General features: G+C 32.8%; 4 protein-coding genes across 14 annotated transcripts; 1 reads left to right on the top strand and 3 right to left on the bottom strand.

Annotated features, from left to right (window-relative positions):
- Positions 1 to 2,299: 2,299 nt before the first annotated feature.
- LOC125063848 (CREB-binding protein) lies at positions 2,300 to 19,769 on the bottom strand. Of its 6 annotated transcripts, none has more exons than XM_047670508.1 (23): positions 19,208 to 19,769; positions 17,481 to 17,692; positions 16,395 to 16,590; positions 14,898 to 15,064; positions 13,777 to 14,151; positions 13,421 to 13,654; positions 13,140 to 13,278; positions 12,477 to 12,641; positions 11,885 to 12,213; positions 11,682 to 11,800; positions 10,970 to 11,573; positions 9,946 to 10,881; positions 9,688 to 9,845; positions 8,969 to 9,079; positions 8,494 to 8,812; positions 8,232 to 8,375; positions 7,638 to 8,111; positions 7,224 to 7,457; positions 6,341 to 7,141; positions 5,249 to 5,524; positions 4,384 to 4,563; positions 3,913 to 4,125; positions 2,300 to 3,108 (listed from the first exon to the last, which is right to left on the bottom strand). In XM_047670508.1, exons 1-23 carry the CDS (start codon positions 19,290 to 19,292, stop codon positions 2,653 to 2,655), a joined length of 6,927 nt encoding a protein of 2,308 aa, XP_047526464.1. In that variant the 5' UTR covers positions 19,293 to 19,769; the 3' UTR covers positions 2,300 to 2,652. The 6 variants fall into 6 exon arrangements, with proteins under 6 accessions (XP_047526464.1, XP_047526465.1, XP_047526463.1 ...); XM_047670509.1 differs by having other exon boundaries at positions 8,969 to 9,049; positions 16,395 to 16,602; XM_047670507.1 differs by having other exon boundaries at positions 7,224 to 7,448; positions 16,395 to 16,602.
- Positions 19,770 to 21,453: 1,684 nt separating this feature from the next.
- LOC125077699 (probable arginine--tRNA ligase, mitochondrial) lies at positions 21,454 to 23,533 on the bottom strand. The gene is made up of 3 exons (XM_047689703.1): positions 23,323 to 23,533; positions 22,096 to 23,200; positions 21,454 to 22,016 (listed from the first exon to the last, which is right to left on the bottom strand). Exons 1-3 carry the CDS (start codon positions 23,386 to 23,388, stop codon positions 21,517 to 21,519), a joined length of 1,671 nt encoding a protein of 556 aa, XP_047545659.1. The 5' UTR covers positions 23,389 to 23,533; the 3' UTR covers positions 21,454 to 21,516.
- Positions 23,534 to 24,229: 696 nt separating this feature from the next.
- Positions 24,230 to 33,810, top strand: LOC125077680 (WD repeat-containing protein 19). The gene is made up of 21 exons (XM_047689684.1): positions 24,230 to 24,253; positions 24,363 to 24,520; positions 24,672 to 24,896; positions 25,291 to 25,501; positions 25,815 to 26,095; positions 26,178 to 26,437; positions 26,620 to 26,840; positions 26,919 to 27,041; positions 27,162 to 27,349; positions 27,728 to 27,934; positions 28,269 to 28,480; positions 29,000 to 29,087; positions 29,462 to 29,650; positions 29,731 to 30,615; positions 30,737 to 30,845; positions 31,100 to 31,249; positions 31,590 to 31,683; positions 31,759 to 31,868; positions 32,069 to 32,236; positions 33,397 to 33,473; positions 33,548 to 33,810. Exons 1-21 carry the CDS (start codon positions 24,239 to 24,241, stop codon positions 33,657 to 33,659), a joined length of 4,083 nt encoding a protein of 1,360 aa, XP_047545640.1. The 5' UTR covers positions 24,230 to 24,238; the 3' UTR covers positions 33,660 to 33,810.
- Positions 33,811 to 35,920: 2,110 nt separating this feature from the next.
- Positions 35,921 to 234,616, bottom strand: LOC125063858 (protein shank). 6 transcript variants are annotated; one of them, XM_047670532.1, is made up of 25 exons: positions 234,436 to 234,616; positions 190,855 to 190,890; positions 129,297 to 129,449; positions 122,630 to 122,647; positions 50,250 to 50,375; positions 49,483 to 49,663; positions 47,421 to 47,740; positions 46,903 to 47,097; positions 46,605 to 46,671; positions 45,573 to 45,824; positions 44,962 to 45,135; positions 44,206 to 44,327; positions 43,552 to 43,652; positions 42,243 to 42,447; positions 41,413 to 41,515; positions 41,212 to 41,319; positions 40,903 to 40,995; positions 40,608 to 40,703; positions 40,311 to 40,440; positions 40,067 to 40,190; positions 39,068 to 39,176; positions 38,411 to 38,559; positions 38,147 to 38,269; positions 37,755 to 37,873; positions 35,921 to 36,631 (listed from the first exon to the last, which is right to left on the bottom strand). In XM_047670532.1, exons 3-25 carry the CDS (start codon positions 129,435 to 129,437, stop codon positions 36,076 to 36,078), a joined length of 3,612 nt encoding a protein of 1,203 aa, XP_047526488.1. In that variant the 5' UTR covers positions 129,438 to 129,449; positions 190,855 to 190,890; positions 234,436 to 234,616; the 3' UTR covers positions 35,921 to 36,075. The 6 variants fall into 6 exon arrangements, with proteins under 6 accessions (XP_047526488.1, XP_047526486.1, XP_047526489.1 ...); XM_047670530.1 differs by having other exon boundaries at positions 41,212 to 41,322; XM_047670535.1 differs by lacking the exon at positions 35,921 to 36,631 and adding an exon at positions 36,737 to 37,277 and having other exon boundaries at positions 41,212 to 41,322.
- Between the last annotated feature and the right edge of the window lie 43,276 nt (positions 234,617 to 277,892).

The following is a 277,892-nucleotide window of genomic DNA, read 5'->3' on the forward strand; positions in this document are numbered from 1 at the left end:
AAGTGGAGCTTACAGTGTGACAAGCGAAGTGGTCAAAAATAATTACTGAGCAATGGCCACTAAGCCACTCTCACTAAAGCTGAGCTGTTGACAACTGTAACGTTCCCTAAAACTGTAATGTTCCCTATGATTCACAAGCTTCTTGTGAACATGTGCGCCGAGAGCAAAACTAGAGCGTACTTTTCCTCATTGAGGAAACTGAAAAATGTTTGTAAAACAGCACTAAACAGTTACGACTAACTTCGTAGGCCTTGAAGAGTATTCATCGTGACGAACTCATCATCTACGTCGGCGATGGACTTTGAATTTAAATTTATTTATGTAAAATTATGGACTTTTTATAATATCCTTATTTCAAAATAAAAAATATTACTACAATTATAATATATTGGATAATATTGGATATACACGCAGTTAATATGTATATAAAAGATAACAAAATTTGCATAAAATTTAAAAGCGATTGTCACTCATAGTAACCGTTATTTTTACGGTGTTTACGATTTTTGAGTATTTTTAGTATCGAATTTTGCCGTTAAGACTTGTATTTTCTATCTCTTTCCAACTACTGTATAATACACACAATTTCTATACAAAAAAAAACTCTAATTTTTAAGGAAACGGGTTGTAAATACGAATTTATAAATGAATACAATAAATTAAAGACACTAATTTTTTTGATATTTTAAATATTGTCGCGTTGCGTTCCAACATTGATAAAAAAAAATTAAACATAATTTATATAAAAAAAAAAAAACCGTAATCAAAGACCTACAAACACATTCTAATTACATATGCGTTTAATATTGTGCGTTTAGCCTGATTTTCATTCCTGTTCTCGTAAATAATATAAATATTAATATAATATTTTTTTTTTTATTAATACATTCTAAAGAAGGCAATTTGTTCGTTTATGTAGTGTAATATATATGTATATAAAGTACAGAAATAACTTGAAACTCCTTTTTATGGGTTCATTTTACACTAAAATGTAGAAATAGTTGAAAACATGCATTTTTTAACAATTTGTTAAATATTAGTAACGTTTCTGTAGTGTGTTTTTTCAATAGATTTTATTAAAGAGACTAAACTTTTGTTGTCTTTTTTGTTTTTAGTAACTGATAGGCACAGTTTTGTCACAACAATATAAGCATGAAATTCGATCCCAATCAAGTCTCTGCACACGTTTAAAAGTCTAGTGAAAAATTATTATTGTATCGCCTGAAAACCTTTACATTTTACCGCCGGCATAGTTAAGAATAAGCTCCGAGCTTTCTCAGACTGTTACTCACCTTTTTCAATAATTCTTTACAGCACTTAGGTCTAAAATCGCTTGTGAAATTTAAGCCTTTTGATAACAAACCTATTCGTTAACCAATAGAATTCTGAAGACATTTGACAACAATTGTATTTTCTCTGGATCCATGTCAAATTCGAGTGCTAACTTCCACTGTCTGAAATTGTGTAGACCTTTTTATTATTAACTTTTTCTCATCCTTTTATAGAATACTACTAAAATAAAACAAAAAACAACTATTTGCACATTTATTATGAAAAATCATTTAGGTTTTTTTTTAAGTATTAGTTTTATATCAAAGTACACAAAAACAAATAGTTTATGGAGAATTGGGGTTCATCACGACTATGGAAACAAAAAAAAAAACCTGGACGGTAAAGAAAAAAGAAGTTGCTACACGTCGTTACTTAAAATTTAAATAAATAACTACGAATATCAAAAAGTAGATCTTCAGTAGAAAATTTATATACTCTTTGCTGATGACCATAATGGCTTATTCCACATATGTCATTATAAAATTAATAGACTAAACAGTTTTTTATACATATTTTTAATTCGATATGTTTAATTATGAAATATATCTGCTTTATTAAATATACATATATTTTATCCCTATTAACACATCATACATAAATACACATAATCAGTACGGAAAAAAATCTATTGCAATCACATGATAACTTCTAGTTTTGTAGTTAGCTTCAATTTGTAGATTAAAAAGTATAAATTCGCTGACAGGAGTAGATCTGAGTTAAATTGCTTTATATAGGCCTTCTTGTTAAACGGTTTTAAATATAATTGAGCTTTTTAGGGTAATATATTTAGTTTTAACGGGATCTTTAAGATAAAACGGCGCTTAGGAGATTCCAACCAACTGGAGCCGGTTGCTATTTATATTTATTTAAAAAAATGTAACTTTGCCAACATAGTCAAACCAATGAGAATAAAAAATATAAATAAATCAAATTTACTAAAGTTATCAAAAAATCAGGTTCAACATAGTAAGGCAGGAAGTAGTAGGTTGTATTAGAACAGAAACAACAATTTATAATCATCACATAATTATATTATAAAATGATTTAATTACAATAAACAGAATAAGTATCATAATGTACCTACACTACGAACAACTTACATTACGCAAAAGCGGACAGGATGTACTCTTTCTCATATTTACATTTTGTACATTGAGCGCTCGATTCGTTCATCGTAATACTAAATACGTCCTTCGCGTCGCTAAACGATATCATCGACAATAAATAGTGCGGGGAAGGGGAGACGAGCGGGCGGCGGCACGCGCAGGCCGCGATAGCTTATATATTACAGGGCGACCGGGCGCGCCTCGGTTATGTACACTACAACTGCTCCACGAACTTGGTGAGTTGGTCCTGAGGCGTCATCGGCGGCAGCTGCTCGTCGGGCGGCGCGTGGGGGGCGGGCGGCGCGGGCGACTGCCGCATCATCAGCAGCTCCGAGGGCGTGGGCGGCCGCGGCGACGGCGTGGCGGGCGGCGACCGCTGCAGCACGCCGCCCACGGCGCCCACGCCGCCTACGGAGCCCACGCCGCCCACTCCGCCGCCGGGGAAGTACCGGGCGGCCAGCCTGGGCGCCGGCCCGCCGCCCGCGTATGCACCGCGCATGCCCATCATGCCGCCGCCGACACCGCTGACGCCACCGGCGGGGCCGCCCTGCTTGAACCAGCCCCCGGGCGCGCCCGCCGACATGCCGGACACGCCGCCGACTCCGCCGACGCCGCCGAGACCGACTCCTGAGACGCCTCCGACGCCACCCACACCAGACACACCGCCGACCTACACGTACAAATAAATTAGCTAATTAAACAACGGTAATAAAAACCGATTAATCAAATGAATCATTTGGGCTTTATAAAATTCAGTACAACAAGTTTAAGTTCATTCTATAGCTTCTCAATTCTTGCTTGTAAATGTTATGTTAGATCGTTTAAGCAACATTTTTCGTGAGTAGTGGGGACCTTAAACCCTATTAAAATTTATGGCAGAAAGAAAATTAGGGTATATGAAAGGAGTACCCTCTTTCGTTGATAGTTTGAATAGATACATTTTTGCAAATCTGTATTTACAGGCTAGTATAAATGGAGAAAAAAAACAGTCAAATACAATGTGTGATGTGTGTGTCGGGAGGGTCACAATTTTGCAAAAGAAAACCCCGACATTTTATATTAAATTAAATAATTCAGGACTTTGACTTTTCAGGACCCCCGTTACTTTTCCCGTATATTGAGCGAACGCCAATACAATTATTTCCACGCACTCTCACATCTAATCAGAGATATATGTTTTGAATTAAGCATAAGCATACACTTATAATAATAACAAAAATTGTAATTATAATTATTTTACCAAATAATTATAATTATAATTTTTATTATTATTGTAAGTGTATAAGGTCACTTAATTTTATTATTCGACCATATTCGTAAGTGGAGTTGTCCAGACATCTAATTTTTCAAAAGTTACTTCTGTCTCGCTGCCATAGAACGAATCTCAAAGACCGGCTACATAACACTGGTTTTATTATTGTTGGACAACGGCCTGTTGGTGTAAAGTTTGAGTAGTGTTATGTTGATAACTGACCTGTGTCTGTTGAGGTAGCATCTGATGCATTTGTTGCAACCGCTGCTGCTGCTGCGGCTGCGACATCATATGCTGAATTTGTTGTGGCTGCTGTGGCACTCCGGCGCCGAGGCCCACATTAACATTGCCAACGCCACCGACACCGACATTTCCAACGCCAACGTTGCCGACTGGGCCGACACCGCTGCCTGTTTGTTGCTGATTCTGGGCGTTCTGCGTAATATAAAAAAATCATATGCTTAAATAAATTACAAGAGATAATGAAATATAAAGGATACAAAAAGGGTATTAAAATTTAATAAAAAATATAATACCTGGTCAATCAAAACTTTGGTATAAAATGGTATAATTTAAAAAATGCGTAACCTGATCATATAAGTCACATTTTTTCATTTCGTAAAACAAAATACTTTTTTAACGGAAATTAATTTTTGTCACAAAGAGTAATAAGATATTATATTATTGTTTTACCTGTGCTCTTTGTTTGATGAAGGCTGCCATAAGTGGTGGATTTGATTTGAGGATCTGCAGAATTTCTTGCTGCTGATTGTGACTGGCGGGTGAGCGCAACGTGGCCATGAGCTGCTGCAACGCCTTTTGATGCATCGGTTGTTGTTGCTGCTGCTGCTGCTGCGGCGCACCCGCTCTCTGCTGGGATACAATTTGTAATTAGTAAGTATTATTTTTATTAAACAATAAGTCACTCTATAAGAACTTGAGTCATTTTTTAATAATTATTTCAATATTATGCAAAACAATAATTAGGTTTTATGTTTTGACTTCAGTTCTAAACAATATTTTTTTGTGTTTTTATTTATCAGTATTTATTATGAATAAATTTGCGAAAATTACAAAATTTAACAACTCAAGAATATTTTTGTAACGAATAGTAGAAAAAAAATAAACATTTAAATAGTTTTACATACTGTTATTAAATGTAAATTTTCTTAATTCTATAGCAAGGTTTCGTGTTTGAACATGCTTTAACTGTGGATATGTGGAATAGTTATGAATTGTAAAAACCTACTTGAATAAAGTATATTTTGATTATTTTTGACCAGACCGAAAGATTAGAATTGAGAAATCATAAGGTTTTAGTCTGAGTAGCAAGAATAAAACGATGGCAATTTGCAAGCAAATACTCATCATTTATAAAACAGATAATAATAATAATATATATAAAATAAATTTGCTAAAAATATCAATTGGAGTTTTATTCCTATATTCCTAAGTAGTTAATGATAGATCAAACGAGAGCTTACGTTCCAATACTTGCATTGACGATAAGTAGGTTATATTTAACTTCGGTTCATCCGTGAGTAGGCGATAGCAATACCTGTATGGCAGAGGGCGCGTGCTGCGCATGCGGCGCGTGCTGCGCGTGGTGCTGCAGCGGCGCGTGCTGCGCGAGCGGCGCGGGCGCGTGGTGGGGCAGGCGGTGGTGCGGCGCGTGGTGCAGCGGCGGCGGCGTTCGGTATCGCGCGCCCCAGTCGGCGCCGCGCACGGCGGCCGCGCCCACGCCCAGCCCCACTCCCCCAACGCCGCCGGGAGGACCCATTGCCGCCTGCTTGCCGTATGACGGCGTCTGTTGTCGCGCCGCCTCCTCTTGTACCTGTTGCGAAATCACTGCCTTTAAAAAATAATTCTAATACATCCGTTTCGAACTCAAAAAAACCGGACAAGTGCGAGTCGGACTCGCCCACCGAGGATTCCGTACAAATTTGTAGTTGTATGTTTTTTTTATTTACTTAATTATCAAATTTAAAGCAGATTTGTCAGTAGTGACTGTAAAAAGTTTTTTTTTAAATTCTTCATCATAAATCGAAAACCATAACATAAATATAGTATAAGCTGGTGCCAATGAAGCTCTTTCATACGATATTCCATATGACACAGTTAACTTAATTCAAACACTGGACAACCGTTCCTAGCATAAAGACCCCATTTTAATAATTAATTACAAATGTATAGTATAAGATAGTATTACTAGCCAAATTTTATAGTTCTAAGTCAAAGGACCTACCTACCTACCCTATAAATTTTGATTCCGATGACAGTCTCGAAATATACAATTTTGGCGGCATTGACGGTAGAATCTTTTTTTTACGGTAATTTGCGTTTGATTTTTTCATAGCTTTAAGAGACTGTAGACCTGAGTATATTGTTATAATTTCAACTCGAAACATCCCCACGCGTTTTCGAGATAAAGGGTCTTTACAGAGATATGGACGGAAAAAAAAGTGATCATATAAGGATTCCGTTTTTTCCTTTGAGGCACGGAACCTTAACAACAGTAATTTAATTGAATTTTATTCTTTAAGTATAAACTTATATCTTTAACTAAATATATCAAGACAATCGATTTGGAGTAGTATGAATAGTAGAATAGACATTGTATCTCTACTGAAATTTGTAATCTAGTAAGTACCTGCTGAAGCGCCTTCTGCACGTTGTGCGGCAGTGCGTGCGCCGCAGGCTTGGCGGGCGGCGGCGACGCGAGCGCGGGCGCGGGCTGCGGGGGAGGCGAGGCGGCTCCCGTCGCACCGCCACGCGTGTTCATGGCCGCCATACGTCGCCGCAGCAACTGCTGCTGTTGCACGCGTTGCTGAACCTGTTGCTGCTTTAACTTTTGCTTTATACTGCTGCAGAACGGCACCGAGCACTTCGTCTCCTGACAGTGTTTCGCATGGTAGCAGCACAGTGCAATGAGTTGCTTGCAGATTGCACAGTCTCCCTTGGTCTTGCGCTTGCAGACCTTGGTGTGCGCGACCACTCGCTTCATCTTCTGGCAAGATGGTAAGCGACAATTGGCGTCGCGACATTGGCATGCGTGTACCAGGGACTGTATGCAGCGTTGGATAGACAACTTGCGCGCCTCTTGCGGGTTAGCCTGCTTCATGTCACCTGGCGATGAGCTGACGTCGAGGTCTAAGCCAAGCTTCTCCATCTTGTGTGGGTGTCCCTCTTTGTCATAGCAGGGCACGCACAGGTCAAAGTCATCGCAAACGGTGCAATGGTACCTCGTCTCAACATGAGATTTACAACTATTGCATGTGTATACGAATTTGTCTTGACCTTGGTTGTGGAGTTCATAAAGCATACAAAGTGTGGAAAATCTCGCCCTCCGCGTCGACGAGAATTCGTAGTGACGATCTCGGGCCATCGTCAGGAAAGCGTCGCGACCGTCCATCAGGTCGCAATTTACTAATGGATCTGGGTCTTGAATTGGCTGTAAATAAAAATACGAGTATTAAAAAATTGACAATTAAGTAATAGATATCTTAACTATGAGTTAATTTTAAACTACTCACAGCTAAACTAGCGGCAGACTGTGCGGAATGTAGCCTAATAACGAAGAAGACTTCTTTGTGCTTCTCCATTGTTGCAAAAATTTTTGCACTGAGATCACTGCCTTGTTGCTGATCGCTCTGTTTCTTACTGTTCTTTCTTTGGGCGGCCTTTGACTTGTTTGATTTCTTAGCTTTCTTCTGGCCTTTTTTCTTGCCATCAGGTCCTTGTTCATTTTCTTCGGAAGACTGGAATATCTAAAATCATGTTAGAAATATTCTCTCACATCGCAATACCCGTTGATATGATGGCAATGGGATTAGATTTTGTGAGAATTTCAATGTCATAAATAGTATATTTATAAAGTCATAATATAACAATAATAAAATAATTAACTTGAAAATTAAATGGCTAAAATGTACACGAATGATACTGACCACTGCCTCAGCGGCTTCAGCTTGCTTTCTCTTCTCTTCCTCTTCTTGATCCAATTCTTTAATAGACTCTTCTAGGACATTGGGCCAGAAATCCCCCTCAAAATAAGGCAATTCAGCAGCTGACGAGATATTGTCCTCCATTGCTTGCTTAAGAATATCTTTGTAATCTAAAATTATCCTTTCTATAATACCCTTGTCTAGCATTTTCTTGTACCACTCTTGTAGCCTTTTAGGCTTGGGTATTTTTTGTTCGGGCGGATGGCAGTGAAATATGTAGTCGTCGCCCTCAGAAGGCGGGCAGGCCCAGATGTGGGCCATTGTATAACCCAATTGCTTAGCGTAATCCAAATATCCTAATAAAATCTCGTGATACACAGCAGTCCTGTACTGCCTCGGTTGGAAGAAATGTACTGAATCTAGATATGCTATATAAACTCGCCTCGTATTAGGCGATGGACTTTCACTACCATACTCCTGAAAAACATGTACATAATGTTAAAAATGACATTTGCACATACTAACAAAGGCAGGGTAATCTTACTAATAATTAAATATATTCGAAACACATACAGTTGAGAATATCAAGGTACATACCTGCACATGCATTCCAAAGAAACAAATATCAGTTCCATCAACTTCCTCAAATGCAAATAACGCTTTAGCCCGATACGGGAATTCGGCGCACAACTCCCCCGATTCTACGAATCTCGATCTCATTCCTGGTTTCACTTCGACCATCTGCAAATATTATACGTTCGAGTATGGTATTTTTTTGTTTAATGTTAAAATTTTAGTAAAATAAATTACCACAAAAATAAATTAAAAAAAAATAATTACTTATTAAGAAATATATTACCTTATCGGACGATGCGACAACCCTGATATGCACTTCGCCAGCGCCAGCCTCTTTTTTCTTAAGGAAATTATTAACTCTAGTTTCAATATAAATGCCGAGCTTAGAAGTAGGCAGTTTCTTAGAACTAAACTTGTTGTCTTTCCGCTTCGCCCCTTTCTTCTTCAAACAGTTATCACAGCAAAAGCCTTGAGGCCATATTTGGTCATGGTGCAACACACATATTTGATGTTGCTTCCTACCACAGTCCATGCAAAGCACAAACGGTTCTTGCTCTAAATGGTCATTTTTCATTTCTTTGAATTGATCTTTTTTGATCGCTCTGCAATAAAATATTTCAATTTTATCAAAATTTAACATTAAAAGTATACAATTATACTTAATCGATGTTTTACTTTGTTTATGTTAACTGCAATATATGAATTTTAAATAAATGTACAGATATTTAATAATAAAATAATAAGAGAACGTCACTTACGTCTGGGGCTGCAGCGGGTCGTCGCCGAGCGTGACAGTGTCGCCCTGGATGTCGTTGAAGCACTTCTGGCAGAAGGTGTATCTATCGGACACAACCCCATACGCTTTTAGACTTTAGTTCATAACAGTCCGAGCGAGTGATGAAGCGTGACAGGAACGTTTGTGTGCAGGCAAGGGCGTGCGAGGGCGAAAACAAATTAGTAAGCGATAAGAACATAAAAGGGATTAGTATAGATCCCATGGATGGAGCAATACTGGTATTAGTTTGGTAATCACTTATATCGATAATGTACAGTAGCATTTTCCCACTAAAGAAAAAAAAAACATGTACTGATAGCAAAAAACAAAGAAAAAAATATTACAATAATATGTAGCTTTCTATGACAAGAACCAGACTACAAAAGCGACAGATAGGTGTATAGGAATAAATTGATGAGCATTTCTATACTTTAATTTAAGTATTAAAAGTATTTATAAACATTGATTAAAGAATTAAATATACATTTAGTGGTCAAACAAAAACTGTGATGGTATGGCATTATGACTGTGAAGGTATTGGTATTGTATGTTTGATGATTATGACAGGTAAAAGGAAATTATAGTAAAATTTAAAAAGCTTAAAATTTATAAATATGAATATATATAATCAAAGTATTTCACATGTAAAATGATAGTACTCAAAAATTATTAGATCAATAATTGACTACTATAACTACTAACCTGTTTTGATAACTGAAGTATTTAGCGTCGCGGGGAATTGTGCAAAGTTGTTTGCCATAACAGCATAGCACTTGTGGGTTGAAAGTGTACTTGCGACCGCAACAGTATCCCAGACTTTGCATTACGGGATCTATTTCTACTTCAAATACTTCTGACAGCTACGAAAGATAACAAATAATAAGATTAGTAAAACAATACAATGTCTATGAATATTAATTTCATATTTTTCCACCAAGAAGTAATATTTACGATAGTTACCTTAGTACAATATCTATAGACACGTGAGTTCTTGCGATTGTATAGCCAAGCGTTCTCAAACATTAGCCAGACGTCATCAACATACTCCCATGGATCTTTGTACTGGCCTCGGTCTATCTTCATCTTGATTGTGGAAAGATCTATTGGTTTGGTCACAATATCGAAGTAGTCTGGGATACCAAGGGCTTGCGCGTCCACCGGCTGGCGGAAAGGCAGCGACTCGGGGTCGAGGCGGAACAACTTCTCAAGCGTTGGAAGTAACGCCTGACGCAGTTCTTCCGGCTTGAAAGCAAACGTCTTCTTGGGTCCGCGATCTGAAGCCGCGGCGTCCGCACCCGTTGGCGTTTCTGGCGGCTCCTCTTTGATTTCACGTTTAATTTCTCGCTTGATTTCCTGCTTCAAGAAGGGGTCTGGCCCTGAATCTTTATCGCGTGGTGTCTCATCGCGCATGCCTTTTCCTCCACAGTCGGGATCTTCGGGTTCCTCTTTGATTCGCACGTCATCCGGGTCGCGCTTAACATCGGGCGGGCTATCTTCGGCGGCTTGCAGCGCCGCCATCTGTGCGGATATAGGCGCGGCGGCAGAGGGCGGCCTCGAAGCGGGGCGCGGGTCGGGCGCGGGGCTGGCGTGCGCAAGCGGAGTGGCGGGCGTAGCGGCGCCGCCCACGCCGCCCGCCCCACCGGCCGGGGATGCGGCGCCCGTCTCGTTGCGAAACGCAGTGTGGTTCATGAAGGGGCTAGCGACGGGCCCACCACCGGCGAGACGCACCTTCGCCTCTGCCGCGCCGTGGCCGGGAGACGCGAGCGCGGCGGGGCCGTTACTCTGCAGTGGATATTGCGGCACCGGAGATGTCATTGGCTGTCCGAAAGGTGACATACCGGGGTTCCCGACGCTGCCGACTCCTCCTACGCTTCCGCCATTCGGTGTCTGAGGCATCTAAAAGGAAACAGTTACAATAGATGAATGATATTACTGTGCACAAAAAAAGACTGATTTTTTATAAAGTAACACATGTAAATAATACCTGGTTGGGACTAGGTCCAGGTGGGCCCACTAGATTTGACTGGTATGTCATTCGGTTGCCTTGCATAGTGAGCGGCATACCAGGCGAGGGGATGCGCATTGCAGGTAACCCAGGCTGAGGAGGTAAGTTAGGCCGGCCAACGCCACTACCTACTCCCACTCCGACTCCAACTCCTCCGACGCCAACTCCCACACCCACGCCAGGTGCCGTAGGCCTGACGCCACCCATGACACCACCTAGTACTCCTCCAGGTTGTTGTTGTTGTTGTTGTTGTTGTTGTTGCTGCTGCTGCTGCTGTTGTTGTTGCTGTTGTTGTTGTTGTTGCTGCTGCTGCTGTTGTTGTTGTTGTTGCTGCTGTTGAAGTTGACTTTGCTGCTGCTGCTGTGCTTGTAACTGTTGTTGTTGCTCTTTTCGCTTTTGCCGTTTTTCTTCCAATTCTTTCTGTATTTTATATATTTTTTCGGCAAGCAAATGGTAGTACTCAGACCGCGTACTAGCCATTTCATACATGTCACCTTCTACTTTTCTCGCGTACGCAACTAGATTATGCATTCTTTTATCTTGCATAGCTGTAGGGTCTGGTGTAGGAAAAATGGCTTGCACCCTGTCAAAGATGAAAAAAAATGTGAGTTATAAATATTGGTATGGCGTAAATATGTAATAAATAAATTATGTCATAAAATCAGTAAATACATAGAAAGAGAAAACTTACAGTTTATGAACAAGGTGGTTTCTGAGATCAGGTGTTATAGACTGGTGCCATTCTTTCGTTCCAGAAACGGGATTGGCTGTAACAGGTCCTCCTGGTAGTTGCAACGTTCCTGTGCCCATCTGATAAAAAAATTTGAAACATTGCGTTAAAAATATACACAATAGTAGTTTTTATTTTAATGGAAAAAAGGAAAGTTTTCTTACAAGTTGCTGCTGCTGTGATTGTTGTTGCTGTAAGTCAGACTGAGATTGATGCGCGAAGAGCTGCTGCATGGGCTGCTGCTGGGGCAGTACGTCGGAGAGTGAGGGCGGGCGCGGTGCAGTCATGCGTGGGAGTGGTGCGCGTGCAAAGCCACCCACCATGCCCGCCACCGACGTGGGGCACGCGATACCAAGAGCTTCATACGCGCGTTTCATGTCCGCACCCGCTCCGCCGCCCACAGAGCCGACCGAACCGACACCTCCCACCCCACCCACTGAACCTACTCCACCGACGGCGTTCCCAGACTGAGCCGACGCAGATGATACTCCACCTGAATAGATTACTTCATGAATTTATTTACTTAAAAAGTAGACAAATAAACGTTACGTACATATTATTTCATAATATTAAATAAACAAATAAAATTTACAATTGTGAATGACAAGATGTTATTTATTAAGCACCACATTTTAGTACACGATATAAAAAAATACATTCAGAGTCAAACAAATTACAAAACATTCTTGATGCTACGAAGTAATTTTGAGTATAATTGATATAAGAACCCAAAAAATCATGCTATGAAACACTTACCGGCCAGTGGGTTGACTGTGGGGAGTGCGTTGGGTGCGGGCGCGGACGCCACGTTAACACTGATAGAACCAACGCCCACGCCCACACCCACGCCGACACCTCCGCCTGCCGTGCCCACGCTGCCCACCGAGCCTACGCCGGTGCTCGAGTGGGAAACAGCAGCCGCTGGACAAATACGCTCTAATGTAACATGTATTATTACTTACCCATTAAGATATGTTCTAGATGTTCTAAATTATGTTAAATACCTTACAATACTCGTGTAACTAAAAATTCCCAATTAATATGACAATTTAATTGCAAAATAATTTAATTAATAGTTCTGTTAAAATTTGTGCACTTCTTTTTATTTATATTATTTTCACTAATCCTTATATTCATAATATGTTATATTATGAATATAAGGATTAGTTTAAGTATTGTATTGTAACTGAAGAAGTACTGAACGGCTTTTATTCTTAAAGCCCCGAACAAAACCAAACTGCAACTACGCTTATATATGTATGTATAGGAAAAAATATTTTTAGAACAGTCCATGTTTTGCAATAAGCTGTTTTATGATTAAAAAGATATCAGATATTATTTGATGTTTCTTAAGCATATGTTAAAGTATTAGTCAATAGTATTAGTTTAATTAACCACAAAGATCATTGAAACACTTACCATTCATAGGGTTAGTCCTAGTCCTATCAGCTTGCTTGAGAGGCAAACAAACAGGACAGTCATTTTTTATACAATGTTTCCAATGGTTAATGATTTGTCTTGATGATGAGCAGTGGGGTACACCACAGTTTTTTCCCGCCTGAAAATTAAAATGTTATTACTCACATTACAGAATGGGTAACGCAAATAAACAATAAGTTGGTTAACAAATATAATATAATAATTTGTAAAAATTGTAATATTGAGATAAAAATTTGTTAGACTAAACTAGTATAACTAACCTGACACGACATCATATGGTTAAGCACACTCTTCATAGTCTTGCAATGCGGTAACGTACATTGCCACGTCTCGCCATTGGATTGGCTCTCACGTCGCTGACACTTATGCGCGTGCAATAGCAGTACCAGTTGCTGCTGGATTAATTTCCGCTTCTCGGGGTCGGCGATCGAGCCCGTGTTTGGTTGCTGTGTTGGCTGCGACGATGCTGATTGCGTCGCCGCTTGCGGTTGTGACTATTTAAATTCATAATCATAATTATTATTGAACAAAACAATTATAATGCGTATTGATTGGTATGCCATCCTAGCTTTGTAAATTTTAGTTCGAAATAAGAGTATTTAATATGGTATCTCACCTGTCCGCCGGCGGGCGCGCCAGGAGTCTGCGGTGAAGGTGCGGGCGGGACGGCTTGCGCTGCCCCACCGCCGGCTTCGGGCGGCGGGCCGAACCGCACGCCGGCCGCCCGCTGCGCCGCACCGCCCGCCGCTGGTTGCCCGTACGCGGGGTGGTAAGGCGCGAGCGGGTGTCCACCGCCACCGGGAGCACCCATGCGCGCATGGGCGCCGTGAGCTGCGTGCGCGCCGTGCGCCGCGTGCCCTCCGTGCGCCGCGTGGGAAGCATGCGCGCCATGCGTTAGTCCACCGCGCATGCTAGGTGCTTGCATCCCCACGCCCACTCCCACACCACCGACTCCGCCCACTCTACCGCCGAGAGGGCCGTTCTGCATTGCCTGTGAAAAGTAATTCTATGAGCGTGCTTGGGTGCATAGATGTATATCTGTATGTGCACAATTGTATGAAAATGTAATATAGAAAAAAAAATTAAACTTAAAGGTTAACCATATTTAAGTTTTATTTAACACTTAGATTTGACCAATGAAAGAATGTATGACTAATAATAATAAACCTATTATTAAAAGTATTTTGATATTGCAAACTATGTACAATTAATTTAACACACATATAGAGCACATAAGAAAAAAAAAATTGTTATCATTGTTGTCATCACTATTGTTGAAGAAGAATAGTGTTACTTAGGTTAATATTACAATGTTATGAATAAATAAATAATAATAAATCGATTTATATATAAATACTAATCTCTCAGTTATATAGTAAAACCAATTTTAGTATTGAGACAGTTAAATACTGCACTTAGAAATCTTCCTAAATTAATTCCATATTTCTCTATCTTGCAAGTTCAAACATATAACAATAGCCATAAAATGCATGTATAAAAACAGATGTGTTAGCATTAAGTTGTAGTTACATCTGTGTATAATAAGGGTGAGTATGTATTAAAACCTTTTGAAAGTTAACAATTTAAGATTGGATATTGTTTAAACTTTTTTTTTAATGATAGGAATATAAAATAATTTCCAAACAATGGGACTAGATTTATTTCTGAGTTCAATGAAATCTAAATTAAATATATTTTTAGGTACTTAATAAATATACCAAATGATATGTAACAGACCTGTGCATGAGGATGGTGAGGCGGTGTCCCATGGTGGTTGTTGCCCATAAGCGTCGGCAGCTGCTTGTTCACATTGTTGATGATGCCCCCGCCGAGCATGTTCGGGCCTGTCATGTTACTATTCGTCACTACCATATTACCACCCACGTTCGCTACATTCATCCCACCTGTGGGGAAAATTTTTTTGAGTACAAAAGTAAATAACTAAAATAATAATAAATGATAAACCACTTGTTAAATTATCAATACATGGAAGTTTTCTTCTATTTTGATTTATTAGATTTGATATTTTTATGTATCCCATACATTTGTTACTGAGTTTTTCTTTTTAACCAGTACAAGTTTATAATGAGTTATTATACTAATAAGATGTGGGTTCTTATATCTTAAAGTTAATAAATATCACATGGACAAATCTACTTGCACTTTGTATTTCTTCATATTTGAAGCCATTTATCGTCTTTACTACTTCAGAATTTATGTTGCTTGTTATTAACAAAGTGTCCTTTGCTAATGTAGCAATGGTAATGTCTAGTGTTGTTTGTAAATTGACTGCGTAAATAATATATATAATTGGTCCCAAAACTGACCCCTGTGGCACTCCACCCAACTATACAACAATAAAATTTAGCAATTTTTTCTTGTATAATATAAACAGCTGTGGTGAAGTGGATTAAAGTAGTTTTGTATAATGAAGCCTATGTAGTAAAATTTAATACAAGTTTATTTTATGTCTAAGGCAAGTGTATGTTAGATTCTATAGATACTAAATCTATATTTTGAATCAAAAGACCTTATTCATTTGTTAAATTCTACAGTGTAAAAGCTAGTTTTTTTTTTATTGATTTAAAAATTTCATCAATATAACAAATTTATATTTTTAATATAATCTACATTATTAATTAATATAACAAATGTTATTTCCAAATGTGTGTATATTATCATATCATTAGAAAAAATATTTTTTTAATTGTACAATCTTACTTGACCATTAAAAAAATTATTAAAATTGTAATATATTCAAACGTAAAATTTTCACTCAAAAAATATTTAATTTAGGTATATTATACTAGTTATTTAATAATACCATGAATATGGATTACTATTGAATATATACCATGACTATGAATGTAGTTAGAGGTGCTAAATATAGTTAATGAAAAGGTTTATTTGAATTTAACATAATTTACTTATAAATCAATAAATGAAATATGTATTGAAAGCTTGAGCTATGCACAACTGTTTATAAAATTAATTTGATGAAAATATCGAAACAACTAGGTATCTGTAATCATAAAATATTATATTGTTAAATAAACCTTATGCAGTCTCTTGTGCTTAATAAGCCTTCATTTTCCATACTATTTTTTATCAAATTTGATACAAACTTACTTTTAATACACTTTCCGATATACAATAAAGATCTCTTGATATTTATATTGGTTAATTATAAATATAAAAAAAATAATTTAATCTTCGGCAGAACACAATACTTACCTTGAATGGAGCTCATTGGCATTGAAGAGTGGAGTTGGTTTGGATGACTTGTATTTGGTATAAGTTGCTGAAGCATACCACCCATCAGGTCTTTGGAGACAGACACATTGGGCGGTGACTGTAAGTTAGGACTCTTACTTCCTAAACTACTCAATCCTAAAGGGTTGTTGTGGCCAACTAAGCCACCCTTGTTGCCCTGTGAAAAGACCAGCAAACGACATAACACATTATTAATTTTAATTAATTCAGGTCATAAAATAATTAGAAAAATATAATAATAATGTGAATACTCATATGATACATGATTGTGATGATAAAATTGTAGATCAAAGGTATAAAGTTTTTATTCAAATGGCAAAATATATTAATATAATGTAGTATAATTTACGTATGTATCATTTTATTACATTTATATATTCACTGAAGCCGCATGATTCAGATTCTTTGTAATTAATCCATTCAGCAACAGTTAAATATTAAGGCATATTCATTTAAAAATCACTAGGAAAAATAATTTTTTTTTTGAGAATAATAAAAAATTGTAAATTAATTATATAAACTAGCATTAGTATCAAATTGGTATAAAATGAGGGGATTTTAAAAAATAATTACGAATATTTGTTGAATTAGACATTTGAAAATAATGTACCTTAGATGTACACAATTTTTTAACTTAAATTCTCTCAATAAATGGGATAAACACAATATAAAGTATGAGAAATGTTATTGCATTACATTTTGTTAAATTAGTTACTACTATAATTTAAAGTATTCTTATTATTGATTTGTTTAAATTATCTTTATTTACAAAATATCAAAAAAAAAATTTTTTAAAAGCTTGTTCAAGAATAAGTTTAATTTCGTATTTTAAAAAAAAAAAATTAATCTCTATGCAAATACTTTATTAGGCTTCTAGCCTGTTGCTGATATAAATATGAATTAAAAAATCTTATATAACCAAAAAATATATATATTATAAACTTAAATAACATTAACATGCTCTTTCTTTTAATCCATTTAATATCTATAACTTTACTTTTTATAAAGGTTTTTCATTCATAAAAAACATCAGTCCCAGGTACTCACTTGTTGAATAAGGTGATTGTTAATTTGTCTCTGCATGGCAGCAGTCGGATCATCTCCGTTAAGCTGCTGCTGGCCCATTTGTCCCCCAGGGCCGGGTCCTTGCGCCGGGGGCTTTGGCCCTGTGACACCAGGTTGTTCACCCCATGAACCTCCCATCAACTCATCAGGGAGATCCTTTTCAAGGTCGAACATGTCCAGGTTAGAAAACCCGTCTACTGAAACCAATTATATGTGTTTGTAAACTTATACTAATGGCACATGTTTCATGTTGTAATAAAATTAATTCATTTAATTTAACTTCTTGAAAACCAATCATACTCACTTTTATACTATACCAAATAAATAAAAATTAGTATTATTATATTCACCATTCACATTTTTAAAGTATACAAAATAATAAATTTCAACATCAGCATCATTTTATGTCACTAATACATTAAAAGAAAAACAAAAGAAAAATCTTAGATAACCTATAATATTTCAATTAAACTGAACAAACAACAATTTATTTGGTATATTGGGAGTTTTATTTGAAAATAAATAATAATATATTAGATATAAACTTTTATTGTGACTAGATATTCTATTAAAACTATTATTTGAGCATAAAACAAAATAGTAATAAACATCTATACAATATTATATTACATACTAAATCAATTTATAATTGCATCATTATCATTAAAAGTAGACTTGGCATAAACAGTATTCTTTTTTAAATTTCATTTGTATATATAGTTATTAATATTTTGTCATACATTAGGAAAATATGTTTTGACAGATATTGAATTGCCTTTAAGTTTGCACTTAACCAACAAATATTAATTAAAATAAAATATTAATTAATCATTACTATTTCACACAAACTTTATCAGGTTTAAAAATATATTTATTTAAATTAAACCATTTAAACTTTTTTAAAGAAAGAAAATATGAAATTTAATTGGACACAAAATTTGACCATTATATTTTAAACAATTTGAAAAAAAATCTCTTAGATTACATAGATACATTTTAAGGTAAATATCATAAATCATGTGTTTAGGTACACATTACAAGCATATATTAAGTTATATGTAACAATACAAACTACAAATAATTCGCCTTAAATTTTGTTTGCCTAATTTGATGGGTTATAATCACAAAACTAAATGTAGGTCACTCCATTATTGTTAATAATATCATTATAAGATTTATTTTATAAAACTAAACTTTCATTTTATATATTTAATAAATAGAATCTCTGATAAAATTAGTACTTTTAATTGAACACAGTACAATACATTACATATAAACCTAATTAGAGTTAAAACTAATCATGTCACCATCAAAAACATTCATAAATGTATTTCAACGCAAAAGAAATGTGCACAAGGTAAATATTTCTCTAATATCCTTACTCTTTTAATCACGAATTGTTCATTTATTCCAAAAACTTTTTACGATACGATTTGAAACAACATTTTGTTTCGTACTGTCTAATTTGTTATCGAAGTGTCGAAATATTTTATAATAACACAAAAATAATTATTATAAGTACAATAAACCTAAAATATACTAAAAAGCACATTTTCCTAGTTAATTTAGCTCAAGAAACAATAATACGACGCAAAACTTGGAGGGCGCTAACAAGAGCGACGGCAAAATGTCAAAAATCTCTGTAATATAATAATGACAGAAGGGTGCTCGAAACTTAAGAAACTTGCAAAATAAGAAAAAGTACTCACCTGCGGTGTCCGAGGGACCCTGGAAAGGGTCCCGGATCATCTTAGCCCGCTTATTAGGCGGCTCATCCACATGATGATCGGCCATGGCTCTGTTTACTAAACGTAAGCCGTCGTGAATATTTCGGCCCGCCGATTCAAATAACACATTTATGTCTTATATCTTTAAGAAATAACATTTTAAAGCGATTTGTCATCCATCATAACGTAATTCACCCACATCCCGATCGTTCGATGTCTCTCGGACCATTGAAGGCACATATTAAAATTTCTCACTCAAGTATTCGCCATTACAAAGCTCCGAATCGAAGAGCTACACAGACCCTCTCACCATCTTCCGACGGAACTAGCACAATAAATGAAAACAATATCACCAGATTTTGCTACTTTATGGAACTTATTTTACCGATCGAACTACACGATTTCACTTAACACTTTAAAATATACGGAATGGTACAGTTTATGATTAAATGATGTAAGAAAAAACAGAAAATTTACACGACAAATTCCGAAATACTTCTCAGTCTCTCCAGCGCAAAATGGCGGCTGTTGATGAAAACTTTTTCTACGCTTGTCAGAAAATGTCGGCCTATAAAGAGACAAAGGCTTGTGATTGGTCCTCACATACCACGTGACTGCCGGAAGTGCCGACTTGACGCAGGATCGGTCCAATTATTCTGACGTCAACGCGTTCAGAACCGAATAGAAACGAAGTTAACCGATGAGTTTTCTACTTAAATTTAAAAGCTAAACTAAATTGTTAAAACTTGTTTTTACTTTTAAGAGAACATAAATATATTAAAAATATGGACTTTATTCATTTTGTCTTTAATTTGATATAAAAATATGAAGCAAATAAGTTATTTTTCAACATCATTTAAAATTTCCCTCCAATATCGGGAGGGGTCATCATCAATACGACGTGTATCTAGATCTATGGTCTCTAGGTCATCATAGAGAAAATAATACTTTCTATTATTAATTTTATTAAAATTAACTTATTTTATTTATGTACTATGTAAATAGCACAAGAAAAGGTTTGAAAAAACAGAAAGTTTTTCTGGAAAAATATAATTTTACAAATCATACTTATTTTATACTTGTATGTTTTTATTTAATTGAATCAAAAATATTAAAAGCATTTTCATTTATTACATTTGCTTTGATAAAGAAAATGACTGTGAATATTATCATCCTGTTAATATTTCCTGATAAATATTACAGGATTTATCACGAAAAAATGTTGCAAATATTTTGTGACAACACTGTTATACAAACAAAAATGTTGTCCGGTTTAAGTGAATCCATGTTTTGCGGGAATTATAGTTCGATCATAACTAAATAATAGTTTGATGGAAGACTATATTTATAATCCTAATTAATATTTAATAATATTTATTTTTGCTGTTGACATACGAACAACATACTCCGAAAATTTGCTTTCATGTTTATTTTGCATTTAGTAAGATGAATAATATAAAGTTATATTATCATACCAACGGTTGTACCACTACATTTGTATCATATTTAGGTAAGCAATGTTGTAAAAAAAAATGTTCGAATGGCTTAGAACTGATATCAAATGAAAATACCCCTTTTTCTGCTCATATCATGCAATAAGTGCATTATTTAATATAATACTTTTCTTATAAGATTTCTCTCAGATCTTGCTAAGAAACAATTATGTAAAAATGCTGTATAGTTGTACTATTGTATGTGTATCCTTTTTATTTTTTAGACGAAATTCGATTAATACTCCTCTTTTTAACAAAGTCAATAATAAATACCAAAAATGGAGAAATTAACGATCATCAATGCTTCGTATCGATCATTATTAACATTAATCTATATTCTACATGTACTCTGTACAATTAAGGCTAGCTATTCACTTTGTCAATCATCACCAGATCTTGAGTAATGTAACTATAAAAAATATAACAATAATAACAAAGCTGCTTAAACTGATATTAAATTAATAATTAAATGAAAAACTTATATATTATAGATGTAATAATGATATATTTTTATGTATATTTTACCAGGTATGTTTAATTTTTTATTTTAGAAAAACAACTCGAATGTATTCAATATCGTATTTAAGATATTTTTTTAAAAAACACTATTGAAGTATTTTTTTTAATTAAAATTTAGCTTTAAAGTAAGTTCTTTAATTATTATTTATCATCAATTATTTTAGTATATTTTTATTATCAGGGTTACCACATAAAAAAAGGGATATAAGTACAATATTAAAACATTTATTGTAAAATATTCATTTATCTTTAAACTGGTGAATGATGTTCTTTAAAAAATTACATTTCATATAAAGGCTTGACACCTAAAATTTCCAAGCCTGTCTTAATTACAATTCTTGCTGAATGAAAAACTAGCAACCTTTGAGATCCTAGATCTTTATCAACATTTTTAACTTTAAGGTCATTAAACATTCTATTTACATGTCTGGCTAACCGAAATAAATAATTAACAATGATGCAGGCTTCTTTTTCTTTTAATGATTGGTTTAGAATTTCTTCAAATCTCGCTAATTCTGCTACAACTTCACCAATGATTTCTTCAGTAAGACAGTCTGGTTCACAAAATTTTGGAATTGTTACACCAGTATTTTTTTCTAAACTCCAAAGTCTACAATGAAGATATTGCAATTTGATTCCACTATCTCCTTCACTCTGCAGTGCTCTGTCCCAATCAAAAACGTAATCTTTTTGTCTACGCTGTTTTAAATCATTTAATAACACTGCTGTTGTACCAAGTGTGTCACAAGTTTCTTCATTTATAGCCGATGTTCTAGTATCTGAAATGATTACATGCAAAATAAAATTAAAAAATGACTTAAATAATAATTAGAAAAGTTTGGTATAGATGAGAATTACTTTTAGATTCTTGTTGTTTTTCAAACATTTTCTGTTTTGCTTCATCTAGTATATTGTTGAGAAACACAACATTTCCACTTCTTGTACTCATGCCTTTAATTCTACCAAATTTTACATGTTCACAGCCTTCAGTGCATTCTTTATTTAGTTTCCCAGCTATGTGAAATACAGCAGCAAAATGATCAGTTTGAGCATTGTCTACCACATATAGCATCTTATCAAACCTATATTTTTGATACCTATCTAATAGTGCAGCAATGTCTCTGGATAAATATAGAGTAGAGTTGTCACTCTTTAAAACAGTGATAGGCCTATTGTTAAATTCTGCTACTTTCTTCCCTAGATCATCAGTAGTGATAATATTTTGATTCTCTAATGTTTTAATTAATGTCTTTATTGCGACACCATTGTAATCCGATTCCCAGTGATAATCATCAAATGTTATGCCTAATCTATGATAAATTTTTTCTAGTTCTTGGACAGTAATTTCACGAATTTTTCTCCAATTTTCCAAGTCAGACCTTCCTTGCTCTATGTCGGAAAAGTATTTTTTAGCCTGTTTTTGTACATTATCATCAATGGAAGCCAACTTGTTAGCATGCACATATACTTCATACAAATTTTGAATAGGATTATTACAGAGATCATGAACTGAAATTTTTTTCTGTTGCAGGCCATACTGCAAAAGACCAAATTGTGTGCCCCAGTCACCTAAATAATTTAATTTTACAACATCATTGTGATAATATTTATTTATATTTGCAATAAAATTACCTATTATTGTGGACCTTAAATGGCCCACATGAAATGGTTTTGCAATATTTGGTGAACTAAAATCAATAACAATTTTCTTTGGTTTTGGATTAGGCAATGGTTCATGACTAATGTTTTCTAAAACATACTTTACAAAAAGATTTCTGTCTATATCCACTGCTATCTGCTCACGGTTTTTGCTTTTATGATTTTTATTTCCTTTTTCTAATTTATGTATGCTATCACTTGCTAAATTTACTATGAATATATTTTCTTTATGCTTATACGAAACATGCATATGGTTAAGATTTATAGTATTTCCGTTTGAGTCCAATCCAGATTGTGTAAAAACCTTAAAAAATAATTATTAAATATTTGTAACCTAAATTAATAGTACTTGTGAAAGAACTAAAACAATCGTACCCAATAAAACAATAAGAATTAAGTTAGTAATTTAATCAAAACATATTTTACCTTTCGTAGTAAAATTCTTTTTAATTTTGTAACCATTGTGATTTCGTAATTAATATTGCTAAACATTCATTTTCAACGTAAAATTACCAGTTGAATTATAAATGATGGTATTTATTTCTTCTAATATGAAACAATTAAGTATTTAAGTTTATTTATAGTAACAAGTTAATTCATATATTTACGGCAATTAGCAGGTAAATTTATCTAGTTTGTCAATATTGAAAACTGAAAATATGACACTCAGTCACTCAATAATACAGCAACACCATAACATATTATTTTATTAAGCCAACTTTACACCTTGGGCTTAACTTTGATGATTTTTAAAATTAATTATTTGACGTGATATTGTGTTATAAATTAGTACTATCAAAATCAGTCATAATTGTTACGTTTCACTCCCCTTTCTGATTTTTAATTACGTGTTAACTCTATATTATCACATAAGATTGTTTATGATATTATACATTAATACCTACTATATGTTCATATGGTAGGTATCTAAAATATGATTTGATTAATGCAAACAATCTCCGATTTGTAATGATTTTTTATATTTGAAGTTTTATATAAAATTATAAATGAGACCACTAGGTGTAGGACCTATTTTTATAACGAAATTAGGACTTTTACGGTTGCTTAGCAACAGCCGTCAAACAGCAATCATAAACTTTTTAACATTTTTAAACTAACAATTATTTAAAAGTTTAAGCAAAGATAATACAAAATTAAATTTATAATAATAATAATCAGCTATAAATCAAAAAGCGACATATAACTTAATATTATTTACTAACTTAATAAAAAATGATTACTATTCTGCATCTTTGCAAAAGATAGAAAATTTGTCTCCTTTTTTAAATTTTAAGAGCTATATTTTGATTATTCCTATCTAACAACTAATAATAAATTATAAATGTACTCTCCAAAAGTAAGTTTGTTTCATTATATACACATTACACATTTTTACATCATCTATACTGTAACTGTTTGTTTTTTTTAATGTTTATCCCCATAAGTTAAAAATAAATATTTTTCAGTTACTTTATACTATTGAACAACCTCATGGCCTTGGAGAGCTATATTTTTTATGGCAAAAGGGGGAGTCACACTCCTTGCTTGCAACTACTGGTACGGATGCCACAGTGGCTATTCATGATCGATCAGGCCAATTGCAGGAGAGATTAAAACTCTCGGGGTGAGTGTCAATATATAAAATATTCCTTTCATTATTTTAGTGAGATCTAAAAGCAAATAAATCAAATGATTAAATCTTACTTTTAAGTTTCTTTGTGTGTTGTAACTTTATCATTATAAATATGCAACAATAGTATATTTTTTGTTTTTAGCCTTTGTGCGGGGATGGAGTGGGACAATGATGGTGACTACTTGGCCATCATTACACCAAACAGCAACTCTGTTCTATTATGGGAGTGCCATGCCAACAAGCGAGTAAACATAGAGACTGGGCTCCGTGAACCTCCATCTTGTTTGGCATGGTCTTATGGAGAACCATTATTAGCAATAGGAACCCAGAAAGGAAACTTAGCATTATATAACCACCACACTACAAAGTAATTTAATTTATAAAAACAATATATATATTAAATACTAGGAACTTAAAATCTTTGAAATTTACTTTTAAATGAATAAGAGGATTGATAAAAAAAATTCCAATATACATTTAATCCAACTATGTTTATAAGTTATTTTAAATAATATGTACTGCCATTATAATATTAAACTTTCATATGTTCTAAGAAAAAAACAATAAAAATAAAATACTCAGATTTTCTTTATAGTTAGAAATAAACATAATTTATTGAATACTTATTGCAAATTAAATTTTTTCTTCTGCATGAAAATATATGTGTTTGTTTGAAGGGCGTTTTAAATTTATTAGTTGATAAATAAATATAAATTGAGCAATATATAAATATATTGTAATAATAAATCATGACTATTTAGGCGAATACCCATAATAGGAAAACATACAAAGAAAATCACATGTGCGGCTTGGAATAGAGATAGCATACTGGTGCTTGCTTCAGATGATAAAAACTTATCTATCAATAATTCAGATGGTGACACGCTAAGAATGATTACTTTGCGTGATATTCCAAATGATTTACAGTTTTCCGAAATGAAAACAGATGAAAGGATTGCAGGTGAAAATACAGTGAGTTACACAGTTTTATTCATACAATTTTATATTCAAATTTAGTTTAATATTCAGATTGGAAATATATTAACGTTTTTGATATATATAATGAATATCAATGTATATTCTTTTTTTTTATCAGTATGGTAGGAGGACATGCAAATGGGCCACCGGATGGTAAGACCATGACAGAGAGGTCACTACTGACTGATAGAAAACTATTTATGCAGTCTCTGTATCCCTGCCTTGTCTTAATTTATTTTCCTGTACTTATAGAAAGTGTAATTTATAACTATGACTCGTAAAATCTTTGGAATAATCTTTGTTACAGATTAGCCTTGTGGTTGGAAAGAGAACATTATACTTATACAATCTTCTTAATCCTGAAAATCCTATAGAGCTGGCATTTCAGCAAAGATATGGTTCCATCGTATCTTATAAGTGGTATGGTGATGGTTACATTCTTATTGGATTCAGTGCGGGATATATAATAGCCATATCTACTCATATAAAAGAAGTGGGAGAGGAATTGTTCCAAGTCAAGAATCATAAGGAAAATTTGACAGATATCGCTATATTGAATGGACAGGCCGCTTCATGTGGAGATGGACAGTGAGTCTTTAAAAATTATTTATATTTAAAAAAATGCTTAAGAATAGAATAAACCTACTTGTTTGTAATTTTCAATATTTAGGTTGAAGTTGATAGATGTATGGAACAGTGGCGAAGTGTGCGGCTCGGTGCAGCCGGTGGGCGGGGCCGAGCGCTGCGCGTGGAGCGCCGACGGGCGCCTGCTGGCCACGGCCGGCCGCGGGTACCTCGGCGTGTACGTCACCACGCTGCCGCCGCTCTACGCCGCGCACGGGACGAGGGCCGTCACGCTCACTAACTTGACCGAGCTCACCGTCTACCAGTGCATCGCCGTCGGGGACGAGCCGGACCCGGTCAACAAGGGTCAGCATTATATACATCAATTTATAAAATTTGTTTGTGCAGTTAATTCGCAACAATTTTTCTTTTACGTCAATTATAATATTGACCTGTAGTTATCCAGCCCAGTCAACGAATGGTTTGTACTGTATTCGAAAGAGAAATAAGAATGAGGTAATTAAGTGGTCTTATTAAATTTTCTCCAGCGGAACCAACGCCACTCGCGAGCTACGCCGTGGCGACGGAGCCGAGCGTGATCGCGCTGGGCGCGGCGCACGTGTGCTGCGTGAGCGGCCAGCAGGGCTCGTTCTACCCGCTGGGCGGCGGGCCCCCGCTGCGGCGCCAGTACCCCGCCGCCGTGGACGTGCTGCGCGTGGCGGGACACTACGCCGCCGCCGCGTGCCGGGGCCGCGCCGTGCTGCACGCGGTGAGGCCGCCCGCCGCCCCCTCCTCGGCCCGCCGTAGTATGACCGTGAGAGCTGATCTTCGCACTGTGCATTTACAGATCGAAACGCCTGACACGTCGCAGCCGGAGCGGGATGCGATGATATTCCCGGAACCGCACATGCAGGGGGCAAAAATAGTCGACATACATCTCACGACCGATTTCTTCATATTCGTCACAGACGTAAGCGCTTAGTTCCACATATATATTACTGGCTGTGTTTTTCTGGCCGAGAGATATCACAGATAGTAATAATAGTAAATATCGACGTCGATTCGTGATCGATTCCGCGTGGTCCCGCAGCAAGGTCACGTGGAGTACTTCGGCGTGGAGGAGTGGCGCACGTGCTCGCGGTACAAGCACGCGTGCGGCGTGGCGGCGCTGCACTGCGACATCGCGGGCGCGCGCGCGCTGCTGCGCGACGAGCGGCGCCGCGCGCACGTGTACAGCGCGCCCGCCGCCGAGCTGTGCGCGCTGCCGCACGAGCGCAGGTCGCCTATCGGAATCCTAATGTTGAAACGTCGTTGTCGTTGAAAATGGAAAGAGATAATAATTCATCTCGTGCTCGCTAAACATCTTAAAAAAACCTGCATGTATTGGATGAAATTTTGATATATCTATCACCAATCCGTAGGAGAGCAATATGCTGAAATAAACTCCATATGTGTCCCTGCAAAGGATAGAAGGCCTGTGTCAACAAGTGATACATTTTAGGGCTATTATTATACAAACATTTATACTCAATTACTATGTTTTGATTTCGTCATTCACCTGACTGCGTTAGTTTAAAAGAATAGTTAATATTACAGCACCTATGTATATGGATGACCAGGTGACCACTTATTCATCGTAGAATGTTGACGATTCAGTTATAAGGGCGCCATATGGGACATCTGCCTGTCGGACCGCAACGTGTTCGCGGCGTACACGGGCGACGCCGTGGACACGTACTACTACTCGCCGCACTCCACCCAAGGCTCGCACGTGGACTTCATAGCCAGCACCAGCCTGCTGCCCGACCAGATACCGCTCATATTGTTCTCCGGTGACGTGTACTGCTACGTCAGTGGGGGGAAGTGAGTATATAAAACTAAATTTTACTAGGTATTATTTTAAATCCTAACATTCATTATATTATTCACTGAAAACCTTCAGACACGTCAAATGTTACCCAAATAAAATTACTTTCACTTCTGTCATTTATAGAGGAATGCTTGTCGTTTTTCGGAAAGATTACAGTTCCCACCGTGAAGCAGTGGACTCGTCGAAGTTATGTCGCCGGCATTATTTAATTTATGACACGATGGAATTTTAGTTTTAAATAATTAAAATTTCAACAGTATACCTAACTGTACAAATCCTGTGATTTAGAATTAGTTAAATCATAAAAACAACTGATAATCATTTCAGTGTGATAAAAGTTGCATTGGAGTCGCATAACACCAGCGGTCTAGCCGACGTCGATACAGAGAAACGTTTGGCTAATCAGAGGAAGCACATCGAAAAGTTGCTGCTGCTGCGACGCTTCTCCGAAGCGTGGCTGTTCTGTGACGCGGTGGAAGAGGACGAAATGTGGAGGAAGTTGGGCGAAGCGGCAATTGCCGATTTGAACGTGGAATTTGGTAAAATCTGCTTACATTATAATTTCCTCACTCTTAGCTAATCTATTTTGGATTATTGTTTATTATTGAAGAAAACATACAGTATGATGCCCTCATTATCTTCTACTCGCCATTATCAGTATTTCTCTCCTCATGTAGAAATTCCGTCATCGTTAACATCAAATAAAAAATATGTATGTTTTTATTTTATATCATTAAAAATAAATGTTTCAGTACATTAATTGATAAAACGAAAACGTGGTCGGTAGTAATTCTTTGACAATCTATAAACAAGTTTAATAATGCTTGTATTACATAGTGTAAAGTTCTTGATTTAGATCTTTCTTACTTAACCGCCTCAAAGAGAGATAACTGCAATAAATAACCTTGCGGACGCTTCAGAAATTGGAGTTGTAATTTTAAAAATGATTTCACAGAAACTTTCTGCTTTCCAAATCATCTAAAGTACGCTTTTCTTTAAATTTATATAGTTATATAAGTAGAAAAAATATAATGATTAAATATTTAATATTGTTCCAGCTATTAGAGTTTACACGAAATTAAACGACGTGGCTATGGTTTGGGCTCTCGAAGACGCATCACATATTGAAGAACTTCCCATTTTATGGTAAGTGGAAAAAATAAAAGCAGTTTATAGAATTTTTATTTGTTTTAGGGTAATTCAGTTTATACAGAGTGAAGTAAAGGAACCATTAGATTATTATCATCGGTTATGAAATCTACAAATATCATATTTTGCATTATTCAAGGCTCAAGGTACAAAACAACTTAAACACTCAGTACATTGATAATATGACCACTTATATACGTTGACATGTTTTTGATAAAATGACACCGTACATAAAAATCGTTTTGTTAGACGGGGGCTGAATTTGGAACAGCTCAATAGTCGCTGTGAACGTTTACCACAAAGCGTAAAGAGCCAGAGCACTCGCATACACGTCCCATAATAACAGTCCGCCGGGGGTGGCGTGCTTGCAGCGGCGCGCTGTGCGCGTGCGCGGACCGCGGCGAGGCGGCGGCGCGCTGGCTGCAGGGCGGCGGCGCGCTGGCGCTGGAGCTGCACGCGGCGCGCGGCGATTGGGCGCGCGCCGCCGCGCTGGCCGACGCCGCGTGCCCGGCGCGCCGCCCCGCGCTGGCGCTGCACCGCGCCGAGCACCTCGAGCTCACGTGAGTGCCGCGCCGAGGCCGGCCCTAGGGCCCCCGCCACTCGACCTCGCTGACGTTCTTATTCGTTGGACCGCTTTCAGGGCCGACTACCACGAGGCGCTCGCCAACTACGAGAGGAGCATGATCGCCGGGAGCCAGGCCGACGTCCGGACGAGGGAGCATAACGCGAAGTGCGAGGCCGGCATCGCTCGTATGTCGATTCGGTGCGGCGACGTCGTGCGAGGTGTCACCACCGCGATGAAGTATTCGCACGACGTCGGCCTGCTCAAGGACTGCGCGCAGCTCCTCGAGGAGGAGAAGCAGTACTCGCACGCGGCGGCCCTGTACGATCACGCGGGGAACGCGGAGAGGGCGGCCTCCTTGTATATTAAATTGAAATCCTGGTTGAAAGTGGAAGCCCTGATACCGAAGATCAATTCGCCGAGCATTCACTTGCAGTACGCTAAGGCTAAAGAAGCGGAGGGCAGATACGGCGACGCTCTGAAGTCGTATCTGAAAGCCCAGGACTACGAGTCGGCGATACGATTGAATTTGGACAAGCTGGACGACATCGACGAGGCTGTGAATTTGGTGCAAGAGACGAAATCGGTTCAGGGAGCTAAGATGGTCGCTAACTACTTCCAAAACAGCGACGACCCGACGTCGGCAATTAAATTTCTTATTATGTCATTGTGTTACGACGAGGCATTCCAATTGGCTAGGAAGAATGGCAAACTCAGTTTATACGGAGAGATTTTAATACAGACGTCACAAGCGAGGCCAGAGGATTTCAAGAGTTTAGCGTTGCATTTTGAGGGAGAGAAGAATGATCTGCTGGCGGGGAAGTTTTATTTTCATGCTGGGGAGTATAATAAGGCGATGTCACATTTACTGAAAGCGGGAAGGTTAGAGGGGGAGGAGAATGAGGCTATTACGATCGCGACAGATGTGGTCGCGGCCTGCGATGACGATAGACTAACTAGGAGGTACGTGATTGGTTTATTTAAAAATAAAAAGAGTTGTAATATTAAATTTAAATATCGATTTGATAAAGAGTTTGTTTCTATTGTAGTGTAGTTTCTTCATTATAACTTAACTTTATTGTAGATTGATCGAGTTTTTGTTGGGTGAAGTTGATGGCAATCCACGTGATCCGCGTTATTTGTTTCGACTTTACATGGCTAAGAAACAATTCACAGAGGCAGCGAAAACAGCTGTAAGATTTTTATATTTTACATTCGTATTAGTAGCGTCGTGACAAGCGGGTATGTTTTTGATGCCAACGCAATTGCGTCGTCACCTGTGTTTGAAGCACCATTTAAGTTTATTCAAATTTTATACTCTCCATGGATAGAGTAATAACACATAGGTGTTATTATACCTCTTCCACATTGTTTTCGATATTCGTTTTGTTGGTGGCCTTAGAAATATGTTCATAATTTGAATAACCGTTGCTCGCGCTCGCGCCAGGTGATCATAGCGGGCGCGGAGTGCGGCGCGGGGCGGTACCGCGAGGCGCGTGACGTCACGCGGGGCCTGTGCGGCGCGCTGCGGGCGCGGGGGGTGGCGGCGCCGCGCGACCTGACGCGCGCGCTCGCGCTGCTGCACTCCTACATACTGGTGAGCGCTGAGGCGCGCCGGCGCATTATTGTATTGTTATTTCTAGCTTGTGCTGCCATAATGCCGCGTTATTATGGCACCACAAGATAGAAATGGACACATTTTTTAGCTTTCTACATTTTCTTTTCGTTCCACGTTATACTTAAATCAGGATTGAAGAATATTTTGTTAATATTTTTGCTAAGCTAATAAATGCACTCCTTCTGTGTTCAATAAAAAATAAATATTTTATCAACATTCCGGATTTAATCTTATTGATTATATTTTTCGAAGTGCCCTTCTCATCGGGTTGCCTTTCGTGAAAATGTTTTTTTTTTTGACTTTTACTTTTCGTTCACAGGTTCGTACGCACGTGAAGCGCGGTCGGCACGACCTCGCCGCGAGGTTGCTTCTGCGCACGGCCGCAGAAGTTTCATTTTTCCCGACGCAGCAACGTAACTTGTCTTTCTTTCTTGTAAATGTGATTGAAATATTTCAAGATCTACACATCTGACTCGAGTTATTTACAGATCAAGTTTCAATCCTGACGTCCACGGTGCTGGAGTGCGCGCGCGCAGGATTGCGGGTGCAGGCGCATCGCTGGGCCCGCGTGCTCATGCAGCCGGAATACCGGTCGCAGGTCAGCTATATACTCAATATTTGTGCTAATGTAGGGGAGACCTTATTATAGCTATTACATTGATTAAATATTTTTTTTATAATTTAGAATTAATATTAAATTTAATATCGTATTAAAATAATGAAACAACAGACATATGATAGACAAGTGAAAAGATTTTAAATTTTGCTCCATAAATTTTCTTGCCAAAATGAAATCAGATCGAGCCAAAGTACGTTAAGAAGATCGAGTCGGTGGTGCGTCACCCGCCGCGCGAGGCGGCGCCGCCGGAGCCCGCCGAGCCGTGCCCGCGCTGCGGCGCCGCGCTGGCGCCGGCCGAGCTGCGCTGCGCGCGCTGCGAGGCCGACGTGCCCTTCTGTCTCGCCACGGTGAGCCCACCGTACAAACCGAGAATATCCATTTAGAAAGCACCAGATCTTTACTTCTGCCGTTGGAATACAGTAAAACTGTAGACGATATTTATATACTTTAACAACACTGCGACATTTAATGTTCGAGTACGAAGCTCTCAGCTTGGCAACTTCAGAGTCAAATTAAATAGAAAGTAGGTTAATGCTCGGATTTCATTAATAATAAATCAGGAGGGAAGTTGATCAGCAAAGTTAATTAACGCTATGTTATTTAACAGTATTAATACTTATTATTATTAATAACTTATATTGTATATATTCCTTATACCGTATCATATACTCAGTAATTTAAATGAAATAAAAAAATAACAAGTGAATTTTAAATGGGCAACATTGGTGGAAGGACTTTGTGCAAGCTCCTGTGCGTAGGTACCACCGACTTATCAGATATTCTACCGCCAAACTACAGTACTCAATATTGTTGTTTTCCGGTTCGAAGGGTGAGTGAACCATTTTAACTACAGGCACAAGGGATATTACATCTTAGTTCCCAAGGTTGTTGACACGTTGGCGATGTAAGGAAAGGTTAATATTTCTTACAGCGTCATTGACGTCACCCATAGAATGGGTGGTGGCGACCACTGAACATCAGGTGACCCATATGCACGTCCGCCAAACTATACCATAAAAAAAATTGGAATGAGGCTTAAACTTTTTCTTGCCATTTCATTGCCATTGGAGTTCACTGCAAGATTTATTTTTCACTGTTGTATTTTTGTAGACAAATTATTATTATTAAAATATATAAAATTAACGTTACTAATAAATTCAATTCCTTTTTAAATATTAAGTAAACTAATGTAAAATTTAGGGTTTTTCAATTTAATACAAAGTCAAATTCAAAACTCAGTTATGTAGGTATGGCAAATTCAAAAAATTAAACAGACCAGACAGAATTGCCAGTGACTTAAACTTAAAAGTTGCTCGATGATGAGCTAATTATGTAGAAATAAATAATAGGGTACGCAAAAAGATATTAAATAACATACATTTAATATTTAAAATAAAACAATAAAAATAATTGAATTTGTATTTATTTGACATACGATGAAGATCTGTAAGAACATTATTATTTTCATATATATATACTATTATAAACTTGATCTTAATTTTCCCAGGGTATGCACATCATTAAAGATGATTTAACGGCGTGTCCCGAATGCGACTTTCCCGCCATATTATCAGAATTCAAAGAGTAAGTACTCACGTTATCGTTTTACTGTAATAAAGTTATATTGACTATTGATTAAAATGATTTTATTGTTATAGATTGTTACGTGAAGAAGGAAAATGTCCGATGTGCGGCGAAGCCGTAGATTATCGGCGACTTGTAAAAATAGACGATGTGACATTGTATTTAGACTTTAAGAGCGGCGAATAAGGTTCATATTACGATGATTATTTTTAAGTCGAATATCCATGTGATTACAATCCGTCCTTGTATTGATAAGAGCGTTGCTCCAATTTTATAGTTTATCAGGGAATTATAAACTATACCGATTACTTCGAAAATGAGCTATTGAATAATAACTTATTTTAATTATTGATATTTTTTTTATATTAAAAATACTTTTAGCATAACGATCGTTTTTGTTTTATTATAAACTATTATTTCATATATAAGTTACGAGGCAAAGGCAAAAATAAAAACCACGAGTGAGTGATGAAACATTTAATTTTCATTTGAAAATACCAAGTTGTAGTTACACGTCCGATACTGAGATTCAAATGAAACGTAAAACACAATTGTTGGTATATATTATACAAAAATGCAGCGGCCTCGTCCCGAATTGCGAACCGAATCTTTATTGGCTACACATGTTTTAAATGTTTATAATAAAAGTATTCGAAAAATTAACATATACCCAAAAACAACCATAATATAAAATAATCTTAATAATTTCCAACGATGTATCAACTTATGATTATATACAGACATCCATATAAAAATTCATCCTCAATTCAAAGAGGGGCCGCTTTCCCGTTCGGTTATTCTAGAATCATCAATATTGCCCTAATATAATTACTACTACCTATCTATGCCTTAAGTAGACAATACATTTATACAACTTAAATTAATGACAAGAAGATTATAACTCAATAATAATTAATAGAAATTAATTGATTGTGCTAATAATATATAGTGGGTCCTATTAAACCCGCTAAATGTTTCGACTTGAGCTAATTTGTTATTTGCTACAATTAGCTATTATTACCCCGAGTATACACAGGGCGGATCATCTAGGCTACTATTAACTATCCCTATTTCAATTCTCGTTTACTCCAGTCTATCAATGTTACGAAATTTAATACCTGTCCAATGACGACCTTAAGTTTAATTCGCTATAATTCGTTATTATTGTATAATAATTATCAAAAGTGAGGTTAGAAAGGAAAACCACCTAACCCTGTGTATACTCAAATCTAGAATATTGAAAATATAATTCCATTCTCAGGCAATTCCTAAATAGTGAAGTCGCTGAGTCGACATTTTCAATTGCAAATTATCCAGGCCCGTTGCATTTTGAACTTTAGTACTCTGTAATAGGTGCTATAATAAAATAGCTTATTTAGGCTGAATTTGCGGCCGTTTACTCTAAGCTAAGAAAGCAAAGCTGCGTGAGATATAAATTTTTATTTTAGACCGATAATCTCCGGCATGGGTTTAAGATTTTAATTTGAAGCTAGAAGTATTTGTATTATCTATATACAAAAGTTCTATATTTCGTATTATTATTATTTTTCCGAAATATTTAATAATAATAGTACACGAGGCGAAATATGGAGATTTTTACAATACATTACTTTTACTAACGCGAGTTAGACAGTTTTATAAATTTTCAAAATGAAAATTAATTCAACACGTCTCATTATAAGCGTAGTTTTTAATTTATACGAAATTTACGCAGCGTGCTTTCTAACCTAAAAGAGACGCAAATAATTGGAGTATAAAATTTTAATATTGGTGTTAAATATTCGTAATATTTGATTCTATGATGTACCACGGTTCCAGTACAAATATATATCCGTATTTTTTTAATTGATATTTATTATCTATCGACGCTTTTTATATATCAGATGTTGGGGTGGCCAACTATAATAATAATGATTTGTATATATTCTTTTTTTGTGACGTACTGCTGTATTTTTCTTGTTAATCTATTGTTATTGTTTGTAGTGAAATCATGGCACATCGAAAGACCTAATATAAAAATTTACATTATAATGGAACGGATGACGCACTAAAGCATTGAATTTTTAATGAGCACTAGTCTCGGTGAGAACACATTCAAGTTGACGGCTTCGGCCTTGTACAAGTTATATTGAAATTTCCTTTCCGTCAAAAGAGTGGACTTCTCGATATATTCATGGACGAATGAAATAAATCAATTTTTTTTAAACATGAATAAAATTCAATAATAATAATAAACTTTACTTATAAATATTGCGATTATATCATATTCTTATATATCGTTTTCGTTGGCCGGATATATTTTCGTATATACAAATACCTAGTCCACTCTTTCGACACTCAAAATAGCTCTCGTAAAATATTTACAAATATATATAAAAATATTACAAAATCATAGACACGATGGCACTCGGTTGCGGGGGAGGGGTGGCAAGTCGAAAAGAGGAGCCAATCGATGCGAATGAGCGAATTCAGCGAGGGGGTTAAACTTTGACACTCGGAGACTACGAGGAGACCGCGGCGAGGAATGCACGGCGACCTCCGACTCGTCGACAATAAATATATAATCTTTGGCTTGAGGCGCTCGCGCGGCGCTCGGGCGCGGCTAGTGCAGCTTGGGCAGCGCCGCCACCACGCGCACGCGGTCGCTGAACTGCGGCGGCGGCGCCAGCACGGGCGGCGCGCCGGGCGGCTCGCCGGCCGGCTCCTCGGGCGGCGGCGGCAGCTCGGCCAGCGACACGGCGGCGCGGCGCCGGCCGGGCGCGCGATCGGGGTCGACGCCCAGGCGCTCGGCGGCCGAGCGGCCGCGCGCGGCGCCGGCGCGCATGACGGCGGCGGCGGCGCGGCGGCGCGTCAGCGAGTTGTGGCGCGCCATGGCGGCCGGCGCCAGGCTCTCGCTGGAGCTGTGCACGGGCTCGGTGCTGATGACGTCGTTGGACGACTTCACGGTGACGGAGCTGCAGAAGGAGACCTTGTCGCGCCGCGGCCGCGCCTGCGCCTCCTGGTCGGACGACACGCCGGACGACGAGTTGTCGCCGTCGTCGCGCTCGCCCGCCAGCTCGTCGCCGCACGACTTGGACGACTTGAGTCGCGTGCGGATCTTCTGGATCTCGTCGACGGAGAACGAGTGCTGCATCGAGCCGGAGCCGGAGCTGCTGCCGCTGCGACGGGGAAGCGCATCGGTCGTTATGCCGTTAAACAAGAGAAAAGCTTTGCTAGACACGCGTGTCGATGGAGTGAATGTCTGGATTATAGATGTACAATAGGTAAAAACGAAACAAACAAACATAAAATGAACCTCTGTAAAGAATCATTTTTGTCTTCAAGTTTTTTATGAAGATTAGTTTTATGATCAAATGAATGCACACTGATTTATTAATTACTTATCTCATATATACTTACAAATATAAAGCGAGTTGTGCACAGGACAACAGAATATATATGTATATCCTAACTATGTATTCCTTGTTACTTAAAAGGATTTTAACGACGGAGAATAGCTAAAATGTATGGCCTAGTGTTAGAAAATCCAATGATTTTAAATACTGACACAGCCTTCCTTTGATTGGTGATAAAAAAATTGGTTGTTTTGAAAAACATGAACAAGTAATGAGAAAGTAAATTGTAAGTTAATGATAGATATTATTTCACGACACAACATTTTCCCAATGACGAGGACGAAGCGTCTTTAATTTTCTATGTCAAATGTAAACTATACCTTGGAAAGAAATATGGTATCTTTACAAATAGAACTACTTCTATTAAATCCTTCCTTTCTATTCGTAAATGGTTGTGTATATTTGTGCCCTGAAATCGGAACTTCAAGTTAGAATGGACTAGAACGTTGTTATAAATATATGTAGTAAGTATTTTAAAAAAAATCTAGATAATGCATTTTATCTCATTTGGTAAATAATAATCGGTAAACTCAAGGGTTCAATTTGCGCTGGCGAAGCAATATTTTTTAACTGTTAATGTTCAATACATTTGAATCTAAAATCTTATTTTAAGTTCTTTAGGCGAAACTTGACAGCTACGGCGATTACGAAGTGATAGAATATTAACTCCTAATGTAAACTAAAACAGTCTTATATATCTGTATTTAAGTTGGATCGACAAAAATAACTTAAGAATTTTCGCTCATTTCAAGTCGTCTAGAAGAATTTCAAAATTGTTTGGTTATCTGTATTTTCCTACTTACTCAGAAAAAGTCTATATGTCACGCATATTGCCGTTCTATGTGTTAATGGATGTCAAAAGGAAAATATACGTGTCTGCACATACCTGGTGTTGCTGTTGGCGCTGGTCTCCCCGGGCGGCTCGCCGGCGCGCTTGGGCGTCTCGTCGTCGGACTCCGACATGCTGTAGTCGGGCTCCGGGATGGGCGGCGCGGGCGTAGAGCTCTGCGGGGGAAGCACACGGAGCTCTCGTTAATTTTATATAAAATAGAATAGAATCAAAATATTGTTAATGGTGCGGAGGAAATAAAATATTCGCTCTTGCAACATTTGCAACATTTAAACGTTTAATCATTCTATTTTAATTGGAATTTTTAATAGCCTTAACTAAGTTCCTTATTAAAAATATTAATTTTTAATTGTTGCCATTATAGAGTAGGTACTCAATACACATTTTCGTCTAGTACTTATGTAATTAAAGCTCACGAGCTCACAGACCTGTCTCGTGAACCCCTTGTGCAGGTTGATGGGCTGCGCGTACTGGTGCGCGGCGTCGTCAGCCGACGCGGCGCGCGCGCGGCCCACCCACTGGCGCGGCGCGCTCGCAGTCGCGCCCCGCACCTGCGCACACCGCTAGCCGTTTTACGGGGCGTCCGTGGACAGGGGGAGTCTCAGGGACGTCACACATACTCTGGGAATAGCTACGATTATCTCGCACCTATACGAACCGATAAGGTAATGAAATAAAACAGGCGCACGTACGGTCTGGTCTGCGGCGGGGCGGTAGGCGACGGCGGCCAGGTCGCGCGGGGACGCGTACAGCTTGGCGGGCGCGGCGGGGCGGAAGGACGAGGCGGGCGCGCCGGGCGGCGGCGGCGGCGCCTCGGCCGGCGGCGGCCCGCGCGCCGGGCCTGCGCAGGGACGAGGACGACTCATTAATAGTATTCAGGGTTCAGGGATATATATATATATTATTGTAATACTAAAGAAAACCACAAAAAGTCAAATCGTTTGACAAACAGAGAACAAAATCTACTGAACTGTTTTATCTTTGCCTATTTTATATAGATACATGCCCGCATAACAAATTTCATATACCTAATAAATTAATTTACTAAATACCAGTACTTTTCTAGTTAGGCTGATGTTTATGATTATTGCTCCGCCCTAAGGGCCGAAGGTAACAGTATGTAGAGAGGGCGCGCTATTTAATTAAATAATAATATGAATTTAGTTGTATATATTTAGTTATCATGATATGTTGTTTGGTCTTTTGCATGTGCCTCTGGACCAATGGCATCTCAAATGATCGTCGATACTGAGACAGATAGGCTAGTACACTATTTAGTAGTGAAAAAATATCAAGTGGAGTCGTATCGATGAGTTCGCTATAAGGAGTACATCGCAGTCGCCGCGTACCGTGCACGTCCTCGCTGGAGCGCGTGCGCGGCGGGTGCGCCGTGAGCTCGGCCGCGAGGTCCGGCGTGGAGTGGAAGTCGCGGCGCAGCGACGCGGTCTTGCTCCACACCTGGAATGACGCGTTGTGACGCTTGAATAAAGACACCTGAAGTACACTTTATATTTGCTAAAATTTACACTAGCCACATGTTAAATCAAACGTAAAATTTAGAAGGTCCAAGATGATAGGAATTGTCTAATTTACAAAATTATTTTTATGAATGTATTAGTACAAAAGGGGTCGTAGTGTTCACAAAACAGTATAGAAGACTCCTAACTATAATCCTAGACAGAATAGAATGAAGAGATGAAAATTGAAAAATAACACAGAGCAACTTGAATAATCGGGGTCTCAGTGAGGCTTTTCATCTACCGAGTTACCCAAATAGTCAATAATAGGTTTAAAATAACAGTTTCTTAATTTGCAGTTGCATCTTTTTATTTAGAGGTATGCTAAGAAGAAATATTTTATTTGAATATAGTTTTATATTTCTAAACAATACAAAACTTACTTATTCATGAGAATTGTCTTACTCGTAGATGCTAATAAGCTACCGAGTCCCAATTATAGAGGTACACATGAAATCCATTAAACAAATGAAATCTCAGTTTAATTTAATTTTTAATAACAGAGGGTATTCCAACGTAAAAGTGTCAGGACATCTTTGACATTTTTCGTTCGCTTTTGGGGATTCGTGGGGTTGATTGTCTAAAGTAGGTATAAAAAGTAGTCTATGCCCTTACACGAGGTTTAAGATTACTTCATATCAAATTGATTCAATGGTTTGGCCGTGAAACCGTAATAGACAGAGAGACACAGAGTTACTTACGCATTTATAATATTAGTATAGATTACTGTTTTGGCTGTCATATCCTAAAGATAGCTTACATATGTTCGAGTAGATATTTTGGAAAACTGTCGAGGTCGTAACTGTCGAGCCAATGTAATTGTAGCTGTACCTTGCCCTTGTTCCGCTTCATCTCGGCGACGGAGGCGTAGACGCGCGAGCGCGCGGGCGAGGCGGGCGGGGAGCCCGAGCCGCCCTGGAAGGCCGACCGCGTCATCATAGCACTATTGATGCTGCTGTGGACGCGATTGGGGGAAACGTCACTCGGACAATAAATAATTCTATTGTTGCGTAGGGTGATTTGGTTATTTTTTTTTAAATGAATAAATGCATTCAGTGCGAGGGACGGCACTCACGCGTTGTCGGCGCCGGCCTGTCGCTGGAACAGCTCCTCCAGCTCGGCGGCCGTGATGCGGCCGGACGCGGGCCGCGCGCGGATGGAGGCCGTGCGCGGCGCGGGCGGCGTGCCGGCGCCCGGCGCGCTCGCTGCGGGCCGCCGGAACGGTTACTCATTTGAGATTTGCAATGTTTTACTTTTTTAATTTTCTTGCGTTGATAATGTGAAAAATCTACTGATCTCGTTTTTTAGATATAAAAAAAATATACTCAATATAATATGATTACAATAACAATGCTATGATGTAAACACTCACTATTGCTGCCGCCATGTAACTGAACAGATTCAGCAGACGACGACTTGCCGGCGACGCTTAAAGGTTCGCAACTCTCTTCTTTTTCACCGCCATTTTCTAATTAAAAGACATTAATAATTTCTATTAGCTATTTTTACATTACTAAAAGGTAAAATAGATTCACTACCTATACAACAAAACTACAGGCTCCTAGACGTAGAGTTTTGTAGTATAAGAAAGAGTTCAACATCACTAGTGATCTCCACAGCTATACGTGGCGCGTGTAAAATAATCCGGCCCAGGGGGCGGGACTCACCGAGGCCGGCGACCATGGACTTGGCGCGCGCGCGGCCCACGCTGAGCGTGGTGCGCGGGTCGCGGCGCGGCGGCGCGGGCGCGGGGCTGCGGCCTGCAGGGGGGGGGGGGGCTTAAAGTTTAAATCTTTCTCCTTAAGCAACATTAATAACATGTTTATCTAAATAGTCTATTTATTTACAAATTTAAACCATTTGACGACTTTTATTCATGATGCCCCTCAGTAATTACTCTTTACCACTAACTAATTTGTATAGGTATCGTATCGTATATATTTGTTTAGCCTATTCAATTGAAAAAAATAACATACCACCCGCTGCTTTCCTAGGTAAGGTGGCGGCATACGGCCGCCCGGAACTCGACAGTTGATTTTGTGATTTACTCGTAGGCACGGTACACATGTTGATCTCATTGCTGACTGCTGGATGCAAAGTAATATTAAAATATTATGATTAAAATTAAATAAGTGGCAAGCCCCATAATTCAATGGGAAAAATAATGCCGGGGTTACCGTGCGCGAGCGACACGACGGTCATAGAGACGAGCGCGCCCGAGCCGCGGATGAGCTCCACCACGTGCTCGTGCGAAGCCGCCGACACGTCCTCGCCGTTGATCTGTGGGGGGACGGCGCACGTGAGGGGAGGTACTCAAAACGCTTAGGTGTTTCCTCAAACAATGACCTCCTAAGTATGATAATATATATTATTAACTATTAAAGTTTAATAAATAATATATTTTTAAAGACAGTTATCAAATCTCTGTACCAAATTGTCGTATGCTATAAACTTTTTGTACTTCTAATTCAAGTTAACTTATTTATATTTATTTACCAATTTTGTTTTTATCATTCAGTATAACATTAAAAAATAAGTTGTATTTAATTAAAGATACAGAGTAGTAGAGTATACTACAAAGTAGTGATTAACAGCAATGCACAGTAGTGAAGCACAAATTGAAAGGTCTCCGAATGTAACTATGTATAGATGTTTACTAACAATTTTAACATAATATCCTAACGTTATTTTTGATTGTCAGTTTGTTTCCTTCTTAATAAAAAAACAAATATTACTGTATTGCCAGTGTTATTGTTGACTTTATTCCAGCTCATCAAATGTATCAGTATCAATTTAATAAAATAACTCGTTCGTACGTTCGATGTAAAGCGCTTCTGTTCAAACTAGGGAAGTAAAGACAGTATTTAATAAAATTTAAGTTATAAAAGTATTGTATTGAAAAACTTTATATTCACGGATTGATCTTGTAACGAGTATTTGTAAATAAATGAGTTCGTGTGTGTATGCGAGCGTGCGTGCGTGCGTATGGATGTGTGCGTGCACCAACCGCGACGAGGAAGTCCCCCTTGCGCAGGCCGGCGCGGTCCGCCACCCCGCCCGCGTCCACGTCGTCCAGGTACTGCAGCGCGGGGCAGCGCTCGGACGGCCGCAGCTCCATGAGCGGCGACGACGCCTTGGCGCCGCGCAGCACGAAGCCGAACCCGCGTCGCGCGCGGTGCAGCACCACCGTGCGCGTCTCCATGTTGCCGTACCTGCGCAGCGGGCCATGGATGTTTTAGCACCCGGAGGAATCTAATTTCTGCATTCGAAACACTATTCACTTCGGAAATCGACTGATTTAATTTTAAATCGAAATATTATTTTTGTTACTTTAGATACTCCAAACGTCATTATTGAATCAAATTTAGGCAGACACTTTTGTAAGAGTTGATGAAAATGCATACATACAGTTTGCTTTTTGTAAACAACTTTCGAAGATATTTTGAGGAACATATTGATTTTAAACCGAGAGAACTAGTGAAGACCCGTTTATAGATATGCTTCGGGATGCACATTGATTAAAGATCGATTCACGACTAAAATCTTGTTTGATACATATTGTAATTGTTTGTGAAACTTCATCAACATTTGTTTATATTGTAATAAATTTTATCAAAACAATAACCAAGTTTTATTAAACAGATTAGTATTTTATATTAACAATTAGATCCAGCTCTGTGACTGCGTATTTAGTATTTTTTATGGCTTATGACGATGTTCTTTCGGTCGATTTTGAACACGACTTATATACGAAACCAACTACGCAGGATATAGTATTTATCGTTGTGCCCAAGTGCACGTGTAGAAGTGCACTATCTATGTTCAATTCTCATAATTCGATGGGGCGGAAAATTCGACTCAATCGGAGAGAGTTCGGAGTAGTTTTACTCGCAATAATTTGACGTGAAGGGGCACGCGCTAATGCAACAGATCTACAACAGATTAATTAATCTAACAACATATTGCTGTAATTTTTTTGATGGAAAAACCAAATACTTTTTTTTTCCATAACACAAGTGCTTTAGCTACTTACACTGGTATCAGAGTAATGTGTGTGATGTTATCCAATATTTATTTATTTAAAAAATATTTATTAAAAAAAAAAAGCATTTACTTGACAGTATAATTGCAACCAGGAAAGGTTGAGACCAGGAGATGTTATCTTTCTTGAAATATTATTGCAATGGAATGGATTTTTTTGTTTTAAAATTTTTAAATAATAAAAACATTTTAATTGAAATATGGTGTAGTTATTAGTGTAAGTGGGTAAGGTTTAAAGAAAAAAATGCTTACAAATTTACTAGCCGTGTACTTACGTTTTCTTTATCCTAGGTGCGGTAGCACTGTAAGTTTTACTCAGTGCCATCTCTCTCCGACCAGTTACCCGTGAATGGTGGATCGGTCCCGATGAAAGGACCTGAAAATGGCAACAAAAATTCCAAATGAAATGTTATGTTACGTATTAAGGAAATCTGATATTTTCTATGGTCGGACAATTTTTTTATTTATTTACGTTATTACACATCGCCTGTAATTGCAATTAAACCCGTTGAAGCTAATTTATAATATTCAGTACATTTAAAAACCCAAATTATACCAATAGTAAGTTTGAAGTGAAGCTATAATATGTAACCGTTAACGAATATGGATTTAAATTTCAAACACGACATGCGATTATGTATTAATAGGCAATTAGGTAGGTACCTATCTATTAATTATATAATCAATTACAATTAAATGCATACACTTTATGTTTGTACAGTAATGTAAAAATACATGATTTTACACAAACGAATATGTTGTCGCCAAAAGAATGAATGGGTTTGTGTCGTTTTTTACCGGTCTTTTACTGAAACGCGAAACTGCGGCATAGTGTTCTGTTATTCGTCAATTCTTTTCTTATGGAAAGCAAAATAGTTGATCACATAATAAATACCTAATTTGCTATTCATGTTAAGCTATGTACTCACCTGGTGCAGGTGTGCGTTTTGCCGCAGCCGCACTTCTTGCACGCAGTGCGCGGGGAACAGCCCGCTAGCTGCCGAGCCTCGAACGGTACCCTCCAGTAAACCCTCATCCGTTGCTCCCGTTACTGTTGCGGTTACATGTGGTTGGTTATGTCTTTGATTTTTTATTAGTGTCATAGCCAAGAATTAAAAAGAATTTTTCGTTGTCATAATTATTTTTTACGGTCGTGATAAGAGTAAAATTTTAAAATAAAATTTCGGCCCATCTATTTTTCATTAACGTTTCTGTTCTCTTTATCTTACATTTAGCCGTTTAAATAAACACGTTGCATTATAGGAAATCTATTGATTATTTTATTCATAAAATCATAGAGATAAACATAAATTAAGCGACATTTTGAATCTTATAAAAAAGTTTAGTTATTTTTGTGAATGTATTTGTTATTAATGTATGGGCAAAAATGTTTGTAATGTGTTACATGAGTCTTCAGAGCGTCAAATGCCTGTATTCATTCTCTGTTTTATGCATGTTAGTCAAAAATTGCAAACATTAAATTAGTCAGTGCAATGATCATTCACTTTCTTGAGAAAAGGACAACGTATCGTTTTACTTATAAGGTTGAATTAAAATTTGAGGGTTTTTTTTTATTTGAAATAAAAGTTACGTTTAAATCTAACACTAATTTTTTTTTTATATATTTACCCCCTTACATTTGAATGAATTTCAGTTCAAATTGCACAGCAAAGATTCGACTTTACCTTCTATGATGTCCCCCTGGTTGAGGCGCAGATGTCCGGGCGCGGCGGGCTCGCACGGCGTGAGGCACACGACGGTGGCGCCGCCCTGCAGCGAGCACGTGGTGGTGTCGGACGTGCTCGTGCCCACGCCGCTCGAGTCCGAGATGATGTCGCTAGTGTCGCCCGCGCTCTTATCTGCCGACACGTCCGCGCTCGCGCGTCATTTCCACCGTCACGACATTCGCCCGGTCTCCGTTTCTCTGACTACTTTTTCGATTTTATACATCGACGTTTATTTAGTCGGCAGGTCGAGTCCTTCTCGGACTATTCGTAGGTACTTTTTTATATTCCTATAGCTTTAATTATTATTATAATTTTAATAGGTATAGTAACAAATCACACATCTATAGATTTAGATCACGCAAGGGTCGAAAGGATCCCTAAGAGAGAAAGGTAACCCTAAAAACAACTCGAAAGGAATGAAGCGAACAAGCGGACCGTGGAAACATCTAGATTATTTACATTTACACAGAACATGCAACGATGGTTTCGTGAGTGGTCGGTGCATGGTGATGGTTGTTCGTCGCACGGACGCGCGTCGCGTGCTCTGCGTGGGCGGAGTGACGCTTTACCTGTGAGTATGCTAGCGTCGTCCTCGTGGCTGGGGTGGCTCGCGTCGCTGATGCTCGAGGAGGCGGACGAGAAGGGCCTGTCAAGGCTGCAGGGCGAGTGTGTCGCGCCGGGAGGGCGGCGCAGCAGCGCGTCCAGCTCGGCGGGGATGCGTGTGGACGAGGCGAGCGAGGAGCGGTCGCCGGCGCTCCACCAGCCGCCCCACGCGCCCGATCGCCTCCGCGGGTTGTAGCGCGGTGGACCGCGAAACGGAACTGTAATCGTTTCGTTACCAACCGAACAAACTAATAGTAAAAAAAAACGTGCGGGAAAATAATTCGAAAATCTCCCGGAACGATAGACGACAATCGAACGATGAAAAAATACTGAACTTAAAAAAAAAATAACGTGCTATAAAATAAATATTAAAACATATTGTGTACGATAAAATATTGTTACCATATAATACACCTGTATACATAATATAATACTTAATTCTACGAATCGTGTTATTTATACGAGGTTACGTTTGACGAATAAGTGTCTCTCGTGTTACAATACTCTGTAATATTTAGTATACAACCATCACCATTATGATATAAAGCAATGGAATAGAAATAATAATAACTTGATATAGATAGTATGGATGGTCTCATGCAATAGTTCAACATTAAATCAGCTATGCTAAATATATAATAAATTAAAAATACACACTATGCTATATAAAAGCTGTGTTCTTATATTTAAATGTATGATATAATTTTAGTCACTATTGATATTCACATCTGCGTCAAATAGGAAAACATCGGAATCATGTATAGCGGAAATAGGGGTTTGCTTAAAAATATCAAAAAGACAACAAGTAATCCACGACATCAATACAGTACATTTATAAATTAATATGTTTCAAATGAAAGCGTACCTAATATAAAAGTTCCAGACCAAATTTGGCGCAGATAGTCAAAAATATTGCGCATAGTCCCATCCAATATAATATAATTATTATAAAGCAGCAGCCACAGGCCATGCACATATAATTAAAGGTTCTGACTCACCAACTTCTTCTGATTTGTAATTCTTTATCACCTCTGCCAATTCTAAATTTCCAGCTATAACTGCGACCTGTAAGTTTATGGACTGAATTTTAAGTAACGTTATGGTATTTAGTAATGGATTTCTTCTTCTGTAACATTTATAAAATTGTTTTATACATCTTGAGAATTTATTAAAGCCTTACAACATAACAAAGAAAGCACTAGATGATGAATTTATTTTAGGCCACAAAGCCAGGTTTACAGATGATCCGAAAACCAAGCGTCTTATTAACCAAGAAATATGGAATATACGATATACCTGATACGGCGTCTGGTTAGCAAAGTTCAACGATTCTTTGTCACAGCCTCTGAAGAGTAATTGTCTCGCGCAGGAGTCTTGTGCGTTGACTGCACAAACGTGCAATGGTGTGTTACCGGACGCATTACGTCCATTCATATCCGCGCCGTAGAACAGAAGGTGGTCCAGATGTTGAACTAAGCCATTTCGACAAGCCTGGAATTTTAGTATTTGACAATGAGTTATCAAAATCGACGATCGTATGAAAGTACAAATGTAACTCTTTTTTTATTTATCTTTTTCCCTAATTTTAATCATATTAATTATTATTATGATATTTGTCATTCACGTTCATTTTGATATATACATTCGTCATCTTAGGGAAACGCGAAGATAAGACGAATTCCTACGAACAGAACATTGCATCAAAGTTCAAACTCTTAAGAGCTTACAGCATGAAAAATACTCAGTTTTTTTTTTATATATGGGTAAATTGGTTACATTATAACAATATATATAAAGTTAAATGTGTTTCAGACCTGATGAACTTCTTGCCATCCCTGTAAATCAGTGGCCCCAATCGTCGCATGATCGTGGAGTAGCGTTTCACACAATAAGGGATCGGTTTTGTTCGTTACTGATAGATATAAAGGCGTTAATCCTTTGCCATCTTTATAATTTGGTGACGCTCCAAGTTCTAATAAAGTTTTAACTGCTTCTAAGGAGTTCTTTTCAACAGCTCGGTGCATCGCTGTACTGCCATCTTTAGTCCGATAGTCGAGGAGAGCTCCACCGTTTACGAGGGCAATCAATACTTTACCGGGTGATTTAAGGCCAGCTGCGATTGTAAGTGGAGATTCTGTAAAGATGAAAAAAATATGTGCAAAATAAATATTATTGAATATTATTATTTTTGAATTTTAATTATATTTATGAATTTTAAATGATACTTATGAAACAATATTATCATGAATAGTAGTAAAATTAGCATAACTCATTTAAGGAATAATAATTTGTAGGTAATAAGGTACCCGTTATAGTGTTAAGCCAGTTATGGGCAGTTTGTGTTGCACTTGTTATATTATATTTTTTTGTTAATTTGCGTTTTTAAATTTACTTCGGAATATTCAGCATGAATAAAAAAATATGAATAACAAATTGAATATGATAAATAATCTTTAAAAAACATTATGTTAATAAAATATTAAATATGTACTGTGAATAGTAAATTAGTTTCACTCAGTCTCAAGGTCGGAATATTTAACGCGGATTATCCACACAAGATTGACACGGTATTGAAAACAATATGAACCGATACAATGGAATTCCGTAAGAATTATACTGTACAGAGTGAACAATGACGTGCATACTTTATAATAGCTGCTCGTCCTGACTTCTTACGGGTAAAATTTATACAAAAACCATCTCAAGGACTGGAGGGAACTACTCAAAGCTTAAATTTCCAAGTCTTCTAGAGTAGGTTAACGTCTGCGTTTCTAGTCAGACAGGACAAACGTTTTTATAACAATGGATAAAGTCTACATTTGAAGGCATAATTTATCCATTATAAGTTAGTAGTGCTAAGTAGAGGAACAATGAGAGATAAACATCGTGTAACCTATACGTTGATAACAGTGGCTTCTGTAAAACAAGTCGTTTCATTATGAATGGACGAGCCGCAAGTTATTCGAGCGAGAATTGCAACAATCGTGACTGGAGTTCGTAACTGCAGGTGTATCGTGCGCAGTTACGATGAGATTTGATCTGAACATTATTATCTACACTTAAATCTTATCGCTTGAACAATAAAAATTGTTTTCTACTCAGGTTGAGGTATTTTTTTTATTTTTATTGAATCTCTACTGGACTATGCGTCGTGCTCTTGCTTAAATTAATTGCTAATTTATTCTTGCTCGGAACTATTAAAAGTAACTAATAACATCGTTTCGAGCCGAGATGGCCCAGTGGCGAGAACGCGTGCATCTTAACCGATGATTTCGGGTTCAAACCCAGGCAGGCACCTCTGAAATTTCATGTGCTTAATTTGTGTTTATAATTCATCTCGTGCTCGGCGGTGAAGGAAAATATCGTGAGGAAACCTGCATGTGTCTAATTTCAACGAAATTCTGCCACATGTGTATTCCGCCAACCCGCATTGGAGCAGCGTGGTGGAATATGCTCCAAACCTTCTCCCCAAAGGGAGAGGAGGCCTTTATCCCAGCAGTGGGACATTTACGGGCTGCTAATGCTAACATCGTTTCTCTGGGAGCCTCACTTAACACAAAATTATAAATATATATTGTTAATAACTGTAGGGGTATAGTGAGTTATAGGAATTAATATGAAAATTGATATAACAAAATGAAAAATATCTCTCATATTGCAGTTTTTCTCTTTGTTTTCGATTCCTTTTCCGAATTTTAATTTTACTACTTTGGCAATACATTCAAACACAATTTTATATTATTGCTCTAAAAACACACACACACACACACGCACACTTTGTTACACTTGTGTGCTGTGTTCCATTTCTCGCCTGTAAAAATAAGAGTAACTAGACTTTTTAAAAGAAATTTATAATCTTTTTGGACTATAACTTACCGCCAGTATCCTGACAATGAAAATTGGGATCGAGTCCTTTAGCACAGGCCTTCGTAATTTTGTCTATCTGTGCGTGCGTCACGTGTTCCAAGAAACGTCGAAGATTCGCTCGCGAGTGCAATGCTTTCAGTGTCTTTTCGTCCAGTTTCAACATCTTGTACACGCGTCTTTTATATTTCAACTGAAAAATAAAAAAAATATAATTATTAAAAGTGCGAGTAATTGTGGGCATAATATACAATATACTTTTGTCGTTTATACTCTGTGGACCTCCAAAACACATTTGTCTTTATCATAAACCTTTATTTTATAAAGGATACGAGTATAACAAACGAATTTAAGAATTGTGTAGCATACCCTAATAATAATAAAACGATCACATAATATAAAATACAAAGGTATACATTTAATATCAAAATAATATTGTTGCTTGAAAACGCAAATAATATATGGAATATTATATTATTAAGATAAAGCAAAAATGGTTGATATTAAACAGTAAAATATCTAGTCCATACAAATATCAAACTCGTTTTTAAAAAACTCTTAAGACTCTTTCTTTCTATCTGACTCTCAATCTATCTTCAAAGCAAAACCAGCTTTTTAAATAATTTAAATAACACTATATGTGTTATATAAATAACATATATCATATTGCATAAGCATTTTTGGTTCATATAGTACATAGTTATATTGTTATAGATGTATAATATATATTCAAATCCAAATGAAATAACAAGGTAAGTTAGTAGGCAATTGGTCCTCACCTCCAGGTATCCAACAGGTCCGTTAAAAGGATAGTCACCGAGACGTCGTTCCTCATCCAGGAACTTACCGGCCTTGCCGTTGACAGGTGGGCAGAACAGACCATAGTTGAAGCTCTCTTTCAATTCCTGGAAATAAAAAAATAGTTGTTTAATTTAATTGGTTAAAAGCTAGCTTTTTGATTTCTAGTATCGATTCGATGATTGGCTACGTTTTCTTATTTATTTTGTTTAGGTATTTGAGTTTTCGCACAAAATATTTATGTCGGCAGAGTATTATTAATCAAGATTACGCCTTTACAAGAAGTTAACACACCACTAAGCAAGCGTTTTCAGCCATAAATCTTTTGGGTAATCGTTAACCAATTAAAAGTACACTTTACAACTAAAAGCGTAAAGTCAATTGTAATGAATAAGAAAAATATAAACAGATTAAAAATACACACTTGTAATAAGGAGTTAAATAAAAACAAATGTTTATACGTAGCGATCTCAATGATAACGTTTTTACGTGAAACATTAATGAAAGTTGATAATAATTAAAGGCATTATAAAAAATATTAGAAGACACCAAATTAGATTTATTGCTACAAACTTAAGAATGCAATTTTCTTAACAATAAAACAATTAATTGATCCGATTTGAATAGTTGCTCCAGACAAGCAGGCTACGCTTTAACGAAGCAACGATCAAGATTGTTTTGAGATGCGATTGATAGTTCGAGACGAGCTTCGGATGCGCGTGCTGCAATTAATGCAACATTTTGAATTGTTTGCATCAAGTAGGGTTGCCAGAAGATTGGACAAACTATAAATTTATAATCTGTACCTTTTGCGCACAACTGCACAACAAACTTGAAAATAAACCATTATCAGATTTAATTGTGATGTTGTTCATGCATAATAAATAAAAAAAAAAATATATATTATAATAAAGGGGAAATAATCCTTGGAAATATTATTAATAAATCATAACTCGCCTTTAATTTACCCTCGAGGTATATTTCGCAGTAATATTTGGATAATTTGATACGTTGCTGACGTTTGTATTTTCAGACTAGATAATTATTTATGATTTATTCAGTTTCATAATACGCAACGCAAATAAACCCTTTGCAATATTTCTTGAGAGTTTTCGGACTTGCTTGCCTATATAACAATGTCCAGAGCAAGGAAGATGAATGGCAAACCTAGCTCCGGTTCCAATGCAGATAAATGACTGAAGGCTCAAGATTTATAACGAGAAATCAAAACTATGTTATGGATATTAATTAGACTATTTCAACGTATGAGTCGTTTTAAGATAACACTGTGACAATAACATAAAACTTAACGGTGTTCCAGTTAGTAATTTATTGGGCAAAGCTGGTAAACTGCTGTAAACAAGATATAATAAATGTGCCTATGTTTTCGTACTCTAAGCTGCGTAGTTCGTTTTGCATTAATTAACATCAATAGCATTCGGCGTGTTGTAATGTTACAAATTATCAAATTACTTGATTAAAACCCAGTTTTGTTACAGTATTAATAATTTATTTATTGAATATAAATTGCTTCTGGATATTTAAATATAATACATATTTCTAAGTTATTTTCTTGGACTTAATCAAAAAAGTAAAGTTTATGTTCATTTTAAATAAATAACAAAATTTTAAATAATATTGTATTTTATAACACTTGTGATGATGCTTGTACTACGCCATTACGTGCATAGAACAAGTCTAAAGCCACTGTTTATTTTATAATGGAGCAAACACCGAGATTAACAGCTATGATATATAGCAGAGGCAGCTAACAACTCTGTTCACGGGAGTTATAGTGTATAAGTAGGAAGCGGCGAAAAGATAAAGGAACACGGCAGTAAGAAATAGTCTGAGTGCAGTGTCTTCTATATGAACAATACAAAATACGACTAGTAGGTACGACTTACTGACCTATCATTTAGGATTAAATTTTATTATACTTGGTGGTAGGTCTTTGCGCAAGCCCGTCTGGACAGGTACTTACTCACTCATCAGATATTTTACCGCAAAACAGCTAAAATTTGCATTGTTTGTTCCGGTGAGCCAGTGCAACTACAGGCACAATGAACATGATACCTTTGCTCTCAAGGATGGTGGCGCATTGGTGATGTAAGGAATGTTTATTCTTTCTTACAGCGCTAATGTATATGACCGGTGGTGATCATTTACTATTAGGTACTAGGTAGCCCATTTGCCCGTCCTACATATACTATAAAAGTATATATATTTAATTTAAAATCTTCATTGGTATGATCGCAAGCAATACTTTGCGTTTGTTACCTACAGTTTCTGAAACGTTGATCAAAGTAAAATGAACTAATCTCGGTCGTTCGTGGCAGCCGATGGCGCAACAACCACCAATAAATGTTCAGATTAAAGCTAAATTACTTAATTTAACCAACTTTTCAGAAATATATTTTTTATGTAATTTTATATTATGTTTTTACATGATATTTATACAATAGGAACACCCAGTATCTTGAAATATATTTTTTTTAATTTATGACATTAAAATAGAAACTTTCGATTTTGGTAAGGGATATGAAATGAAAACGATATTAACTTTGATATTTAGCTATAATATGATTTATGTATAATTGATAAAAATGTTTTCTTTTCTTTCCAATGGAAATAGTAAGAAATAATACTCAAATAACGAGTTTAACATTGGATTCCATACTAAATTCTTCGTCTATTGTACTGTGGGTGGAGCGCTAAGACATAGGTCGTTCAAGTGAAAGATAGCCCTGGCTAACTATGAAATATGAGCTTTCATAGCGAGAAATTGTTTTCAATAAATGTAGTGCGTATAGAAAGGTTTTTGCGATGACCGTATAAGGCTGAGGCCGGCCGCGCGCCATGTTAGGCATTTCCGCGTGTTTTTGTCGTTTGTTCTGCGTCATGCTTTATGATATTTGGACGAGATAAACTAGCTCTTCCGAATATGTAGGTGATTTATACTTTATTAACTAACGTTGTTATTTCATTTATTGCGTGACCTCGAAATACTATTATATACTAGTCTTACGTAATTTTTTTCTTGTTCACCAATTTTCCGTAAGGGTCAAAAACGGGTGACAATGTTTGTATATAGTCTAATATTTGTTATGTTTATGAAATATCATACAATTTTTTTTTTTATTTTGTTAGAGTTAATCAAGACAAACTATTTTTATTCGTATGTGAGTACGTAAAAATAAACATTTGGGTCACGTAAAGTAGGCAAAGATTTTATATTTTCGGTTAGAAGTATTAAATATTGTTTCTCGCTGCTCGTAGGGTGTCGGTACGCGTACGACATACCTGATATTGAATAAATCTGGCGTGATATTAATATTTATCGAGCATTATGCCGAAAATATTTTCAATTTTATAGATATTTTAGCATATCATTAGGTTATGGTTATTTACCGAATAACATATCAAATATCTCCAATAAAAAGGTCCTAAAAATCCCAAACAAATCGAATAAAATTCCTTTTTACACTACCATCGATTCAGAAAAGAAAATACCCAGAACTAAGAAGAACCGGTGAAAAAATCTCAGCAGGTTTTTTTTGCAATAACTTCAGTAATTTTTATTTAACATTTAAAATAAATAATGCATTTATCGATGTTATTTTGCAAAATTTTTTACACGTACCTAAATTTTCATTTCATATTTTTGATACCTAAATATACACAGACTTAGTATATTATATATTCAATGTACGAAGGTCAAACTTAAAATTGGATTGTGAAATGACAGAAAGTAATATGCGAGATTGATTATAATCATTATAACATAACGAGACATCTAAATAACGTATAGGTAATCATAAGTCGGTTCTCAATATTTAACGAGTATTAATACTTGGTATCGCAATACACACCAATATTGTAGATTGTTAAGAGCAGTAAGGACGCTTTTGCCTACTCGTTATAAATTCATATAAAGTAAAGAAACAACCTCTAAATGTCTCACTGTTGGGCTAAGGTCTTTACACCTTTTGAAGGGATTGGGAGCTAAATTCACCACGCTGCTCCATTCATGCAAAGCATGCAGGTTTCCTCACGATGATTTCTTTTATTTACAATAACGAATTTATGGACATTTATATATTTGTTTTAATTAAATAAATATTTGTACATAAATACGTAAAGATTAAATCTATTTTTTATGTTTGTGTCTTAATTGTTTATTTACTACGATTGATTGTAAATTGCACGTCTGCTGATTAATGTATATTTCGTACAGGAGGCTCTGTGTACAACTGTGTCGTGGGCGTACCGGGTGTCTGCGTATCTGAGATAATTAAATAGATTCGTTTGCATACAATAGACATGACGTCTTCAAGTTCCATGTCACTGGGTCAGGTGATTGATATCTCGTCTCTGAGAATAACCAGATATTAAGATACTATATATATTTCTGTTTACAAATAGAATACTATTTCATAATCTCTAACATATTTCATGACAAAACATTGGGTAAAATGAGATACATTTATAATAGGTAGGCGAACTTACAAATTGGCTGACGGTAAGTCACCAACATTAACAGCGTAAGAATCATTTACATCGCTGATGCGCTACTAACCGTGGGAACTGAGAAGTTATGTATGTTCCTTAGGACCATTTCCACTGGCTCACTCGCAATTCAAACCGGAAAAATAAAAATAATAAGTAATGTTGTTTAGAAGTAGAATAAGTGATGAGAATCTCATGGTGGTAGTGGTAGCTTTACTACCAAGTCATTATGAAAAATATATAAACTTTTTTATTAAATAAGTACCAACTGACGAATTAATCTCATAGGAATAGTTTGCATTATCAAAGAGTTTTATTCTCATGTTTGAAATTGTTATTTGTATATATCTAAATTTATTCTGGTTAAGGAGCGAGTTGACTTTAAATCCCGTATGTAATATCGGTTGTATAAGGCTGGTACTTTTATTGATCTATGCGCCCTACTTAACAGTCTAGATTTTAAATTCAAATTGAAATATTTAAATTCCAATATATATTAAAATATCGTATAAGAGTTAGAATTGTATATTTGTTGTATTGTATATATCCTTATTATTGAAGAGAAGATATTCGAACACACATATAAAAAAATATTACTCATAAAGAGATTTATTCGATATTTTACAATGTATTCCAAGCGTTAATCACATAAAAAGTTAGAACAACATAAGATTTATCAATATTTATGTATGTTCAAAGAATAGAGCCAAAGTATTTGAAATAGCGGGGAAGCGATCAATTTATACCGAGCATGGCTCAGTAATTGATGTGCGGCTTGAGCGGAGTTGACGGCGCAGCGGACAAACTGCTGCTGCGTTTGATACAACTTGCTAGGCGAGTGCTATTAAAACATTTTCATTTGTCAACACATAAAAACGAAGTATTCATTAGATATAAATATCTATTTCTTCTCATAAAAAATAACCCGGCATCTATATTAATGTTATAAATGGTGATAAAACTATTAACAGCAAAAAGTACCTTTATCAATAAATGCTATTACAATTATTTTTTTAATAATTTTATGAAATGTAATAGAATTTCAAGGTTTCAAAATGATAATGGTAATAAAATAGATAAGTAGTTGTTTTATCAACTATTAAATAGTTACTTTATAATTTACACGAACATATTAGTATTACACATTAAATTTACAAGTGAAATATGTTATGATTAAATATAATCAATCGGCTTTTAGGAACGATTGATAGATAACTATATTAGTTCATAGATTTTTAAAGATAAAATAATATATTTGAATATGATATTACGTAGACAAATTAATTACCTATTTAGGTCAATGAAATAAGACGTAAACGAAGCATAATTTTCAAGTGGAACAGTGGTCAGCTGATTGATTAGTTGTCACATTGATATCAGCCCTAAGAATGTGCAAGCGTGTTTCACAATCTTAGCAAAAAAAAAAGTGATAAAATAAGAAAAACACAACACTTATTACTATCTTAAGAGCTTACAAAATCGATTATATCACATTTTTATCGACGTTACTTTTGACACATATTTGGTTTTATTTCGCAAACACTGCGTGATAAATCTTATCTTCAGTTACGTATGTGCAATCATCGTCTAATAAAAATATCTGATTTTTATATTTTGTATCTTACGTTTTCTGTTTAAAAGTCTAGTTGTGTATACATTTTTTTTTACCTTTCTCGAAACATTCTCATAGTTAGTTAATATTAAATGTGTCTAGTGAAAGCATAGCATGACTCATGTATCGAAAAATTTAGTGTCATGCGTGACTTGATTTGACGCGTGTATTGGAATTAAGTAAGCCGTAAAATCTGTTAACTGATCGTAGCTTTATTGTTTTTTTTTTTGCATTTGTTTGAAGATAATTAATTCGATTAACGTTTTTTGTATAAACTTATACACGAAACGTGTTTAAGTTTTTTTTTTTTATAACTTGTAAGGATTTTAGGTATTATTTTATTTATGTAAATATCCTATTGCTTTGCTAAGACCTCTGACTAATATGAGAATATTTTGAGATAATTCTACCACGCTTTCCAATGCGGGGTAGTTGATATTTTATCGACATAGGCTTCTTTGTCACCTTTAATATTCATCGTGACATTAAAGAATTCAAGTTATTACCAGACATAAAAAATGCAGCAAAGACAATATTTTTTTTTACTATGAGCAACTTGCCCTTCGAGTACTTGTACCAGTGCTCATCTAGTTTAAATGGGCATGATTGTGTATCAGTTAAACGGTCCCACATACGACTAACTACTCACGGAGCGATACTCGTTAGTATCAGGCCATTCTCTGACCGATATTTAAACAAATTGTTAACAAGCCAACGCTAGTGCATATCGTGCGGTATATCAAAGGGATTATAAGCCGTGTATATCAAAGTTGTCGCTCTGAAAGACCGCGGAAAAATAAATACTTCGAGATGTATGCAGCTGTTCATTTCGCTAGTTGTTAATTAGGTCATTCTTTAAAATCTCGCGTACTTACGTTCTCGGTGGATTCTTTTTGAGGAGAGCGTAATTAAATGGCAGTCAGCCAAAATATTTCCTAGATTTTTGTTGAATTCATTACGTCGACATTTTTTAGGTAGGTTTTTATCCGCCATTCAAACCAACTTCGAAACGATTATAAGAGCATACATCTTAGGTATTTTAGACTAATAAGCAAATATTCGATATTACACACCTTAGTGTAGTAATTAATATTAAATGAGACGAAGAATTCTTTCGTAAGTACTTTAGGATGGTGTTACTTGAACGACGGGTTAGTGCGGAAATGCACAGATGAGATAAGTACTCTAGTTGCTTAATGATTGACAGAACTGGTTGTTATCACGTCCTACGTCTATATCTGGTCTATTGGAAGGAAGCACTTGCCAATTAAACCAATTTACTGATGATATTTAGAAAGAAAAACTTTAATCATTGCCTTTAGATGTATTACTTTGATTTGTTTTTGTATAAGTGTCGCATAACACGACGTAAAAATAATTTTGAAATATGTTTCCACTTTAGACCTGATTATATTTAAAATAAATAATCTACTTATTCATATTATAATATATAAAAAGCGTAACGTTTTTTTTTATAATATTTATATATACGTATAAAATTAAATTTTTCTACATTAAGAATATGTAAAATTTGCATTTATTGCGGTCATATTAGTTTTTACCAGTTCACCGTGAACTGTAATTTGTATCGTATCGGTTTTTTTGGTTCTTTTTTCGTTAATATGGATAACTGCATAATTTTTTTGAAATAATGTCTTATTTATTTTACTAAGCTTTAAATATTACCATACATAAGTAGTAATATCAGCTAAATAAACAAAATGTCAAAATTTATATTATTAATTGCCATATGTTTATATCACAGTTTTATCATAAGCTTTAATGAGAACATTTTTTTTACATTAGCGGCCCGTAAATGTCCCACTGCTGGGATAAAGGCCTCCTCTCCCTTTGAGAAGGTTTGGAGCATATTCCACCACGCTGCTCCAATGCGGGTTGGCGGAATACACATTTGGCTGAATTAGACACATGCAGGTTTCCTCACGATGTTTTCCTTCACCGTCGAGCACGAGATGAATTATAAACACAAATTAAGCACATGAAATTTCAGTGGTGCCTGCCTGGGTATGAACCCGAAATCAACGGTTAAGATGCACGCGTTCTAACCACTGGGCCATCTCGGCTCAAGCTTTAATGAGAAATTGGAAATATTCTCGTAAGTTGTAAGGAAACCCATACGTGTTGGGGTGTCCCGTCTTCATATATATATATTCTCCTTTTTTCTGTTAGAATATTTGGTCTTTACTTTTGTGTGATAGTGTTTTTGAGTGAATAAAAAAAATAAATTTTATATGTTTTCTTGAACTTACTAAAATTAATTTAAAAACAAACGATTGCATCATAGTTAAACAAAAATAAGATTCAATTACGTGATGTACATTCGATTCTGATCGTTATCGATAAAAAATCCTTATCTCCGTTCAACATCCGATCGGCACTCAGTTACAGTTACATTCGATGGATACCATGGCATTACGAGACCATACTCGGTTACAACAAAAGGCAGGCATTTCTCCGCGAATAATAACGGGAACAGCACTGCCCCCGATTCAATGTTAACAAAACTTATGTACTCACATCGCTCTCGTACGCTCAGTTTTCGGAGTACCTAGCTACATCGGTATTTACTTATACCGAAGATTTACCCGAGCTAACTTGTCCCTGTTATACAAAGATTTATAACAACGAAAAATTGAATATTAGTCGTGGATTATTTTACTTAGACAATAATTTCGGATTGATTTTCGAAGGTGAATTCTGCAAAAATACCCAACTTTGTCAAGTTTTTTTTTATGGTTTCATTTTACTAATTTGTTACATATTACTTGTTAAATAATCTAGAAACGATGAGCGATATTTAATAATCCAAACTTAATTTTTAATCCTCAATGAATTCAATTCAAAGCACTGATAATCCCATCCCTTGACGTACAACCGGTATTGAACTTCAAATATTAATTAGTCGAATTTATGGTTTTATTTATTATTTTACGATGATATACATTACGTAACGAAAGATTCCCATTAAAATTTTCTGTTAACTCAAACTGCAAATGCGTTTTGAGTTTTATAATGAAATTAGTTAATGGATTGAAAAGTAACTACTACGTTCTGAGTTTCGTGTTGATTCTTCTCGATTGAAACTAAATTCCGACTAAACTTTGATTTTCATTTCATCTTGAAAATGACGATTCATACTTGCTTGTTTACTTTAATGAAATATATTTTGATTTTAAATGATTAAATAGCATGTTTTATACATAGTCGTATGTTATTAACATTCGGGTAACACTTCTGCCATAATTGGTGTTCTTAGTAATTATGTCGAGTTGTTAATTAATTCTATCCAAACGGGCGCATCCGGAAGTTTTAACTAGTTACATAATATTTCCCAAAAGCCAACAGTTTGAGTATGCGGAGCGCAGCAGTGAAATAAATTAACAGTACACCATATTGCCGTAAATGTACTCTCGTGTGAGTTCATTTATAATGTTATATGCTATACGAGTATAGAACAACCCTGTGTTTTGAAGAAAAACAATGTTTTTGTTGTTTATAGATATATGGCAAATGGGTAAATGGACCACCTGATGCGGCCCTCAGAAGTTATGTGTAAACGGAGTTTACGTGAAAAGGCGAGCAAGGCAATCGTCCTGGTGAAGCAACAAAGTGCTTCGTGAATCCCTATTTATAGCAGTACTAAATTGTACATTTTAATTTGTTGTTGCTTTACTTATCTTTATTACATGTAAACATTTTATTCTGATGTAATTTAATTTGATTTCAACACTACACTAGCAAGATATAGTTTGGTATAAGTTAAACCGTGGAACCCGATCGCAGCGCCACACATCCCAGTCGGTCCAGCCGTTATGCCAGGATGATATGGATATTATATTATAGAATATTTATTCGGTATATGTGTATATATTAACAACATTATTAGGAGGCTTATAAAATATGTACATATTATAAATTTAATTATTAAACTTATTAGTAAGTACTAAGTATATGTCGGATAATTATGGTGTTTGCTAAATTGAAATTAATCATTTAAAATGCAGGTTCACTAAAGCTGCGCCTAATGGTTGTTTAATATTTTACTACTTTAGAAATACAAACATTATTCATACATTTGCAATTAAAATAAATGTAATTGATCTATAAATATATATAATATATTAGTTGAGATTCTGTGTGAAGTAAGAAATTTCAGGTTAAAAGAGTAGTGGTACTAATCTACTGTGATTTGCGAGCAATTTATCTTATTTTCGGTTAAGTAGTACTTAACATCTTTCTTACACGAGAACAGACGGTACATTTATTGTTATTTTAATTTAATTAATTGTTAATAAATTTAATTATTTATAAAGTCATATTTAGTTTATATTTAACATTTGAATTAATTTAACAGTGTGTCAGCTTAGTTTGATATTCGAAAATTTTCGCAATTTCGTCGGAAAGTAAACATGACGTATTTTCCGTTGCTTTTTTTTTATAAAATAGTTTCTTAGTAGTTCGATGTTCTATATTAGAATAGAATCAAATTTGTGTGGGCATTAGCGAATCTTCTTATATACATATAGAAGTAAAACATAATATCGGAACTTTACTAAATTAATTACTAAAATTAAATCTTATTACTACATTTTTATTTTGATAAAGATTAAGAGCCGAGATGTGACGAGAGTGGTTAGAACGCGTGCATCTTAACCGATTATTTCGGTTTCAAACCCAGGCAGGCCACTACTGAATTTTCATGTGCTTAATTTGTGTTTATAATTCATCTCGTGCTCGGCGGTGAAGGAAAACATCGTGATGAAACCTGCATGTGTCTAATTTCAACGAAATTCTGCCACATGTGTATTCCGCCAACCCGCATTGGAGCAGCGTGGTGGAATATGCTCCAAACCTTCTCCTCAAAGGGAGAGGAGGCCTTTAGCCCAGCAGTGGGAAAATTTACAGGCTGCTAATACTAAAAAAAAAGATTAATGAAGAGTTGCAAAACAGAAGTTTTTTTACAATATATTTTTTATAAAAATTGTAGCTGTTCATAAAATATCTTTAAAAGATAAGATACTGTCGCAATTTTTTTTGAAGATATTTAGAATCTCTATTCAAGGTTTTAGGTTTGCGTGATATAGTTAGTTATAATACCCTTCGGATACGTTATCAAAGAGATATCCAAAACTATACTATGTAAACGTAAAATGTTACGTTAGCAATGGAATACTATTGCTCATCTTAAATTAAATCAAACGAAATTTTATATATGATATAAAAAAACATCCCAAACTTTAAAATAAATTTACTTAAAAGTATATCCCAGTAGTTTAATATTTATTAAACTTGATGTCATTTGAGTTTTATGTATATTATAAGCAAAAGTATTAAATTTGAAAAGATGATTTTGAGATAAACACGTACGCGTAAATAAACCATCGGTAATACGAATAACAGGATAAATATATTTCTGGAATTTTCTATTTAATTAAGTACTCTTTAATGTTGTAATTGATTGTGTATCAACGAATTACCTTTGAGTTTCATTGGTTTTGAAACATTTGGAATTTGCAATCGAAATTGTTTACATTAAAATTTAAAATCATTTGTACGTGAAGTGTACTTTACGTACAAATGATTTTCATGATTCGTTTGTGTTAAAATAATGAAATTAATAGATTTAACAGAAAAAAGGAACTCACGAAGTGTTCGTATTTTTATGATAAGACTAAAATATAACTGTCGTTTGAGTTTTTTTAATCATACCTCTTTTAGGTATGAACATTACGTATAAACATTAACAACAAATAAATCATTCCTGTTTCATTTTTATAAAATTATTTTGATTATTCCATTGTCATTGTTCTCATTATTAATATGAACAGTTTGCTCTTAATGTGTTGGTTTAACGACATTTGTATCGCATTTATATATAATATATTATATTTTTATATAAAAAAAAAACATTTGTTGTGAAACTAGTATCTGTAAATTATCGAATTGAAATCGCTGTAAAGCAGTTAATGAAATATTCATAATCCGTGATCATAGCCGGAATTCTCTATTAACAATATTCAAATTAAAATCCTGTCATTCATTCGTCATTATTACATTAAAATACACATATGTATTTATAAAAATCGGTGATTGACAGAACAAAAACCTCTTTTTGAATAGTAACGATATATTTGCCACACAAATATGATGATAGCATTATATTCCAGCGATCATAAATCACGTGAGATGTGGTAAGATTCTCAGATGTTTCGAAATTTTGATTTTGAAGGGACAGTCCGTATTAGTATTATTAAAATTTTCAGTCTCTATTATATTAGGGGTAAGAGTTCAAATTTCGGGTCTCGGCCTATAAATAAGCCTGGCGTCAAGAAGTTAACTATGTAATTCTCTTGTGTCTTGGAAGGGGTATAACTTGCCTTTGGTTCTGTGACTGATCTCTATGCTCGTCTGGGATTTTTGACTTGTTTATTATATTTTATGTGCTTGTTTAAAAAATTGCTTGACGTTTTAGAATTCTTCTAGGTTAGATTGAACTGTTATACATAAAAGTAGGAAAAGTAAAGACTTTAATGGATCGAGCGGAATCAACAAAACTATTTTGTAAGAAGTAATTTTGGCACTCGCTGCTTCAGGCGATTGTAAAATAGTGAAAATCGACTTACGTGGATACGCTCTTTTGGTGCTTGTACTCTCTTACAGAAAAGCTATTCTGGAAAATTTAGAAAATTCCCGACAATGTTAGGTAACTGCGAATCTAGAGACTGTAGATATACTTTAAATATCCCGTGTATAAAGTTAAACTTCATCACTGAGTTTATTCATACTTAAATATACAAATATTGTATCAGGGCCGGGTCATATCTGACGAAGAACAGTGCAGATTAATTTTTGTACCGGTTATTTATTTACAAGAAAACCCTCAAGAAAAATAAGAATGTAAAATAAATGAAATGAACTGATCCTTGAGAGTCTCAACGCGGACAAAGGAGCAAAAAATAGCGCGCAGAAACGCGTTTGCGCACTCGTACCTACAATTTTATGCTGTTACTTGTGCAAGCATGGTGGTAGCACATAATTTTATGATATTGCCTAACCTGTGTAAACATGGTAGCACATATAACTTAAAAAATCATTCCTAGTAGAAATATAAATATAGTCATAAATGAATACCAGACAACAATAAATATCAAATAAAGTAAATAATATATATTTATTGGAATGAGAATAATAGATTTTAATTTAAAAATAACATTTTGATATTCCATTAAAATATTAAAAGACTTTTATATAGATCCGTTTATAGCAAAAATGATAGTCACCGCATATCATAGAATACTAAGAAAACAATAGATAACAAAAATGGACAAAATTTTAAAACGCGTGTTTGTGTAAAAATTATAAAATAACATGTTCCTTATTATTAAAATATTTTTATTATACAATATAATTACCTTATTTAATACGTTTGGCATTAACTTATTTATTGGTATTGATTGACATATTTATTCACGAAGGGAATGCTGACTTTTCCCGCTTTTTATTAACATTTGGAAAAGTGTTCAAAGGTAATAAAATGGGCTACTGCCTATGTAGTTTAGTATATTTTCACACGAGATCCTAATTGAGAAAACGTTATTTAACACGCAATGTAATAAAAACAAGCCATTAACATTTCTCGAACTAACTTTGCTGTTAACCTCGAAGTTATTTTGCAGTATTTTGTTTGTTTTTTGTTCAAGTTCTAATTATGAACAACGGGAATATGAAATAGAAGGAAATCATTCATTTAGTATTAAGTAGTTTATAATGAAGTTTTATTTTAAGTCATACTTGATAGGGCTTCGAAATTTTAGGAGATCATACTTATTAAATTGCATGTATTGTAAGACTAAAGCAATCCATAGAAATGTAAATCGTTTGACAAACAGAGAACAAAATATACTGAACTGTTTTATCTTTGCCCGCATAACAAGTTTTATATACATAATAAGTTAATTTACTAAATACCAGTACTTTTCTAGTTAGGCTGATATTTATGGTTATTGCTCCGCCCTAAGGGCCGAAGGTAACAGTATGTAGGGAGGGCGCGCTATTTAATTAAATAATAATATGAATTTAGTTGATAAGATAAACGTAAACAATCTTTCCTATTAATATTTTAAAATGATTTTTGTAAATTGATTTGAAAAAGGTTCAGTTCCATGAACCTTTTTATTAGTTTAGTAACAGCCTATAAATGTCCTACTACTGGGCCAAGGCCTTCTCTCCTTGGAAGAGAAGGATGGGAACTCTAATGAATGTTGGATGGATATACGTACATGTGGCAGAATCCCATTGAAATTAGACATAACGATATTTGCCTTCACTGAGCACGAGATGATATATAAACACAAATTAAGCACATGAAAATTTTATACTGATGATTTGATTTCGGAATCATCGGTTCAGATACACGTAATATAAATATCGAGACACGCGGTAGCGTGTCAAGTCAAGTTCAAGTAAAAGAACTGATTATACTTATCTATTTACGAATCTAATTATTTGGTACTTTGCGTAAATGTAAGCTTTTTTTATTTACGTATTATTATATATAATAGTCATTATCACATATATCTAATTCATGTTGGGTATAGCAATTGTGTTATATTATAATTATGGCTTATATTCAATTGTGCAAGCGAGATAACAATAATAGAAGAGTGAGAGACGTATACTATTTATTATTGAACATTGAGTCATATTTTTTCCTAGATTGGAAATCAGTCATTCAAAAGTACGGCTCGGATCATGTTACAATGGAGATATCGTTACAAATTGAGCAAGACAGTGGGCGTCTTGTGAAACTACTGCGTTTTCATTACCACTATTTTGGTAGTGATATATATTAACTAATCCACCTTTATAATGGCGGCGCCTTTGATAATGGTAGTCGTAAAGATAATGCGGTTATAAGTGGCTATGATTACGCAGTACTTGTAACTGTTAGGGATAATTTATATTTAGTGATACAAATTATAAATTTGTATCTCTAAATATAATTATTGTACAGATTTGTTAAAGTAAGTTTTTTTGATTACTATGAACACAATTTATCTATTGAATAGTTTTGTAAGTGCCTAATTATTTCTTCTACAATCTGTTGCTGTTTCTTCTGAGATGTTAATTTATGAACCGGATATTTGACAATAAATAATCCAATTCTTATTTTGAAAAAAAATATATTTATTTAAATTTTATTTGACTTAAATATAGTTTTTCTAAACTTTCTCAATGACAGTTACTAATTAAATTCAAAGAATACTCATAGCTTTGCCTCTTTGTGATAAAATGTGTGCTTGGTTGTAACAGTAAAGTAAACAAATTTTCATGGTGAGTACCATCATTGAATAGATTGATTTGATTTCGCCTCCATGTGACATGTATTTTCGTTGCAATCGAATGATAACTAGCATTAGGACGAGATAATATAGAGCTATTAGGAGGAGAGGACAAATATATAGTTTATTGTTACATTAACATCTACATATAATGATAATATAATTGGTTATTATTGCTGAATATAAGAGGGTTTGTTGAGAGTGAAACAGGCCCTTAACCCGCCCTTTTAAGTACATAGCTTTTGAAACTAATGTGCGCCGCGATCGCGGACAATGCGAAAGTTATTGAATGAGTTTTCAAACTTTTATTCATTCAAATGGAGGTTTTAACGGAATTGAGGCCGCGTGTAATCGCGATCAAGTGTTTTTTTAATTATCATCTGTTTTTAATTAAGTATAACATTGTAATAAAATTCTTAAATAAATTCTATAAAAAAAAATTATTACGTAAAATCGAGAACAAAATTTATTCAAGATAAAATTATGATGCATATTATAAATGCAATTGTTGGTTTAATTATAATATTAATACTTATATATCAATGACGTCAAAAACGCTCAACAGGTTTAAATAAAATTGTATACGCAAAGCCGAGATACCCCAGTGGTTAAAAGACGAGAATCCTAACTGATGATTCCGCGTTCAAACCTAAGCCTGACTCAGTTTTTTTGTTAAAGCGTTGTATTAGCGTTTATAATTCAACTCGTACACGGCGGAAAAGAAAACATAATAAACCTACATTTTGAGGAAGAGGAGCAGCGTGGTGCAAGAAACTTTTCAAAAAACGAGAGGAAGCCTTAACCCAACATTAGGACATTAATAGTCTTTTACTTGACTATCTTTACATAAATCGGTAAAATATGTCTTGGACATTGAATAAGTCTTTAATAAATTTGTAGTCAATAATTTTCATGCAAAAACGCTATCGTAAACGATAAGTTGCGGAACCAGACAAGAAATATGTACACTGGTTTGACTCCCGACTTGTAGAAAAACATTACTGGGGTTTTTTTTAAGTTATCCTCAGTACCAGCCTTAGGAATGGAGAACCTACATACCTTACTTAATTAGTTTTAATTAAACTAAATGGAGAGTTTTGTTGCCAGTGTATTTACACCAATGTTGTTTACACCCATGTTTAAAGACGTATCACTTTGAACGTTACCCATATAAGTAGTTAATTTTAAGGGCTTAGTAATAAGTTGATCATGTAACTTTTTCAATAAATAAATAGCACTTATTCTGCAACCCCGTTGAAGTAATTTATTATGATATTAATTAAACAAATATAAGACTATGATATTAATCTTATATTGGTTTAAAATAGCAAGATTATTTAACTAATTATGTAAATCGTTGCTTGTGTGTGTATATGATATTTCTAGGCGTTCGGGCAAATATGAACCCACAGCTAATAGACATCGGCGCTGTAAGCAATATTAATTATTCCTTAGAGCACCATTGAGACGTTGTGACTGTAGTTAAGCTGGGTCACTCATCACTCAAACCGAATCACAACAAAACTAAGTTTTGCCGTTTTGCGGTAGGATATCCGATGAAATTATCTCTACCACCAAGCATTGTTATAAGTTAGTTACTTTATTTTCTAGTAAATAGTATTTCGCATTCGATTCATTGTCAATAAAATATCTTATATATAAATGAAAATGAACTAATAGTCCAAATTGAATTGAATCGAAACTGCGAAGCGAAGCTTCTGTGATAATATTACATACCTTCTCAAAAACACGCTGCACCTTCTAGTATAAGTTTGATGTATAGTAGTTTAATAGTTTTTAGCAGATGGGTGTTATAATTAAAACGCCTCCTCATTAATTCGTATAGATATAAAATACAATTGTATGTGGAATTAATTTACTAAACAAGATAACGTTTAAGTGTTTTATTTTAATTATAACATTGTATCGATTTTATCACTCGCTGATATCAGATATTTTAAAAACTACATTAGATGTATGAAGATTATCTTTACATTAAAAATAATTCTAACACAATAACAACATACTTATTAATGGAATTCTTTAACAGCCAATATATAGTTCTATAATTTTAGTTGATAGTAGATGGTATATGTTTGTGATAAGATTGCAAATAATCATTAGAAAAAAAACAAACATATTATAAACAGAACAAGTCGTTTGATTGGTGAATAAAATTTGTTTTCCCCGCGGCCCATAACAGAGAAATGGACGGGTGTGTCCAGTAATAAACGATAATCAAACCCCGGGGATCTTCCCGCAAATCCGTAAAAATATATTAACACCCTTATAACGAACAACATAAGGTTGAAATTGTGCGTTTTAAGAGTTATAGCATCTGGAAATAGCTTTCTAAGTGGCGAGAATGGGCGGTATATAAAATTTTAGCTACAATATATTTTACTGTGCCTCAATAAGAGGAAGCGACCTTATTTTTTTTATGTTTCTTTTATTACACGAAATATTTATTTTATTTTATTAATTGATAAAGAATATATTACAAAATATACAAAAATTATAATAGAACAATAGTAGACGGCAACAATTTGGCATTTACAACAATATGTAATATTGAAGATATTTGTAACATTAATTAAAAGATTTAAAATACCCGATCTAGAAACGCGGTAGCGTGTCAGCCAAGTTCTAGTAACAGAACTGGCGAGCAGCACCGTGTGTAATATTACATAGATTCTACGTGGTTTCAAAACCACAGCCCATACTTAATGGGTTGCTATCAGCCTTTGGTAATAATCAAATATCTTATTTGAATTAAAAATAAAAAAAACAACACAAAATTCAGTGTTTCTTAAGGTTTGAGCGGTTTGGTGGGCTTAAGCTTTGTGCAAACCCGCCTGGGTAGGTACCACCCAATCATCATATATTCTACCGTCAAACAGCAATGTTTAGAATACTTGTATTCCAGTTTGAAGGGTAAATGAGCCAGTGCAGCTACAAGCACAATGAACATACCATTTTAGTTCTCAAGGTCCGTGGCGCATTAACGTTATTTTTTTCCAATATCATAAAAGAGGCATATAAAAAATATATTTTTACTTCAAATAAATTCGTTACATACCCCCTCGTTGCGGTTTCTCGTATCTTGAATGTCGACGTTTGCAGGTCATTAACCATATTGGGTGAGACGCAATTTGTTAGGTGTCGAGTTGCCGGAGTTACGTTAATTTGTGAAAGGGTACCTTCTTAAAACTATTAGGTTAGGTAATTTGGTTTAGTTGTTTGTTCTTGATGCCATCTGTTTTAATTAGTTTTTGAAGTATTAGCCGAGTGCCTTTTATTTATACCTCGACGACGACGACCTCCGTGGTCGAGTAGTGTGTACACCGGTTTTCATGGGTACGCCACTCCGAGGCCCCGGGCTCGATTCCCGGTTGAGCCAATGTAGAAAAAGTTCATCAGTTTTCTATGTTGTCTTGGGTCTATCTGGTACCGTTGTTACTTAATTTGGGCTCAGAGTAATGTATGTGATGTTGTCCAATATTTATTTATTATTATATATTATACTAATATTAACTTACTTTTTAACGGTCAAACCGCTGGACCGCATTTAATAAAATTTGGTTTGAGGCAAGCTTGAACTCCAAGGATATTCGCTATTTTATACCTAACACCTGATCACCAACCCCTAAAACGCGTGCAAAGCCTGGGCCGAAAACTAGTCAAACATATTATATTTACAACAGATTTCATATTCTTATAACTTTAATTTTTGTCATTTAAACGTACACGTTCTATTATCTATGTTGCTATTTTTATTTGTAACATATATAAAAATTACCTAGGATATAATATAAGATATAACCATACTCAAATAAAATGTTAAGTTTAATAATCCTTTGGTAATTGAATTAAGTATAACCCATTCTATACAATTTTCGTGTGCTGGATTTGCAGTTGCATGTGTCTGCAATTACACTGGCTCACTAAACCTTCAAACTAGAACACATCAATACACTTACGGTTTGACAGAATAATAACTGATTAGTGGGTGGTACTGATATGGCTCTGCGCAAGAGCCAAACACCGGTTAAAACCGGTTACGGTTAATGGAAATTTCCTTCAGTCCAGAAGAAAATCGCGGTCTTATTAAATGAATGTAATTTATATATAAAGGTGTGCAACAAGTGTCGTATGTCCGATCGCAATATTTTTCACACTAATAGCCAGCAAAACGTCCGGACACGCTCCGGGCTCTTTATGAGATAAACGACTCGCATTACGGATGCAACTCGTGGGTATTATCCGAATACGTATGTTGTTACTGTTGAATTGTAGGGCCGAACTAATGCGACATTTATACCTCATCAATTTATAAAGTTATTTTATATTTCTTACCAATAGTAATGTGTGTATTATAAATATAATCTGTATGAGCTTTAATAGGTTTTTTAATGAATTAGTTTTCAATATGGTTTTGAGAGGTATTTTATTGAAAAATTATTATACTATAAGACATGATACAATAGGCTGTTTCTCTGTGTTTTTGTATATAGGTAAAGAAACATAGATTGAAAAAAGTACCGCCTAGTTCACCGATTTTTCTCAGGTCATCTATATAGCTTGTTATCGGTGATAAATACCAAAATTAGATTTTCTTTTCGACTTTTTAAATTAAATAAACTCTAATCAACATAAAAACTTATATTCATATTACATTAGGTTTTACGTTTTAATAAAATTATCTAAAATGACGATTCATCGTAGGCCTCAAGTAGGCCAACAATAATGAAATTTAAATTTTTATTTTGTTATATTTAAAACTAGCTGTACCTGCGGCTTTACTCTCGCGAAATTCATAAAACTTTACGTATAGCATGCAATCTGTAACCACCAATTTTAAAAGAGAGGTTTATTAAATCTTTCTAATAAATTAATATAATTTTACCCTTGCCTCAACTACCTCCATACCAAATTTCATCTAAATATATTAAGCAATTTAGGCGTGAAGAGGTAACAGACAGACTTATAGATTAAAGATGTGTATAATGAATGGACTCTGGTGTGTTTTTAATTTTATTTCTTATGTGCAACGACTTAGCCATGTCGTCTAGAAATATCTAAAGTGAAAGTCTCAATAACTTCTAGTGCTCTGACCCTGGATAACAACCCTGGAACTGCCTTTAAACTATCAGAAGAGAGTTTCATAAAATATATATATATATATATACACTACATTGCATAGCCCCGAACCAACCCGATGGCCGATAGTCACAATCACAATATCGCCGCCATTTGATTTGTTATGTACAAAGTTATCTTCAATCTTGACAGCATGAGTTCTTTGCCCATAGACATTTCTATACCGTGTATTACGATTCGACTCTAAGAGAAAACACAAAGATCGGTCGATACCACAAAAGCTTTTCCTTGTATTTCTTGATTGCGCAATAAAATGAATCCTCGTAACTTTATTTCAAGCTAATACTTTCAATACAAGTATATTTTTCTGTATTAGCTCTTTAGCTTTAGCTTATTTGGTTTTATTAGCTTATTGGCCTGTAAGAAAATTATGATATATTTATCCTAATGTAATTTTTATTTATGAGGCTCCGGATTTGATATTTGGTTTAGGTTTACGGTGTGTGGAGATAATTCTTCAGTTTTCTGATAATTCGAGGCGTCTTTCTTTTTCTTGGAATTAATGTATGCTTTTGGTATAACGTCGTCGAGTTCCAACAAAATTTATCTTGTAACTTAGTGTGCGTTTTGTAGGACGGAAAGATAACATATTGTTTTTTTTTGTAATAAATAGGTATTGTGTAATGTTAATACATTATATTATAAATAGAAAAGTAACTCTGTCTGTCTGTTACTATATTACAGCCAAATAACCTGACCGAATTTGAAGAAATTTGAAGTGAATCAAACTTGAATACCAGCGAATGACATATGTTTTTTATGTCTAACTCCTAACGAAAAAAAACTAAAACACAAGCGAAACCGCAGGTGACATCTAGTAGTCTATAAAATCAAATTGACAAATTGCTGATACACTTTTTAGTAACAATATACTATTATGAATTGAGGTGGTCTAGTGGTTAGTACACTAACTTCGTTACACTTGAGCAAGCGCCAATTGAATTTAATATACTTAATTTCTTCATATCGTTTATCTCGTGCTCGGCAGTGAAGGAAAACATCGTGAGGAAACATGTATGTGATGGATGGTGATGATGGTTGATGATGGAGGATATCCATCCTGGATACATGTATGCATACATGCAGACTATAGGATGAATATCTGCATGTATGCATATGCAAAATGAAAGAAAGCAACTCGCATTGGAGCGTGGAGCGTAAAGTAATATGCTCCACATTTTGAAGAAGCGAGGAAGAGGCTTTAACCCAGCAGACACTTGATATATTATAAAAATATCATTTGAGTAAGAATTCGATAAAAATGATCATTTTCGTATACTGCTGTATTAGCTTTAAAAAGAATGATTCTATAAAGTTAAAAGCAAAAAAAAAACAATTTAACTATTCATCAAGCAAATGTCCTAATAACAACAATCCTAAGAAAAATCTGTACACAATTTATGAAGTTGTAATGTCACTTATTGTATACTTATACTCGTGAATAGACTTTAAATTATACCTTAAGGTCATCCAATGAGAAGGCAACTAGTTTTTTTAATTATAGAAATAAAATTAAAACTCGCTTGACTTGATCAGCTTATAAAATGTTAAACATTACAAAACGAACAACTGTTACGAACGTCACAGAGTAAATAAAACAACGAATTGAACATTAAAAACACAGCATACAAAACATTAAAATCGTTGAATTCATTGAAAAATGCAACAAGTATACAATGAACTATTTAAGACGTGCAGAATGCACGTCTTAAATAGTTCATATCAGAATTTCTAGGTACCATCTTTGGAATCCTGTTTTATTAAAAGCATTTTATTTAGTCTTAATTTCTTTAGCCGTAAGGACTAAAATGCAATTTCGTAGTTATAAAGCTGTCGCTATCTCATATTCCTTTATAGGGTTCGTAGGATACACCGACAGTACTCGAAACAGGAATAATTAATCGACTAATTTATCTCCTCCATTTTGATTATAGTTAAACTTTGAGAATCTATTATTTCGTTCTGTAAATTTATCGAGAGTATTTCACGACTATCTAAGTATCTACTTCGCTGTCCTCGGAATTGAAATCCAGATAACGTTACGAGAAATTGCATACTAATTTATCGATTAATTAATTTTATTATTTGTCTGTTAGGGGATTAGTATCCCGTAGTTATATGTTCCTTATTAATAATTAATTTCCATTATTAATGCTTAAGATATTTATAAATACATTTAAGTTATAATTATTCACTATTCAGTCAGACCAGATTAAACCAGGAAGCTGGTTTCGACGAAAGGATGATTTGACTGCAGCGCCGGCGCATCGTAAGCAAACAAGATCGCGCACTTGCGTCGTGCTGACAGAGAACTTCCAAGTATCAACTACTACTGAAATCTCACAGTTTCCTTTACTTTATTACCGAATCTTGTTATATTTAGTTGAAATTTATAATGTACTTTCTCGTTGAAAAATAATTCGATTATTATGATTGGATTTAAGCTTATCGTAAAAACTCAGAGAAATATTTTCATATGTGCGATACATCACCAAATCTCCGCCTATTTTATATTATTATTACAGATGTAAAAATATAATATAATAAAATAACAAACAATGCAGCTAAAATTAAAAATCAGTTGCCCTAAAAAGCGGAGCGAAAACAAAGAGTTTCGAAAATTTGCCGTCGTTTCCTATAGCATAACTACCCTTTTATATAAATCCGCCACTGTTTGTACGTTGATTATATTTATTTATTAAAAAACAAGTATAATAAATTTTGAAATTTCATAGAATCACTTTTTATAAAAATAATTATTCAATTAGATGAACTTCTTTAGTTTAAAGCTTTTACGTTCTTTATTGATATGAATTTGAATATATTTAATTGCAATAGCGATTATTAAATAAATTGATACGTATATTTTAATACATAAATATGAGAAAATCGAATACCGTTCGAGTCGCCGGTGAGCAATAGGCACTTAGTGACACGATAGGGGTCGTGATGTGTCAAAGATAAACTTGATTTGTGAACGCTGACTGTTCTAGGATAACTAGTACCTACTTACGGGTATTAAAATGCATTTCCGTATGCATTCAAATTCACTTAAAACATTTTAAATGTAGGAAGACAAACGTTTTGGAAAATTTTAATAATATAATTTCGTCTAAGACTAAACGATATTAGTATGCATTGAAGACGATTATCAGTCTCGATATAAATACGATTTTAAAATAATGCTGGAATTAAGCTCCTTCGATGATAGAGGATTCGGAAATTGTTACTAGCAAATAAAAATTACTTGTTTGTATAAGAAATCGGTCAAGATGGTCAATTAAATATAACTGTTAGATTTGAAGATAGGTATGTCATCTTAGAGTAATCGAGAGTAGAAAATAATGAAATAGCGGGTCGCCCGCTAAACTTCGCGTTTATCAAAATATTTTTTAGAAATTTCAAAACCTATTTTGATTTAATTTAATTGTAAACTGCAAGTAACTCTTCTACATATGGCGCCAATGTGTTGAAACAATTTAAATGAAATTTTTATAGTAAAATATTATACATTAGTTCAGTTACAATTGGAATCTTTCGATAACAATTTACTTTAATTTTGTTTACGTTTTTCTATTTTTTTTTTCTTATACAGCCGTTATACCGTTACACCGCTCTCTAACCAGCCAGTAATTATTTGTTAAATTGTAACAATTTAGTAAATTGCAATTAAGAATCCTCTTTAATTTTCTGCACATCTACGGCTGATGCACTTTCATATATTCACTAATACAATAAATGTATGTAGCTTAGTAAGTCATTTCTTTATTGTTTTCGAAATATGAATTGGATAGAGACGAGTACGTTTTTTCACATTATCAAAATCTTATATCAAAAGTGAAAATCGTTCGAGTAAACACTGAGAAAATAGTAGTACGATGCGGTACGATAGAGGTCGTGACATGTCTGGAGATAAGCAGGATTTAAAAGGGCTGCCTTTTCTAGGTGCCTCGGGATATTGAAACGCACTATTGGACTTTTTCTTTCCAAGATGTTACTTTGAAACGAAGATTTTTCAAGAACAAGGCACATACGTTTCTTAAAGGTATTGTTACTTGTTTTGTACTGAACGTAAAATATATATTAATGTTTTGGTTTATTACGGTTTTGGCTTTTTGTACATCCGTTTGCATGGGTAAAAACCACTCATAAGTTATTTTAGCAAGAAACGGTCTTGTGTTGTAAATAATGGTTTATACTTCTAAAAATTATGGTATCTACGGGCAAAGTTGACCACGTACCAATAATCAAAAAAATATTTTTTTACGCTATGTAGTTTATTAATCTTTTTTTTAATAAATATTCTCTTGATCACATTGATTGTCCGAACGGCACAAATGTTAGTAAACGACATCAGTAACATGCACTCGGCTTGCCGCGGATACTGCCAATTATTTCATTAAACTTCATTAACTGAAACTGTTTTACGACTCTACTAAATGATAATAAAAGGCGAAAGTGTTTTATTTGTCCGACGAAGACTACACTTGGATTTCAATTTATTTTTTTAATATATGCATCAATTATGGACTCTCTAATTCAATATGTCTATTTGTCCATTACGCTTTCAAGGCTAAAATACTGAAACAAGTTTGATGCAATTTTGTATAAGGCAAGCTTGAAGCTCAATATATCATTTAAAAGTAGCCGACAAAATATATCTTATTATACGAGCAATACCATATTCTGAGTCTGGGGGTTTTATTATGTTCTATAATAACAAAAGAGGATATCAAATATGAAACCTCTGTAACAATATAGGAATAAAGTGGAATTACTACAAAATAAGGCAAAAACATTTCTTTAAGAACAAGCTATTATATAAAAATCGAAGCTATATTTCCAGTGCTAACTTTAAGCCGTCACGTATACATATAATATCCGTAGTGCGAGCAGTCCTCGCAGTTATTGTTTCCAAAACTAATAAACCACCTTCGAAATACTTTTCCCACAAAACGAAAATAAGACTCAACATATGTACTGCGATAACTTCGTTTCAAAACATGCCTTAAGATTATTGACATAAGGTCTAAAACATGTGGTGAGGGAAGTGTGAACGCTTTGGTAGAGTTCCAAATGATACCAAGATTTCTTGCTAAGGGATAAGGATATTTACTGTTTCAATTGTGAGTATTTTACAAGAAAATAAAAGGAACGATATTTTCCGCCCATTTTCATACATAAGCCGTTAAATGTTGCTATAAGTCACATTCAACTACTTGTATGGAAAGAGTTTGACTCGTTCCATTGAAACTCTTTGGTAATAATCAAGTAACATATTTGAAATATATATTTTTAAAAAAAACAAACACAAAATTCAGTGTTTCTTAAGGTTTAAGCCAAGACAACGTTAAGTTAAAATTCACATTTTCTAAGCTGGATCTCCGAAAACTTTGGTTATTTGGTGAAACCGAGGTAATAATTTATAGGCTTTCGATCCATTGCTTTAGAATACAGTTCGCACAAATATCAAATCGTATTAACCGTTAATAAGTAAGTTTGGTCAAGCAGCTGTCATTTAACACAGCTCTCTGTGCCTTAGTCATCCGTTTTAACAACCTAAGGTCCAGGAGTTAACCGGTAATGGTACTGTCAACATCTAGATTTATGTATTTGGAGGCTCGTTAAAATAAGAACGCTACGATGTCTTTATTCGGCTGTATACGTGTTGTAAATCAAGGATAATTGGCTTTACTTGTGTACTTACACGTGTCCTATATTTATTAGAAAATATATCGTCCATTGTTCATATCTAAGATAAGATAGGTGTGTTCTATTTTTAAAATATTGTAATTTTGGTAGTATACGCTATTATCATATTTTTAATGTATTAATCAGTGTTTTTTTTTAGCTGAAGCAAAAAAAAAGATTTGAATAATCGTGTCTTATGTCAAATTACTTTTTTGTCCCATTTGCTGTCGAAACGCTTGGTCCTTGGAGTAGTGGTGAAAAAGCTTCATCAAAAGTATAACAACTCGCCTCATTGCCTCCACTGGTGACAGGAGGGCTGGTTCGTTTTTAGCCCAGAGGATCGGAATTGCGATTCAACGGGGAAATGCTGCTAGCATTCTTGCCACCATTCCACGCGGTCAAGATTTATACAGTAACTATTTTTAATTCATATTAAAAATAGTATAATATTATTTTTTATGTATAAAATATTTATACATATAAAACTGAGTCTTCTCGTGTAGGTGTTACCTACTCGACACTTATTCTCCCGCAACACATTATTGCTTTGTGTTGCTGTATTGCGGTGTGAAGGGTGAATGAGCCAGACTAATTACATCTTCATTCCCATGGTTGGTAGCGCATTGACGGTACAAGGATTTTTTGTCATTTACATAATATAATAAAACCTATAGGCGACGGTGAGAACTTTGAAAACTAGCTCATTTGGCTGTTTGTCTTACTATTTTAAAAAGTATAAAAAATTTAATAAAGTACTTTTTTTATATTCATCGTAAAATTATTTTGTTATATAACATACATCTAAGGAATTTGCAACGTGGGAAATAAATTAGTTGTATATCTAGCATTTTTAGCATTAGCATCCTGTAAATTTTCCCACTGCTGGGCTAAAGGCCTCCTCTCCCTTTGAGGAGAAGGTTTGGAGCATATTCCACCACGCTGCTCCAATGCGGGTTGGCGGAACGTATGTCTAACTGGTCTTAAATTAACTTTAAATATTCAGTGTATATATTACAAATAATACTTACATGCTTGAAGCATGAGAGTAACTTTATGTAACATATGTACAGCGCCGATTGAGTCAAAATATTATAGTCATTTTTTTATTTTATTTATTTTATAAATATCAATGAAAGTGGTTGAAGATGAATGTGACGCATTACATTCTAGTGTTGATCGCTGGAATTGAAGCTTTAATGCATTAGTGCTTACTTGGAAGCGTTTATGTTGTAATTATACTTTAAAAATAAATTTCAAAACAAGTTTGCCAACACTCCGTAGTTGTTTTGTGGTGTGTTGTTTTTATAAGGTATTCTAGTGTATGGCCATACACTTTAATCTGTATTATCATTGATGAAGCCAAATAAATATTATTCGTAACAAAATTGTGGACGGGTTCTGAAAATTTTGAACAATTTTATAAGGACATGTATTTTTGCGATGTGAATGTTTTAAACAACCGAAACGGGTAGTGTGCCGTTTTTCCAGTTCTCGTTGATTTTCGTTCAATGAGCAATTCAATTTTAATGAGCCTATAACACTTGTTTGTTTTTTGTATAGTCCACAATACCCAGCATAAAAGCTATCCTTTTTAGTGCAATTTCATAAAAAAACCATCAATAGTATAACATAGCGTGTACCGAAAAAAAAAAACATTTTTGTCTATGCACTTCTTTGCTTTTAATTTCAATTATATGTAAACGTGCAAGTTATAAATCTGCGCACTTATGTTCTTGATGCATAGCCCAGATTTGTGAGGCAAAGCTTATTTCCTAACAAGTGTAAGCAAGTAAGGCTAATATACATCGTAGTAATGCATTCCACTATTGTTAAGCGAATAGCCGAACTAACAGAGCATTTTCCATTAGGCAAGCAACAACACACGTTGTGTTCAAGAATGAAATATTAAAGCGTCCCTTATTCTGCTACACCTGACCCACTTGCCTAAAATGTTTTTTATTCGAAAAAGTTTTTATATTTTAAGAGGCTTTATTACAACGCAAACACAAAATATACAATTATGTCCGTAATTGGAAGGTTTTTAATGAAATTATAAGGAAATGTTGAACTCAACAAACCAATAATTGTAGGTAAGATATGAAGTGTATTTTTATATAATATATTGATTATGTAATAAATATATTTTTTATTAAAAAGAATAACATCATAAATCGTCACATCATGCTCCCACTCATGACATAATTTCTAATTGAATTCGTTGAACAGTTTTGGCGTGATTGTATAATCATGAAACTTTTAAATTTATAAAATAAGTATGATATACGTATTCCAAAAATTAGTTCATTTAATTTAATTTTCAAAAAAGCCATTTCTATCCCTTAGGAATTCTAGCATGGAATTGAGTTCTACTTGTATTTGACGCGACAGAACGAACAGGAAATTCAATAGCCTTACTAAAAAGACAATCTAAAGGTACATGTTCTGGTTTAATACTAGCTTTGCAATAGTTAAATGGAAGTAATTTGGACCGTGAACATGAGAGTCAAAGCTTGGAGCACAGTGCCGTGGGGACTATAGAGGCGCCCCCTACGGAAGGATGTCGTGATGAGTTTGTCCCCGCTCTCCCATCCCACTGGTACATTGACAGTTCTATTGCACGAGACAAATGAGTAATTGTGACGGAGGATCTATGTGATAACGGTTACAAAGATTGATACATTTTTATCACTTGTTTTCCGTAGGAATAACGATTTTATATCGAATTAAATTTATAAATTATCGTATTTTATTGTACTTTTATATGCAAGCGAATAATTGATCTACGTTATGGATTTGTGACTTTTTTAGTATCACAAATATATTTTACAGCAGTGGGGTTATTAAGGGTTGATATTTTATTAAATAGATATTTTTTTAATGGCTTCGATACGTCGTGAATTGTGAAACTATTAAGACAGGAATAGATGTATGATTAAGATCAAAGAAAGTAAAGAACGTACATGAGGCAAGGGTGAATGATTCCGTGCACAGATGTATTGCAGTGCGGTCGTTGAAAGCTCGTTAGTTTGCACAACTCGGCTCTCGTGTGTCGGTCAATGAGCGTTTATTACCCTACTGACCGATCTCGCAAACATGTTGCCGACTCGATAATTACATCTTGTCATTTCGATCGAATCACAGACGCACTGGTTACTTTCAAATGTATGTTTAGAATGCTTGCTTTATGTCGAAATAAGTGTACTTGGGTATTTTGTTGTCCGCGCAAATTGTTATGTTAGCTTTGTACTATGATGTAATTGGCTAAAATTAATGCGTATTGTATTCTAGTTGGTTTTTGTAAGTGCGATTGAATTTTTATTCCAAAAAAGAAAACCAATGTTACTACCGGTTTTAAATGTAGAGTCTATCGAGAAAATGCATCATGAAACTAAGCAGTTACCTCTTTTTAATTAATTATTTAAAATTATAGTTTTAAATATTTTCCATCAAAATTAACAAATATGAATTCAAAGTCCTTTTACTATGTAAATAGGTCGTTCTTATCGAATATAATAAGTCATATTTCTTAATTACATTTGAAATAAACTTTAAACTTAATATGAGGACAAATTTAGAAATGATTTCTTGATTTTGTTTTACGTAAAGAATCAAATTTGAAATAAATTGAATTCGTTATTTAATTTCAATATATATTTTTGTTATTTAATTAGAAAACCAAAATGGCGTACCTTTAAATGAAAACATTCGCAATTTAAAAGTTATGATTAACATAGTGTAAGTGTTATAACACAACGTGCCTCAAGTAGGTATATTATTACAATGAATTTTAAGTAATTTTATCGTATTTAATAACATAAATTATAATTTAATATTGAAACTAAGTACGTAAGTATGTATTATGTAGTATCTAATTGTCAACGATAGTTGTGTATTAACAAATCATATAAAAACCAAGAGCTCACTTCAGATCTACTTGAATTAATCTTTGAGTAATAAGATTATTTGTTATAAATATACAATTACGTTTCAAGTGGGTCGATATAAATTTATTAAGCAAGAAAGTAGTACTTTGTCAAGCAATATTTATCGCAAATTAGAACGAATATATTCAAACTGGATTGGCTTTGTTTTATTTAGCCACTGGCGAGATCTTTAATTTACCAATAATATCTTACTCTATTGCAAAATAAACGCAAGTGTATTTAAATAGAGTTCAATATCGTTTGAAAGGAAATAATTCGCAACACTATTAGGTGTATATCTGAGCGACGTTATCAGTGCTAAGTTGATTTGTATCATCTACATTGCGCGTTGGATAAGCCATCAGCATGCTATACGACGAAGTGGCCCAGTATTCGAAGATTATTGTCATATCTAGATCAGCTGACGCATAAGTAATGATTAATTTATAGTCACTTTTGCGTTACAGCTTTTATCAAGGAATATGAAAATTATTATGACTATAGTCTATATTTTAAATTTATGTTATTATTAGACGCACTTTAATATTGAATAATATATACGTAATAGAGGTTGTACGGGGCATGAGCAGCTCTCAATACATTTTTGAACCAATAATAAAACCGGTTATAATGGGCATTTAAATACATTTACAAAGAAGATAACATGTATCTTAATTGCTCTATTTCGAATGAATCTTTTATAATTTGATTCGAAAATCTGGTCTTTGTTTTTTTTCCAAAGCAATTGCCTCTTACGACATTATTAACATTAATTAGAATATCGCTTGTATGTGAAAGTTATCTACCGGAATAGTTCATCTGATTGGAGTTTATATTTCAACTAATTGTTCTAGATAGTTCCCTTAAATAGATAAGTTGATTTGGACCCCCGCTCCTTTCCCTCGCCTTTCTCTTTACAACAATGGCGTATGTTAATGTACAATTACCATACACTGGAGATTCAGTCAGATAATTTATTATCAGATATTTTGAGTGATCAATATGGTTGGTTAATAAGACTCGGGGCAAAATAATAGATCTCTATAATAATACTTTTGTATCTGATCAACTTTTCATATTGATGTCATAACAGTATTAAGATAAGGCAACCAATGATACTATTCATTTAGAGTTTTTTCGATTCTTATGTTAATAAATATTAACTTTTTGAATCGTAATAATAATTTTACATTAATTATTGTACAACTTTGGTTTAAAATGTAAATCGAATGAACTGTTGAGAGTTACATTATTTACTCATCGTATAACGCACATACTCTTATAAAAACTATGATTTATACTGTTAAATAAACGAATACTATTTCCACGTTATTTTATAATCACGGTCAAATATACTTTGGGTGTAATTGAACCACTGAATTTTATATGTATTGCCAGTTTCTCGCAAAAGATTAGGATATAAAATATAAAAATCTTTGAGTTGGTGACGATACAATTAAGGCAATATAGTATGCAGAAATTTAATACATATATACATATAATTTAACACAATAGTCGTTCAATTTTTTTAAATTACAAATACATAGATTATTGATTTATTTAAAAATATATTTTTATTATATATATTTTTTTATTGATTTATTGAAAGAATTTAATGCTTTGTATTAAGCATTTAATATTGGAAGATAATAATCATTCAACTGTTATCAAGCTTTCCGTTTTTTAATACGGAACCCTAATCGGTAATTATTATAATTGTTATTTGCATACTAGTAATTTTAAAAAGAAGCACTGGTTAAGAATATATATGAACTTTATAACACTATTTTGTACAGTTCATTCATGTATAATAATATTATAAACGTACGGAGTATATAATTATATTTTTTTCTATTCGTGCAGTAACAATGGTATTATTATTATTATTATTACAAACAGCGATTATATACGACGTTTATTGATTTTTTTATAAATTAAAGCTGAACTTGAAGAAAAATATAAATAAATATAATATATTTGTGTAAGTTTTGATATGTGTTACGCAAAAACGTCACAACTCGTACTAGAATAACTTGTAACGTAGGCCTGGTTAACATATAGGATTGTATCTTAATTAATAAAAAAAATATTTACTATAATATACGACAATATTCGACACATATATAACTGTAATTATGTAAATTGATTAGAACCTTTACGTTATATTTTTCGAGCTATTAAAGTATATTTATTTCTTTTTACAATATTGAAGTATTATATATATTCATTGATAGTTAAAAACTACTACTGATCCAGGAAATCGTTAATTTTAGGTGTGAATCTTATATTGATCTAGGTTTGAGTTGAACCGGTCAAAGAAACCTATCAACTATCATCGTTACAGTTTATTATACGTAATAACCTAAGTATATTTCTCAAATCTTACCATAAACTAATTTACCGTAAAACAATTTCTTTTTTCAATTTTGGAATATATTTTCGAACGTACATTACATAGAAGAACAGCAAAAGTCACCGCTATCAAGTTAGTTATTAAATCCGATTACAGAGGAGCTGCAACATTGCTCGAATACAGTAATTCTAATAAATCTAGCTCACATCTAAACTTAGGTCTTGGGCATAATCTCAACGACCTATTACGCTAGTTGTATCATCGGCCCCGTAACCACTTTCACCTTCCTGTTTATGGGTCAGAGCGAACATGGAAATGTTTGTATCATGATTTCGTTAAAATTCAAAGGTATTATCGATTCTATTTTAAATATGTTATTTAGTAATGTCGTATTCTGTGTACAATAATTAATTACTTGTTAATTTATTTTACCCAGTTATGGTATGAACATTAATAAAATTATTATTGCTTTTTAATTGATACTTGATAGTTTAATTATAAAGCAGTTACTTACTCATTTGTACGTAGGCTGAATTATTATTTTTTGTGTATAATTTTTTCTTTATTAATATTCATTAGGAATGAGATTCATTATTAATAACAAGAACTTAACACACGAAAACTTAGATATTGAATCAGAATTTGAAGCCGCCATTTTCTTTTTCTCGTGTTATATTCATCAGGCTCTCGAAAGCGATAAATTAAATATTTTCTTAAAGAAGCAACAGTCAAGATTATAGGGAAATCTGACAATAGCGGCGTTTATAATACACAAACATTCGATACCAAAATAGCTCTTACAAAAGCCAACAGTTTCCACTGTTACATTAAAACATGGAGTGAACCTACTAAGAACAAGTAAAATTAGCAGATAATCAAAGTATAAAAAAATAGGTTTTTTAAAAAGTAATTTAAAGTATAACAAAACAAAAAAAAAAACAAACAATAAAAAATAAGAACATTAATGACAAATAGAATTTTTTAAGGCTCCTAAGAACTTAAACAGAATAACGTTAAAGATTATTACTGTTTGATTTTTAGTTTTTAGTAAAATTGCGCATTTCGCATAAATTATTTTGAATTATAAAATCAATGTCGTGGTTAGTGAAATCTACAAGTATACAACATACTTTTAACCAGAGAATAATAAAATGAAATAGTTGTATCTCCATAGACAATGTGAAGTCAATTACCCTCGACATTGTTCGTAGTTTTCGAAACTAGTTTTGAATATTGTTTCAAAGTAACATATAACTAATATGGACCTATATGAGTAAAACTTCCGGCTTCTGGTTATTGTGGTATATACGGTTTATTAACTTGTAATATTGTTTTAGGTTTGGCGGGTATATTTTTAAGAGCTAGTCTAGAGTGCTACTCTGTACACGTGACAGAATACCTATTTACATCAGCAACGTATAAATTTGTAACGTTTTGTATACAAATGTCCGGCGAAGAAAAAATCGTGAGGAAACCTGTATGTTTTAGTTTTCATCCACGTGTCACGTGTATCCGCCGCATTGGAGCAGCATGGTGGAGTAAAATACAAACCTTCTCAAAGAAGAGAAGAGACCTTAACGTACCAAAAAATCGCCTTACAAATACTCTTTAGTTGCCTTAATTATTTTCCTTTTAAACTTGGTTAAGCAGTAAGCAGCAAGTACAATTTGTACATTTTCAGATAACGTGATATTTACACAAATCATGAAATACCTATCATTCAATATAATCCTCATATTTATTACAACGTTGAAAATCGACAATGCTTACTTAAATGCCTTTCAATTATAAAGTCAATGGTCAACAATTTACTTGTGGCTAAATGTCTCCAAACCGGATAAATTATTAGGCAATAATGGGTCTATAACAATATAAACGACTTACTGAATATATTTATACGAAGAAAATCATAATTATAATATATCAATAGTTTTGCCCTGGGCTATGATTTTGTTAACATTATCGTAAAATTCCATTGCCGTTCGCTGTTTGTCAGATATAATGTAATTTAGTTTTGTTCATTGATTTTAATTTTGTTCTTGCATTCATTTTAAAGTTACTATATCTTGTGTAATATTATAAAGGCGAATGTAGCTCGGTCTTTCTGTTGCTCTTTAACTTGGTACATAGGGTACTTTTTTATACCTAAAAACTGACGAACAACCCCTTAAACGTGAGTAAAGTCACGAAACACTTATTTATATAAGTTACTTATTTAGTATATAAAAATATTACCTTCGAAACGGAACAATTTTAGGCTTACTTAACTCTTTAGACCTAGATTTATTCAGATTTGTTTTAATTTTATCTAGTAGAATTACGACAATTAACTGGGAGCAGAGCAGAGCAGAGCAGAGCATAAAACGGGTTAAGCGTCTAACGTTCAAATTACTTTTTCATACATTTATAAATTATTTATGTTAAATTATAAGTTATCTATAAATATGTATAGTCTGTGGTAAATTTCGCGCCTTTTTCTTCTTAGCATTACTCTGCTCTGTGACACTTTAACAATTTATAAAAATTTTTAGTGGGCGTCATAATGGGGAAGAATTTAAAAATATTATAAAATCTTTCTATATGGTTCTGGTACTCCCTCAGAAATAGAACGAAGTTTGAAAACAACGACCGCGAATTCAAAACTCGTTTAATAAATATCAGCCTGCTGTGAACAACCGTGAATTTACCCGTAATTATAATTTTTATGATACTTTTAATGTGCAAATTTTACGGTGTTTTCGGTTTACATAAACGTAGACCTCATGATTTGGTACCTTAAAATTAGTAAAATCGTAACTGGCTCTGTAATCGCAACAATTTTCTTTATAAATAGAAAATATTTAAAGTATATTTAATGGCGTTTTGATAAGAAGTCACTTAAATATGTAAATGCATTAAAAGCGTATAAGTCGCCTGCTTCGCTGGGCCGTTAAGTGTTTCTCTACAATATTCTTGACACTATAACGTACCACGCAAATTAACTCTAAAACGATCCGTCCAATAGAGTGAAGTGTTCATACTAAATCTTAATTTTGCACACACGTAGTATAGAATAGTTAATATCCCACTAACGCACCATATCCTATTTTTTGCAGTCTTCAAGTCTGGCTCACCGGCGTTGGTTGACGATTGACAAAACGTGGATCGCACTGGGATGATGTAGAAATGACAGTTGTAAAACATTTCCACATCGTCCCAGTGCCGCCCCCATTTTCTGCTTCCGTTGAATGATGTTCCATTGCGACATATACTTACTTTATTCACATAACTATAATTATTTAATGCATGTTCTTCTGAGTAGATCCAATCAAATTTTAAGTCTTTTTATATATTCGATTCGATTTTACTACATAAAATCTTCATTGTTAATTTGATCTTTATATAATGTATAATTAAAAGACAACCACTATTTTTCAGAACGGACAGAACTCGTCCTACATAGATTATTTCGAACTACGACATATTCCAATAATCTCATTTCTATTTTCTAAATCGAGCGCTGTAAATCAGAAATACGTCATAGATTAATTCTTCAATACTGTTAGCATTTAGTATCCACTATAGGTAGCGAAGCTCACGTACGGAAAATAAAGGAACTCGTCAAGTTTTATACCTGGCTGCACCATTAGCTCAGGTGTGAATTCACGTAGATACTCCAGTCTACTCAATTTTTATAAGCCTTTAGACGTGCCTCGTATACTTTTTTAAAACAAGAGTAGGCCTAAATTTTTTACTTTTTATTAAAAATCATTTAACTAGAGACGAGATACGTGGACTTTAGCAGAATACTTCGTGTTAAAACTTGGTCAATTTGCCCAGCAGTTATTTTTTTAATTTAGTATTAAGTCTACCTTGTATTAATCTTATGCTAAGTAATATTGATTATAGTGAGTACATATAATCTAGATACTCAGACGTTAGGATAAATTTTCATAATATATAAATATTCATAAGTTCTTAGTTTACGCTAACAAAATGACTTGTAATACTGAGAACCAATCAAAATTCAACTCGCCAAAAATTACAGGAAACTTTACTTGACAACCTAGTCTTCGTAATGATTATCAAAATCATTATCATATAATTGTCTACTGCTTTATATTGCAACAAAAAATATTATTACATGTAATAAAGTAATGATTGTTTCATAGTAACAAGTCGAACCAACATTTTAAAAAGTCGTTAAATCGTTACGTTGTTTGTGATTTACGACTCATAAAATTGTCTATTAATTTATTATTAATTCTGTACTCAATAAAGATGATATTACTAACATGTTACTCTTGTGATTGCGTTGCAGATGTTCTAAATCTTTCTTTTTGTACGCTTAAACATTGATGATCTGTAGTTCTGTTATAACAATTACTATAACTAAAAATAAGTCATTTTATTGTTTATTATTCTTAACCATCTATAAAACGTGACTTCGGTCATTCAAGGGCGTATGTATAAAATGTAAAACAAATAATATTAAGTATTCCTATAAATATTACAATTTAAATTTCTAGGTGGATATTAAATTGAGCACTTACATCGATGTTTTACGTAACGCACGAATACCTCAGGTTGAGCTCCACTGCCAAAAACATTAAAGGCGGTAGTTTGCAGGTGTTCGTTGTCAAGGTCACCCACATGCTATTAAACGTTCTATTACAAATGCCAAATTGATTGACACTCGTTTTTTTATTACAGATAATGAATATGATGTAGATAAACCTTTAGAGACTTTAGACAGCCAACAGAAAAAAGTATAAACACATGTATTTCCACAGACTAATGATTATCAGAGAAGATCACATTCGTTTCATGAATATTAAAAGACCATTGTTATTGGTACGGATATAATTAGTTAGCCTAAAAGTTATACCTATTGCTATACCTATAATATAAAGTTACATTAATTCTATAATATTGTACTCGTATTTTGTTGAAGGTATTTTTGAAAAAAAGAGTGTAATATTTTTTAGAGTTTCTTCTAACTTCATAGTAGTATTGTTCGATATTAGCTGACGTGTGGTATGTATTGGTCTGAAAGTTAACGGGGTGTGGACTATAATTACTCAGTATCGAGATATATTACTAAAATCTTTCGTATTACTTTTTTAGAAAATATTTAGATGACTGCCGACTAAAAAAGCCGATATGGCCCAGTGGTTAGAACGCGTGCATAACCGATGAATTCGGGTTCAAACCCAGGCAGGCACCACTGAATTTTTATGTGCTTTTGAAGGAAAACATCGTGAGGAAACCTGCATGTATCTAATTTCAAAGAAATTCTGCCACATGTGTATTCCGCCATCCCGCATTGGAGCAGCGTGGTGGAATATGCTCCAAGCCTTCTCCTCCAAGGGAGAGGAGGCCTTTAGCCCAGCAGTGGGAAAATTTACAGGCTGCTAATTAGATGACTGAGTATTTTTGAAGATGAATATCTATGTAGTAACTAAGATGTTAGGTATTTATAACACAGATAGGTGCAGCATAATTGAGTTTCAATTAAGCGTTCAAGTGAAATGGCTAGTTCGAGTGTAATACTACAACAAATCTTTAATATACTCAAAACTGATACTGATATTAATAATATTAAAACTTCTAATATAAAATTAGCGAAAATAGTGTATATTCGATTATATGATAATGTTCTTATCTTTGCAGCAAAATTGCAAATGTCACAAAAAAATCGACGGAAGTCAATTAAGGCCAAGGCGGTTGTTTTAGATAAGTAAACAAGAAATTTAAGAATATCACAATGTATAATTGGCTACTGAATATTAATTCAATGTATTTGTTATCGCAAATCAACTGATAAAGTAATATAATTAGGTGAAAGTACTAGTAATGTCTGAGCTTTATTTGTCACGCGGTAATGAAATGCCTTATTATTTATTTAACATACCAACGTAAATTGGTACCTGGTCTTTGTCGGTACATCTCGATAGAATATACACTCCCAGCAAGGGCTAGATTTACATTTAATTCAGTTGATAATGTGACGATTTCAAAGTGTTTCATGAGCCTACTTAAAGGAAAATATAGGGCATTATATAGGGCATTTTCAAAATCAAAAAATATTTTCATTTTTATAACGCTTTAAAATTTGAATTTTTATGTCAGTAATTTGCTTTGTTAGTAATTTAACAAACACAACAATAAGCTTTGTGCACTCTATCGTTGTGTCTTGGTGGACACTATCGACTAACCAGTAATCATAAAATGTTTTCAAATAAAAATTTGCTTGTAATGCATATTTAATACTTAAAAAAATGATTACTTTTAAATAAAGAACAATTTTGTATAATGACAAGGTTATATAGAATTACGCAACAACAATAGCGGACGGTAACGACTTGTTCATCAAGGCAAGGTGAGGAAGATATAGATGGACATAGCATTCATTAGGCGTGATTGTGTGATTTTAATATTTAGAGACAGGCTATCTTTTAAACCGATATTAAATTTCATACAAAATATGTCTTCTATATAATCTAAGAATATAGCCTAAGTCGGTATTTTTTGTCTTAGAAGTTTGTAAATGTAAAAACTTAACAACAATGATATCAATATCTGAAGACGAGTTAAAAAGAAAAAAAGGTGCTAATTTTACTTTTATAGACATTCGTAACTTTCGATAACATTTATGTAAACTTATGTATAAACTTATGTATGTTATTATTTATATAAACGTTTTTATTTTATTACATTATTATTCATTCTCGAAGCCCAACAGTATTTATTCCGCGTGGGTTTTTGTGGATCCAAAAAACGGTGTCTATAAAGATATAAAGATACCGTTTTTTTGGATCCACAAATACCCATTTACTAGGATTCAGTGTTTTATATGACAACCAGATTATAAACATGGTTGGGCGCGTGCAGATATTGTGCCTTTGAATGTGTAAATTACGTCATCAGTGGAAATAAAACTCTAAAGCGCCAAAATGTACTTTTGAAAATTAGAAACGTTTTAAAATAAAAAAAAAAACTTTTAATAATTTAGCACAAAATAAAATAATAATACTATTTTCTTTCTTAGAATTTAAATATATAAATAATATCTCATTTGTTTACGTGTTTTTCCGAAGCACGAGTGCATACACACTTCCAACTTCAAACTCCGGGCCGCTATTAAGAATTTTTGGGGTTTGAGGACTTACTGGCCACTAGACAAACGAGTTTTATTATAGGAATTTGGATCACTTATATATAATAACAATTGCAAGGGATTTGACTAGCTTGACTACGAGGATCAGCACTATTACTTACGTTATACAATGTACTATTATTTAGGTCGATTGTAGGATATTATTTAATAACTCAATTCTTAACTAAATCCCTCTCACTAACACTTGTGGTCGAGTGCTTGGCTTATATGAATGTAAGAATCAAGTATAATTTAAAGCGCTGGTGCAATTAACAATGGTGACGTATTATGTTGTACAACATGTTCATACAACCTCATTGGTTTAGTGGGCAGTTTATAAAATTGCAGATACGGTAGTACTGGGTTCAATCCTCTGGTAAGAAAATCTTAGTAACAACATGGATTTCGGATGTTGGTATTGATTGCATTCTCATGCCTATATTTTGTGAATATAGTAATCGTAATTTTTTTGCAGTTTTTCAATTGTTTAAAATACTAAACTAGCAAGAAAATCTGTAAGTAGTCGACATAAGATTAAATAAAACAGTGCAGAAATAGTTTCCTGTATATAATTATGTCAAACATGACCGTACTATGTATATCTTTATAACATAGTTAAAAACACTCAAAACTCACTCACTCAGTATTCATAAATTTATAATTAAATGTAATATCTACTTTACCTCTTACTCCATATATGAAAAATTCGGGTGTAATCATAAATGTTAACTTACCTGGAAAAGAAAAATAAATATTAAAAACATACTTACTCCAAAATTAATTAGCTCAAAAAACATATATAATCCACATACTAAGAAAACTTATCCCTTATACTTGGTCGACTATACAATGCAACTAGCATTAAAACGGTGTGCAAAATTTCAGCTTTTAACAACTGAATCTCATACTAGCTCTACTCAGAACTAGTATGAAATTCAGTTGTAAACTTGACTCACAAGTAACAAGTAAAGTTAAACAAAAAACTCGCGCTTAGAGTGTAACGAACCATTACATTAGCTTGTACAAACCACAGTGTGGGGGATCTAGAAAAAAGTTGCACTCAAAACCGGACAAAACATCGAAGTTTTTAAGTAATCATATGTATTATTCATTAAAACACGTGCGTTAAAAAGACGTTTAAAAAACATGCCTTGCACGGAGTATTTTCGGATTGAGTTTCGAATCCTTAATTCCTTAACAGGAGGTCATAAAAGTGAGATATTCAATGAAACTATGGCCTTGTTGGATACTAGTTAAGTTTGCATGTTGAAATCTAATTTAAATGTTTGATTATAACTAAGTAATTAAAGATGTAAACTGGTACAAACAGCAGCATTGGTTTTAACGGATAATTTTATTAAAGATTTTTCTACCAAGTAATGTTTATATCAAGTAACAGGAAGAATTTAAATTTGATTACCGACTTTAACATCAGCGGATAATATAATCAATCAAATAATGGAATTAATTCAATTCAATTCTTAGTTTAATGACTTTTAGTTGCGCCGACAGGGCACAGATTATTTCGCCAATGTCATGTAGGATGGAGAAGACACGAAAGAGATTGATCGGTACGGTATAATGAAATTAACTATTTTTCTTTGCATTGACGGCACCGTGTTTTGAGGCTACGTTACTTGTCAAAGTCAAAGTTAGTAATAACATGATTGAAAAATGAATTAATAATTAAATGAACTTAAAAGCAGACACTAAGATAATAAAGAATTAGTTGTTTTTAGATACCAAAACGAGGTCTTAAACAATATATCATTATGCGTGTTGAAACTAAACGTCGCGTGCCATTCATATTCGTGCTATCGGCGGTACGATCAAAAAATATCTTAATCGATCTTATTGCATAATACGACCGATAAATGCTTGTAATGGTGTTACATAAAACCTGTCTATTGAGGTCCGTTTATATTGCACACATTAGTTTTAATTTAGTTTTGTTTAGCCGATTACAACGCGGCTAAGAGTAATGCGTTTAACCTTTTTATTTACGCGTATAGATATGTTAATACATAGTCTCGAGTTTTCTGTGTAATGAATCGTTAATAATATTTAAATGTGTTGGATGACGTCGGCTACGTTGTAGAACTAGATATATATATCGTTTTTTCAATCGTCAGATAACTTTTATACAAAATAATTAATTGTTCGGTTTAACAGTTTTAGTTGATACGATACGATTATTTATTTATCCGTATGTTTAATTATAGTATAAGCCCTGCAAATATAAAGCGCCCTAAGTCCGTCTGAAGACAAACCGTGAGAGAGTTGGGTGTGGTACATGAGAGCAATGGAATATCGGATAAGCTGGCTTACCTACATTTATTTACGTTTATATCTGAGTCATTCAAGTATTACTCTTTTGAAGTATTATCAAATATAAGCAATACGTGTATTACTAACTAATCAATCAGTCTCGTTAGTTTAACTACCTTATAAGGCTGCAAATTCTGAGATTCTAAACTCCATTAAAAATATATGGGGGTCGGGCAAATAAAAAGCCATCTCCAATCGTGATTGCCGTCTCTGTGTGTGAACAATAAAGTGACAAAACGAAGGTGCAACGCACATCCTTGACGTCACCATTGACTTGACCTAAATAAACTTGCTTTTTGGTTATATTAATAAAATATCCATAATTGATAATCACTGACCCTTACGGTTTGTCAAAATTTTAGGTTCTATTCCATCGTTATTGATGAAGAAAATAAATAAAAATAGGTAAATAATCTATTTAACAAATTTAAATACAAGAAGATAGCACGCCGCGGGTATTTACACCGTAGCTATATTGTAGATATATAGTCTTAGTATGAAAGTCTCAATGTTTAAAATTGTTCAAACCAACGACTATTCGTATTCGTTCAGTGGTTCAAATTTTACTACATTATTGAAAAATTAAGAAGTATATGGATTAATTAGCATTTTTCGAACATTTTCTTCTAATCTTATTTATATATATTGTTTTTTAATTTATGAAGAAAAAAGTACTTAAGCTTTCTTTAAAAATAGATTACCCGCTTGCTATTTCTATTAAAATTCCTGAACATGAAATAAAATTTGTGAATGTCCCTCTTTATTTAAATTTCAAACGTCTTTATTATCTAAATTAAAGCAATTCATTTAGGCATGCATGGTATGTGAGCGCTGAAATAGTTTTGAATAAGGGTTCGTCTAATAAAAAATTTGCTAACGATATTGTTTTTGAGTTATTACTTTGATGTTTTCACGAACTTTCAAAAAATGTTGTGTTCTTATTTTAGTATTCCCTGCACGTAAGTACTTCCGAATGAACACAAAACGTAAATCATTTCAAATTCAAGCGGAGCTACCCCTATTACGTTAGAGTTGATTACCTTGAGTAGAACCGACACGAAACTCATGCTGAAATTAAGACTGCACTAAGCTATAAATATATTCAATTGTTTTGTATAGAAATTAAACTGATTCCGTGTTTTTTTTTTTAAATTGTATATAATCTCGAGAAGGACCTTCTGGTTCATCTAGTAAATCTATCAGGCAGTGTTAGAGCTGTGGTATGAACCAATACCACGAAATCTGCAGCCTCATAAATGAGACCAACGGGCAGATTATCTCTTAATTACTATTTGTAACCAGTATTGCTACCATAAATACTAATAGAATAATTATTAATCACTTTAAAACGCTCAGATGGCTAGAACGCGTGCAACTTAACAGATGATTGAGGGTTTGAACCTGTGGGTTTGAATCCAGGCAAGCACCACTGAATTTTCATTTGATTTTGTAATTCATCTCGTACTTGGCGGTGAAAGAAAACATCATGAGTAAACCTGCACGTGTCAAATTTCAATGAAATTCAGTCACACGTGTATCTACCGCATTGGAGCAACGTGGTAGCTCGAAGCTCGAACCTACTCCTCAAAAGAGAGCGGGGGCCGTAGCCCAGCAGTGGGACATCTAGGCTGTTACTTTACTATAAAAAAACTTTTGCAAATAGATAATAGCAAAGAATATTCTTTGTAAAAAAATCATAACATAAAATTTTATCGTTTCTATAATTATGTACGTGATTTGAACAAAAGGCGCAATTCGAGCGAAAATTGCGAGTTTCCTTGCCCAGGTGGCTATTCCAATCACGACGGTCGTCTTGTGTAACATCGCACGTGCTGGTCTTGTGTTGTATAATAGGCAAAACACGACACTCTTATGACACAGTAGATAATAAAGGGCTTACATGTGACTAGCCGTGTATAATGTGAGGAAGTTTAATTGCATTCAAAATGTATCTGATCTACTAATTTAGTATGTTTTGAAATGGTGTTTTAACGAACGAATTGAAATTTAAATTATTTCATATTTTTTTCAATTTTGTCTACATATATATGCCGACTAAATTTAATATAAATATAATTTTAAATTAAACTTAATTTATTTATATATAATTAAAATGTTTGTCAAATTACCATAGGTTTTTTTTTATAACATATGAAAAATATTTTTTTTTACCATAATTTTATCTATATACCAATATTAATTAATATAATTTAAAAGTATGTATGTATGTGCAATAGCTCTTTATCGCTGTACAGTTTTGAGTTTCAAGGATTTCGTATTGTAACATCATTATTTACTAAGCATTGCATATATGCGTTTAACATACATAAATGCAATTTCTTGTTTTTTCTATAGATATGGTATGAATCGAGCGGGTCCAATCATAGGCAGCCACCTCCGAATTTTCATGAGCAAGTTGCTTGACTTTTTGAAGTGAAAATTTCTGTAGTCGCGTTGTACACTTTTTGGTAGAGGAAAGGCTTATGGATTCCCCTCACCGACATGCTCATGACTGGCGAATGTGCGGCGGCCGTGTGCTGTGCGCGTTAGACGCTTTTTGAATGGATGAAATCTCGTGTGTTCGCGTCACCATTTTGCTTAGTACAGCTGACGTAGTAGTGCTTTGCATATCTTGTTTTTGTCATTTGTTGTTTGATTATTATTTGAAATTTAATACTAAAAGTTCTAAATTTTCACTTCTATCGCCAGTATTTTATATACATATATCTACATAATTTCCATCCGATTCTACGCTATTTGTTAAAATATATCTTATTTACATAAAAGCGCAACATTTCAAACGATTTTTTTCCGATATCCCTCGCTTTGTTTAGAATGCAAAGGATGCAAATTGAGTTTCAGCAGACTCCCGTGGGGCGCGCGGCGGGCGGAGCGCATCAGCTTGTAATAATAAAAGCTGAAACTGTTCCACGAAATATGGATTTCTTTTATTTTAAAAAGTGATTTTGACTGAATTTCAGATTATATTGAGGTGTGTCTAGCTGTGTTAGCTTTTATGAAAATATTAAGATTTTATTTATTTGGATTTATTCGTATATATGTAATATAATGTTGGCACCGTTTTATTAAATCCTGTTTTCCACGAAACAAGCACTATGAGGAAGCCCTCATGTACCGCCTGTATCCGTCACCCATATGGGGCTCCAGGAACTTCTTATAGAAGAGGCGGGTTTTTGCCCAGCCTCGGATAGTTTGTTTTGTTTGATTTGAAAGAACCTATAGCAAAACCATTAAATTTTAACCTTAGCTTTATTACAATATTGAAATATAATTATCCCACGGCTGTTCAAACCGCTTTAATTTATCGTAACGTTGTTGGCGCTATAAAATACGTAGAGTTTTACAATCCTGAAACACATACGAAGTGGATGACATTCCAAATCTAGAATATTAATAAGTCTGTGTTAATTGTTCGAATTGAACATGCGACCTTCGGTTGAGATACATATATTTTATCTGCTGAGTCACTTTGAATCAATAAATTAGCACCTGAATCTAAATCTTCATTGTGTAGTTTTTGAAGGCTGATAAATGCTTGTAATTATCCTGGCCTGATCTTATATGAATGAGGGTCCATTTACTGTATCGGTACGATTGGATCTGGGTTTGATTCGCGACCAGCCACGACTCAGCCTGCGGGTGGAGTCGCATCACGACGATGACCTGCTGTTTCACTTGCGGTATCCCGCGATTTAAGCTGTGTATTTCGTATTACTTTCATCCATTGAGACAAATAACCTAGTTCTATTTTCGTTGCGTTGGATAAGGAATATATAAAAGTAATAAGGGTTTGTTCGATTTAGGTGAAAAGTCGAAACGTTTTTTGTATCATAATTATTACACACTAATTGGCTTACATACGCCCGCGGTTTAACTCGCGTTGTAGTGTTTGGTCGTCAGGAGTTAAGCAAAAAAGACGTAGCTTGAGACTTTCCCTGGAGTAAAATTTCATCAAATTCGTTGTCGTTCAGTGGTTTAACCATGAAAGTGCAACAGGCAGACAGACAAACTGATAGAGTTAGTTTCGTATTTATAATATTGGATACACTAATATTTGCCTCTCATCACGCCGAAAAAAAATCACTTAATAAAAAAAAAAACTGTTAAATAATAAACATAATATCTAGATTTTGTTCTTTTCATTACTAAGCTGAAGATAATACCTTTGTAATAAATTCAGTGTTACCATTTAAAAAAATAAGTATTGCGTTGTTCTGTTGTAATTATTAATATTAATAAAATTTCAAATAAACAGAATTCCATTAAAAGTAGACGTAAAGCCTTGAAAAGTTGCCGCTACTTAATCAAGTGTCACAGAAAAATACCTCTTCATAATTGTTCGACTTAAACAATCTTAGGCAAAAGTAATCCTACTTAAGTAAGAAACCAAATTGAAATTGGCTGCGGTTCTGCGATAAGACATTTCTGAACTACTGGTCTCATTTGATTTTATACTTTATTTATAGAGCAATAAAAAATAAATTTAAAAAGTTGATCAAAAAAGAAAAACTGTTTTACTCGAAATTAAATTCGTATTTTTTTTTTAAGAATCGGAATTTTACTGCAAATATTTTTATTAAAATATAAAAAGGCTGATATTTTAAATGTGAAATGTAAATGCGTTCAGAAAACAATAGACACAAGAAAGAAATTGTAATATTATAATAATCTTTTCATTTATATAAGGTATTACAATAAGTTATACATTTTATGAAGAGCCGAGATGGCCCAGTAGTTAGAACGCGTGCATCTTAACCGATGATTTCGGGTTCAAACTAAGGCAGGCACCACTGAATTTCATGTGCTTAATTTGTGTTTAAAATTCATCTCTTGTTCGGCGGTGAAGGAAAGTTGTTATATTGTCATCTGATACGATTGGATAAATCAGGCTCCAAGCCGAAGAGTTTTACGTGCTTCCCAAGACACGAGTGTGTAACGCTCCTAACTTTTTATATCTTATTTCTTGACTGAAAACTGAATAACTTTTAATGAGCCCAACGTGGGATTTGACTCGCATGTGGAACCTCGCCATAAGTCAAACCAGGCAGTTAAATTTGTTCCATTACATTAATCTCGAGAAACTGCATACTACACACATAACATATAATACATGAATAAATAATATTCCTTATTCACCTAATACAAGATTATATTAATTATTAAAAACCCTGCACTCATTATTTATAGATGTCCAGACTGGATAAATATAAATTAAATTGTATTTTATTGTCATATAAATTCTGTAATTAAATGTTGGAAAAAAGTAACTACTCAGTTTCTTCTTGGTTCTTCTTGGTAGACCGAATTTCTAAACCAGTGGTAGATTTACATTTATTTCAATACTGTAACATGAAGATTAAAAAGTGATTTTATGAGTCTACTAGAATAAAGAATAGTATAATTTGATTTGATTTGAATACTCAGAACACTTCGTAAATATACAATTATTTGTTAAATATTTCAGACTAAAAGTTCATACAACAAACTCGCCATTAAGTATTGTGGGAAAAAGTCTATACAAGAATGTAATTTCTCATTACTGAACTAAAACAAATTTTACATAACTTTTATAATGATAAATTAAAACGCACAAAAAAATATGTAATCTTGCACGGTTTCGCTTTGTCATGGATGCGTGTAATAGCCGTGACCAATGAGTTTATTTCTACCATAAATCCAGCTACTGTTGCTGCTGGCGTGGTGAATTTTAACAAATAATTGTACGCGTTCATGAAATAATATACAATACTATTTAATACTTGAAATATTGAGTACAGTATATTCGATTTTATATTCAAGTCAACTCTTTATCAACAGTCCATACAACGTATGTAAGAACAAAGAGTTAATTTTTAGCGAAACTAATTACGTTAAAAATTCATAATAAACGAAACAATATTCAGTTTTTCACTGTAGCAGCTATTGTGGGGTTTATTATGTAAATGTTACACAATTAATTTTAATTCTGAAGTTTATTTTTAGAAAATGCCATACTTTACGAAAGCATTTGTGAAATACGTAAATGTTTGACGTATTTGAGTAAAATTTAAAACGACTGTAGTACATACGAAGTAAAGTGAAAAAGTAATGATGCTGATATTCTCCTTACTGATTTCGCCCACGAAAGACAATCTCGAGGGAGACGAGCCGGCCACGCAGGACATATTACATAAACACAGGTGCATCATCTATTCCTCGCTCTCATAACCCGATGGGACGGCAAATCGAACATGACCGGTAGAATTCAGTCGCAGGACCGACGAATTTACGTATTTTTTGAGGCACAGGAGTGTACACATTTTCAACTACCGAGAAGAGTCAGTAGGAAAATATCACCCTGCTGAGATGAGGTCTTTTCTCCTTTTAAGGCGAGGGTTTGAGTTTTATTAGTCACGCTGCTTCAATGATAGTAGGTAAAAATGTGCCAAATTATCATCCAAAAAATGCGGGTTAGCAGGTGATGTTTTATTTCTCGTGCACCAGATGAATTATAAACACAAATTACGGCTATGAAAGTACTAGTGCTTGCCCGAGTTTGAAACCACGAGACTATATCTATTCTATACTATAGTATAACCTTTAATTAGGTTACGGAAACACAAACAACAATGTAACACTTACAGTTGTTTAAAAAGTTGGGAGGTTTATATCTCATTCCTCATTCAAGAGTTTACCATAATTATAAACTAACTTTTTGTAATATTTTTATTTTATACCGTATCCGTATTCTGAACTGAGGGTAACTTTACATATAGTTCAATACTATGATTTCTTGGTAGGATATGTATAAATTTAATTGTACTTTATATACGTACTCTATAATAAAGATGGTAAAAAAGAGTAACTACTGAGTTTTTGTTGGTTCTTCTTATATATACTTTTCAAACCAGTGATTATCAAACCTATTTGAATCAAGAATATTATGATTGTTTTTTTTTTTTAGAATGTTTTATATATTAAACAACACAAAACAACACAAATAGGTAATATAATTAAAAAAAAATCAATGAAAATCTGCTTTGTTGTAATATATTCTTAACAATTAAACAATTATAAAGATATCATTTCATGCGTGTGGGTATTTAATGAGTTTGTTTTGATAAAGCAATTTGTTTGTAAGGCCATCCACTTTGTATAACATAATCAAATTATATGACTACGCTCTACATGTTATTGAAATAATTATATAATACACATTTAAAGCTGTCTGAAATGTCAGTTGAAACAAATAGATGATGTCAGTTGAAAAAAAGCAACAGATGTTTGAGCGCCTGTGGCAGATCATGTTTTAATTAGTTTTTAATCATTGTCAAGAACAATGCGAATGATCTTTGTTATAAACAAATATTTTTATTTAAATAAAATATTATGAATGTTTGTAAAGGAGAGAAACAAAAAAATCATTTTGCGTGCTTAAAAAAATTGGGGCGCGATTAAATTCAAACGTTCTACTTCCAAGGTCGATGTTTGTGAAGAACTGATCATCACGATTAGATCATCAACAGCTTTAGATTTCTGACCTAATCTAAGTATCACTTGTATACTCTTAGTGTTAATTTTAAGCGCTATTTATCACGTTCACGTTAACGAGATACACTATTTAATATTTAATGGTTAAGGATGCGGTATCTTTTTTTTAATTCTACAGGGAATCATAACCAAAGATTGCGGGTTCATAACCAAACAATTATTGCTGAATTATCGTGTGTTTAACTTGAGTGTACAATAATTATGCTCTGCTGTGGAAAACAACTGCATGTGTCGGTACAGGTGTATCCTACCCGCGTTGCAGCACCGTGGTTGATAAAGCTCCAAATCTTCTTCTCAATGAGAGGAGGCTTGAATCCAGCAATGAGACATTTACAGAATGTTACTTTTACTTAAAAACGATATTCAAGTGTCATAGGAGTCATATATTTAGTTTGTAAGTGACGAAAAATTTTTTTTAATGTTTTATTTAATATATTGATTCTATTGTAAGTTCGGATTAGTTATGACTTGTTGGTTTATATTAAATCTTGCAAGGTTGTATACATTATCTTACTGTATTAACAATGACTAGGTGGCAATTGTAATCTGTAAATTAGTCTTTTGACATTCTTAAAATAGTTATTTCCTTTTAAAACCAATACATAAGAAAGAGATAGAAACAGAGTCGCCATTGTTATTAAAATAAGTTCCTTCATACGTGATCTAACTAGTGACCTTATGTATGCAACTTGAGGCGTTTAGTAAGAAATGGTTTCATGTTGTGTTACTAATTTATAATAATATCGGAACAGTTCCTTTGGCAAGGTTAGTATTAAGTAATAACTATAAAATAATATTACATGGAATTTAATGTTTAGTGTCAGGAAATACATAAAACAGTATTAATTTCTTAAAACAAAGTGGTTCACGAAATTCAAATTTTAAGGTAACAAACAATTTTAATTAAGAGTCAATTTGGCTCAGTAGCTAGAAAACACAAAAATTTAACCTTACAATCTTAAGTTCAAGTCCAGGTAAGCACTTATAATATATATATATATATATATCCGGACTTACAGAATAAACGTCTTGATGCAAACCTTTAGATGTTGGTAAAATTAGAGCATATTTTATCTACCAACTTGCATTGCAGCCTTCTTATTAACTGTAGAACAGGTCTTTTATTTAAAGGCATTTAATGTATTAAATAAATTAAAAATAGAATAGTGAAAAAAGGTCAGTACAGTTATAAAATACTGGTACTATTACATAAAAATATTCTTAGTATTCGCATAAGCGGAAACCACATGAAAAAATTTAATTAATTTGGTTTTATTTTTTGGATGCGATTTTTTCGAAGATAACCGATCCGACTATAAGGACAAAAACGTCATCGTGGACTTGTTGAAGCGCAAATATAAATGTCAGACTTCAACTGTTACTCCTCGTAATACTACACTTCGTACTACTACTTTCGTAATATGTGATCACCTGTGATATTAATATACGGGCTATCAAACGCAAATAGATTTTTCAAATCTAAGAATTATTTTGTTTTATATCATAGTATATACTAATGGGGTTCTAGTATTTTTTCGTATAATTACCGTATACTAAAATATTATTTCAATTTAGTTTTTTGTCAATTAATGACAATTCATTGGACTTTTACAAAACGAGACCCTTCATTATCTTTCCGAAAATTAATTCACTTGAATTATCTCAGCTAATGTGCTCTCCAATCAATGTTACGGGAACAAATTCAATTTTAATCAGCTTTTAATTGGTCAATTAGTTCAACTGCCTAGAAGACGAATGTTGAGCAACCGACTTTAGTTATGTGTTCATTAATATACATGCAATCACAGAATGTATCAGAGAGGGCTATAGCAATTTTAATCTGTTTCCCATGCATAACAATAAACACTGAGAACTGGCGAAGTAATAACTATATATAAAAAAAACAAGCACAGTGCATTTAATAGTGGAAAACCTTTATGGGAATATAGTCGTTATTTATTCTCCCTTTAAGGCAAAGAGTTGCGAGTATTCTATTTGTAATAGTATTGATGATCGACACCTACTTCTATAAATGTTGTGATATAAACAACAACGGTTACAACAATACTTACAACAATGTTTCCAAATTGACATTATCCGCTGATCTTATTCGATAGCGATCGAATGCGAGTAAGGTCGTGAAATGTAATTTATATTATATGTATATAGTAATTTACGATAGCTTGTTATGTAATATCAAGCGACGTTTTACTTGTAGTTTGCTTTATGAGGATCGGAGAACGAAAGTCAGTTTATTTGACAGTTCAATTTATAGAATATACAAGACATTACTTTAATTAGTAGTTGGTATGTGCGGTTCGTTAGTGTTAAAAGTAAAGTGAAAAGACTCATGTTTTACTATTCATCTATTTTACACGCTTAAAGTAAAGTAAATGTCTCAATGGTGGGAAAGGTTTCTTCTTAAACATATGTCGATGGACACATAATCATCATTCGACAGATGCAAGTACCCTCACAATGATTTTCTTCATCGCCGAGCACGAGATGAATGACATGTAATTAAGCATGAAAACTCATTGGTTTGCTCGAATTCGAGCTCACTCACGATCTTCACTTATAATGTGTATTCTGTAACAACTTGATTATACCGGATCCAAATAAAGGAAGAGAACAGTATTATTATTGCAATACAAACATTTTTCGTAGCAATACGAGTGTTCTTGGGTGTGTTCTGTGCCTATGTTATGCCACCCCTTTCGTTACTGCCACCTTTTGAAGCGAGTGACGTCAATAAATGTCCCTCCCTAATGGAAGTTCTACCGCTTGACAAGTTCAAGGCCGAAAATAGAGGTTGAGGCTACACGAGTGATTGACATCCTTTGAAAGTGTAACGTTTATAACGTTAAGTAACATAGACTTTAACGACGACAGTAGATATATGTATACGGACGAGATTTTTAGCTCATAATAAACCAATATAGATATGCCTTAGCATAGTTTACCAAATAAAAAAAAGAATAAAGTAGCACTTCTTTTATTTTTATTATAATTGAAAGTTTATATTTGTTTTTGTTATACTTCATTATTTAGCTTGTTCCTTTTTTAATTTCATTAGTACCATTATGTCACGTGACTTTTTGTTTAAATTATTTTTAGTCAATATTATTTATTTATTGAATGTGTTTGAATTGGCCTCTTATAATTAAAGGAGTACATTAATTTTGTAATTTACTCGCAAGTGTGTATCCTTTGTTTAAGTTTCGCAATAAATATATATTTTTTTATATTTAGTGGCTAACCCACTCCACACACTGCCGTAATTATTCCGACATATATTTTTGTCTTAAACAAATTCCTCTATTAACAAGCAAATACCATGTTTTAACGCCTCCTATAAATTCTATTCTAATCAAAAATTACCAATATTCGCATTTTCTCCTCTAACCGTGTATTTAATAGCTATGCTTTATAGCCCAAAGTTAAACACATTAATAATGATATATAATGTCTCTATATTAGCAAACACGCTGTATACAAGCTGAATTTAATTAAGCCTTATATAAATCGCCTGTTTCGACACTGGGTCACTCAATAAATTCTAGCTGGGTAGTGTTAGCGTAACACGCCAGCCTCTAGGGAAATTTCCTCTAACATAATCTATGTCTGGTCACTACTAAATACTCGAGTGTATACCGTATGATGCAATCTAATTGAAAAATAAGATACCGTACACTTCAATAGTTTTTCGCAATATATAAAACGCTAAAAATACATAATAGCCTCAGTATGTCTATACGATAGATATTGACACGAGTACTTTTTACAAGATGACGATGACGACACGTAAGTGAGTAATGATTAATATTTTTTACAGCGCTCTGAGCGTTTGGGGTCACTTAACATCAGGTGGTTTATTTGACTGTCCCCCTACCTATCTTATAAAAATATATATATTATAATTGATCACAACAATTAATTAATGAATCACAAGTTCAATGGAAGTACCGCCTATTATCCTCTATTATTAATATTAAAACACACACACGCACACATACAAACACACGTCCTTAATACAAACAATGAATCTGTTATATTATGTAAAATCAATTCCCAAACAACAGAGGAAAAATAATAAAAGCTACTTTCATTAAGCGTATTTCAATTTTCCTTAAGCTTTTAATGCTTTGAAGGCAAATAGCATTCAATAACAAATGAAACAACTCAATACTTCAAAGTGAAGATTGAACAATATCTTTTAAACGCAATAAACCCGCCGTGCCAGTAGAGTACCTACCAATCCTTTGAACTCAAATAATAATCATAGAAAATGAAATCTGATTTTTGAAAAGGGGACTACATGAGCTAAATGCAAGTTTTATAATGCAAAAAAGTATATGATCCAATGCAGTAAACCAAATGAAAAAAATATATGATAATCTTCAGGATACATGCTAAGTATTTGTTATTTTGAAAACATGATGTAATTAATTTGGTACGATAGAAAAAAATCACAAAGTTACCTCTAAAAAGATCTTTTAATCAATAATAACTATACTTATATACGTTCCATAATTCTGGTTTTTTGTCAGATTATTCTACAAGCAATATACTATTTAACCTCGGTTTCACTTTTTTAGTAAAATCAATAGATTTTTTTTAAATCCGATATTCTTATTTTCGAACAAAATGCGTACGCATGTGTGCGTAAACGCCGTGTACAGACAATGCCGGCCGAGGCCTGATGCTATACAGACGTGTCGATCTTTTCGCCGCATCATTCATTACGTTACGAGATATTTTTTTGTAATTTTAATTGTAAATTCATTGTTTCATGTTTTCTTATAATAAATTTTATTCTTTCTTGTAAATAAATATATTAAGTTAAAATAGTGTAGTAGTAATTAGGCATTTGATTTTTAATAATATTTTTTGTTATAAATTTTAATTGTGTAAATATGGGAAATAAAGTGAAACGCGTGAGGAAAACTAAAAAACGTTTATATAAATCAAGCGCCGAACATACATATGAACGATATTAAAAGGTAAGAGTATTTAATTAGTAAACATATTTTTTTTTTTATAAATTTTGAATATTGAAAACATCTATTAGAAAAATGTGCAATCAGTTCGCATATAATCAGATTTTTCGAGCAATTCTTAATAATTACGATAGAGTATTTGGTCAAAGGAAGGAAAACATCAATTGACTTTCATGGGGATCAAGTGACTACATTCGATCCCCATGAACTCGAAGCATTTTTTTTTCATTATAACTACTATGACATATTAAGATACATATTTTTTAAATACATAATTTTATAATTAATAAAAATGTAATTACTAACATATATTTATTTTTTACAGAATAAAGAAAGTCGAAAACAATAACACGGAAGCTATTTATATTGCGTAAGAGTTTAATTTTATCGATTGTTTATAATAAGAATTAAAGTTATGTATGAACTAATTTTAATAATAATAAAAAAAAGTAAAGTCGTAACAAAAAAAATTTAATTGTTGTGAACCAGAGAACTAGAATATTTAGAAGTGTCATTTGTACGTAATTCATAAATTTAAATTTTTTTGTAACGTCCGCCATATTGGATTGAATATAGCAGCAATTCATGAATCGCGCATTGTCATCGAGATTAAATATGTGTGCCAACTTTTAGCTGAAAGTGGGTGTAATATTTATTCCAAGATTCCAGGACATATGTAATAACATTAATACATACAAGTGAAATTAAATAAAAATTTTTTAAAAAAAATTAACACTAAATGTTTTTTTTTTGTAGTATTAAATATAAATAAAAATATTTTAAGTTTAATTAAATCAGTTTTATTTTTTAATCATTTTCGAATAACAGTCAAAAGCAATACAAATAATTCTAATATCCTATCTATTTTTATGAGATTTATGATTAAACCTATTATGATTAACCTTTCATTCATCAATGATTCAACCAAACCGAATTGACAACTTCTTTTTTAGTAAATATTTAGATTTTTTTTCTTTTAATTTAATATATATTTTTTCTTTATGAACCAATATTAATAAAACGAACAAATACTACGCTATATGTTACCCCACGGTCACTACACTACAGATTTCGAACACTTACGATTTTATTATATAAATAGATCATTAAACTTTTATAAAATGTTAAAAATTGGTATGTTTCAATATTTAGTATAAGAACTAATTGTGGTATAATAATATAAATAATAGAAAAAAAAGGTTAAAACTAACTGTCTATTTTATTGTATACAAAATATAAATAAAAATATTGTAAGTTTAATTGAATCAGTTTTATTTCATAATCATTTGTTAACTAACATCGAAAGAAATAAAAATAATTCTGTTGTCCTATCTATTTTTTATGAGATTTATGATTGATCTTACGTCGCTCGGTTTGGCGCCATCTATTAGAATATTTGGGCGTAATCTCGTTACCTCGCTTAACCCTTAGTACACGGGCTTGCCGTTTTTGTCGATTTTGTAAGTGTGTGCGTGCGATTCTCAAGGGCACTTAGCTCTTGTAGTCCTCTTAATACATTTATTTTGTTGGAATTTAAACAATCAATAAAATTTTGTTCAGCCGAGGCAGCCAAGTGGTTAAAACTTAACCAAATATTTCAGGTTCGGACACGAGTAACCAATGCCGTTTTTTGAACTTAAATTGTATCTATAATTCATCTCGTGTTGAGATGAAGGTTCACTTACCAGAAATTTGTACCGGATGAATTCCTGTGTATTCAACTGATTTTGGAGCAGGGTTGAGGAACCTCGAAAGGAAGAAGCCTCAACTAAGTACATTACCTTAACATACATTTACGTTAAATAAATAATACGATTTCTTTATTTTTAATTTGAATTTAGTTTTAGACTACCGTTTCCTTGCATGGTACGATATTGTTACCACAGATTATAAAAGAAGACAACTCTAGCGTGCGGAACGAGTTCCGTCACTTTAATTATTAATTTTATTGACGAATTAACAAAAATAAGTCGTTTCGCACTTTCGAAAATTGAAATATCTTTTGTACACTATAATGTTCTGCGCGTTCAGACTCTGTATATGTTTATATTCTAAGATCGTTACAATGGTGTGAAGACGAAGCAAGTGTTTGATAATATTGCCAGTACTAAACTTAAGTTACTAAATTTAAGTTGTCATTCTGTACTGATCTGCTCTGTTATCAGGAACTAGATTATTACTATATGATTAAAGATTATCCAATAGAATATTTTTAAGAAAAAAAACTGGAGTTCGTGTACCTTTATTTTCATATAGACGTATAATTTTTTTTAAAATTAAATTGACTATTTGAAATAAACGTAGCCAGTTAGTTATTAGAATGGTACATTTATTTTATTTATCAATCTTGTAACATCATCATCACCATCATCATCATCAGCCCATATTTGTCCACTGCTGGACATAGGCCTCTCCAAATGCACGCCACTGTGGTCTATCTTCGGCAACATCTTGTAACATGACGATTCAAACGTGCTCGTAGCAGTCTACTAAACATTGTTTTGATTTTTTTTATATAATCTGAGCATTATTTAAAAACTCATCAAGTTTACTCGTCCTTTAAACGTTATACTTAAGATGTTTTTACGTTGCGGTAATTAAGACGATGCGCGGAAATTAATTATACGTCTTTTTTTTATTTGAATCCGCGTACGTTTCATCCAACGTCATATAGTTAACTTTTTTTTGTTATATAGAATAAAAAATTAAAACAGGTACGGGTTTTGTGTTTTTTTTTAATGTTTTTTTATAGGTCGTACATAATTATAAAAATATTAAAGAATATATATTTAATTTACAATACCAATATAATAATATTTTTAACATGTACTTGTTTTTACTTATTATATACAATAATAAAACATTCAATAAAAAGAAAACAACTTTTGTGTGTTGTTTCAGACCGACTGGCTAATGACCATAGTCATTATAGCACTGGATGTATTAACCATCCCCTTACATCATCAATGCGCCACCAACCTTGAAAACTAAGATGCTCCTTTGTGCCTGTTACTTTGGCTCAACCACCAATTAAACCAAACCCAGCAAAAGTATTGCATTTTGTCAGTAGAATCTACCAAGCCGGCTTGCACAATGTTCTGCCACCAAGCGAATTAAATAGTTAAATACATTAACATACTTTCGCTTAAATATTGTTCAATTTTGATCATAAATTAGTAACCTGCATAACCTTCAAAGATGGTCAAGTCTGCTGCCTTGTTCGGAATTATTACAAAACTCCATTTTGAGTTACCGTGTTAAGGTTATTCAAGATTTAAAGTATATTTGTGTCATTTATACTTATAGGGCTTAAATATTGTCTTAATAAAGTACGTTTCCAAGTTATTGTATATAGGTCGCCTAAAGTCGATGTTTCCGATAAAAGCTAAAATAATTCAATTAATTATAAAAAAGGTACAAACTTTTCGTACCGTATAAAAATCAATGTTTTCTTTCAACAAACATTGAAATCAAATAAAATTTAAAATTGTTTACTTTTTATCCGCTGTAAAAAAAGATATGAAACATTGCGCACGGCACGTTTTCTGCTGAACGGGATTAATCTAGTTGTAACGATGAATCTCTTAATCCGTTATGTAAAGACTTTAGCCGTTTACTGGTTACTCGAACAAATACAAATATTGTATCTTATCTTTGTTACTAACTACGCTTAATAGAATCTATTACATATTTTAAAAAAAAAGTAAGTTTGCATGTGTCCCACTTCCGGGCTAAGGCTTCCTCTCGGAGCTTATTTCATCACGTTGTTTAATGGCTATTGATGGTAACACGTCTATATTCATAATTTCGGGCGGGTCTACGATATAACCGATCCTAACTTGACCTATTCACTATTATAGATCATTAAAAAATAATGATTTTAATGGACAACATATAACCGAAAAAAATGTATAATCGCCATATTTCGAATTTTCGATATTAAGTCATGTTTGACGTTTACGGGTTACATTCAGTGCGTTCTAAAATAATAATTTCCTGCAGGGGAATGGTAATATCAATGAAAACTTATCCACAATGAATTATTAACAAATAATAAACAGTATTTGAAGCTGGTTTTTCATGTAGTTTGATATTTCGACACATGCAGTAGGTTTCAGTGTTGCTTGCTCGGATTTGAACGCGCAATTTTTAATTAAGATAACCAATGGACCGTCTTAGCTCTAAACTCATTAGAAAAAAATGTATTTAAATATCTCGGTATTCGATTATCGAGGTATTCGAATTTATTCAACTATTACTCATAATTTTTATTTAACATTTGTATATAATGGGATACAGTCGTTAAATATGATATTAAGGACTCCTTTGTTTCGAGAGCAAACTATAACTTTAATTTGTTGTAAGACGATAGGGGAGCCTCTTAAGGAAGCGTGGGCGTTATCTTTACGTGTGTAAGTTACAATATATTTGTATAAGAAGGAGGTAAAGTTTTAAAGTTTAGATGTAGGAGGTATCCTCCATCTAGTTATCTACAAAAAAGCTTTCACCAACCTTTCTAAATAACGTTTAGGATGAACATAGGATATATATTATATCTACCGTTAGACTAAAATAGTTTTTCGTAGATCGATAAGTTGACGAAAAAACGGTCGAGCGTATACGTTTCTTCGGAACGCTGCCTTAACGGTATGAGTTTGTATGCTGTCTATGGCATAATTTAGATTAGATTTAAAAAAGACATAGATTTAAAAAAAAACACCTGTAAAAAGTGCACGGCGATATTTATATGTATATCACGGTTAATATAAAGTAATAGAAAATATAATTAAAAATATGTACATTTAAAATTATTTTTAATCTATATATTATAACTGCAAAAGTTATCCTGTATATCTGTCTGTTACGCTTTTGTGGGTAAACCGTTGAACAAAATTGTATGAAATATGTACTGAAGCAAGCTCGAGCCCCAAGGAACATAGCCTATTTATAAATAAAACTTACGAACTATAGTTATTAAAAAACTAGTATATTATCAGACGTCCTTCCTGTTAGAACTAATGTCCTTTTTGCTTTAGTTAATAATAAATTAGTGAGACAAACAAACCATCATTAATACTAAGACTAAGCCGAGATAGCCCAGTGGTCAGAATCGTGCATCTTAACCGATGATTTCGGGTTTGAACCCAGGCAAGCACCACTGAATTTCATGTGTTTATAATTCATCGCGTGCACGGCGGTGAAGGAAAACATCGTGAGGAAACCTGCAGCCTGTAGCCCAGCAGTGGGAAATTTACAGGCTGCTAATGTAAATGTAAAAAATACTAAGACTATATTATAATATAAATACATCTCAGTTTACCGTCGGCTTTTCAATTGGTTTTTTTTTTGGGAAGTTAAACAAAAGAACACCGTGGAGCTGAATAACTTCATAAAAATATGTACTTATTTCCAAAGAATAATGTTAGAAAACAAACAAAGTCAACATTCTACGAAGTCGAACCACTATGTTTGCTGTAACGGAGACTGCATTTAAAACTTTGATCAAACAAGGTTGGATTTTACTTAAGCATTTCCATTTTGAATCTTATAACTTTGCAATAAAGTTTATTATAGTGAAAAAACAAATCACACAGGTATAGCATCGTTTCGTTTCGAATATACGTGCTTTTCATAAATGTTTTATTTCAAATATTGATTCGGTTATATCTCTTCTAATATTTTAAGCCATTAGTATGTTTCTAGCGCTAATCTCAGGAGGTAATGGTGGGATCATGGTAATATATTACTCGTAATCTCCCTTTATTGCTGTTTTCCGGTGTAAGTGGACCAGTATAATTACATAAAAAATGGACTGAACACGTGCAGAGTATGGCGATGTATGCAATAATTTTTTTTTATATATATATTTTGCAAACGGACTGGACGCCCATGTAATGGAAAGTGAGAAGCATCGCCAATGACACATGTAAGCTTGATTGTTTGCAAGTGCGTAGTATGCCTCAAAGAAATGTGTAGCCTCTTTTCTTGAAGGTCCTAAGTTGTGGCTTCGGAAAAGTTGGTTCCATAGAGAGTTTGTTCGAAGCAAAAATGCCCTAACAATCGCAAAAGTACATTTCAGTGGTCGGGATTAATCCAAACAATTCCTCGGAAAATTATACACGAGAATAATTTTCAATGGATAGTCCGACATAAATCCAGGATATTTATAAAAAAGAGTGAATGAATTAGGCGTAATTAACTCTTTTTTATATTAAAGAATAATTTCTTATTTTTATCGAAACGTAACATGCAATTTTTTACTAATAGTAATAAAAACCCTCTATATCTATTTATTAATATTAAACAGATATACGAACAATCATTTTTATTATACATTCTTACGATACTGGTGTCATCTGTCTTGAATAATTTATATTTTCACCGGTACTCGTATAGAGTTAAAACGTCATTGTCCATAAGACCATTTCGATCCATTTCACCTTTACGACGAAGATATAATTTATTTCCGTCGTGTATTATATTATGACAGCATCTTCATGCAATTATAATGCAAGAATGCAACTATAAAACGCTTCAAGCGTTGATCGGAAGCAAATTTTCAATTACACACACACGCTCAAGTTTCTTGACGTTTCAATTATGGTGCAGGAGATAAAGACGGTTACGAATTAGCCTTGGAAGCTGTTCGACCAGCGATATGAAGATAATCCTCCATGATATTATGTACGTATTAAATAACATGCATAAAATATTAAAATACTTCGTAAATACTCCTCCAGTAATCGGATCTAAATGATCGAATAGATCTAATAATGTGAAAAGTTACTGATCTATTTTGTTTCATGACAGGGTTCTGTGCTTTGCAAATTCTATTTAGAATAGTCGTTTTCCAGTTTGAGGGATGAATGAGCCAGTTTAACTATAGGTACAAGAGCGTGTTTAGGAATAATACGTAAATTCAACCGTTGATAATTGTCCATGGTATGATTTTGACGTATGACGTACTTCCCTTCTCGTGTAGGCCGCGGCAAAGTGTGTATTGTTAGTGCGCCGCGCTTAAAAGTTAGTTAGTGTAACGAACTATTATCCTTCTCCTATCCTATAAATAACATCAACCATCCCTGGGTTTGTGTTCTTCAAGTGTGTGAAGAACAAGGGAGCGCTCCCGAGAAGAAAGTGTCTTTGGAAGTAAGAGCCCGGGTTACAATTCCCCTTTATACTCATCTTAATGCACTTAGCTCTCGCGCCTACAAAGAGACATAACTAAAGTTACAAGAGACATAATATTCTAGCTCCCAAGTTTGCCGGTGCTTTGGAGATGTATGGTAACCCTTACCATCAGGTTTGACAGGTCATTTGACCGTCCACTTCCCTAGATCTTAATAAAAAAGAAATAACATTTACGACAACTTAAATTTATACAAAACTAATTGATTAATACAGACTAACTGTTTATCAGTAGCTAGTTTTTTAAAAGTAAATATTATCTGTGATAGGCGATTAAATAATTTCGACTAGAAGTTACTGCAAATGTTGGCTCCATATCAAAACAACCGAGATTTTTCGATCGCTGCAGTCCACTACTTCTTTTATATTTATATTTTCACGTTGCACAACTAGAACTTATATGAGTTGGGAAACTCATGGAGAGTTCTCATTTTTCACCAAAGATATTAGCATCTGTTCCTTCCGCTATCTTTTATTTTAACAGAGAAAGGCATTATTTTGACAGATTTACAGACAGATGGGCTGACGGCGTAGTCTTAGTGTAGGATTCCGATTTACCATTTGGTTACGGAATCCTAAAAAATAATAACTACCAATGGACGATTCCGTCATTCCGATACTATTAGGAGCTTTCAAGCGATCGAAGCACGAAGAAAAAAGAATATAATAACGTGATCTGTGCAGTTGCTTGTATATGTTTATTTGTTTTATCCTCCTTGCAACAGGTAAAATATTATACCGAATAAAAACCAGTAATGGAATTTATTAGTGATCGGAAAATTAAACGAGTGCCACGAAGATAACGTTGGAGTAGCAAAAACAATTAAATAATATTATTTGTATAAGTGATATTGTAGAATTCATTAATAATTATCGTGTATAATTAATAATGTCTTTATTATCAATGGTATAGAATTTCTTAAATTACTTTTTAAGGCATATAATGACGTTAATTGTGTTTAGTAACTATGCTCGTTAAACAAATTATTTATACATGACACAATATTTATCTTAAATATAAAATTAGTCAGGTGGACCGATGTTCTGAAGGTGTCGAACCCAGATTGGATAAGGGAGCTCTTATCTACAAATTTTCTAGTATGTATTGAAAACCGACTGTCAATAGAAAATAGATAATAATTACAATATAAAAAAGTAGATAATATTTTGGGTAACTACTTTAAGTATCTAATTTATTTTGTACAACCTAATTGTATTTTGTAAAGAGGTAATTGAAAATTAACTTGTGGGTCTTAGGGTGATGTTATGAATAACATGTACTTTATAAATTTTCGTAAAAAAAGGGTCACATAACGAAAAAAAAAAACACACACAGACGGGTAGATTATGAGATACAGCATTCAAAAGAAAAAGAAAAACCACCGCGCTGCTCAAAGGCGGTTTGGTGGATACTCATGTATCAGAATTTCATTGAAATTGGACACATGCAGGTTTCCTCACGATGTTCTCTTTCGCCGCCGAGTGTTAGAAGAATTATAACCACAAACAAAGCACGTCGAAATTTAATAGTGCTCGTCTGGTTTTGAACCCGCATTAATTGCTTAAGATGCACGCGTTCTAGCTATTGCAACTCTTATTATAATTAGTATAGACTAACACAATTATAAAATTTCAAAATAATATGTATATAATGTTCATTGCTAAGGTACGATCAAATTAAGTAGATACTTTAGGCTTTGTTGTAATTAATGGATTATCCGTTTCATTTAATTTATATGGTTAATAATGAATTAGTAAATAGTGCCATAAAAGTATAGTAAGTCGAGTTTTTGTAGAATTTCCATGTCATCTTTTTGTTGTACAAACAACCTGTCTGACTGGAGGTGACCTCACCACTTAGTCAGTAACTAAACTATGATGCAATTTTATATTTTATGCAAGTTATAAATGTACGTACCTACCTAATGGCTTTTTTTTATTTTATGATAATTAATGGTTATGAACTAACTACACGCTTTTTTTATTCTATTTTTAAAATGGATATATCAGTGTAGATTGAATATAGTGTTTAAAGTTTCCAATTATTTCGTAAATTTATTTTAGAACGAATGCCGACGTGTATATTTGTAACTTGATTCAGTTCAGCTCATATCGTTGATATTACATTTGAGACTGTAAGTCTCAATAAAAAAAAGTTCCTTACAGCGTCCAATTGACAGCAAAGTAACTTAGGTCGTTTTTACGTCATTCTGTCAATATTACTTCGAAGCAGCAAGAAGTCATAGAATATATAATAATTTAAATATTTGATTTACTAGTCAGACGAGATGGCCCAGTGGCTACAATAAGCCAATTTTAAATCTCGACTGTGGGTTCAAACCGGGGGGTTTGCACCAATAAATTTTCATGTGCTTTATCATTAGGCCCAAGAGATATCTTAATTCCCATGGTTAGTAGTGCTTCGACTATATTTAGAATAATTAATAAATACGTAAAGATATCTATGGTGGTTACCTCTCACCAGTAGATAGTCCGTTTACGTTATCCCAAATTTTATTAAAACTGTCCGTAACGTAGAGAATAAAGTTACTATTAATTTTACTATTATGTTGTATTTTAAGAGAATGTTAACATCTAAAATATTTTATAAGGATAAATCCGTTTGGTATTGTATTAAAAAATATAGCAAGATTCTAATCGAGAAGCATTCTTTCAGAAATAACATATTTCTTGAATGTATCTAATTTAACATTTACTGAAATTATTTCTTAGGTTAGCGTTCATTGAAGTGAAAAGTTCTTTTAACGTAATCGCTATTTTTTCAGTAAATATGTACTTTGTTCGCGTCGTGACGTTCTTATAATATTACTTGCAAAGAGATGTATGTATATTACGATGTAGGAATCATTATTTAGCTTATTTTACATATATATTTTTTTAAGTCCAATTGTGAAAAATATCTTCGTAAGTAATAATTGATTTCCATGTAATAATTTAATAGTATTTAATGATCTATGTAACTGATTGTCGGAAAGATTATAATCTTTGAGGTTTTTCTCGATATAATCTACATTCCGAACCGGTGATATTAGATTTAATTTAATCCTGTAATATGACATTCAATAGTGGTCGTAAGAGGCGACTTAAATAATAATAATTACACATAAATTAATACAAATATATTTTCTATTTATTCCGAAAGCAATACAATAGACAGTGGTACCGTAGGAATTATAAGCTATTTCTTACATTATGAATGCAATGACGATCGAAGGTGGTAGGGTTTTGAGCAAGCCCGTCTGGGCAGGTAAGTTTGGCGGCGCATTGGCGATGTAAGGAATGGTTAATATTTCTTACAGCGCCATTGCTTATGGGTGGTCAATTATTCATTACCGGTAGTCTACTTGCTCCTACGCCTACTTATACTATTATCGCCTATTTAATCTGAGTCCGAAAATACCCAGAATCACCTTTGAAATCGAAATAGAGATTAACTTCATCAAATGTTACTCTTAAGAAGGTATCCTTCAACACATGTATGTTTCTTGAAGATGTTTTCTATCACAGCCGAAGACGAGGCGAAATGCATACAAATTCAGCACTTGTGATTCTATTTATTCTAATATTTTCGTCTTTTATTGCAAATAAGTACCATTTAATATATTACGTTTTTGTCGCAGCGACTCGATCTTGTCATCGGGTTTTATATGTCAAAGTACAATGGAAGATTGCATGTGTGTTTAGTTAGTTTACGTAACATTATTATTCTATTTTATTCCTCCCACGTGCGCGATACCTGCGTTACTTAGCTGCTTACTAATTAATGTTACATTACTTAGAAAAACATTATGCAAGTTAATTATTACTTGTGCATTACTGAGCTTATAACGCGTTCCCACGACGGTGTTAGGATAAGTTGATGGTTTGGTTTGTAATGGCGCCCGTATGATGTATATAATATGAAAAAAGTAGTTTGTACATACAATATTTTATATATATAATAAAACTATATTAAGGTATTGCTGTTTGGCGGTACCTATCGTGAGTAGCTTTCACAATGTCAAACAATTATCTCAGAAGCAGTTTAGTTATTATCAATCTGTTTTTGAGACTATATAAAAGAAGCAGATAGTAAAGTCGATTTCTAGTGACGTATTTCCGGCCATTTTTATCGCTGGAAAATGCATTTATGTTTCTCTCCGGATATAGAAGTTTGTATATAGACAATCGTTTTACGTTTAATAAATGTTGTCCAGAGGGTGACTCGTTAAAAATGTTGCATTTTCTTTCAATTTTAATTTTTTTTATTTCGTTTTTAATCAACGATGTTTGGAAGACAAAAATCACAGGCTTTATTTTAACATTTATATATTAATAGCCGTGATGGCACAGTGGTTAAAAGATCTTTTAACTACTGGACTATTCTTTCATCTTAGCCAATAATTCTATATCAAGTGTTTAACTTGTGTAAATCTCGGTGAGTGTACTTCAAATCTTCTTTTTGAAAAGGAGAGGAGGCCTTAGGATAGCAATGAGACAAAAACCGACTGTTGCTTTAGATATTAATAAAGTTATAAAATAAAATAAACCATTCAAAAAAGATGAATTATTATTTACATTCTTCGAGATCTCTCACATAAAATGTTCGTGTTACTCGTATACATTTTCCGAAGTTAGTAACAAAACTTTTTCATAACGAAGACGGAAACCTTGAGGTTCATTAAAATAACGTCGGTATCTTTACATTACTTATTCAAATCAGTCTCGTCTTAATCTCATTTTGCTCTCAATTGTATTTTTTCCGAGAATATTTTTTCCGAATAAATCAATCAGGTCAGGTAGGGTCGAGGGGGAGTGACGCGGAGTCTGAATTTTTCTTTCATCAACTGACATTTCCAAATATAGTAGTCGAGATACAACGAAGTTTATTAAGCCGTGATTCGAGTATTTCTGGTTTGAAATGAGAATATGAGAACGGGGTTATTACGTAAGTATTGATTGAAACGAAATAAAAGAAAAAGATTGTCTTAAACTTTAATCTAGATTTCATGGGTAGCATTTGTATGCAGATTACAACATATTAAAGTCCAGGTGGTCCAGTTAAGACACGAGAATTTTAACCAGTGACTGCGGGTACAAGCCACGTGTGGCTTGTACCCGCAGTCACTGGTTAAAATTCTCTTAAAAGTCTTATAATATCACAAAAGACTTCAACTTTATTCATAGTTTTGAATCAAGTTTGAACTATTATATTTTAATTTCGTCATGACTATACCTAACTTATTATTCATTTTAATTTCTCCCATGACGATATGCTTTAATTTTTTTCTTAGGCTTAATATTTTAAAATTGTCAATTCAAGCCATTAATAATTCTGTATTGACGTACTTCTATATCTACGTGTAAGTAAATAAAAGTTATAATTTAAATTGTCAAGCAAATTATTATTGTATAATTCGTAAAAAGTATTTATCTATACTAATATTATAAATGCGAAAGTAACTCTGTCTATTTTTTAAGCTTTCACGGCCAAACCACTGAAATGAATTTAATGACATTTCGTATGAAGCAAGCTGTACCCCGACTTGACATAGGCATTTTTATACATTTTTTTATGGATTTGGTTGGCGGACGAGCATATGGGCCACCAACTTTGGGAACTAAGATGTTATGTCCCTTGTGCCTGTGATTACACTGGTTCACTCACCCTTCTAACCGGAACACAAAAATACAGAGTACTGATATTTGGCGGTAGGGCTTGCACAAAGCCCTACCTTATACGACAACTAGTTATTAATACAATTTTCACTCATGAAGTATACGTAAATAATTCAATCCACCTGACAGAGGATTAATGGCAAACAACCGGTAACAGAAGCGAATCGTATCCGATATTAATACCTATTGATTACAGTAACTTAAGTCAAGTTAACGATGATATTACTATCATATCTTAGGTTTCAACGTCCAATGGCACTATAAGGCACTTGACCGTTTATATAACATCCGTCATTCACTGCTTTGTTTAAAGTGAAAACTTTAGTTCATATTTCAACTTACAAGACAAGTGCCAAAGGTCGTATGTTAAAATAATGTTCCATTTTTAAACCTGCAAAAGATCGAATGTCATTTTTTTTTAGATTGAAATGCTGTATCAACACTGGCAAAGGAAAAATTATACTTTTTAAAATATAATACTATTTTCTTAAAAATAGCGAGGGGAGATTGACTATAGTTGTGGCCCTATAAGAAAACAATTTCAGGATCGAATTATTTTAATTGAGTGCAACGTATGATATTTAATATATGTATAAATTCAAAGATACTGATGCAAAAAACTTTCACTTTTCTCAGAGGTTAAGCAAATGATCATACCAATTAACTTCGTTAATGCATAGCGTGTGAATAGTCAAATTAATTTATGTTTCTGTTAAAAAAAAAAGACAAAGAATTTTGTTACAATGTATGCGCTATTATATAAAGTTTATTAGTAAAGTGATTATGGTTAATTAAGTTGTAGTATGTAGAACTACATTATATATTATAAGCTGCCTGACTTTCAACCTCGGACTGGTGGTGAGAATTTCTTGACAGGAAAACCATGACAATTTTTTTTTTTTAAATATTAATTCAATATAGAAGCGTTACACTTGTTTATTGAAAGTCAAAAATTTAAAATTAGTTCGAAAATAAACCAGCGAAATAAACTTAGTGGGAGCTTTAATTGTCTTTTATTTCATTATATCTGTGTGTCTGACCCGGGGATCCAACAGAGGTCCTCGAGATTGGCCTGATATTGTTGATAGTTGATAGTCGAGGTAGTAAATTTAATGCACGAAATCACAGTAAACTCTTAACACGATGTCAAATTAAGGGCCATTTAATTTAAGATTTTATTTTAATAAAGCATATTATGAAACATAGTTAAAAACGAGAAAGTAGATATTACTAAACAAGTATTGATTGTGAATGTTGTATATAATTTTAAAGGTTTTGTTTATATTTATAGAAGAAAGCAAGGATAGCTGCTTTTCACTTTAACTTGAAACAAAATGATTACGGATATTTTTATGTCAAGGACAGAAAAGATGGATGTGTAAAGTTGAAATAAAATGTACTCGTATAAACAATTTATTATAGATAATTGTTAGTATAAATACTTGTTCTCGGAACTTTTATATAAAATAAATCGTATTTCTGTTTTAAAATCTTTACTATAGCATATTTATAGAGCAGACGACGACTGGGGAATTTATTATTATTTTTCAAGATGAAATAAAAATGACCATTTCCTAACCGATCTTTATGATTAATTTTAGTAAAATCTATCCTGCCGTTGAAGCGTTATGCAACAGCATTTATATCTGATATGGCAGATTTTATTTAACACCCATTTGAAAACAGAATCCCTGCATTACTTAAGATAAATGTATAAATTTTTAGCTTTTATTTGTGGCAGGGCACAGATTATTTCTTCAATGTCATGGATATTGAATGGTACGGTGTAAATGTAATATATGTCGAAGATCGAAAGAAGAACGAAAAAAGTCTATCGTGTATTTTATTACTAGTTTTCCCATGACTCAAAATGTACAAAAATATAAAACCTATTGAAATAGGTAAGTTTTTTGACAAATTCATAATATGAACGCACAACATTAACGTTAAGCATGACTCACCTTCCTACCTGCATTTACATTGAACGCTTAAAACTTTATTATGACGCGTAACAGATTTAATAATTTCTTTATTTAGGATTAAGCGACATATAAATATTACATCAGTGAAACTGATTATGGCAAAGGGCAACAATGTATGTCCTATATATCTTCGTTTTCAATATTTTTCCATCAGCCCAGTACCTTATCTGAAAAGATGACCTAAAAAGGAGTGTTAGAGGAGTACACACTATTGCACCTAGAAGCATAAGTGCTATTCTTATAACTAGGGCAACGCTAGGTTGCACGCATGGCTTGTTTTTGTGATCTCGTAACTATGAGATTTGTGCCACTATGCGCATACACTTAGCTGCTCTCGACTTCACGTGGATACAACGTAACTTTGTATTATAACGTCATAAAAATCTCTCAAAGTAATACCTTCGACCTTGAACTATACATGTATAAATTTAAAGCTTTCGCAATCTTGGAATTTAATAATTTCATAACCGTCTATAGTTGATGTTTACGTAGGTAATAACGAACATATAATTTCGAAATTTTATATATTTCAAAATATTCCTGGGAAAAAAAGGGACAGTGATGTTGAGGAATTATATTACGTTTTAGTTTTGACCCTCGCTAGTTCATTGTTTATATGTTGACTCTGTTTTCACCATGCTTTTTTTATAGAAATAACTGCCAAACGGGCAGGAGGCTCACTTGATGAAAAGTGATTACCACCACCACTACCACCGCACATTTGCAACAATGGTTGGAGCTTGCCGGCCAAGGATATTTTGTTCCACAGAGTGATAGTCCGAGGCAGAAAATTTCTTAAATATCCCACTGTGGTGGATTTCCGAACGTACGCCTGAATTTAAATACATCCAGCGTGTTTCGCTTGATATGTGGAAGTTTATACAATTTAAAGAAGTTCAAGAGCCACTATAATAAATCTTCTAGACTGTAATGATCTCCCATCAAGACATATTTCAAATTTTACAGTTACATATTATGAATGAATATAGGCTTTAAAACAAGCATATCTTTGGAGCATTTTGGCGTAAACCTATTTTATAGTTTTATAAAGGTTGTTTTTATTGACTAGCTGATCATAAATGAAAGACAAACCGACAATAACAAACAAAAAGAATTCAACATTTTCAAGGCACGGATCTCATAATTTAGATATTTCTTATGTTAGCGATATGGATAGTATTTTTTACTTATTTGCACAATTTATTGCATACGAGTGGATTTAAATACACGTATGTGTGACGAACTTCGAACATTTACGTGATTTGAAGCTTTGTAAATACATGTAATTATTCAAAAATTTGGAAGAAGAAGTCTGATTTCTGCCTTTATCAGTTAAAATGTTTTTGAAACTCGACAATGGCTACTAATACACGATAAGTTTGAATTAATTTTGTTCATTTGGTCCATACAACTTAACTGACAAAAACGTGTTTCGTATTATTTTAAAATATTGTTATACATACATACAGACATGGTCTTGTTACAGTTTTATTATATACAAAGAAGATGTAACGCAGATCTTATAAGAACGTTTGTTAGCATAACAATGCGTATAATAAGAATGGTTTCGCGGTGGGTGATCAAGTTTTCAATCTACATATTGAAGTTGCCACATACGCTAATTGAGTAACTATAAATGATAAATAACACATATTCACTGATAACATGATGTATATCAACCACGAATAATAATAATAAATAAGCTTATTGACCGAGTATAAGAACAGTTATATATAAAAAAAGTAGAACACCATCGTAATACATGGTGTTAAAAAAATCACCGGTCAAAAATTCGTGGACTCAGCTTGTAGCTGATCTCTGTAAATACACAATAAGTAAAAATAAAACAGCGGAAGATATAATTAACGTTATTTAAACTTCATTTGTTACACAGAACAAGCTTTCACATTCAACCCATGGTACTTGAAGTTGAATTTCGGCACAAGATTACTGCAACAATCAACACGGACAAGCAACAACGAACATTTCTATGACACAGATTCCAGCAGGCTATTTCATTAATAAGCGAGCAGTTCGGATTTCTTATAGATAATTGGAAATATAAAAGAATTGGTAAGTTACATTAAGAAAAAAAGCTAACAGCGTAGGTGTACAATATACATGTTCCGCTACGGGGCAGTGAACTCCTGTCAGCTTCCTTAAGGAGTTTTAGGATACCACTCTAATAAGTAGGTCGCACATGTTCCAAAACTTCATCCAACTTTGCCTGTTCGATGTATTTCTTCACCACTAATCATTATAAACACAAATTAAGCGAAGTCGGTTTTTAATAAGCGATTTTCAATTCAGTTTAACGTGTTCAATCTACAGAGCCATTTCGGATATTACATCGTATCATTTTAAAAACACAAATTCGTCACTTTGACGGATTGTAACGTCAATTCTGTAACGAAATTTGTTAAAAAAAATTCATGGAATATGACGAACAAATCCAACATGTCAATTTTGTTGGTTTAAAGGAATGACAGACGTTATTGTCAGCAGCAATGCAATTTTTCAATACAGTTTACTATTAATGGGTTCTTTTAAAATAGACTATGAAACCGTGTTGAGCTACACGTGTAGTGTGAATCTAGTACGAGGAAAGTGTTCTAAGTCGTGTGCCTCTATTTCACTGCAGATTTCCGCGACTGCACTAGTTTTTTCTACTGATTTTCTGTTCTATTTAAACTGCATTACTGCTCGACTAGTTCATTGTATAAGTATTGAGTGTCTTTAGGGAGGGTTTCATGCATCATGCTTATAATTCCATTGATGATTCAAGTATATTTGGATTGAATCACAGCTGATTCATGCAAGTTACATAAATCGTATAGGGTGTTTATACACAGGCGTAATGCATGAGGAATTAAACAGTAACATACCCGATACCAAGTGGCCACCTGTTGATGTGCCGATGTCACCACCGAAAACAATATACATACATATATTATTTATGATTACTTAAATATGGATCATATATAGGACAAGGAAAATGTTATTAATAATAATTACACAAGGTATATATTGATATAGTATGTCATATTTTGGGAATACGATAATTACAATTATTTGGAAGATAAATTATTATTTTTTTGTGTTAATTGTCAATTAGCAAAAATATTATACTAAAAACAACGCCATTAGGAATCATAATTAAAACAGATACAGCCTACGGCAAATTTATATATAAAAAAATACGTAAATATTTGTTATATAAAATACGGTATAAATTCTATAGTACTGAAACCGAATAAATATAGCCTAAGGTGTCTTGGCACTGAAGCATTCCATAAATTCCATGCAAATTCCCGACGGGTGTTCGATTTTCAAACGCACGACGTTTTATTAATTTCCCGCCATTACGCTCTGACAATGTCAGTATGTAAATGGCAGCCGGTGAGTGAGTATCTTTCGATCGTTCGATTCGTCTGGCGTGACCGGCGACTGCGTTTAAGAAATTACTTCCACGTAACGGTATGTAGGAACTGGTTTGTATTGTCGAGTATGTTCGTACACTGACGGACTGTGATTTTTCTGAGGTCTCGAGGGCCTCAACAAATAATAGGTTGAGGTTTCGACGTGCAATCTCTTAGAAAAGATCGACTGCTCGTTCAAAGGCGTACCCGACGCACGTCTCTTGTAGCAGTAATTACACCAAGTAGTTCAAAAATTGACATATTTTTAACTAAATTAAAAGGTCTTTAATAGGTATATATTTATAATATTAAGTACGTACAAAATGTAAATGATGATTTTATCATACGAAATAATACACTGACAATATACTTATTTTGGCCTGAATATAACGTTCAAATTGATATTTTAAATGAATTACAATTATTAATTTAACATTCACATACAGTTTTTATACGTTATTTTCATATATAACTTAGATAACATTACGTGTAAATACGTTAAAACTCAAACTAATACTGAGAATTAGATTCAAATGTTAAGTAAATAATTCCAACGCAATCCGCGTACGTCTCACTTATTGGCAAGATCGAACTGGGACTACATTTGCAAGGCAAAAATCATAGAATGCATGAGTATTGCAAAATGGACATATTTATCGCCACAGAACCGGGTGGATGAGGTTTTAATGTTGCATTTATTGCGATTTACGGTTGTCGAAGATCTCGTCTCGCCCACTACAACGAGGATTTGCTACTATGGGTAAAAGTCATTTCACTACGAACACGTTCGTATTACTTTTACAAAGACGCTCAACCTTGGCTCATTTAGGTAAATAATCCAGTTATTACTGGTTTCAGTTCGTTTAAGCCGGTCTGGGTAGGCTTTATTAACATAGCATCAGTCACGTTATTCAATTTGAAAGCAATTTATCCATATAAATTATTAAATGTTGTCTAGAAGAGAACGTTATTAGGGATGTGATCGCTTTTTGTTTAGCCTTTTTTATGACGTCATACGACGAATTGATAAAATAAACTATCACTTATTTCAATTGGTGATCAAGTAATATTTATTAATTAAATAACACTTTCTATACCGTTTTGAATAATATTTTTGTAGGACCTCATTATAAATCGTCTACGATTAATGAAAGCAAAGCGACATCTATCAAGTTTGATCGTTCTTGTCTCACTATAATAACATGGAAAATGGATGCTATCATTACACAATATTAGGTCATCCGTCTTTCTAATAGGCCTAGATAAAATCTCAAGTCCCATCGAATCTCGTCTTACTCAATAGCCATTGATAGTGACGAATCGATGAGCCCTCGAGGCTCGAAGCGCCCGGGTTTTCTATAAATAACCTTGACTTAGTATGGAAATTTCTTTATGAAAGTTTTCTTTCATAGCATAACTTATGATACAGTTAGAACTGTTTTCCGGTCAAATATACTTTTAACCAAGAGAATTATAAGTATTTTGCAATGAAAACTTAAGTTTTGCTATTGTTGTCTATGTAAACGAGCCAAGGGTATACGTTCCGTCTCACAGTGTTAAAACCTTCTTAATAGAAGCACGTTTAAAAAATTAATCTATTACTTATTTATTTAGTCAAAAGTACTTTTGATTAAAATTTCGACGGAGCAGGTTTGAGTTACTATCATACCTGTTCCATATATAGATGTATATTTTGTCTTTTTTTTTTATTTAATATTACAACATCCGCGGGCTCACAATGTTGTCCGTGCCTTTTTTACATTCTTCTTTTATACATTTTGGCGTTTTATATTTTATAATTTTACTGAACATCAGCAGCACTTCGCTGTATGTATGTTGATAAAATTGAAACTTACAATTCGATTCTAAATTTAAATATACAATACAATTACATTCATATGTATATAAGTCGAGATCTATGTAGGTAAAACTACGATCGCAACCCACAATTGTGCGGCCAAGGTACTAACAGTAAACGCGAAACAAACTTTAATATGAATCGTTTAATTACTTAATGTACAGAAACGAAAATAGTTGTTAAAATAGTCAAATCTGAAATATACCATATTTAGTAGTCGTTGTGGGCAGTTTTACTTCAGCAAATGTAAAACTTTGTACTGCTATAATATTACGATGCTATTTTACTGAGATATTATTAAGCAGATATAAAATTAGGTCGCATATAAATGTTTTACAAAAAATATTACGAGATCTCCCCGCAAAGGGAATATAAAATACAGTGAATTACTGTTGCGATTAATGTTTTTCAGAAAAAAAATAAAAATTAAAAGCACTTTTATGTGCTTACTAAATTTAGATGACCTATTTGCATTTAGGTTTTAATTATTCTTCTACCTTCTATCTTTTATAAGGTTTTCTATTTATAGCTTTGTATAAGATTATTATTAGACACTATATGCAATTATTTTACAATTACAAAATACTTTCTTATTTATTTTATAATTCGAAAAATGAAAAACAAATGGAAATTTAAAACCCATTAAATTAATCAGGTAATCCCATTACATGGCATATTGATTTGAACGTGTATTGCATGCACTCCTATTTTGTAATACACGTGCAATACTGACAATGGACACCAAAACGTTTGATAGTGAATCTTATTTCACTCTGTTTACAGGATGCATTTCAATTTAAATACAATTGAAACTGAATTTCGCAGAAAATTTATAATTCCATGTCAAAATATATGATTTATCAAGTCGCTATTTAGATTTCGAGGTTCCAAGTACTAAAATAACCAATTTCGAGGCGCGATTATATTTATTTGAGAACATTTAGGTAATTCGTGATTATGATGATTTCAGAAAATAACTTTCACGTTCTCTTTATAGAATTAAACTACTATCGGTCTGATCAGAGAGAAATTTCAAGGGCAAAATTTAGTTCAACGTTTCATATTATGTAACATTACAAAATTCATCACTAAAATCGTTTTACATTCACGTGCATACATTGCACGCACTTTAGATATATATTAGTTTACTCTTACTCGTTTTAAAGTCTCTTTTGTTTTTAAAAGTTCTTGGCTCTGAGTCGTGATTGTTTAAAACATTTTACTTAAGTCTTGACAAACAGCAGCTCAATTGATTTGGCTCAATTTACAATACGCTATTCTTCGTCTGAATCAAATGAGATTTGTATTTCACGGTTATTATTGTGAAATGAACTTTCATTTAAGACTTGAAACGTTTTTGAAATATGAGATTTTATTTAATGAGAATACCAAGTGTCTTTAATTCATTAAAATACATGTACTAAATTGTTTATATATATTTAAGTACTAAGTTGATTTGAGTTTCCGAAAAAGCATATCAAATTGCTGTTATTTTAATTCTAAGGTTACGTGTAAATTGTGTAAGTACCTTCTAAATTTTGTTTTTAATTAATTAATAATAAATTAATGACGTCTTATCATAAATATTATTAATATTATTAAAACAAAAAACACACTCGATTTTAGTTGCATTGATATTTATGCGGAAAATGATAAAAGAAAATGAAAATTTACAAACAATCAAGAGAATTTAGCGAGCACTGATTATTTAATATTAGTTCAAGGCTAACGAAAATTATATTTAATCTGTTAAAAATATTCAAATAACATAATGCAGTCCACGTTCCGTTATTAATGCCTAAAGGTGACCCGCTTATTCACACGCATACAAAATTATGCAAATTACATCATTAACATTTTGACGAAGGCTCATATCCATGTTTCAACGTATAGTTGTCTAATCGCCTGTGAATAGCGAGTATATGACCTTGACTTGTGATGTCTATTATTTTCGAATAATGGGTTTATTTAGAGTTTTGCTGCTTCATTTCTCTTAGTTTATTAGAGACTGCGCCGTTCGTTCCATTGAGAAATAAAGATTAAATATAAGATAACGACTTTTTCTACTTGACTTCGATCTTTAAAAATTATATATTTTACAATGACGAGTTATCGAATGTGCAGTCTCCTCCGGATATGCGTAATGGATTGGTAGGGTGCGTAAGTCAAAAATGACGTAAGTCGAAGTATGTATGTACGGTATGCAATATCAATTCCGAATGGTATGTTACACAACATCGAGTATAAATTAACTTTTATTGAAAAATCTGTTGAAAGTCCTATGTCATAAGCCTTGTAATAAAAATCTAAAAAATCGGGATTATTTTCTGTATGTAATTTTTATTTTAATTGTAACTCGGTTAAATAATTTAGAAGTTTCACTTATATCGTACGAAACCTAACCTAACCTAACCTTACGCAGACCCAAAAAATCTAAATGGTAACGAAATTATTTTTTGCTTTCTAATAAAAAACCATAACTTTGTGTGTCCAAAGGTGGTCTTGCAAACATGGCCTAATGTAGTTCTGATAATTAGTGATAATCAACTTGTGTGTCTCAAATAATTGAGAAATTCGCAACATTAAGATTGGATTAAATTATTGTTAAGTAAGCGAGCGTATCCTCCGAAACAGTAAGACGTATATTAAAAAAAAAAACTTGATTTAAAATTGACCTAAAAAAGACACTTTCAATAATTCACAATACCGTATGCGGTTTTGAAAGCGATTGCATTAAAAAAAATAAAAGCAATGAACTTTATTTCAACTGTCGATAAAAAGCCGAGCGTGTGAACCGACGCGACGTTCCACATCATTCAGATCGTTGTTTTTACTACGGAGTAAAGAAATTTATCATTACAAACCGCTAGCTTCCGCGCCGTCTAAAGGCCGAAGACGCTGCTAAAAGCCGTATATAGTAAAATTGATTTTTTCCTCTCCAATGGTCAGTAACTTTTTTATTGATTTTATTCTGAAACGAATTACTGGTATGAAGCAATAGGCTGTTTGATATTTTTTGTTTATTGATTCGTAAAATATTGTTTTTTTTTTCTTAACTTCACTTGTTTAATGGTTGTGTGCTAAGTGAGTTGCTTTTCTCGTATACTTTTACCTAATATAAGTACACTGTATTATGTATAGACCTTGACACAGACTTAAGTGTGTACACCTATGTGATGTTTGTTGGAAAATAATTTCACTCCACTTAGAGATAATTTAATTGCAATATATGTAATAAGTTCAATGATAAACATTCATTTGTTATTGTAAATTGACGTTATCATTTCGAGTGTGACTATTACAATTTTGTGATAGTTGAAATTTAAATAGTTTTCCATCTTAAGTATGATGATAATTATAAAGTATCGCGCCACCTATATTGAACTCAATTCACACGTGACAATTTATTATATATTTATTAACTTAATAACTATTATTCTTACCTATCTTAACCAATATAAAAATATTTTTACGCTAACATGACATGACGTGACTACGATGTGTCCAATTCATAACGATTCTGTCATAAAAACTATTCATAGTCATTGTAGGTGGTAGCGCGATATTAAATAATTATCAATCCTTTATTTAATTTGTTTAAATATAAAGTCATTATTTAGAATACGTTAAAAAAATATGTTTGAAATTTTCGAGGTTATTAAAAATACAAAATTAAAAATTAGAATATTGAAAGAAAATAAGAGAAAAAATATTGACAACGTCATCGATAAAAGTAATCGTATTTAAATCAACGAATAAAAATAAATTTTAGACAATGGACTATAACGTTACAGAGTAAATAATATATAATCAGGTAATTCTTAAATAGGTCGACACAATTATAACGACAGATGGTGAGATAACCTTACGATTTTAATTGCACGCCGCTTAGATAAAACTTTTCCACAAGTCATGTTGTTTTAGAATGGAATTCCAATTTAGTGTCTAAGTGAATTTTCGAAGTTAACAAATTAGATATATATTAGTAAGTTTAACATTCAATTTGTTCAAGACTAATGGATGTTTTAGATGTATCTATGTAGAGAACAAAATATTAATTCTCTATTCTTTATGTGGTATGCAATAACACATAACATGGCATTTTAGTATTCTCGAAAATATAGGCATAAAACCGTAACCATAAAATATAATCCATATTGATTTATGTTAGAGACAAACTATTTTTATTTCGTCATTTATTTTGATGACGCTGATGCTGCGAAAAGAAAAACAAAAACGAATGCATACTACAGGGATGTGTATCAAGATACAGACCTTAGGCAAGGCGGCAAGGCACTGCTGCTTGACGTCCCACACGAGCTGGTCGCGAGAGAACTGCAGGCTCTTCTGCACGTTCAGCTCGGGCACGTGCACGCGCACCAGCAGCCAGCCCTCCTCCGCACAATCGCCCTCCATTACTCAAGCCATCTGGAGAGAAAAAAATACTTAATAAATATAAAAAATAATATATTGTACTAATCATTTATTAAAAAATATACTTTAGAAGCAAGCTTCGTAGAATCTCTTTTAATAAAATTTCGACTTGATAGCATTGTTACTAGTTCCAGAAATGTGCAAAAATAAAACTCAGTATATTGGGTAGAACTGGGTACACATTTAGCTGTAAGATTTGACCCATTACTAAGTAGTAAGCTAAAACTAGTTTCTAACATAGTAATTTTAAATGTATTAAATTCGATTCAGCTTTGTATTTATTACGACTTCCGAGCCAAATAAGCAACGACTATATCTTCATAAATATAACGTATTAAAATATAAGTCTTAATTTTTTCAGATCTCTGTACAAAATCTGTTAATTTCATGTAATTTTTAAGCTAATGTAGAATTCTGTAAAAGACTGACCAGCGGATTGTGTTCGGCTTATAATACATTTTTATACAATATATATTTTGTATATCCGTAATATAGTATTGTCATAAGATACAAATATACCATTTTTAGCAACAGTTCATAATAAATCAAACACGTTAAAAAATAATTTAAATTCATATCCTATCCAGTACAGCGAGTTATCTAGAAATGGGAGAAGGAATTATTCAATAAAACATATAATTGTCTATTCAATGAAAAGCATTGTGTATCCTTAAGGGTTGCCGACTTGCCGGCAAATCGTGTGGCGGCGGTGCGTCCGGTCTTACTTCTCTGAAGTTCGAATTACGAATTCAACATTCAGTGGCGCCAACTTATCGCCCGCGCATTCTAGAAACAATCTCGTCGCCGTAATTTTAACATGGCGCCGGTCATAGGGTTGCCATTTCTAATCCAATGTCATGGAAACTAGTAAACGGAAAACCGTAACAGGGTCGTGATTTACATGAAATATCGTTTAGAATTAATCGTTGTGAATATTATTGTAGGTAACAATTTATTTAATACAAGTTGTTATTCTCGGTTTCGTTCTTGTTGTAGAGGTTTGGTAATTAGGTGTTAGATATAAAAAGCCTATGTCCTTTCTTGCAGTTCAAACTTGCTTCATATCAAATTACATCAAATTCGGTTCAGGAGTATAGCCATGAAAGGGCAATGGACAGACAGAGCTATTTTCGCATTTACAATGTTAGTATATATAATACAGAGCACAGTTGAAGTGGTAACCGATGGATAGTTTTTAATTCGACATGCTGGCTTCTAATAACATACCCTTGAACTAAATACTAGGTTTATTTTAATTCAATAATCTCCAATGATTCTTCACACATTCTAGGATTCTAACGGCATTGAATTTGTTATTAATAGTTTAGGAGTGTATAGACTTTAAGGTATAACAGAAATGACTAAACTTTGTATCTGTATGTAGGTATTTACATAATTCCTTAACCGCTAATAATATCGGTGCTATCCGTACGCAGTGATTATGGAAGGACACTTTTAAGATTGTTTTATTTGAGCTATAAAAGAGTCAAATCGTATTGAATCGATTAAGAACCAAAAAGTTATATAAATACTTTGTATACGAATTTACAGGATTTTCATCAAAATTTTTAATATATAAGGCATATTATTCAGTAACAAATTGTACTATTAGACCAAAACGTGACATTCGTATTCCTTATTTACACTATTCGCAATTGTAAATAATTAATTTATGGCCTATCCCAATGGAAGTACGAAAAAGACAAACAAACCTTAGATTTACATATTTCATACGATTTGGTAATTACTCGGCTATATTGTGCACCAGTATGAGTTTATGCTTAATTTACCTATCTTTATTTATAATACAACACTATTACACTTAACTACTTATTTCCCTTTTAATTTTACTTCCAAAATTCTGATAACATTCCAAAACAGTTTTTTAAGTTTATTTGATGTTGTAAAATATCGTTATAGAAGGACATGAGCCTACTAGATATAGGTTATTTATGTATATGCGAACTTTACCAGCATTGACGCAAGTCAACATTATGACTTGTGTTTAAAAATTCAAAGCGTATACATTATCCTAATTAAGAACGCCAGCGGCTGAGACACAAGAGGAAGTAAGTAACTGCAGCCACACCCAAGCACATGCATGAGATAAGCCTTGTAAACGTGCTTGCATTATTAGATTTATCTACTTGTATATTTTCGTGACATATACGAATAATTCCTTTAGTTTTACGTAATAATTTCCAAATAAGGATGGCGAGACTGGAGAATGGTCAATAATGTAGTACCGTTCATAAATACTTATAAGTTTATAGATTAATTAAAAATAGAGATAAGTTAGAAACGATTTCAATTTTACAAAAAAAATAATATCGTGCAATAACAAAACGCAACTTTTTTTTTTTAATTTTAGTTTGTGCTTGCTTTTAAGAGCTTAGTTCATCGAATCAAGTATATTTTTTTTATATACGAGTATACGATCAATTGCTCGCGGATGTCAGATATCAATTGATATAAAATGAACGAGATTTCAAAACTATGATTAAAATGGCCAAATTGTTAATTAAAATTATATTAATTTGCATTTATGATAAACATATGTTATATTTATTATTGTTTGTTAAATGTTACCATCAATGAAAACGTGTAACAAAGATAATTTATACAATATAAATTAACCTAGAAAAACATATTCGAATAGATTTATTTTTGCCTAAGTAGGTTATGTACCTGGGTAAAAATATTCATAGGCTTCAATAATGAAAGATTATTTAAAAAAAAGTAAAAACATTATTTCTCAACATTATTACTATAAATTAAGATTAGTTATTTTTCAAAGCAACTAAGATAATAAACAGGAAAGTAAATTTGAAGAGAATATAATAATGTTCATTTAACTATTCGGGTCGCAGTTATGATACGTGAAATAATGACAAATTGATTGGTTACAAGTAATTAGGGACGGCCCAGCAATTATCTGTTATTATCGCGGTGTGAAACATCAAATTTAATTATAATATTATTTATAATGATAAGAATATTTTATTTATTGGAATTTAATTTGTAATTTCTATAGTTCTTAATAGCACTAACATATTTCAATGATAGTTGTATATTGAACTATGTGATGACGACGTCTGCTTCATTCCCTTGTTAATATATATAGATACCTACTTTCGTGAAACGCCCATGTACCCAGTTTATGTTCTTCGATATATTATTTCCCATAGTGTTTTAATATGTAACTTATATAAATTACATTACAAAAAATTACATGATTTGTATATTCAATGATATGAATACAATGTTAATAATTTACTTAAACAATGTGAAAGGTAATTTAAATTGTCTGTCTGTCATGCGGAAACGAGATAAGAATTATTGTAGATTTCATTAATGCATTTAATAATTTATTGGTTGGATTCCACATACTGTTTTATAGTTCATTCATATATTTTTATTAATACAAGATATATGAAACACAGTAGGTCGATTTTTAAATCAAACAATTAACTTAGAACGATATTATATTTTATTGTGATATGCCATTATATGTCATACGTAGTCTTATAGATCGTTTACAACTACTGTCGATAATTTACAGTTAAGATGACGCAATTAAGAAGCAAAGCGAATTATTTATAGACTACAAAATCCACACGTCCAAATTTTCTTTAGTTGAATTATAATGAAACATTAATGCATACTTTTAAAAAAGTAAGAAAATATATTCGGCTGCATAATCCGGACTCATCGTCTTGTAAAATAAAAAATGCATATTCAACACTCTCGCAAACAAGACTGCTGGAAAACTCTCCAAGAATATTAAGTGATACCGATTATATTTATTTGAGCATGATTTAAATTATTTAAATGGTATTACTAGCGGAACAGTTTATCTTAATACATAACTTCTTGTAACTTGTCCTTATAATACTTATGTATTTTACAAAAAACATAACACGGTGTAAATGTAAACTATGCGACACTCGAGTGGACAAGTGCTTACTTGGTATGCAGTTACCCTTTTATAATTTCAAGGATATATTAACGCTTAAAAACGCCCACTTTATATGTCACAATATTTAAGTGAAAGAGTAAAATAATAATGTAGTAAGAAATTGCAGTCATATATGTGTATTTAAGCTGTTTTGGAAGCGAATATGTTGAATTGGCACAAAGAAACTACTAAAAATAATAAAATGATTTTTAATTTCTTTCTTTTACTTCGAGCAAAAAGCGCCTCATGATTTGAAGGGGAAATGTTGCTGGCATTATGACTACCATTGACTATGATTCATTATTTTATCTGTATTTGTAATTATGTTTTATCTGTACCCGTTTTCATTTGAATTATTTGTCATAAGTATGTATAGAAGAAAAAAAAATAGATTTTTATTAGATGACATGATACTTGACATAATATTTTTACGCTTATTATATGATGTTTATAGTTTGTATAGCCGTTCCATCATTCATGCGTACAGCATGTTAAAAGTATTTCTTTATTATTTAAGACGACGAATTATTTATTAAAGTTATCTTAAAAAAAAAATATTTTAAAATATCAAGACTTTGCCTACATTATTCAAAAATAGTAATCGTAATACTATCTATAAATGTTTTAGCATCCAAGATTTTATTAAAAAATAAAGTTATCGATATATGGCAATACTGAGGTAGATAAGCAATGACGCGTTTTATTTTTTAGCAAGATTTTAAAACCAAAAGTAACACCGGAAATTGATAAAATGTTTTATAATTGTTTCGCTAATTTTTGAATCAGTTAAGAACACGGAGACGAAGTATAGGGGAGTAATTATAACGGTTGCCATGGCAACATTCCGTCTTTTCAAATAAAGACAAGTTAATAAGCATTAAAAAAAAAAATTGTTTATTTTGATTTAGCGTAGTTCTTTATATTGAAAATGCTTTACTTATAAATTCCTTTGTATATATTAATATATGTTACACTCAAGTCTAAATTATAAAGGTTATGGGCCTCTTTGGTTGCTTATCAGATATCCTACTGCCTAATATATACTTAGTACATTGTTGTATTTTGGTTTATAGGATTAGTAAGCCAGTGTAACTACAGGTACAAGCCATCTTAACTTTCTAGGTTGATGACGCATTCGCGATGTGAGGAATCATTCATATTTTAAAGAGCGCCAATATTTATGGGCGGTAGTGATAGCTTACCATCAGGTGGTCCATTTGCTCGTCCGCCTACTTATATTAAAAAAGGCCAGGCAAGTGCTAACTCTTTGAATTTGACGAAGTAAAATAGTGCTTTCTTTTTTCTTTCGTACGTGAAGTACGGAGTTCATAAAGGACAGCCTTTAATCTTCTTAAATAGTTAAGCTTAGAGTGTGTAATAGAATAATAAGAGTACCATATAGTATTCTGACTGAATAATTTATTTTAATATTAAATATGATCAGTTTCCTGTGTTAGATGCATATTTATAATTTGATTTTTTTTTATGTTGTTGTCATTATTGTACTGTAATTTCATCTTAAATTATATATAATTATTTAATATGACATCATCTTTATGAATAGAAGAAAAAGGATGTTTATTGTTTCTGCAACTGCTTTAACAGTATGTAGGTTTTCGTTCTTGGAGCGTGTAACGTTATATATATTCTAAGCTGAGCGCTTTCCGTGGTGGTCGAGGTTGCGAACATGAAGTGAAGCGCTGTTTGTTCGGAGAACAGAGTCCGTAAAGGTAGAAGAGGATGCACAGAGGATAAGGTACGCGATGCGATGCGTACTTAAAATTTAGACTAAAGTTATTGTTGACTAAATAATATATCTGACATATTTGGATATCTTTAGCTTTGTTTTTGATCTTCAAGTTTTGAAAAGAACAGGAATCAAAGTATGATTTATAAATATTTTTGCTTTTCTCACTAAGCATACAACATTATCCATTAACATTTTCCAGTAAAACTGTGGTTTATAATTTCCAAAAATTAGTACATTCTTAGCTTAGTGCCTTATATGTATTTGTACTACTTGTACTACCAGAACAAAAAGTATATGCTATATATTATATGTGCACCAAACACAGTTAAGACAACGAATTAGTTACAAAATCTAACATTATATACTTTCTCTTGAAAGGTACTGCCTGTGGTACTTTTCTTACAGTTAGTATTAATTAAAAAACATCTATAAAAGAACGTCCGCGTTATATGACCAATTATCACAAAGCCAGTAATATATATGGACGCAAAAGATTTATGAAGTTGTACTTCTGTTGTGCCGTAATGCTTATAATAGAAGTTTCATAACGTTATGTGGGCGTGATATTATCGTCTGTCTACTGCCTTCAGGTTGGGTCAGTTTTAGTACTAAATATTATAAATTATTCGTAATATTCTAGATGGCTAGATTAGTTGGGGTTTCTCGTCTCAACTACGAGTACAAAGCTTATAAAAATATTTTTTATAAAAAGTGATGTCTCTTATATCATTGCCTTAAATTATAAACGCAAATATAAAAAAAAAAAACAGTATTCAGCACTGTGTTATTTCGGAACTAGTTTTTTAATTTCCTTTAGAAAGACATATGAACAAATGTTCAACTTCCACGAAATTGTAAGTCTACATAAGGCACACTCCAGGAATAAAGTTAATCTTTTTTTTACACCGTCAATATATCACCAACTACGGAATATAAGATGCTAAATCATTATACGTATATTATATATGTTTCCATTGGCTTGCTTACCTTAAAACTGGAACACCGAAATTAATGTACGATACAATTTGTCGATAAAATACGTCGCATGTTGTAGCGAACCATACTACACATACAGATACTGTAAGCTTTCGATACAATTATGAATAGATATATTTATAGTTTTTCAAAGGTTCCAATGCTATCTGGTCTTTGTGACCTTATAGAGTGAAATAATAGCATAGTGCGTGGGAATATATTTATTCGCTATTGTATTATAAGTTTGGATATATTCAGAGGAACATAAATGCGAGGCAAGACTGGTAACATTTCCGCTAAGATCTTAAGATACATAAGTGTACGGATTGAAACAAAGTAAACTAAAACAGTGAAGTTCACGCTTATCCTATTTGGTAGAATTGGGGAGTAAAGTTGTGACAAATCCAATAAAAATATGCTTTATTCAAGTAGGCTTTTACAAGCAATATTGAATCATCATTTTACAGAATATAAAGCTATATAATAACGCGGAAAGCCGGTTCAGAATGTATATTCTACTCACTCTTTCTACTACTTTCCAACATTTGGAATACTATAAAAATGTTACAATGAATCTCCTGCAATTACAACTAAGTACGTCGCAATTTTTTACAAGATGTTTAAATTTTACATATATTATCTTAAAAATAATATCTGCCTGCGTCATTTTGTCTCTAATTTAAAAAAAATATTCAACTCAAGTTTTAGCTCTTTTATAAACAGCGCGTACAAAAAATATTAAAATCGGTGCCAAAAACGTTTTGGGCATAAGTATATATGAAAATATTTACAAGATATATTGAAGTGTGTACATAATACCTTTTGAACCTTTTTGTTACGACACTGATTTATTCTACGTCCTCATATGTTAAGATAATAGCACAGAATATAAAATTGTTATGAAAGGAAAAGGTTAACAACGGATGGAATAAGATCTCTTTGCTAAATACTTTTTTATCAGAATGTGTATGTGGGCGTAAAGTGGGATGTCTGTTTCCGTTACTTACAAAGTAACTTATAAAGTTTCCCAGAATAATTAAGGCTTGAACACGTGTAGTACATTAATATATATACTTTTATTTCATAAATGCCTAGAATGATATTTCTACATATTTGAGTTGTATAGTATGTTCTTTGTTGTTTATAATCTAGCCGTTTGTATTATATTAGAGTAAAATGAGGAACACACTCGCAATCGTTAAAAGATTCATTGCGACAGTTGAAATCGATGATCGACTTAAAGGTAAAAAGTGACTTTATCTTTAGATAATATTTCGAATACATATCAATCAAATGGCCAGTGTATCATACAATTAAATCAAAATTGAATGTTATTATTATTTTAAAATATAATTCAAATTGGATTTTCTGTCTTTTGTATTTAAAAAAATGTTTTAAGAACTCGTAGATTTCGAAGAATTAAAAGTAAACCTATTGACTTGTTAATAGGTTTCTTGAGTAACGAGTCCGTCAGGGTTTCATTTTGTTGTCACGTGACCCGTGGCAAAAGTATAAAATCGTTCCCACGGTAAATGTCATAGTTTTGTAATATAAAAACTAACAGCCGGTAAATGTCCCACTGCTGGGTTCAGTTCTCTCATTTTGAGGAGAATGGTATGGAGCTTATTACAAGACGTTGCGCCATTATGAAAATTTAGAAGTTTGTCCGAGTTTGAACCTTATGTTAAAATTCACGTGTCTCGGCACTGGGCCATCTCGGCTGTAATATTAAGACCGTCGCTCAAAGTGTTTGATAACTTTTGAGTTCTTTTAATGAATCTTAAGATTTCATAATGAAGATAAAATTAAAATGTTCAAAGAATTTGACCATTTTAATCATGTTTCCTCATTTTATAAGGAGGAAGATGGCAATAATAGTCAAGTTCTGTCTGTTTTTTAATAATGACACATTGAATTTAGTTTAAAGACTTTGCATGCTCGACGTGATAATCTCACGAATTCTTAAGTGCTTCCTGAGGCAAGTGTGTGTGTGTTTATAGTGTGCAAGAAATTTTTGACACTAAAATAATAACTTTTTATCGGTTCAACTTGGGGTTTGAAACCCGAAAGCTCCGTTTTTTTCGCTGGAAAAACGCATATCGCGTTTCGCCCAAATGATGTGGAAGGTATGTGGGGTTCGCCGGCGCTGAAGGTACCAGCGGTACCCACTCCGTCTTTTCACGAGTAGTCACGGGATCACTTGCACATACTGCCGTGACGTCCAAACGGTCTGTCAAATCTGCGGGCCTCCAATTCCTAGGGGGTTCTCGGGGTACAGAGACCCCCTAGCCCCGGCGAGATGTATCTAGCCACTGAACCAACGTTTGTATTTAATATTATATAAATTTTATAAAATACTAATGGACATAAGTCATTAGATACATACGATAAATGTACTAAATCGTTTCTAGTTAGTCAATAGACTAGAATTTAATAGATTGAAACCAGTTTCATATATAGTATAATTATGTACTTGTAACTTGACCTTTACAACGTGCCAAGAAAAATAAGTGTACCGTCTATATATACGTATCAAGTTTATAACTAAGGACAGATAATATATACACATACTAGATTTTAATCGCCCACTTCGTTAGACGTAAACCTCTCGTTTCTTTTATTTAATGTATGTCTTTATTCCATATGTGGATACTATGACAAATCTGTATAATTTAATTTTGCCTATCAAAGAATTTAAATCTCATGTTGAAAAAACGTTTATAAATAAGTATTACTAGTCAAAAAGAGATTATATACTTGACAAAAATGGCGGAGAGTTTGTATTTGTTCTTTTTTTAATATATCTACTATATATATATATATATATATATATATATATATATATACCTACATTCCAAGCTGGGAATAGCTTTACGTTTAATTAAATTCTCTAACATGACGATTCAAAAGTTCTTAGAGCCTACTTAAATAGTAAAGAATATTTTGAGTGATTGAACGTCCAATTTAAACAAATGTAATGAATCTCATGATTGTACTTAATTTTTTAGAATTATCACAACATTTTTGATCGATCCAACAACTGCTGGTACAATAGGTATATCGATATATTTTTTTACTTAATTTTTTCTTCGACGTACATTTTCTTGTTAACTGTACTAAGAATGTTCTCGGTCGTTCTTTCGAACTATTCTTACGAATACGATTGAATCGTGACGAGTCAATGAGGGTTCGATGTACTCAGGTAACTTACGTCCGAACTTTTATTTGTCAAGGTGATGACTAAGTATCTTCGCCATTATTTGCCTAAAACGTTAATAATACAATCGTGTATTCAGTAAAGTAGGGTTGCCAACTATTGAAATTATTCGATTTTTCATTTGACTATTTTATTAAAGTATTAAAGGCAATAAGGTTTGAATTTAAATTTAAAATGGTCAATATTCAAATGTTTTTTTTTTAATTTTTAAGGTTGACCTGCAATCTAACGGTATATGGTATCACTGCCCGTAAACAACGGCGCGGTAAGAAATTTTAACCCTTCCTTACATGGCCAATGCGCGACCAACCCTGGGAACTCAGTTATGTTCTTTGTGCCTGTAATTACACTGGCTCACTCAAACCGGAACACAGCAATCCTCAGTATTACTGCTTAATGGTAGAATATATGACGAGTGAGTGGTACGGTACCCCAGACCAAGTAAAATTATGATTTAAGAAAGACATCAAATTATTTAGCTAGTCTATCATTGATCAATCAAGCAACGTGCATCTTGGTAACCCTACGTACGACGTAACGAGTACAAACCAAACCAAAACAACAGTTAGGTACTACTTCTGATTAAGTATAGATATAAAAAAATTGATGGGTATTTGTGAGTTTTTTCTTACCGCACTATCGAACTTTTTCAACAATTCATTAAACGCCCTTAGGGTTTACTTTAAGTTTCACGAATTTACTAATAAGTAAAAATGTACATAAGTACGTGAATTCTCCTAAAATACACAAATCAGTCTATTGACCTCAAAGTTTAGTTCGTGAAAACTTCAACTGCTTAATAAAATTCCCGAAAGGAAATTATAAAAATACTCTGCCAAGTTGGCAACGAAGTAAATACCTATCTACTAAAAATAAATCTATCATATTAGGTCAATAAAATCGGCGCGTCTAATGAAACAATAAAGTATAAATAAGAATGTTGTGAGCCACTTTTTAAGTGGCAGTAAGCGTTAATAATATTTCCGTCAACGTTTAATTAGCTTCCAATTTTGAAACGCTATTTTCATTGAAAGCGGCTGTGTAATGATGAAAGTGACTAACCTCAAAAAATTAACTTATAGCTGTTAAAGATGCGAAATACAAATTGACAATAACCTTAAACTTTCACATAAGTGTGACCAGTGTAAAATATATAAATATATTAATATTTCTATTCGACAAAACATACAATTCAATGCAAATATATTTTATGATAATAATAAAAATTAAATATAGATAAAGCGATATTTTAACCATTAAAGCGATTTCAGACACCCTTTGGATAAAGGACGGAAATGGAGTAGCGCTGACGTATGACGTATGTAAAAATGTCCATTAGTAACACTAATAACTACATATTATAGGTATCAATATTGATAACATAGAAGAAAATTAAAAGCAATTAAGGTACCAAACCTTTAAATATCGTAAAATCAAACCTTCCATCACTTTTAATCAAAGACGAAATGTCGCATGAAATTTCCATTACATACGTTATTAATAATTTACTTCGTACCAAATATGCCGTTGTTTACGATATGTTAATTTAACTGGCAGCGCAAGAAAAGGTTTCGTAATCATTATAGCCCAGCTCTTCCCACCAGCGACTCTATCAATGGTACGTGTAGGAGGACCGGTTCATTTTACTCCACTAATAGGACATATCCGCCCTAAAAACGAATTAATTATATTTAATTTTGATCTTATTTATACATAATAGGTCAAAGGGAAAATCTTATATAAATTTGTGTTGGTCAAGTTGCTAATAAGTTTTATTCAGATCTGTGAGGTTATTGAACTTAGATCTTGACATCATTTTCAACTTAACATCTCTAGCCGGTATTTCTTTTGATTCTGTAAATATTCGTTATTATATGTGTCGAATATTCTCTTCGTTGTATAGAGTATACTATTAATACTAATAAATAAATAATAAATAAATATTGGACAACATCACATACATTACTCTGATCCCAATGTAAGTAGCTAAAGCACTTGTGTTATGGAAATCAGAAGTAACGACGGTACCACAAACACCCAGACCCAAGACAACGTAGAAAACTAATGTACTTTTTCTACATCGACTCGGCCGGGAATCGAACCCGGGACCTCGGAGTGGCGTACCCATGAAAACCGGTGTACACACTACTCGACCACGGAGGTCGTCAATATATACACTAATACATCATATCTGAGGTTCACATCGATCAGAAATTAATAGAAAAACTACAAATACATTGCGGTATGATCACATATATGTCCGGGTGGCATTTCCGAAATTTGAACAAATATTGACGAGACTTCACCAGGCAGGTAGACGAGAATGTTTAAAAGTAGTTCATAGCATTGCAAATTTGAAGGTTTCTTTATAGCAAAAAAATATAGTTGACTGCAAAAAAAAAATGAGACCAGTTGTTGATGAACATATAATGAAAGTCTGCCATCTCGTAGGTAATAAAAGTGTTATTATAATGAATATTATGTAACGTGAAACTATTATGTTGCGTTAATGAGCATTTATTACGTTCACAAATAGTATTCCGACGACTCTTATTTAATTTCAAGGTTGACTAGACAATTTGAACAGCATTAATTTGAAATTTATTTATTGCTTCTATATTTGGGACATATTCCGTTTATAATTGCCATTTAACGAATATTATTTTGTTGAATGTAAAATAAATGGATTGGTTAGCGTGGGTTTGAGTAAAATAGAGTAACACGGTGTAATTTATTTAATATTAGTTACCACCCGCGGCTTTGTTCGCGTGTGGGAGCGAGAGGGGGAGGTGTGAGGTATCCTATGTCCTTTTCTATATCTCGGGCAAGTGTATGCAAAAATGTATGATGCTTGGGATAATAGGATACTTATATTTTTATTACAATAATGTATTTAAAGTTACTTCCAAACAAATTATAAATGAGTTCCGTACTAGCCGAATTTAAATGACATGTTGCTTAGGTATTTATAAAAAGCTTAAAAGTATTTTCAGTTTGATAACGGTGAATATTAAACGGTGTGTATTCTTCTTTATGTATTATAAGGCCTTCCTAATATGAAAGAACACAGGCATTATTGAGAAATATTATAGGGGAATTATGTTGTCAAGTTCGTACCTACATCATTTAAATCACTCGCTTGCAAATGAATTACCTAAGATTACTCTTAAGTTCGAAAAGTAAGGACACTATATGTTTATATGAGAGTTTTTAGCTCTTTTATGGCCAAGATTTTTTAAAATCAAGAATGGAGATAACGCATATTTTTTTGGTTTTATGAATGTTTGGTTTTTACACCTTTGCCTGCATTAAGCTATAATTTCCACTATCCATTGACACCGGTCCTGTAAATAAAATGAACTATTGTTTACACTGGGTCACCAACAATGAACACTATGTTATGCTCCATGTGCCTATAATTAATTTCATTGGATCACTCAAAGTTTAAACCGAATACAGCGATTCTGCTACTTGCACTGACAACGATGCAAGTGGCAGAATCGCTTTTTATTTTATAAGCCTAATAACAGTTTGTACTGCTGCTAAAATCGATTTTATTTATAATATTCGATATAAATTAATATTATTAATAATTGGCTCACAATTGGTTGCGTTTAAGCTGTGGTTTATTATTGTAAGGATTATTTGAAGATTGATCGAAATAGAATTGGGAACGTATCATATACGGTATAAATTATTACAATAAGCCCCAAGTACGTGGTACTCCACCACGTTTGGAAATAACCCTGCTTGGGAATACCTATTATCGTTAGACGTTAAAAAAACATAGTTATAATATTGCAGTAACTTGTACGTATCTGTTGTTTCTGTATATTGATTAAATGCGTAAATTACTATACAAATTTGTACACCTATTGAAGATACAAATGTGTTCAATAAATAAACAATGTGCAGTTATTAATAAGGTTTGAAAATTTCTAAGGGTTATACCGAGAATGGAACAAATTACAAATTGTAACGTCATTATCGTAGGCTCGCATCTGTCAGATGTAACGCTTTGAACAATAGTGCTTAGTATTAGCTGATCGGTATCATTAGATGAATGCTCTAAGAGATAGCCATTTGATATCGGGACAGAAGTAATCTTTCTTAACGCTAGAACCCACTTATATGCGAATTGTCAAAGTCGATTTTATGCTGTTCGTATATATTTATTTTATAAAAACGGCGGAGTAATGAAATTTCTAACCGATGAATGGTAGCAGTCTTTTTAGATACGTCCAACTTAAAATAGTGTATAGTTGCGTTGCCGGCCTCACACTAATGTACTATTTGGAAACCTCCTTCAGAAAAAAAGTAAATGTACTCCAAAAAAATCTACACATACACACTTGGTAAATATATTTATATTTATATATAGGCTATTTAGCCTTTTGCCTTAATTGGCAATTGCAACAGGCTTAAGCCAAATCTTACTGCCAATGTACTGTCAAATTTCTTGTCTCATCGCGTACAGCCTACACCTTTTACACCAAGTCTCAATGAGAAAAATAGTTGACTTTCTATCTCGTATCGGAAACGTTTGTTCTAAAGTTAAAATTAATCGACTTTCTTTTAAAACCTAATTCCTAATTTGTCCTACATAGTTTGCATTATTTAATTCGTATTTATTTTAAATATATAATAATTATAATATTTTATCCGTTGAAAATGATATTCTCACACGGTCAATCGAATCTACCGGTTCTTTCAAGGTGGACATGACTAGTTTTTTTTTTTAATTCTCGTATACTTACTATTTGTACATGCGTCAGACTAAAGCCTATTTCATTAGTTCCAATGTACCGTATTTTTTGCTCCTTTAGAAGGAAAATTAATTTACTTTTTGTCTCACTGTACTCAGTGAGTTGAAGTTATTTTTTTTACAGTTCATTTCATTTTTTTGCTAAATAAATCGATGTTTTTCATTCAAAACTCGTACATCACATAAATTTTTTCATTTTTTTTTCATTTGTTGTCAACTTATTTAACAAGTGAATCTATCAGTTTTAAATAATTTGTATATATTAATATGTATAATAGATAATAAAGATTCCTCAATTTGTTGATATCTTTATCGAAAAATAAAATATCTTAATACCCTAAAGTAAGTGGAACTCATGTGTAAACTTAAATCAGTGTCTTGTCTGGCGGGGAAAGAAGCAACCTCCGCCATTTTTTCCAAAATTTATTCAAAATAAACAGCAATAATATGCATGCAATTCCAATAGCAATTAATTAGAAACCAATATGTAATACGATCCGAGTTCACGATGTACTGTTAGTGACAAAAGTGCAATCCTATCTCCACGCTCAGGCGATGCTAATAAACGTGCCGGCTACATTTCCGACACTGACACGCGTGGGACAGTCGCGAATAAAACTAGATGCGCCTTAATGTATCGTAGTTAGACAGTCCGTAATGTCGGTATCGTTAATCCGAATTGACAGATCTTATTACGTTCAAAGGTATGTTTAGTTTTGAAATGTTTATGTAGGCTAATTCATTCCGTCTTCTATGGTATGCATACGTAACCACATTTGAACTACTTTTTTTGATGTTATCAGACGAAACAGTAAATACTTGGGATTTCTAACATAAAATCGATTGAATAATTATTAATATTGTTTCCTTCATTTATTTCTACTTAACTGAATATTGTTCCTTGTATTTAAATAAGACCTTAAAGAATAATGACAAATTATGGATGGGTATCGAATTTATTAAAATAAAACTAACGCTAACTTAGCAAGATTATGTATAATCTGTGGTATATACAAAACAACTATATTTAATATATAATTTAAAATTACACGATTCTAGTGCTAAGTCATCATTTTTTAATTTCAAATATTTGACCTTCATATTTTCATTGCGGTCTAAAACTTTGGTAAAACATTGTTTAAACGCTTCTAGAAAATATTGCGACTTTCTTTTCCAACTGTACAGCGACATTTGGACAACAGTTTTCAAGTATCGATTGCGCACTTCCCACGAGGGTCTAACTTAGTTTTATTGACTCGGTTCGATATTTCGAGAGCGTGTGGTTAAATTCTATGGAGTCTAATGAGGGTCGGTTTAAAGCGGATGTTATTAGGTAATACTTCACTTGCTTCGTAAAATGCGGGACTGACAATGGGAACAGATTGCGTGTAGAACATGCCTAATATTCAGTACTTATTTACAAACAAAATGTTTGCGTAAATTTAGAATGGTATGCTGCACGATGTACTTATTGAAATACATAGTTTTATATGTTGGAGAGTAATTAAGGACTACAATAAAACCGTACTTTAAAAATTGAAATATAAAAGACAACGTAAAATATTAAATAATAACCTAGTAGCCAACATTGACAAAAGGTTCTACGAAGCATAAAGTTTCGAAATGGAAATCGACAAACCAATTCACACACTCGCAATCATAATCTCATTCAATAAAATCAGCCTTCATAGTTGCGAGACCACCGAAAGAAAATAATATTGCAATATTAATAATAATATTGTTATATTTCCGAGACCACTATCGGCTGAAACGTTTGGCTTAAATTATATAATGACGAGGTACAAGTGTGATAGAATAAATACTTCATTTTATTCATATTAGTAGGTATAAAGAATATAGTGGTGAACACAATGTCAGTGTCTGTGTGAGTGCGAATGTGTGCGTGTTTGCGCGTTGATTGTGGTTTAAAATTAGTGTTTTAATGAAATATATTCCAGGGTTACGCAATGATAACACCCTGATGTAATCAAGATTAGCATTAAAATTACGAAAAAATCATCTCTTTATTATATATAAAGTACGCATTTAAATATATTTAAAAGAATAATTTTTGGATAAGGTCAAACTTAAGAGAATATTTTTAGGCGGTCGTTCGTTTCCAGGAATTCAGGTCCTTGAGAAATAAAATACGAGCAGAACCATTATAATGGGTTCGTTGATAAGGAAAATTTGACGATAAATCAGAAACTTGTTAGTGCTGTATTAAAAAAAATTAATAAGAGTGTATAATTAGTTTTAACATAACTAAAATTTGTGTTTTAATATCTTTTGATACCTAATATTTTTTTCAAAGAATATTATATGTTTACTTGCGATTGTTTTAAAACTTATTTGATTTCATTAGATTTAATTTAAAATAAATGAAAGACCCGAAGATCACACTTTTATCGACCGAGTATTTTAATATATATTATAAATAATATAATCATCGACCGGTCCCTAATTTAATCCTACTTTGCGGAAACATTAATGACGGATCCACGGCTGAGTCACTTCAGCCACTTAAATAAGAAAAAAACAGGACTTACATACGTATTTATACATAAAATTGGATTTGCGATTCAAGCACTGTTAGGGTTCTTGCCACCGTTTCACGCGGTCAATATTTGTACAGTAGCTATTTTTCATTTTGATTTGTATATTATATATTATGATTTATAAACTAATTCAGTGAAGATAATAAATCATATAAATGTTGGTCCTTTTGTTCTTTTCCATTTTAACGCAAAAACTACTAATGGGATTTATATGATAATTTTAATATTATTTTAGTTAATAGTGTCGGGATGGAGATATACCTTATTCATCTATCTATGTATCTTTTAGATACAGCTCAATGTGCAGACGAAGTCAGAGAGAATTATTGATCCAGATGCTGCGAAAACTATGACAGATGCCCGTAAACTTTGTATACATATATGAAATATTTGTAGAAATCAAAAATTCAAAGAGTAATTTAAATTAATAAGTAAACTAAGTACCTGGCATAAAAATCCTTATTTTTCTCGTACCAAATCAGGATGCTAGTATTAGTATTTCGATATAAAGAAGTGGTAGCATATTATGTTTCTTTTTATTTTTGGCGATATTTTCATACGTTTCATATTAATACGAGAAACTTCCAGTAAATGTTAATCGTGCTAGTTGAGTTCATGAGTTAAGCTGTACTTAAGCCAGGCCAATCAATCTTGTATCGTCAGAATATATTATCATTACATAATTATTTATGTTTGACAGCCATGTAATGTGTATTCTATTCGAGTTAAGCAGTTGCTTAATCTATGGTTTCTGAATTAAATTATTAGCTTGAATTAATACATGTTCTTATTGGTACAACATTATTTAACTATATTTATATACATTTATTATATCTGGGTGGGTATCGATACGTCACTTTTTCTACCAATAAAATTTATGAATTGAGACGGTTTGGAACTTATTCCAACTGAATCCAAATATGGCAGAGTTACATTTATATTAGACACATCATGCAGGTTCCCTCAAAATTATTCCTTCACACATAAATAGAAATAAAGCGATTGAAAATTCAGTGGAGCTTATCTGGATTTGAAACCCCAATCATCGGTTAAGATGCACTGTTTTTAAGCACTAAGCCACCTCAGTTCAACAGCATTTTACAGGCACAAGGGGCATAACATCTTCGATCTTACAAATTGACGTTGTAAGGATTGGTTTGGTCTTCGTAGTGTCCGTGTGCCTGTCCGGGGATACGATGACCACCATCAGAGGTTCATTCGTTTATCTGACTTTCTATAAAGCTACATAAATATTTTGGTTTTATAATAATTGTGTTATTGTCTATTAAAATGCTATTTGTTAAACAAGTGGATGTATTTAATTGATTTGTCAGAAACTGTTTTCCGGTTCCAAAACGATATGTTTTACTAAAACATTTTTAGTAATAAAATAAATAAGGTCAAGTGCATTATTAAAGGCATCACTAAAACTGTCATAATAGCACAACACCACCTGTGAGAATGAAAATAATGATAAAATAGTATGTTATATTTTAAACAATAAAACTCTGATTATGTATATATATATATATATATATATATAGCAATCTATATGTATAAGGTTACCAAAATTAAAAGCTGAAATTAAATCAATTGAGGAGATCATTATTTAATCGTTGTTTTTATGTATAACATGATACGAATTATAACGTTAGTTGTATTTTTAAATCAATTTACTAATGTTTTTGTTTTAGTGAGCGGTTTTTACTAGTACTTTTAAATTGTTACGAGTTATCACCGGTACATAATATCTCTTTGTGTGTTTATGTGTGCGTGTGACTGGCAAAGAATACAGTAGTTACTTTTTATAAATTTTAAATAAAATTTACATAATCAATTTATTGCATATATAAAATAATTACATTTTCACACTGATACAGATTAATAACTTATCTTGAGATGTAAGATTATTTTTAATAACAAGTTGAATTTAAATTGCATTATTTTATAAAAAAACATAATTAGTATAATAGGCATTGTACTCGCTTGGAGTCTCAATTAAAGTTGTATATAAAGTTTTAAGAATGCTGCTCGTGATTCGATTTCAAATGGCGACCACCCACCGTACTGACTCCGTCGACAAACAGTAACGAGTATTCGTTGTTACGGAATGTGCGGACGCAGGCTCCAAGAGTTCTAAGTAAACGATGATTATAAACGGTTCCTACCAATATTATTTGTACAATTGTTCATTAAATAAGGATAGTTATTCTAAATTTAAATTACTTTCGAACACACTAAATAGTTTTTAATGTGTTTTGAATTTATTTCAAATATGATTGAAGTTATTTTACAACGAATATTACTGACTATCAAAAAGTAATTAATAATTTTCGTAACATAAAAAAAAAAAAACAACTGACCGAGATATCATAATTAAACGAGATATCAATTATTTCTGTGATTATAATACTTGATTAATGAAGCGACGTTGAATAAAAGCCTTCCATTGGTAACCGATATAATAAAATTTCGAATACTCTTCAGATCGCTGAGCATGTTTAACCGTGAATCGTTAAAACGGCTTAAGCGACCTTCACATTCGTCTCAGTTATAATTCATAAATGCTATACGCATATATCGAAAGCAATAAAACTCTTTAATCAAAGAGCCAGATCGCATATTTATTTCAAATTTTCTGATAAAAGAACGCGATAATATTTATCAGGATGAAATTCCTACCTAGGAAGTTGATATCATGCTATCAATATTTAATAATGAGCATTAAAAGATAGTATCGTTATTGCAGTGTATTAAACTCGAAGCAGTTAACTAATACCTATATTTATACATTTTAATCAACCATGATGATATTTATGAAGTTTTTTAGTTAACTTAGCCGAATATTAAAGTGTCCATGCAAAGTCATATATTTCCTATCCCTTACTCTAGTTTGATCGCCAATGGGACGGCAATCAAACACGGTCGGAGAAAGGCGAGGCACGGGAAATAATGCCAATTCCTAAGTCACTAATGTTACTGCGAATTTTTTATAGAGAATTCTTCCGAACCGTCATTCTCATAATCTGCTACCGAAAATACTAGTCACTAGACGAATAAGGCTATTATCGAACCGCATGTGAAAATGTATGTACATACATACACATATTATGTATAAAATGTCTGCCCAAAAACACAAAATGTACCTTTGTTCAAATTAAAACACAAACTTTACCTAAACAGGTGTAGGTGAAGTCTGTTTGTGGTAAGATTTTATTATATATGTATGTAAACGTCAACATAATGAATAACTTGATATTATACGTGTAAAAATGTAATATTTTTTATCTCTAGCACGTTGTGATTTTACGTTCACTTTAAAATGAATAATGAATAGTTTAAAAAATAAAGAAGACTGTATTCGATGACCCGAGATGGGTTAGTGAATTGACGACATGGTTTCTGAACGGAGTACGCACGTTCAAATCCAAATAGAGGTTTGATTTTGCTTAATTAGTCTTTACAATTTATCCCGTGGTCGGTTGTTAAGGAAGACCACCAGTGGGATATTTACACGTGATTCAATTATGACGTTATAAGTTCATAGTAATTGTATGCATATTATTTAAAAGTACGTCTTAGTTATTGAATTCTCAATAAAGTTTGATTGACTGTATTTTGAGTTCAAAAACTTATGAATTGTTTTAACATTAAAAGTTTTAAATTATGTTTTCAATTAAACTGACAAAGTTATCACCATAAGCGATCCCGCAGACCGACGTTGGGTTATTTCAGCTGTCTCTATTTATTGCCCTTGTTCTACACTTGGGGGACGGTAATAACTAAGCCGTCTCAATTGACCCAGCACGAGAAGTAAAGCTAAGATACTTAGGTACTAAGAAAATGTAGGGTTGCCAATTAGGGTTTATTATATTTGATCATTCATAAATTAAACAATATATATACATGACAATTTACAAAAGTTGCATGTCCAACGAGCGGCCACAGCTGTGCAGATATTATAATAATAAATAAAAAATGAATCAGTATACAATTTGATTTATTTAACAAACTTTTCTCCTTGACTCTCACTCAGAAACACTATTAAAACATATTTAAGTACGAACCTTTTATTAATGAAAAAGACGCTCGATATTGCGCGTCGCGTGAATGGATTTGGTTTATGAAATTTTAATATAAATTCAGAGGCATAAATACACACACTTACACAAATGAGTACGAAAGAATATTCACAAAAAAATGTACAAACAAACGCAGATTATAAAAAATCATTTAAAAGACTTGAAATCATACTCTGGTAATATCAAAAAGAGGACACTTGTCAACTGTAATTAATATATACATTTTATTTAATATATAGAAACGAAAGAGCCGACATGACGTGTTTCAGTAGATAGAATGTCTCTTATACTGAAGCCGGGATCAAAACCGGGCATTATCATTCAACGATCATTTGTGTTTCAAATAATAATTCATCTAGTGATTGGCTGTGAAGGAAAACATCGTTAGAGAACCTGTATGTTTCGAATAAATTTCTACCAATGGCTAAACACCGGGAATGCATGGTTGAGAAACGTAATAGCATAAGATCCAAATCAGGATGTTTGCCCAGCATTGGGATATTAAGGGATGTTACTTTTTTTAACATTTACATAGCAAACAATTTTGCATGTAAAGCTCAGTCGTAGTTTATTTTATTTCAGAATTACTATTTTTATCATTATCAATTTTGTTTTTATATTGTAATTCATGCGTTGTCAAAAGTCAAGGCGAATAAGGAAAAATTCTGAACACAATGAAACAAGAACAGAAAAACCTACGACGTCTTAATATTTATTCAGGAAGCAATAAAACCTCAGACATGTTCAGACAAAGCAAGTACATTAACCCTAAGATGCTAATTTTGTCACTTGCGTATATTTTTAATAAGTAAAAATAATACAAATCCGGTGTTACGTAAAGATCTTGGAGCAAATCTGTTTCGACCTGCTAGTGGAAAGAAATAAAACAAAACACACTCGAAACGTCGTCGGCATCCAATTCATAGCGTCCAGTGTAAGAACAGAGTTCCTTTATTCTTATCCCTAGTCTATGTTCAGGCCCTATATCCTAGTTCGTATTGAAAGTATTCTTTGAACGTATAATCCAATTTATTAAAACTTTATGTACACATTTTATTGAGGGGGTTATAAGTAAAGCAATGATGACTTCTTCTTGCGAATGTTAAACGAATGATGATAAAAATGAATCAGTATCAAGTTTTTAAAATTATATCGACGAAACAACATGTATAAGTCAAATAAATGCTTACAGCAAATAATCAAAAGACTGGTGAATATGTAGTCCACGAAATTGTGACCACATTTCAAATTGAGTCTCAGCAATAGTTAAAGGAATAAACATAATTGTATTTAACTACGGTGAATGTATCTGTATTATGCTTAATTATTATTAAAATATTGCTAAATACATTCATTCATTACCTATGAATAATTAAACAAACGAAATATATATCAACTCGAACGCAACAGCCCCTTCCAACAATCAGATACCGATTATTTTGCAATCTTTAATCCGTATCGCGATAAAATTGTTTTAAAGTGCAGCAATAACTGGTTATGAATAGCTACAATATAAGTATATTTATAATTATATGTAATTATATCATTTGTTTTAAGACATATTGTCGTATATTTTTTCAAGTTCGATTTTCCGTGTGTCTCTGCGACTTTTGCTAATATTATTAAAAAAAAATTTAAGAATTAATGTATGTTTCTATCTATAAACTAACGTTTATGTGTTATTTTTTTTTAATTTTAAATATTTTTCTCTTGTATCACTATAACATAAGATCTAAGAACAGTTTAGTTTTTTTATTTAATTCACAAAAAAAATGATATATAATATTTTGTACTTATTATTATTTAATCAACTAACTTAAGGTATATTCGTATATTGTTACGTAAGTAGCTCTTACATTTGAGTATGAATTTTGTGTTAACCTTATAATATTAAAATAATATTAAAACATTATGTTATTCGAGCAAGTTCGTGGGAATTCGTTAGCTCAGATGAATAATTCAGTTTTCTTTGCGAGCGTGTTACCTTCGCAAACGTTCATTTTAATTTGACTCGAGAAACACATAAAGCTTTGAGAACCTAAAGAGTAGACAATTTAATAGATTCGTGCCGGACTTAATCAAGATTTTATCGCTTTGTGAACGACTAGCTTATTATTGGTCGACCGCTGATATTTATTTCATTACCTACACGACAATGATAACAAAAAAAATGGTCCACAAAAATAACTCATTGTATACTTTCAGAGCAAAAAAACTTAATTTAATCTACAACATCACATCAAAAACAAAGCCTCCTTTGAGTTTGCATTATTAAAAAAGGTACATAATCTTTGATCTTTCGACTTACAACGAAAACATCGGCGGAGAAAAATCCAAACGAAAATCACAAAAAAAAATTATAACTTGTTTCACACACACATGCAAGAGTAACGGAACACAACAAATCCACTTATGATAAACACAAAACAATCTAAGGTAAATTTTAATCACGTTAGATCCAATTAACGCGTTCGAAACGGTATTTGCGCGGCAATCAAACGAATGTTACACACATCCATCCATGAGCGCTTATCACTCGCGACTGGCGACCGAGCGAATGACTGAGTGGATGGAATGCACGGCGACCGAATGACAGAATGAATAAGAGCGGTGCGGTTCGCACTTGCGTAGAATTAAGAATATATGTGGACCTTATTGTATTTGTGACAGGTATTTAATTAGTTTTTTAAGTAAAGGTAATAATGACGGTGTTTAAAAAGTAATAAGTACATAAAACTATTCCAATACAACTTTTCTCAGCGCGTCAGCGACCTACTTTCATCCGCACCTTAGTTTGTTTGTAAAAATGATTGACGATACAACGCGAAAGATAAACAACTGATATAAAACCCGCTTAACGGTTGTAAAAAGTTTTATATACCTTTCTACTGATGTATTTAAAGTTGAAAATTGCTTAAACATATTCATTAACACGTGTGCCCGATTTTACGTTTTCTTTATTCATTCACATATGCATACTTTTTGTTTTGAATGTGTAAATGGTAGTATTTTGATTGAGAAAGTTTATATAATGCATTTTGTAATAAGAAGTAATTCTATAAAGTAACTTCAAGTTAAAAAAAATAATAAAGCATTTATATTCCTCTGAGTAGGTTGTGTTCCTCATCAAGATAGACCTAATATTTCTGGTGGTCACCTTCGCTCATTGCCTTTGCTGTTGTAAAAACGTATAAACGTATAAACCAGTGTGCCGCTGAGCATGGGATCTGTGAATTGATGTCCTTATTTATGGTTTGACATTTTTTGCTTTTAATTGTAAAGGTCCTTTCATACACCTTTTTCTATTCAGTAAGTGGTCTTTTTTACGTATGTTATAGGTTGGCGGACGGACAAACCTGACTAAAAATATTAACCTTACATATACATCAATGCGCCACAGGGCCGGATCGTAAGCTTAGGGGGCCCATCTAAGACATATCTAAACGTAGACTGTAATTAAATTAATTGAGTGCGTATGATTAATTACAGGACTCGCAGGGCTGCAAAACTATACGATCTGTTTAATTTAATAAAATTATGGATTAATATCGTCTATTTTTTACTTTGACATGAATTAGCTGGGGCCCTATTGAATCCACGGGGCCCTGGGCTTCAGCCCTGTTATGTACAATGTTATGATTAAAATTGTAGGGTACTTTTTTACTTTGTTAAATAATAAAGTAACATAAGTGGGTGTGTAAAAAATAGTGTGTGACAAAATGAAGCTATAGACGGAATTACATGGTTAATGACAAACTCCTGTGTTTTCTTCGTTCATACGAACATAATAGTGGCGACGTATGGTAAAAGTGATCAAAATGGATAAAAAAGCAATAAGTTTTGACGAGTTTAATCCGGACACGGCTAATTGGGACAATTATATCGAAAGGTTAAAATTCTGTTTCGAAGCAAACGGAATCATCGTGGACAACGTGAAACGTGCTAACTTTTTTACAGTATGTGGTTCACGCGTATACGAAACTTTACTTGCGTTAATTACGCCCAGGAAGGCGATCGATGTGACGTTTACGGAGATAGAAACTATATTGGGCAAACATTATAGTCCGAAACCAAATGAAATATCCATGTCTTTCAAGTTTTACAAACGCGACCAAAAGCGCGGGGAATCAGCATCGTCATACATAGCTGAACTGAGAAAACTAAGCTCCGGGTGTAACTTCAGTGACTTAGAAAGAATGCTACGGGATAGACTGGTGTGTGGAATGTGTGACAGTAGGTTGCAATACGAACTATTAAAACGAGAAAATTTACAATATCAACATGTGGTAGATGCGATGTTGTCATCTGAAAGTGCGGGACGTGACGTTCGAATAATCCAAAGAGCAGCGTCTGCCAGTGTTATTTCAGACCTGCCGACACACGTCACGACACCCGAAGGCGACGCCCCGGAACCGATGGAAGTTAATGCAGTGCAAATGACACCTAATTTAAGAATGTGTTTTCGTTGTGGTAATCGGCACCCGGGAGAGTGTCGTTTTATTAATGCTGTGTGTAGGTATTGCAAAAAGAGAGGACACATCGAAAAAATTTGCATTAAAAAGAAGAAGTCTACTAACAGAAATGTTCATTACACAGAAGAGTGTGACGACTATTTAAATGGCATTTATAATGTTAAGAGCTCAAGCCGCATCCCGCCATTTGAAGTAGAAGTATTTTTATTCGACATGCCTGTTCGCATGCAAGTGGACACAGGAGCTAGCTTCACCTTAATTAATGAATACACCTGGAATATGCTTTGTAAACATCTGCCGTGTAATACGCTGCAACAAGTTCAGTTATGTCTACGAACATGGAATGAAACTCCAGTACACATACTCGGACGGGTTACAGTACCAGTACAGTATAAGGACATAGAGCAAAGCTTAGATGTTATTGTTGCTAATAATAGTGATTGGTTGGCTCCACTTAATATAAAAATAAATATCAACTTTATTTCCAACGAAGATTTTTTACAAATGGACAGATTAATTACAAAATATGAAGAAGTATTTAAGGACGGACTAGGCAGCTACCGTGGTCAGCCAGTCACTATACATACTAAACCAGGGACAAACCCAAAATTTCTTAAAGCTCGCCCTGTACCATACGCAATCAAAGCGCGAGTGGAAAAAGAAATAGACAGGTTGGAACGAGAAGGAGTTTTGAAGCCTATATCTTTTTCAGAGTGGGCTACACCGGTAGTACCTATTTTGAAAAAATCTGGTGAAGTTAGACTGTGCGGAGATTATCGTAGTACAGTCAATGAAGCGACAGAATCTGACACTTATCCAATGCCGACGGCTAGTGAAGTTTTTGCGATAATAGCTGGTGGTAAATTTTTTACCACTTTGGATTTAGACCGAGCCTACACACAGGTATTGGTGGATGATGATACAGCGAAATTGCTTACATTAAACACTTCTAAAGGCCTTTATACGGTACATCGATTAGCCTTTGGGGTTAAAGCCTGCCCCGGAATCTTTCAAAGGTTAATGACTTCGCTACTAGCAGGAATACAAGGAGTAGCAGTGCTGATTGACGATATTATAGTTTGTGGTCGTACAATGTTGGAAATGCAAGAAAGGCTTGACATGGTGCTAAGTAGAATCGAAAAAGCTGGACTTAGATTAAATAAAAATAAATGCAAATTTGCAAAAGAAAGAGTAGAATTTTTAGGTTTTGTTATCGACTCTGAGGGAATTCATCCAGCACCGAGTAAAGTTGAGTCAATATTAAACACTCCGGAACCGAAAAATAAAAAAGAGCTACAAGCATTTCTTGGGCTTTACAATTTCTATGAACGGTTTATCCCACATAAAGCTACAATACTAGAGCCTTTACATAGGTTATTAGATTCATCACGGTCTTGGAAATGGTCGGATTTAGAGCAGAAATCATTCATAACAGCAAAACATTTACTAACTTTTGATTTGACTCTTGTACATTATGATGAAAATAAGCCTTTGATACTCACTTGTGACAGTTCGGAATATGGGGTAGGAACGGTCCTATCCCATGAAATGGAAGACGGTCAAGAACGACCTATAGCCATGGCATCTCGGACACTGCATTCATATGAACGGCGATATTCACAGCTTGATAAAGAAGCCACCTCTATTATGTTTGGTATCACAAAATTTCACAATTATCTTATGGCTAGGCGTTTCCGCATAGTTACCGACCACAAACCGTTACTTGGTATTTTTGACCCGAAGAAACCAATGCCGAATATGCTTTCACCTCGTTTAACTAGAATTGCCATCGCTTTAACTTCTCATAATTATGAAATCGTATATAAACCGGGATCACAAATCGGTAGTGCGGACAGTTTAAGTAGATGGCCACAAGCGGTTCCAGAGCAACCTGAACAGCAATTAAGCGACATTCTTTTAATGGCTGAAGCACCTGAAGATTTTCCCTACGACGTCCAACGTATTGCTTCTGAGACAAAACGAGACAAGACATTATCCCGGGTTATGAACTATATTCAGCGCGGGTGGCCTGATAAACTTAATGATACAGATTTGCGTCCGTTTTGGTTACACCGCACAGAGCTTTCATTACAAGACGATTGTATACTACTGGGTTGTCGTGTGGTAGTACCAGAGTTACTTCGACAGGCGGTGTTAAAAATGTTACATAAAGCGCATACTGGAATAGTGCAAACCAAAGCGATAGCTAGGAGCTATGTGTGGTGGCCTTCTCTCAGTGAAGACATCGAAACGTTAATTGGCAGTTGTTCCAAATGTTTAGAAAATCGACACATGCCGTCAAAGAGTAGTCATGAATGGATAACACCTTCAAGACCATGGTCGCGAATACACATGGATTTTGCTGGGCCATTTCATAATAAATATTTTCTTATAATTGTCGATTCGTATTCGAGATGGCCTGAATTGTTTATGGTTAATAACACTACGTCGGCTACAGTAATTCGGCTTTTGAGATCATCATTTTCTACACACGGATTATGCGAAACAATAGTATCGGATAATGGCACATCATTTGTTTCAAATGAAATGAAAAAATTCCTACTTGCTAACAATATTCGACATGTGACCACAGCACCATATCACCCAGCTACTAATGGATTGGCAGAGCGTATGGTGCAAACAATAAAAGATAAACTCAGAAAAATGGATGATTTGGAATGGGAGATAAGAATTCCCAATTTACTATTAACACTTAGAAGTACTCCTTGTACCACATCAAACAAAAGTCCGGCCGAATTGTTAATGAAAAGACGTTTGCGCACATTATTAGATACTTTGCATCCAGACAATATACAACGTAAGAAGACTGAAGAACAAATTACTAAAAATAATGAAAAGAAAAACAGGGAGACTAATGTGGAAGAACAAGTAATGTTTAGAAACTACAACCCCAGTGGCCCAAGATGGCTACCAGGAAAAATTATTGACAAAAGAGGCCCATCAACTTACAGGGTACAGACTAATGATGGTGGAGTAATTACAAGGCATATAGATCAACTAATCAAAAAAAGATCTATTACTACACATCCGGAGAAAGAGGGAAATGTAGTTAAGAGTACACAAAACACGGATAACACAGTACATGAAGAAAATAAGGAAGGAGTAAGAAATAGCCAAGAATTTGATAGAATAATTGAGATACCAGATGCTAGCGAATGGGAAGAGATGTTGGGGATTCCATCTACTTTTTCTGATAGTATAGGAAAAACAAGAAATAAATTAAACTAGCATTCTAAGTTACCATATCAAAGACCCTGAATTAATTAAATCCTATTTATCTAAATTTAATTGAAAAACTTGTTCTTTATTTTTATATATATAACATTGTGTACCAAATTGTGTTGATTCTTAACAGTACTTTTTGTAAATTAAATGTTAATCTTAGGGGGGAGGTATGTTATGTACAATGTTATGATTAAAATTGTAGGGTACTTTTTTACTTTGTTAAATAATAAAGTAACATAAGTGGGTGTGTAAAAAATAGTGTGTGACAAAATGAAGCTATAGACGGAATTACATGGTTAATGACAAACTCCTGTGTTTTCTTCGTTCATACGAACATAATAAGCCCAAAAAGCCATATAGTAGATCCGGCCCTGCTCCACCAACCTTGGGACCGAAGATGTTATGTTCCTTGTGCCTGTAGTAACACTGGCTCACTCAATCAAAATCGGAACAAAACAATACTAAGTATTGCCGCTTGGCGTCATGTACGTATCACTACCAAGACCTAAGAACAGTAACGCACAGTCAAAAATGCGATGTATGTTTGGCCACTGTGCTCACGGCTACACGAACTCAAACAAGAACACGGTAATACTAAGTATATCTGCTGTTTGCTGTTCCGTGTAAACAAACTGTTCCGTTAATCAATTGAGGCTTGCAGTCGTAATTGAATTTGAAACTATTATATGTATAAGTAACAAAACGGCGTTAATTCATCAATTAATGTTACTTATAAATCTCGAATTATCTAATAATGTTTGTAACCAAGCTATTCTATTTACGTGTGTTTCTATAATTAGTACAAATACAAATCAATATCTAAATTTACGTAGGTAACTTAGCGACATCACTTCATACGTATATTTGTAGACCAGTTAAAGCTCGCTTTTTATTAGTTGTAGTTTTATTTCATAGCTTCCCAGGTGTTATATTTTTTACTTAATAGTTTTAATGATAATACTCATTATTAAAATTACAATAGAACATGAAAATATAATGCTAACAATGATAATCCACGTCGAGTGGCTATTCTCATAATTGTATACATATTAATTAGACAACCTGTAAATTTATTCAATAAAATTTATTATGCCAATATTAAAAAAGAAAATTTTCATGGGTCATAATAATTTGAAATAGTCCTTCACCGTAACAGGAGAAGCCTTTTTCCAGCATTAACGGGCTGTTGATTTAATGAAATATCATATTTATCATAAATATTAAATTAAACGCTGACCTTAATATGTACTTATTTCGGTCAGTATAATTTGATTACTACAACACTACAACTGCGTCGGCAGAAAATACTGTGTTAATCGTATAATCGATGGCGAATTAGACCAATGATCAATACCTAGATTTAAGTCAGTATCTAGTTTATAAATAAATTTAGAAAAATCTTATCAGACTTAATTTAATTTTCGAGCCGTTTTGATTTTGTCAAAAATAGTCAATCAGAATTTAAATTGACATTAAAATTCCGTTAACTGACTCAATAATTATTTAACCAACTTATACGTAATTACTTACGTTACGTTAATTTAAGAAATAAGAGACACAACATCAACATCCTACGATTGGAAGCAGTTATATTTTGCAAGATATTTTGTACTAACATGTAAGTAAAGGTTAATTTCTCTTTACACGTCTGCCTTTCTAATGACAACAATAAAAAGTCTAAAGTCTAAAACTCAAATACATAAAGCATAAATAGAATACTGACGATAATAGTAATAACTTCTATAACTTTTGAAGAATACCATAACGAAATAAAGCAATTAGCAATAACTCCCTTTATCAAGCTAAAAGATGATACAAAAGAATTATTTTTTATTTCAGTCATTTAGAATCCTAAACCACTTATTATGGATCAAGTACAAACATGTGTGCAAAAACTTAGTTAACTGGATACGCTTGACCGTTTCCTCGATCAAAGGATGCGCGACCGCAATAGTATTTAGGCTTGTTACAAACCTATCTCAGAATTTCTTGTCTAAGCCATGTTACGTGCAAAACTGAACTCTATAACGTAAGACTTAAGCTATTATTTTATACGACCTTGCGTTTGATATTTGCAACCAATTGACGGAGATCTGTGGTAATGCTAGTTTCCGAAGAATGTATCTACGTTTGCTGCCATAACAGGCCAGTGCATATAAGATCTATTATCCGATTACAATCAGGCGGTCAGACCTATCAGAACTATTATGGTGTGAATATTTAACTGTAAATGAAACCTTACAGCTGAAACAAACGGATTAAATTTGACCTAATTCGACTTTGTCACAATTTAAGGTTGCTCAATTGAGCATAAAGACGGTTAAAGAATTCATTAATTATTTCCTATCAGTTTGTGGCAAAATTATTTATTGATTGTAGCCAAAATCACTACACGTCGCTAGAGCAGTGATATAGAATAAAAATCATTTGTATGCAAGATCTTCAACTGCGCTCACTAATCATGACATCTAATTTCTTGTATGCGAATAAGTCTTTATATATTTTTATATAACAAGGATAATGTTTTATTTCTGTAGGAAAAAACAGTGTTACTATGAACATAATTGTTAATTTTTCATATTATCTCAGAATTTCCCGTCTAAATTTATTGAAGATTTTATTACGCAGTGGTTTATTATTTTCGACGTAATAATTATTGCCGGCTAAAAATTATAATTTGGTCATAAGGAAATATAATGAGCGCAAAAACTGATACAATAATAAAACGACGGTAATATTTTCCACAAATTTGATCCTAAAAAACACAATTAACGTGATTAAATAAAATTTAATATATTTTTAATTTATTGTGAGCAATGACGTTGACGTTTTTAGCCTTTTACTAATAAATAACATTGTGATGTTGTGGCTACGAATACATATTTCTTTTTCTTGATTACTGCCCAAATAGAGGAGGTACATTATGAAGATAAAAAACGGAAGTCTGGACATTACTTTCGGAACTGGTTGTATTATAATAATATTCTAGCGTTACAATATTCAATCATCCAAATTGTAGTATTGTTCAAAAAGCAAGTATCACTCCATATCACTGTCTGTGATAATAATTTATAGTTAAGTGTGAGTTCTATCTAAAGAGTTATTCTATTTTTAAAAGATATGAGTTTTTACTGTTTTTCTTTGGTTTAGTTTAATTTCGTTCAAAATGTAGACATAGGTATTTATTGAATAAATTTCAAATTTAAAAACGAGTCTTTTTTTAGTCTTGACTTAAGTATTTTCGAGGTAATAAAAATATAAATTAAGAAATCCGATTATAAACAGCTACAGCATAGATCTTAACAAAATCACGGCGTACCCTACAACTGGATAAGTTCATGTTATCGGGACAGTCGTTAATCGTGTAAACCATACCTGAACCTCCGTCGGTATATATCTCAGGGCTTGTTGCGACTTATCACACTTCGACTTGACACGGCCTCAGTACTGTTATAATAAAGCACTTTGTATAAGACAGAAATTACAATAGGTTGTAAAATTACTTTCCATATCAATTACGATGTTCGGTAAAATGGGATCTATTATTTTCTTGATATGGTGTTATTGGCTTTAGTCATTGAAGAATTTAATGTGAGGAACAAAGTTATGGCAAGGACTTTATGTGGCCAAATATATTGACGCCAAACACAACACTTCGTATTGCTGTAATCCAGCCTTTGGAGGATCAGCTCACACAGAGCTAGTTCAATCACAGGCTTAAGAGAAACAATAACATCTCATTATCATAAGTCCATGACAAGAAGAAGTTAATATATTAATAATTAATATAATAACATTATTGAATGCCTTAAGTATCAAATTATCATTAACCCAGTCGAATTGGGGATTGACATCCAGAAAAAAACGATTCGATCCGATTCGTTTTTAGAAGAAAAAGTGCTACCTATTATTTTTTCGTAGTGATCCCTCATTTTGATGTAATTCGTCTGGGCTACATGTTTTGAAATCGTACTGATCTGTAGTTTTCATCTTGTCTTTTTATTAAATATTAACGTCTTCGTTCACGCGTTTATTAGCTATAGAGACTTCCAATATAAATTGAACCTTTTCATATTGAACAAGAAAACCACTACGGAGTTCCGAATCGGTAATAACCGCCAAGCCGATTTCTATGAAATTATAGAATTCAAGAGGTGACGAATGAACGTTTTGTTTTTCAGTTTCAAAGCAAATTTATTATGAGTGCAGATTAAGTTTAAAAAATCTTTGATATCATTCGATTAAATTAATAAATGACAAGTGTTTCCTAAACAAATGTTGGCGTATTGAACGATTTGAACTTGGCCTATCACCACCAAAGTCCATCAGTCCCGTTATGCAGCATTTCTGAACCGCAATCTTCTGATCAGTAAATTATTGAATAAGACTTCGTGCAAGGTCGATCAATGCACCAGTGAAACTAGTTCAAATATTAACATCTTAAAATGCCCTTTATTGCGATACGTTAAGGGCTACATTTGTTTGTCATTATTTGTTTGTTTAAGAGTAGATAGGGCAAATCGGCTTCAGTCTGTTATTTCTTATTCTGTGGTTGAAGACCGCTACATTGTACTTTTATTATTTTCTTATAAGATGATACTTCTATGATGAAGTAATAGATATTAGTTACTGTATTGTAGAAATTAATTACAGGTACCAAAGAGGTTGGTCTTATCATTTTCTCCTACATCTTTATGCTTAATTCAAATTATCTTAAATCATTATCATTAATCTAAAATTGATGGTTTTGGATTTGAGATACGAGATGGTTCATTGGGAAGAACACGAATGTTAGACGAAAACGCGGTTTCAAATCCGGATAAGCATGAGATTTTATGGTCTTGATTCGATGGTTTCTCTCGTCGTACATGAGGTGAATTATATAAATGTATAGTTATCGATGTTGAAGAAAAACAGCGTATGAAAACCGGCGTATGACTGATGAAATAGTATATTCATAAAAATATATTACTTGAATACGTATCTGTAGATCAATGGATAACTGTAGACCATGGAGCAGCGTAGTGTTATAAGTTCTAAACCTTTTAGGACTTTATCCAGCTTTAGGACATTTATGAGCTCTTACTTATTATATACTTGGATATTTAGTTTGTCTGACTGTCAAGACTGTAAGAATATCTCATCTATATATATAATAAAATTGGAGTGTATGTTTGTAATATTATAATAACCGCTTTTAATTAATGTATACACGGTACATATACCAAAATAACATTTATTAAATTTTTGTCTGTCTGTCCGTTTGATCGGGCTAATCTCTGGAACGGCTGGACCGATTTTGACGGGACTGTCACTGGCAGAAAGCTGATGTAATAAGGAGTAACTTAGGCTACAACTATAACTTTTTTGTTAAATTTAAACACGCACGAAGGCGCGGCCTCAGTTAGTTTATTATAAATACTGTTTGCTTAATATACTCATTAAGTTTGTGATTCAAAATAAAGTCAAGCATATTTTACTGTTTAAACCAGTTTTATGTCATTATGGCGATTTTACCAAGCAATATTGCACACGTCAATGTCAGGGTTAAAAATATAGCTAGCTAGTCTGTAATGCTCAGCCTGACTTTCAAGGTTGATGGCTCTCAGGGACACTTGAGACGAAATCGCCTGTTCAGGCCGCTCAGCCGCGTTTGCTTCAACTCTACCTAATCGACTATAGTACTACACAATATCTAAACTTTTTACAAAAGTCAGTGGATGGTGGAGTAAAGTTATATTCTGAGAGAAGGGGTTTACACAGCAGTGGGACATTTACAAGCCATTCATTTTATTTCATTCACAGTAGAGCCATGTTAAATTCATTCATTCTCGACCTATTTACATTTTATCTACTACGAAAAATAATGTTTACAATTTTATCTTCAATATAATTTTTGTTAAAGTACTTGAGTTTAAGTGACATTTATCGGTTTTTAGTTCAGATTCTTTAAGTAGATAAGTGACAACTCATCAAGTGAAACACTTGACGATCTTTTTTTCTGTCACATTAAATCTTAGTGAAGTTGTCAGAAAAAATTTGAATACCAAACTCGAAAGTCTTATCTAATCGACTTTTTATCAATATTATATATCAAGTTGTCTCAAGCATTTTTGTGGGCTTAAAAAGAGTTTATTCAGCGGATATAGAATTAAATCAGCATTGAGATATTCCTATAAGAACTCACTTCATTCCTTCCTTATTCATTTGCGAAATGTTGAAAAAAAACTTGCAGCAATATGCTATTTCGATGCATGTTTCCCTTATATGTTTCTGAAATTTTACGACCGTCTTCTGCGGTAAGGGTTGAGGTTGTTCTTAAATAATATCTCAACACAACATAAGATGATCTACGTATCGTGTTATAAACAAATAATATCGCAATATAAAAGTATAACATTTGCAATCAAAAGTAATAAAAAAATAAATTATCTCCATATAAAAAAAGCATATTTGGCTTTTATGCGTTTTGAAATCATTCACCCGATTCTGATGAAACGTTGATCTTTTCGAGAAGATTCCTTGTCCAAAAAAAAACAAGAAATTTTCTTCGTATGATTGTCCTTCAATAGCAATATTCTATGTAGACAATCGGTGCGAAGCGAGGTGGAATAGCTAGTCTGAAATAAAAATGTATAAAAGGGAACTTCATTTGACGAGCAAAAAATAATACTGATTGAAAAATGATGTACGGATACGCGAAGCGCACGCAATCAGCATTCAGGAAAAGGCAATTCTGGGACAATTTACGCCTCTAGTGTAGGGCCGGCTTTATGGAAACATTTTTTCTTGTTTCATTTTTATTGCTGTTCATTATGTTAAAATAATCTAAGGGAATCCTAAATCCTTTGCTTCGCTTATAGTTATTTCTACATCTGTCTCGTTCCCTCACTGCTGAGGTACGAGACCAAACATCTTTTAAACTATTAAATTAATAAATATTAAAATATATTTTCTACATATTTAAAACATAATCTGGTACAGTGACGGCAATCTCCAGTACCGACAGTCGTCATCATAACGGAAGGGTATACTTTCTCAATAAAAGTCTATCGTAACAAGTTTGTTAGTCACAAAAGTATAGATGCAATTTAATAAATACGCATACATTATTTAAAACATCCGTGCAAAAAAAGAAGTCGCTCATCAAACCTACTATTATTAATAAGTATTAAGTGTGTAAATGTTAAGAGATAAAATCATTATTAGTTTATTATTCACGCATTTGTTTTATACTCATATTGTAAATATTTTAATAGTGCCTCGGAATGTTAATCCATTGCATCCGGTTTATCAGAAATATCTGATAATAATAGTTAATCTTTGGATAGCACGATTATTCTATTGTAGTTTATTGATTATTTGCTATACACTAGAAGGTGGGCAAGTGAGCCATCAACTGGTTAATGGACCATTAGCTACCATTACTTACAACCTCAATACATAGCCAAGGGATTTAAGACGCTCTACCTCTTGGATTATTATATAACCTTTCTCCGCTTAACTAGAATACGGCCACACAGAGTATTAATATTATGCCTTAGAATCAGTATCATCTATAATAATCATTACATAGTATAAAACAAAGTTGCTTACCGCAGTTTGTCCCTGTATATACTTAGATCTTTAAAATTACACAGCGGATTTTGATGCGGTTTTTTTAATAGATAGATTGATTCAAGAGGAAGGTTTATATATATATACTATACGCGTATACGCGTTGTTCGCCCTGTGAGAGAGCCTAAGAGATAGATCAAAATAATGTACATACTGTAGTACACCTTAAAAAGGTCTTTAAAAATTTCGATAGCATATATCTATCTCTTAGGGATAACACAAAATAACCATTTTTTATCATTTACTTTTTACGAGAAATAATGGCTTATTTTCGAAGCGATTTTAAGCAATACAGCATTAATCCTTATCCAATTAAGTATCTTAAATACATTATGCATTTAATATAGACCAATACGGCATTTACAGCATGTAATTTAAATGAATATTTTCGAAGATATTACAGATTTAAAACGCAGGGACATAGCAGTTTTTATTGTTTAACGACTGAAAAACTGAACTTAAAAACCGAATGTCTTACATTATTTAGTATATTTAGTATCAGCATTGCAGCCGTGTGAAGCCGGGGCGGGTCGCTAGTAATATAATAAATGCAAAAGTAACTCTGTGTGTCTGTTGCTCTTTCACGGCCAAAATACTGAATCGATTTTGATGAACAAGCTTGGACTCCAATGAATAACAAACTAAGACTACTTTATTATGCCTAACACCTGACGATCAACCCCTAAAACGCGAGCGAAGACGCGAGTGACAACTAGTTTTAACTAATTAATAAGAATGTAAAGGAAAGTGATAAATTCCACAATTAAAACAAATGAATAAATATTAAATTGATAAAATTCTTTCTATACGATGAATTTATTTTCAGCTTGATAAATTTGTATGATATATCCACTTGATAGTATTTGGCAGATTATACGATTAATCTGTTAAGAATTAGAATATTTTTGATAAAATAATTCAAACACCTGTATTACGACTAAGTAGCGTAAAATTGATAAATTTAATATTTTTTGTAACTGCGTAAATAAAATATCTAGGCTTAGCACCAACTAGGCTCATCTTTAATTACCTATATTATATTATATTGCGCATGTTTTAATTTTAAGAGATTATTGGTAGAAGACAAATATAAAACTTAACTATCATTTTCAAAATAGTGCTAAGAATGAAAGTAATTGTTTGAACATAGATATTACATTTACTATTATATCGGAATCAAAATAGTAATGTATTATAAGCCATTTATTTAGTTTATTTAATTTACTATGGGAATGACTCGCATTTTGAATCTTTGCTCTCTTTCTACTCTCTCTTCCGACTGATTTCGACCAAGGTGACAATTCTCATTAGTTAGACTAGCCAAGAGTTACGCGGGTTTTTTTTTTTTTTGATAGGCGGTCGAGCAAATGTGTCACCACCGCCCATAGACAATGACGTTGTAAGAAATATTAACCATTCCTTACATCACCAATGCGCCACCAACCTTGGGAACTAAGATGTTACGTCCCTTGTGCCTGTAGTTACACTGTCTCACTCACTCTTCAAACCGGGACATAACAATTTGGAATACTGCTGTTTGGCGGTAGAATATCTGATGAGTGGGTGGTACCTACCCAGACGGGCTTGCACAGAGCCCTACCACCAAGTAAGTATTGTTGTTATTAATTACAATGTGCGCAAATACAAGTGGAACTCTCTCTTTGTCATAAGCGACATTCAATCGGGCACGACCTACGACCGGAAAGAGCACGGACGCAGTTTTTTTTATATATGTTGCGAGAATGCTAACATTTCTAACTCGAATCTGCGGGCTTACCTAAAACATTCCGATAAAAAACCCCAATATTTTTTTCATACTTCCATATTCCAACATACGGTTTGAACCCTGGAGATGAGATAACAATAATACCAACGAGGCTGTACAATTTATATGAATGATAAAAAGAATATTATTCTACTCATTAATTACTTACAGTTTCTTCTCGGTAGAATCTACATTCCTAACCCGTGGTAGTTTTTTATTAGATATATTTTTGTAAAATATCGACTGTCAAGTGTTTGAACGAAACGACCTACTAATATTATATATATATATATATATATATAAGTATGTAGATACATAAATATAATTATATCATATGTTGTACATAGAGATTACGCATTTATAGGAAGTTTCACTTCGGGATTTTTAATTAATTTAGATTTATTGGATAAAAGATATATTGTTTCCTCGTTTAACAAATTAAAATTAATCTTCAATGTCAAAAATCGCGTGCTGGGGATTTACCTAATCTCTTTCCGTTATTGAAAACGTTCGTAATCATTAAATATATTTTGAACATTATTTAGAACGTTTACTAGTCATAAAGCAAAATCAAACGCTGGCCTTAATGGAAATATTCGCTGGAATATCCAACATCCAATCTTGTATTTGCATTCAAATGCATAATTGATAAACACCCAGGAATATTACAAACTAACCCAATAGGTATGAGGGTGCACGTGACCTCATTGTTATTCATAACTAGAAAAAGTGGTTAAGCAATATTCGTTTTTTAAACTTGAGAGATAGAGGTGAATATTCTGTGAAGGTATTTAAGTGATTGGTCCATTGTATGTTATATGCATTTGTGTGGAGGCGGTAAGTGGGAGCAAGTAGCAGGAAGAACTATTATTTAGCATAGCGTCTTTGATTGCTACAGCTTCGTTGGTTCGGAAGAAATAAGACTATTTCTATTTTTATTATTATTTTTATTTGCAACGACTTTCATAACCTATGTGAGTATAAGGTTGTTTGTATATCGATGCTTTTGTTAATGCAGGAAATGTCGAGACGCTAATGGCTATACGGATACTGGTGTTAATCAAAGGTCACGAGTTCAAATGCGGGAAAGCAACGCTGAGTTTTTCAAAGCCATTAACGTGCACTGTGTAGGAAAATACTGCATATTTCGCTAAAACTGAGAAAAGTTATATGTCCTTCAATTCTTTATCATTATTTTTTAATTGAATAGCATGAATCAATGTAATAATTACTTATCAAAATTAAATTAAAAGTGGACATGAAAATTCTTCAAAATTAATTTCCAAGTACAAAAAACGATAGAGTTCGTATCGTAAAGATATGAAGTCTAAGATACTGTAACGCAGTATGTATCGTACGTCGCATGAAACACAATTTGCCAACTAGCGAGTTCCTTATGAACGTAGACGGCCTTGTGCGAGCAAAATAGTTTGTATTGGCAAAATTCGTTCTTTTTACCCACGAGGAGGATCCGCTGTTCAAATCACATACAAATAGGTTTCGATAACGACATGAATAACGCTAATCAGGGCCATAGAACTTGCACGTCTATTAAAAAGTAAAAATAGTAAGCCGCGTATGCCGGAAGCCACTAACGCGAGCTACTTGAAAACGGTTTTGCATAAATTACAACAGCTCATGCTGTGCGAATCATAGATATTACACGCGAGATAACAGCCTCCGATCCATGTTAACATTAACGTCTAAGCATATAATAAATCTGAAAGAGTGCAGCGTTCATAAAATAATTTTAAAAAGATATATGTGATAATATTTTGGATACCCAGACGAAATTACACTAAAACACCATATCTGTAATTATAATAATAATATTAATCCCTTAAATATGTAATAAATTGTAGCATATACGTTACCTTGACATAGAGCATTATTTGGTTAGAAAGCATGATAAATTTATTATCGGATTTACTAAAACCCGATCTAGGTCTCTGTCCATTTATTTATTATAATAAAGAAAAAAAAAAAATATATATATATATATATATATAAAATCAAACGTTAAGGCGTTTTGAAAAGTTAATTTAATAACTATAAATATTTTATATTGCGCTTTTATAATATTCTAAAATATTCTAATGAGTATTTTAGAATATTATATTATGCCTAGATAGGAATAAAAAGGAATCTTAAAAAATAAAACCTCACTATGCATATTTTCCCAAATTCACGAGGAGACTCTCTTTTGGTCCTCAAACCAGAGAAATTATTGTATTATTGCAATTTTCTGCGCATGCGCACAACATCACGCACTGTGTAAACGCAGCCGCCAGACACGTTTTATTATTGGCTAGATTGGTACCTCCGAGCGTTTCTTAGAAGTTTCGCTTAGCATGTTTTTTACCTCATAAATACATGTTTGCGATTGAATATATCGGACCGGACTTACCATAGTGATTCATGATAGTAAAGAAATAGTTTCATATTAAACGGTCGTACTTACATATAATTTACGTTGTTTAGGGGGTGTCTAGTTAAACGATGATCTTCTCTTTCATCATAGATATTACATTCAAATCATGAAGACACACACACACACATATATTCTTTTACTAATTACCACTTATGTAACATTTATGACTAAAGACTATTTATATTAATCAATAATAATATTATAAATGCAGGTTCTGTTCATTAGAATCGACTTTCTGAACATGTGGTATCTTCACATTTAATCCAAAGGTTCAAAAGTGCTTTTAAGAGCCTACTTGAATAAATAATATTTTGTTTTTGATTTTGAATGTGAAAGTGACTTTGTTTGTTACATTTTCACGTCTTCGCTGCTGTATTTCCATTGGCATTTTTGGTAGTAGCTTTTTTTTTTTTAATCATTAAGTAATGGCTTCTATATTGAATGAAGATTTTTGACTTTAACTTTCTTAACTACTCAACATTATCAACATTAAATATTGCACACAGGAAAGGTCGTAGGATACTTAACATCTGCCTCCACTACACACGCGGCTGATATGAAATGTTAAGTAGATTTTTGTGATCCAGAAATAGTAATAAACAATTATAAGATATGTGTTATTTTGAGCGCTATTCAGCACATTATTTACGCGTGCTAAGCGGCTGTTTCCCCGAGTTGATAAAAAGCGCACCGTAGTGCGACCCCGATAGACATAAGCATACATCCGTTCTTGTTAACATTGTGTACTAAATACGTTGAGGTACTACTACTTACTGATTCAAAAACTAATACTCATATTCATTGTGCTAAACCAAAGCATATACCAATACATAAAGCTTATTAAGCCATATAATTTTTTTAATAATATTCCATAATGGAAGTTTATCAGAGTTGGCGAGTGTTTTGGTACATTATGATTCTGATTGTATAACACTGCATCTATGTGTAACTCCTCTTCCATAGTGGTGGTAGAATTTTACTTCACTATAAATTTGTAAAAATCAAGAACACAAAATCATCTGCTTAAGCCTGCGTCTGAGGTTGATAGTAAATATAATTAAAAAGAAAAAAAAATCAACGAACTGTCGATTTAGTCGAAAAAGATCTAGACTGAACGTATCCTCATTTCTAGCTACATTTATTTGATGCATTATATGTTAAATATGAATTTAAAAAAAAATAAAAAATCATTATTGTTATTTCCTCGACTTATTTTCTAAATTCTTTGAATAAATTTAGGAAATAATTATTATGTATATGATAAACTTCGATAGAATGTATTACTATATGTAAATCGCGACATGTGTTAATTGAGAAAACAAATTAAAGGACGTTAAAAAAATAACAGTTCAAAAGTAGATTTTGATACAGAGAGATAAGATAAGAATCCGTCCATCATATATGTGAAGGTAATCCGATTCAGAAATGTCTGTACGAAATTTTCGTAATAAGATAAACTCAACCTGTGTGGAACGAAGGGATGAGATTTACTGAGAATTGAGACAAAAATAAATATAAAACGAACGAAGAATTTATCTCAACTATATCAGTATAACTATATCAAACAAATGAAGTAGATTTTGAATCAGATATATCACCAAAAATCTTTTATGTATCATTTGATTAATTTTAGGAATTATATTTAAGGAAAGATGCTTTTTTTAAAAATTATTGTATAAGTTTTCTTGTATAAAAACGTAATTAGTTACAAATATTGGACCCATTATTCATAGGTAACAAATGCCATTGTTTAAGTAAAACGGATGGCCTATAAAACTAATCATCTAAAATTTAAACAATGGGACTATTTCTGATTTAAGTTCCATTAATACTTAAAAGACCGTCACTAATTATATGCTTTTTCTTCGCCATAGTACATTATTTATATTTCATGCGAATGATTATTTTGAATATTCTTTCCGTTTTCTTAAAATTTTAATGATCAGCGCAGTCATTTGTCTTTAGCAAAGGTTCATGGGAAAGGTACACTGCTAATGTGTCGCCAAACGACGACCGTTAGATATAGCCGTTCCGTATTTCTAATTTTATTTGTTAATTAATGTCTCATTAAGTATTTAGAAAGATAATTTTACGGTAGAACATCGGGTAAAAGGTAAAGGAATTATATAAAAACACTTACCTTAAACATCCATATTTCTTAATAATAGAATCTCACCACAAAACAATATCATGTAATATCAGACAGCGATATACGACATTGACTATAATCTGGGTAGGTACCATCCATTCAGCATCTATTCTACCGCCAAACAGCAGTACTTGGAATTGTTGTGTACCGGTTTGAAGGGTAACTACACACAACGGCTATAACAACTTTATTCACGAGGTTGGTGGCGCAATAGCGATGTAAGAAACGGTTAAAATTTCTTACCACCAAAATATCTATCCGTTTACCCGTCCGCCTAAATCTTTAAAAAAAATATGTCGCAAGCCGGTTCATAAAATATTTCGAGTGAAATTCAAAATGAATTCTTATAGAATAGCGCTGCAGTTCATTTATTTAAGCCTAATCAGATTAATACCTGATTCATTACCATTAAATCACTGAACCGGTCGTAATGAAATTTGACATAGTGGACTTGGATATATATAAATTATGGGATTTACTTTACGCGGAAACGTTAATTGAATGTGGGTGGACTCTCGGATAAAAGTAAGTTTAGATACGTAAGTAATTCACCGTATTTTAAAGTTTTCATTTCATTGATGAATATAGAATAGTGAATGAGGAAATTATATGGTTTTCAATGTCAATATATTTTACATTTCGATTATGTTAGGTACTATGTGATAAACTATAATTTGTACATATATTAAAATATGCTTTATTGCACACCAAAAATTAAAATAACATGCATGGAGCTAATGCTTGATGGCTTAGGCAGGATATAAGTGTTATGTATTTGTACATATATAATTGTATTTAAGTAACATCAATTTGTATTTTAAATGTTGAAAAAGAGTAACTACTGGGTTTCTTGCCAGTTCCTCTCCGTAGAATCTGCATTGCGAAACGGTGTAGCTTCATTTAATATAGTTGATAAAATGACGATTCCAAAGTGATTTTAAAAGCCTCCTAGAATAAAGTATATTTTAATTTTGTATTTGACTTTTTGAGATAAACTTTACAGAAGTATGTACCACTCATTGTACTAGTATAGTACACTCTTATAGACGATATAGGTAGACTGGTAGTTGAAGTTTCGGCGAGGTAGTATACAAACTTGTTTTTTGGTGTACAAACACATATTACGTTTTTAATTTTAACATTAACATTACGATATCAAGGAACAAGACATAAAGAACAATTTATCAATGTTTATAATTATATTTAATAAAAGATGAATTAAATTATAATTGTCTTTAGCCTTTTCGAACAATAATTTTCAATATGAATGTAACTGGATAACGCTATGAATGTTACCCTTCGTAGCCTTTTCATTTAGCAAAATCTGAATGTCCACATAACATTTAATGGATCTACTAGTCGAGTATATCATTTTTAAACGTTACGGTGACCCCTAAATTGTATTTGGTTTCATTATTATTTTAGAGGCTGTCGGATTATCAATAATACCAACTTAAAAATATGGAAATAAACCAGAGGTGTCCTGCGATCTCCGGAAGTTATATTAGCTATATATGATGTATTAAATTATAGTCAATGAAATAAGGTAACAATTTTTGAGAATAATTTAACGACAAGAAATAAAATTGTTAAAAAAAATCCACGTGATAATTAAAAATAAACGAAACAGAGAAAGAAGAAAAGAGGACTGGAAAGGTTGTCTGAAAGAACTTCGTTCCAAAAACGTTATTGTAAAGCAAGCTTTTCTCAGAAGTAGTTTAGTTAGTAGGTCAGAAGTAATTCCCTTCCTACAATAACACTCTTCAAAATAAGTGTTACAAAAACATTTTAAGTTTAAATGATTTAAATAAATCCTCGGATGTTTCTGTTGACGAGGTATTTATCGACATAAACGACTGGCTATCTATTTTTATAAATATTTCAGTAACATTAGCAGCCCGTAAATGTCCTACTGCTGGGATAAAGGCCTCGTCTCCCTTTGAGGAGAAGGTTTGGAGCATATTCCACCACGCTGCTCCAATGCGGTTTGGCGGAATACACATGTGGCAGAATTTCGTTGAAATTAGACACATGCAGGTTTCCTCACGATGTTTTCCTTTACCGCCGAGCACGAGATGAATTATAAACACAAATTAAGCACATGAAATATCAGTGGTGCATGCCTGGGTTTGAACCCGAAATCATCGGTTAAGATGCACGCGTTCTAACCACTGGGCCATCTCGGCTCTTTTCTTCTTTTATTTCAGTAAGTTTACAGCCAAAAACTGAGAGAGTTAAATAGAGTGTAATTATTGTCACATAAGTATATATTATTATAATTAATCATTTGAATTTATTTATAAAACATATGTATTATTTTGTTTATACACGTATTTATATATTATATATAACATGTATTAATCGTATGTATGTATGTTATGTAGATACTTTATGTTTGTGTATATATGATTTAAAAGGTGTACACCTCCGAACCCCTTTCTTACAGTATTCAATGTCCTCTATCCAAAGGTTGTCTGGAAGAGATCGCTCTTTTAGCGATAAGACCGCCTTTTGTACAGTGTTTTCTATTTTGTTGTGTTGCTTCTTGTATTTTTTTGTTTCGGTGTACAATAAAGTATATTTATCTTATATTTATCTTAATCATAGCATTGTATTTATAAACTAATTTACTAATTTACATATATGCTGATTGCTCTTATTTTAACGAACTGATTTTACATTAAATCGTGCAAAACAGCGCTTATGTGGCGCTAAATAATCGCTGTAAAGGCACTGTTAGCTATATCATCCACGTGTTTATTCCAATATACTGACAAATAACGCCACTCAGCATACGACCTCGTATTATATTTCTTTCGCACTAATTTGCATCTTTAACGCACGAACTGAATGTATATCAGAGTTAGCAGTGAACAGAATTATAATTATACGACGTGTGAGGAACACGCGTCGATCATTTTATGAGCTCTGCTGAATCGCAAGTAGATCAACAGGGTAAGCGACGTAACAAATTATGTTTTGTCCTACAAATCGGATGTTTAGTTGATCTATGAAAAAAACGAGCCCCTTTGGATTTCAAGTTTAAAAAATTAAAGAATCTTTAGAATATATAAAAAGCTGTAAGAACAGTCTTTCTCACCACACCAATTACTAAAAATCTAACGTTGTGTAAAGGAAATCATCTATTAAAAATATTCATAGTTAGTTTCATCAGCTTATTGAGTAAAAAAAATTAGTAACTGACAATACTAAATATATTTTTCTAAGATCAGAATTTCCACACAACTTTTCATGCTCCATTCAACACTTAGAAGATTTATTTAAAAAATAATATTTTCTGTAATTCCCTTGCAAAATTTTATCCTAATATTGGCTTTATTTTCATTATCCATTTAAGCTGAGCATTGTATATCAGTATTTTTAAATAGATGTAAAATAAAATGAAATAAGGATGTATTTATGTACAAAATTTTATAAATCAGCACTATAGGTTTTTCGCTCTAAAAACATTAGTAAGACTAATCTCTTAAATTTCGTTGCTTGAAAAATGCTTACGACGTCTGACGTGATCTCTTTGCTGTTCTTTCAAATTGCTTAATTTAAGACTACTAGAGTGAGAGGTGACAGGCTGCACTTATACGATATAACATCTCATTCCTAGTTGGTTAGTCTCCATTGCAGATCAAGGTGGAGAAAATTGGTAATAAGGTCTTAATTTATATACAATATATGCACAGTACCTCACCATTTTTTTGAGTCTTAAAAAAAACAGATGTTCGAGGTCGGTTTTTGAACGGATTTGGTCAACCCACAAGAGCCCGCATACTATAATACTTCAGACTAAAGTTTGAACTACTGTTACTTAATCACATTTGCGCTTGAATTACCTAAGTACTGTGCCTGATGTCAAACTTAAAATATACTTTATTCAATAGGCTTTTAATGTCATTTTACAAGATTACCATCAGATTATTACTGTCGTATTACGAAAAGAACACAAGTGATTATTGAAAACGTTTATATATGTATATAGTTTATAACAATTTATGTCCTTTGTTAACTCTGTTCAAAAATGTGCACGTAGTCGGTTTTATAAATATATCGATGTATTGTTCCGAGTATCCAGCGGTCAGTAAGAGTACTCAGTGCGTATATCATTCGAGTCCGTTATGTTTGTTGCACAACAATTCATGCGTTCTGTTTAACTGTTTGTGCATACTCGATAGGAATAATTGCATGAATAAATATAGTAATTCGTATAATCGTTGATACGTTGAGAGAAAATCGATGAGGTTCTATATATATGTATGTACAGGACATTGTACTGACCCAAATCCAGTAGAAATTCTGTATTCAATTTTCGAAATGTTTTTGTTCGTGTAATGATAATATTCGATTATAGTTTTGAAAGTAATAAATAAAAATGTTTCGACAATTGCAAATTGTGTCTTATTAAATCAAATGATTTACTACTTAATAGTCAAAATTGCGTATTTAATAACACGACAATATATTATCATTTAATATAAAATTTCTTGTGTTTTGTCCAACAAAATATTTTAAATGTATGAAACATTTGGTTACTACAAACATTATACGGATGCAACTCATTAAAAAAATTTTCATATTCATTGTCCCACGTTGATCTAAATTCTAAATTCAAAGTAATGTACATGGCCATCACTATTTGTTCTGAAATAGGTTGTATACCTTAAATAATAACAATAAATTGAGTCACAGTACGTCTCTACATTACGAAGCAAAAGAGTCTCTATGTAAGACAGTTTAAGCTGTTCGTTGAAATAGGTAGTTAAACCTTTTATATGTATTGAACTATTGTACCATAAGTTACTGCTAGATATACAGTATTCATTAAAGAAACGTTCGAGTACCATGTCAAACGGACGTTAGAAAAGTCATTAAGGACAATAGAGTTATTCTGTAAGAACAAACTCGAAAGTCACCGCAGCAAACCATTGTGAAATTACAAAAAGTAATATGCAACATTGACAGTAACAATATTTAATTGATTATAACATTAAAGTAATATTTACATGAAGTGATATCTCAACACAGATTATAATTAAATACTTTGTGACTTCTTACAAAATATCAACCTTTTCATTTAAAGATTTAATACTTTGTGTATTCATATTCAATTATTTGTATTAAAAGATTATACAATCATAAAAATTACACCGCGATAAAATCAGTCTCAGGCGCCATCTTACAAGAAACAAACGAGAGTGTTAACGATTGTAAAACGCTACAAAGGTTTCTCAGTTTATCGCAACCATAAAACAATAAGCACCTACTTGAATATCAGGTTCTATGGGCGCCTTTATTAAGGACATAATTTATTAGAATTAGTTCATTAAAATAAAGCACAACTACGGAGCAAAATTGAGAATGAAACAATGACTATTCTAAGACATAGATCGAAATAAGATCTAATATACTTATTATACATATATACCTATTCGTTTTTGTTGTTGATTTGTTGTTACGGAGGTTGACTTTTAAGCTTAAAACCGACTTCAAAGATCTTTCTGAATACGTTTCAAAGAAAAACATAACAATCAAATTGAGTTGGGCCCAACGCAAAGGGACTCATCAAAAGCTCTAACACATAAAATATCTATACATATAAAGATACCAAATGAGGATCTTCTCCATTAATAAAGTCGTCGTAGCAATTAAAAAGTAAAGGGGCGTGTGTTTACACGCGTAAGAATAAAATAATAACAATCTACTTATTAATAAGAAAATAATAATAATTATTATGATAAATGTGCTTTCCTCTTTTTTTACCACTATTATGATTATAATTTTGATTTTTAACACTTACTCAAAATATATTTAATCACAATTTAAAATTTGTAAAATAAGATCGTTAAGGTGCGAAGTTATTTATTTCGAGCGACGTGACATTTAATTGGCGGTTCAGCGGGCAAAGTTATCAAGTAGTTCACACGTCACCCTGTGCGCGCGCATAAAAATTCACTTTCACATTTTTTCTTAATACACCAAAAAACGTATAATTTCAATAAGACTAGATGTCCTTTGTGATAGTTCGTAAAAGAGGCTATGTTGTGGGTTCATAATACCGTTTGTTGCGAGTTGCTACTTACAAAAAAAAACGGTAACAATGTTCGTCAATAGTAACAGACATTGAAATATTTTTATTGATCTTCTAGTCACAAAAAATGTACTATCAACTTTGAGAGAATACGGTAACATAAAAATAAATATAGTTTGAGAACACAACGAACCTGTATGATTGCTTGATTACACATGATCTTCTCTTAATGATATTTGAAAAATCATGCTGATTATAATAATGAGCCGGTAACTGTGCCAGTGAGCTTCAAGTGACCGCTATACGGTACACCGTGCACGGTAAGTCAATCAATGAAAACAACCATAACTGAATACCTGACTCCCAGCAAAAACATGCTCGGTAATGATACTGTACGAGTTACATACTTGTAGCGAAAAAATGTTTGCAAAATATATTATAAGGAGTTTGTAATAATTGTACCAAAAAAGAAACTATATGTTTTGTTTTTCTAGTATTGTAATGTAAACGGTTTTATCGGTAACTATACTTCTGTCCCAGTAAATCTTAAAGCTATCGTTCTCGTGAACTGATTGTGGCTTATATTTATAATATGGTACTTTCTCAGAAATTATTTTTTATTTATGAGCTAGGTTTTGGTGTATTATGGGTGCAACTTGCTCATGGCGGTGTTCGTAGTTTGATCGTTCGTTTGTGCTATAAATTATTATTATTGATTTCTCTGTATTTATTGAGGGAAGTTTAATATGTTTTAGGAAGCCATAGTCTTCCTTATTATCATATATTCATAATTCAAATAAGAATATCTTCATGTACGCTTATTAAATATAAAATAGCTTAAAGGAATAATTTTATGTATGTTTTATATACTTTCTAACGCCTGTTAAAAAATAGTACAAAATATACTTCATGTAAGTATATACTTCTTAAGTATTTGCTCGGCGCAAGCCCGTCGGGGTAGATATATCAAATTTCTCCCATGTATGGGTATCACATATTCCATCGCAAAAGAGTATTAGCAGTATTGTTTCGATTGGTAGTGTGAGTGACCCAGTGTAATTACAGGCAAAAGGAAAATAATATTTTAGCACTCTCCCTAAAACAATGTTAATTTTTCTTATACACAATACGCTTAATCTCTTCGCTTGTGGCACGCGGAGGTAATACGTAACAACCTCAAAGCAGTGTCGGTCAAGGGGCCAGGCGACAGTTAGCGTGTTTACTGGTAAATATAATTATTTTAAGTGAACTACATAGTATTATGTAGAATTAAAGGGTATCAATTACAATGATCCTTGTGTAATCGGTAACTAACTTAAAAATAAGTTCTATTAAAATTAAGATATTTTACCGCCAAAAAACAGTACTCAGTATTGTTGTGTTCCGATTCGAAGCGTGACTGAGTCAGTCTAAGTACAGGCACAAGGGATAACACATCTTAATTATCAAGGTTGGTGGCGCATTGGCGATTTAAGGAATTGTTTTATTTCTTATACCGCCATTGTCTATGGGCGGTGGTGATCACTTACCATCAATTGGTATATGTGTTTATCCGCCAAAGTAAACCATAAAAAAAATATCGGGATAACCACCCAAATATTGACAAATATCTTCTATAAAAGTAAAAATGTAAAGTCACAGTTTGTGAATGTCTCTCAATATCCTTTTAAAAAGAAAACTTGGAACTGAATTCACCCGATTGCTCAATACGAATTGGTAGCTAAACGTGTGACAGAATCACATATGTCTTCTGAGAATTTCGACTTAACTTACATAAACTTCGACTCCGAATAAAGGTTTGTTCGCGATGTTTTCCTTCACCATCGAACTAGAGATTCTCACTTCTCATTCGTTTTTATAATTCAATCATTCATTGTTCGTGAACTAAAAGTCATACAAAATGTACAGCAATAGCAGTTCCAAACTGGTAATGTAGTATTCAAACGAGTCCTAACTTCCAACTAGTATGTAAATTACCTCATATTCAAAGCATAACTCAAAACATAAGTTCCTAGCTAATGGCTCAAGAGAACAATGCCTGAACCCTGCAAGCTAACCAAAACATAAGTGTAAGGCAGAAGCCTACTCACGTCCCCTATCTACTCGCGTGGAGCTAAGAATCGCGCCTTTCCAAGGACCTTTGACAAAGTAATGACGACGCAGACAAAGGCGCCTCCTCTCTTACCCCCTGTAACCCCCCGAGGGAGTACACGAGGGTATCTGTGCCGAGGATTGTTTGGCGTACAAGATTTTTTTGCACGGATATTTGTTGAATCCACGCTTTGGCAAATAAAGGAATCGTTTGAGTTTTTATACGGATGTATGAAGGGGATCTTTTAATTAATTATTCATTTAAAATAATCGTCTGCGATGAAAATGTATTGTTGTATTACAATACGGTTGGATCGTGTGAGTCTTTTACGCAATTTAGGAAAACATTTCAATTTATTAAAATTGACAAAATATTACCAAATTTTGAAAACGTTGTATCTCAATTTAATTAATCAGTATAAATACGGTTTTATTTTTATAACAAAATGTTAATGATTAAAATACTAAAACTAGTCACCCTACATCAGGTACTACCCGTCATTATAGATCACACGTTTTGATACCCGCATACTTTCCGCTCCTCGACCGTCGACTCCTTGACGAGTACTTGTGGTTTCCCTACCGAATGAATTCTGAGTCTTTTATCGCTATAACATATTTTTTTACCTGAAATTTACCTGTTTTTGGAATTCCTTGTTCAATGTATTGTTGAAACAGTCAACGAAATCTTGAAACGTTTCAACTTAATACCTTCATTATAATTACACTCCAACAAATTTCAATGTATCCCAAGTTGAACTTATTAAATATGCTGCCTAAATTAAAATAAAAAGCCCCAATATCCGAGCAAATTATTAGATCTTTATATCTAGAATGAAGTAAATTTATACAAAAGGTATATTAATTAGTCAGATTTTGGAATTTTCTGCACGCAGAGACTACAACAAAGCCTTCCCGCCCCTGTATAGAACAAAGACGAAAAGGGTGAAACTTTTGAGCATTCTTTCCAACCTTGAAAAACGTAAAACTTGATGTGTAAATGGCGCTTATCTCCCGCGTGTACCATCAACTAATTCCACAAGGTTTGGAGTTTACACTTGAATACTTACGAGCTAAACTTGTATTTTAACTCTTAATACATACAACATAAGAATCATACTACATTGTATCCTTCTTGTTTGCAGTATGTTGTTGACAAAACGTATGAAGGGGGCAGATAAGATGCTTAATCATCCAGCACTCCGCCTGTCCCAAAAGTGTTGGTCTGGTTGGGAAGTTGAGACATATTGTAAGCCTGAGTAAAGGATATAGTTTTTTTATCTATTGTAGCGACATTTTCTTAAAATTCTACATTTTTCTTTCTGTTAAGTCTAATTTGTTCATCATAAAATATTCTTTACTAAATATCAACATAAAAATCAGAGAAGCTATGTTTTTTCAAAATTATTTTAAGTTATAAAATAAAAGAGATTAAATCAATTGTTAAATACTTAATCGATTAGATAATTACTGTATAATTTATAAGTATCAATCAAATAATTATTAAAGACAGATTCTTTAATAAGAGCTGAATACTTAGAGCTGAAAATCAATAATAAAACGCGAGGATATTTGCGTGAAAGCTTACGATGTTTCCAAACTAATTTTAAAGTTTTGGAGGTTAGTAGGTACACACAATATTAAAGATTTTATTTATTAAATTTCTGCACTATAAATAAATATGTTTTTTTCTTCAGAGCAACAAGAACTAAACAGTCACATAGTTATAGAATACAATTATAGTTATACATTTATCAAAACTTAATCATAGTAAATTCTTCTTAGTTCTAAACATTTTGGCCTAATTTTTATTTTATTTTATTAGTATTTCTTATCAATTTATTTTGACTGATATGTTTGTTACTAACTACTGTGTAGTCGTGTGGTAGTGAGTCTAGAAAAAATGTACACAGTCCGCCAGTCGTAGCTTCTTAGCGGTTGCGCGCTGTAGTAGGCGTTTTTTTCTCTTCAACATTTATTAAGACCCGTTACGTATTGGCAATAATGAAATAAGGGATTCCGGTCATTGACACGCCATCGTAAGAAGTTATTTTTAATAAGATCATTAAACAAGATACTGTTTCTGTTTAATCGAATTTTTAAAGAAACGACAAAGGTTGTTTCTTAGTAATGGGTAATTAAAAAATATTAGCTTTATATTTTTATTAAGTGAAGAAATAATGTATATAATTACCTAATTGTAATTCCAAGGTCCTGAAATTATCCATATGAAATAATACAACTCATTTTTTTCTTAATGCAGGATATATGGTTTAGCTAATATTAATAAATAATAAGGTATTGTTTTTTCTGTTCCTGTGCAGTCTTCTATGGTACCTCCATAGAAAAATCCAAACGATTATTTTAAAAATGATTGTTTGCACATAAAACATATATTCACACATTTTTAGAACAAGTTCAATTATACAACAATACATTTTTTTATGATTTTAAATGTTAATGTATACATTTCCTAAAGCATGTGTTCTCAACAGCGGATACCGAAACAAATTGAGCAAACGAGTGTTGACGACAGCTAAGGATGTGTGAGGGTAAACTTAAATTGTTTCTAAACTATGGAACAAAATACAAATATTAATATAAAGCTTTCAGGACTGCATTCAATAAAAATTGGAATTACATACAAATAATACTGTTACATATATACATGACACATATTCCCTTACTCTCATAATTCAATAAGACGTCAATCAGTCACGACACGACAGTTCACGGTACTGATTTATGTACGTGTCTGTTCAATTAAATCATACTACACTCGCTAGAATTTCCGCTTAAATCCCTTTTTTATCAAGACACTTGAAAATTGTGTAGCAAATTTGAGATCTTAATTTCGACTTCAATAAATATCAGACTCTTAGCGTATTTCAACGGGTGTCAAGACAAATGGCTTGCAGTCAGCGTTGCCGCCAGCTACGAGTACGTATAGAAAGGCTTACTACAGACTTAGTTCTGTTTCAGTCAGTATTTACTTTCATTCGATAGCGACGTCGGCTTGGTTTATAAATAACTTCATCGTAGTTTATAAAGTTTAGAAGTATGTCATGTTCTGTGTAATTAAATAATTATTTTTATGTTCATCGTTCGATATCAATTGATTTTATGATTTTAATTTTAGTATATTAAGATACTTCTGTATTAGAGTAAGTAGACTCTACGAAAACTAAAAATAATCAGGCCGTAACTAATTTTCCATTTAAGTTGAAATTCAGTTTATGAAGCACTAATCAAATTAAAACCTATTTGAGTTCTAAATCTGAATGGTCATTGGTCAGTGAGAGGCCATGACGTAATAGTCAACCAATGATCGTTTAAACTAAATGATAAAGTATATTTTACAAATAATAAAAAAAAAACTGAAATGCAATCCAACGAACTTGGAAACACACAAATAGGGTTTTTATTAGATTATATATGTCAAAATAAAACAATTTTTGCTTCTGAATCTTTATGGTCCAATGACCAATCTGTGGTCTGGTCATGGTCGGTGGACTGATGACCGTTCAATTTATGTAGCTGATTGTTCAGTAAATAAAAAAGAAACTTTACGAAGATATTATACAAATTAGCGGTATATTTAGATGATATTAAAATAAAAAAGCAATCGGAATTTAATTTTATTGAAAATTACCTATAAAATAAAATCTGAACGGGTTATATTCAATAAAAAAATATTAAAATGTATTAACAAATTAAACTTGTTCCAACGACAATTACTATATAATTTAATTAATACTTTTTATGTATTCTCAGAGATAAGAAGTCAACGTCCGATGTAATTTCTTAATCGTCCCATTGTCCAGTTTTTAATTTCCGCAAACCAAAATATGGTTAAGGCAGAACCAGTTGAGATGTTATCGTTGCATTACAAAGCTTATTTCGTCACTAACGGGTCGAAGCAGAGGTCACGAGCCTTTGGTACGCATGGTATTTATCAATACGTAACACTATGCAAAGTAAAAATAATTAAAAACCTAAGTGACAAAGTATTAAATTTGTATATATTATTAAGTATTTTAATTCAATTTTTACGTATTGACTCAGAATATGGGCTCTTTTATACCAAAGGTTGACATGACCTGATTTGACAACCAGTTGCGTAACGTACACACCTACTTTTTGAGTTGGAATTAATAACCGTTGGACTAATGTTACATGGTTGGTTAAACCTGCAAATATTTATAATAGCATTGCAATTAAAGCTCAAGTAACAAATGTTTTAGCAAAACGTATAAAAATATATCTTGTCATATAAATGTTATTGTTGTTCGTAGTAATTATTTATTAAAATTATAAGTATTTATGTACTGTAAAATCCTTATTTATGTTTAAATGTTTTTGCTATTTAATTAGGTACACCTTAAGTGCTAAAACATTATTTTCCAGGAAAATGTACGGTAGCTTTCACCGTATTGTTTTTTTAACGCCATCTGCATCATTCATCATCATTATTATTGATATAATTATTACTAATAGCCTCAAGAAATTGTCGTACCGCATACCGTCATGGCATACGTACCATGCATCACATAAAAAAACAAAACACTGAAAATATTGAGTAATGAAATTTCAATCGTCGTTGCCTTAAAATAAAGTGCGTAAATACATAAAATTTAAAAAAAAAAGTTTTTTTTAAATGTACGGGAAGCCTAAAGCGATTAAATTAGCAATTACGAACTCAACAACAAGCTATTGATGAACCTAGAAGCTTTACGATTAACTGGAAGGGAAAATAGGATTATTATTATTACTATTCTCTGAACACGGACCTTGTAAATTTATATTTATTTAAATACATTAAAAATTTCTTCTCACAACGTACATTATAATATGTAATAATAATAATAATAATAAATTTGAAATATCTGCATATTAATATAAATAACTAGTGATCGCCCGCAGCTTCGCTCGCGTAATTCTATGTTAGTACATCCCCTATGTTATACTGTTTAGTTATTTACTTCTTTATTTATTTTATTTTATTTTAAATACTTTATTGCACAACACATTACACTATTACAATTACTATTATATTCTTTTACAATTCTGAGTGAAAATCAAAACCAATACGCTTATTTTCTATGTAATTTTCTTGTATCCATCGTATTTATGAATGTAAATGGTAGGTGGATGAGCTAATAGGCCACATGTTGGTAAGTAGTCATCACCGCCCAGAGACATTGACGCTGTGAGAAATATTAACCATTCCTTACATCACACCAATGCGCCATCAAACCGTACACAACACTTATAATTGTTGCCGTATGACAGTAGAATATCCGATGAGTGGGTGGTACCTACCCTGACGGGCTTGCACAGCCCTACCACGAAGTAGTATTATGAAATTAATCGAAATGGACCAAAGTGAGATGTGATTCAGATCCATTCACATTCCTAATGATGTTGATAGATGTTCATAAGCGGTCGGACGGACGCGTGATTAATTACGTATACATATTGCAATCTTCATTAGCCGTCTCACGTTCTGTTGATTTGAGAGTAGATTTGCGAATTTGAAATAAAGGCTTAACATATACACAGCCGATATGACCCAGTGGTCTGCCTTAGAGAATAATCTCGGGTTCAAATTTAGTGATAAATCAATTAAAACTGTTTTCACATTTTAATCCTATACAAATAGCTAATGGCGAAACGTCGTACGACGTATCTCGGTTAAGCGTGAAGGCGAAGCATGGTGGAATGAGCTCTAATCCTACGTAACAGGATCTCTTTGACCAGCAATTAACAGGCTGTTACATTACTTACAATTATATATATATATATTATTGATAAAATTTGGTAGACATAAAGCCATAAAATACAAGCTAAGCCGCAGGCGACAACTAATATCCTATATTTAAAGATGGAAGTATGTCTTTTTGAGATGAATGTACTGATATATCAGATGAGATATATTTAGATAGATATAATAGCAAGAAATCCCTACTTCTCTTCCGTCCGAACTTCTTTCCGACCTAAAGATATGGACTTCGAACCAATTACCTTGGACTCATTGAACTCCTAACCGAATTTAAACGGGTCGATTAGGCAAAGTTTAAGGTCAACGACTTGCTGTGACCTGAAAGAATATGTCTGATCTTTGCAACTAATCGCCGTAAGGGCGCGAAATTCAGAATTTTATCGATTTAAGCATGTCCAGTCCATGTCCCCATTCCATTTTATTAAACCCGCACTGTTTTTCTCGTCTCTATAAAGAAAGTTGTCGAATACGTTTATCTCAACTCAAGAACATACTATGAATAAAAAAATTGGTTGTATTCAAATAAAAGTTAATCTATATCTTTTAATTATTATAAAAAAAACCTTTCTTAGTGCGCCTTTACAATACGGATAACCCCCAAATATGACGTCTCTACGTCATAGTTCTGCGTTGTGTTTTGAATAAATTGATAGTATGATGTGTAGTCATTCATTGCCTTTTATGTATTAATAGATTTATCTGTTTTATAATAAAATACGTAGGCGGACAGTCTGTACCATCCAATAGTAAGTTCTCACCACATACCATATATATTGGCGCTGTAAGAAATATTAAGCATCCCTAATATCATATGCGCCATCAAGCCTTGGAATTAAGATGATATTATTGTTTGGCGGTAGTGTTAGTATTAGATGATACCCAGATGGTTGCAAAAGGCCGTAGCTACCACAAAGCGAAATTTATCTTTCGTAACAAAACAGTTTGCTTGTAATTTTAGTGAATGTGAGTAAAACAGGAGACGGAAACCCGACCGAACAAATAAAAGGAAATCTACGATAATTCCGGTGCGAAGTTCCATACGTATAACAATAATCTAATATGCCTGAGTTTGCGTCTGGTTACGTAATAGATCATCTCCGCAGTAATGAGATGTAACCACGAACTGCATGGAAATGATATAGGAAATGATCTAAGCATTTACGTTACCTTCCTTATACAGGCATGTTGTATGAAATGAGAAGTTATTTGCTGTATTAAGTATTTATTATTATTATATTTGTTTATTGTTGATATAACATTTCTAAACTCAAAAAAGTCATAAATATTTTTTGTTTAAAAGGTATGTAGTAGTTGCAGTATCTCGATGTCCAGAGCAGATCTCATGGAAATACTATATTCATTTATTCTTGCGCTAAGAAAAGCTCGAAAAAGCTTTTTCTTGTTAAAACGAAAGGGTTTAGAACTATAACTTATGATGTCATAAGTTAAAATTAAATCCTCGGAAAGCGAAAGTATTTTCTTACGTTTTTCTCTTTTACCAATCGTAAATTATTAAATGTAAAGCACTTAAACTTTTCAACAATGTATTCCTTCTTCGGATTGAACCTTCTGTTGAGATATATCTATATAGTTTATCAAGACGATCTCCAGCTTTAAAGTTTTATAGGGTGATCGGACCTTCGACTGCAGACTCAATGTTTTCATTTATTATGCTCCCATTAACAGAGTTAATTTAGTGTAAGTAAAAGTTCTCAGTCCTCATGCCTTTAGTTATTTGCCATCTTCTTTAATGTAGCATTGTGGCCATATAAAAGATTTACTAATTTCTTAACTCGTTTTAAAACCATTTAAATTGTTTTAATGTGTTCAATGAAACTTTTTTCGAAAAACATTTGTATATCTCAAGTCATAAAAGGTACGTAATTAAATGAATACGAGTTATTACTTAATCGTTTGTACAGCTTTAAACAAGTCCGTCTGGGCGTCCATTTTGTTGGAAATCGCCGCTAGATGGCGTTGTAACACATCTACTTCTATACAGTTCAATTAACCTCTATAAGAATTCGTGTATACAAACAAAATAACGTTAGCCATTATTTGTTTGAAAAAATATACTTTATTACATAACAGGTAAAACAAACGACTGTCATTCTATTCTAGAGTTAAATATATAATATTTTTACCTTCGAACTCCTATAGTATTTTCGTGAATAAAAAAATCAAGTGATGATGAAAAAAATCAACGTACATCCGATGTTTGAACGCAATCACAGCCGTCGCTTACTCCTCCGAAATCCAATGGGAAATTCGTAAAATGAACCCCAAAGTACCTTAAACTACCTCTAAATACACTCATGCTAGCTGGGGTCAAATTATATCGATGTATTGGTAGGTTAAATGTCTCGGCGCTAAATCTTAAGTATGCATAGTTATATGTACAAGACAGGCCGTTAGTTAGGGTCCAGAAGATTCACAGTTTCAGATAAGGATCTGCATACTATGAAAATGGTAAACTGGTGGTTGTTAAACTTGGAACACAACATTTATTAGGTCAGTCATACTAAGTAGCGTACTTCTAGATAACTTAAGGCTTGTTTACTCACAGCTTACATTTTGTAAGAAATTATAAAGAATCTCCATTTATAAATAAATATTGGCATTCCAAGAAAATACTTCTTATCTCAAATTATTGCTTATATTTAGTTTATATTTTTGATACATATTTTGCAATATGATAGTGCATGGTGAGACTATCTGTAGGTAGTAGAACTTTTGCCTAGATAATTTGGAAATGTAATTTTTTTATTTGATTTTGATGTAATTTTGTATCTACTGTTAGTTGTCCTAATGAAAATAAATAAATAAATATAACTACAGTTATACTACGTAAGGTACTTCTTTAAGTTTTGTTTTGCTTTTTAAAAACCGTCTGGTTACCTCACAACTTTATCAATTATAACAAAATAGATTTCGTTTGTGGGTAGTGTTTGTGAGTGTATATGTTTGTATGACTTTGTGTGTGTAAATGCGTGTTGTAGTATAATTACCGGCACAAGGGGCATAAGCATCACATATTAGTGCAAATAACAGTGCAAGAAATGGTTAACATTCCTTACTGTACCAATGTTCGCGGTAGTAACTACTTACGTACGGGCAACCTAGTATAGGTTCTTCTGCCTTCTTATTTCAAATTTTAATATTTCTATTGTATTATTGATTTTCGATTGCTTCTTTGACGTTAAAAAAAGGTAGTCATATTTATTTATTAATATTATTATAAATGTAATATTTATTAATTACTTTGTCAAATGTCACGGTTATCGATAAATTAACGCGTAGAAACAAAATAACGCTGACATTTATAATATTTTACAAATCTAAATACATAAGATATATTTTTTATATTAGTTTAAAATAACACAATTAATTATATTGTATCTTTTAAATAATTATAACGTAATTGAGCATGACAGGAAATAATTATAGCTGGTCTTTTGTCAAGCAATTTTAACCGATCACACTGAAAAGGAAGTTATATAAACTCTTAATTTATAGAGCGAGGTTTTATTATAAATACTTATTACTAATGAACTGAATGACTTATTAGTTATATACGGTTATAACAGTGATACTTATATTTTAAATTTAATGTTTAGTGGCTTGCGTGTGCACTATGCCCTAGGCTCGGAGGTTCGTGAGCTACCTCTATTATATGGTTAATAGGGCCCTTAGACAGCGAGCAGTTTCTCAGTATTGGGCTAACGTTTCTTTTACCGCAGTTGTTAGGTTTAATGGGGTACGAAGAACCTTGTAAATACATTCCTCTGGTATTTGTATGAAGTTCATAGACGAATACGTAGAGTGGTTATGTTTAGATTGACTTAAATATAAATTTAAGAATAGGAACATATCCCTGTACCATCTGTTCGGAAATATATAATGTGAAATTAAATAGTTTCATAATTGTAATAAATATATTTTTAATATGTAAAAATAAACATAAAATACGATTATTCTAGAAAGTTTAATTAAAAAGGAATGCAGAATATTTGTTCAGGGATTGATGTATCATTATTGCTTGTCTTAAAAATACTTGTCATAAAAAACTTATAATTTTTAGCAATGTTATCTTACGTGTCCGCAATCAAAGTTTAAGTCTTCTGTGGCTTGAAATCCAAACCGCAAATAATTTTGAAATAGTACATAAATGACGTCTCTGTATTTAAGTCGAGGTCCTAAATTTAAGTCAGGTCAATAATAATGGGCTTATTTGTCAATATTTGGCAAAGCAGTTCTAATGCACCCTTGTAAACAATAAGCCAGCCCATTTCTAAGAACGTTCAGTAGCAGTATCGCCTTATATATCTTCGAATGTGTCGGGTAGCTGTCCCGTCAGACAACCCCATACTGATGGAACAGAGAATATCTATATATTTACATTTTCGTTTCGTTCGTTAGTGCGCTATACTATATTTTGCGTAGTCGTTTAGATCGAAATCCGGTCAAGAGGACCAACTATGTACAATAGTTTGTAACTTACCTTTATACGGCCATGAGTGCTAATCGCCCAGAAAATCTGTAAATAAAAATTGATCTACTTTAAAAATACTATATTATCGTCACAAGTAAAATAATATATATCTTTTTCTCAACCAAACTACAACCGTTAAAATAATTTCCGCTAACAATCGAAAAATATTAAAAATCACAATGAGATCAGAATGGTATTATATAATATAAGTAAGATTAAAGTCACCCTGAAGGGTAAGAATCGACTCAACGTATATTCTTTGATAGTAGGGATGCATTTCAAGTCAGGGAAATTACACGTTATAGGGACATGAAGTCAGATTCTGCTAATCGAAAAAATATAGTAAAAATCTGAAATGGTTGTATAACTTTACTTATACGTATAGTCTATTTGGTAATAGCGATGCATTTCAAGTCAGGGTATTATATATGGACATACATCTTTGATCCCATGGTTTTCATTGCATTGACCATATAACATTGTCGTATACTTCTAACAATGTCGCTTCCCAGTAACTTGCCGGTGACAGTAGTATATTACAACGATTTGGTTTAATTGAATGTCCTTGTATAAAATGACACAAAAGTATCTTTGGTTGGTGCCTTTTTTGGCAGGATGGGAATAAAATTTCAAGGTTTCAAATTTAATTGCATTATTTTGCATGTTACGTTCTTGGAGCAAGAAGTATTTCTTTCTGACAAGAGTTCACTTTGACGCACTTTGTTTATTTTGAAAAGAAACTTAGTAAGGCGCGGTCAAAAAAATACAATTCAATGTCAAATTTTGATGTATCGTTTATATATATACGTTTGAGCAAAACTTTATCAATGTTTTAACAGTTTATAGTACTTAGAATTAAAAAAACAATACAATAAGTTATATCACTAAAACGTGAAACAAAAAAATATATTTATAAGGTACAGTACATTCGCAATATTTTTACAACTGATAATTCCAAACAAACCCGCTGGGGCTATAGCCCCAATTTCGCACGGTTTATTATGACAGCTCCCATGAGTCTGCTTCTCCTCAATTCCAAATAATACTATAAATTGTTTTCAGCTGTAAATAATTTATTATTCTGCGGAGTCTGAAATCCTTTTGATTTGAGTAATGAACTGGTAAACCAGTTAGATGAAGTGAACCCTTTCAAGTAATTTTATAAACCAACTCACCGAAAATCCTTACAACTTACATTATTATATTAGAAAATGAAGTAGGTCGGTAATCCTTGTGCTCGAACATCACATTACTCTTCGTTCCGAAACAAGTCGTGTTCTTTGGGGAATAGATTATATTAAGATATTTCTATCCAGTAATCGTGATCGCTGAGCCTACATTAGCAATGTATTTTAAATGATTAAATATCGATTATAATATATACATTTACATTGTTTACGAGTTGATGATGTTTATGAGTTTATTAGTTGATGACGATAATTTGATTAATAAATAATGCTCCTGCATGATTTATTATTTTTATCGATGTTTCTCGTAAGTTTCATTAACAGCCTGTAAATTTCCCACTGCTGGGCTAAGGCCTCCTCGCTAACGCCTGTTGAAATTAGACACATGCAGGTTTTCCAATGCGGGTTGGTGGATACACATGTGGCAGAATTTCGTTGAAATTAGATACATGCAGGTTTCCTCATGATGTTTTCCTTCACCCCCGAGCACGAGAGAATTATAAACACAAATTAAGCCCATGAAAATTCAGTGGTGCTTGCTTGGGTCTGAACCCGAAATCATCGGTTAAGATGCACGCTTTCTAACCACTGCGCCATCTCGGCTCTTTTTACTCGTAATCTTCAGGAACGTACAAAACTGGAGAGTTTAGACGCAAGACCATTGCCTCTACATGCTTTCCGAGTCCGAGCTACTACTGAAATTTTACACGACATTAACGTCTAACGACAAGTTTTGTTCCGAATCCGATTTGAACCTAAAACTTCGGAAACAATCTTTAACCACTAGATCAATGGAGCAGTCCATTTTAATTACTACAATACCAAAGGCGTGTTACAAAATTACCGACTCACTAGAAGTAATTTAACGAACAGAATGTTTTAACTTGACGGGACTAATTCAATTAACTATTTACTATATAAATAAACTCAATCAAAGCTGATAAATGCGGCGGCTGTCAGCTCGGACAACTTACACTCCGTTATCAGTTAGCCCCGGACGCAGAATTACACGGTTGTTACTTAATGGGGCCGATGTAAATTATAGGACCCTGTCACAATACACATTCTTTTAACAGATTATTTGTCAATCACTCATGTTTATAATTAATATTAAATTATATATTCCGTTGAAGTCACCACGGCTTTGAGTACTGGAGTTGAAAATCTTAAGAACTATAAATTAACCATCATATTTTATAATACGTGCACGTAACGTTAGTCCTTAAACAAGGTACTTCTGTTGATTGACTTATGTTTTAATTTAACTTACAGAATATTAATGTTTGTTAAGTCTTTTTTGTTTCTTTGATAAGAATATACTTTAAAATTGACTTTAAATAATCCAGTGCGTAAAATACGGAACGGAAACGAAGATTGTAGATTAAAATCTGTATGAAAATCTGATGAATGTCCAATAATAGCTCACAGTAAGTCGCGTCTCATACATGATAAACACTCAGGTTTAAGCAGCGTATTAGTGATAGCCCCTTAATCTGAAAAAAGATTTCAATGGTCTAATAGTGGCCATCAACAGCCAACGAGTGGCGCTCGGGTTTTTGTACTCCTTGCGCCCTGGATTAAGACAGGCCTGTCCACAATGTTAGAATAAAATACAATTCTTAAGAGTAGACGAAGACATTGTCCAGCAGTTCGACAAATATTACAGAATATTTATTAAATGAAAAGGATTTTATTAGTTTTATTATATTATAATCCAAATATCTTTATCAAACAGAGAAGCATGTACACTTTCTTATTGTTTGTTAAATCCTACCAACAGTGGTGATTTCTTTTAATTACAACCATTTGCGACTCAACATATGCAACGATGCAGTAGGAGTAAGAGATTCAGCTACCCGATCTCTTTAGGAATTTCTATTTGTACACTTATTCCATAAATGTGTCTACCTAAAACACAAACTACATCACAATTCATAATTGCACACTTTGAACTCGAAGCGGGAAGGTACGAGTAAGTGCTCAATTATGACCATTAAAAACTCGAGATCCGACTGAACTCTTTTTTTGATCGCTATAAAAATCCTTGGTACATTGTGAAGACCAAATGATTGGTTTTATAATTCATTAAAATAAAAAAAAATAAGTGTAAGTCGAAGCTAAATTAATTATTATGAGGTTTTTTTAGAGCTAAATATAAATTATGTCCTAAAGAGAAAATCAACTTGAAGTTTTAATTTAAAAGGTCGTTGAAATCGCCTCTACTTTCATTTTTTGGTTTATTTTCAACCAAGAACAGCCGGTGATTTCGCGCTACCAGCCAGTTTTATACTGGTTTACTAACTTTTTTATATTGACAGTAAGAAGCCAAACGAGAAAATAGGTCATCTGATACTAATCACCTCTGACTGTAGATATATACTGCGAGAGGTCTTATAATTAAATTAGATGTTCCATTGTCAACGATTTGCGGTATAGAACTCGGAAAAATACAAAAGGAATGCTATTATGGGTTAGGAGGCTTAAGGTGGTACTTATATGGGAAAAATTAACCTATGTGCTTCTAACTCTAACTAATAAAAATACTCTTCAAGATTTTTTTGTTGTCTGAACAAATTTTAAATTTACCAGGATCTCATGAACATTAACGGATTTTATGTTTTGTCATTAGGTCGGTGGTATATTTGGAATTATTTTAATATTAAACTAGTATCTCATTTTAATTGAGTTCCTTTTATTATATATTAATGTGTAGTGGATTTTATTATTAAAAATAATGAGAGTGATATTTTAATGATGCGCGCGCACACAGTGAAACATGAAAACCAAATTATGAATCTGTTCGCTGAAACGCCATTAAGTGTTAAATCGTTCGATACACCTTATTAACTGACTTCAAAAAACAGGAGGTTATCAGTTCGATATGTATGTATGTATGTATGTATGTATGTATGTATGTAAAATTGTTAGAATTTAATTATATTTGAGTATAATGATAATTTAAGCATCAAAGCACGTTTGTTAATTTCGTAAGTGTCGGTTTGTATGTTTGAATGCTTGCCCACGAATTTCTAAAAAACTAATAGTCGATTGGGATGATATTTTTTTATTTAAGTTAGGTACACTTCAACTTAGGGCACAGTGTAACTTTCATTAAAAAACATCGGTCCAGTGATTTCAGAGATATAGATAAAATACTCGTTAGAAAATTTACCAATCAGCCTAGAACAAACACAAATAAACAAAAAAAAACTTAATAAATTAACAATAAAAAATATTGACACGCGTCTGACGCTGTGATGACACCAACCTCAAAAAAATTGTCGGCTTGTGTACTGAATTAGGTATATCTTAGATAAATCCGTTTTTGAATTATATATATATATATATATATATTATTTTTAGGTCACTAGCTGTTTCTAATTTTGAATTCGGTTTAATTTTTTTATAAATTATTCTTATACGTGTACAATGTAAGCACTTTTTTACCACAAAATAAGTAATAAATGTTAATTTAAAAATCTTATAATTATCGGTTAAATTTAAATGAATATTAATTTTTAGTTTTTAAATTAAATTAAAATTCAACACAATTTAAATATAATGCAATTCAAGTGCAATTAATGTTTTACTAGAACTTTACTAACAATTAAAAATAGGCAGATTATAATCGTTTTACAAAATATCATTAATTTAAGACTAAGTAAAGTTAGAGTAAATTTTTAACTACCATTTAATCAAACGATCTCGAAGCGACTAATGAAAACACTCGCTCCCGCTGCATGTGTTTAATTAAGTTACAAACCAATTAGGGTTTCCAAGCAGGTAGAGTAAGGCTTCCAACGAGATTACAACAGGACTGCGGACGTGTAATATAACCCCTTCGCCTGTACACAAAGAATTAGAACAAATTATATGTTCTACTCGCAATTTATGGCATCATCTTTTTATAATAATTTTGTAAAATTTACGATCGATAGAAATCAGCAAAATAAAGTTATAATTAAAATATAAGTAAAGTCTGTCACTTTTCTGTATGCTGGGAGTAAGCCCGTCCTACTGTGGAGAAGGCTTTTGCATTTTATTCCACGTTGCTCTTATGTGAATTTGGTCGACAGGTTTTGGAGTAGAGTTACTACTATTCTTTTTATAATAATTATTATTATTTTAGGATACAAACAGTATAGTATTATCTACCCATCAAAAACATAAATGTAAAAATGAGAGCCAAGTTAAATATTATGATATATACCTTGGTTGTTGACTTCAACGACAAAAGAAGTGAGATCTAAATTTGTGCCAAGTTAAATAGCCCTTCTGAAATTTATTTATAACTACATAAAATAGCATTTCTTCTTATAACTTGGGACAATATATTGTTGCCTAAGGTGTGACTTGGCTAATTCTTATATACGAATTATATTATAGCCTTCGTAAGTTCTAAGCCTTTACAAATGAATTATAAACACAAATTAAGCACGCAAATATTCAATGGTACTTGTCTAGATATGAACTCGCAATATCTGGTTAAGATTCATGTTTTCTAGTGACTGGACCATCGCAGCTCTTAATGTACGTATATACTAACTAAGCAATACTGAGCTGTCCTTCCTTCTTCTTAGATGTTCTGAGTTATAATTTGTTATTCTAAACACAAACTACAAGTTGTGTTTATAAACATATAAGAACTAGCCAAGTCAGACCTTAGGCAACAATATATTGTCCCAAGTTATAAGAAGAAATGCTATTTTATGTAGTTATAAATAAATTTCAGAAGGGCTATTTAACTTGGCACAAATTTAGATCTCACTTCTTTTGTCGTTGAAGTCAACAACCAAGGTATATATCATAATATTTAACTTGGCTCTCATTTTTACATTTATGTTTTTGATGGGATATCACTACTTTTTGTATATTAATTATTAATAGGTACTTTTTAATAACAAAATTAATACCAAATGGTTTTTGTTAAGCTATTCTATTTTCCTACGTTTACGGGGCATAATTGTCTTTTTTTTGATACATTCTTATTTTTCTTGTAGGTACCTCTGAAATGTTCGAGTGAATTGCCCATTCAGTGTCCGGATTTATTGTTACGCGTTTTCTGTTAATACTTAATTTGGCCAAGTAGGGGTGGTATAACGTGCGCAGACGGTTGTACTCTACAATAGAGCTCTCTTGTGTCTTGATTTGAATTGGACCTAAATTGACAAAGATGTACTCCATCTAAGGTTGTAACTCTAGAGAGGCCAACGTAAGCCTGCTCTTTACTTAATATAGAGGAGCCTATGTCGAAAAGAGCACCGTCAAGGCGAAGGCTTTGTAATTTGTGTATAACAGTAGAATATGCTAAGCAAATAGAGAATTATTTCCTTTGAACATATATGTACATTACTTAATATCTGTAACTTGGTTTTGACTTCTAGTTCGCAAATTAAATTATGTTTAAATTGAATTGTTATTTTACGTGCGCTATTGCTGTTATCGATGTCCCCAATGTACCTTCTCTATTTTTCCATTGGACCCATTCATCAGTCCTTTGCTGACATCAGCATGCTTGCTCGATACTGTTCTTCCAAGCAATAAGGATCCCCGTTTGTAGCGCTAGAGTACAAACTTAAATCATTCCAGTTACGATATACATACTCTACTACAATCTCACGAAACCTATTTTATTGTTGTATACTAGTATACTCAAACAAAAAATATGCAGTCGAATAGACTAGGCAGTTTCCATCGGAAGGTATTGAAATAATTCTTATGAGCGCGGTTGCCACTCGCTCAGACACGTCCGCGTTAAGGTTTAATCGCAACGCGCTGCTCCGGCGTCGCGTCGCGCGCCTTGTACCGAAATGCCTATTATTATTATTTTTTTAAGTATAATTATTTGGCACCATTGATGTGCGCTAAATGCTAGTTAATAACGTAATAAATACGAAAGTCGGCTATACTCATAAGTACTAAAACGGAAATATTTGGATTTAAAAAACTTAAGGGTGGTATTCAACTTGTTATATATTCACGTGAAGACCTTAAAATCCACATGAAGACCGGCTGTCATAAGTTTTGATTGCTGGTTCTTACATCATTTTTTTATTACAGTTATTACAGGAACTAAGTATCTAACTATATAAGTGTTCCTAATAGACCCAATAAAATGAAAAATTATAATAAAATGATAAAAAATTACCAGTTTCAGATTTTTTCCTTTATATTGGCCTAATTATCTACCTGCATGCCAAATTTGAACTTTCTAGGTCACCTGGAAGTAGGATATAGTTTTGATCTATAGGTCAGTCAGTGATAAAAATGACGATTTTTAGACGTTAATATCTAAATAACCATTTGAGATGCGTTTATGAAATTTGGAACACATGTGTATCTCGCGAGTCTCAATATATGAGCCAAATTTGACACATCTATGTCAAATAGTTTTTGAGTTATGAGGAGGTCAAAAGTGGCTCCAAATGGTTCGTGTAATATTACACACGGTGCTACTAGCCAGTTCTGTTACTAGAACTTGGCTGACACGCTACCGCGTGTCTAGATAAATACAATAAAATTGGAGTGTCTGTTTGTAATATAAAAATAACCCATTTTTACTAAATGCATATGTATGTATACACGGTACATAAACCCAAAACATTTTTTGTAATTTTTGTCTGTCTGTCTGTCTGTTTGCTCCGGCTAATCTCTAAAAAGGCTGAACCGGTTTAATTTTCGCTGGCAGATAGTGGATGTAATAAGGAGTAACTTAGGCAACTTTTATTTTATAATATAAAATAAAATCACGCTACAATATCCAAATAACTTAAATTCAAACAACGCGCACGACGTCGCGGGCACAGCTAGTATTAAATAAATCAATTAATTCTAGGACATAAAGCAAAATAGTTGCTACTACTGGTACTTTTGATACTACTACTCCTAGTACTGGTTTACTAATATATATATATATATATTTTTTTTATTTATTTATTTATTATATAAAAAAGTTTTTACAAAAACATAAGTTCTCGCCAATGCTTAACGGCGAGACGCGCTCGTTATTACAGAAAAAAAAAAATAATAATAATACAGTATTCATTTCCCATATACATTTGTTTAAATATCACAATGGCGACATTTTTTCTTCATCGAGAAACAAATCCCTTAACTTAATCTTTAACAGTTTTCTGCTTATTTCATTTTTTTGTCTTAGCATAACATTTCTATTGAATAATTTTGGTACCATATATTTATTTGTTCTTTCCCCATAGTAATTATTTATTTTTGGCTGATATAACTTTTTGTCGGTAACTCTTCTCGTATTATATTTATTATTTAATAATATTTTATATTTGTCCTTGTAATAATATTCTAATCCTAATAAATATTCTACCTTTTTGTCAACTGGTAATATTTTGCATATATGAAATAGCCTATCATAGTCTCTATTACATCTTTTCTTAACATTTTTACTAACTAGGAACTTGATCAGTCTTATTTGTATTTTTCTTATATATTTTAAATATGTTTTAAACGTTCGTCCGTATACTATAAGTCCGTAATTTATAAGCGAATCGGCGAGTGCGAAATACACTATTCTTAACATGTGTTTATTTAGTATTGGTTTTAAATGATAAAATTTACTTAACACTGCTCTTAAACTATTACAAATATAATTTACATGTATCTTCCAGTTTAAATGTTTATCGATATTTAGGCCTAAATACTTAAATTTATGTACATATTCTATTTTAAGACAGTTGCAGTTTGATTTATTATTATGCAAGCATTCATAGGAGTGCCCTATTATATCGAGATGTTGTGTTTCACCGTGCTTAGCTTTCTGGTTATATGGCGAGTATATATGCATACATTTTGTTTTTTTTTTTTTTGTTTATATATATATATATATAAACGTACGTTAATATTGTTAATCTCATTTCAGCTATAAAACTTTCATAAAATATTAACTACCATTTTAATACTATGCAATATAAATTAAAGTTGTATGAGCCGTTTGTAGCGGTCGGTCTTTGTCTTTGATAAAAGTTTTACACATAGTTGCGGCGTACGAATATAATAAGGCGAATTTTATTTCCTAATACTTGTAAGATATTGAAAAAGAGTAACAACTGAGTTTCTTGCCGGTTCTTCTCGGTAGAATCTACATTCCGAACCGGTACCTTTACTTTAAATAGTCTGTTAAATGACGATTCAAAAGTGTTTCTAAAAGCCTACTTGAATAAAGTATATTTTGATTTTGATTTTTGATTTTCATAAAAAATTTAAAATTTAAATACTAATATTGATTCCTGGGTATGTTCTCTATCGAAAAGAAATCTGTCTGTCCGTCTGTTGCTTTTTCACGGCCAAACCACTAATCCGAATTTGACGACATTTGATATGAAGCAAGTTTAAACTTCAAGAAACGACATAGGTATTTTTTAAGCCTAATACCTGACTAGAACGCGAATAAAGTTGCGGGCGACAAGTAGTATCCTATAAATTTTATTAAGGCTAAGTATTGATTCAAATTACGTTCATCGATTAATAATATATTTTACGATAAATAAATTTCACGAAATTATTCATAATAAAAATACAGGATACATAGTAAAAAAACAAATGCATAGAAAGGTAAAGAGAACAATTTATTCAGTCTAAAAATATCCCACTATCCCGAGGTAATAGATCAGGGAAAGCTGGTGTCATTAAGGTTCGCTGTTGTGGTCACATCACGACCTAAAATAACCACGTCCTACCATAATAACCCTAGGACAGTAATAAAATTATTTTATGCATTATGCTATGAAAATACCTTCTCAATAAAGCATTGCAATAACGACTATAAAATAATTTGTCTAAGGTTGAAATTACATAAACGGACAATGTAAATTATTATATGCGACGACATACGGTTGTAGAGTTGTAAGAAATTTTTTTACTTTTTCATCCTTCGTGTCATAGCTTCGACTCGTGCACTATGTAGCCACGAACCAATTAATTGTTGATGGCAAATCGCATGATCATTGTTCTTAATCCCTTCACGATAAGGTTGAAAATAGTTTGACAAATCATTTACTACAATTTATTTACGCACGAGCGTACGTGTTTGGACTGTCTTGATTTTTTTAAAATTGCCTTTTATTTTACGATGGGTTGACACAAATTGCTTCGCATTCCTTATTATTAAATTACGATATACCACTTAAGTCTGTCTACGATAATTCATGCCCTCTAGCAAATCTTTGTGGGTGTATACTGTATGGCTATTCTTGATAGTTGAAACCAGTGCAGATCGTGTTTAAAACATGAGCGTAAGTAATTTAAATTAAAGGCGTTTATTCTGAGTTGAGCATTTTGTTGCTCTGTCAATTATGTAATAAAATATTTCTCAAGATACATTATTATTTAAAAAATTAACAAGGTAATTTTTGTATAGGTTACGATTGCTTCTAATATATTTGTCTTGTGTCAGTAAAAAATATCATTGCCCTTTCATTTTTCCTTCGAGGTAATAAAAAACATGTAATATTTTTTTTGTATGAAGTATGTGGGATTGGAGTCAAATCCGCAACTCTATCACTACTGATACTCGTAGTAAGTCACAACCGCCTATAGACCTCGCCATAACATTATATACTATTCCTTACATTGCCAATACGCCATCAACCTTGGGAACTAAGACGTTATGTCCCCTTGCGCCTGTCCTAACTTATTTTATAATGAGAGTTTGTTAATTACGTTTTCACGTCTTAACTATTCAACTAATCATCATGAAATTTGGCATACACAGGAACAGAACAATACCAAATATTGTTTAACGGTAGAATATGTATGAACATGGGTGGTACCTAACCAGGTGGGCTTGCACAAATCCCTACGCAAGTTTTAAAAGATGCATTTCATAAGTTGGGAATTTGGAATGAAGACTTTAGATATGAAATATGGAGAAAAACTATAGACTTCAGGATATTGTTTGTTATAATGTTTTATTTAACGTATCCGCTTTATGATAATCAAAATTGTTGAAAAAAAAGTTGGAATTCGTATACGACGGCGTTATTCATAATATCTAATAGAATTTATTCTCTATTATTAGTAGTATGACTAAGATCTTTGATCTCGAACTCATACAATAACATATAACTCGAACTTAATACAATACTTGTGAATGTAACTCTCTCTGTCTGTCTGCCAAACCACTGAACCAAAGGTAATTAAATAATAAATATATATATTAAATCAATCAATATATATATTATTAACTTCCCGATTTGTTATTTAATTAAAAAATATTTTGAATTTAAAAAAATGTTTAAAATTCACAAATAGCATTTAAAAAAAATTTTATATACCTACAATAACCACGAAACAACAGACATGCGTGTACTATATAATGATAATACGACTAGGATTTAATGAGGTACCAGGAGCTGTTAATTTCAGAGGGGATCTGGATGTGACAGAGATTTGTAACTATGAGTTTGTGAAGTAGACAGTGGTTTTAGTTAGAGCACAAAGAGTTTAACTCGCAACTTAACAATTACTCAATTATTTCCTATAGGATGCACACGTTACGCGTACATTAATTTATTTTTAATTGATTTAATTTTACTTGCTTCATATATATTTTTTTACGTTCTAACCACTGGATCATATTCTGCCTCACGTGTATCCGCAAACCCGCCTTGAAGCATCACGGTGGAATCAGTTCCAAACCTTCTACTCAGAAGGAGAGCAGTCCTTAGCCCAGCTGTGGCTGTTTAATACAATATTTTTTTCAAGTCATACATAACTTACTATAAATCATTAAAAGTAGTTTTCCATTATAGTAGTATTCCATTCGGAGCCAAACAGATAGGAGGATTGGTTCATTTTTGCCATGATAATCTGAATTATAAAAACGATGCTCCTACCACGATGTCATACTTTATACAGTGGGTATTTCTAATAACACCACAAGAATTTTTATACGTAGAAAAAGTAATTTTCTACGTGTATCATGGAGATTGACAGTAGTTTCCCCTATTCAAATATTGTATTTTTTATTTTTTTATGATATCAGTAAGTCGGACGAGCAAATGGGCCATCTGATGGTAAGTGGTCACCACCACCCACAGACACTGGCGCTGTAAGAAATATTATTAACCTTTCCTTACATCATCAATGCACCACCAAACTTGGGAACTAAGATGTTATGTCCCTTGTGCCTGTAGTTACACTAGCTCACTCACCCTACAAAAGCCGGAACACAACAATACTGAGTACTGCTGTTTGGCGGTAGAACATCTGATGAGTGGGTGGTACCTACCCAGACAGGCTTGCACAATGCCCTATCACCTAGTGTTGTATATGAAAATATGTATATAAAAACCGGCCTTATAATTTTATTTCATATGATAATTAAGTTTGTTTCGTACAAAACTGTCTGGTGACTTTATTTCGTGGTTTTCGTGAACTCTCTTGTAATTAAGGCAGGCACGCGCCGTAAGCCACGAGGTTAAGTGTCCACCAAGTGTCATACAGGAATCTAAGTGCGGTCCACTCGAAAATTGTCCTTAATACCCTGAAGACAAGGTTTATGATCCTTTACATGTCACAGTCCATTGTACTAACGGTTACGTCTGCTATAAGTCTTCACTAGAATGTGGCTACGTCTTGTTCTCTCGGACAAAGAAAATAGTGTTAAGTAATTGAAATAATATTAACCACAGTTAGGTCTAATAATCATTTTGCTCTGTTGTATGGAATGTGAGTTATCCTTTTTTAATCCCTTTCGCTTATCACGAACGAATCAACCAGTATTTTCTTTGCCCTATCTATACTATAATCTATACATATATTTTTTTAATATTATTTATATAAGAATTATTAAAACACAGCACAACAAGGCCTTAACTATATAGCAATATATTTAAGAGGTATTTGTTAGTTTGTTTGTCGGAGATAATCTTCGGAATTTATAATCCATTATTCCTGAGTACTATAGAATACAAATTACATTTGTTTGATAAAAGTATATTTATATCATATCATTTTCTTTATTTATAAATAGCATTCAGTGCGAAGCCGGGGCAGGTCGCTAGTTATGATATACAAGCAACCTTTGGTTGAATAATGATATCTAACAATATCGTATTTTATGAACATGACTGGGACTCGCCGGACCCTCTTCACGACGTCAAAAGTCATATACATATATAAGCTCTTTTATTATAACCTAGAACCTCTTTGTCACTCCTTCTGGGTCCTACTGGGTCCTTCCAAGCTACAAAGAAACCATCAAAATTAGTGTGATGTAGTGTTATATACCTACTTGTTACCAGACATTACAACTTACATATTCAGTTTTATCTGCGTGTTTTATTAATACATTTTATTTTTCTGCTCGATGTTGCCACAAAAATGTTTATTTGTTTAATTTAATCTTTTAACAAATATGTAGATTATTTATTTAACAGTAAAACTCTGTTTCTATAATGTTTGTAGAACAAGTATTGTAAATTTACGCACAAATTAAGTTTGCCCCAATAACCTCGGGTAAGTGAAACCGCATCCGGGGCGATGGACCGGATTTCCACGCAAATCGATCGGTAGGGCATTCGTTAACAATCCATGGTAACCCAATGTGGTTGAACATTACAAAGTCAGAAATTTGGAGTCAGTTACCGGCGAAAACAGGGCCGGATTATCAATTACGAAGTGTAGGTAGGTCTATAATAATGTTTATTTTTTTAAATATTAAAGTAATTTTTTAATCTATATTTTTCTCTTTATTGATAAAATATAGTAATTTCGGATAGAATTAGCTACATAGTGGCAGAAAAATATATTTTATGAAGCTAGAAAAGGAGGAGGATAGGAGCTCCGAAACGTGCGTTGCCTAGGGGCCCGTATTGGTCCCGTGTAGCTTACTAATGAATCTACATAATACAATTACATGAACGAGTACGACTACGGGAGTGACATGATAATTGCGATCTCAGAGATATAGAGCAACAAATAAAAAAATAAAAAATAACCATTTCACTGTATAAACGAATCCTGTATTTCCTTACTCTCTTAGTCGTACGGATTATAATTAATGAGAAGGTAATCCGACATGTAAGTTCAGGCGCAGGGTCAAAGGGTGTGTACTTTTCGAGGCACCGATATAAACACAACCAACTTCTAAGTTATTGGCTGCTAGTGCAAATTAATTACGAGCCGAAATAGACCGGAGGCTGGAACACGTGAACTGTAATCGAAGATGCGAAGTTGGACGGGAGCAAGCGACAATGAATTTTCGTGTCATTAATTTGTTTTAATTCATCTCGTGCTCGGAGGTGGACGAAAAAAACATGAGAAATTCTAAATGAGTCAAATAAACATCTACCAGATGTGGGTCTATGTAATTCCATATGAGCAACGGCTTCTTGTTACAAAGAAAGCTTAGAACTTAGTCCACTAGGTTGCTCCACTATGGTGGATTCGGTAAATATTCCCGAATTTCATCAAACACTGGCTAGATCTTGGAACTTAAAACTCCCATGACCTGAGTACCCTCCAGACGCTTTCTGAGCTGTCGAATGAAAGATAGATTATAAAAATATGGTGCATGATCTAAACTGGTCTAACTAATTTCTTATGTTGAGGTTGAGGTATTATATCAACATTGTCATTACACTTATTTAGTCCTTAAATTCATACATGCATGCATGTCAGCCGAAGGACGTCCACTGCTGGACATAGGCCTCCCCAATTGATCGCCACAACGACCGGTCCTGTGCAGCCCGCAACCAGCGGCTTCCCGCGACCTTCACCAGGTCGTCGGACCACCTTGTGGGGGGCCTACCCACGCTGCGTCTTCCGGTCCATGGTCGCCATTCGAGAACTCGTCGGCCCCATCGGCCATCAGTTCTTCGATCAATGTGTCCCGCCCACTGCCACTTAAGTGTGGCAATTCTTCGGGCTATGTCGGTTACCTTAGCTCTTCTGCGGATCTCCTCATTTCTGATTCGATCTCGCAGAGAAACTCCGAGCATAGCCCTCTCCATTGCCCTTTGGATGACCTTGAGCCTTCTTATGAGGCCCATGGGCCTTCAATGGGCCTTAAATTCACGAAGATGTATTTCTTTGTTACGTGTGTAGTTCTCATTTGTCTTTCGCAGCTTTTTTTAAAAGAATTAGTCTTAGAAGGTTTTCTTAGAATAATTAAGTTACTATCATTACCCAAGTTATAGCTCTTTGAAATGAGAGAAACAATATATCTTAATAGTAAATTACATTTACTTTCATTTAGTTACAAGTTGCGACTGTCTGGCTTGCGCAGATACAAGACAATGATTTTTCTTGTATTTAATTAGAACACACAGTGATTAAATGAAACATTTTCTGTTACATTTATAATGACAATGGACAAAGTGAGAAGCTTTAGTGAAGTCAGATACTATGTCAAATGTGTAAGTAAACATGTATGCACATTGTTCTTAATATATTATAAAATATACTAAAAAAAAGTAGTTTGTTGACATATACATTTAATCTATAATTGCTGCAATATGCGACAATTTTCTCTGTATGTGTTATTGTTACTGCTTAATAGAAGTAACATTTCAATACGTAGGCTTAATAAAATTAAATAAATTTCTCCTTTATTAAACGCAACGTGAACGTTATGCGACTATTTTGTCTTATTATTACGCACGCAATTCAATAAACAGTTACATATGACGTTATTGATGATCTGATTTACAAAATATAACCAAATACAATTTTGCCTTATATATATACGCATAATCAAGTTATCGCAAAGAAATACATTAATATATAATTATCTTGTTTATAAAACGTACCTAAAGACATGCGACTAAATTATCTGATATCTATACGTGTTATTAATAAAGCAATCACATTCAAATACGTTTCTTATAAGTGCATACAACAATGCATTGAGGAAATATGGCTCAAGGAAGATTCAACAATAGGCCTGTTCCCGTGGGATCAGTTCGTTCTTAATACAGAGAAATGGAATTAATGAACAATAAACCTATCGGAGATACGGGGAAAAGTTGTTTAAAGGGGTCAACTGTTGAATTGACAAATGATTCAATCTATTGTATGTGAAATTCTATGGAAACATTTATTGTTTTTTCGTAAGAAATTAAAGGGCTTTTTTTTTATTTCTTGGACAAAAATTTTCATCATTGTTTGTCCGGTGCTGACCATGGGATCTCTTAGAGAAAGCTGTTAAACTCATTTATCGACTTTTAATTTGCGTTCATCATTAACAAAATCATCAGCGTCATCAGACCTTGATAGTCCTCTACTGAACATATCGTTTCCTAGGAAACGTCACGTACCAGCCACTTTGTGTATGACATTACTTCACCTAGCCTAAGGACGTCTCCCACGTTTGCCATATGATTAAAATTTCAACGGGACAATGCATTCTTCCCACCATTCCAAGAGGTAATGTTGACTTTAGTTATTTCTACTATTAATATGTATGGTTTTTCTCTGTTGTCATAAAAGTAAAAGTTACGTAACAGCAATCACCTTAGTACGATACATTGCCCGTTATTATAACTAAATCAGTTTCTTAAATATGATGTTATAAACACAAACATGTTTTTTATGTATAAAAGTTTGGAGTACTGGCAATTGGCCCACTAGATAGTAAGTAGTCAAACCCGTCCAAAAACATTGGACCACGTTTAGCTCACCTTCTATCGCCAATACGGCACCAATATTAAGAACTAAAGAGTTAAGTCCATCGCCTATAGTTCACATAGCAAGATAATATATTATTTTGTTTTAAAATACTTGAATAAGAATTATACGACTATTAATAAAATAATAAAACGAGCGATTATTCATCCAACGACATATTTTTTTCTTTATATCAATTATAAAATATAGTAATTCATTAACCTTAAACGAATAATATTGACGGAAATAATCATGTAAAATTATTGTCCTAATAAAGTAGACGATAGGTGTAATATATATAGATTTTCATGTTATTTCATTATTGTAATCTGTATTAAAAGTAGCTACTTATTTTTTACTTTTTATACTAGGTAGGTGGATTTGTAATATAATCTGACCAGTTCGAAGATATCTAAATCATCATCTGATCATCACCATAATCAGCCTGTATTAGTCCATTGCTGGACATAGGCCTCCCCAAAGCCGCGACACTGAGCCACATATATAAGCCACTAATATCTATATAGATAACTATAAACTATTCTTTACTTACACGCGCCAACAACCTTGGAAACTAATAAGCTAAGCTCCTTGTGTCTGTAGTCACGCTGACTCACTCACCCTTCAAATCGGAACCCATAAATACTATGTAGGTATTGGCAGAAGAATTACTATAATGGTAACTACCCAGACAGATTCGCACTCTACATTGCGAGCCGATGGTAGCTTTCAATTGTTTTGTAGCATAGGTAAGCCGCAGGTCAAATGGGCCTGAAGGTTATTGTCAATAGACATTGGCAAAGTAAGGATTTTTTTTTTACCATTTCTTACATCGCCAATTCTCTACCAACCTTCGAAACTAAGATTTTATGTCCCCTGTGTCTATAGTTACGCTGGCTCACTCACCATTAAAACAGGAATACGACAATATAATATAAAATGCTTCTTGGCGATACGGAAGACGTTCTTGCACGAAGTTCAACCAAGTATAATAAATCTTGTCAAATGATTCAAAATTTCTTATTAGAACCTACTTTGTGGTTAAAATTTAAATTTTGGTTTAAAAATACCATATCAAAGTGTACGCTATAACTTGCTGATAAAATCACATGCGGTACACGTACATTGTACACTTCAGGATTTATGTGAAGATCCTCATCCTCACCTCCATAAAATGAGAATCGTAATAAAACGTATGCTAATGTAATGTCATAAGCTTGCGGTGGAAGTTACGAATGCAAAGTCTCCCGCGACGACAATCTACGTTTCTCACTCAGTTATTATCAACATTATATACAACGTAAAAAATATATATATTTAGTTTAAATATAGTATGAAGAAATAAAATAAAGTGATGCGCTACTGTTTTTAGTGGCCCCTTTTTAGAGGAGAATGTTTGGAGCATGTTCCAAACATTTATCTTTGTTGCTGTTGTTGTTAATGGATGTGACAAATTTTCATCCGACATGTTTATTTTCTCGCGACATATCTATTTAAGTCGAAATTGAAAATTCAGCGGCTCTCGCCAGGTTTGTAAACCCATAACAACAATTTGATTAAGATTAACATTGCTTAAGCACTAGCCATATTACATGTGTTCAGTATCTCGTTAACGTTGCCAAATTGACTTCTTAACTAACAGTGGCACTATCATTTTTTTAAAAATTTAATGTTGTCAGATTAAAGACATTTAAGACTTGTAAATTACTTTCGAATTGTATCTGAAGAAAAATATTATAATTATTAAATTGAAACATGGCCGCGTGAAATGGTGGACAGGCTCTTCAAGCTTAATCTAAATAATGGACGCAGTAGGCGACCAATGATTGCTTGTATTATATGCAAAGAATAGTAAATCGATAAATTTAAAGTCCGTGATTAACCATTGCTGGACATAATCATCGCTTCCCCTTGAGAAGCTTAGTCTACCTCGAAATTGTATTCGATGAATACAAATTGGTTTTCGTCATCCCCAAGCACGAGACCAATTATGGACAAAAATAAGAAAATAATATTGTGATGGTTCCTAGTTTTACGCCCATAAATTTTCGGGTAAGAAGTCTAGTGTAGTAAGTCTAGTGTTTCTAAACTATTGACAGATTTATCTGCCTTTGATCATAATTTGAACTGAAAATTCGTTTATATTTTTTTATAATTATTTTATGAGCCACTGTTTTATGGAATCTATTCCTGTTGTATGATAAAGTAATCAGTAAACGGAAATGTTGTATAACACTAATTATCAAATTAATTTTGTTTATAGATACTAGATAAAAAAAAATGTACGTACCATAAAAAAAAAAGATTCATAATTAAAAAAAATAGGATTCAAGTCTATGCAAGTCTGGGTACGGTACCAGCCACCCATAATTTATTAGAATAATAGCAATGGCAGTCTACTGCCAAACATAAAAAGTTAGTATTGTTGCGTTCCGGTTCGAAGGGTGAGTCAGCCAGCGCGTCTTAGTTTACAATAGTGCTTTGATGATATAAGACCTATTTACTGTAAGAAGTATAACAATTAAATATTTTAATTAACAATGTCTGTTATATGTAGTTGCTATTACCATCAGGTGTGCTATTTGCCAGTCCGCGTTACTATGTAGCGCTTCTAAATTATACAAAGTTTTTGACTTTGACTTACAAAACAAGTGTTGTACAACTAGCCGCCAAGTTAAGTCAGAATAAAAAACAAAGGTGAGATACACAATTGTACAAATGAACACATGGACCGACATTCCTTTCTCGGGGTACTTGAACTTTACATAGCTACGGTTGGTGATAAAAATGGTGACGATTTATTTTATTTAGCAACACGCTCTATATTATATTTTATTTTATTTTCAGTAGGACAATTAACAGTAGATACAATATCACATAAAAATAAAAAAATACATTTCAAAATTTTCTTGGCAAATGTTCTACTATTTGCAGGTGGTCTCACCATGCATTACCACATTACACAATATGTATTAAAAATGTAAATTAAACATAATCAATGATTGGAGATAACAATTACGATATAGCTTTATGTGTTATTAATGCACTACAACTGAATAGATTAGAAAATGTATAGATTCGAGAATTTGTAAGAACTGATTTTCTATCGTGCTCACGAAATATGATTATTTAAGGGTTATAATTATTATCAAAGACAACTAATTTTTGCCGGCTTTGACCGCGTTTTAGGGTTTGGTCGTTTGGAAGGCATAAAAAATTTGCCTTCCCTTGGGATTCAAATTTGTCTCATTGGGTTCAGTGCTTTTGCCATGAATGAGCAACAGACAGACAGAGACATTTTAGCAATTATAAAATTATTAAAAGTGTCGTATAATACTTTGTACAGTAGGTTTCAAGTTTAGACAATAGCTCTACTGCTTACAATACAATCCAAAGTATCAACATTTTAGTTTCAGTATCAGCATGATGAGAAAATTGCTTTTATTGATGTCTAGATCACAGTGATTACTATTGTCACTGCTAAGTTAAGACTAAATGGGTATTTCTCGTAATTTGGGAGTCCTTCTCCTCTCTCTCGCTTTCTCTCTGTCTATCTCTGTCTGACTATTTTATTTTTGTTATAAATAATTGTGTATAAAACTGACGTGAGCAAAATTCTTGTGTAGTAAAAAACGTATGTATGTGTCATAATCACCAATTTTATTAATGTCTGTGAAGAGTATTATATATGGTGGTAGGGCTTTGTGCAAGCCCGTCTGGGTAGGTACCACCCACTCATCAGATATTCTACCGCCAAATAACAGTACACTGTATTGTTGTGTTCCGGTTAGAAGGGTGAGTGAGCCAGTGTAAACACATGCACAAGGGACATAACATCTTAGTTCCCAAGGTTGGTGGCGCATAGGTGATGTAAGGAATGGTTAATATTTCTTACAGCGCCTTTGTCTATGGGCGGTGGTGACCACTTACCATAAGGTGGCCCATATGCTCGTCCGCCAACCAATGCCATAAAAAAAAAATAAAAAAAAAATATGTAGCTTCTTCGCGTGGTTTCATCTGCATTTGACGTCAATACTCGATCAATGTAATCTATGATTATTATATTAATAATAAAAAACTTAAAAACAACATTATTAACCTTTTGCAAAACTCAGCCAACTAAAACAAAATATATTTTTTTAAGTAAATATAAATATGCAAAAACTAAAACTGATTTATATTCAGAGAATACCGTCAACAAGAAAACTCCGTAACTTTATAAAATTGGCATAAATAAAAAATAAAAACATTTGCTTCATCATTTAAAGATTTATCTATCAATATTATAATGAACATAGGAAAAAATCAAGTCTGTTAGCTTTAGACATAAAATTATCATAATATATTTTTAACGACTTAATTCGAGCTCCAATAGCCCAAAGGTAGATGAACGCTTAAGACGTGAGAGTCGTATCCTTTCCATCGCTGGTATAGTCATTCCCACCACAACCATAACGTTTAACTGGTGAGGAACTCCTTCAAATAGACATTGTAATTTCTTATTTTAATTAAGGGAATTGCCATCTTTCAAAGTGATACTTATACCAATTTTCCTCTAGTATATTTTTTTTTAAACATTATTCGTTAATACAAATATCATATTATTCGTTGATACATTTATTTATTAACCAAATAACGTAGACCGAGACACGACGAGAAAAAAGTGAGGTGAAACGAATTGCGACGTTGTATATATTCACAAAATTGATATAATTAAAATATATCTAAGAATATTTAAAAGTAGTTTCTTAAAAAGAAAAACTGCATCATCAAAAAAAATAATCTCTCGAAATAATACCAAATGAGAAACCTTTTCTTCCGTCTACACGACAAATATTAGCTTAGTTTAGCTTATAGACGTACTACTACTACTACTAAGGGCGAAGGTAACCCAGTGCATAGTACACTAACACGTATTCCGAGTAAATGAAGAAGTGTTTAATTATATTTGCATATATTGTCATCAATATGCCAAATTTTTGAATTAAGAATAATATTGCCTAGAAATAAAAACATGCAGGAACACTTAAACAAACTAAATACAAATTTTATATATAAAATACTCCAAAATCACGCATAAAACGAATGTCGGTTGTCATTTTTATTCAAGTGTATCAACGAATCCGCACTGAGAGATGTTTCGTCATGTTACTTTTAAATACGCTTTACTTTAAATATATAGAATTTAATGAACTGTTATGCCGTTTTTTATACATAAAATTCCATCAGAACTGTAATGTTTTAATCCAACTCGATCTTAACATTCTTTTACAATTGTTGTAGTTGTAATATATGAGAAAATTAGAATTATTTTTGCGGTTTTAATTTGAGTATAAAATGGAACTCATTTATAGCCAGCCAAATATTTCAGCGAGCCGAGATGGCCCAGTGGTTAGAACGCGTGCATCTTAACCGATGATTTCGGGTTCAAACCCAGGCAGGCACCGCTGAATTTTCATGTGCTTTATTTGTGTTTATAATTCATTTCGTGCTCGGCGGTGAAGGAAAACATCGGGAGGAAACCTGCATGTGTCTACAAAATTCAAAAACAAAATTCTGCCACATGTGTATTCCGCCAAACCGCATTGGAGCAGCGTGGTGGAATGCTCCAAACCTTCTCCTCAAAGGGAGAGGAGGCCTTTAGCCCAGCAGTGGGAAGATTTAAAGGCTGCAAATGCTAAAAAAAATATTAATATTTCAGTCTATTTCAATGATAAAACTTTGTTACAATCGACTGAACGATCGAGGTATAAAAACGAATTAGACAAACAGAATTACTTTCGCGATTATAACGTGAATATAAATAAATGTTAAATTATGTTGATACATTGTTGTACAGAATCGAAAGTGAGCGAAGTTTCTCACAGCTCGTTATGCTATAGGAGGTATTATTTTCAACTATCAAAAATATTTACTATCAAACCGGATAAAATTCCTCGGTTACCGGACTTCAAGGACCTTGATCGGACTGAGCCCGGATTTTATCGGAACCTTTGATATTTATTCCTAACAAATAGTTGGTTACATTCGCAATGTTAGTGTCATAAACACCACGTGTCTTTTAAAATGTATACGTTTTTGAATGTAACCTTTATCTGAAGCGATGACAGTTTACCTTAATTAAATATAACGATGTAGTTATGATTTCATTAAACATCTGATGACATAATCAAGGAGGATTAATTATATTTCTCGACCGGCCTCTGTCTTTAATAATATTTTTTGACAGAGCATGTATTATGTACAATAATAACCTAGCGGTAACCCGTTCGCTTGCGTTACATAAAATAATAAAAATTAAAGAAAAGTTACGTCTTACTCCAAGACCAATCAATCCTATTCAAGCATGATTGACAAATATAAAGAAACAAACTTACCATTTAATAAAACTTACACACCTCCACTGCTGCACCAAGGCATTGTCTCTCTTTGTGGAGAAGGTTTGGAGCATATTCCACCACGCTGCTCCAATGCGGGTTGGTGGATACACATGTGGAAGAATTTCGTTGAAATTAAACACATGCACGTTTCCTCACGATATTTTCCTTCACCGCCGAGCACGAGATGAATTATAAACACTAATTAACCACATGAAAATTCAGTGATGCTTACCTGGGTTTGAACCCGCAATCATCATCAATCATCCGCACGCGTTCTAACCACTGGGCCATCTCGGCTCATATAATAATAAAACTTACGCATTCATAATATCAATATTATGTGTGTAAGGTAATGTCTTTATATTTTTATTATATATTATATATTTTTATAATATATTATGTATTGTCTGGAATACATACAAACTTCTACTAGTCGTATGTATGTATGTATTTCATTACAAGAACATGAAATGTACGTTACTCGCGTCAATAGTCTTAAAAAGTAAGTGAATCTTCGAAGCTCAGCTACATAGAAATAGTCGTTTTTTAATCTAGGCGTTTACAAGTTAACGTCTCCCCATTTATCATTATAGATTTCAATCATACAGAAAAACCAAAGCTATAGTACTGGTTTTATTTAGTTTGTGATCCGATGTCATTCTACGAATCGATAAGCGTATCCTTGTTTTGACTACAAAACAAACATTTGCGATATTGGAGCCGAGGCTTCTCAAAACACAGTTGTTTGTGAGTTGAGCTTTATACAAACAGAATGCATTACTTATATTTCAACCTTTAAAAATGATGCAAAACACTTTAACGACTCTCATTAAAATACTCTGTATTGGTGGATACCCTTTTTAGGGGACTCCCTATGCGGGGAACATAGAAGGTGGCAATTAAAAAGAAAAGCAATTACTCGTATATGTATTTAAAATTTGTTTGGAAATACCAAATTTGACGCAAGGAATTATTCACATAATTGTCCAGCATGATCAATTTCATTATTAGGTGCTTTTTGGAGTATAACTTCTTAGGCGGCGATTCGATTGTTGGACGCGAATTGAGAGTAAAATAATGTTGTCTTAGATTTTCGCGATTATTACACATTGAAATAAAACTAGTTTTTAACGGATTTAATCGCGTATAATAATTATTTTAACATCCCGACGTTTTGAGCACTTTGCAGTGTTAGTGGTCACGGGCAGACTGAAGTGCTCGAAACGTCGGGATGTTAAAATAATTATTATACGCGATTAAATCCGTTAAAAACTAGTTTTATTTCAATGAGAGTAAAATCTTTAGGAAATGTGAAATAGTGTGAAAAAGAGCGATGTATATACTACGATGGATCAAGATTGTATCGCGCATGCGCGCGTTGTACATATACGTGTCAGACGCTTTATAATTTTTACGCTCTACAATTTGTCCTATACTGACCATAGGTGCTAAATTTATAAAAGTAGATTGATATATTTTTTTAAAATTAACTGCAGGTTTCCTCACGATGTTTTCCTTCACCACGAGCACGAGATGAATTACAAACACTAATTAACCGCATGTAAATTCAGTCATGCTTACCTGGGTTTGAACCCACAACCATCGGTTAAGATGCACGCGTTCGAATCACTAAGCCATCTCGGCTCACAGATACAGTAGATTGAATGCTTTTTGTCAAACCATTTTAATGTAACACAACAAAGAGCTCCTTATCTCCTTTCCACCCACACCAAAGATGGAGTTTAATAACATAAAATCCTGTCAATAGGTTTCGGCTGGGGTCAACTGTATCTATGGTGACAGCACAGTAAACATTGACAAAGCCCGTTGATTCACTGGTTTGAAAAATGCATTGGGGAAAGCAAAAATCGCTTTAATATTTTACAACCTCGTGACGTTATTTCTATGGCCATATCAGTTTTTGACAATCTAATTTTAGGGGTGAATATTATATATATACATATATACATATATATATATATTGTTAATATATCATAATTTTACAAGACACCTGCCAAGTTGGTTAATCTTTGAGATTTGTTTAGGAGAACTTCGTAAACACACCTCTTAAACAGAGATTTGTCCCGAGGGAATCTTTCCCAGGGACACTATCCAGGGAGGGATGTCTTACATTTGGAAACGTTAGATTTGGTACAATGCGTATCGCATTTATTTTAATAAAAATACCACAAGCAGTAGGATTAAGAATAGTACATCATAGGACTTTACCCAAAGATCCTTCATAAAAACTTTTGTAAATTCTGAATAAGGATATTTTTTTCATCAGCACTAACTTGCCTATCACATTAATTTTGAGACCAGCGTATTGTATTTCAGAGCCGAGATGGCCCAGTGGTTAGAACGCGTGCATCTTAACCGATGATTTCGGGTTCAAACCCAGGCAGGCGCCACTGAATTTTCATGTGCTTAATTTGTGTTTATAATTCATCTCGTGCTCGGCGGTGAAGGAAAACATCGTGAGGAAACCTGCATGTGTCTAATTTCAACGAAATTCTGCCACATGTGTATTCCGCCAACACGCATTGGAGCAGCGTGGTGGAATATGCTCCAAACCTTCTCCTCAAAGGGAGAGGAGGCCTTTAGCCCAGCAGTGGGAAAATTTACAGGCTGCTAATGCTAAATGCTAATGCTAATGTATTGTATTTCACGCTCGGTATAAAATATAGTTTGATAAACTATAGCGCCAGCCTGACTCCAAACCTATTTGAGATGTTTTTCTATTTCGCTACCGTTGACGATAAAACGCTTCAATATTCATCGATACTATTGTGATAAACGAAAATACCCTTAGTCATTATTACTAAACGTATTTCATTCCAATGTGAATATCACTATTTAAATCTTTAAGACATCTATTCGATCTTCTCAACGCAGTCTATATTAGTATTCACCGCCTTGTCGACACTTATCACGCAACTGAACGCATCCGATGCACGACGAGATTTCAACGACAGATACTTCAACGAATAAATATCAGTATTATAATATTCACGTTTTTATCGTTAAAATGTTTTTTTTTTTATATTAAAACGCATTGTTGTACGCGTAAGTATGTCCGTGGCATTATGCATTAATAGCATGTATAGCATCACCACCAGAGCATCCGATTCTAGAAAGGGAAACGAGTTAAAGTTTATGCTTTCATTGTGTGTAGATGTTATTATGATTTAATAATAAACGTACATAAGTATTTAACAAAGATTTCGGACTCTAAACTTGCTACGTGCACGTTTAATAAGGTTTTGCGTTAGAAACGTTCACGCACACGTTACAATATACACACAAATTCGACCTTGAAATTTTGCTTTCATTGTACCCAAAAAGAGCGTACGTCCTTCCTGAAAGGCCGGCAACGCATCTGCAAGCCCCCCGGTGTTGCATATGTCCATGGGCGGTGGTAGTCACTTACCATCAGGTGAGCCTCCTGCTCGTTTGCCACCTTTAACATAAAAAAAATAAAAAACCCAAAACTATTAGAATTAATGTTCCACCATTAAACGTCCTATCAAATTTAATAAAAAATAATTAAGGTTGCTAATATTGTGCTATTACGCTTTGAATGAATTTGGTTTGCAGTTATGGATGATGTTTGTTTCTTGAGATATGTAATAAAATACATTCTCGAATATGAGTCTAAAAAGACAGTATGTATCCCTATCTCGTAATCGAGAAAGGAATTATAATTGGTCTACTTTTTAATATAAAAATATTTTCAATTATAAAAAAAAAGGTTGGTTGTGTTATATACTATATACTATGTATGTATATATAATGTTACGATTGTAAATTAGAAATGACTTAATTTTATTTATGATATAATAATTAATTGTTATAAATATACTCCCGTGCTCAATAAATCTTTCAAAGATCACCAATGTATTCGTGAGAGAGAACACGAGAGAAGTTATGAACAGAAATTGGCACATGAAAATTCAGTGGTGCTTGCCTGGGATTGAACCCGCGATCATCGGTTTAGCTGCAAGCACACACATCCTAACTTAAAAAGCTATTCACAATACTTTCCATTATTCCAAAATCGATTACATATAATAACAACTATTAAAATTGTAATAAAAGTCATAGCAAGAAATTAAAAGTGTCCTAGGGCTTATCAAAATGCAAGTCACTGAGACCACCAATCAACGCGCATCCTTGCCTCCTGAGGCTAGCACGACCTGCATACTAAACAAAATTGATGCTACACAATTATAGTCTTTACGCTATGAACTTAAGGCTTAAACTGAATGTTTGATAGTCTTAAGATTAATTTAAACGTTTAAAGCTGTAGCTCTTATCGACATTTAAATAAAGTTCAAAATTAAAACGACGAAGCAGATGCCGCCGGTTAGTGCATTGCTCCTGGACACATCAATGCATTTAAAATGTCTACGAGATTTGAATTCGCGTGATGAGATGTTGCTTTTAATTCACGGGCGTCCTTCGTGTTTATTTTTGTGACGTAACTTTAATAACTTTTGAGTTATTTCATTATGTGTGTTCGTGTATTGCTAAATACGATTATGATATTAAGTGTATAAAAGGTTAACTTTCGTGCTCTGTAAAGTGACGTTAATCACTGGTAGAAACTATTTTTCGAATTAGAAATCAGTAGCCTGCTTTGTTTTGTCGTTTCACTGTTACTAGTAATAGTTGTGAGCGAGTAATCAAACAAAATGTTTACTAATTAAGTTAAAGAGCAATAGTTTGTATAGAAACCACAAAATAAATAAAATTTAAGTGAAAAGAATATGGCTATTTGCAAGTTCCCCAAGCTGTCGGTCTGTTTGACCAGGGTAATCCTCAAAACGACTTATAAAAGAAGAAAATGAGTAAATAATACTCCTTTTTCTGTAGAGCTGAGATGGCCCAGGGTTTAGAACTTGTGCATCATAACTGATGAATGCAGATTCAATGCACAGCACCACTGAATTTTCATGTGCTTATTTCATCTTGTGCTCGGCAGCGAAGGAAAACATCGTTAGGAATCCTGCATGTGTCTAATTTGCATGAAATTCTGTCACATGTGTATCTACCAACCAGGATTGGGGCGGTGTGGTGAAATAAGCTCCCAACTTTCTTCTCAAAGGGAGAGGAGGCTTAGCTCAACAGTGGGACATTTACAGGCAGTTAAATTACTTTTATTCTTATTTCATCCAAATCAGTTGACGCTATCAAAAGTTATAAGTTTACTTTAACATTTACGTTACAGCTATTATATTAAAAAAATATTACTATTACTTTTAATAATCTCGTAAAAATATTATACAAACGATCGCAAGAGATGCTCGAAGAGCAATAAATATTTATTCGATTCGCAATAGAGCTGTTCATATAAAAATTCATAGTTGTGTCATTCAAGTTCAAAGGTCATAAAAAAATTATCGTCTATTCCATTGTGTACTGTGGAAAACTTCTATCGTATAAAAAATAAAACAATATGTTTGGAAGCGAAATACCACTAACTGCGCCATCACAAGATTTCCGAAACTATAGATCCGATTGATATGATTTGTTTATGCTTTCGCGACGTAAATTATTACTAAGAAAGAATTTTTGGAAATTTCAACTTCAAGGGGGGAAGTGGGAGGTGTAACTTTGTATGAAATTTAATATTCAATAAAATAAAATACTAAATCAAATTAATGTTTTTTTCTTACTTCGTAGCTTATTGCTGTTCTAGTTTTACACGGAGTTATTTAACCATTGCTTACAAGAATTAAGGCGTATATTATAAATACTTACTTCTAAAACCTATGTTGACCTTACATATCTTTTGTATTACATTTATGCCAATAATTTTTTTTAATAACATTTAAAGCCGAGTCTACACAGAATAAATATTATCGAAACAACCTAATGTTTAGAGAAAATTTAATAAAAAAATTAAGACTAAAGTAAGAGATTTCAGACCCGTAACGATCTTAACCACTGGCTGGACTGTTCGGTATCCTCGGAAACTAAAGCCAGGTCAAACTTGCGTGTATTCAACACTAATAAATAAATAGATAAAGCTACTTCTATTTCAGTATTATTAACAGATGTAATTTATATATATAACTAATTTATTAAGCATTTCATCAACATTTTAAATTAATAGTCGTAGCTACCGTTATATGAAATCACCTTAAGCAAAATATCCAAGTGCGATTGATGAGTTTTTAATCGATTCAATAGGCGTGCAGTCAATTTTTTTTAACAAAGTAAAACAATACAACATAAAAACTAATGATTATAAGTTTGACGTGCATTCTGGTTATAATATAAACGTATTCTGTGCAACCTTATTTTCCGTTAAGGACAAGGTTTAAAGCTTATTTCACACTGCTAAAATGCGGGATGCCGGATACACGTGTGCCAACATTTTCACTGGCACATACTGTTTGATGTAATACTTTTATAATATTTTTAGAGTATGAAATAATGATGATACTTGCTCCGACTAGTCCCGGCAATCTTCAAATATTTAACCGTTTTACTAACTCTCGTATAGAAAACAGTCTCGAATTATGAAAAGTATAGGTACCTACTGTTGTCATATAAAAAGTTTCATAAATAAATCTATGATACATTAAAAACATGTGTTTCAGATATAACGATTTTAATGCCTTCAAGCGAAATTGAATTCTATCATATGAGAGCAGGGTTCGAATTTTATTACAAGCGAGTGGAGTCCATTTATGAAATTCATTAATCACTTAATATAATGGCCGTATCTGCGAGGGATAACAATAATGCAACCTTTAGCGACTGACCCCTCCAAGGGTACACGTGATACATTTCATCGAAAGGTATAATCAGGAGCAAAAGTGAGTAAGCATTAAATTTTAAGCTAATATTTCGAATAAAATTGTGTACCAGCCTCCTGGGCCAATTTAGTTCGGGAAGAATATACACAGTAGATAGAATATATACAGTTGAAATGTATCCTGAATGTACTTTTAAAAGAAACATTTAAACGTTTATCGGTCGAAAATGTGGTAAATTATTTTTTTTATTTTAACTTGTAAAATTGTTTCGTAATATTTATTAAATAATGAAACTTCGTACTTACATTGAATATATGTGTTGTATAGCTGTGTAAATTGTGTAAGTCAGCTGTGTAAATTGTGAAGACAAGTATTTAAAGAATCTTTGTAATGTCCATATATTTAGTTTTTTGAATTATGTAAATTATTTTAATATGCCTTGGGGTGGATAATCATTACCACAGTAATTAGTAATTTCTACGAAGTTGCTTTGTATTTTCTTCTTACAACTGCAATTAGTTTCAATTAAATTCTAAAGTACTAGCCCAGACGGGTTAGTTGTTTAGAATTTTATTGCACCAAGCTTAAGGGAGTCGCTAATAGTGAATACTATTCTAAATTCCTCAGTTGAATGTGCAACCATTTCTAATTTAAAAGGAGTCGGTTGTTGCTAAACTACAAGTTTATTATTAAATTTTCAGGAATACTGCTGTGAACCGTTTTAAAAATATTTTCTAAATCTTTTATCTTGAAAGTGCAATCATTATGTCTTTAATGAAACGTACAATATAATACATACAATATTATCTTTATCATAATATTTGGTACATAATTAAGAATAAGGCTTAATTTTTTTTTTTGTAATTTGACTGACAATGGAGCCGCTTGATAGTAAGTGATCCAAACCGCGAAGAACCGGCGAAAGAAACTCAGCGACTTTTTTTTTGGCACAAAAGACATTTTAATCGCTAAGTAGGTACATACATTACTGTTAAGGGACAAGGATTACATGATCTGTACAGTTGTAAAAAATAAAAGTAATTATTTATTTTGCATAAAATTAAAATATAAATTCCGTTTAAAATAGACCACAATATATAAATATTGTTATGTAGACTTCTGTTAGTGATTGTACCCATATTTGCAACAATGTTACGGTGTTATGGCTCTGTCATTGTATTACGATAAATAGCTTACTACAGTTTTATTAAAAACTATATTTTTAAGTTATTTTCATCACTGTATATCATCCAATAGAAAAGTGATAAGTGCCTGCAATATATGTTTTACGATATCTACTTGTTTTTCATTTAAGCATTTAGAACTCGTGATCCTAGATCGTAAATATGGCCTGGTCTATAGGTCTATACCCCAAAGTCGTAGTCTCTAATCCTGGGTGGTTCCAATAAAAAAATATTAAGCTTTTTTTACATAATTTCACTATTACTCGTGGTTAATTTGGAAAATGGCAATGTTTAAATGCCTCAGAGCACGTTCGTCTTTCCAGAATTTGCGTCAGATTATCGTCGCATCGATGAATATTAGAGACTGTATGTTTGTGCCCGTATTTGCGGACTATAACTATACATCGTCTGCACCGTTGTCTTCGTTGAAAATTGACCCAAATCGATCACGTATCGAACACAATCATCCATGGCTTTGATATTTGGCAAAATATTTTTTTATATTTGGCAATTTTATGAAGGCAATCACAAGAAATTTAGTGTGAGGTTTCAGTTGATTCGCATTGGAAACTATTGAATTAGATGTGTAGTGGTGATATTTATATAAATTATAAAAATATACCAGAATAATTTACATACATAGAAAACATTAAAAATATCACAAATAAAACATGTCAGTCAAGCCCAAACAGCACACCAACTAGATTTTTAAAAGTTAATAATATATTTTTATAATTTACGTTATGCTGAAATATTATTACTGCCATAATATTCTTATTTTTCTAAACATAATTAACAATTTGAAAAGTTTTCCATGAAGTTGTAAACGATAATATCTAGAAACGCATAAGCATCGTCTCGATCGATCATAACCGGCAATTTCGAAGCGAAGTTATTTATTATAACAATAAAGGGAGTCAAGACTTCAAAGATCAAGAAGATAAATTATAGCATGTGTGTTGCGCGCCGGGACGCCCGCGGACTAATGTTACTACCTCTTTGAATTAGTAGATTGTAAAAAAAAACAAAACTGAATACGATTTCTAAGTAAGTTTTACTTACCAAACTTCTTTTAACCGGTTTGAACCAGAAATATGCACAGATGCGATATATTATAACAATATCTTTTTTTATGAAGAATAAATGCAAATAATAGCCAAAGGGGTCATAAGTCAAACGGATCGAATGAAGGGACAGTGCTTTTTTGGTATTAAGTATACCAATGTAGATTCACAGAGTGCATTTAAATGATGTTTAGCGTGTTTAGTACGGTAAAGTATTGATTAGTATTCATTGTCGAATCTTAATGGAAAAAATGCTAGGATACCAAAAACATCTCTTACTTTTCACTGCAGTTGGTGATATCTGATATTTTAAACTTTGGTGATTTATCCAAAAGGCTATTAAAATTTTAATACTAAATTTTAACCATTTCATGCGCAAGTGCAAGTTTCCTCTCGAAAATGGTTGTTCTGAATTGATATATCCACAAGCTAAAACAACATTAATTTTACAAAAATTTATACAAAATATTTCAAAAGAGAATTTTATATAGAAAGCATGTGTATCCCTTAAAGATAATACATCCAGCACATCCGAGACGGATAAAACTGATATGTAAATAAGATGTAACATTTAGCAACATACATAATTGATAACGCTATATTATAAAAATATATTAATGATATTATAAGAAATAAAAAAACGCTGCACTAATATTAACAAATAAAAAACATTCCATTTAAAATGAACCTTTAAACGCAAATACTTTTTTGATTCTATTTCCATTGCAGGGAATAACTTTACAAATTCAATAGACCGTGTACATAAGCTCGTTCCTATTGTGACTTGCGCCAGTAACTTATCCAACATTGTATTTAAAGTCTGGAAATTGTGAGAGGCGGCGACTTTTAATTATTTCTGAACTATAGCTAAGATTTTAATGAGTGTAAAAGCTTCACCTCAATATTTATGAAACCAAAAATTAACGTTTTACGGTGGACGGAACATTTAAAATTAAGTTAAATGTTAAAATAAATCTTTAGTTTTATGTAACTGTGTGAGCTGTTTGGTACTTTTAGTGTGAATCTTCTTCTCGTTTCGTCTTATCTCCTTCTTTTTAGATCTAAATACAGCATACTTTCTTCCGTTTGACCGTCAGGTGTTGGACTTAGCACCCTGACCTAGGTATATCCCTTATTCAAAATATCATGACGATCGGATAAGTTATTAAGACGTGAAAGCAATATAGATAACCAAACGAATATATAATATTAGTAAAGATTTGTTATTTCATAAATAAGAACCACTACGTCTCGTATATGTTGATCAAGGTATGTTAATGCTATGTTAGCCTAGTAAGTATTAGACGAACGTCGAAGACCAAAAGTCAATCACATTGTTGAAAATTAAAATATTAATAATGAATTCGAAACTAAAAACGTACTCGTTTAATTTAATTGTGTAAAAAATACAAATGATTGATTAATGAATAAGTATTTTCCAAATACGGTCGAGGTTCTGATCAACACGATACCAAGGCCGACAGACCTAAATAACTGTAAAAAAATATACTATATGTATTTTCAACATTAGAAATCAATGTTAAAAAATTAAATTAAATTAATATACCTTTACCGTGGTCATATTAGGAAATGTAGCGGTTACTTATAGCAAAATATCCCCTGTCAGGGCATAAACCCCGTAACGATACAACGCGGGCCCTTTATCTTAACTATTAAGATAGTAGACATAAAACGTTACAGTCATTACTTTATCGCGTTATTCTTTATAGGGCAATAAGCCATCAATAAACGCGTGAAATCTCCGCTGGTATAAGATAGCATCCCACGAACCACCAGCGGCAGGAGTTGTTCAGAAGTAATTCGTTTCAGAGAGATGAGTTTAAATACTTCAAGTTTGGATTTCAAACCTTCTAATTTAAAACGATTGGGAAGAGCTGAGTAGATGTTTAAATTGGTTTATTTATTTAAGTTTGCCAATAATTGTTTTACAACAAATAATTGACTCAATAATTTTTTTTTATTCTTTGTCAAAGTGTCCATATAAAAATTATATTAATTCAGCTATGCACTCATGAACGGTCACGTTAAACGTTATCGGTGAGTATTTTTTTTTTTTGGCATAGGTTGGCGGCCGAGCATGTGAGCCACCTGATGGTAAGTGGTCACCACCGCCCATAGACAATGACACTGTAAGAAATATTAACCATTCTTAAATCACCAATGTGCCACCAACCTTGGAAACTAAGATGTTATGTCCCTCGATCCTGTGTGAGCCAGTGTAATTAACACTGGCTCACTCACCCTTCAAACTGGAACACAACAATACTGAGTACTGTTGTTTAGCGGTAGATTATCTGATGAGTAGGTGGTACTGACCCAGACGGGCTTACACAAGGCCCTACCACCAAGTCAATACAATATATTTGTCAATGAGGTTACGAGAAATTCTAGCTTCCTTAAATGTATGCCCAACTTATTTTCTAATACATGTTTTATTTACACAAACTTCGCAAAATTTCTACTTTGGTCTGATTCTATTTAATGTTTCTGAACATATTCAACGCAAACGTGATGTTTAGTCAATAGTGTTCGTCAAATTACACTACAGTGTTCTAAAATACTTCTATACCTAGGATGCTACGAATGTCTGTGATAGCGGGTACTAAATTTATCGCGTTGTAAGAATTTTATTTTAAAAAGTACATTAAAAGTTTCTTTTACTTTTAGAATATAACTCTTTTTCAGAATACAATTTTCTTTTTATAACAGAAGTTATTCCAGATTTCATCAAATAATAATAGGTAAGAATCATAGTAACATTTTCTGTAGACATATGTCATATATATTTACAAAAATATATGAGATTTCTTTAAAGGATAATGGAGATGGATGGCATACTACATACTGAAGGGACGACTCGATCACTCGTATGAAAAAATGAGCGGAAAAATAAATTATAATAATTCAGGATTAGCTTTTGTTAATGTTAAATACTTTGTTAAATAAAAATAGCATTATAGTAAATTTATTTAATGTTTACATCCTGAATCTATAGGTACTAGCACAAAATATTTTTACAATTCTACCAGAAGCAAAGTTAATCCCACGCCATCAAACGTACAATAAACAGCTAGTAACATATTTCCATTTTCCGTTTTTATAACGCTTTTCTTCTTATAAACAAAGGAATATCGTGCAAAATGTTAGCGATTTTGTGGGATTTAAAGAGGTTTAAGAAATAAATCAAGCTGGAAAAACATTTATAACAAACACTTGACGGCCAATAGGCTATACGTCTAGATTAAAGTGATGTTCGAAGAACGGAATGGGTGGGACGAAGATGTAAATTAGAATGATAAGGATTATCCTTGTATTAATATACAAGTAGTAAGTACACATAACTTAGAAAGGGATGCATTTTTTAAATCGTATGTTTACCGCGAGAATTATTTTTTTAGGGCATAACTATGGCCCTAAGAAAAATTATAGTAACTAAATTGATATTTGTTAATAGTATCATTTCGATTCGATTTGTTAGCGAGATTGTAACAAAAGTTATGAATAAGGTTTTAACAAAATTGTATTAGGTTAAAAAATTAAGAATGTAAGCCCCCATTTTGAATTTTGACTGACCGAACCCTTCAAAACGTTGCCCTTTTACACTAATACTACACTAATACTATATATATTTTTGGGTTTTTAAATAAATATATACCTTATTCGACGCAAGTTAAAATTCAGGTAAGCACCAAAGATACAATGAAGTCAAACATCGTCAAATATCTTGCACATGCACCAACCCACAACGTAGCAGCGACTATGAGCTTCACACCTCCTTACAAATAGGGCTTAGACCCTACAAACGGTTATATATATCGATTACGTCAGTTTTATTTAACAAAGGTTTAATTTACTTCTATAAAAAACTGATATTGACTACTTTAAATTCAAAGCCTTCATCATCCACACACTCCACGAAAGATATATGCTCATTCGCTATAACAGCTTTTGCTCCGTAACTGAATCCTAATGACCGCATAATGAGTTTTTTTCTCGTCTTTCTGCAACCCTTACTTAGAAATCTGATTCTAGAAACGATTAGATGCCTTAATAGCTTACGGGACGGGTACGTGATGATTTATTTTAAAATAATTGCCACCTTTTAATGCAGAAAACATTTTTCTTAAACACAATACGATTCTATTTTTGCAATGTCTAGTGTCAGACCAATTACTACTTAATGTAAACATTAATGATTAGAGTATGTAATTTACATGCCTTAATAGCTTACGGAACGGGTACGTGATGATATATTTTAAAATAATTGTCATTTTTCAACGCAGGAAACTTTTTTCATAAACACAATAAGGTTTTATTTAGCAACGGCCAGTGTCTGAATATACTTTTGTGTATCAACGGGAATGAGTAGAGCATTAAATAAAATCAAATATTATTTATTTGAAAGCAATTTTAGATTTTTTTTTTTTTTATGTCATAAGGTGGCAAACAAGCAGGAGGCTCACCTGATGGAAAGTGACTACCACCGCCCATGGACATCTGCAACACCGGGGGGCTTGCAGGTGCGTTGCCGGCCTTTCAGGAAAGAGTACGCTCTTTTCTTGAAGGTTCCCAAGTCGTATCGGTTCGGAAAAACCGCCGGCGAAAGCTGGTTCCACAGAGTGGTTGTGCGAGGCAGAAAATGTCTTAAAAATCGCGCTGTTGTGGATTTTCGGACATCTAGGTGGTGCGGGTGATATTTGGAATTTTGACGAGATGTCCGAAGGTGAAATTCAGCAGCCGGGATTAATTCGAACAATTCCTCGGAACATTCCCCGTGATAAATTCTGTAGAAGATGCAGAGCGATCCAACATCTCTACGCAAAGCCAAAGGATCAAGCAGATCGGAAAGGGCTTGATCGTCGATAATTCGAGCCGCTCTACGTTGGATACGGTCAAATGGAAGGAGCTGGTACTGGGGAGCACCCGCCCAGAGGTGAGAGCAGTATTCCATGTGAGGCCGAATTTTAACTAGCGTTCCTTATAACTCAAGTAAAATATTTAACATAAAAAATAGGCGTAAAATGTAATGAATACTATCTAATCATTATGACCTTTATATAAACCCCTACATAAAATTAACACGGGCAAATTGAAATATTCCACAATGAGTGCAACAGCTTCTCATAAAGAAATCCCTTAATCTAACAAAACACCCGCATCCCGTTGGATTATCACCTGTATCCACAGTAGATGTAATTAGCATAACTTACCCTAATCTCGTCTCGACGCGTCGTGTCGTGCACGTCCCGTGGCCATCGCTATTAAATAATTTTCAATAATAAGCGCACCGCCACACGGCCCTTCAAAATAACAGGCAAGACTTTATAACCCAATTTTATAGTTTATTTTTTCAGAGACCTCTGGTTTGCACAATACTTTAATAGTTTATTTTTACGAAGAGCTATAAAATATCCAAGAATCGTTACTGTTCGACCTCAAATTAACAATATTCGTTTTGTTATCATAATACACATATGTATGTATATATATTTAAGATTTCATTCTACATCAATGAACAATTATGTTCACGAGATCGAAACCACAGCAAGTGGCCCCTAGTAAATGCAAGGATCTGTAAATTAATGTGAATAGAAGGAGCAAGGGTACGCATAATTTGCGATCCGAATTCCGCACCGAATTTTGGAGAAACGCTTTCATGCGCGCATGCGTAGTTCCACCCCACGGTACATTCACCTTTGCGTCAGAGGGACGCGGCTGAAGGTCGCAAAACATAGCAATGAATTCTTTATGTATTCTTTTCTATTCAGTACTAATAATTGGTAGTTAGTTCATGTATTATTGTTAAGGACAAACGTTGCCATTGAGAATTGCATATTTAACAAGGTACGGATCTAAACTGAGAATTTCTTATTTAAATACAAAAAAGGTCTTTCTTTTTTTGAACACATTTCGTGATTGTTCAATATCACGATACATTATACAACAACTCAGCTCGTTCCTATCATTTATTCCTATTATCAATGATTTGTAAAACATAATTGCCTATATATATATATATATATTTAAATTATATTATCTCTAGAAAAAATATCTGTACTTATATATTTTAAAATATAATTCTTGTATAAATGTATTTTTAGCCTGAGTTCGCGTGGAGTTCAGGTGTGATCATACATTTTTAATTAACATCTGAAAAGGCTTTTATTCTGTGGATTATAAGTGATTTAAATTTGAACAAACTCCATAAATATGTTTCCACGTAAAATATTTATATAAAAACAAAGTAAGATAACCAGATAATAAAAAAAACCTTTGTTTATACAAAAAAAAAAATTGTAAAATAAATAAATCTGTAATCATCATTATGCATGATGACAACACAAGTATAGTAACGGTCTGTTAATGTCGCACTACTCGGTAAAAGCCTCCTCCCTTTGTGGAGAGGGTTTGGGGCTAATCTCACAACTTCCCAATACGTGTTCACGGATACACATCTGGCAGAGTTTCATGGAAATAAGACACTTGCAGGTTTCTTCAAGATGCTTTTACTTAAGAGCCGAGATGGCCCAGTGGTTAGAACGCGTGCATCTTAACCGATGATTTCGAGTTCAAACCCAGGCATGCACCACTGAAATTTCATGTGCTTAATTTGTGTTTATAATTCATCTCGTGCTCGGCGGTGAAGGAAAACATCGTGAGGAAACCTGCATGTGTCTAATTTCAACGAAATTCTGCCACATGTGTATTCCGCCAACGTGCAGCAGCGTGGTGGAATATGCTCCAAACCTTCTCCTCAAAGGGAGAGGAGGCCTTTATCCCAGCAGTGGAACATTTACGAGCTGCTAATGTTGTAAAAAAAAAATGTTGCTTTTACTTAACCAACGAGCACGAGATCAATTATTATTATATTATTATTATCAATATCATCGTTCCATTCGCAGCTTAACCTGCGGTTAGGGATCCGTTTTATGTACCCTATGTAGGGGTACAAAAAGCGTATATGCATAATTTTATGATTATCTATCGAATAGTTGAGAGGTGAAACAATAAACCAACTTACTTTCCCATTTATAATATCAGTAAGGATCATCTTAAGATGACAAAGTTACATCTTTGAATTGTTATTCATAAGTTCATTGTCCTTTTCCATCATATTAACTTCGAGAGTTCTCGAATTATATCAAATCCATTATCATATTAAATAGCACTGATTCGTTTAATTTTAATTATACAATAATATTCGCTAGTCTACCAGTAACACTACTCTGACATATTACTCCGTTACTAGTATTTTTCTCGTCGGACTTTCGCTTCGGTTTTTACGGTCAGACATCACATGACATATGAATAAATTAATCAAATCATATGTAGCATACAATTACTTAAATATTTGTCATATAGTGTGTGTCATTTTACGCTCAGAAGGTCGGAGAGTTGGACCGACAATTTCGCGTGGTCATGATTTATACAGTATCTATTTTTGATTATGATTTTTTGATTTTTTTTTATATTTATATTTGTAAATAAATAATACTTTATGTAAATAAGGTACTAATATTTTTGAACTATCGGTCAATTAAAGCAATTTTAGTTATATATTCTTCGACATATATATGTATGTATATATGAATATAATATTATAAATGTCAACTTATTTTTCATCTGTTTCAACCCAGGGATTATAACTCGATGGAGTTGACACTCCTCGTGCCTCGGAAAGCACATAAACCCTCTCCGATAACGCATCGCTGTTGAAAATAATCGTTGAATATCATCATAATTTCGTATAAATATTCGCGTTTATGTATATGTATTATATACGTGATAGTATAGATGTATATAAATAGTATTATATAAAGCCTAAATATATACACACATATCGTAAACCCTTTGTCTATCCTTTTTATATTTGCGAATTTCTTTTTATGTTCAAACAAATTTTCAGAGCATATTCTTTTATCGGATTAAATTCGAAAAGTTTCGGAGGCAAATTACGTTGCCTTGGGACAAAAAAAAGTTATGATATTCGAAGCGGACAAATGGATGAAAAAAATTGTTTGTAGAACATGAAGAAATAAAAAAAGAACATTCTTTGAACATTATATAAGCTTATTATACCAACGCAAATAGTTCACACACATATATATAATGTATTTGTTTTATATATTTGGCTTTATAGGTGGAAGGGCTTCATCAGATATTTTAGCGCCAAACAACAATACTCAGTATTATTGTGTTCCGGTTTGAAGGATGAGTGAGCCAGTGTAACTACAGGCACAAGGGACTACCATCTTCGTTTTCAAGGTTGGTGGTGCATTGGCGAAGTAAGAAATGAATATTTCTTACAGTGTCAATGTTTATAGGCGGTGGTGACCACTTCCCATCAGGTGGCCTATTTGCCCACCCATCAATATAACACATATACCAAACGAATCTGCTACAGTTAATATTCATTCAAGTCATTGGCTACTGGGCATCACGGAACTTGTATTAGGTTTATTAATGGTTAAAATTCATCTCGTGCTCGGCGGTGAAGGAAATCGTCATTAGGAAACCAGTATGTGTCATATGAAATTATGCCATGTCAAGAACGCGCATAGCATGGAGTTGCAGTTGCTAAACCGCTGAACCCATTTAGATGAAATTTCGAATGGAGACAGTTTGAGTTCCGGAGAAGGACATAGGCTATTCTTTTTGATTCACCCCTCAAATGGTTTAAATGTTAGTTAATGGTTTGTGTCCAGTAGTGGACAGCAGCAGGCTGATGATGGTTAATGATGGTTTTTGTTTTGGAAGTAAAGTTGTATAAATTTCGCGCGGGTAGAGCCGCTGGTTCAGCTAGTTAATTATAAAGAAAAATTTTTGAAAACTATCCTTCGGCATTTTGGTGATACTCATAAACGGGTTTATTTATTTTCAATTATTAAAATCTTACTTTGCGTAAACGTCAAGAAGACATTCGGGATCTCAAAGAAATAACGTACGTGATGCCCTACTGAGATACCAATTCCATAATAACTGTCTTTTATTATCCTGTAACTCTTTTCAGTTCCTGATCTGCTGTCCTGGCAGTCAAAGATCGCCCTTACCGGTGACGTGACAGGGAAGACGTGAAGCTTTAGTTGGACCCAATTTTGTTATATTCAACCCTCTCCGAACCCTATACTATCAGACATACGCAGTCGGCCTACAGGCAAAATATAATTCAAAATCATGTAACTCAAGCGTATATCTCTACTCTATGAAAATGAAATGGATTCTGTTCTATTAAAATAATTTTATTTAAAAATAGTTCTATTTTAAATCTTTTTCCAATGATCGAATGAATTTGTATCAAAATAAACGGCAATGAAAAAAGAATACTCAATGAAATATAAGGAAACCTACAAAAGCGCAAATAAATTTATATGGTATTATCTTTAAATAATAAATTCTTGTATCTAAAGTAGTTTAAACGATGGAGTAATTTAGATTTAATTGCTCATTATATTGTACTGAGACTCAATTTTGAAATGATTATTTCGGCGCGTGTATGCCTGTACCTTGATAAACAATAACAAATATTAATTGCACGTAACGCTTTAGAATTATATAATGTTAGTGAAACATTCGATGTGTCATATATTGAAGAAATTTAACCCGAATAATCGTTGGTCATCTCCATTATAATAAAAATACTGAATCGAATTTATGAAAATCGTAATAAAAATGATCATATCCAACACGTCTACGGTTATAAAAAATTGCAACGTTTGATTAAATTAAAATGAACCATACGTCTAAATTTTTATTTATTAATCGAATAAATGCACGCACGTGTCTGTTATAACTTTGTATAACTTTTAACTCTTATTAAATAAAAGAAATCTCTTTAAGAAACAGTATATAATAATAAGTCCAATTTGATCTTTATTATTTGTCTGTTTTGTATTTTATTTATATTACGTACGATAGAATTAAAAAAAAAAATAATGCAATAAAATATTTATTTATTTAAGTACGTATAGTTTATTATAAATTTGTAATGTACGTAACGGTTAACAAACCACGTAATAAAGGTTTATTTTTTAAATATGCGTTTAATACAAGACGGATCTTTTACAAACTTCCGCAACTAAACAATGAGAATATAAAAAAAATGCTATTCATAGCGACAACAATAACTTTGAAAAGCGTTGGATATACCGAGTTTCTGAGAGCAAACTTCCTTTTCAGTGTAATAGGTGTAGCGTAGACTTTAACTATTTCTGTTTTATTACTTGTATTTTTATGTTTATGTTACTTTTACGCAAATATATAACATTAAAATGTTATACTAATCAGAAGTGATAAAAAAAAAATCCCAATCATTTCTGTGGAATATTATAGTATAGTTAAGGAGCTTAGGATCGTTAACTCATTGTTAAGGATCGCTGTAAAGCATAAGAAATATAACACAAGATAAAACAAAGCAAAATATTTTGAAAAAATATAGGATTTACGATCCGTACCAGAGAACAAAAGATATATATGTTATAATATATGTTGTTATTGCTGTATAAATGACACGGAACAGCATAACAATGTGAAAACTTATTTAACAAAGGAAGACTTTAAAACAGTCTAATCTGGCTCTGATCTCTTATTTAGACAACAGCATCCGCGCCATTAATATACTCCATTTAAATCTGTGTAAAAATAATTTTATTCGAAATATTTTATCTCATTAAGGCTATAATTATAACATAATAATGGAGGAAGACTACAGTCGAAAAAGCAAAATTAAAATCCTATACAATTTATATACGATCCACGGGCAAAAAGGACATATCCTTATAATGTGTATTTTACATTACACAAAAAAGACGCACACCCAACTTATGTAGCGATTTATAATTGGATAAACTAGCGTTTTATCTCCGACAACTGGGCAAAGGCTCAGTTAATTACATAAAGGTTATTGAGCGAGCATTCGTTGGCAAAGATCCTAGACTTACATCGAGACCATTTCTCCAGACGAAGTGACAAATGAACGAAAACTTTCAAAGTAATCAACCTTTTATTAATAACAACAGTCTTTCCAGACAATCAAAAAAACAGTATATTAAATTTCAATAGGTCCCTTATCTTCTAAAGTCGTTTAAAGATGTTACTCCAAGAGATTTGGATCATTACGCATCTCTTGTTTTCCTGTTTACCATATTGTATTGTGCAATGATATAACCACGCAAATGTATACAAGTACAATTACAAAGTACAGCCTTCCTCTACCTTCTGTTCGTATTATCTAAATACAATATGCCCGTTAAGGCTCTTTCTTCTATACCGCTGAACACAATACATAGACGCAATATTGAGCAACCCCTGTTAGTTTAGGTCCTACTATTTACATACAAATTTTCACTCACCCCCCATACAACAGGCTCCGATTCAACTGTAAAATTCACCACAAATTCATACAACACACATCACGTTTGTTACATAACACTTCAGCCAGTGTGTATAAAACTTCGATGCATCAAATTTGAGTGTTTATTTTCGTTTCCAATAGGTTCGATTGTAGGCGCGAACAGTCGCGCGCGAATCAGACCAGCGACTGGCCGGTATCGAGCGAGCGGCCGCCACTCCCCCGCGCCTCTCTAAACCAATTTATAATACATACGGCGACGCAGCATCCCTACCGATACACCCCATTCAAATCTCAACCTTGTATCAATAGCGTAGACTACAAATTTCATTAGAAGGCTATTGCCGCAGAGGCAAAAACGTCGGTAGTTTTTACAGAATCGCGAAGGGTGCGAATTGTACGTATTCGGTTTCCGACATTCATAATTGAAATCAACTCTGAATGCAAAGAAGCAATAACATGCATCCTCTGTGCCTAATAACGTAAATAGTTTTTATTATAATAATTTAATATTGTGATAATTTTTCGAATATGTGGATTTTGTAAGATTTCATGTGAATTATTACATATAAAATTTAAGTATCAGATGATAGTGTAACATACATATGATAGCTTGGAATACACATAAGACTTATATTTTAGGTAGGTTAAGCGAATTTTTACTCCGATGGTAAGCTATTTGGCAAGTGTTCAAGATTCATCGCTGCATATTGTGGCCCGTTCGAAATTGATTGCTGAGTTGCACTCGAACGACTTTTGCCAAATTTATTGTGACTTGTATTTAATGCTGCGAAATAAGGCTATAGCATTTGCGTTGATAATTATACAAATATATGTGTAGAGAGATTTAAGGTTGAAAAGGAAGATCCTACCAAGGCACTAGACATAGTCAACGATATTCCCCTTTACTGTCTAATCTGATTAAAACGTGAACGTTATCGACACAAACACACACATAGTGGTAAACAATCTGGCTGGATGTCACCCACTCAGCACTTATTCTACGGCTACACAGCAATATTTAGTATTGTTATCTTCTGATTGGTAGGGGGAGTGAATCAGTTTGGTTGGTGACGCTATGGCGATAGAATGGTTAATATTCCTTACAGCGCCAATTTCTCGACTTACCACTTAAAATGAGGTGGCCCGCTACATCTACATCTTAATATTTGAAATAAAAAAAAACTAGATATAATATTAAATGAAATATAAATTTAACTTAGTTGCACAACTTCCGAAAGTCAATTCTCGTAGAAGCGCGATCCTTCGTCACTTTTTTTTCCCCTAAGCACTGTCCATGACATAGCCTTTGAAGCTATTACGGGGGATAAAATCTTTTGAAAACAAATTTAACATTTCATTCCTTTAAATTTAGGTGACTTTACCGATGTAGATAAGTTTTTTATTTATTTTTTAATTAAAATTTTATTTGCATGAATTATTATTAATCAAAGCTTCGTCCGTCCGTCTTTCGCACGGGTCGAATATAAATTAAACATTTCATTGAAGAACAAACATAATTATAATGGTAAAATTTTAGGATTCTTCTGAGCTAGGAACGTTTGCGGGCCTTCCCAGAACATCTCATCGAATTTACATCACAATCGGTTGAATAATTGAGGATCGCATATAAAGCAAATAAGAAGGTTTTTTTTAATGATGTAATAAACTTATTGAAGACCCAGCTTCAAGTAAATAGGAACATCAAATAATTAACAATATTTAATATAGTTTACGATATTTATTTTTCCAGGTTTTGTTACAATCATCCATTATCTTCCGCTTTTCAACCCAGATTAACAATTCCCGTGTCAAATTCAAAAATATTCTTCTTCTACTTTTATTATAAAAATGTCAAACCAAAAAGTATTCATCACATTTATATAATTATGTAATTGAATATAACTCAATAGCTAAGAGCTATACAACCTTAAATGATTATTTATAAATATTTTATATAAAATAATTTATAAGCTAACATTATGTTCCAAATTTCAGATTTCTTGACTAAATAGTTTTGGCTGTGTGTTAAGTCTGTCGGGGTAACGATGTTATAATTAAAATTTTCCTATTTTGTAAATCCGGTATCTTTAAACTCCAAATTCGATAAGGAATAAAGAAAATAAACAGTAATAAGATTCATGAAAAATATTTCACACCAATGCATCACATAAATTACGTATTTGGTCAAATATTTATTGTTTCAGTTTTGTTCGAATTGTCAAACATTTTACTACTAAACTTAATATTGTTAAAAATAGGAATGCCTATATGGTAAAATTGTAGTTAACCCTCTTGTTCGTATTTTCGTTTACTTCGGGTAAGTCAAACATTATAAATATTTGATTATTTTATTTTATGTACAATGTGCGTTTGTTACGGAATTATGAACGATGTTTTTTTTTATACTTTAGTATTAGGTGGCATATTACGTGCTTTTTACAAATAAAGATTATTAAAAGTTCTTAAATTAAAAGAGACAAAAATAATAATTACGAAGATTTTTTTTAAATTTTTATTTAAAACAACACAAGTATTTTTTAAGGAAAATTCTTACTTAAGTTAATTTAAATTAAAATCTGGATTCGTTGACTGTTCAAACGATATGGACGAAAAAAAATATTCTGTTCTCGTAAGTCTAGATAATAAGGATTCCACTCCAATGCTAAGATCTTAATCTCATTCCAGCAACCCGTATCAGTTTACAAATATACTAACTTAGTGACATATCTCCATCTCTCTCTATTATTTCCTTTAACCATTGTTGGAGAAAGACAAAGCATAATATCATGTAACAATTGTTTTCTACACACATCCACTTGTCCTATTCATTGAACTCGTAAACTGGTATTTAAGTATGTTTTATGAAGACTTCCTTAAAAGACAGTTCAGAGATTTAAGTTAAATTATTATTATCATTGTAACTAAAGGTAAAGGCTTAATTATAAAGCAATAAATTTTTGTATAGAAAAATTGTCAAAACGTCAAACTTGTTTTTTGAAAAAATGTTGAATGAAGATTATAAAATCGGTCCTAATTAAAAAGTAATTATTTTTATCAGTTTAGTTTCTGTGTTGTATGAATTTACGTGAATGACTTTTCCCATTTAAAAAAATAAGAAATCGTTTTTAAAAATCCATTATACTGCTCCAATTATGAAACTAGTGACTAAACCAATAAATATATTAACCAATAATGTACGTAAAAAAAGTACAAAACGAATTTTATTTTCAATATTTCGTTTTTTTTTATATAAATAGTATAAAAAAACGTATTCGCGGAATAATTCTATTAATAATCCGTATAAATATATTTGTAGAAAGCATTTTTTCGGTCCAAATTTAGATTTAATTATTTGTACTTTTACACTGAACGTATCAGTTTACTCGAATAAAACGTCAAAATAAACCTTAATCATTTACAATTAAAATTCATTTTCAAATGTTCGCAGAGGAAAGGTTAAAAGCTACGTGATCTACGGTTATCGTCTTTTTGCCTAATTAAAAATACAATTCGATGTGTTCGGTATATTTTTATGAAACAATACGTGCTGTACTGAAAAAGGAGGCGAAAATCGATATTGTACTTTTTACTGAAGATATTTGAAAATAAAGATACGTTTGTCCGGAAATAAAAATAGTATATTCGATCGGGGGTTATTCTACAAACCTATAACGATTATAATACGTTCCCATTATTTTCCGATACACCTTCGACTACTCCTCACAAAAATAAACTTGAACTCAATATTAATATCGATTACAATTCGATCCCGATTATATTCCGTTTCCGGAAGGCCGAGATTGCCCAGTGGTTAGAACCCGTGCATCTTCAAAGATGATTTCGGGTTCAAACCCATGCAGGCACCACTGAATTTTCATGTGGTTAATTAGTGTTTATAATTCATCTCGTGCTCGGCGGTGAAGGAGAACATCGTGAGGAAACCTGCATGTGTCTAATTTCAACGAAATTCTGACACATGTATATTCCACCAACCCGCATTGGAGCAGCGTGGTGGAATATGCTCCAAAATTTCTCCTGGAAGGGAGAGGAGGGCTTAGCCCAGCGAGATGTATATTCCGTTCCAACTTCGATAGGCAACGAAATGCTCGCCTGAAAGAACTGACTTCGGGTATCACTCGTGAAATGTTGCGAAACGACTTAAGGTAATACGATATTTTGATACGCGTATCTTCTAAATGTTATATTTATTATATGACGTCTCACTTTGTGATATTCTATGATCGTATTCGGCGGAGTGTTTCGAGTTTATCCTTACAAAGTTCTAGATACCGTTCTTTGTGCATAAAATATTTGAGTATTGTTTATCTAACTAATATTATAAATGGGAATGATAGGATTTTTGCTACTTGCGAGAGAAAATTAGTAATACATCATGTATGCTTATTCCCTTGGGCTTTGACTGCTAGACGTTTTAGTAGGATTAATATAATTAGTATAGTACATAACCTCAAGGTTCTAGGTTCAATCATGCGTTAAATTAATGTTTGTAATTTATATTAACTCGTGAAGAATAATATCATATATCGAATTAAATTCTGTGCATCCACCAATCCGCGCTGGATCAGCGTGATGGAATAAACTCATATATTTATATTTTAAAAGCTAAAAGCAATTTTAATTTAATTTTTCATAGGCACAAATATGCAAACAGTTTTAAATTTTTCAAATCATTGAGCCACACATACGTGTATATATAAGTTTAAGAATACTATACTTATAATTTTATTCTACAATACATATATAAACGAATGAATAATTGAATGAACCGATTAATAAATGAATAAGAACTTTAAATGAACGAATATATCAATTGAATGTTCCAATCATAATAGAAAACTTCAAATGTGACCGCGTGTTTGCCACGTATGATCTCTGCTGTTATCTTATTTCCGCCACAGGTAAGCCGCGGCGAGAACGCATGAATAATTGAGAGAGCATCCAGTTCGTGAATGGGAATACGCGATAACATTGCTTGTAATTTGACTAAAGAACCGACCGGATACGATAAGCTCTAATATATTCAAGCTGAACTATTGTATCGTGATGAAAAATGTCTAAATAAGTTTTAATTTTACAAATATATATGAGATGTTCCTATGTCCGATTTCAGTCGGCCATTCCCAAGGGAGTCTGCGTCACATCACATTGCACAAGTGTGTGCGTAATCACAAGTTCACCCTCTTTTATTTCTCGTAATTCATTGGGTCGGGATATCAGATATGACAATCGACTATTGTTACTTTCCGAAGCATAAATCAAAGACAAAACATTTCAAAAATACTCTCATTCTACTAAGGTTCCTGTGGAATGATCAGCGCTCTGGTATTTTACCACAACGCTTGCTAAGTTTTCTTCGTTTCGGATACGATTTTCCTTGTATTTAATATTTTTTGTATATATTATATAAATCTTGTTTTTGAATAAATGAATTATAATATATTTCTTTTTATATTTCAAATAAATAATAGCAGATAAAATATTTTAATAAAATTCTTTATAAATAAAAAAAAAACAAATGAGAAATAAAAAAGTTTTCAAGTAACGAACGTCCATGTCGAGTTTAATGATGGATATTATAATTATCTGGTTGAATTCACGTACTGGACTCATTGTACGGTCCATTTCAGTTAAATTTCATGTTAAAATTCCATTCAACTTAATTTATAAAGAAAATATATTATTTTCAGAGTAGAATACACAATTCATTGCATTCATAAGGTCGATAAGCTACGCCGTAGTATATCGCCTTTCTATTTACATCAATATTAACAATGACTGCCAGCTAAATGGTACATGAAATCGTCTCGTACCTATAAATAAATCACACAGATCACTTGTCTTTATATACAAAATATTGTTCGCTGGTATGGAAAATCTGGTAATGAGGCAGTAATTTTCGAGACAGTCTTACATCAATTCTCAGAACTAATAAAATATGCTTTTTTTAATTGTTGTTTTTTAATATATTGTTTGTCAAATTAAGTGTTTCGCTCAATAACAGCAAAACATGGGCCCCTCCAAAGACAAGGTGGCGTATGTTGGAGAATGAAGAATGTGCTAGTAGATTTAGGAACCAGATATTGGACAAAATGATAGAAATGAATGGGATGGAAGAGAAACCGGTGTATGTTGGGATGAGATGACCAGGTACATAAGGAAGGTCGCAAAAGACGTGTTTGGCTCTCCAATGAAAAGGTTTAATTGATAATTATACATGGTGGTGGAATGAAGAAGTGCAAAACGAGCTCAAGGAGAAGAAAGGGGCATTTTCAGAATGGCAGGCTGTAGAAAAGGTGAAAGCAAGTTTGAAAGATAAAAAAAAGGTAGTTTACAAGAAATTGAAGAGAAGATCAAAGAAGGCGGTAGCAGTGGCACCATATTAATATTACTTCCCGGTTCTTCTCCGGTCTGAGGTATCCGGTAGTACATTTTTAACATCAATAAGTGTAACGCTTTTATCGAATAAAGATTTTGACTTAGACTTTACCTATACCTATCGAAGATATGGATATTATAACTCAATACATAACAGGCAATTACGGCACCGGGGAAGGGTCCTTATTGAGGCGGAAAACTGAAAGACGGGACGTAATGAAGACCCCGGGCAAAAACATTTCGATTACTTTACGAAAATACACGTCATGTGTCGCTCGTGTTGAAGTATATTTACAGCACTATTTTTGAGAGAAAGAGTGCATGTGATCGAGTTTTTCGTAGTTTTTTATGGATTTCGAACTCATAATGAAAATATTACAATTGGTATTTAAAGTACTTATATGTAAGCTTCTTTACCACAAAAGAGCAATTTTATTGGGCATTAAATTTTATAAATATAAAATAACCTACACGATTAATGTTTAAATTTTTATAATAGCCATTGCCCGTACAAGAAAAGATTGGTGGAGTGCACTCCTCAGTTTCTTTAAGAGGAGAAAATTCCAAGAGTTAAGAAATATTTAGGAGTTGTTACTATTACCAGAGTTGACGACCTCCGTGGTCGAGTAGTGCGTACACCGGTTTTCATGGGTACGCCACTCCGATGTCCCGGGTTCGATTCCCGGCTGAGTCGATGTAGAAAAAGTTCATTAGTTTTCTATATTGTTTTGGGTCTAGGTGTTTGTGGTACCGTCGTTACTTCTGATTTTCCATAACACAAGTGCTTTAGCTACTTGCATTGGGATCAGAATAATGTATGTGATGTTGTCCAATATTTATAAAAAAAATATATATTTATAAAAAAAAAATACCAGTGTGAAAGGTCTTGTAACACGAGATCGATACATATAGATAACTCGACTACATGTAACATTGCTCTAACTGACAGTATATTGGCAATGTTACGCGTCCAATGATAGTAACCACTTTCCATAAAAGCACTCAACCACATCACTGAGATGGGATAACATTATTTTAACTCATTCTGTTCATGTTGGCTATTCTCAAGGCAGACTAACCAATCGTGCAGAATATCTAATATAAATAATACACAAACATGGTATGGTAGATATTCTGCCGCTAAACAAAAGTACTCAGGCGAATTTGCGATGTAAGGAATGGTTAATATTTCTTACAGTGCCATTGTCTATGGGCGGTGGTGACCACTTAACTATATATGCTCATCCGCCAACCTTTTTTTTCTCTCTGGAAAAACGCATTACGCCTTTCCCCCAGTAAAGTAGGGGAGGTATGTGGGACTCCGGTGCCCAGGACTGCGCTAAGTACACCGAAATACCCACTAAAAAACCAGCGGTACCTTCTCCGTCTTTTCAGCGGGCGCCACAGGATCGCTTTCGCATGCTACTGTGACACCCTGACGGTCAGCCCGCCTATGCGGGCTTCCAATTCCTAGGGGGGATTCCCGGGATAGATGAGAGCCAACCTATGCTATATAAAAAAAACACAAATGCACTACTACCTATTCCCCCACTCTCATAGTCTGATAACAACTACGATACGACCGGAAAGAGTTCAGACAGGCCCAGGAGTGTAACCATTGCCAACTTCGAAATTCAAATCCAATAACTTTTTATTGGCTCAGCCCGGAGTTCGAATCCAGGTTTTCGAGATTTGCGGTCTTATAAGGTAAACGAAGGTGGCAGTTAAATATGGAATATGAAACTCAGATTTTTAAAAATACTGATATTTTAACTAGTTTGAACAACTCATACTCGTCGATAGCGGAAAAATCTGAATACTTAATGAAGGCTATTTCTCTATCACGCAATTCTCTGACCCCATTCTTATCGAGTACAACATTGTAGAGATTCACAGCTACACATGTCATTTTATTTGATACGTCTTTGCAGCAGGCTTTAAACACGTGACCAATTGAAATGCAGGTAATTGGTTCGCTCAGATTACACACTGTCCTTACAGACCGCCGTAATCTCTGTTATCTCACCAGATTTTACGCCTTGTAATAATTAAGTCCTACGGGTGTCCCCATTGTCACACCTAATAGCCTTTTAAGCCTGATCTTACTTCATCAGAATAATTTAATACCATATAGGTCTGTATAGTATTAACTTAAGAAAGATATGTTTTTAACGTTGATTATGTGGAGTATATCCTTTCCTTAGGGAAATATATAATTTACTAATCTATATAAGTATATAGTTATTATTAATACATTTTGATAATTCCAGCTATAACGTAACGATACGCCATTTCTCATCGCAATAACCAGATTCGATCACGTCCGCTATCTTAGCAAAAATACGAGAAGAATTCAACAGTTCTCGAGTTTATTTGTGTAAAAGTTGATTAATATTTTGAACTTATGAAAACAGAACTGCAGTAAAATCTTATAAAGTCCAGTTTAACTCGTAGACATAAAAGTCATACATTTAACTTTACTTACTTAATTGGTTACTTGTAACTTAATTGTAAGTAACCAGGTAGGTCACTTACACTATCCCTTCGTCATTAATTTTATCGGAAAACAGCAAGACTTTTTATTATTGCTTCCGGCTAAAAGGCAAAGTGTAATTGCGGTTTAAATTGATGAGGAACATAACATCTTAGTAAATATTTCTGACCGCATATTAGTGACGGCTTTGTTTAAAGATTTATTCTATTTATAGTATCAATTTTTTATTGGAATGAGTTCTAAACTTATTCAATAAAGCCATGGGCATAAACTAATTAAATATAAATCACGGTCGTCGATATATTTTCGACCGTGGAATAAATCCGCATTATCTCATTACGTCTAGAAATCCTCTTAACGTAACTACTCGCTCATACTTTCTGCTTTATAAATAGCAAGATCAGAGTGACTTTTTAAATAAATAAAACCATCTGCGTATGAATGGTTACTTTTAAAAAAACTAAATGTATAACATTTTTTGATACGTTTACTACTTCCATATGGAAAAAATGGTTCCTCATAAAAAATAAAACTCCGATTTTTTTTTAATATCAATTACACACATTGCCTCTTGCATTAATTGTATAAATTCTAGCGCACTATCCCCTGGTCAGTTCCACTTGTCTTACTATGACCAGATGAGCCGGCGATAGACGCAAGTGAAATTGTACCATACAATTAATCTAAGTAAAAAAGGTTTTAATAGGGAGTTTAATATTTATTAACTATATGATCTATATAGATATAATAAAATTGGATTATCTGTATGTATTCACGAACATTTACCAAAATATAATTTTTCAATTTTTGTCTGTATGTCTGTCCGTTTGTTCCGGCTAATATGGAACGGCTGGACTGTTTTTGACGGGACTTTCACTGGCAGATAGCTAATTTACTAAGGAGTAACTTAGACTACAACAGTAACTTTTTATTTAATTCAAACGCGCACAAAGTCGCGGGCACAGCTAGCCATCATATAATAAATGTAGCAACTGTAATAAGCGGAACGACATCTATGCATTCAAAACCACCTATTTGCAGTCACTTGTGAGAAAATAAGTGTAATTTGTTTTAATTAAACACTTTAATTTCTTATTTAATCTGACTGAAGTAAGTTAAGTTAAAGGTAAGTTTGTAGTCACCTTATTGGTATCAGTAAATTTGGTGTTAGTGTACGTAAGATATAAATCCTACCAACATAAATAGGGACCTACTTACGTCCGAAGAGATGAGCTCCGGGGCTAACATTGCATATGTCCTCAGTATGTTCAAAACCAACTCTGACTCGGAGATAAACAAAACTATTATTTCTTATGTCTATATAACTTGGCACTATAGGAATTAATTTTATCGTACCATTAAATAGATTACTCATGCTTGCCAACCATGACTTCTATGTAGTTGTACCTCTGATAATACTGCCATTCAACAAAGAAGTTGGTGTGTGATATAAATAAATTATACATTTCTGTTACCTTTTGCTACACGATTTATAATAACGCCAACCACTAAATTTATGTTCCAGAATTTTAAATTAATTTTGAAATATTAAATTCAAATTAAACATTTAATTCCTTACCAATCGTTATCATTATTAGGAAATCCCTTGAGATACCTTGTTAACGAAGTCCCGATTTTTATATAACATCCGGCTTGTAATGAAATTCTGGTTCTTATAACGGGGGTAGTTAATAGTATCTGAGTGCAACGCTAATAGGCTTTTCAGAAAATTTACTTAAAGGTTAAGGGATGGGTTTTATTTAATGGTAGGGCTTTGTGCCCTTCTGGTCCTTATTTGTGCTTAAGCTTGAAGAGTCTTACCATCGGGTAGTCCAAAAATTTTAATAGGATAGAAAATGGTATAGCAAATGGTAAGCTCAATGTCCACCAGTAACCAGTTTGCCTACCTATTTCATATAAAAATATATATAGAGAGAGCTTTTAAATGCTTCATACTGTACTAAAGCTTCTACTGATCGAAGCAATAGTCTCGATTAATCATCATCAATCATAAATACGTCTGTATTATGGAGTGTTCATATATTATCTTATAGACCAAGCGATAAATGTTCAGAATTTCCTCAACTTGTATAGTACGAATGTTATTATATATTCACTCCTAATATGCTGTTTTAGATCTAATGTGCCTCGCTGCTTTGGAGGTACTGTTCAAATACCGGGTTAGGAAAACATAAAATTGGGTTTTTCTGTCAAGAAGTTCTCAGTAACAGCCTGGACTCAACATGTTGACAGGGTTATATTCTCTTCACAAAACATTAAGTCTACAGTGTTCCTGATATCTCTCCCCCCCCCACCAGTCTCTAACTAATTTGCTAAACATAAAAAATATACGCCAGCAATTATTAAGATTAAGATGGCAATAAACGAAATATATAAAGTTGATCTAAATAATTGAATTTAAAATTTTAAAATTAATAGGTATTTGCGCACAATCATTTTTTTACACTTAAATTGTTTAAGATCAAGCGATTCTTTTGGATAAATTACTGTTATATTTTATATAAGAATGTGTAATAAAATTATTCTCACCAGATTGAGATCTCTAAGTTTATTTCTTCAAGAATTGCTTTTACTATACTTGAAGTTCCCTGAGATAAACTTAGTTCTACCCGGTTTCGGTAAATTTACTTATGATACCTGTTCTAACCATAAGACCATCTCGGTTTATGATCTAACGAATGTTTAAATTTATGAATATATGTATGTATGTTAACACGTGACCGTCTTCAACACAAACTTGCTTGCCAAATTTAACATAATTTACTATGAAGAAGATGTAGTGTCTCGAATATTAGAATACGACGCCACGTAAAATCAAATATACATCGATATTATTTAATTTTTGTACAGCGCCAAAAAATAATTTACTAAAAATGAGTTCATTGACCTAAGATTTGTGAACTTCTTATAGTGAAACTAATATTTTTAGTTAACCTATATATCTATCAAACTTATATAGCACTATATAAGTACAATGTGAAAATTATTCAATCACAGACGATTATTATTTATAAAATAAAAAAATACTGTATTTGAAATGCAATATTCTTCCATAGTATATTCAATAATCACAGCTTACTGAGCATCTCCGCAAAGAAAAGCGATCTTGACGGATATTAATATTCAGTGCGGTTATATTGCGTCATAAATTATTGCCTTTGATATTAAGCAATGCTTTTTCTAGTTTTTTTTACCCTGTGCCTCTGATGAAAATGTACCTAAATATATATGTATATAAAACAACTATTCGATATTTAGTATAAGTATCCGAATTTATGTTGCCAGTACAATTCTATAATTTGACAAAAGCATTTTTTATAAAATGATGCAACATGATAATTTTTTTGTACCAGAATTCTAATATAATCCGGATATTATAATTATCTAATACTTTCAATGTTTTTTTAAGGATTTTCACGTCGTTTTATAAAATATCAAGCTGAATTAAGATCGTCCTATTAAGGTGATCAAAATCTAATTGAATGAACACTTTTTTTACCTGATCTTTTCGTTATTGTAGTAATAGTGAATAATCTTCGAAACGGCGTAGCAGAGACTTGTTGTATCGTATCGTATCGTACTTGCAAGTATGAACGCTAAATCATTCCTATCAAATCAGTGAATTATTCTTCCATTATATGTTATATTATATGAACCTCACTATATCGTGCCGCGTGTTCCATCTATTGGTTATGCGTGTAAGCCTTTTACATCTGGTGATGAAAAAAAGGTCTGCCATGAAAATAAATTAACCGAATTCAGTGTAAATAAAGTGGTATGTTTTAACAAATATACAAAAATTTATGCTCTGGCAATAGAATGAACAGAAAAGTAACGAGAAAAAAAAAACAAATAGTAATAAAAAAAATAAAAAAGGAAGAGTGAAGAAGAGTCTGAAACTAAAAAGAGGCAAAGAAAATATCGACAGCTGATTCAGAATCTAGGTCAAACAAGGGCTTTGTTTGGCTTGTTGAAGCCAAATTCATTCTGATAAAGAAGAATTATGATCTCATGTGACACAACATTGAAATTTGCTTTAATTGTAATTCAGATATGATTCTTAATTAGTCAATAATACTGAAATGATTCTTTACAGTATTCTATGCTGGTATAGTAGCAACCATAATATAAATAGATTAAGCAGCAGTAAGGGTGAAAGAATTCTATAATTCCGTAACTAACATTGTTAAGACTACAAAGAGCTGTGAACCTGAACATTAAATCATATTTTAACGCTTTAAAAAAACGTAAAACGTAAATAGCTTGAATAAGTACTCAAGTGTTTTATAGATATTACATGCAAAGGCAGTTGGAACTAGCTCTGAAGTTGTAACACGTGACATTTATTTTTGGAATTAAGTTAAATAATGTCAACGAATTTTTAAATATTAATTTATGTAAAACTAACCAGATAGTTAATCTTGCAAATCAATCATTTATAGTTAAGAATATCCAGTAATATAATAGTTTTCTTTCGACGTAACGCTTCCTAAAAAATATAACAAACCCCGTACTTCTACAGCGCCTTAAATTTGTGGTTTTTTGTATCCTAAACGGCAATCGTTTTATAACAACAAGATTCGTTGTTTTCTGTTTTAATATCTTTTTACATTTATTAAAACTAGATATTTATATTTTTACCTGAACTGTTCTTAAACAGCGGTTACGTTTTGTTGATTTTATTATATCTAGGATGTTATCAGACAACATTAATCCAACTACTTTATAATTCTTGCTTTGAAAAATAGTTTTAAACATTTTATAATGGAAAGAAACGAAGATGGATTTCAAAGAACTTTCAGTTTTTCTATTAACACTTGGAAAAATCTCTTTTTGTTAGTACCGAGACTTTTTACACTAGGGATGATACAAACTGATTATAAAAACTGTTAAATATAAAATTTTAGTTCATTACTATTAGTTAGTAGTTTATTAGTAGCTAATAATTTTCTCTTTAAAGTTATCTTTATCAATACAAGACCAATAAAAAAAAGATTTAATTATAAATCTCTCTTTTCAAACCAAAATAATACCAAGGCTAAGAGTACTCAATATTCTGATGGTATTTTCCCTATTTATGGTTTTTATAACAAATATAAAGTTCCGTACATTAAATCCTAACTTTAGATAAATTAGTAAAATATTAATTTGGGCTAGTTTTGTAACGTTTTGCCATTTCACGGAACCTGTTATAATGTCCAAAGTCGGCAGTTCGAAAATTAATTGAATTTCATACGAATTTATTTTGTTTTACTCATTACCTCATGCCTCTGAGGTAGCTGTTGAAATACTGTAACCCAAAATTGTAGCAACCTAAAACAAGATTGACTGCAACAGATCGTTGATCTGAACTTAAAGATATATATTATAGAACAAGGAATTAGTACCGTTTCAAACGTATCTCGATCGATCGATCAATTAACTAATCTATTTGAATAATTAAAGTACAAATTCAATAAAATACACTCAACATCCGCTGTAAGCATTTATACAAATTGTTAATTTCAATTTCAAATAAATTAAAATTGCCAGATACTCTTCTTAATCGGTAATAATCGACTTTCCAATTGTGTTAAAATAAAATAAAAAATTGTAACGAAGGAGAAAATGATAGGTTTTCGTGGTAAATAATTATTTATTTCTCTTGTCGTTCTAAATTTAAAAGTTATTAAGTTTCAAATATTCCAGTATAACAACACATTTTGTTTCGCGTTATAACGACCTACTTTTTGAAAACAAAGAGAAATACTTCAAAATGTGGTTACACAGTTATTTCCTGGCTACAGCGCTGTATTTAATCCTGTACTTTTAAAAGGTTAACGTTCGGTTAAAATTGTTATTATATATTTCAATAGCAACCCGTCCGACTTTTGTAAATCCTACGATAAATATTTCTCGCCAAAGTGAGAAAGCAAATGTCCTTAATACTTATATAAAAAAAAATAAAATGTTCCTGTAATTTTTTTCTCCCTTCTCTTACAATCTAGGACATAAAATACAGCCCGGTGCTTGCCCGAATTTGAACTAGGAAACCACTTGAAATCTCGCGATTCACTGAGCCACCTCGACTCTCCACTCGCTTAAACCACTATTGATACACTTTTGTGGATTAAAACATAGTACTTTTATTTTAGAACATCGCTTAGTTCCACCGAATAGCTGGATAGCACGCACGTTTGCGTGATTTCGTGTCGAAATAAAATAATCACGAGCAAAATGGAGCTAAAACCAATAATCTATTACACGCTTTAAACATAAATAAATTAAAAAAAAAAAAAAAATTCAAAAATACTTAAATATTGTTTTTATTATTTTAAATAATGTATTTTATTTTAGAGTAGGTACCAATATTCGAAACTAGTTGTCGTCTGCGGCTTCGCTTGCGTTTTAGGAGTGAGTCAGTAGGTGCAAGGCCTAAAAATTGTCTATGTTCTTCCTTGGAGTTTAAGCTTGCTCCCTAAGAAATTGAGGTTTGGCCGCGAAAGAGCAACAGACAGGCAGATAAACGACAGAGTTATTTTCTTATCAACAATTTTAGTATAGATATACGATAGTAATAATTTACACGCAAATCCTAATATTATAAATGCAAAAGTGAGTTTGTTTGTTTGTTACACCTTCACGTGTTAACTATTCGACCGATCTTATAGGTTTTTTGCACATTCGATGTCAGGGATATAAAAAGGCTATAGGTTAGCCTGTAATGTAATTAGATATAAAACTTTTACTAATTAAAGCAAACAAATGGCAATCTACAAGCGAGATAACACCGTCACTGATGCTGTGCTCACTCTGATTCGGGACTGAGCAGGGTCTGTTGTCGATTAGTTATTGGAAAAGAAGTGTGTGGATACGAATTTTTAATATGAATTATTAAGATGAAGTCCTAACCTCTATATATAGAAATAATAAAAAATAGTTATTATTAAGAATTATTAACATTAAGTCCTTAAATTTATACAACAATTAAAAATTGTTACAGTTCTAAAAATACCATTTAATGATAAATAAAAATACCTGTGCGTCTTGGGATGACCGACAGAAGTGACAACTTAAAAATAACGTCCGTTCGATATTTCGAACCCACCTCCTTTCTCACTCAACCCCCAATAGCGTTGTGAGTTAGAGTGAGAAAGGAGACGCCTGCCTAACGCGTAAGAGAAAGGGAAGCCAGACAGACTGGCACTGTAACGCGTTACGTAACGAAACGGTTTACCCATAAGAAGTTGTGACTTCAAAAATTATACTAATATTAATAGACATAATAATAGTAAAGTCAGTACGGACTAAACGTAATTCAGTAGAACAAAAATCCTATTATTGTAATAATATAATGTACATAAAGAATATTGTTATAATACTCTAATTAAGTAAGCCAAGAAATAAAGAAATAAAACAAAAGAAACGGTAAAAAGAGGCACGGGCAATAATGAGCCTGTGCATGTCACTTTATTTATAACTATTATTTTTTATTTAAAGTATATACATAAAAAGTGTATAATTTTATATACTTAAAAAAAGGTACATACATTAATGAAAATCAAACATTCCATAACTATTTCCATTTTTAAATGTCATGCATTACGCGATTGTAAAATTTAATTGATGCTTACGATGTAAAAGCTTTTCAATGAAGTATTTGCTGGCAAAAAAACTGATATTATATGAGTATTGAATTGTGGTGCTACATGAATTTCGTTCCAAAAATAGTATCAATATTATAATAGTTAATAGTATCAAAAATAGTATCAAAGGTTGTAGGTTTAAATTATTTTTAATATTTAATGACTAGACATGTCTAGTCATTAAATATTAAAAATAATTTAAACCTACAACCTTTGGTCGTCGCAGAGTTGTTCTTTAATTAATGTATCATTTAGTGTCATGTTTCCCAACATGACACTAAATCCTTTTTTTTTAATGATGACTATAAGAATAAAAACATGAAACAATATGCTACAACTGCCAACAGATTTATACTTTAGTTAATATTTTATGAAAAAAAAATTGTATTTACTACAGAAAACCAGATCAAACATTTTAACTGTACAATAAAAATGTTATAAAGCTCGTTTAAGGTTTGTGTGCTAAGCGTTCATATAAAATTAACTGACTTTATATACCTTGGGACTGAAAACATCCATCCAAAAATTAAATATCACTTAAAATTAAATATCACTTAAATATTGTTGAAAATAGTATAATCCCACTGAAACATTACACCGGTTCTGTTGTTTGCGAGACATTAGTATATTTTTAGCAATGTTTGCTTCTATATAAAATCAACTATTTCATTTTAAATAAAACATTACTCTAACCAACAACAAAATACTATTTATAATGTGATTACTTACGTTACGTTACGTCATAAGGTTTTAGTTTTATCATAATTATTATAATCAAATAATAAATAGTAATATTTCACTTTAGAATTTTATATCAACGACTAGTTAATTATGAAATGATTAATAGGTAATCATTTCATTATTTTAATGTTTCGCTAACACACACAGACATCGCTTTTATAATATTATTAAGGTTATTATTAACACTTTTAAATGATATCTTTAGAATGTTAAGTTTTTAAAATATATTCATTAAAACTTCATGCTTGCAAAGACATCTTAACAAAATATTTACAAATCCTCAATTATGTTGAAGTAGAACCACTATTAAAACGCATATTACAATTTACACACTAAATAATATTATACATATTATACATGTATATATAATTGCATGACACACACACACACACACACACACACACACACACACACACACACACACACACACACACACACACGCGCGCACCAAATTAATAATATTCTGCCGCCAAGCAGCAATACTTGGTAATGTTGTGTTGTTTCAAACCGTGAAGGGTAAGCCAGTGTAACTACAGGCACTAGGAACGTAACATCTTAGTTCCCAAGGTCGGTGACAGATTGACGAAGTAAGGGATGGTTAATATTTATAGTTAATATAGTTAATATAACAACAGGATGCCTATTTGCCGGTCCGCCTAATGATTACATAAAAAAATATATGCAATCTTATTATAACCATTATACAACCTTGATAGTTAAAATCTGGACCATTTTTAAGATCGCGTTCAACCGGACTAATCAAATTTATGATGATGTCCTCCTGACCGATTTCGGACACGACGACAATTCAAGAGTCATTTTTAAACGAACGCCCCGACCTTGTGAACTGCAAAATATCAAGTTGACCAATAGTTTACAAATATAAATAAAGATGGACTACATAAATAATAAAAGGATCAAAAATTTATGAAATTATATAGACGTTACTAGGAAATATAAAGAGATATTCAAATTTACATTCGAAATCATCTGTAAGTAGGGACCTAATGCATTTTTCTTATTTCCGGCGATGAATAATGGATTCCACGTCGGAGTGCTATTCACGCTAGTTCAGTTTATGAAACAATTTATGCATATAATGTAACTGGAGCAAAATTGTTTATGAAAACATTAGAACACAACAACACTTAGAACATTTCATTATGCGATAACTTTTGTCGATATGACAAGAAATACATTTACAATTTAGAAGTAATTTCAAGTGTTTTTGTGTAAGGTGTGTGTATGAATGTCGTTTATTACACGTTTGCGTGTACATTATGAGTAATTGATTAAGCTCATTCAATATTTGTCAGTAACCAAATTGGTGGTAAGGCGTTTTGCAAGCCGGACTGTGTAGGTACCACCCCCGTCCTACCTACAAAAATATTATAATGCGATAATAAAATATCACATAGTTTTATCGTATTCATACTACCGGAAGTTTGTATTCGCATTTGTTGCTACACTATAATGTTCCGTGCGCTCCATTTAGCTTTTGTTTTGCAATTTGCAAATGTTATTTATATCATCATCAAAAATATAATACAGTGATAATTTCACAAATATTTATAGTTTCATTCAGAATAACCCCCTTGCAGCGCGCTGCAGAGAGTGCGGAAGAAGTAATGTCCCCGACACCCACTTGCGGGATTCAAGGGGAATGAAAAATTGTTTACCTATTCATTTATCTCTTTGAAGCGCGCTTTTAACCTGAGTAACGGCGCTTTAACAAAGGATAATTTTAGTATAACATTTTATAAATGCAATTACAATTTATTTATTGAAGCTTTACAAATATAGTACTTATGTACTAGCACGTTATGGAAAAAGTAAAGTAACAGTGGATAAATGTACCATTATTGGGCTACAGCCTCTTCTCCACCACACTGCGCCCATAAGGGTTGGAGCATACATATGTGCATGTTTTTTCCACCAACAAATGCGGGTTTCTTCGAGATGTTTTCCTTAATTCAATGGTGCTTGCCTGGGTTTAAACGCGTACTCATCGGTTAAGATTCGTTTGTTCTAACCACTGGGTTACTCAGCTCGAAATGGGAATTAAAATATAATAATAATATAGGTCGCAGTCATTATTAATCTGTGCCGGATTCTTTCGGTTTTCATAAAATACTTGGTTTTCTAATTCATCTTGTGTTTGCCTGTAATGGGAAAATTCTGCCATCAAAGCGCAGTGTAGCAACATGATGGAACAAGATTTAAATCTACTCAAAATGACAGTATGTCTAATCTTATCCGTGTGAGACTGCATTTTTTTGCTTTATTTCGCCCTCCAATACATTCATAAAATGATAATCTTGAATTCCAAACTTCAAAGCCACCTGTTTTCGAACAAAAACATAAAACAAAGTCTTTCGAAAACACGCTCCTCCTCGAGTCAGATTTACAGCGCCGCATATTGGATTCAGTTTATTCAATTTCGCGACCGCAAAGCGAACGAAAAGTGTTCCCAACTTTATAGCTCTGTTTCTTGCAAGATGACGGCTATCCTCCGTTTGTCAACATCTTCGCTGAAATAAGAGTCGTGTCTGCAATTTCGTTTTGATTTTTTAGTAATGCAATACTAGTTCTGAAATGTTAGTTTATTTTCGACATTCATAGTAAATGTGCATGTATCGGATACAAGTCTGCCACAAGTGTATCCTCCAAATTTTCTTTAAGGGGACACAGCTATCAGATTATGAAACAAAACGCAGATGAAGAGCTCGAAACATTATATTGAAGTATTTTTGACGTATTGACATAATGATGCATCGTTTCACACTACCGGAAATTTGTATTCGCTTTTGTTGCTTCACTATAATGCTTTAAAATCTGAGAGTCTGAATTTTAATAATGTATGTATACATATACATAAATTATTAAAATTCTGATTTAAATAATATATAACATACATAGAAAGTCTCAGGATTTAAATAGACACTTCTAATTGTAACTATCTTTCTAACCAGCCCGCCATCTTTCTTTACTAATCAAGACGACTGGTAGGTTTTGACGAGACGTAATCTGTTTATGAGGATACGCCCGAACTGGCAGCAGTAAGCTGTCTGTGTCCGGGCGTTCGTCCGGGAAATGGAAATAATTTCCCGAATAGAGTTTTCACGAGCTAACTCCTCGACGGAAATTGTAGCAAAATACATCAGCCGACGAAGCAACTGGAAACGAAGAAAGTACTATTTCAATTTCTAGATTTGTTTTAATCGAAGAGGATGTAAATAAATTTACTAAAACTTCATAATATTATCGTATCGTTTAATAATTAATGTTAACATAAAATTCAAGTATAAATTATTTAAGTATGAATTACAATAATAAAAAAAATTAAAACTTATTTTTTATTACGTAATTTAGTACGTAATGCGTAAACTGTTGGCATACGGCTTGTCGCCATTCATATTCGGTGCTGTAACCAAAATCGGCAGGGGGACATCAAGATTATGATGTAAATGATTGGAAACGCCATATTGCATTCGCATCTCGCTCCTGATGTGCGAGTGTTATATGTCACAAATAGAACATTAATTAAAATCAGAATCATGTCACACGTGTCGAATTATGTCAAAAATGTGGCGAAGCGTATGACAATGGCTGCCTATTCTATGCAAATGAGTGAATTAATCGACTTTTCACGCCCCGTAGGCGGACATATTCTCATTAGTTTGTAGCTCATAGAGTTATGCTCCACTGGATCTTGGTCGATCGACGTCGCTCTGCTTCACATTAAATAGATTTGAATATTTAAATAGTATGTCTTAAGCGCGTCATACGCAATGAAGATAATATATTTCATCTTAAGATATAATATAACTTTCGATAAAATCTTTATGGTGGAGTTCTCAATAGTTTTATCAATACCGACCTCTTTCGACGGACCCTAACCAACTGCTAAAGATATGATGCTGAGCAACTCTCAGACGGCATGGAATATGGTGGACGCTGGTAGCAGATAAATCAGGCACAGAATCAACACCTTTACGCGCTTCACGTGAGTGTGACACTACTAATTTCCTAACTTATGGTTTCCTATTAAATGTACTGCGAAGCGTTAGGAAACAATTTTGACGAGATTGATAAGCTATCATCTTACCCGAGCACGATCCCTTATGATACTAAAATAATTATTGAGATATCTCAACATGAATTATTATGTTGTCTTCCTCGTGTGTCACGCGCTTTAATGTCGCGCGTGTTTCTTTCTTGTTTTCTTTTGTTTTAATCAAGTTTTACGAGTTACAATCACAACATGGAAACAATTGTAACGTACTTTCAATTGAATTCCTGTTTGTATTTTGAAGTGAACTGGTGTGATCTAACATGATGAAAAGTAAATAAAGATTAATTCCAACCCAACTTAAATTGTGAGTAATGACTGAGGTAGATAATAAAGCACTCTTATTTAAAATATATATTTTTAATTTAAAAAAAGCGTTTCAGGCTATAGATCTGTAAAGGGAAGTAAGCGACGAACTAAGAAAGTCTTCAAAACATATTCTGGAAAAATAAACACCTATAAGCGTCATAAAAATTACTTACAAATTTTGTCGATGAGTGTACGATCGTTGCAAAACCTTAAAAATAATTTGTCTAAGAATCCAAGCAACCAAGTTGATCTAATATAGTTATAAGCAATTACTCTTTCCTGTTCTACGTAAGAATTCTTTAAGCGATTTGCCTCACTTCAATTACTCGAAAAGTGATGTTGGACTTTAATCCGAATAAATAAAATGGATATGTGAAAGTTCGAAGAGAAAGGAAGGAAAAGTGTAAGTGATATGTTAGCAAGGAAATTTACATTTATATAGTTTTATTCTCCCTTTGTCTTGCATACCACGTCTTTTTTTTTAATCCCTCCAATGCGGGGTAATGTCCTAGGTAAAACAAAGATGTATATTTGGTACATTTAAATATTAAATTTTATCAAAGGTTTTATCGATCTCGTTCAGATCTAGGTAGGCTTACAAATATAAATATGATGCGAGGAAAATCCACACACACTCGTACTATCTAGAAAACGGTCTATATATCTGCGATTCAAATGATAATAATTGTGATGTAATAAATATCTTATTATAATTGAAATTAATGTATTAATAGAGTAATTTGGTTATATTTGAAATTCAAATCAAATAATGAAATTCTAATAAGTGTAATATTCAAAATTAACAATTAACATAAATTAATTAATAAAGTTTCGTCGTTGAATATTTGATTGATTCACACTTACTACACATCATGCAATCACAAAACTTTTACCGTTTTAGTATAGATTTTAGGTTGACGTATAGGTGCATATTTTATGGCTGCATTTTTAATATGGATATGTTTTGACTAAATCTAAGGCCTTTTGTTCATAGTAAGTACGGTTTCTCGAGATAGCGGCTAAGTACGGCTCAGTGGTTTTTATCTATGCGAAAAGCAGCTTATTTTGTATCTTTATCCTGCATTATATTCCTCCATTAATCATTGTAATTGATAATTAATGATTTACTATAATTAAGATATAATAGCTAGTTGCGCTAGTGGCTTACGGGCCGACTAGCGATGTAAAAAGTCGCAGGATCGATCTGACCTATTGGGCTGTTATCGTACCCTCTCCTAACACTAGTGATAAGCTTATAAGGAAGGGTAAGTAAGAATATTAGTAATTCCTGAATTCATTTGGAGCATTGTATATACGTTACAAAATTAGCGTAGTAAAGTTATCACGAGGATAATCGCGTAAGGTGAGAGAGCCGTGCCGTAATTTCACGACAAAAAAAAACCTGTAAGTACAACGGTCTAAAGGTTCGAGTTTTGCAAAGTATTATAAATTCATATAATTAATTCACTTCATAAATTAAAAGTTTATATATGGATGTATTCAATATTATTCCTTAGAATTAGTCCAAAAATTTACGTTCTATACTTAAATCACAGTAATCAGAGAAGATGAATAGAAATTAAAATTACAATTGATCAATTTGATTACAGTTGTAATAACTGTAATTCGAAATGATATTTTTATGTTGAAAGTAAACTTTAAAAAATAATATAATATAAAACCTCTTTAGAAAACGTCGGAAAATCAAGAGGCAGTTCTAAAAGTATTTAATACAAGCTAAGGCTCTAACTTTGTTACACAAACTTTACAAGTTTACTTTTCTTATTGTTTCTAAGTACGAATATTAACTGTTTTGTTTATGAATATAAAAATATATTGAGACTTAGGCACATTGTTGATTTTTTTTACATAAAGGTTGCCACAAAACTTCCATTTCGAATACATGGTGTCTATCGTGAAAGATCCGACAACAATTTAAAAAAAGCGGTCAAGTGCCAGTCGGACTCGCCCATGAAGGGTTCCGTAGCAGCAAGTAACAAACTTAGCCCTGATTAACAAATGCGGGATTTAGAATTGAGTATTAGCCTTTACAATATTACGAAAGATTCATGTGTGTTGAAAACAATTTTACTATATATATATATTGATTATTACCTTATTTAAAATACAAAAGGTGGTGTGTTTTGATATTTATTTATTAATCTCTCTTGGATTATATTGAAATTCAGTTTAGAAGACGTTCTATGATAAGATAAGAAGTCGTTTTCCAAAATGTCAAATATATAGATTAAAACTTAAAGACAGAAAAATGACCTCCAAGTTATTATTTATAACCTTCAGCAAACCAAGGGCAAGTTCACAGTGTCCTATTGTCATTTTGTCCTCATAAAGTTAAATAAAACGAACGAATAAAATATCAGACCAATTTCGTTAGCGAGTCTGAAAAAATGTACCCGATTCAAACGTCTACCTTCGTTTTTTTTCTCTTTATTTTAATTTACTAAAATCTTCGCTCACTGTTTGCGAATTTTGAAATTTGGTTATTATTTTAAGAAACTGAACTTATTTCCAATTACAAGATACAAACTATTGACCGCAGTTTGTCTCGACTGGAATGTAAAGATTAAGAGAATGGTCCTATATTTGTCAAAATTTACAAAATTTTGGAGCATTATTTATTTAATATTAGAAGGCGGGCGGTGAAAAGTACAACTTGATAGTAAAGGTATCCTCGATTGAGATCGGCAGTGCTAGAATTAGTAATCATTTTATTCACTGCCTAAATACCGCTGTATTCAACAGTTTTCAGTCATTGCTTCAGAAATTCTAAATGTATTTTTTTCTTTGCCATTTTTATTGACGAACACGACACGAATAACAGTATACAAAAGACGCAGGCGTGGCAGACGATGTTTTAGTCTGTGCGTACACTCGGCTCGATACTTATTATACAATAATATTTGTATATAATTCTATTCCACACAATATAAAATAACGTAAAAGGGTGATCTACCTCCGAAATGACGGGAATCACCCTTTAATATAAATTGAATACTGTAGTAGGTTTAACACTATTTAGAAGCTCTTTCTATAACAGAATCTGTGTGTTTACTTGTTTTTTTTTTTTTAAATATTATTTGCTTATACTTGAAATATAAAATAGAAACCGATACAACCAAGTGACTAAAATAACTGCATCTTAACCAAAGGTTTCGGGTTCATACACAGATCTTGGTGTACTAACCCGCATTGTAGCCGTACGGAATACATAAACCTCATTAAGAGGACAAGAGGAGAGGAGACTTCAACTTCAAGTATGAACTTGAATTTGAATCGATTATTATTTATCAGTACAATTTATATACTTTTCATATACTTCAACAGCATTATAACCGACTGTTTTTCTTTATACGACATGTGGAAACAAACATCAAAATAAATACCTGCTGTATAAACTAAATGTAAATTTGGATTCGCATTGGCGTAAACACGTCGGTCATTTTAATAAATTATAAACCCGCAAACTAACGAACCGTGAAAATTCCATGTTTGCATAAATTATGAAGCGCAGAAAAGTGTCAACGTTGACATTAGCTATTTTCACTCTTTTCTTTAACGTACCGGTAAACCTGATTACCTCGACTTACGTTTACCAATTTTAAACGAACTCGGAGCATCGCAGTTTTTTTAAAATTTGTACGGGAAAGTAATAAAATTTTCTATCACAGTAAACGCATATAGACGTAAAAACAATAATATAGTTATGTGTCTAGTTATTTTTTTAATTTAATTGTATTCGGACTGGTAAATGGACCTCCTGATGGTAAGTGGTCAATACCGCATAAACACTGAAAATGCGACAATAACCTTGGGAGCTAGGATGTTATGTCTCTTGTGCCTGTAGGTACTCTGGCTCACTCACCCTTCAAACCAGAACACAGCATCCTAATAATTGTTGTTTGTCGGTAGAATATCTGATGAGCGGGTGCACCCACCAGTGTTAAAATTTGAAAATGTTAAAATATTAATGTCGACTTTTAATTTATTCAGTAAACTTAATAAGTACTCTCTGGGCAATAAACGCCTATAGACTTCATAACAATTACTTAACTATGTTTGCCTTCCCTAAAAGTGTTAGAATAAACAATATTAACCAAACGTTGTTCAGCAGGTATAAATGGTTAAAAACATTTATCTCTTTCTATCATCATTTATTGACATTACTATAGTACTTATACTATTTTAACATATGGTTACCTTGAGCTTGCATTATACTTATGCTGCGCGGCTGAATCGCTTTTGATTAGTTCATATACTTAGTACGCCAGTTATGATAACGTTCATCTTTACTGCTCCGCTCCTTAGGGTTGTAGTGTTAAGCTATGTATCTTCTTGGATAAATGGACTATCTACGAGATGTTCAAATTAGACCAGTAGTTACTGAGATTAGAACGATTTATTATATACAAATTCTGTAACTTTATAAAAAGCCAATTCAGATATAGAATCGGCCCAAATTTTCAAAACTGTCTCTTTTCCAAAATTACTTGAACTGTATCATTATCAACTTTAACAACTTTTTATTTATACTTCACATGGTCTTTTCTTAACCTTCGTTACTTATCTGCCCATAAACTTCTTTGTCCAAAAAATTAATCATTTATTCCGAACAAATCTATAAACACTCTTAAGCATTTGTAATTTTAGTATTTAATATTGATTTCAATTTATTTTAGTATCCAATATAAAATAATTTATGTATATAAAGATTTTTAGTTCCTAGACATAATTTGGATATATCAAAAGTTTAAAAAAAAAAATTAATTGTAATTTATTATTGTATAGTTTATTGCTGTATTAAATTTAAAGGAATGTGCTAAAAGTTCATAGAAGTTATAGCTAGAATCAATGGTTTTTCTTTGTAGAATCAAAATTCCTCCCCAAGAACAATGTTAGGTTTACGTAGGATATACAGAAGAATATACTTTGAATTATGATTTAAAAATTAACACGTATATGCGAATATATTAGAATATCTTTACATAAATAAATCATCGTCGTAAGTTTTAACAGTCACCGTTATATCACGACGGAGATACTCGATAGAGGTGACAAATTAACCCCCGCTAGTTACCCCTTGACAACCCCTCGTGAATGTAGGCGTATCGATTGATGCAGCGTCGCCTGGCAACGCCGGAGGCGTCGTGACGCCGTCCGCACTATCATGATCATATAAAACGCACACTAGATATTTTCCATTCAAATTTAACTGTCACATACGTATAAAACATAAAGTCCTCTTATATTGGTCGCAATATTTTTAATGCTTTACTAAATATAATCTTAATAAGCTTTACTAGTTCAAAAGGACATTGAAATTTTAGAATTTTGATTTACAGATTTGAACGCAATCATGTAATTATCCAAGTAAAAATGCCCGCTCTGGGACTGCCAGTAAAGACAGTTTTATAAATGTTTTTGTAGCGAAAACATCACTATACTTGGTTTATGTGGTTAATTTCATTCATCGTGGGAAAATAAACTAGGAAATAAGCCAGCTGATTAATAAACACAATTGCCCAAAGACACTGACATTCTTTCAAGGGTAAACCGTTTGGCACACCGTTAACGCCATATCTTAGATTTTATGACCCTTGATCCTGTAATTACACTCACTCACTCTAAAACAGGAATTCAGAAATACAAAGTATTGCAGTTCAGTGGCAGAAAAACTGTTAAGTATTTGATACAGATATGTGCACATATCCATAGTATGGCCAGCAGGTTGGTGCACTTAATGCACCTTAAAATCTATAGCGAGCGCTTGAATTTATTTTCGCCTCGGGGTGATTTATAAATAAGCTGTGATTATAAAAAAATATCGTTGTTTGCAATATAATAATAACTTATCTATGTATATATAAATAAATGTATTATGTATATGAATATAATGGAAATAAATTTTGGTCAAGTTTATTTTAAAAAAAATGTATTCAAATTCAAAGTATTCTATTGTTCCTGTTCATTAACATTCAACTTTCTAAAACCTTATAATATATTTCAATCCAGAATTTACGGTTTATTAAACTTTTTAATAAGTCACGTAACTATAACTAATGTTCATTAAATTATCGTGATCTAGCAAAGCAGTTAAACTTAAGTTCACTAAAACGAGACAAAAGATGAAGTAATTTAAATAAAGATTTATATACTTCGTATTGAAACAGAAAACATGAACATTGAAACCCGATGCCAAATACGTAAAGAATAGTCAAAATGAAATCAAATAATATTTTCTCCACTAATCTAAGTCTAAGTCTATCTGTTTCTCTTTCACAGCCAAACCACGGATCCGGATTTCATTAAATGTTATGAAGCAAACTTGAACTTCATGGGAGACTACAAAAATAAAATAAAAAAAGGTTACTTGTTGCTAACAAATGACGAACAACTCCTAAATAGTGAACGAAGCGACAACTATTTTCATTTTAATATAAAAACCAATATTAACATACATATAATAAGATTGTCTAATATTTTGATGATTTGTTTTATTTATACTTTATTGCACAAACACTTAATACTACATTATACCTAAGGATTAACAGTTGCATGAATGTAACAGGCGGCGGTTCATATTTGATGTAAATAAATTCAACAGCTTTAAACATTTTTACGATTCGTATCAATAATACAGACAACGTCCGGTTCCACCCTCGGGCGCATCGCAATTGACGGCAAACATTAACCAGTCATAATATACAATTAAGCCCGTTCCTTGTTTATCACCGTACTAACAATATTTCAAAACAGCTTTCCACTTAAACTTAGTATTGAACTAACTATTACTCGCCTACTTCACTCGGCGTAAATTCAAATTGAGTAATTAATACCTAAACTTTCTGGCTACTATACCTGTTCGTATAGTAGCTAAATAGAGGTCAGTGACCTATTTGCCGTACACCCTATAAGATGACAGGATCACGGTATATGACTGTAATTATGGTGGTATCATATATGTGAGGCCCGTTACTTATCTGATTAGCAAAGTAAAGTATGCTAATGACCATATGACACCTCTGTCACCTCTGCTCCCTCGAGCAAACGGGGAAAACCTAGCTTTCTGTTACTGATGACACTGTCTTATTTTAAAAGAAGACAGAAGAGCGGGTTGGTTTGTAAAACCAAAGATGAACCCAGTCGGCTGAAAGGAGTTTAGAATGAGGAATCTCTTGTGGGTGAGACGCTATCCAGTATATCTCAAGTGACGCACATCACATCACGGAGCACCGCATAGCAAGATCTGTAGATAGGTTATAGAAGAATACATTGCATCAATCTGATCTGTTGCTGTGGACTTTAATCGCAAGGTTTACTGTAAAAATCACAAAAACATAAACCACCCAAATTTGTTACGGAATCCTCCGAGTTATAAAAATAGGTGGCGAGCTAACAAGGTTGCAAGTTCCGAAGTGAAGATCCAAATGGCCCAAGCAAATTAATTACGTTTTTCTTTGTAACTTAATTCAATGTATTTGTCCTAAGTATAGAAAATCTCTGTTCCGTACGTCTGGTACATATACATGCCTTACGCCTATTTTCACTCCTCGGCTGTCAGAATGCTGTCCCAGCTAACTTTAAGAGCAGTCTTTGTTTAAATAAATATAATATATACACAATATAGTAAAATATAAAGTAAGTAATGAGTTTCCTGAATCATTTTCATTGTAATACTCACTCAGAAAAATAATAAAATTGTTAATTCCCAAAAGCTTCCTACTGTATAAATGTTTGTATAATATTTTTAAAATAAGTATGTATAACAATTATGGTAAGCATGTATAGTTTATATGTTTACGATTCATGTTTAGTTAAAAATTATTTTTATTCTTAGTTTAGTACTTGTCAATTGTAAGAGGAGGTTAATTGCATTATTTTTTTTTATTTAGAATTTATATTCAAAAATTAATCTTCTGTAAAATTTAAAAATTTTGTTTTAAAACATATTTATGTCACAAAATTATAATCGTTTTCTTTATTAATTTTATAAAAATATTTCTAAGTGTTGGTTCTAGAACGATCCGGATATTAATTAAGCAGACGGATATTAATAGTATTCATTAGAAAATACAAATCAAATACGGTATATGGTAGTACAATAATCAGTCGAACATGGATCTCTTCGATATTGAATATTATCATCCGCATGTTCTTAAGAGGATATAAAATTAATTTTATTACTCGTATTCAGGTAGTAATTAGATATAATTTTTTATTTCAAAAGGTAAGTTCCACTACTTTTATATTTAATCTTAGCGTAATTAGATTATTTTTATTATTCAAAGATTTAAGCAGAAATAAGCTTTACAGCCATTATTATTATGTCACAAAATATAATAGTTTTCTTTATTAATTCTACAAAAAATATTTCTAAGCAAACCTTGTATATGTATTTTTTCCGAATTAAAAATAAACATGACCAAGCACTATGGAACTGTTACACGGATAATGCGTAATTAATAATTAGTGAACAATTATCCAATATGTAAATGTTTTATAAACAGAACCTTTCATTTGGTTCAAATATAAAGTGAAACAAAACAGATTTCTATAATTAAATAGTATAAGTAAGTTTGCAATAAATTGCTCGTTATATAACACGACATGTGAGCTCAGTCAATATACAGAATAATTCCATTGCAAAATCGTTTCGACATATTTTTTTTTACCTATTAAAATTCTACAAAGCGACAAAATTTATTCATATTTATTTAAAATTGTCTCTTAAAAGTACTTTTGAAAAACCATTTAATAAATTTCATTTTAAGGCTACAGTCACTTTTTTCAAAATAATAAAATTACATTTATTAATCATTTAAAATTGGAACACTTTATTGTCACAAAAATTAAAATATGCCTAACTTCAATAGGCATTCAATCACTACTTTGCAAAGCAAGCATTTTCCAACTAAATCTATATAATATATGAAAACGAATATACATAAGTGTATCTGTTTCAGATAAATAGTGTTTGACAACGTTTGACCGATTTCTATGAATATTGTTAACACGTACAATTGTTTATTTTTTCATGGAAAAGTATTTTATACTATCCAAATTGTTGATCCAATTGTTAAATTCTAAATCAAATTCAAATATCTTTTATTATTCCTTATTATAATAGATTCTGTTGTAAACGCGTATACTTTGCTTCTCGAATTACTTACTAACCTTCCGTAGTCGGGTAACAGGAGTAACAATGTGATGTTTGTTCTTTGTATTAATAGCGTCCAGATCACAATTCATCAAAGAATCATTACATTACATTATCAAGTATGTATTGAAAAGTGGAAATAAATTTCCCACTTTACTGAAATTTTGTTTACGATCCGGGAAATAAAATCGATCTGTTTAACTAACACGATTGTTAAAAACAACTGTAAAAATAATTTATATTATATTGACAAAATTACTCAATCCCCTTTTCCCAACATTCAATTAATTTGAACAAAATTTAAAATCGCAACTTAAAACAAGCTTTAATTTGGCGGCCATTTTAAGAAAACTATTCGTAGCCTTGTAGCAAGCCAAATCGAATTAAATAACATTGGCTTAAAATATTTATTCGTCTAGATAGGACCGTCAAAGCTGAGAACGTGTCGAAAAAAATAGAGGCCAACACTTGCCCACTAAGAACACGCACACTACTAAAGTAGTATGACGTTTAGCGAGTGTCAGGCCTAGCTTTCGAGCACACTTAGATATTAATAAAGTTATCTCGTATATTTTACTCTCTTCCTATTGGTAGTTATTTCCTTTATAAGCTAAAAGGTTGCCGTTAAGCAGAAAATCTAAAGTAATTGCAATGAAACTAAATAAGTAAATAATGCAAATACACGAATACGCTTGTACCTACATGAGCTTCATATTTCATATTTCTGCCTTCCGTGTATCGGAGTGGTATGGTAATTTCACCCTGCTTGCCGAGTCAACAATTCCGTTTACTATGTGTTCTCGAATATAAATCGAAATATTTATCAATTACATTAATTATATATTTATGTATATAATTATTTTTTATTCAGAAACACCTAAATTAATTTCATACTTTTGTGTTCATGTGCAGTAATGTTTTAACGGTTTTAATAAAATTCACATAGTTTTACTTTGAATTATATTAAAAAAGAAACGTATATCACCTTATTATTGAATATGGAACGTCGGATTAATTAATGAAATAATTAATTTAAGCCGTCATATCCAAATGAGTTGTATATTTTTTTTTATGTGATAGGCGGATTACCTGATGACTACTACCGCCCACTGACATCTGCAACACCGGGGGGCTTTACCGGCCTTTAAAGAAGGAGTACGTTCTTTTCTTGAAGGTTCCCAAGTCGTATCGGTTCGGAAAAACCGCCGGCGAAAGCTGGTTCCACAGAGTGGTTATGCGAGGTAGAAAATGTCTTAAAAATCGCGCTGTTGTGGATTTTCGGACATCTAGGTGGTGCGGGTGAAACTTAGAATTTTGACGAGATATCCGATTTGCATCACGTTCCTCAAATAGAAGTCCAAATATAATTATCATTATTTAAGAAAGTTTAATGTTAACGCAATGAAAATAAATCACTAGATTCTCACGAATCGCCATCGAGTTTGTCATAACATTAGTAAAATAACATGTTGTGAATATTTCTGATAGAGCGTTCTCTCCCCAACGGGATACTTAAACTCGGGGTGATTTTAAACGAACGCTGTTTATATGGCGTATTTATGTTAATTGTTAGGGGGAATATGAGATTGGTGTTTGTTCTTAACCCCTTTATTATTGGTTAATTTTTTATGCCACTTTATGGGCAAAATATGCTTAGAATGTATGCAACATTAATGTACTTACATTATGAAAATAATTTAACTACAAGTAATCATTCCTATATCTCATACAAAACACACACCGAACTGATACACGTTGATGCTGTTCGTGCAATTGATTTTGGGGAAATGGATGTTTGAAATATTTAGGTGACTTTTGTTTACTTTTCTCTTCGCTTCACTTTTATTCGTCCTAATTTTAATAATATGTAATGTATGATATGTAAATAAAATATTATTTTATTATGGTTTTTAAATTTTTTTTAAAAAGACGAGCAAATAGAGCACCTGATACGTGGTTAATACCGCCCATAGACATTGAACTGTAAGAAATATTAAACATTCCTAACAAAGCCACTGCGCCACCAACCTTGAGAGCTAAGATGTCATATCCTATGTGCCTGTAGTTACACTGGCTCACTCAAACCAACCCGGATCACAACAATATTATATAAACCACCACCATTATACCACCAATTACTAGGTTGTTTGGTGGAATAACGATATTATACCACCAAACAGCCTAGTGTTTGGTAGTATAATATCAGTTGATTGGGTGACGCCTACCCTAACGGGCTTGCTAAAAGCCCTTTCACTAAGTAAAACTGATGTGCCAAGCCCCAGTGGTTAGAACGCGTATAACTTAACCGATGATTGCGGGTTCAAATCCTGGCAAGAACCAAAGAATTTTAACATACTTGTGTTTATAATTAATCTCGTGACCAGCGGTGAAGAAAAACATCGCCTGCATGTGTCTAATTTCAACGAAATTCTGCCACATGTGTATCTACCAAACCGTATTGGAGCAGCGTGGTGGAATATCGTCCAAATCTTCTCCTGAAAAGGAGAGGAGATCTTTGCCCAGCATTGGGAAATTTACAGACTGTTAATGTTGTTATTGTTGTATAAGATAAATTAGATCTAAGGATAATGTTGTCCACGCAATAATATCCCAAAAAGAACACTGCGCAATTAAATTATAGTTACTGATAATTACATTTTTTAATTAAATTTCTATCATCATCTTAAACTTCTCAAACTATATATTATGATCTTCATATATATTACTAGCTTACGCCGGCGGCGTCGGCCGTTTTTTAGTAGGGTCGTAAGTTTCCGGTGTAGCCATGTCTTTACTGGATGTTCATGCTTAGTTCATGCAAAATTTCTACAAAATCGTTTCAAAAATTTAGTCGTGTTAGCGTAACAAACAGACAGACAATGTTGCTTTCGCGTTTCTAATAGTAGCATAGATTATCTTCATAAAGACATTGCAGCATAAATATTCATGTAATCTCACTCAAACGGTAACCCTTGTTAATAAATTCCTTGCATTATTGAGAGATACAACAGTGATATTCGAACAACATTTAATTGCAAATCTTAGCTGATCCTAAATCAATACAACTTTCAACGCGCCGACTATTATTTGACTGCATTCTACTATAGAATTACGTTTCAATCCGCTAATCGTAACAATAGATCAATTTGTGACAACTATTGCTTGAATGTATTTAATATAACATTACGTATAATGATATCACATTTAAAATAACAATTCGTTAAGGTTAAATAAAATTTATTAATGTAGTAACATTATTTGCACATAGATTTTTGTTTTTTTTTTCTTAAGACTTATTTACATTAAGGCCCTAATTATATAATTATTATAAAATATAGTTACTCTACAAATCATGAACGCGTGGATTTTTGGCGAAAATGTTAGCAGCATTTCCCCGTTGAATCGCAGTTCCGATCCTCTGGTCAAAAAATGAAACAGTTCTCCTGTCACCTGTCATAAGGCAATGATAATAATAATCGTTGAATAATAGTTTAATTTTAATAAATATTTACAATATTGAATTTTTTTTTTTTGTATATTTTTAATATTCAAACAACGCAAATGCTTAATTTAATTAAAAATTTAATTCTAAAATTAAAATTAATTTGATTAAATATTGAAAATTAAAATGTTATTATATTAAATTAACTTTATAACTTGCTACCGAAAAAGGACGAACGAAACCAAGGTTTTATATTTCTTTAAACAATTAATATATTTTTATTTTCTTTAAAAAAAAATGGTTACATAAACATAAGAGAAGCGATTCCATTGATCGATATAAAGTAATTTACTGTTAAAATACTTTAAGCAATATGGTAAATCCAATCAAAATTTAATCCTATGTATGACAAGCATTAATATACTTAACGCACAGGATTAATAATGATAGTATCGACATTACAAGCGCCTTTTATCAAGATAGCTTAATTCAGTTTATCGCAATATAATCGTTTTATCCCTAATCAATGAAACTTCTCACACACACTGTTACAAAACGTCAATTTATATAATGAACATCAATATAAATTAATGAATGAATACGAATGCTATTGGAATTGGAACAATATTTTTTTTTTACTGACTAAAGAGGTAAGTTTTTCATTGTATTCGAAATTTGAAAACGTAAATATAAATACATAGATACAACATTACTTATACTTAATTAAATGGGTTAATATATTAATTAAGGAATATAAATGATTATTATTATTAAGATAAAGAAAGAAACAAATATCACAATCAACAATTAAGACAAATAAAATACCACAGTGTATCAGAATCAGGCTTTATAAGCAAGTGTCTACCTATCTGAGACATCCGATCCAAGCGGCGTGAGGTCCGTTGCATTCTGCCCGGGTATCGAATTACTGGACATTTCCGATATTGCGACATTGTCGAATTATATCAGCTATGCGAAATTCAACACTGAATCCAAGTCACGTAGCACCTGAGAACTCGGAATAATTATCGTTCAATGGAAGTAATGTAATACAATTTTATCTGCATTGTTGCAGATTTTATGTTAACTATTGTGTTTATTACAAACAGAAAATATGAGTTTATTTTATTTTATATTCATATAATTTATATACACGAAAGTAATACTTTTTATTAAATCATCCTTGTGTTCATCGTTCCATCATAAAATTCCAAAATATGGTTAAGGTGAAACTGAAAAAAGAAATTATGGATTAATACAAAAATAAGTATATATTGAATTATAAATATGAAAAGTTTATACGGTATAGCGAATTGTCGTGTTCGATTTTTAAATGGAATTGACATTTGATAATCGAAACATTTTTAATAATCTGAAAAACATTCTGTGTGAAATAAAATACCTAGACAAAACATGCTCGCAGTCGATCAAAGTAAATTAAACATAATCTCCAATAACACGATTTAGAATACTTATTCTAATTACTACATATACGATTATGTATTTAATTAAAATATATTTACATTATATAAGCAGTGGAAGTACTATTAGGTATTAGCAGGAGCATCCTAATTTTTCTTTGATTGTTCATATATCTATATATGATATATAAACTGTCAAAACTGAGATCTCGTTGAAAAAAATAGTGGGCAATTGTTGACCACTAAGTAAACGCATTAAAGTAGTACGACATTTAACGAGTGTCAAGCATGAGCTGTCACGCTCAACAAGATTATAATTTTGGCCCATTTGTGTTAGTTTTTGGTACTACGACAGTTTATCTAAATATATTGACAATCTAAGATGTGCTTATACATAAAATAATTTTTTAACAATTATTTACAGTATAATATGTATAGTATAAGTATTAGTAGTAATAGCAGACGTGCCCTATAGTTTAAATTACTTGATAACTACAACAAAATGAATTAAAATTTTATTTTTAAAACAAGCTGTTATCAGATCCACATACTTAATTAATGCAATTTAATGTAAATAGTAAATTATGTTGTTGTTAGCGTAAGAAGGTATTTAGATTTACCTTCTTGCGCTAACAACAATTGCGAAAAATCTGATTTAAATTTCGAACGATATTTCTTTTCAAGATTAGATTGAATTAGTGTTTAAATAAGAGCTTGTAATAAAAATAAAATCTCAATTAGAAAAACACACGAACCTAAGAAATAACATCGTAATCTCACTTTAAACTTCTTTTTTACTTCTTGTATTTCTTAATGTTTCTATTCTTTCTTCTATTAATGATTCTTCTTTAGTCTGTAGTCGATCCAGGTCGAGACTTCCACTACGTCACATCACACGTTGTACCACTGAGACCACGTGACTGTGAGGTAATGGCCATTTCAACCCTGAACTTATTTTTGTTTCTTCTATATATCAGTCTTCCGGCTTATAGTAACAATTGAACGGTTCGTTTTGAACATTGATAAATAATGGTAATAACAATTGCTTTCATTATTAATAATTAGACGATATTATTTATAAATATTATTATTATACATAAAATTTATTTATTCTTAACTTACGTATCAAAGTGCAGGGTGCAATGACTCTTCCATGTTGTAATCTTGATTTAAAATAATATTTAAAGTGAAATACAAATGGATGTTTGGAGATTATCAAACACAATTTGACAATAAAATCAATCCGTTCTTGATAATTTATAAAAATATAAATTTTGTCCCTGAATAATTATTTATGTTTGTTTAAGACCGGTAATATTAGCATAATTATGATATTGTATAAAAGTAAGATGAGTTATTTAAATTGAAATATACATAACTCCGACGAAGAACAAGGCAGACATGTAAATTAACCACAAACTTTAAAAACTCACTCGAATGAATTATATCCGATAAGTTAGAGACTTATTAAATACTTTCAAATTATTATTTTAATGTTCCGCTTATTATAATAACAAACCTTGTATAAAAATTGTTTACTTACATGGCACGGGATGTATCGTCGACTGGCTGCGCAGGAGTGGCCTCCAGCGGGACGCTCGTCGCTACCGGCGATATGCTGACAGTGCAACTTGCATTTCGCCAGAGATTGCGATACATTTTATTGTTATAATTTTATTACTTTATTTATATTATTAACCTATTTGAATTTATTATTAACTATTTAACATAAAACCCAGTCTTAAACTTCTAAAGTCTGACAGCTATAATTAGATTTAGTTTATTTATAAATACACTTTCTTAGGTATTTTTGCTCTGTGTTCTTTGACTTTTGATCCTCAGATCCAAGATATTTAATAAGTTCTACAATTCTATGTAATGACGTGAAAGATAATTTTGGTTTAAATTATATTAAATTACTATTGATATGTATATATACATATATCTTTAAACTTGCATTGTTTTTCTAAGTAAATAATTAAGCAATTTCAATAAAGAAATAACAATCTTAAAGAAAAACTAGTATGTGATAATAATTCTACGCTATCCTGTGTGAAGGATAAATGGCGTACGAAGTTCCTAGACGTGCTCAACGACTGCTCTTGAGACGTGGAGTATCTTCCATGAAGTATATGGAAAGTCTTGGGCGTACCTTTGAAATCTTGTCAGCTTTTTACTTTTAGTAGAGTTACTGTTTTCTTAACTTTAACTGTGTGTTAGTCTAGTGGCCAGCTTCTTAGGTTGCAATACAGAGGTCTTGGGTTCAATCCGCAAATCGGAACGATAAAAAGTTATTCGGTTTTGCTATTGAGATATTCTCAGCCTGGTATTTAGGAGTAGACTGTGGTTTTACTGCCTTGCCTCGGAAAACACGTGCAATCGGATTATTAGAGTGGGAGAATGAAAAATACATTGTTTTTATCATTGCATATATTATACGTACGATACACATACGTATGATACGTACACAGGCTCTAGATTCCAGATCAAATCCGGACAACGAATAAAATTTTAGAAAAGTTACAAACATATAAGATACTTACATATGAAATTGGCGTTTTTTTTTTAAGGGAGGAATATAAAGTCATTTTCTTTTTTTGTAAAATGTATTTGATTAATCAAAGTATGCAGGTCCTAATTTATTTAAAAAAAAATCGTAACATACTACGGTTGGGTGAAAACTACCTCCCCTTTTAAAAAGGATTGAAGAGGTTGGAGCTTATTCGACCATGCACGTATTTAAATAAAGATAATTAAAATAATGGATGTATATTTAATACAAAACGATATCAACAAAACTGATTGAAGACTGACTTATTAAATATTTTGGCTTTAAGGTATCGTGTATAGTTTAGATATGTATTAGCATTAGCAGCCTGTAAATTTTCCACTGCAGGGCTAAAGGCCTCCTCTCCCTTTGAGGAGAAGGTTTGGAGCATATTCCACCACGCTGCTCCAATGCGGGTTGGCGGAATACACATGTGGCGGAATTTCGTTGAAATTAGCCACATGCAGGTTTCCTCACGATATTTCCTTCACCGCCGAGCACGAGATGAATTATGCCTTATGGTGCCTGCCTGGGTTTGAACCCGAAATCATCGGTTCAGATGTACGCGTTCTAACCACTGGGCCATCTCGCCTCTAGTTTAGATATGTATATAATTATTTAAAAAATACATACTTTCGTGCGGAATTTACATTGTAATCATACTGATATTTTAAAGATAAAGTTATGTTTACGGTTTCATTTTATGTAGAAAATGATTGCTTTTATGCATTGCGATTCGAATTTGTAACTTTAAATTGATTACAAAAAAAACGCACTGTAAGATGCAATACCACAGAGGCCAAATATTTCGTTTGGTGAATCTTCATACCAACGTGTGGTTCAAAAATCTCACTCGATAAAATCCTCATTTTTATCCTACATTGTGCACCACAGAATTTGTGTCTATAGCTCGGCGGTGAAGGAAAACATTACGAAGAAACACGTATGTGGCGGATGAGAATCGATTTTACCCGTATTGGAGTAACGTGGTGGAGTAAGCTCTAAAGATTTTTTTTTAAAACGGAAGGCAGGTCTTAGCTCTGTTGTCAGATTACAGCTTGTCACTTTGAGCCGGGATGGATAGCTAGTGTATAAATAAAACATTGATTGTGACGTTCTTTTGGTACACTTTGTGACGGCGACGTTCTTTCCTAACGGACAGTAGCCTACTTGCGTATATGATATTATTATTAGGTAAAACACAAGTATTTTAATTAATTAAAACTTATGAGACAAACGGAGCAGCTATCAATATAACATTTGGAAAAGTTTATACTTAATTATTTTAAAATTATATTTAATTTTTCAAAGAAAGTAACACATTCCTAACACTTCCGAACACTAACATTTAAGTTATTATTATTTTTAAGAACTTAAGTATTGACGCGATCTGGTAGGTGAATTGATATTCTTAATCTTTGAAATACAATAATTTTGAATATTATCCTTTTAAAATTCTTCCTTAAATAACAAAATTATTCTCTTTATAATATAAGTTTACGATTCTGCCACTTAAATAGCTCGAAGTTTTTCAGTCTCGGTTGTAGCGAAACGATTTGCGGCTAATCAATCTCAGCTCGAGGATACTTGGACTAATTAAGTAGTTTTCACAACATTAAGCTAAGTTAATGATCGTTATTATCTTGAACACATTTTATATTTTTTTCATTGAATATCTAATAATAAATATATAATCATTATATTAAATATAAAGCTTCTTAATACTGCGCCTGTTATATTAAAATCAAAATGAAAAAAGTAATTGAATTGGAAGTTACAAATACTTGAGTGAGTATGTACAAATAAAATGATATGACTTAAAAATTAATTAATATTAGTTTTGAACCAAAAATGTATAACGTTTTTTAGTGATATTCCTCAATATTAGGTTATCATACTTTTGACATTATCATAATCACAACAAATTTTGCAAAAGGAAGGTTATGAGGCTTAGAATGAGGTGACAAAATAAGTATATTCATAAACAAATATTATTATTAACGAAATATTCTATTTACACTTGGGTACACTTGGGTTTGGCACTTTACAAGGACCGAATATTATTTATATAACCTGTGTTAAGCATAATTGCTCATCCCCTAATGGAATTAAAGATAGCATTGAATAGAAGTGACATAGCAGAGCAATCTTAAGAAGAAAACACAACAATAAATATATTAATTAATTACATTAAATAACTTATAACTAGGAAAAGGTACTATACTTATAAAACATTTTATTTGGATAGTTTTCTTTAATTTTATTAATAAAAAGCATCGATATAAACCTGATTAAACATCCCAATTAACATCACTAGCTGTCCCTGTCGGTATCACATCACGCGACACCTGAGTGACACACAACATCGATTGCTTAAAATATTTATTATACACGTCAGAAAAAAATAAATGTATATTTTATTATATTTTTCTTTATTAATTTTGAAACACATAGAAGAAATAAATATTAATTTTAGTATTTGTTTATAATTCTGCAATTAAATAATGAGTCCAAATATCCTCGTTTCCGGCCCGGGCTTGAGCGCACCTGACTCGCGGAGGTATCGTATTGCCTTGTGAAACATTTATCGCATACATTCCCGGCGTAAAATTAAAACTTCGCTTTATTGTAAGTGAATGCTAATCACACCGGCGAATAACAATGCGATCAAGTAGTTCAAAGAAATTGGAAACTTTACTTGAATATGCCTACTCGGATTATAATTAACGTCATTCGTTCATTACACGAATTGATCTAGAAACATTTTCCGTATGATAATTATAATAAAGCAATAATGTATTAATTGAAATTTATATTTTATTTTTAAATCAATCTTCTTTTTGTTTGGAATATGAAAGCTCCTGTTGCAATAATAAATACTTCCATGGAGTAATCTATACTAATTAATAATAGTATCATATAAATGGGAAATTTTCTTGGTGGTAGGGCTTTGTGCAAGCCCGTCTGGCTAGGTACCACCAACTCATCACATATTCTACCGCCAAACAACAGTACTCAGTATTGTTGTGTTTATGTGTTATGGATTGGAAGGGTGAGTAAGCCAGTGTAACTACAGGCACAAGGGACATAACATCTTAGTTCCCAAGGTTGGTGGTACATTGGCGATGTAGGGAATGGTTAATATTTCTTACAGTGCCATTGTCTATGGGCGTTGGTGACCACTTACTATCAGGTGGCCCAAAAGTAGTGTCTGCAAGTAGTATCTGTTTGTATAGTACGCTATTAAGCTCAAACCATTGACGTCTGAAGACCAACCCACAAAACGCGAGCGAGCGACACCTATTAAAAAATATACAAGACTTACAGATATTTTTTGTGATAACATATTTATTATTAGCTTATTAAATGCTTTTATCATTTTACTATAAGGATTATTTGACCACAGGGTAAAGATGTGTAAAGCGAGTAGCGAAATGCATTTCACTTTTTGTAAGTTTACATTCTGGTGTGATCAGAAGAATGATGGACTGGCCTCATCGCATTATCTTCTAAGTTAAATAGAATAGTCTACCCCACCTGACTAACTGTGCTTTTGTATATATTGTCTGGAATTATTTTTTTTGATAGTTTAAAGGCAAATATTACAGGCAGAATAAAATAATTTATTGTTTTTTTTTACTTACTAACACTTAGATAAGAATTCCTAGAAATATTTTGATAAAATAATATTCTATGAAAATATATTAATAATCACAAGTATTCTTATTTAGAAAACATTTTTAATTTTATCTTATGTTCTACTATAAAAATACAATAAAAAAAGTGTCTTGGTCGAAGGACTCAGCGGAAGCCCGCCTAGGTAGGTTTGGCAAAATAATTTGTGATGAGTGGGCACTCACATATTCTACTGTCAAATAGCAATACTTAGTATTATTGCGCTCCAGTTTTTAATGTGGTTGAGCCAGTGTGTCTACCGCCACATGAGAAATGACGCCATAGTTCTCAATTTTGACGGCACATTTGCAATGGAATGGTTAATAATCTTTAAAGCGCCAAAAAATACAATACATTTTGTTTACAGCAACAATATTGATGCGAAATAGTAACTTAGACAATACTAATTGACTTGAGGTCATACTTACAAACCTAGCTCAGGTTTGGTTTAATTATCGTATATCTCTTTTATGTGTATTATTCTTATACGTTTGCTTTCCTATATGTACTCAAAGATCAATTGTGCCTAATGCTTAGAGATTTCAAACAATGATGTTTAAGTTAATTTATGAGTTAAGTTAATGCTTGGATTCCATTTGCAAGTGCAAGCAGTGTTCTGGCGATCCCCATTCCCTTCCAAAAAGATCTGCTGAACTGATCCACCAAGATTCATACCGGTTCAAGAGAACCACTATCGACTAGACGACTCCAAACGCAGCACTCGAGTTGTTTGCACCCTGGAATAAGACGTGCCTAGAGTGTGTCATATTTATCTTCACGTAACCAGACATTCTAATATCTCTGTGTCCGGGACACCAAATTCCCAATACACATTGGAAATGTCAAATTTAACAACGTATACTTAGTTCAATTTTAATAAAAATATATATGTTCAATCAATATTAATTCATACAAACGGAAGACAAAACAGAAGCACATAAATAAAACGAAGTTATCATTAAATCATATTTATTATTAGGTTTGAAATATTAGGTTACATTTTTGCTAGTGCTAAAATTAATAAATAATTTACGTTGGTCTGAATTAAATATATATACTAAAATATACGAAACCGTACAATATTAAAGTCTAAGTAAAAATATATGAATGGCTTCAATCATTACTGATTTTATCAATATGAAGCCCGAGGTGCCTTAAGAACTGAAACCAAAAAATATATGTACGAGTAAAACCCTCTACGGGTCCTTCAGTCCTCTTGAGAAGATTTGGAAAGAATTGTCAATTTTTAAAAACCTCTACATAAATTTCTGTCTTGTTATTTATATAAATTGAAAGGAAACATTTGTTGATTTTATAAATCATAATAAGCATAGCAGGTATATTAAATTACTCAACATTATAGAAGTGGAGTAAATATAGTATAGGTAGCAAAAGTTTGCGGCCTCTTAGTTCTTATGACTTCAAAATGACATAGAATTTGTTTCTATTTTTTAAACGCAATATAAAAATTATGAAACGTTTGCAAGTCTAAGCTATTCGTGCTTATTATGAAAATGTCTATAAAGCTAGTATCGT

This window comes from Vanessa atalanta, chromosome 4 (assembly GCF_905147765.1).
Source record: "Vanessa atalanta chromosome 4, ilVanAtal1.2, whole genome shotgun sequence".
Lineage (NCBI taxonomy): Eukaryota > Metazoa > Arthropoda > Insecta > Lepidoptera > Nymphalidae > Vanessa > Vanessa atalanta.

Bases quoted from the DNA above. Each gene is read 5' to 3' on its own strand.
- LOC125063858 (XM_047670530.1), bottom strand. From the start codon at position 129,437: ATGGAGGGCGATTGTGCGGAGGAGGGCTGGCTGCTGGTGCGCGTGCAC. The intron at 49,664-50,249 runs GTGAGGACCAAT...TTTATTTTTCAG, and splicing joins GACCTGTTGGATACCTGGAG to TTGAAATATAAAAGACGCGT. The intron at 37,874-38,146 runs GTCTGTGAGCTC...CTTCCCCCGCAG, and splicing joins ACAAGGGGTTCACGAGACAG to AGCTCTACGCCCGCGCCGCC.
- LOC125063848 (XM_047670505.1), bottom strand. From the start codon at position 19,292: ATGGCCGATCATCATGTGGATGAGCCGCCTAATAAGCGGGCTAAGATG. The intron at 11,801-11,884 runs GTAAGAAAACTT...TTTTTTTATCAG, and splicing joins AATCACAGCAGCAGCAACTT to ATGGGCACAGGAACGTTGCA. The intron at 3,109-3,912 runs GTCAGTTATCAA...TTGTACGTGTAG, and splicing joins TGCTACCTCAACAGACACAG to GTCGGCGGTGTGTCTGGTGT.
- LOC125077680 (XM_047689684.1), top strand. The intron at 26,096-26,177 runs GTGAGTCTTTAA...TTCAATATTTAG, and splicing joins GCTTCATGTGGAGATGGACA to GTTGAAGTTGATAGATGTAT. The intron at 32,237-33,396 runs GTGAGCCCACCG...TAATTTTCCCAG, and splicing joins TGCCCTTCTGTCTCGCCACG to GGTATGCACATCATTAAAGA.
- LOC125077699 (XM_047689703.1), bottom strand. From the start codon at position 23,388: ATGTTTAGCAATATTAATTACGAAATCACAATGGTTACAAAATTAAAA. The intron at 23,201-23,322 runs GTAAAATATGTT...TTATTTTTTAAG, and splicing joins AAAGAATTTTACTACGAAAG to GTTTTTACACAATCTGGATT. The intron at 22,017-22,095 runs GTAATTCTCATC...TAATCATTTCAG, and splicing joins AAAACAACAAGAATCTAAAA to ATACTAGAACATCGGCTATA.